Source organism: Panthera leo, chromosome E1 (genome assembly GCF_018350215.1).
Source record: "Panthera leo isolate Ple1 chromosome E1, P.leo_Ple1_pat1.1, whole genome shotgun sequence".
In the NCBI taxonomy this organism is placed as follows: Eukaryota; Metazoa; Chordata; class Mammalia; order Carnivora; family Felidae; genus Panthera; species Panthera leo.
Genome location: NC_056692.1, coordinates 42,239,638 through 42,452,033, shown reverse-complemented (window position 1 = coordinate 42,452,033; position 212,396 = coordinate 42,239,638). Strand labels below are relative to the sequence as shown.

Sequence of the window (212,396 nt, the reverse complement as noted above, 5' to 3'; positions counted from 1 at the left end):
CTGCCCCTGCAGCTTGGCCATTGAGACACCTCCTCGCCCTGAACCCCTGCTTTCCTGCGGACTTTCCTTCAAAACCACCCTCCCAACTTCCTCCTCTCCAGGCTTCAGGAGGCTCTAGACGCATCGGAGCCCCTCCGCTTACCGCGGACTACAGGCTGCAGCAAGCAGAAGCCACGGGGTTCTTTTCTACCAAAACTGCAGAACCTCAAAAAGGAAGTTGAGAGAACCCCACTCTTTACCGTCCAAACTGCGTGCGAGGCTTCCTGACCCCCTGTAACCGTGTACCTGGCCCCAAGTGGCCAATAAACTCTAGGCAGCCAGTAAATTAAAATGACCAAAATGTAGTAAATGAATGAAAAATAAACATCCCTGTCCCAGCAGTGTTTGTCCCCACGGGTAACCACTGGTCCATTTTTGTGAATTCTCCCACAGTGTTTTCCTGGGCACATAGCAGCTGACATGTCAGGTGCCCGCCCACAAGCACTCCTGCACTGTGGTTTTCATTTACATCTGGGAGTGTTTCTCATGCACGCACTTGTAGACCTACCTCGCTGTTTAAAAAAAAAAAAGAAAAAAACTTTTAACGTTTATTTTGGGGAGAGAGAGGGAGACACAGAATCCGAGGCAGGATCCAGGCTCTGAGCTGTCAGCACAGAGCCCAATGCGGGGCTCGAACCAACAAACTGTGAGATCGTGACCTGAGCTGAAGTCGGACGCTTAACCGAGTCACCCAGGAGCCCCTGTACCTCGCTGTTTAAATGACCACCAGGCTGGATGACACAGCTGTGGATGCCTTCAGCTTCCGATTTCCAGCTACCCATAACGTGGCGTCACCTGCCTCCATGTTGTCAAGAGAACAAAGAGCGATCACTTCACAGAAGTGAATTTGCAGCACTTACCAAAAGGAAAAGACCACACAGATCCTTAACCCTGGGTTCTCAGCAGTCTCTCCAAGCATAATTTCTACTGTCTACATGTAGTAAGTTCTTTGAACAAGGATTGACATGCAGTTTCTGGTACCTTCCTAAAAACTGAAAGCTCTATTAGAGGCAGCTGGTTGGCTGAGTCAGTTAAGTGTCTGACTCTTGATTTGGGCTCAGGTCATGATCTCACAGTTTGTGGGATCGAGCCCCGTGTCGGGCTTTGTGCTGACAACGTGGAGCCTGCTTCAGATTCTTTCTCTTCCTCTCTCTCAAAAAGAAAAAAAAAAGTAAAAATAAATAAAAGCTATCTTACATTTAATTCAAAGAACTTTCTCAGGGGCGCCTGGCGGGCTCAATCGGTGAAGCCTGCGACTCTTGATCTTGGGGTTGTGAGTTTGAGCCCCACGCTGGGTGTAGAGATTTCTTAAAAATAAAATCCTAGGGGGGCACCTGGCTGGCTCATTGGGCTAAGGGGCCGACTTTGGCTCAGGTCTTGATCTGACAGTTTGTGAGTTTGAGCCCCGAATCAGGCTCTGTGCTGGTGGTACTGAACCTGCCTGGGATTCTCTCTCCCTCTCTCTCTGCCCCTCCCCCCCTCACGCATGCATGTTCTCTCTGTCTCTCTCTCAAAATAAATAAACTTTTAAAAAATCTTAAAAAATAGCAATAACTTTCTCACATTTCAGGTCTACAGATTTAGGCCAAATCCCGGTAAGATAAAGGCCAATAAACACACATTCCTGATGTGTCTGATCAAAGCACAGTTACTACTTGCACAGAAATAAGATTTCCTCATCAACGAAGGAGACAGACAGACCCACGGCTCCAGCCCTTCTGGGCACACTATGCAAGGTATTCTCTGTTTCTGGGCAGCACACTTAGGAGACACGAGGGCAGGTTGGGGGTGCCCAGAAGGCAGCGGTGGGACAGGGAGGACAGGGAGGAGCACTTGAATTCGAAGGATCTGGAGCCTGAGGAAGAGAAGACTTGCCTGGGGTCGCTCCCAAGGTGTTCATGTACTGAAAGGACTGTCCTAGGGAGAGGACACCAGTGCGGAGAGATTGGAGGGAGGCCGAACTTGGTTACAGCTTAAGTTTTCAGGTAAAGAATCTGTTGCTGGGGGCGCCTGGGTGGCTCAGTCGGTTAAGTGTCTGACTTTGGCTCAGGTCACGATCTCATGATTTGTGAGTTCGAGCCCCGCGTTGGACTCTGTGCTGACAGCTCAGAGCCTGGAGCCTCTTCAGATTCTGTGTCTCCCTCCCTCTCTGCCCCTCTTCCACTTGCTCTCTCTCTCTCTCTCTCTCAAAAATAGATAAACATTTTTTAAAAAGAATCTGTTAGTTTTTGAAGTGTTCCATGTGAATTCCAGTTCAGGAATCTATACAGGCCAAATTGGGGGTCTGACAGGAGGAGGCGGTTGGGACGTCGGACAGATACTTTCTTGGGTCCGTGGTCTCCAGATTCTGCAATTCTATCTGAATAAGCAGGATTTCGGTCTCCATCCCCTTTGCGATAACACTGGTTATTAGATTTTTTTTTTCCTCACATCTTTCTTCTTTCTCCTTAAGCTCCTGGAGATGCTGGGCAAGTATTTTAGTAAATAAGCACTATAAACCTTTGACATTTATGAAAGACTCGGAAAGGGGAAAAATGCAGAAAAGTCCTTCGAAGGGAGCGATTGGTCCTTGTGTCGGGCGGCAGACTTGTCCCTCAAGGCTCCGCTGCCCCCACTCTGGGCCGCAGGGATGGCACAGGGTGTCATTCGTCCTCACCAACAAGGACGTGTTGAGTGTTCCTGTGCAGAGGCTCTGGAGAAGACATGAGGAGAGTCCTGGGTGGCAGAAAATAGGACCTTTCCATAAAAGCAACAGTGTCAGATGAATTTTCTAGAAACATAGTGAATTCAAGGGGCTGTGTCCGCTAAGGCTGGGTTTCCTTATCTGTGAAGTGGGGCTGGTGACGGCGCTGCCCTATTTGGTGAGTGACGGTCGCGGGAGATGCTGTGCCCACGGGGGGCCCTCGGCTGGGGCTCTGACTTTGAAGGTTCGTAGAAGCGGAGGGGGGGGGCCTGGTGCTGGAAGCAGGCTGTTTCTGACGATCCATCTAGAGAAACTAAGAGGGAAGCTGGGTGGGGACAGGAAGGATTTGCAAATAGACTCTTCTAATTCTCTTTTAAAAGCAGCAAGTCAGTTCTTCTTTCTATCGTGCATTGGGAAAGAAATTTCTGCCGTGACCACATGCCATGGGGTATGTCTCAAGTGAAACCGTTTTGCTCCCACATCCCAAAGGTCGCTCAAATTCCAGCTTAAACTCCAGTTAAACAAGCACAGTGGTGAGCCAGCCTGGATTTTCAGGTCCAATTTTACGTTTCTCCTCTTTCTCCTAGCCCAACACACAACCAGCCAGCCTGCTGTGGTCTGTGGATGGTCCTCCTTTTTTTCATTCAACAAACATCTGTTGAGCGCCAGGAATGTTGCGTGTGACTGTGAAAGGCAGACCCGGCCCCCCCTTCATGGAGCTGATGTGGGGGACCACTCAGGCCAGCAGGCTGAATGTGGATTGAGGACGTAGACCTAGGGAGGGCTTGAGAGCCTGCAGGCTGGCCTTCTGGAACAAGCCACGTAAATTAAGAGCTAAAGGTTGAATAGGAATTAGCCAGATAGGGGCACCTGGCTGGTTCAGTCGGAAGGACATTCGACTATTGATCTCAGGGCTGTGAGTTTGAGCCCCATGTTGGGTGTAGAGATGACTTAAAAAAAATTTTTTTTAATTAAAAAAAAAAAGGAATTAGATAAAGTGGGTGATGAAGTCGTAAATGGGGAAAAGGTCCAAGGGCAAAAATTTTCAAGCAACCAAAAGCCATTGGAGCCGAGAGGGGAAGGTGACCCTGAAATGAGCTGTAGAGGCAAGGAGGGGGCAAACGCGTGATCCAGAGCTCCAGGGGTGAGGCAGAACTGGAGAGGGCAGGGCCGGAGAAGTGGAGGTGGCCGTTGCCGGGATCCAGATGTTGAGGTGGAGAAACAGATGCATTTGGAGTTGGCAACCTCCGCCGTTTGCTCGAACATCTGGATGGACGGTGAGGAAGCAGGGCAGTGGGAGCAGGGGTTTCTATCAACAAGTGTGGTTGTGAAGATGTGAGGCCCGTGGCGGGGGCCGGTTTTGGTGGCCGTGGTTTTGTTTTTAAGGACAGAAAGTTGTTGGGTTATGGGAAGGAGGAGTAGAAGTTATCAGAAGAGAGGATTGGTGAATGGTGGAATGATGTCCTAAGAAGATTGGAGGGGAGGGGGCTCACAGAGGAGTTGATGCTTTCGGGGAAGGACCCAAGAACAACAGTAAGAATGCGAGTGGCGGGCAGTGGGGAGGGGAGCGGCGCGGCCGGGTGGCTCAGGTGGTTGCCTCCAACTCTTGCTTTCAGCTCAGGTCATGATCTTGCAGTTTCGTGAGTTCAAGCCCCTCATCCGGCTCTGTGTGGACACTGCAGAGCCTGCTTGGGATTCTCTCTCCTCTCTCCGCCCCTCCCCAACTCACGCCGCCTCTCTCTCTAAATAAAAAAAGAACGCAAGGGGGGTGCTGGCAAGCCCTTAAGAGTGGTGTTCAGATTAAGTGTGAAGTAGGAGGAGGATGCGGGGCAGGGGAGCATTTTGTGATGAGCAAAGGAGTAAAAATGGTGGGGAGAGGGAGAGGCAGCCACCAGGTGAGGGCAGGTGCACCTGCGCCATTGCCGTGAGCGCCCAGTTGAGGCTGGAGACCACGGTTTTGCACTGGTGCCAGTCTGAACAATCCGGGGGCTCGCTCTCCCCATAAGATCAGTCCTGCTCGCAGCACCCCACACCTGTGCTTCAATCCTCAGGATGACCTTCAGACCGGAGAAGTGACAGGTGACAAAACGGAGTTTCCTAGGACGAGCTTTGTAGGGTCTGTCCTCAGCGGAAACGCTAGAGCGTGTTCCCTGAGGTGGCGAGGCGGTGGCCCCATACTTGCGGAGGCAGACAGGATCAGGCTCAACCCGGAGGCACCTCCTGGGTCAGGCAAGCAGACAGTGAGTTTATTTTTAAACCCAAGTGGGCACTACAGCTGCCAGGAAGAAGCAGACAGCTCTTGGGGAGAATAGAGATTGGCATCTGGTCAGACACTCGTCAGGACGCCTGCAGGCTGCCAAGCGGGCAGGGGTTCAAACTGTCTGAAGGCCGGGACTGTGATGAGGGGCCAGGGTGGGGGTGAGGGGAGCAGCAGTTAATGCTTCGGAGCCCAACAAAGCATCGCCCAAGAAGGCAGAGGGGGCTCAAGGCCTGAGCCCCGAGGCCCGGGCTGCCCCCCAAGGCAGTTTGGGGCCAGTGAATATAGAGAATACAGCTGTCATCCCTGAACTTGGGGGCTGAGTCAGACTTGGTCTCAATTCTTAATTCGTGGTCAGATGGACCACGTGAATGGGGAGAGCAGAGGGCAGGCGAGCATCAGGGGCATTGTGTCAGCCGTCTGGAGGACCAGGTGGTACCTTGTCCCCTTACAGCTGACCTGGAGGGCTGTGTGTGACCGAGTGGAAGGCTCTCGTGGGGCTCTGCGTGGACGATGTTATCCGTGGCTTCACAGCCTCGTCAATCTCATAGAGCAGGGAGACACTTCTCTCCCGAAGGGTCAGGTGACGACGGGCCCCCGCTGACTCCCACGTCATTGCAAGGGCTTCCCGGGCGCGCTCTGGGACTTGTCACCAGGGATGGTCTTTAGGCTGTAAGACCTTAGACCTCTTACACAATAGCCATAGCTGAGGCCCAGCCCCGACAACGCTTGTTTCCTGCCTTTTCTTTCAACACCAGAAGGCCTGACGGGCCCCCATGGAGGCTGGAGCCCGGCCAGCGGTGCAGAGGGTTTCAGGGGCTGGTGGGAGGGCCTCGGGGATCTGTGTGCGGGTGGGGTGCAGCTCTTACTCCCTTACTACCTCTGTGGCTTCTCAAGAAATGAGAATGGAACTCCAGCTTCAAAGCCCAGAAGTTGACGCTCAGCCGCTGCTGGACAGCCCTTTGCCTGAGAAGCGCTTTGGGCCAGAGGAGGCTTCCTGGGCATTAAGCCTCCGGGCCGGGGCTGCCCCTGGCTTCCGCTGTGCTTCTGAAAGGGTGATAGAAATCCCACACTCCCTGCGGCACGTTCCCCAGGGCCGGAACCGCTTCCAGGGCCGGAAGCATCTAGCTCTCTCACTCTAGATGAAGTTAAAATTCCCCAAGCCTTCCAAGGTCATCCTGCCCTCGTTCATTTCCCCTTTTCTGGCCTTGCCTTCTTTCAGTTTCCTGGGTTTAGAAAGTGATACTTAGTAATTCTCGTCTAGACCTGTGCCGTCCAGCATGGTAGCCGCCGGCCGCAGGTGGCTTTGGGGCATTTGCAGTGTGGCTAGTGTGGCCTTAGGTCCAAAATACACTGCTGATTTCAAAGACTTAGCACAAACAACAACAACAACAGAACAATGTAACATCTCAATGATCATTTTATGTCGATTACATGTTGAAATGAGAATATTTTGGACATACTGGATTTGCTTAGTAGTATTAATATTCATTTTACCTACTTCTTTTTTTAATGAGGTTACTAAAAAATTTAAAGACACATACGTAGCTAGCCTTCCTGGGCCGCCCATTTTATTCTATTGGACATCACTGGTCTAGACACTGGGATGAGCTATAATCAATTTATAGTCATTCCTTCGACTCAACGAACACACTCTGAGCACCCCCAAAGTGCAGGGTGGGCTTAGTGACCCCGGCTGTCCATCGTGGCCACCTTCAACTCAGGAGGGCACCAAGGAGGCCCACACACAGAACTGGGAACTGAAATCTGAACCCATGATCCATCCGGAAATTCTGAACAGGTGAGTGCCGGGTTCGGGAGGGTGACTCAGAGACAGCCCGGGGTGGTAATCCTATCAAAGGATTTTTGACTTTTGAAAAAACACGTACCTGGGAATTCTCACAATAGTGGCCTTTACAGCAAATTTGGAACTTCTGGTCCCCCTCCACAGTCTTTACGAAACACTCTGCCAGGACTGCCTGTGACATGTTCTGAAACCAAAGTAAGTACTTTTCCAGACTATCTGTTTCCAGATCTGATATTCCATTCCAGCCCATGGAGCCTTCCACCACGGCAGATAGGAGGTATGCAGGCAGCAGAGGGCAGCAGAGGGCTGGGGCTCCCTCCCTAGAGTTCCCATGGCCAGCCATCCTCGTGCACCTCTGGGCACTCACACAGGTGACTTCTCAAGCTCCGGGGTTCGGCCTGAGGCTGAGAAGCAGATGTCAAGAGTGACTGAGTGCTGACCTTCACGAGTCACCAGTAACAAGCCTCACTCATGCCCTCTTCCAGAAGCCGCATCTTTCACTACCTGAAGGGTCAGCCGTGTGACGCCTCAGAGTCTGAAGGTCAGGACAGACCGAGAAACAAGAAGGGAGTGGACATGAGGAAGGAGAGTGGAGAGGCAGCAGCAGGAATGAAGAAAAGTTAAAATGAAGGTTTCCCACCCAGAGCAGACAGGACAAGTCTAGAGGCAGGCAGTGACTGGTGGGTTTGAGAGGGATTCCAGCTGGGCTGCCTGGTCAGCTAGGGTGAAGAGATGGGGGGTAGAGTGTTCCCGAAATCCTGGGGGGACTCAGATGTCACCACAGGGTGGGGACCAGGAACCGGGGCTGGCGCTGCCCTGAATCCTACTCTCTCTGCTTGTGAGCTGCCGTGGTCCTGGGACACCTGCCCTTTCAGCAGTGGGGGGCTAGGCTTCTGGGGCTGCTCATTGTCTCCAAGCCCATGACCGCTGCTGCTATTTCCTGCTCCCATGACCTCTACAGTATCTTGGTATCTTACGTTGCCTTCATTCCCTGCCCCCGCCTCGCATCTTATCTTTCCGCTGAATAAGCAGGACCTCCAGAGCCAGACACCTCCAGGCCCAAAGCCTCTAAAGGGGAAGATGGGAAGACAGTTCCTGTGGGGTGGGAGGGGCTCGAAGCCTTGGCCTTGCTCAGTCCCTCTCTGGCATGGTGGGAGAGTGGCAGGGGTGAGAGACAGCAAACTCTGCAGGCTGAAGAGCAGGTGCCCCAGGACCAGATTAGCGGCTTTATCCACCTTTCTGGAATCTCTTCGGAGGCAAGAGAGGCTTCTCTGACCTTAACCATAAAAGGGAAGCTGGGTCTCCTGCCTTTGGGTAAGAGGCTTCCTATTCACCTCCGCTTCTGCTTTGCCAAAGCCAGAGGAAGGCAGTTATCTTTGCTGGGAGAGCCGAGGAAGCGGAAGGGCTGGCCCTCCACCCAGTCTGCGCCTATTTCCTGGCCGGGAATGGAAAACTACACCCCCTCGCCCGGGTCTCCCAGCGCCTGGTCCTGGGTGCTCACTTCCTCCCCTCAGTGGCCCAGTCATCATGTTCCCTCTGGGGCCAGGGAAGGGTCCCGAGTCACAGTGAGGTCATTTACAGAAAAAGAGACACAGGTTGGTGTGAGCTCCATGGAAGCCCCAGGACATGATCTTTAATTGATGTTCCTGTCCCTGCCTCCCCACCCCGAGCCCCAGATGACATATTTACAGGATGCTGTATGGAGCCAGTTCCAGGCCCAGGCCAGGGCAGCCTCCACTCCTCCCTGGGTGCTGCCGGGGTGGGCCCAGCCCGGGTGGGGCGGGAGGATGCAGACGGCTGGGAGCCAGGTGGACTGGTCGCAGAAGGTCTTGAGTCCTCCACATCCCCACGCCCACTCCCGCGTGTGTGCACACACAGGCATGTCTGCGTGTGTAGAGGTATTCACACTTGTGCAGAGATGTGGATCCGAATGCTTGTGCCAGATGCATCGCCGGCTGTGTGCACACGCGTACCACCAGAGTGTCTTCCGGTACCGGCACGGCAGCAGCGGTGCAAACCCCAGCCCTTCCCCTCCTGCTTGTGGGGCTGGTGGAGCAGGACTGGCCAGAGGGTGCCCCGCCCCCCCTTCTCTTGGGCAGTGCCAGCTGGACCGCAGTATTGAGGACCCCACCGTAGCCACATCTGGCCACCCAAAAGGGTGTCAATGGGTCTCAGTCCCGTTTGCCCTGAGGGGTGGTGCAGATAAACAGGGAGCCACTTCCTCCTCACAGATGCCCCAGAAACAGAGGGACTATAACAGCTCAAAGGCCCTGGGGTGTTCAGAAACCCCTGCTGAGTCTGGGTGGGGTATTCCTGGGGAGAGGGGCTCTGCTCATTTGTGGCTTTCATCCCATAAGGTAGCTTGATCCCCATCTTGCCCTTGCCAGCTGGTTTTTAGCAGTCGAGCCAAGGCTTCACTGTCCCGTGGGTCTTGAGGAAGGCCATGCATGGGCAGGACTGAGTTCATGGGAGGGCTGAGGAATCCCGCCCAGCCTCGGCCTATCTCTCAGGCTCGGCTGCAGTGGGAATCGGAGGACGTAATGGGGAGAACAACTGTAAACTTACTACTCAGCCCTGGAATGGGGGTAAGGAGCAGAATGAGTTTGACAGGGCCTTGAGGACTTTTCTAGAAGCTGAGGATCATATAGGAGACCTGCCTTTTCTTACCTCCTCTTGTACATTGCAGGCAAAAGCCCTCACCCTCCAGTCACAGGGCCACCCCTGGCTTTTCCTGCTTGGGAGAATCCTCCCTGGGAAGATGGCCCAGCCTGGGACCTCTAGGCCACAAGGGGGGGTGGGGGGGGCACCTAAACCCTGAGTCAGCCCCGGAATCACCCTTCTTGAAAGGGGGAAGGTGCCTTTTTAGTTCAGGGACTGTATTTTCTAGACCCCCAAATACATGCGTCCTGGCAGGGACAGCAGGATGGTCACTTTGAAATTGTAGACAATCTGGGACATGTGGTCGTCGCACCCATGACTTAGGCCTTGGGCACAGAACAGGCAGCTTTGGTTTGAATCGGCGCTCATTCTGCTCTCCAAGCTCCACAGGGCTGGGCCGAGGGGCAAGCAAGGACGCCCCACCCCTGCATGGCTTGGGGACAGCTATGTTCAATGAGAGGATTCCAGGTGTGATCATCCAGGGAAAGGGCCCCAGGGAAGGGCCAGGCCTCAGTTCCTCTGGTCCCTCCTGGAAATGTCAAAATATCCCAATTTCCCTCGCCCCAGCACCCCCAAAGTTACATTCATCAGTTAAGATTCAGTTAAAAAAAAGTGTAGATGTCAGCCCCCTCCCCCTAAGTCCCAGAGAGCTAAAACCCTGGTCCCAGCTGCCTGGTTTTGAGGAAGGGCCTTCCCAGGCCATGCCCACTGGGGGGAGGGCATCCCTCTAGCCGCCCCCCCACCTTGAGCTGCGGCAGTCCGTGATGATGGAAGCTACATTCACACAGGGAGAGTTGGGGTACAAGGCCAAAGCCGCATGAGGTGGGGTGAGGGACCATGAGGGAAAGGCCCCAGGCCTGGTCCACCCTGGTGATGTGAAGGGCGAGGCCACACCCCCCCACCCAAACCCCCATGGGACCAGGAGTTGAAGGGCTTGGGCCCGGAAGACATTTGCATGGTGCCTCCCTCCGTGGCTGGGCGGGGGCAGCCTCGTGGTTCAGGGCGGAGACGGTGGGCGCCAGGCTCGGAGGGAGGGGGTGGCACTTAGGCCCCTCCGGACCTGGAACGGAGAGGGGGCATCAGGGGAGGATGTGAGGCAGGGCCCAGAGGGAGAGCCCCTGAGCCAGGCCCTAGGAGGTCAGTGCTGGGCCCTAGAGGCGGCAAGTCACAGGCTGGCCAGGGAGGGGATCTGGTGGGAAGTTCAGACAGCGGTGACATGGAAGACAAAACAGATGGGACGCAGAGGTAGCTCCTCTCCCCGGGGATGGGGACTAGAGGGGACACAGCTCCAGGGCCCACCTGGGCAGGGGTGATGTGGCCATTGGAAGGGCAGGAGTAAATGGACCAAGGCCTGGGAGGGCAGGTGGGCAGGAGGAAGGGGCAAGGGCAGGCTGAGGGCTTTCTTTCCGGAGCGGGGCTCTCCCACCCCTGTAGTGACAGCAGTGACAGCAGGGGTGGGGAATCAGCCCCTGGCTCCCCCATCGACAGAATGTGAGGTGACGAATGAGATGGAGGAGACAGGCACAGCGGGAGGGATGACGTGGCCGGCGTCACACTGCCCCCTGCTGGGTCGGGTCGTACCTTCCCCGGCGGATGTTTCTTCAGGAGCCAAGGAGAGGACAGGCAGAGAGGGAAAGAAAAGGAGCCATCTGTGACCTTACCCTTCTCTCAGAGAGGGCCTTTCTGGCTCCCATGAGACCCCTTGCCCCAGAGATTAGCCAGGGTCCCTAGGACCTGGTCACTAAAGATAGGCCTAGAGAGAGATACCTGGGTTTGAGTCCTGATTCTGCAACTAACGCACCACATGACCCTGGGCCTCAGGTCCCTCCTCTGCACCTTGAAGAGGTGAGACCAGCTCGAGGGCCCCAGACTCAGATGCTCACAGAACACTGTAGGCTAGGTGGGGACTAGGGGCCTAGGGACAGAGGACACAGCCCTGTTTTAGGCAGCCCCTGCTCAGCTCCACTCCATGGCCGTGCTGAGACGTACTGAGGGCCAGTCTTCTTTTGCAAGAGAAGCTAGAAATCAGGATTGTTAATGTAAACCTCTTGGTTTTTTTAAACGTGAGCAAAACAAGACCCTGTGGCTGGCTCAGACTCTGGCTTATTAGCTAACTTCTCAGAAAGGCCCCCTCAGCTCCAACACTCTGGGGTTCCAATACCCACCCTCCACACACAATGAACACCTAGTGGTGTGGGGGGCGCATGTGTGTCTCTTACTTAAATCCCCAGCCCGTGCCGCCCAGGACGATGGCTGCAACCAGGACAGCCCCCGCGATGGAGCCGATGATGATGTTGGTACCGCTGGGACCTGGGGAGGAGGGCAGGGCTTGGTTGGCAGGGACAGGCGTGGAGAAGGGGAGAGACAGAGCCCCATCCCGGCCAGCTGCAGTCTCACCCTTATATCTCTCCGTCTCCCCCGTGGGTGGAGACGTGGGCAGGGGGTTGTGAATGCTGCAGTCTTTTCCTGTCCAGTCGGGCTGACAGATGCACTTCCCTTCGTTGCTGCAGACCTGGAGGTGGGGTGGGGCCAGCAGACGTGAGAGGGGCTCTGTCCCGCCCGTCGCGAGCTCCTCCCACCATCCCCAGCCTCCAGGCACGCACTCCGTGGTGGGAGCAGATCCGGCGTTCCCCGCTGCCGGGGCAAGTGCTGAAGTTGAAGGCAGAGGCAGGCAGGCAGCGATGATCCAGGCACAGCATGTTGGGCCCACAGGCTGTGCCATCCTCCACGTAACTCAGGTCGGAGCCGTCAGCCAGCTGGACGTGGCCACCCCTGGGGGAGCCGGCATGGCCAGCCTCAGCCCTTGTCCCCCACCCCCCATCGCGGCTGCAGTCTGCCCCTCCCCAGACCGGGTCCCAGCCCAAACCTGCAGTCCAGCTCCTTGCCCTGGTGGTAGAAGGTGACACTGTTGATGTCCCCCCCTAGATCTCCCAGTCGAGGAGCTCCAGAGATGTTCACACAGAGGAGGAAGCCACAGAGCACGTCCCTGTTGGGGCAGCATGGAGACAGTGAGCCCCAAGTCTGACCTTCAACCCAACTACTAACTACTATTACTTCTGAACTCGAATCTGCCTTCTCCCCACCGCCTAATTTTTCACATATTCTCTGTTGGGACTCATAGGCTCATCCTAGAACCTTCTGTCCCAACTCTGACAAAAACCCTCCCCAGCCCCAGAGCTGGGGAGGCCAACCAGGAGCCTTGGCAACTCACTGTTTATTGCACTGGACCCAGCCTGACCCCTTGCGTCCACAGTTCCCACGCTCTGTCCCCTCCACGTTCAGCTTCTCATAGCAGAAGCGATCAGCAGCCGCTGTAAGGAGATGATGCCAAGCGTCACCCACTCACCCCAGCACCCACCCGGGGACCTCAGGCCTGCATCTCCAACACTCTGGCCTGATCCCCAGTCCAGCTGGGTTCCTGAGATCCTGGAGAGCCACGCACTCGTAAGAGGGTATTTTTAGTGAGAACTTGCCCCTCCTCAGCCTCTTGATTCTGGGTCCTCCAGAGACCCTCTCCCACTCCCAGCCAAAGACTCACCGTGGCCCCAAAGGGCTTGGCACTGCCGGTCCCGGGTTTTGCAGCGACCTCCATAGCAGCGGCCCTAAGGAAAAACAAGAGACAAGGGACTGAGACACAGAGTGGTCAGAATGGATACAAGACAAGAGACTGTACTGAGTCAGAGGCCCTGAGGAGGAGGAGCCCCCACCCCATCATACCTGTTCGTGATCGCAGTAGTAACCATCCAGCTTGTGCAGGTTAGGGGGACACTGTGGAGAGAGGTGCTGGACTGAGAGCCGAGGGATGAAGGGGTGCCAAATGCGCCCCTCGTGGGGCTCATAGTTCAGTGCTCTTTCATGTCAAGGACAAGAGGTCTGGCTCAGAACTCAGGCTACGACGACGCAGACTGGCAAATCCCATAGCCTCTCCCTGTATCCTGTACCTACTTCACAGAGCTGGGAGAACTAAATGGAACTAAGTACGTGGCACGTAATAAGGACTTAAGAGATGTTAACTAATATTATTACACACTTTGATCCCGAGTACACACCAGGCACCGTGCCAGGCCCTGGGAACCCCAGCCAGACTATACTGATATAATGACTGAAGAAACAAAACCAGGAGGCATGAAGAACCGGTTTCTCAGTCGAGGAAACTGAGGCTGACCAGCGGTGGCGACACCAGCAGCGGAGGGAAGGGCCTCAGAGACACGTAGCTCCGCGGAGCCAAAGCGATAGGGATAGGGGTTGCCTCGCCCAGGGTCCCTCAGGGCGGCTGGGCCGGACGGACCTGGCTCGAGTCCCCGGTGCAGGTCTCCGCGATGTCGCACTCGTTCACCGCCTCTCGACAGGACACACCCCGCGGCTCGTACTGGGAAAGGGATCGTGGCTCAGTCCAGAACCGCCGACTCCCCGCCCGCCTTTCTCGAGGCCCCTCACTCATCTTGGCAACTCCTCGCCCGCCCCTCGGCCCCTCCCAGCCCACTCAGCACCGCCCCCAGGCCCGCTCACGGTTCCGCCCCTCCCACCACCTCCGGATAGGTGCCTCGCCCCGCTCCTCGTAGCCCCGCCTTTAACAGGACCTTTGGGGGGCGCACGCCCCGCCCCTCTCCCGCTCCATTGGCGCTTTCTTTGCGTCAAGTCCCGCCCCACATTTACTCCGCCTCCGGCGGCTCCTCCTCCCTAAGCGCCACCCCTTATCGGGAAGTCCGCAGCCCCCATCCCTCCTAGGTGTGCTTCCGTCCCGCCCTGACGGTAGATGCCCCTTACCTTGCAGCGGCGACAGCAGAGCCCGTCGCTGCACATGGCGTCGTGAGTCAGGGTGCATTTCTTGCAGCAATTCCCGCCCGCACGGCTGCACTCCTGAGGGACGCGGGGACAAGGGCAGGGAGGTGGGCAAGTCCTGAACCTCCCCACCCAGACGTTCAATGGCGCGCGCTCCTGTCACCCACCTGGAGCCCTCACTAGTCTCTCACCTGCACTGAGCCACAGTCGCACTCCTCTCCCGCCTCCACGAAGCCGTTTCCACACTCAGGCGGGTCCAGGAGCTGGACGGGGGAGGGGTGTCGGGAGTCTGGCCGGGACCCTGTCCAAACCTCGTTCCCACGTCCCCCCCACCCCCCACCCCCCCAGGGGCTAGTACCTTGAGAGGCTTGTTGAAGAGACAGCTCCCGCCTCCTTCCTGCAGAAACTGGTTGTATTCGTCGATGCTGCAGCGCGAGAACTTGCGGGGCAGGTAGAATCTGGGCAGGGGTAAGGGACGGAGCCGCTGAGTCCAGGCCCACTCTCTCGCCCCTTCTCAAGATTGGGGATGGGGTGCATAGGGGTAGTAGGTCACCATCTCGAGGAGCCTGAGGATCTGTGTGTCCGGAGACTGCATAATAATCCTCCTGCCACCAAGCAGAAGTGGGCAGGGGACGTTGCTCCTGTCTCCCACCCCCCTCCAAACCTCAGGACTCAGCAGTTGGGAGGTTGGAGCGCTAAGGCGGAAAGGTGCCTCCAAACGAGGCTTTGGCGGCACCCAGTGGCGACAGCGCGCACTACAGCCTAGCAGTTTTTGTGTCCAGCTAGGGAATGTGGGTCTCCTGGTGCAGGGTCCTCAGAAAACTGAAAACTGAGCTTATTGAAATCCTAAGTGGTCCCAATAGCTGGGCCTCCTGAGGCCACTGGGTCCAGACTACCACCCACTGGGTCCAGATTCTCCCTCGCCCAAGACCCTCCCCTAGTTTGTCCCTAAGAACTCACCCAGTGTCCTCCATGATGCAGCCCAGCCAGTTGTCCGGGCATTTGCAGTCCCCTGAGGAGTGAGCCAAGTGGATATAAGGGAGGGTGGAGGACTGCCCCCCTCCCATGGACACTCTCTTCACTTCTAGAGCTGCTGGGAGTGGGTCTAGGCTGGTTGTGGGACCACATGGGTCTTCATTGATACCTGCTGAGCTCCGGTGTTTATTCCACATCATGCCCAGGTTCTGTCCCAGCGTTTGGGCCAGGGTCACTGCCATGGCCCCCATGTTGTCGTACTTGAGGTGAGGAAGATGGAACACAAAGATGTCTACATCCGTCCAAAGGCACAGGGCTCATGCCCTTCACAGTCCCTCTGTCTTCAACCCCCACCCCCAGCCATACCCCACACTGCTTACCTCATTCACACCCCCACCCCTGGATAGCGAGCAGATGCCCCCCACGTAGGCGGCCCCACTACTGGTGCTCTGGAAAGTTCTGCCCCTGGAAGGGAGAGGATTGTCAGGAGAACCCCCTGCCTTGCCTATGGTGCCTTCCCTAGGCTGTGAAGGGGAGGCTGGGGAGCCTCCTACACTAGAGCCCTTCTTTGGGGAGGTGAGCACTGCCTTTCCTGTCAGCCTGTGTGACCTCAGGCAAGCCCCTTCCTCTCTCTGTCTGTCCATAAGTCAAACGAGAGGCTCCTATAAGATCATCTCTAATCATAAGGAGTTTTATCAGATTTTTTTCTTCTTTCGGGCATTGGGTCCTTGAGGAAGGAATGCTGGGACAGTTTGAAAAAAGAAGAGGGGACAAAAGGAAGATGATAAGCAGAGGAAGATCACTGGGGTCAGGGAAAACGGGCATCAGCCTAAGATGTAAGGGACATTGTCCAGCCTGTGACAAGTGGCTGGGGGCTGGTGCAAGGCGAGCCCAGTGCCTGGGCCCTGCAAGGGCACCTGACGCAGAGCAGGTGTTCAGCAACCCTGTGCACTGCAGCAACCATGAGAGGCTGACAGGATGTGGGGGCTGCGGGACTCACGAGAAGAGATGGGTGGCATCACTGGCCTCAGGCAGGCCCTCCCGCCGATAGACCATGAGCCGAGCTAAGGTCTCCAGGAGGTCATCCTGCACCTGGATCTTGTCCCCATCGGCCCACGTTTCCATGGCAACCAGCACGATGCGGGTATTGAGCTGCTCCTTGTACATCTGGGCTCAGAGGGGAGTAGATGAGGGTGGGGCTGGAGGGCAGGAGAGTAGGGGGGGGACAAGGCTGGGGGAGGGCCTCAGTCTGTCTCTCCCTATCCGAGGCTGACAGGGCCCCCACCCCCCAAGCTCACCCGAAGCCTGTGTGTGGCGGGGCATTGGGGCAGGGGCGACAGAGGAGTGGGAAGGGAAGAGAGGCGGCTCACCACATCCGCCAGGTTCACAACGGACTTGGCAAAGTTGCTGGTGAGGACCACCGACTGGCGCATCTGCTCAAACTGGGAGGAAAGAGAGTGGGCGGAGGCCCAGGCTGCTTCGTGCCCCCCTCCCAGAGTTGCCCCCAGGCTGGGGATCTTACCAGCTGGTGGTCGTTGACCACGATCAGCTCCACGTACTTGGTCTCACTGTGCACAGTAGGGTGGCCCCGGCGGACCTGGGGGGTGGGTGGGCACTTGGAATCAGTCCCCTCCATGCCCAGCGTCAGGGCCAAGCCGTGGACAGGCTCGAGGGTGCTGAACTCCAGTCAGGGACAATGCCAGTCAGGGACAGTCAGGGGATCCCCTCTCTCCCCAGCCTTGGTATGAGGACAGGCAGTCTCAGTTTGTCCATAGTGTGGACAGGTGTAGACACGGGTGTTAGGAGATGGGGTGGGGGCTTCCTCCCGGGCATGGTTCCCTGGCCCCCAGCCACATCAGTCTGAGCCCTCCTTTGCCCCAGTCCTGGATGGGGTGTCCTGCTCTGGACCGCAGCCTGAGGTCTCTGCAGCCCGAGGTCTGTGCGGGCCCCCGTACCTGCCTTTTCCTTCTCAGCCTCGGCCGGTTCACAGGAGCAGAATGAGCAGGGGCAGCAAATAGGCAGCCTGGGGGGAGGGGTCAGGTGAGGGGGGCACAGCCGGCCCCCTCCCCAGCCCCGCTTTCCCTCCCTTACCTGGTTCCCTGCATCCGAGGGGGGCTGGGAGGAGAGGGGTCCGGTAAATGAGGTGGGGAAGGGGTCCCTGCAATGAGGGGGAATTAGTTCTTGGGGGGCTGACCAGGTCTGCTCTGAGTCCAGATGGGGAGGGACAGCTCCAGCCCTTCCCCCCACCCCACCCCAGGGTGACCCAGAACTGGCCAGAGCTCCCATGTCGGATCTGATCTCCCAGATGCTCAGATTCCGGGGTCAAGACCTGGGGTCGCCCTGAGAGATAGGGGCAAAGGACACTGGAGCCCAAAGGGAGGTTACTTGAGGGACAGAGGGGACATTGGAGCTGAGGGCACAGGGGGATGGAACCAGAGCTGGGGTGACTGAGGAGGGCAGGAAGGCTGAGGTTACCAAAGGAGGAGGCAGCGACAGCCATTGGGACAAGCCATCGGGATGTGCGTAGGAGGGCTGTCAGAGGACTGTGAGGGGCTCACCTGGGGGGGTTCCTGAGGCCTGGCCATCTCGCGGGGCTCCACGATGTAGGTGAAGTTCCCGTCCGAGAAGACCCCACTGCGGAGAGAGAGGTGCAGCTCCCCACTATGCATCCCCAGGCCGGCGCTGGAGGCTCTTCCCGCCGCCCAGCCCCTCCCCATACTCACTGCAGCCCCTGGCAGGTGGAGAGGGCGGCAAAGGAGTGGGGGTTCCCGCGGAGCTTCCCCTGGTAGTAGCAGTGGTCTCCAGCCCCCTGGAGGAGCAGGAGGTGAGCAGACATGCCCCCTGCCCTGGCAGGAGAGGTCAGGGCCACCAAAGCTGCTCGGTGCGCAGGTGGCTGCGCTTCCTGGGGGTCCTGCTTCCCCTCCGGGTGTGCTAATTGGCTGTTTCGCCTGGACAAGTTCCTAGCCCTCTCCTTTCCCAGTTCCTAGCCTCCTTCACCTCACCTACAAGACGAGGAAGCTGGACTACATCAGTGGCTCTCAACCATCTGGTGCACGGTTCACAGATTCCTCCGAGAAGAGCTAGTGCTCGTGTGCCAGGCACTGTTCGGAGCGCTTCCCACAGATGAGCTCGCTTAATCAGATGAAAGCTGTGGACCCCCCACCCCGCCCCCCAGCGCACACACACGCAACTGCACACACAGTGCGTTCACGGACACCGCTGCCTCCGTGGACCCCCCTCTGGACACGGTCTGTGGCTGAGGAACCGTGAGCAGCCTGTGTCCACTTGGCCGGGGCTCTCGGGTCAGAGGGGCCAGCACCCCCTCCCTGCTCCTGCAGAATTACTTGTGCTCCAGTTACTGAACTGGCTGGTTGAGGGGTGCGGGGGTGGGGGTGGGGAGGAAGGAGGCTATTTATAGACACTCATTCATCTTTGCTCAGGCCTCTGGGCTTCCGGGGCTGGGACCCTGGTGTCCCAGGCAGCCAGGAATTCCCAAGGCCTTGGTGCTGAGCAAGAAGGGCATTTCCCCAACTGTCCCCTCCTAGAAGAGTCTGGGGGGCATGGAGCAGGAAGGGTCCCTGAAAGCCTTGATGTCAGGTAGAGAGGCTGGCTGGGAGTCAGACCTTGGGAGCTGGGTGAAGGGAGTTCGGGCTCCACGCCATTCGCCATGGTGACTCAGACTCTGGGAGCCTCCGTGGTGGGACAGATGGAGGACCCCAAAGGGGCTGGGCCCACCCGAGTATAGGTGTACCTCGGATCCCATCTCCAGGGACCACCCGTCTCTTCGTCCCACCTCCCTTGTCCCCTTCCCAAGGCACTCACGGTGCTGTGCTGGGTTGTCCCCTCCCGGCTAAAATGGCGCTCCACATACTGTGAGGAGAGGAGGTGACTGGAACAGACAGAAGGGGCGGGAGAAAGGAGGGGGATCACCGCTGGCGTTGGGTCAGGCTTGGGTCCTGCCCCAGCTCAGATTCAGGCCGCAGGACCCGGCCCTGCCCCCATCCCCCCCCCACCCCCACCCCAAGCCGCATCTAGGCTGTGCTTTTGCCCACCCGCCTGCTGCCCTTTCTCCCAGGCTCCCGGCCACACTCACTGGTTCAGCTCCAGGTCCAGAGTGAAGTTTGAGTTGAAGGCTGGGATGATGAAACTCACCTGGGCCAGGTGGACAGGCTGGGGGTGGGGAGAGGGCAGAGGGGAGTCAACCTGAGGAATCCCAGAATAGAGTAGCACTGGGGAGGAAGGGACGGCCCAGCCCAGCAGCTGACGGGACCATTGATTTGGGTGGGAGATGCTTTGTACAAGCTCATCTTCCTCCAAGACCCTGTTCCTTTCCTGGGAGCAGGGACAGGAGAACGCACCCCTGGGTACAGCCCAACCCACCCTCTGGGCCCGGGGCACTGTGAGCAGCACGGGGGGCAGGGGGCAGCCCATCCACCTGGTGCAGGTGCCTCCTGGGGCCAGTCTACCCAAGCAGCGGGGATGGAAGGGAACTCAGCCCGCCCACTGCTTCACACCACCCTCCCTCCGTTGGCAGCCCCCCCCCCTCACGTGGACTAAAGGGAAGCCCCCAGAAGTACCATGGGAAAGGGGCAAGCCGGAGATGGGGTGCAGTGTGATCCTTGGGCCCTGTAAAGCAGGCCCCTCCCTTCCTGTATCCTGGCCCCAGCCTCAATTTACGGAGGAGGCCTCGGACTCTGCAGACAGGGTGGCGTGGGTGAGAATTGGAAGCTGGGGTGATGGGAAGATGCCATCCTGTCAGGAGGGAAGAACTTGGCTCCTCTACCCCCAAGTCCATTGCCCTCTGCCTTGCCCAAAGCAGCTCATCTTTAATATTTCAATCCCGTGGTTAATTTTTAAACACGGAAGTTTTCCTGATAAATTTTTCAGAGGGGCCTTTGCAGTGGGAGGCTCCAGGTTGTCATGGCAACATACCAGGCCTGAGCAAGATGGCTGCCCTTCCAGGTCTGGGCGCCCAGCTCCTGTGGGGAGTGGGGACTCCAGGCCTGAAGCTAGTGTGCCTGGAGGAACAGTGACCTCAAGAGAAGAGGGGGCACGAGAGTCTGGACTCAGGGGATGAGTTGGCCTTCTGGGCTCTCATGTCCCCACACCAAGCGTCAGGTCTCACAAAGACCTGGAAGCACAGCAAGGGCCCCAGAAGGACCGGAGAGCCTTCTTCACCCCCATATTCATTTAAGAAGACTGAAATCCAGATCCCCAGGTGAGGGTCCCAGCACTGGGCCATGCAGATGTGAGGCTTTTCTCTGCTGCCTTTCTTTTGTGGGGAGCAGGCTGCAGGATAGAAGGGAGCCCCAAGGTCACAGAATCTCATTGCCTGGTCCTAGCTGGCTTCCTCATCAATCACTTAGATTCCTCATTTTTATTGAGCATTTATTATGTGCCAGGCACTGTTCTAAATACTTTGCAAGTATTATCATATCTGATCTTCATAATAAGCCAGTGGGATGGATGCCACTGTTATCCTCATCTGACAGATGGGGAAACCGAAGCACAGAGAGGCTAACTAACATGCCCAAAGTCACGCAGCTAAGAAGTCATGGAGCTGTGATTCAAGCCTACAGAAACAGTTTCCAAGGCCTCCTCACCCCAAAGATAAGATAAGACAGAAATGGCCCAGCATCCATGAGAGGTCGTGGGGGGAGGGGGGGTGAAGGCACAGAGCCTAGGTAGACAGCCCTCTGAGCACCAAGGACACTGACTTGCCCCATTCCAGGCCGACTGGAGCTCCAAGCTCCATCCCAAGCCCTTAGAGCGTCGATCAGAATTGAAATAGAAAGTCAAGGACAAGGAGTCACTGTTTTCCTCTCCCTGCCCTGGCCTGGCCCAGCCCATCTCTGCTTCCTCCTTGCCCCTGGGCCTCTACCCTTCCCACCCACCCCCTCGGCCCTCCTTCTCCCCTCCTGGGCTTGGTCTATCTCTGCCTTTCCCACCTGTCCCTGCCTAGCCTACCTCTGCCCTTCCCTGCCCTTAAGCCTGTACCTCCTTGTTCTTTCTGCCCCTGACAGAAAGCCCCTGTTGGCCACCCAGAGGTGCAGCCTGTTCAGGCTCCTTGCCCTGAGTCCACTCTCTCAGGCTGTGCAGCTTCAGGGATGATCCAGCAGCCTCTCTGAGCCTCAGATCTCCCCAACGAAAATGGTAAGATGAGCCCAGATGCAAGCTGTGAGGTTGGCTTTGGGTGGTGGGGGTCGTCCTGGGCCTGGAGAATTCTGGCAGGGTCGGCCCTGGTGCTAGCAGGATCTCCCCCACGCAGGAAGTCAGCAAGCTAACCATCTGGCCTCCCCCATCTCTGTGCAGACCAAGCTGACCCCCACTCTGGGAAAGCCCAGACTGTTGGAAGAGCAGACACTAGGTCCCTTTTGTCCCCACCATTTCCTGCAGCCTCTTCTTTCCCCACCCGGTAAGGCCCAACCTGGGCTGGACTGCCCCTGCCCCAGGAGGGCACAGGGCACGGGGGCCAATGACAGCCAGAGCAGCTCTTGGGGCTGGGGGCTGGGCCCAGGAAGGGCTGGGGGAGACATCAAGGGTGGTAGAGGAAGAGGAGGGAAACCAGATAGCTGGGCAGGGGGTTCATGGGGACACTCCCTGTCTTCAGGAAGAGAAAGAACAGGCAAACCCACCTCGGTCCCCAGGACCCCTGTTCTCCAGTCACCTGGGGTGGGGGCTGCTGTTGGCACCAGAGTCCTAACACCCCCTCTCCCCCAGCCAAGCTTTAGGCCCGAGTTCTATCAAAGCCAAACTGCTCCTTGCATGGTCTGCCTCCTGCCCCTGACCTGCCCCCGACCTCGCGCATCATCCCTCAGTCCCTCCTTCGGGAGCCCCTTCTGTCCCCCTCCACGCACCCCCACCTACCCGCCCTCCTCTGTGCCCAGCTCAGCGCTGCTGGTGACCGGCCAGCTGGGCCTCGACCCCGTGCCCTGCTCTTGCCTCCGGCTCTCACGTGCCCTGGTTCATTTGATCTCAACTCGCCCGGGTCGTCTGGTGCTCATTTTACAAATGGCAGGCCAAGGCTCAGGGAGAGACACTTGGAGGTGACTGGCCCAGGGCCATGCTGGGGAGGTGCGGGGTCAGATCTCACCCTGGGGCTGCAGTTCATGTCTGCCATGGCAGCTGGGGCCACCTGGTTTCAGTGACTGTGCCCTCCCTAAAGCTCCCTTGTCACCAGCCCGTTCACCCCCCTAGGCATTGTCTTAATGCTCTGTGTCAGGCTCACCTAGATGTGGGGTGCAGAAAGAAGGAGGCAAAAATCCCACTGAAGTCCCAGAATCACAAATACAGATGCCAGGCCCCCATCCTAGACCTACAGAATCACTGGCTCGGGAAGGGGGAGACTGAGGATCTGGAGGATTCTCGGATGCTCCAGAAAATTCGAGTGTCCAAGCACTGCCCCTCAGACTGTCACCCCAAATATCTCCTCCCAAACTTCCATCTCCTCCCATGACTTTCTCCTCCTCACTATGTCTACAAAGCCAGCACTGCCCAACCCACAGAGGGCTGTGGCCCCCACTACTCCTGGACCTTTAAGCACACAGTTCTGGACGTCTGTTTCTCTGATCACTGATTCAACTTCTTGCACGGTGACTTTTAGTCCCCAGAAGCACAGGCTGTGCCTACCTTTTTCCCTGCCCAGTGGGCTCAACAGTCACGTTGAATGGAAAGGCATCCGAAGGCCTGAGCCTCAGTTTCTCCATTGGTAAAATGAGTTTGTCATGGAGATCAGATGGAAGCCCTTTTTAATATGTTATTATCACAAGGATTAGTAATAATAATGATAATAATTGAAGAATGGAGTGTACCTGTTCCAGCTAAACAGGGCTTTGAGGACTAGATGAACCACATGGGCTGGGTAGTGGCAGATGGCAAGGAGCCAGAGAGGCAGGGTCCCACCTGGGAGAAATCCCCTCCCCACAATAGTACCCCCCCCCCCCCCGCGATGTGCTGAGGCTCTATTGATCCGCAGGACAGCGGGAATCCCAGACCGTGAGAACGGTTGAACATTTTCTGATAATGGGATTTGACCTAAATTTTTGATGACAGTCACTTCCTTAGAGGGTCATTAGTCCCTCTGGGGACAGACTCTGGGCAACTGGGTCCCTGTAGGCAGCCAGGAGGGGTGATCAGGCAAGGCCAAGCCCACAGGCCAGTCTGGCCGGGGAGAACTCAAGACTCCTGCCACATTGTCCCCACCCTCCACCAGCACCACCTGGAGCCTGACAGGTAACCCCCAAATGCCCTGGCTTCTGTCTCAGACACCAGCCTTCAAGCTGGTGCCAGCTGCCCAGCACCCTGCCCCTGACACGCAGGAGCGAGGGCAGGCCTTACAGATGTTAAACACCTGCTCTCGCCAAATCCCAGGCAGGACATCTGACAAACATCACCTCCTCGAATCCTCCACGCAGCCTGGCAAAGGAGAGACGACTATTAGCCCCATCTTATGGATGAGGAGGGTGGGATTCAGAAGGCAGCAGTGGCTGACCCCGGTCACTCAGTCAAAAGCAGTGGAGCCAGGAGCCACCAAGGCTGTCCTCCCCAGAGCCTTTCAGACCCAAGCTTAACCTCCTGCGTGAATGATCTCTCTTCGCAGCCCTCACCCTTCCAGAGCAAGCTGGGCTCAGCTCAAGTCCCAGAGGCAGTTTCCGGCCACCAGCCCCCTCCCAGGAACCGTCTCCTGCTCCAATCCCAGGACAGGGCTGTGACCTTGGCTGCACGGCCATAACCCCAGTGGGGTACTAGGGCTCCAGGCACAGACCCGGTGGCTCCCTGCAATGACTGCCATCTAGCAAGGGCAGGGGACTGAGCCTTGCTGAATTGACCCCCTCCAGCAAGAAAACACAAACACTGAAACACACACCCTCAGCAGAGGGCTTCCGGGGTAGCATTTCCAGTAAATGCTGGTCTGGACAGCTTTCACAGGAGCTCAGCCCAGTGACTAGGATCCCCCCTCCTCCAGCTGGCTCTGATAAGTCTATCTCCTAGGCCTGGAGGCTGGAACTTCTCCACCCCCATCCTGTTTGCTTCCCCCACATCCTGCCCTTTTCTTGGTTCTGAAGGAGTCTGGGTTTCCCCAGGGGGCAGGCATGACCCACACAGCAGCTCTGTGCAGTTTAGAAGAAGAGTCCCTTCGGAACACATGTAGCCTCATGAGCCCACAGATTTCATTCAGTCTACTTGTTGGGGCACCCTTGTGCAGTGAACAACCAGCCCAACTGTACACGGTTGCCCTGCTTATTCTTTTGCCTCATCCTTCAGCTTCAGGCTCCCTGTGACCACAGGTTTCTGCACTTCCAGAAGCTCCCCCACCTCTCTGGGCCTCAGCCCCAGCTTTCTTCCAAACTGGACAGAAGTGAGGTGTTGAGATCAGTGGCAAAGAGGGCAAAGGGACCCTTGTGGCCCTCTTCACTATACCCCTGAGAGAGAGGCAGGCCGGCCCAAGTGTATCAATCTTGACTCTGCTACTTAAGTGCTGTGTGACTTGGGCTTGTTATTTCACCTCTCTGTGCCTGTCTCCCCCCACCTGTAAAATGGGAAGAGCGACAGCCCCATCTCCTAGGGCAGTGATGAGCATTACATAAAATCAATATATGTAAAGGCATAACAGTGTCTGCCCCAGTAAGGGCCCAGCAATTGTAATTTCTCTAGCTTCTAAATTCCTTCCTGGCTACCTTCTCTCTCCCCCATAATCCCCCACAAAACCAGGAGCCCTCAGCACACAAAACCCTTTCCTATCGCCACCTTCTGGAGGTGAGTGATGCTGAGATTGATGTTATCATAAATCATCCTGGTTTTAGGGCTCAGGAAGCTAGGCCTCAGACAGGTGATATGACCGGCCCGAGGCCAGAGCAGGTGAGCACACAAAGCCCCATCATCCTCACCCCGCTGGCCAGCGTGTGCCCCCAGACTCGCCACATGACCTACAGCAAATAGAGATCTTGCTGCTGGCTCAACACCTTGCTCAGCCTGGGTTTCCAAACCAACGCAATAATTTCGGACTCAGCCCAGCAGCGCCAGGGTGTGGCACTTCCTGCTGGGACATGGGCTCAGTACTACACGGGCTCCATCATCAGCCCCGTACATGCCGAGGCCAGAAGTGCTTCAGGGAGAAATGTCAGGTGGGAGGTAGAGGGCTGCAAAGTGTCCTTCCCGTCAGGGGGAAATATTTTGGACACGTGGGATTGCCCCTGTGCCGAACTTGAGAGTCCTTGTGGCGGGAAGTACCGGGTCTGGGAGAGAATTACTCCACTGCTTAAAGATCTGGTTGATTTTGAGGGGCGCCTGGGTGGCTCAGTCGGTTAAGTGTCCAACTCTTTTTTTTTTTTTTTTTTTAACTTTTTAAATGTTTATTTATTTTTGAAGGAGAGAGACAGAGCATGAGCGGGGAAGGGGCAGAGAGAGAGGGAGACACAGAATCCGAAGCGGGCTCCAGGCTCTGGGCCGTCAGCACAGAGCCCGACGTGGGGCTCGAACCCACGAGCTGTGACATCATGACCTGAGCTGAAGTCGGACGCCCAACCGACTGAGCCACCCAGGCGCCCCAAGTGTCCAACTCTTAATTTTAGCTCAGGTCATGACCCCAGCGTCATGGGATCAAGTCCTGCATCATGCTCTGTGCTGAACACGGAGCCTGCTTGGGATTCTTTCCCTCTCCATCTCTGCCCGTTCTCCGCTTGCGCTACCTTGCTCTCTCACTCTCTCTCTTTCAGAATAAATAAATAAACATTAAAAAAAAAAAAGATCTGGGGTACCCGGGTGGCTCAGTCTGTTGGGCATCCGACTTCAGCTCAGGTCATGATCTCACAGCTTGTGAGTTCGAGCCCTGCATCAGGCTCTGTGCTGATGGCTCAGAGCCTGGAGCCCGCTTCGGATTCTGTGTCTCCCTCTCTCTCTGCCCCTCCCCCGCTCGTGCTCTGTCTCTCTCTCTCTCTCAAAAATAAACAAACATTAAAAAAATTAAAAAAAAAAGATCTGATTGACTTTGAGCAAGTTACTCAACTTCTCTGAGCCTCACTTTGTTCATCTGTAAAATGGGCAGGCAAAAGTTACCTGCCTTATAAGAGTTGTGAGAATTCCACCCCAGGGGAGACTGAGGTACAGATAAGGCAGGGCTATGACTACGTCCCCTGGGGAGGCTGCAGGGAGGTCCCTGGGAAGGCTCAATGCTAGAGAGACCCCCCACTGGAGGCGACCACTGCCCCATAGATCCACAGAACCCTCCACTCCTAACCTCACCCCCTCAGACACCCTGTTGGGCATATTCAGACTTGGTCACTCACACACATATCACAAATGCACACATGCCACCCACTCAGCCAGCAGAACGACACCCAAAGAGACTCCCCTGTCACCTGCATACCCAGTAGTCAGGCTGAGCAGTCAACTCCTAGCCAACACAGGCTTGGGTGCACAGTTCTCAGATGGGGGTGACATCAAGGATGAAAGCTGGACCAGGGACAAAACCCAGCCAGGATACCCCATCCCTGGCCTTGGAACCATCCCTGCGGCCCACCCCCAGGGAGCCTGGGCAGACACTGAAGGCAGCCTCCAACTCCTCTTTCACCCCTGCTCCACCCCCACTCCACCCCACCCCCACCCAGGCCTGCCTGCTCAGGACCATTAACCACCCTCTTCCTCACTGCCTTGAGTGATGGTCCATCTATTATGCATGCTGCCTTCCTGCTCTATTCCATTTCCCGAGTATCCCCCCACCCCCCCACAAACCCCTCCACCTCCCCTAAGGGCTTTTAACCAAGTACATTAGGCAGGGCCAGATGCCAGTCTGACAGATGTCTGTAATGCTAGCCTCCGTTTCCCTCCTTCCTCCCTCTGCCCAGCCCAATTTACCTCCCACCACTCCCAGCTGCCAAACTTCCCAGACCGCGGTTGTACCCCTCCTCCGAATCTCTCCTCTACACCTCCTAATTCCGCCAGGCCTTTGCCATCCTGCCCTCCGCCGCCCCCAGTTGGCCTGGCTAACTTTCCGCTTCCAGCTCCTGGAGAGCCAAGCCGTGCTGAATGAATATTCCATCTGGGTAATTATTATTCACATGATATTAATTAATTATTAATTGCAATTAATCTCCTTCATTCCTAACTTTCCTCTGGGAGGCAGGAGGGGCCTGGCAGCTGAAAGGGACAGAGGGCGGGTGGAGCTGGCATTTGTGGGTGAGCTTGGGACCTCCAAGCCTTTTCCCAAGGCCCCACCCTCGGGCGAGGACAGGAAGGAGAATGACAAGCCTATCAGTGCACAGAGGGGAAACTGAGGCAGGATCAAGCACTCAGCTGTTCCAAGAAAGCCCACTGAGGGTGGCTGTGATGAGAAACAGGAGCCCTAATCCTTGATGGAGCTCTTAGCTGCTTCTCCCTGCCCCCTACTGCCTTGCCCAAGCCCAATTTGGTGTAGAACCACTTGCTTTGGCAGGAGAGGAGTGGGGGCTGGTGGAACCCTGACCCAAGGCTGGACTGTACCCTGGGCATTCCAGGGTCCACGGAGGACAGGGGATCCCCATGATGATTGGAGGGGGCCTGGAGTGAGGCAGGTGGGTGCTCCCCACTAGTGGGCTCCAGCACCCATTATACAGAAGGAGAAGCTGCGGGAGCCGGCTTCTTGGGGAGGCGCCCAAACCCTGGCTGCCTGGTGGCCTTCCTTGGGTTCCAGGCCTGCTCCAGACCCCTGGCCTCACACCCAGGGCCACTCACCAGGCCCCCTGGTGGCTCCTGGCGGACCCTGGTGTCCAACTGCTGCTTTCGGACCTCTCCTCCGGAGCTCTCCCCCACCAGACGACTGGGCTCTGTGACCTCAGGGGCTTCCGGACTCCCCAGCTGGGGTGAGACCCGCCAGTGCAGAGCTCCGACAGGACCCCGGGTCCCAAGACCTGAGGAGACAAGGCCATAGCTGCAGGAGGATGCCCACTGAGGGGCAGGAGACTTGGGATTGGGGTGAGCACACTTCATCCCCCACTCTGGTGTGCCCCTTGGAGCTGGGCGGATCTGGTCCCCTGCAGAGGAAGAGCCCGATGGGGAGGGGGCCAGGAGCTTTCCTCCCGCCCGCCTGTCACGACTGCCCCCCCTCACCCGCAGAGACCTGCAGAGTCCGCTGGCCGGCGGCAGGGGCTGGCCGCGGTGGAGCGGGCCAGAGGGGACAGGTGGGTGCACGCGCCCTCCGTCCCCCCCTCCCGCCCCCCCCGCTCTCCCCCCCCCCCCCCCCCCCGCTATCGGACAGGCTGTCACCCCGAGCACTGCAGGAAAATGTGGCTGCAGCAGAAAGCGCCGCAAAACCCGGGGCGGGGGCAGGGAGGGCGCGGGGGCCGGGGCCGGGGGCACTCACCGGGCGGGGGGAGCAGCGGCAGCAGCAGCAGCAGCGCCGCGAACGCCCAGCGCCGCAGCCGCCTCATGGCTCGCTCATAATCCTCCGGCTCCGGGGGCTGCGGCTGCGAGCGGCGCGGCGAGGGCGGGAGGAGGCGCGGGCGGGAGGCGCGGCTGCGGGAGCCGCGGGCGGGGGCGCCGGCCGGGCGGGGGGCGAGGCTGGCGGCGGCGGCGGCGGCGGCGGCTGCGGGGCGGGCGCCCGGCTCAGCTCGCTCCGGCCGCGGCCATCCCGGCTGGGCGGCGGGCCGGGTTAAGAGCCGAGCGGCGAGCACGTGAGCCCAGGGCCCGCCCCCGCCCCCCGGGCTCCCCCGCCCCCGCCCCCCCCTCACCCCAGCCGGCCAGGGCCGGGGCCGCCGCGACGGGAGGACAAAAGAGGCGCCTCCCGGAGACCGGCCCTCCCGCGGCTCCTCGGGGCCCTCGGCAGGTGCACGGCGGGGCGCGCCCGTCCCGATCTCGCGGCCCCTGCCTTGGCCATCCCTCGCTCCGAGGACCTCTGGGTTTGTAGGGGGGAAGGCGGGAAACAGAGGGACGCCGGGCTCTGACCCCGAGGCGGCCAGTCTGGGGGACCGCACGGTCGGGGGTCGGGGGCGTGTCTTTCCGGCTCAGGTTCGCCCCTCCGGCGTGGTACCCAGGAAGGGGTTTCCCTGGACCCAGACACGAGGTCCCCGGTCGAAGGCTGTTAGAGCTGGGAAGTTTAGAGGACCAGCGACGGGACCGAAGGGATCTCTCACCCACCCACAGGAGAGCAGGTCACTGCAGAGTCGTCCCACACCCTGGGTCCAGACCCCTTTCCATCCTGCTGACTCCTTTTCCAGGCCAAAGATGCTCCTGCCTCCAGGAGGGCTTTGGGGATTGCAGTCACCAGAGCCACCAGCAAGGGCTGGTCTACTGACTCTGGGCTCCTGAATCCCTCACACAGGATACCCCAATTCTATCCCCTAAATATATAAAATAGCCAGGTCATTTACATGCTGTTAGCATACCTCATTCCTGCCCCTCCCTTGCCAGCCCAAATCTTTGAGGAGAAGACACCTCTGGAAACACCCACCCTCTGTCTTCCACTCTTTGGCCAGACAAGGTTACCCTGTCTACAAACCTACCTGACCTTCCAACCTTTTCTCCCACTGAGCCCCCTAGTGCTCCTGGGCTGCTGGGCAAGATGGACCCCCACCCATACTGGGGGGGCTGGGATCTCTGATTTCAGCTAGGGATCTCAAGAGCCTGAGACCTGAGATGGATGGGGGTGTGGTAGGGCTCGGGCACTGCTGGTGAGGTCCCACCATAACCTTGTGCTCAAGACCAGAGAGCATCCTCAAACCTACACTGGGAGGCCACAGGTAACTGCAGAGTGGAGTGAAAGCAAGGAATCCCTTCCTGGGTCCTCTGCTTCCCTAGGGACCCAGAGCCTCCGCCTGGGATGGGGGAGCTGTTTCTGGCTCGTGACTGCACCCCCCCCCCCCAGCTCTATTTTAGGCCCAGGAGAGGTGAGAAGGCAATTTCCTGGGAGGTGCTGACATCAATGCTGGGAACGGGGTGACTACCCCCAACAACCACCTGCCACTCCAGACCCAGATACTCGGCAAGGCTGAGCTGATTGGTCCTTCACTCTGGAGACATCTTGGAAACCTCTTTCAGGGTGTAGGGGCTCCCAGGAATGAGGACCTACTATGTGATATTCCTTAGGAACTCAGGAAGGAGAGAGTGTTTTCGTTTCACAGGTGGGGAACCCGAGACTCCAAGAAAGAGGGACCCACGTGAGCTTCCAAGAGCTGGCAGTGAGTGGCCATTTATCCCACCTTCCACTCTCTGACTCCTCCAGACACCAGTGTTTGTCTTGTCCCACCAGTTCCAGGGCCACAGCAGTGAGCCTCAATCTTGTGTGCCTCCCAGAATAGGTGGGGTTTGTCATGGCACAGTGGAGGGCACTGGGCCTGGGGGAGTCTGGATCCCCTCCCCCAGCAGGACCAAGACCACACAGCATGCTCGGTCTGTGGCCTGGGCCTGGTCGAGGCACATTGCTACCATTTTCTGTGGCTCTGGTTCCTTGAGGTTCCTGTTGAGAGTTCTTCCCGGCCCCCAAACTGGCTCTTCTCTGGTGGCGTTCTGAGCCAGCTCCCACGGTAGCTCAATTATATGGCCCCATGACCCCCAACATCCCCCTTTTCTCCCTTGGGTGGGCCGCTTCGAGCAGGCTCAGCTGGTATCTTGACCCTCCCTTGAGCGCACCTCACTCTCGAGGCTGAGGTCCCGCCTTCCCACTCCTGTGACTCCTGTGTCGCTTCTGCTACAAGCTTCACACCTCTCCCACACAGGAGCCTGCCTGTTTCTCTCACCCACCTTCCCTCCTGAGGTCAAGAGCTGTGGAGGTAGCATCTCTTCACACCAGGGGCTCCCTGGGAGAATCCTTACCCCAGTACACAGCTATGGAGGGCTACTTTGGTCCCTTCTGCCCATTGTTTGTTTGCTCCAGGAGGAGGACGGGACTCTGGAAATCAGAGACTGGTGGCCACTATTCTGTCTTGATGGCCACCCTCTGGTTCACTCTTGCTGAGGGAGCTGTTAGGCTCTGGTCCCCACCCCCAGCCCTCCTTCAGGAGCCCTTACCACCGAGAGGCCCGGGGCCTCCTTCCCTGAAGTCCTGCCCTCCAGCCAGTTCTTCCCTCAAATTTTCCTGCACAGGGGCCAAGCTGGGCTGATGTGGGGCCAAGATGTAGTCCCAGCAGCTGCAGGTAAGGGAGGGGTGTCTGCTGCCCTTGGCCCCTCTCCTTCCCTCTGCCCAAAAACTCTATCCTGGAAGACATGGTGGGTGGGAATTCCTGCCAACGGAGTCTATCCAGGCCCCATGCCCAGGCTTCGAGGCCTGCCGCAGAGGCCACGCCAGGCGAGGGCAGGGTGGGGGCACGTGAAGAGCAGGACTTAGGGCTTCAGGCAGCCAGCTGATGTCCCAGTCCTGGTTAAGGGCTGTGTGACCTTGAGCAGGTCTCCCGGCCTCCCCAAGCCGGTTTCCTCATCTGTGAAATGGGGGTTAGAATGCCCCTTCGCGACAGTGTTGCAGGGGGTAAATGAGTGGCTGGCTTCAAATCCTCAGAGCAGCACCTGGTGTACAGAAATGCTCCCTCGATCTGGGCTCACACCATCCATGTGGCCCTGAAGGTGCCATGGAGAAAAACAGCTTCCTGGCCCTTGTCCTAGACCCAAGGGACTCCTTTGTGGCTTGGGGTCTTGGGGCCCTCTACCCTGCACATGGAGAGACTGCCTGTTGACAGGATGCTGAGGGGTGGGGAGCAGAGAAAACGCCCAGACCATCAGGACCAGAAAGTCCTTCTGCTTCCTCCCAGATCCCAGCCCAGTGCCCTGTCCTTCCCACTGGGAAAGAACCACTCTCCTCACCTGATGAGATCTTTCCCGAGGGAAGTCTAGTGCTCCTTCCCCCCTCTCAGTTGTCCTTGAGAACCTTCCTGCAATCTCAAGCTCAGGGAGGAATTGGAGGAGCCTGGGGTCCCAGGGGCATCCATCCTTTGAGAGGTTTGTAGTGCGCAAATGTCATCATGCTCCCGAGGGCCCAATATGCCGGGGTTGGGGCGTGCGGCATACACCCCACTCCCCTTTCTCCCCCTCACATGCGATTTCTCGGGTTGTGGAGAACCAGTTGTTGGAAAAGTGGGGGCCTGGGGACAGGGCATCTCATAGAACCCCTTAGCAGCTTCACCCACAAGTACACACAGGAGATAGGGCCATAGGTCATGAGGTGGGAGATTAGTGAAAATGAGCTGTTGAAAGGTCCAAAAGAGATGCCTCACAGGTACACGTTGCAGAGGGGAGGGGAGGATAAAAAGTTAGTTTGTTGAATGTTTATAACATCATAACCAGATTTAATTCTTGTGACTTCCTAGGAAGGCAGAAACTACCATTATCTGTTTTTCAGCTTAAGAAAACAGCATCTCAGAAGCCTTGCCCCAGGTCAGAGTTAAGGGAAGGACTGGGAAGTGAACTCAGGCCTGTGTGACTCACACTATAGGATTCTCAGAGTATGGAATCTGGACCTCGAATCATAGGGCATCCTTGCTGTTGTCGAGGGGGATTCCAGCTCAGTGTCAGAGAGCAGCCTCAGGGCCGGAGTGCCCACGGTGGCCAGACAAGGGACCAGCCTGGCTGGACAGGGTCTGGGGACAGGAGGTGTCAGAGACCAGGGAGATAGGGTGGCTGTAAGGAGAGGATGGGGCATCAGGGAGAGTGGCCAGGAGGACCTCAGCCTGATGGGAGAAGCTGAGGTAGAGGGCGCCAGGAGAGGCGCAGGACAAAGTGGGAAGGGGAGCCGGTCTTGGAAGGAGGAACAAGTTTTTGGGTAAGTAGGTCTGTGGTGGTGGCAAGGACAGAGGGATCTAAGGGAGCCGGTGGCCATCAGGGCATTTTATTATTGGAAAGGACTTTTGAAGGTCATGTCATCTAAGCCCCTCACTGGAAGATGAGGAAACGGAGGCCCAGATTAGTAAAGGGACCCCCCAAAGACACACCGAGTCAGGGTGTGGCTAGATTCCCTGCCTTCCCACCTTGCACAGGTGGAGAGTAGAATTCAGAAAAGGAGCCTGGGTGGAGCTTTCTCCACCCAGGTCACATCTGTGAAGGTGTGCAGAGGTGAGGACAAAGGTCCCCCAGGCCCAGGTTGGGGAAGCAGGGGTGTTAGAGGGCTGGTTAGGGCTCTAGGAACTGACTCGGCAGACATTTGAGGTTTGTGCTGAAAGTGGCTGGTACAAGAGGGCAGAGGCTGGGGGAGGGGAGCACCAGGCTAGAGTGGGGTCGAGCAGGGGAGCCAGGTTTCAAGGTGGAAAAGGAGAAAGTGAATCTGCCTTTGAGAACTATCAGGTTATGCGGTGACCTTGGAAGGGACAAGCCCAGTGGAGCGCTTCAGGCAGAGTCTCCGCGGGTTTGGAAGGGCAAGAAGGTGCAGACATGGAGGCAGTGGCTGTAGACCGCAGGAAGGAGCTGGAGAACAGTGGGGGGAGCCTGCTGAATCAATGCAAGTGTTTTCCAGGATGGAGTTTTAGGGCAGAGGGAAGAGATGGCAAACCCAAGAAAAGGAATTTGACGAGGCTGGCTGGGTGGACTGGAGAGCAGGGACAGTGACAGGAAGGAAGGACACCGCTTCCTTTGTAGGAGTTGGATGTGGAAAGGGGATCAGGAGCAAGGAGAAGCAGTGCCTGTGGAGTCTGAGTCAAGGTCGTCTGCGGAGGAGTGGAAGGGGTTTGAATAGTCCCCATGCCAAGGAGCCACTGAGGGCAGCACCCATCTGTCCGGCCTCAGGTCTCCTGGGGCCCCCTTTAGCAGCAGAGCCAAATGAGTGACCAGAGACTGGACAGATGCCGCCTGACCTCCCCTCGGCCCTCAGGGGCTGTGACGTACGCTCTCCCACTTGCAGGGGGCTCCTATCTGGCCATCCACTTACTCTGTCCATATCTGCTGGGCTTGAGTCCTGCTTTGGGTCACTGGAGGGCACATCAAGGCCTGACACACTGCATTCCAGCCCTATCCCTTTGCTATTTGTTATTAACAAATTTATTTACAGTTCCTGAACCAAGATTAATTGTGAAATTTAACAGGAATGGCATAAAAAGGCCAAACATGACCTCTATGAGGGTTGTACACACAGTTGCTCTATTTCCAAACTAACAACTCAGGTCCTCACCCACAGCGAGGCCCCCCTTTCTTCCTCCAAAATGAGACAGAATAGCACCAGGCTTCTTGTAGCTTCAACATTTAAAGAAACAAACACACAGACGCAGAGAAGGGTGAGAAGAACCACAGCACAAAATGTAAAAAAAAAAAAAAAAAAAAGTGGCCAAAGAATCAATAGCAAACCCATCTCGTCTCCAGATTAATGGCTTGGCTGAAAGAAATGGGGGGAGGTCCTTGGGGAAGGAGGGAGAGAAGAGGGTGATGCAGAAGTTGGCAGGTGAATCCCGACCCTGGAAGAGCAGAAATGGCAGAGGGCAGCCAGGGAAGAGCAGAGGGGTCCCCAGAGGGGGCTCTGGCCATATCCTGGGCTCAGGAGAAAGGTCATTTCAGCACCAGGCTCCCACCAAATGCAGGGGGGCGAGGGAGCTCTGGAGGTGCTGCAGCCCAGCCCCTCCTCTGCTTCGTATGTTCCTGAGGATCTGTGTGCACGAGCGTGGGGGGCTGGGGGAGGGGACAAACAGGCATTTCAGAAAGCAGGAGAGCCACATGCTCCTGGGAAAGGAGGCTGGGGTGGGGGTGGGGAACACCAAAACTCGGCTCTGCAAGAGGCAAGTGCCTTCAGAGGGACAGGAAGCCAGGCCAGGGCTCCTGCCGTTCTAGATCCTTTGTGGTCCCTCCCTATGCCAACCTTGCCTCTGCCTCCTGGTGTGGGCAGCTGGCAGGGATGAGCAAGACCATCAGATTGCTGCCTGGTCAGGGAGCTGGCTGGAGGAAGGGGTAGAGGGCAGCCCCCAGCCCAGACTCTCTTGGTCCTAACCTAAGACCCAGTGAGTGGGAGGACTGGCTCTGTCGAGCCTACAGAGCTTGGACATGACAACTGCTGTTCTCTTGGACTTCAAAGTCCAGGCCAGCGGCTCTTCTGGCTCTGGTGGGGAGGCCCTGAGGTGCTGTCCTCCCCGTGCTTGGTCTGGCCCCTGCTGGCTGTGCAGCACTCAGCAGAGTATAACTTCTGTGTATCTGGCCCTCAAGTAGAGAGCTACTGCGTGCCCCAGGAGATTCATGGTATCAGTTCTCTGCTGGCACTGGGCTAGGGCTGAGACAGGGAGGCTGGGAGGCCCAGAACCATTGGGAGCAGCTGGCTCCCCCGCTGGCTGAGAGCAGGGGACAGAGGTAGACGGGCTCTCTGCGAGTCTTCCTGCAGGCTGCACGTCAGCTGCTGAGTGCAGGTGGGCTGACAGCTGGCCTGGAGCCACAGGGCAGCTAGGGAGCTGGTCAGCCAGGGCCAGGGGCGGCACACTCAGAATCCTCAGATCCCAGGGGGCTGTCCTCCCCTGGCCAAGGGGGCTGTGTGGCCCAGCACTCTGCTGGCCCATCTGTGGGGAGGGGGAGGCAGGTCTGTGGGTGGCACCAGGGGAGGAGAGGGGCCAGAGGCCTGTGCTCACAATCAGGAGGGGGAAGGAAGAGGGGGTGCCCGCCACTGGCTGTCCTGGCGCCACAAGGGCTGGTGGCTCTTGGAACAAAGAATGAGGCCTGTGGCCGGGAGACCCCTGACCTCTTTTCAGGATTGCCACTGGGGAGCCGAATCTTCCGCTTGTGGCCAAAAAGTGCGACATCCGAGCCAGAGAGTTCTGTAGAACCAGAGCTTGTCAAGAGGCTCTGGTGTGCAGGGCTCCTGGACACTGGTGTCTCTGGGGGGTCTGCAATGACATGAACTGACCCTCCCAGCTCCTGGCAGCTTGCTACTGGTCCCAGCATCTCACCAGCCCCCACAGGTTCATCGGTTGCCTTCATGCTGCCCACCGTCCCATCCTGCTCTGGAGTGCCTGGGGCCTGATGCTCGTCTTCCTCTTTCATCCTGGGAGATGCTGCCCTGGGATGGCAGGGCTGGCTAGGAGGCGGAGTCTCAGGACACAGCAGGTCACGATCTGAACACGGGGAGCCTGGCTGCCTGCGGGACAGAAACATTGGGCCTCAGGGCTCAACTCCAGAGCAGGTGGCAAGTTGGGATCTTTCTGGGTCAGGGCTGAGGGCAGGGTGTGGGTGGGGCATGCATGGCACTACCCTTCTCAGTTTTGGCATGAAGAGAGCGGCCCGCTCTGGGGCTCTGTGAGAGGCTTGCTCTCGGGCTGCCCCTGCAGTAGCGGCCAGTGCTGTCTGCGTCTCTTTTGGCTCTGTGGCCTGTGGTCAGGGCTGGCCAGAGGAACAGGTTAGAGGCTGTTCCATTTAATAATTCCATAGCAGAGGCTGTGCCCTTTGGCGGCTGGAGAATGCAGCACTGAGCCTGGCTCTCCAAGCTGAGCCCGGGGAGGTGAAGACTTGGGTCAAGAGGAAAGAAGCCACAGCGAGCTGGTGGCAGCAGAGAAAGCTGGGCTGGAGATCCCCCTGCAATCCTTTCTGGGGGTAACTTACAGAGAGGCTGAAAGATACTGCATCTTACCTGTCTGGGAGGAACCCAGGAATCCCCCTCGCAACTTTTAGAAGGCCACACAGGGACATCAGCAGGCACATGCCAGGAGCAGCCACTGCTGAGCTGCCCTCCCTACCCACACAACCATGGCGATGGCTATGCATCAGGATGGGAGCCATGTGCTGATCTGGCCCAGTCCCCATCAGCTGAAGCCACAAATGGAGGGCTTCCAACCGCCACCAATCCCTGGTCCTGTTTGGCTCCTTCCCCTCTGGAGTGGGCAGCAGCAGGACGGTGAGGACACGGCAGCGCCCACCATGCCAGCAGGGCCGCTCAGGGTGCTCACCTGGGGAGGCTGGCCTGCGAGGGGGTGTCAGCAAAGCTGTGGCCGAGCTGGGCAATGACCCGATCGACTTCTGCATACGGGCGGGCTTCTAGGGCAAAGCCCCGGTGCTGGGCGCTCTGGAGATGCTGCCCGGGGTGAGAGGGGCACAGGGCATTAGTCAAGGCCAGGGTGAGGTGCGAGTGGGGTGGAGGCTGGTAGGAAAAGCGCGGTCAGAGCAGCCTGGGAGCAGCTGCTTGGCAGGGAAGGCTCACCGCGTGGAGCTCTTCAAAGGCCTCTTGACAGCACTCACAGAAGCCCTTCCTTCTCCTGGGTGGGGTGCGGGTGGCCAATCGCCGGCTTGGCTCTCGGTCCTTGGGTTCTCTGGGGGAAAGCATTGGGTGGGGGTGGGGGAAAGCAGTCACTGTTGGGGTCCTCGGAGGGAAGGACCAGAACAGTCAGGCAGACCTGCCTACACTTTGCACCTCCCATCCAGGCAACGAGGAAGGCAAGACCTCTCAGAGGGGACCCTGTCCGGTCCCTGCCCACGCATCTCAAACCATAGGTGAGGGCATGTGCCAGGGGCAGCAAAAAGGCCTCCTAGGGCAGTTCCAGCCTGACACTCAAACCCAGGCTCATCTGACCTGTAGAATCAAAGGGCCTCATGGTAGTGAGGGCACCATACTGCCCCCAACCTCCTCTACCCCGAATGTCCCCTTCCCCTGCTTCAGGTGGCTTCCTCCCTCACGCTGGCTTGTTCCTTGCATGGATGCCACCTTCGTTGAGGACTTTCCAATCTCTTTCTCAAACGTGTCTTCTCATCTGAATTTCAGGCCCATCTTTCTAGTGGCTGCTTGGCTGTATGAGCAAGCTCAACCAAGTCCAAAACAGCCCTCTCTGAGGACTTTCTAAGCATGATGCAAAATGTAGAAAACATGGGAAAAAGCTGATAAATTCAACTACATGCAATCTAAAAAAATGTATGCATGGCAGAAAATGTAAATAAAAGATAAATCACAAACTGGGGGAGGGGGAGGTGTATTTATAACTAATAGGGCTCATTTCCCTAATACATGAAGGGCTCTTTACAAATCAGTAAGAAAAGTGATCAATAACCGAAAAGAAAAATGGGCAAAAGATATAAAGAAGGTTCATATGAAAAGAGTCAAACGATCAAACATATGAACCTACTTACCCTCATTCATAATGAGAAAAACGAAAATGAAAATTACACTAAGATACAGTTTTTAAACTATCAGACTGGCAGAGGTCAGGACATCGGACAGCTCACTGTACCAGCCAAGGCAAGAGGGGAGATGGGCTCAGGGCCAGGGCGTGAGAGCACACACTGGCATCACCCCCACGAAGAGCAATTTGGCTGCATTTATCAACATTATAAATGCAGGTACCCTTTGACCCAGCACCTCCGCTTTTAGGAATTTATTCTACAAATTCACTCTGCGTAAGACTATTCACTATAGCATTATTTATAATAGCAAAAGCCTGGAAATAATCTAAGCATCCATCAGTAAGAGACTGGTTAAATAAAATACTGTAAGACCACACAATGGAAGACACTGAAGCCACAGAAGAGAATGAGGATGCTTTCTAGGGACCAATAGGAAATTAATCTAGAGTACATCAGTGGGGGGGGGGGGCGCCTGGGTGGCTCAGTTGGTTGAGGCTCCCATTTCAGCTCAGGTCATGATCTCACGGTTCTTGAAGTTCAAGTCCCACATTGGGCTCACTGCTATCAGCCCAGCAGAGTTGGTTTCAGATCCTCTGTCCCCCCGACTCTCTCAAAAATAAATAAATCATTGGGGTGCCTGGGTGGTTCAGTCGGTTAAGCGTCAGACTTCAGGTTAGGTCATGATCTTGTGCTCCGTGAGTTCGAGCCCTGCATCGGGCTCTGTGCTGACAGCTCAGGGCCTGAGGCCTGCTACAGATTGTCTCCCTCTCTCTCTGTCCCTCCCCCACTCATGCTCTGTCTCTGTGTCTTGAAAATGAATAAATGTTACAAAATATATATTAAAAAAAATAAATCATTAAAAAAAATAAATCATTAAAAAATGAGGATGCTTTCTAGGGACCAATAGGAAATCAATCTAGAGTACATCAGTGGGGGGCGCCTGGGTGGCTCAGTTGGTTAAGCATCCGACTTTGGCTCAGGTCATGATCTCATGGTTTGTGAGTTCGAGCTCCATGTCGGGCTCTGTGCTGACAACTCAGAGCATGGAGCCTGTTTCAGATTCTGTGTCTCCCTCTCTCTCTGCCCTTTCCCCACTCACGATCTGTCTCTGTCTCAAAAATAAATAAACATTAAAAAAAAAAAAAAAAAAAAAAAAGAATACATCAAGTGGACAAAGCTAGAAACAGCCCAATGTTATGCTACTCTTTATATAAGAGAAAAGGATACATAAACTACGTCTGGACACAGACCCACACTCTGGAGATTAGAGGGCAGGTGTGGAATACAGACTTTTCATTTTAAACCCTCTGTAACTTCTGAATTTGGAACTAAAATACAGTAATTTAAAAATGAAAAATATTAAACATTTCCTCCCACAGATTTTCTCCAGCTCGCCCCTTCTGCCCCCGCCCCTGGGCCACTCTCTCCCTGTAGTCCTCCCTGCTGCACTCTGCTCAGTGAAGGTTCACATTCTCACACATCTGCGGAGGAAGAACACCCACAGCCTATGAACCACTCTGGGCCACACAATGCGGTAGGTCCCCAGATTCCTTGCCCCTTAGTTATTCCTGATGTTTAGCCCCAAAGGCCTCCAGCTCTGATGTGCATAAAAATCACCTGGGAGCTCACAGGAATGCAGTTTTGGGGGATTCATCATCAGAGACTGTGATTCTGTAGGTGTGGAGTATGAGAACCTGCCTTTTTAATGGGACCCCAGGGGACTCTGATAAAGATGGTCTGTAGACCTTTTAGAAGCCAGTCTACTGCTCTCTGGACACAAGTCAAATTCTTCAGTAGGGACGGAAAGCACCAAGTAAAACGGATGAAGACTCCTAGGGTCTGGGCTAAGTTCCCAGAATAGACTTTGCCTAAGGAGCGAACACATGGCCATTCCCAAATCAGACCAGCAGGCTCTGGAGGGGAAGGACCTTGCCTGCAACCAGCCCTTGGTACTCAGACCAGAAAGACCCACCTGGTATGATGTGAGCTGCCCAGGGTCATCGGGGCCTCAAAAGGGCTTGCATCTTTGGGTCCCAGAAAAGAAATTTCAGGAAAGGATTTAAACTGATGGTGGAAAGGACGAAACTTCCTGAAACACAGAAAACTTCCATTTTGACTACAGTGGGGCAAGGATAGGATGAGGAAAGGGGCCAGTCCCAACCCCCTAGAATTCCAATCCTGATAAAACGGCCACTCCCCTGCACATCTTTTCGGTTCTAGAACCAAACCCTCACCAGCCTTCCTGGTTAGATGAATATTTATGCTCTCCCGGTCTACTCATCAAAGCCCAGTTTACCTCGCTGCCTCATCTGAGCTGATGGGAACAAGTGGTTCTTAGCCCATTTTTACAGAAGAGGAAATGGAGCCCAAAAGGTTCTGTGACTTGCCCAAGGGCTCACGACTGGTGAGTGGTCAAGACTAGGCAACAGGGCATGTCTCCCAACTAGTGATCTATCTCTCTACTTTGCTTCCTGACCCTGAACCACCTTTAAGGGGGTGCCTGGCTCAGTCAGTGGCGCATGCGACTCTTGATCTTGGGGTTGGGAGTTTGAGCCCCACATTGGGTGTGGAGATTATTTAAAAATAAAGTATTTAAAAAATAAATAAAACAAACCATGTTTGAGGACTCTAGCCTGACAGACCTAAATGGAGGAAGGTTTAAACCAGAACAGTGATTTTCCTATTCCAAGAAGAGGAACATTTTTGCTCTGGGCTGCTCCTTTGTACCACCCGAGTGGAGGTATTCTGAATGGGAAAGAGAAGCACAGTGAAGGTTCTGGGTAGTCAGATCTATACTGAGTTGTTTTGGTGGTTTGCCTAAAGTTGCTCATGTTCCAGAAACTTTCAGAACCAGATCTGGGGATCTGTGGATACTCAGCAAAGCCTGCTCATAGAACTGCCAGGCTTGGAAACCATGTTTGGTTGAAACAGTGGGCACTCCAGGAGAGAATGCAGGCCATGGGTTCCCCGGGCGGGGCATGGTGGGAGCCCTGTGGCCCACAGGGTCTTCTTGGATCCTTAAGAAGAAGGAGGTGCACTTCACCACCCCAGTACCCCTCTTTCTTCCTCCTCAATGTTTTGTTTCTGGTTAGAAGGTTGCATAGTTGAGGTGGGTGAAGCTACAAGGCTTCAGAAGAGCACATAAACAGAACCACGAGAAACCTCATCTTCACTCCTGCCTGTGATGCCAGGAGCACACAAACACGTGGACACCACTCCAGTAAGTGACGTCGCCTGTGCCACGTGCAGCGAGACGCTGAGGCACTGGTGGCATCTCTTATGCTGCTGTGTATGAGTCATCGCTACTTGTATTTAACTGGTAGTGAAGGGGCTGAGTTTGGGAAGTACCCCCCCGCCACTGGAACTGAAGGAGAGAGCACCTCATTACCTTTCTGTGTTCCCTCCGCTAATTTTTGGGTCACCAAAGCCAATTCTGTACTGTGGTCAGGTACTGAGAAGGAAATCTAGGTCCAGCTGGAGGGTAGACAGGCTTGCCAGGCTCCCAGCACCGGGTCTTTTAGCTGCCCTGCCTGAGGCTTAGGGACCCAGAAAGCTCTGGTCCTGGGAGTCTCTGCTAGGTTCACATGAACTTTTTCTTTAAAAATCAAAAAACAAAAAATCTTTAGGGGCACCTGGGTGGCTCAGTTGGGTTAAGTGTCCAACTTTGACTCAGGTCATGATCCTATGGTTCGTGGGTTCGAGGCTCAAATTGGGCTTTGTGCTGACAGCTCAGAGCTTGGAGCCTGCTTTGGATTCTGTGTCTCCCTCTCCCTAAGAAAAACCTCTGAGATAATTATAGATTCGCAGGTTTTTGATCTAGTGCTTATCGAAGAGTCAGTAATAACCAAGGTGACTAACAGCTCATAGATTATAACCAATGTGACCCTCCTGCTCTAGGTAAGAAGGGGCCATACTGGTGGACATTTAGGGCTGAGTGAAAAGGACACCAGGCAGGACATCTGGATTCTGGCCTTGGGCTAAGATTCATTGGCAAAATGGCCGTATACAAGTCCCTTAATGTCTCTGACCTTGATTTCCCCACTAGGAAGAGGGTAGAGTCTCCTCATGCCAGTCTTTCTCCTCATGAGAGAGCAGGTGTCAGAAAAGGGTTTTGCACAGCCAACCAGAAAGGCTTCCAGTACAGGGTGGTTTGACAAGGGAGTCTCCAACACCACCCCAAGAGCCCTGGCTTTGGCCACGAGGACCATACTGGCACTGTCCTGGGCCAGCAACAATTCGGTATTAAGCATCAGTGTATGCCCACAGGGAAACGAGGAGCAGTAATGAGCCTGGATGGGACATCATGTGCTCATAAAAGCAGAGCATTAGAAAGAGGTAATTCACACACAGGGTCACTAACCTCTGACTCATGACCAAGAGGAGTGCCACCTGTGCAATGCCACCTTCAGAGGCTCCTCCTGGTCTGTGGGAGACTTCTCCATGACAGGGGGAGAAAGCGGTTTCTGGGGAAGACGAAGGTGCAGGGCTGAGGGGCTCCATGACCCCCACGTCAGCTTGGGGCCCCTGAGCACCTCTCCTCTGTGCGGGCCTGGTGGGTCTGAGGGGAGGGAAAGGGGAGAGGCCCCCCCACCCCCCCCGCCAACCACCACCACTTGCCTGCTCTCATCTTCAATTTTGAGGAATGGTGCCTTCAGTCTGGCCACTGGAAAGAAAAAGCGCACACGTCAGCCATCTGTGGGCTCCGATGCAGGGCCCACACCACACACACACAGGAAACGCCAGAGAGGTAAGGCTCTGCCAAGGTTTAAGAGTTGCTCAGAGCGGGAGCCTACGCCACCCCGAGGCACACCTTTCCATTTGGCTGAGGCAGGACACCCATTCCCATCTCCTCCGGCCTCTACCCTGGGAGAGAGAATTCCCTCACTGGGGAGAGGCCGCAGGGTGCCCCGAGCCCCAGCTGGTTTCTGCTTAAAGCCCTGGGTCCTTCCCTGACCTTTCCTCTTGGGAGTCTCAGAATCCTGAGGGGCCTGAGAACACTCCCAGGCAGAACACTCCAGGAGGATCCTGGGTTTTCTGGGGGAAAGCAGGGAGGAAGAGAGCTAAAGAGTGTTTAGGGATCACAGCAGAGGGCAGTAAAAAAAAAATGTATCAAGGGTGAAATCTCGTTCCTGAATGAACAGGGCAAAGGGGTGCTGGGAAGACAAATTTGCTCAGTTAATCAGGAGATTCATCCTCTACTAGCTAATTATTCACACAGTTTCTAAAACCTCTTAGGTATTAAGAACCACCTCTACTTCCCACAGTGACCAAAGCCCTGTCAGAGATAACAGCCCCAGACCCCATCCAGAGGCTGGCGCCTCCCAGCTCGCAGACCCACTCCAGGCTCCACCAGCGCCCAAGCAAAAAGCAGCCTCACTCCTCACATGGCAGCAGCTCCCATTAATTACTTTTTGGGGGCGATTTCTTGTCTTTCTAATTAACTCAGACAGTGATTAAAATCAATTCCCCCACAGATTTCCTTGAATTTTGAACATGAGAGGTGCCAAGTGACTTTTCTTAGCTCCTGCTTGTGCACGAATAAATGCCACTTAAAGAGCATCTTTGGGAGAAACATCCAGGGGGAGAAACTCTCTTGCGGTCCAAGAGGGGCTGGGAGCCGGGCTGTCAATCTGCCTGTTTGTCAATTTCAGGGAGTTTGGCATTTGGGAAAGTGGTAGGCAGCTGTCAAACTGCCCACCCCAAACTGCTCTTGAATCAGAAGGAAAAGGAAGCCGAACTTCAGTTAATGCCCAGAGCAGGCAGGGGATGTAGGAGCCAGAGCGGCCGCGTGGGGTCTTGGCGCCAAGGAAAAGCCCCGGCTGGGCAGCCCTGGACTTGCTCACGGATACCCCTCTCTTGCCCTCCTGTCTGCAAAGCTCAGGCCCTGGAAACACAACAGGGCAACACAACCTGGACTCGCTTCCTGCCGCAGAAAAGTGAGCAGATGCTGCCACAGAGGGAGCCGTGGGGAAGCGTTTAGGAGGGAGGGACTGCAATTAGATGAGGAAAGCTACCACACTGACCTTTCCGCGTTCTTGACTCTGCTGGACGCGTTCCCTAAATGGAAAGGGAAAATAGGTTAAGGATGCGAGGGAGCTAGAGGGTCGAGGAAGAGGGCCCGGTGAGGCGAGTCGCTGTGAGTCTGCCCCACTTTGCTTCCTGCTATGGGCTGGGCCCTGAGCGGAGCCAACTTTGACAGGACGGCTCCCTCTGCCTCCCCAGGGACATGAGGAGCGGTGAGTGCGGTGTGTGCATCTCAGTGGCAGCTGACTTTGTGGAGGAAATGCAGGACAGTGAAGAGCAAGAGCCACAGAAGCCCCAGGCCTGGGCACCAAGTGGAGCTGTGCCACCCGGGGTGTGACAAGCACCTCCCTACCTGGCCGATGTGGCACAAATGCAAAGAAAGTAGGTAATAGACTGATGCAGAGCAGGTGCTCACTAAATGGCAGCTTGCATTTCCTAGGCACTGCTGGCATCCCAGATCAGCTTACAGGACAAGTGTAAAGAGACTGCCTCTTGCCTTCCTGTGCCCTGTCTTGTGTATTAGGACTCTCTTGGTCAAGACCAACGTTTAGGCCAAGGTCAAACTAATATTACAAATTAAATGGAAAAATGTAAGAAATCAGGTAGAATTGGGGTGGGGGCGGGCAGGAGAGATCTAGTGGGTCCATGACTGTCTGTGCCTCTGGGCCCAGTGAGATTAGGATTCTCTAGCCCACACCTCCAGGGCAAACATGACCCAAAGCAGCTTCCATATTTCCTCAAACATCAGCAGACTGCACCCAGAACTCACTCTGGAAGATCCCTAAGTATCTACAAAATAGATTATTAAGTGAACAAAGCAAAGTAAAAATACTGTGCATTTGCATAAAGGGGGGGGGGGGACTTTGACATATCTGTTTGTACATGCACGGATCCTGGAAGGAAACCTGAAAAACTGTTTGCACTGTTTATCTCAGGGAGGGAGCTTGGTGGCTGGGGAAGAGAAGTCGCAGGGGAGAGAGACTCATTGCATAACCTTTTGAATTGTGAACAATGAAAATCTATTTAATAGCAGCAGCAAAACCCCGAAGACTCCCAGACCAGAGGGTGTGGAGCGAGGGGAGCTGAGGCAGAGGTTCCATCTGGTATGGCTGTGGTCTACTACCACTGTTGGTCCTATTCCTGGGTGCCAGGCCCTGGGTGAACCTGCAAGGCTTAATCCTTTCTCAGATTTAGGCTGGATGAAGACACCATGACTTTAAAAATCAGCCTGGGTTTTGGTGTGTGGTACACATAGTTCCAACTCCAGCAAAGGAAGGAAAAGCCAAATAAGAATTTGGAAGGTGACAGCTATTTCAAACCACAACATCCCCTGCCCCCACCCATGCAATCTGCAGGCTCATCCCTGGCCAAGAGCTGTCCCCGGAACAGCAGCCTGGCCAGCAGGCCATGATCATTTATGTTTTATCTAGGCCAGGACTACCCACAGGCAGTCCCCGGCCTAGGCCACGGTGAATGCCTCAGTATACCACGGGAGATCTGTAGGTAACACAGGGAAGAGGGAACAGGGCAATGGGGGGCTGTGGACATCAGGGGTGTGCTGAGAGGCTGCACTTCTTGTACATGATCCAGGATGGCCAAGAACACACGGCTGCACGGGGCACTGATTTACCAAAGTTGTCACAGACTCACTGTTTACAAACCATCTATTTCCTTTCAGTTCAGCAGGACGACTTACCTCTGGCTTCTTCTTTGGCCCCTGTTTCTTCACACGCAAGGCGTCAAGAGACAGCTGTTGCACGTGCATCATCATTTCTGTGGAAGAAACAGAGGGCTGTGGCCAGACTGCCACTCATCTCCCCAGCGTGGCCCCTTCCTGGGGCCAGGGGCTATACTTTTCACTGGCCTGGCCCACTGGATCACACCAGCCTTGCCTGCCACCTTCTGGCTATGTGTCACCTCTGCACCTGCCAATAATAAAAGAAAGGGCTGGGTCCTCTATCCTGGGAAAAGTACCTAAGCTGGCCCCACTCTGTTTTGTAGTACTGAACACAACTCTTGAACAGGAGGTGCCTTATGGCTCACAAGGGCTTTAATGTACCACTGAAGAGCTGCTTCCATTGGGGGGAGACCAGTCATGTGACTTACTCAGATGTAGCTGTATATGGCAGACCCAGCAGGAGCTTCCCTAACACACTGGAAGGCAGGAAATTAGGCGTCAGAAATGGCTGATTTTCTAGTGACAATGGAGCCCCCCACATCCCAGACCAGGACCTTCCTGAGCAGTTTTCTATTGCCCTGGCAGATCTTGGGCTGGATCGGGTTCAGCCCCCTACAATGGATTAGAGAAAACCCTAGACTCAAGGTGGAGCTGCGTGTGAGAGTCAGTCACTGCCAGCCGATTCTTTTTTTTTTTTTTTAAGTTTATTTATTTGGGGGCACCTGGGTGGCTCAGTTGGTTAAGCATCCGACTCTTGTTTTCAGCTCAGGTCATGATCTCATGGTTCATGGGTTTGAGCCCCGCATCGGGCTCTATGCTGATAACATAGAGCCTGCTTGGGATTCTCTCTCTCCCAATCTCTCCTTGCCCCTCCCCCCTTCGTGCTATCTCAAAATAAATAAAAACTTAAAAAATAAAAAATAAAGTTTATTTATTGACACAGAGAGAGTCTGCACATGTTGTGTGTGCCAGCAAGCATGAGCAGGGGAGGTGGGGGAGAGGGAGAGGGAGAGGGAGAGGGAGAGGGAGAGGGAGGGAGAGGGAGGGAGAGGGATAGAGAGGGAGAGAGAAAGAGAGAGAGAGAGAGAGGGTGAGAGAGAGGGAGAGAGAGGAAGAGACAGAGAGAGAGAGAGAGAGAGAGAGAGAGAGAAAGAGAGAGAGAGAGAGAGAGTGTGATATGATCCCAAGCAGGCTCTGTGCTGTCAGCACAGAGCCCAACGTGCAGTGCTCGATCTCAGGAACCATGAGATGATGACCTGGGACGAGTTGCTTAACCAACTGAGCCACTCAAGTTGCCCCTAGGATAGCTATTCTAATGTAAATTTATTACAGCCTGCAAACAGGTGGTTACAGCGAGGAAACCCTACATAAATACGAAAAAAGTTTCTTTTTTTTTTTTTTAATTTTTTTTTAACGTTTATTTATTTTTGAGACAGAGAGAGACAGAGCATGAACGGGGGAGGGAGACACAGAATCTGAAACAGGCTCCAGGCTCTGAGCTGTCAGCACAGAGCCCGACGCGGGGCTCGAACTCACGGACCGCGAAATCATGACCTGAGCCGAAGTCGGCTGCTTAACCAACTGAGCCACCCAGACGCCCCACGAAAAAAGTTTAAGATTTTATTTAAAAAAAAATGTCTTTAGTTAAAATTTTGTATAAAAATAATTTTAAGAAATTAGAGGTTACACCAAATGTGGGCCTCGAACTCACACCCCCAAGATCAAAGAGTTGCATGCCCTACCCACAGAGCCAGAGAGGCTCCCCGAAAGCACATGAAATTTAGTCAGGTCAAACTAGGTTGGAATGTGGGCCACACCCCTCACTTCTTTTTATATAACTATTTTTTTTTTTAACGTTTATTTATTTTTTTGAAACAGAGAGAGACAGAGCATGAACGGGGGAGGGGCAGAGAGAGAGGGAGACACAGAATCTGAAACAGGCTCCAGGCTCCGAGCTGTTGGCACAGAGCCTGACGCGGGGCTCGAACTCACGGACCGTGAGATCATGACCTGAGCCGAAGTTGGACACTCAACCGACTGAGCCACCCAGGCGCCCCACACACCCCTCACTTCTGATGAAACTATGGGTAATTCACTTAACATCTAAGGCTCAATTACCTCATCTGTACAATGGACAAACGACTGCAGTGGGGACTGACTTGAGCTCACTCCTAGCACAGAGTCACAGCTGGTAAGTGGCTGTGGCTACCAGGAGGGTTTCCGGTTTGTGAAAAGGGTCATCACACCAGCTTGAGGAGAGCTGTAGGGCGTTCCACAAAGCAGCACCGTCCTAGGTGCTAGGACCGAGCACCTGCCAGGACTACTGCTGGTCTCCACACCCCCCACCGCTGTGGGGCCACATGATGAGTGGGTACATTCGGCTTTCAGCTAGCTCATACTGGCTGACATCCCTCTAAAAGCGGATGTTCCCAGTCAGTCACCAACACCCCTCTCCAGAAGCCCTGGGCAGAAACGGTACCGTCCACATGCAGGATCCTCACTCCCCAGGAGCGGGCACTGGTCAGGAGACTGTTGCTGCTCCCGCCACCTCCTCCGCTGCTGCTCCCCTGGGAAGACAAAGCAGTCAGGCAGGAGCAAGAGACTCCCCAAGGCCTGAGCGGCTCTGAGGCACCCCGTGAAGAGACGTTATGGGAGAGTCTACCCCAGTCCCCTGAAAGACCCTCTCCTCCACAAGCGCTGGCCACAGCGGGAGGCGCGGGCGGCTGCTCCAGGCACTTGTGACCAGGAAGCAGCACAGGCTTCCCAGAGAGCTGTCAGGAGGGCCTCTGGGAGGAAAGCTCTCACAATAAATACCGGCGACCGACCGACCGTCACCATCATCAAGCAGGAAGCTGTGCTGGCCTCAGTCCGTTCCTGCCCTGCTGCCCCAGGACGGCACACGGCCTTCCCCTGCCACAGCCTGCGCTCCCTTCTCGATGCCACTTTACCCACTGTGCTCCCGAGATCACCTGAACTCCTCCCCCCGCTGCTTCACTTTCACGGCCCTGGGTCCCACAAAAGGGATAAACTGCTAAAAGATGCACAAAGTCCAGCTTATGTGCAGCGTGGCATCCCCTCCGAGGTGCTCGTGCTAGGCTCTGGTGTTGGAAGGATTAGCGAGTCAAATCTGGGCTCTACCACCGCCACCCTGGGCGACCCTGGACAAATCACTGAACTTCTCTGAGCTCTACTTCCTCATTTGGAAGAAGAAAAGAAGGACGGTACGTCTCACAGGTTGTGCGTTCTGTGTCAGTACTTCAGAAGCCCCTCCTAAGAAAGGTTAGATCCTCCCCTGTGCCAGAGACGGCCACCTGCAGCCCGCCCCCCTCCGCTCACCTGGTTTCTGATGGCTTTCTGCAGTAGCTCCTTCCCTCTGCTCAAAGGCACCTGACAGGAAGAGAAGGGCAATGAGGTACGCTGTGCAGCCCACCTGTGCACAAACAGATGTTCACACAGGTGCTGGTGAGGGCTTGGGAGTCATGTGTCTTGGAAAGCTGGGAGCATTGACAGCTGAGGAACAGCAGAAACAGAAGCCTAGAGAACCTTTTGGAGGTAAAGGTAAAGCCACACACAGTCCCGGGTCACCCACAGGTAGCCGCAGCTTGGACCCAGGTGGAGAAGCGCATTCTGAATTTACCCAAGGCCAGAGTGTCACCAGTACTCTCAGACCTCTCTTTACGAGTCTCCATACCCCCAGCAGACAGGTCTGGGCCAATTTCAACACACCCTCTCTGGTTTACAGAGGACCTTCCTATTGTTTTTGACCCTCTGACTCTGAAGTCCCTTAAAAAGTGAAATGTATCACAGAAGGGACAGCGTGGGGATAACCAGTTGAGAAGGTTTTTCGATCTAGAGCTATGATAAAATATTTTCAGTCTCTGAATTCAAATGAGAGGTTAAATTAATCCAGATGGAACTAAAGCCAGAGACCGCCCACAACGGCTCACCGAGGCCTATTTCCGTTGCTCAGAAAACACACCTTTCCTACCTGACGAGGTTCTTACCGAGTCTGTGGGTTTCTGTGGAGGCCGGGGGTGGCCGCACTTCGGATGGGCCGTGGACGGTGTCTGCACCCTGACCTCGCTGGGACTGGGGCAGCCTCTGTGGCCTGTCGCACTGCTCTCTGCCTTCACTTCCCTGCGGCTGGACACGATGTAACTTACTTCTTTGCTCAGAAAACCCTCAATTACCTGAAACCAGATCACAGAGGTGGCTGAAAACCAGAAGGCAGATGTAGAATTATCGATTCTGAGAGGTTGGGGAAGGAAATCTTGGCTGCCAGAAGTTTCAGAATCAATGTCCTTAAATAGACCAAGTGCAGTTTTGTACCGAGCCCTCAAGAAGACATCATCCTGAAACATAATAGGGTTTATATATATAATACAGGTTTTGTCTCCAGAACTGCTGCTCCTGACCCAGCAGCAGAAGGCCACAGGCTCTGTGGTTTGACCAGATTGAGTCTGCACAGAGAAAGAGCACACTGGCGGGGCCCAACAGGATTAAAAGTAGCTGGTTAAGCCATGGCATTCCTGTGAAGATACTCGGGGGCATCCAGACACCGCGCCTGTGATCCTGACCACACTACCAAAAATAGGAACAAAAACATGAAACAAGACAAGAGTTTGGCTGCTACTGAGCTGCACAGGTATCCGCTCATCCTACCTGTAAGCTCCTCGTTGGCACTGAGAGGGTCTGACTCATCTTTGTATCCCAAGGGCCCAACACAGTGCCTGAAGCACAAGGACACTTAACTCATATTTGTGGGGAGAAGAAAAGATGGAAATAAGCAGTGGCGAGGTGGCTAATGCTTAGTGACCCACTCGCCAGGGAAAAATCCCTGCAACGAAGCATGTGCTGATTTCTGGGGGGTAAGAACTCCCACTATGGCTGATTGCAAGCTGCTGACATGATGTTACTGAACGTGGAACTGGAAAGAGATGCTAACAACTGGCTCCACCTCCAGCACACCACTAAAAGTCAGGATGAATGATGGCCCTCTCTGAAGGGTGGACTGGATGAGAAACTTAGCACTGAGCTTAAAACAAAACAAAACAAAACAAAAAAACCAACAACTGTTTAAGTCCCTCAAAAAGCTAAACACGGTCTACCAACGTCTACCACAGCAATTCTGCTTCTAGGAACGCCCCCCAAAGAACTGGAAACAAGGACTTGAACAGATACTTGTACATCCTTGCTCACCGCAGCATTATTTACAAGAGCTAAAAAATGCAAATAACTCAAGTGACCAACAGGTGATAGACAAAATGTGATGTGTACATACAACAAAATATTGCTCAGTCATGACATGAAGTGAAGATACACGCTACAACATGGATGAGCCTGGAAAAGATTACGCTAAGTGAAAGGCGGCAGACACAAAAGAACGACTATCTGTGAGTCCACGGACAGGTCTCTAGAATAGGCAAATTAACAGAGACAGACGGTGGATTGGACAGGGGTTGCAGAAAAGGGAAGTGGGAAGTTCTTGCTTACTGGTTACAGAGTGTCTGTCTGGGGTGATAAAAGTTGTGGAAACAGTGGTTACGGCGGCCCAGCTGCGTGAATGTAATTAATGCTGAAAACTGTACATTTACAAAGGCTTAAAATGGCACATCTTATGTTGTGTACGTTTTATCACAAAAAGAATCTTTAAAGTTATGGCTTGAATGAGAGTACCTATGTTCTGTAATATGGCAAAAACAAATGGTGGGGGGGGGGGGGGGGAGGAGGACAATGACTGTCCTATATAAACGCGGCCGACGGTTCGATGGCTGCATGTGGCTCCCACTCCAGTCTGCCTACTCTTCTGCAATGTGACGGCTATTCCTATCAGGAGGCAGAGCCCCCTCTTCCATCGCCTTCAATCAGACTCCTCTGGAACAATACAATGTAGTGAAACGTGTTCCAGAGCCTGCGTCTCAAGAGGTCGTGTAGCTTCTCCCTTCACCTTCTTAGAAAGCTACCATGAGACCGCCATGTCAACAGGCTGGTCTAGCTTACTGTATACACGTAAGTGTGTACTTATATACTATATATACTGTATATACTGTATACGTATGATGTTACGCGTATATACAACATATGCAAGAAGCCTCTCAAACGACACCTGAGAAGCCATAGAGAGGCAGCCAGCACCAACTCCCAGATGTGTGAGGTCAACTCCATCCTTCCAGCCAAGCTGACCCTCCACCCAAATGCAGCTGTAGGCGGGAGCCTTGATGAAACCAGCAGAGAAACCACCCAGCTGCTCCACAGAGTAGTAAGAAATAACTTGTTTTACGCCCCAGTTCTGGGGTGGTTTTTTCACATAGCACAGGCTAAATGATAGAAGAGACTAAAAGTTCAAAAGGTAATTTGGGGCCAGTTTGGGTGTTTAATCAACACTTGGTACGTTCCCCATTGCCAAGCCTCTATATTCCTGAGCTTCTGTTCATTTGACAGAAAAGAGCCTCTGCATTCCAAGCTTATTCAAGTCATTTCCCTAGTTGCCCGCCCCTTTGGAGCCGAGCACTATCATCCTATTTTCGAAATTCGAGAGTTCCCCATGTCAACCCCTTACTAAAAGTGCCACGCGGCACACACATGGCTTAAAAATATTTTAAAGGACTCAAATACAGCAAATGCTTCTTACGGGAAGTTTTTTACCAGTGTTATATAAAAGAGTTAAAATTTAGAAATAATCTCAATGTCCACAGAGTAACCATTAGGTAAATTAATAATCCACTCAAAGAAATATATTCTCATTACAAATAACATGAGGGACAATAACGAGAGCAAAGTGCTAATGCTTTAAGGTTATGGGCAAAACGTTGGTAATCAAAAATGTATTCATGATCATATAGCTACACGGAAAATAAACATAAAAAAAAAAAAGAATAGAGACAGAAGTAGAGGAGTGGTTACCCAGGTTGGGTGTATTGAGGAGAAATGGGGAGTGACCGACAATGGGTATGGGTTTCTTTTTTGGGGTGATGAAAAGGTTCTAAAATTGTGTATTCACACAGCTTGCATATCTCTGTGAATACACCAAAAACCATTGAGTTGTATATTTTAAATGGGTGAACTGTATGGTATATGGATTACATCTCAAGAAAGCGGTGAAAAAAGGGGCACCTGGGTGCTAAACCTTCAACTCTTGATTTCAGCTCAAGACATGACCTCACAGTTCGTGAGTTCGAGCCCTGCATTGGGCTCCATGCTGACAGTGGGGAGCCTACTTGGGATTCTCTGTCTCCCTCTCTCTCCACCCTTCCACTGCTCGCTCTCTACCTCTCTCTCTCAAAATAAATAAATAGATATTAAGAAATAAAAATAATAATAAAATGAAGCTGTGAAAACTAAGAGTCCAGAAGCAAAGATATCAAATACCTAGAAGTCACAGATACAATCCCTCTCCAGCTCCTGCCCGATAACCCACAGAGGCACATGATATCACAAGTCACAAGCAGGTTACATACCCCACCCAGCTGCTGGATGGCCCCCGTCAAAAACTGGAGACTCTTGCCAGCAGGCAGATCCAGATAAAAGGACTTTCCAGAGAAGGGCTGCCTCCCGGCATCTGCAGAGCTCATCCGGCATTTTTCCAGACAACTGGAAACTTCCAGTTGAGCCCCTAGGAAAGAACAAAAGGGAACAAAGTGAGAAGCATGGGCTGAGAGTCACGCAAGCCGAACAACGCTCAACGACAGCCTCTGTGGTGTGCCCCCGCTAGACCCTGGGCACATAAAGATGAACCTGGGACTGGCGTTCGTTCCTACCTTCATGAAGCCCAGATGTGAAGGGATCAGAACCCTGGTACGTGGATGGCAGGAACCTAAAATGGTGCAGCCACTTGAGGAAATAGTTTGGCAGCTTCTCAAAATGCTAACCATAAAGTTAACATGCGACCCTGCAATCCCACTCTTGGGCATAAACCCAGGAGAAACGAAACTGTATGTCCAGATAAAAACATGTATAAGAATGTTCACAGTAGCATTATTCATTCAGCCAATAGGAAATAATTCAAGTGTAAATAAAATAATAAGCAAAATGTGGTGTATCCATTCAATGGAATATTATTGGGCCAATAAAAAAACAAAAAAACAAACAAAAAAAACCCGAGCCACTGACAAATGCTACAACCAGGATGAATCTCATACACATGCTAAGTCAGAAAAGCCAGATACAAAGACCACATATTATATGATTGCATTTATATGAAATGTTCAGAAAAGGAAAAGATACAGAAATAGAAATTGGATTAGTGGTTGCTTAAGACCGAGGGTGGGAATAAGAAGTGACTGAAAATGGGCATGAGGTTCTTTTTGGGGTAATGAAAATATTCTAAAATTAAATTGTATTAGATGTACAACTCTGTAAAGTAACTAAAAATCACTGAAAGCATACAACAAATGAATTTTATAGTGGGTAAGTTACACCTCAATAAAGCTAAAAAAAGAAAAAATCCAAAAAAACAAAAAACCCAACCCTTTGGTGAATATAATCTTGAGATTTGTGCATTTCTTTGTATATAAAAGAGAAAAACCTATAAATACATATGGAATTCTGATCAATGAAATGCATGCTATATTATTTAGAGAGAAAGGTACTGTCTACAAATCACTTGAAATGTATCAAAAATATAATGGATAGAAATCCATCATGATAGGGGCGCCTGGGTGGCTCAGTCGGTTGAGCATTGGGTTCAGCTCAGGTCATGATCTCATGATCTCATGATCTTGAGACCCACAACAGGTTCGATGCTGTCAGTGCAGAGCCTGCTTTGGATCATCTGTTCCCCTCTCTCTCAAAAATAAACATTAAAAGAAATCCATCATGATAAAATAAATATATTAAAATGTCAATGATAAAATCTAAATGGTGTGTATATGAATGCTCAACGTAAAAGTCTTTAGACTTTGTTGCAGGATTGAAAACTTTCATAAAAAAACCTTAACGCTTGAAGAGATAGGGGTGCCTGGGTGGCTCAGTCAGTTAAGCATCTGACTCTTGATCTCTGCTCAGGTCAAGATTTCATAGTTCGTGAGTTTGAGCCCCCATTGGGCTCTATGCTGATAGTGTGGAGCCTGCCTGGGATTCTCTCTCTCCCTCTCTCTCAAGGTATATAAATAAACTTTGAAAAAACTGGGTCATTGACTTGGCCGTTTAGAAAGTAAAAAATAGGGGCGCCTGGGTGGCTCAGTCGGTTAAGCGTCTGACTTCAGCTCAGGTCATGATCTCGCGGTTTGCGATTTCGAGCCCGCATCGGGGTCTGTGCTGAGATCTTGAAGCCTGGAGCCTACTTCTGATTCTGTGTCTCCCTCTCTCTCTGCCCCTCCCCCGCTTATGCTTTGTCTCTCAAAAATGAACAAATGTAAAAAAAAAAAAAATTAGAAAGTAAAAAATAAATAAATGAGGGGTTTGGAACAGATATTTTTATAAATCTCCTAAAACTCCTTGATTCCGTAAATTCCTGCATCGCTCCTTGCTACTGCCCAGTCAGACTCATTTGCACCTCCTCAGTGTCTTTCTTCTTCTGAGTTCCACATTACTTATTATCTTTCCTCTTAGTATTTTTCAGCTTCATATTCTTGTTTACTCCTTCAGGATGAACCCCTGGACTCCCCATCAGACTGGGAACTATTTAGGGAAGAGATGTTGACTTACATTTCAGCCTTATTCCCCCAAAACCAGAGCCTGCTTTCCCATCCTCAGCGGGCACCTGACCTTCAGGCACTTACCTTCTGGCCCCCTAAATCTCTCTCTTCCTGAAAGCCCTAGTTCAGAGACAGAAAATACTGGAAAGTCACCTTGACATTTCACAGAAGAGACCTTGTTGTGAGTCCCTGCTCTGCTTCTTACTAGCTGTGTAACTCTAGGCAAATCACAATCTCACTTAGTGTCTCTGAATCTCTATTTCTTCACTTCTGAAAGAGTGATAATAATTAGTACCCACACCCTTTGGACAGTCCATATGCAGTAAATCAAATATTGTAAATTGTGTCACATAATCGTACTGAGGGGATATTTAAATACTTAACAACATGGATGAATTATATAGAATATGAATCATACCTCAATAAAAAACTATCGTTAAACAATTTTTAGGGGTGCCTGGGTGTCTCAGTCAGTTAAGTGTCCGACTTCGGCTCTGGTCATGATTTTGCGATCTGTGGGTTCGAGCCCCTGCGTCAGGCTCTATGCTGACAGCTTAGAGCCTGGAGCCTGCTTCGGATTCTGTGTCTCCCTCTGTCTCTCCCCCTCCCTTGCTCACTCTCTTTCAAAAATAAATAAATGTTAAAAAAAATTTTTTTTTTAATTTGATATTTGTGGGGCACCTGGGTGGCTTTGTTGGTTAAGTGTCCAACTTTGGCTCAGGTCATGATCTCACGGCTCGGGAGCTTGGAGCCCCATCTCAAGCTCTCTGTTGTCATCTCAGAGCCCACTTCAGATCCTCTGCCTCCTTCTCTCTCTGCACCCCTCCTAAACTAGCACACACTCTCTCTCTCTAAAATAAACATTAAAAAAAATAATAGAGGGGCGCCTGGGTGGCTCAGTCTGTTAAGCGTCCGGCTTTGCCTCGGGTCATGATCTCACAGTTCGTGGGTTCAAGCCCAATGTCAGACTCTGTGCTGACAGTGAGGAGCTTGGAGCCTGTTTCAGACTCTGTGTCTCCCTCTCTCTTTGCCCTTTCCCGGCTCGCACTCACTCGCTCTCTCTCAAAAATAAATACTAAAAAAAAAAAAAAAAAAAAAAAAGTCCTCCAGAGTAATTTATTGCATTCACTTGATCATACACAGTGTAAACACAACACTGCATTTTACAGATCACCTTGACTGCTTTGCGTAGATGCCCTTTTTTTCTGAAGTTAATGTGAACTTTCTATTGTTAATTCAACAGTTCATGATTTTTTGGTAAAAGAATCAGAAAGGCTTTTATTTATTCAACTTTTGTGCTATAATCTGTTGGTCAATATTTATTATTAAACATTTCTGTGATACGCAATTTTAATTCTGGCAGTGAGTTTGGAAAGTTAGTTTAATTCTTACTGCCTGTGTTTTCTAAAATGACAAATATCTTCTAAATGTCTATTTGTTTTTAACATAATTTTATTTATGAAAAAAATTTTTAATGTTTTTAAATTTATTTTTGTGAGCGAGAGAGACAGAGGTGAGCAGGGCAGGGGCAGAGAGAGACAGAAGCACAGAATCTGAAGCAGGCTCCAGGCTCTGAGCCTGACACGGGGCTGGAACGTGTGAACTGCGAGATCATGACCTGAGCCAAAGTCGGCTGCTGAACCTACTGAGCCACCCGGGTGCCCCTATAATAATTTTATTTTATTTTTTTATTATTTTTTTCCCTAAAATAATTTTAAATAAAACACTCATGTCAATTTTTATTAGGTATATCATTCTTTTAAAATATTTGTTTTGAGCTACAAGAATAGGCATGCTTCAGTAAAGATCATTTATGATCAGAGTAAAAAAATAAATACATAAATAAACCTCAGTACTTGTATAGTTTCAAGATACTTACTATTAAAAGGTAAAATGGTAACTTATGTTTGAAGAAACCTTCCAGACACCACTTTAATCAAATGATCAAGTTAACGTGACCAGTGATGAGCCTTAGCCACTCATGTGCCTTCTGACACCACATCCTACAAAGGGCACAACATCACTTCTTTGTCAAAAATGCACAACCTAGATCCAACCACAGGGACATAGTGAACAAACTCAAATTGAGGGGTATTCTGTCCTTCTGAAGTACCAAGGTCATGAACAACAAATAAAGAAGACCTCCTCCCAAATAGAAGGGAGGCTAAGAAGATATGACAACTAAAAGCAGGGCGTGATTCTGGATTGGATCATAAACCAGAAAAAAAGATGCCGGGAAACAACTAGTAGAATCTGAATAAGATTTGTAGATTAACTAATATTTTATCAATATTATAATTTCCTGAGTTTTCAAATTGTACTATGGTTACATAAGATGTAAGTATTTGGGAGAAGCTGGGCTAGGAGTATACAGGAACCCCGTGTTTTTGAAATTTCTGTCTAAGTCTGAACTTTCTTCAAAGTGAAGAATGAACAGGGAAAAAACCAAACTCTAAATAGATGGGAGTTAATTCTTGTAACACAGTGTGACCTACTAGCTCAGGTGGAGGGACCCTTCCAGAAAGTATCGAGAGGAGATAAAGAAATAGACAACTGAAAAATTAAGAAATGGAGAGGACAGAAATAGAAGTGTAAGCCACATCACAGAGGGGCTGCAAAGGGAAAGAAAAAAAGAATGGAGAAGAAAATATTTGAAGAAGCAATGGTCTAGGCTTCTGAATAAATATGGAGGAGGAATATGAGAACTTTTGTTCTCTCCCTAAATCCTACTAAAAATGACCAAAAAAAAAAAAAAAAAAGGAATAAAAATGGACAAAGACACTGGCAAGAAGATGACAAGAGACAAGAGATGCCATTAAACTGTGGAAGCTGGAAAGCAGATGGATGAGTGGAAAACAGGCAGGAGACCAGAGAAAGTGGCATCTAAGGCCAACGAGAAGCAAGCTGGAGCCGAAAGGCCCTGAAACTGGAGGGACCAGAAGAGAATGCTGGAGTGAAATGGGGGGCTGAAAAGAGGTTATATAACCTGGAAGCTTTTCAAAGGAACAGCTAGATACCCAGAACCTTCCCCTACCCTGGCAGAAGACTACAGCAATGGTGGGGTGCCTAGATGGCTGTCAGTAGAGCTTGTGACTCGATCTCAGAGTCGTGAGTTCAAGCCTCACGTTGAACAAGGAATCCACTTATAAATAAATAAATAAATAGATAGATAGATAGATAAATAAATAAATACATCTACAGCAGTGGTTCTTCACTGAAGGAGATTTTGCCCCCAGGGGAAATTTGACAATGTCTGGAAATATTTTTGGTTGTTAGGGGGTATGCTTCTAGCCGATAGAAGCCAGGAATGCTGCTTAACATTGTATAAGGCACAGGACAACCCCTGCAAACAGAATTATCTCATCCTAAACGTCAATAATGCTGAGAATGAAAAACCCCTGGACTAGAGGCAACTGAGCACAGGTGAGAGCAGGGATAAAGTCCCAGTGAAAACACAGAAGATTAAGAGGATGTCCACATAATGAACGGTGAGACCTGTAGACCTCATCCCCTAATGAACTCCCAGAATGCGGACAACCACACTTATAACCCGCAATGTGATAGTAGTAGGAAGTGACCCCCTTGGAAGGTAGTTAGGTTTAGGTGAGATCGTGGGGTGTAGCTCCCCTAAGGGGACTGGTGTCCTTACAAGAAGAGAGACCAGAGCGCGCGCGCTCTCTCTCATCCATGAGGGCACAAAGAAGAGGTCATGTGAACCACATAGTGAGATGGTAGTCATGTGCAAGGCTAGAAGCGAGCCCTTACCAAGAACACAAATCTACTGGTATCTTGATCTTGGGACTACCAGCCTCTGGCAATATGAGAAATAAATGTGTTGAAGCCACGCAGTCTACCATGTTTTGTTATAGCAGCCTGAAATACAGGATATCCCCCAAGGGGTGTCTGGGTGGCTCAGTCGGTTAAGCATCTGGGCTCAGGTCATGATCTCATGGTTTGTGAGACTGAGCCCTGAAGTTGGGTTCTGTGCTGACAGTGCGGAGCTTGCTTGGGATCCTCTCTCTGCCCCTCCCCATGCTGGCACACTCTCTCTCTCTCAAAATAAATAAGTAAACATTAAAAAAAAAAAAAAAAAAAAAAAGGACAGGGGCACGTGGCTGGCTCAGTTAGTTACACGTCTGACTTCGCTCAGGTCATGATCTCATGGTTCGTGAGTTTGAGCTCCCCCCACATGGGGCTCTGTGCTGACAGCTCAGAGCCTGGAGCCTACTTCGGATTCTGTGTCCCCCTCTTTCTCTCTGCGCCTCCTCTGCTTGTGTACTCTCTCACGGTCTCAAAAATAAACTTAAAAAAAAAAAAAAAAAAAAGACACCCTCCCCCCCTAAAATTGCCAGGTTCCAGCATGATTACCTACAATGAAATCTACCAACTGATAACCCCCTTCCAATTGGCATTTCATTGCCTCACTTTTAAATATGAATGGGTAATCAAAGATCAGATATTTAAAGAAAGCTTCTAACAAGAAATCTAACTACCAAACAGAAAAAAGGCTTAGAGGAAATAGAGACAATACAGGAAAGCAGAAGAAACCTAAAAACAATACCCTATATATCCTCAGAGAGATAAAGGAATACATTGCGTTCCATAAACACATAGACAAGTATAAAAAAGGAAACACAAGAAAAACTTTTGGGGCGCCTGGGTGGCTCAGTTGGTTGAGTATCCAACTTCGGCTCAGGTCATGATCTCGTGGTCTGTGAGTTCGAGTCCCGCATCGGGGCTCTGTGATGACAGCTCAGAGCCTGGAGCCTGCTTCAGATTCTGTGTCTCCCTCTCTCTCTCTGCCCCTCCCCCACTCATGCTCTGTCTCTCTCTCTCTCTCTCTCTGTCAAAAATAAACATTTAAAAAAAAAGAAAAGAAAAACTTTTTAGAAATGTATAATATGAAAAAAAAAAAAAAAAAAGAAAGAAATGTTGCAGAACGAAAAGGAGTTTCCAGAATGAAAGTTTCCACCGAGTACCAGCTCCATGAATGGAAAAAGTCCCCCATCAGGGCACACTGTCAAGAAATTTCAGGACATTAAGGAGAAAGAGGAAAAAACAAAACAAAACAAAACAAAACCCCACAAAACACAGGATTTTGGCTTCATTTCAGGTAATACTGGAGACCAGTAATTTAAAAGCCTTCCTAATACAGGGGTTCAGTGGGTTAAGTGTGACTTGATTTCCACTTAGGTTATGATCTCACAGTTCCTGAGATCGAGTCCCGAGTTTGGCTCTGTATTGACAGTGAGTGTGCAGCCTGCTTGGGATTTTCTTTCTGCCCCTCCTCGCCACATGCTCTCTTTCTCTCTGTTAAAATAGATAAACATTAAAAACAAAACAAAAAAAAGCCTTTCTAATACAAAATATCTAAAAATACCAGTTAAAATATAAATACAAATCCCACCTAACTGCTAAATTCACAAAATCAATAAGTAAGATTCCACAAATGCCCCCAAATAATGAGAAAACTGAAAACCACAGTGGGGAAAGCCAATGCTGACTGCCCTGAGGGAGTTTGTGGGCTTAAAAGCAAAGGGTTTGGGACCGATGAGCCTGACACGCCCAGGAGATCAGGAGATAAGGTCTTGCACCTGCCTAGAGTGAGGAGTTAGAATTGAGAAATTCCACATGAATCTAGGAGAAAAGGTAAATCAGAAAATAATCCATCCACCAAGAGACCTTTTAAAAGGAATACTTTCTTAGCCTGGCTCTGCAAGAAAAATGTCTTCTCTGAGAATTCATAACCATAGGCCTCCCAAGAATTTGGAATTCAAATTCACATTACTTATGTGGTCTAAGAATCCACTACCATCACCATCAAACAGAGAAATTAACATAAAAAGTAATCCCAGCTCCTAACACCTTTGGCATACTTTCAAGTAACTAAATGCAAATCAATTCTAGAGGCACAGCTTAGCTCAGGGTTCCCAAAATTTCCTCATATAAAGCATCATCAAACATTAACTCACCCTCCAACATTATAAAACACATGAAGGAAACAAACCACTGTGGGTAAGAATCAGCAGAAATAAAAAGCAAAATTAGATCCCCAACAGCTTCGAATAGAAGCTTTTAGGGTCACTGTAGACCATAAAATAATTAAATTATTAAATGTTTTATTTCACTAAAATAAGTATTTAAAATGCTGGGAGAAAACAAATGTCAACTTAGAATTTATATCTGACTGGGCAATTATTCAAGAATGAGGGCGAAATAAAGACATTTTTCAAACAAAGAAAATCCATTTATTCCCCAACCACTTCTTACTGAAGGACTTCGCAGAGGTGTACTTTGGGATGAAGGAAGCTAGACCCACAAGGAAGGACTGAAATGCCAAAAATTTGCCAAAAATATGTATAACTCTAAACAATCACTGTATAAAACAATAATGATAATAATGACTAATTTGGAAGTAAAAAAGACACACAATAATCATATTGCTGCTAGATGGCAATAATGCTATAGATGGGGACAGGGATGGTTCAGAGACAGACCTGTCTAGGCCTTTGTTGTGTCAGGAGGAAGGTAGAAATATTCACAGAATCAGACTTCGCCCCACACTACAAACTACAAGTGGAACGTGGCTGAATCACTATATTGTACATATGAAACAACAGAATACTGCATGTAAATTATACTGGAATTAAAAATTACAACAGGGCACCTGGGTGGCTCAGTCAGTGAAGCGTCTGACTCTGATTTTGGATGAGGTCATGATCTCATGGTCATGAGACTGAGCCTCGAGTTGGGCTCCAAGCTGGGTGTGGAGCCTGCTTAAGATTCCCTCCACGGGGCGCCTAGGTGGCTCAGTCAGTTAAACGTCCACGTCCGACTTCGGCTCAGGTCATGATCTCACAGTTTGTGAGTTCAAACCCCACTTGGGCTCTGTGCTGACAGCTCAGAGCCTGGAGCTCCTCCCGATTCTGTGTCTCCTTCTCTCTGCCCATCCCCTGCTCACACTCTGTCTCTCTCTCTCAAAAATAAATAAAAAACGTTAAAAAAAAAAAAAAAAGATTCTCTCTCTCCCTCTTCCTCTGTCCCTCCCCCTCCAAAATAAAAAATTAAACAAAACAAAAAGATTGTACACTTAAAAGAAAAAAGTGGAATATGTCTTCAAAATTCTGGGGAAAAAATTATTTGCAGCCTAGAACTATTTAACCAGCTGAACTATCATTCAAATATAAGTTAACATAAAGAACTGTAAGACTTGCAGGTCTTGAAAAATTTGTCTAGTACCCTTTCTCAGGAAGCTATACTAGAAGGGGTACTCTATCAAGATGAGGAAGTAAATGTAGAGAGAAAAACATAGGAATTTATGATAGAGGGGATCCTACACAGGAAAAACAAAGGGAAATCCCCAGAACAATGAAGGGAGTTTCTAGAATGAAATCAGTGCAACAAGCCTAGCGCTCAGCTGGACCAGACTAGAGTACTAAGATAAATGGTTTCAGAAGGTATGTTCTCCAGACAAAGAAGAAACTGATGGATTCTCAGATGAGCGTGAAAATACTGAGGGAAGGCTTATACTTCTGGTAAGAGTCTGAACATGAATTAGGGATCATACATAGAAAATGAAGCATATTGGGGTGCCTGGGTGGCTCAGTCGGTTAAGCGTCCGACTTCAGCTCAGGTCACGATCTCGCGGTCCGTGAGTTCGAGCCCCGCGTCGGGCCCTGGGCTGATGGCTCAGAGCCTGGAGCCTGCTTCCGATTCTGTGTCTCCCTCTCTCTCTGCCCCTCCCCCGTTCATGCTCTGTCTCTCTCTGTCTCAAAAATAAATAAACGTTAAAAAAATTAAAAAAAAAAAAAAAAGAAAATGAAGCATATTGGGGCTCAGTCAAGCGTCCAACTTCGGCTCAGGTCATAATCTCACGGTTCGTGGGTTCGAGGCCCCACGTCAGGCTCTGTGCTGACTGCTCAGAGCCTGGAACCAGCCTGCTCTGGATTCTGTGTCTCTCTCCTCTCTCTCTCTGTCTCTCTCTCAAAAATAAACATACATTAAAAAAAAAAAAAACAGAAAATGAAGCATATTTCCTAGTTTACTACATGGGTCATCTGTGAATAACCATAATCACGATACTGCAAATAAATAAATGACCAAAGATGACTACATATGCACTAGGAGGAGGAAAGGAGGAAAATGTGTGTGTTTGTGTGTGCTAAGTGGGGAGACAGAAAAAAAATCTTTATTTTCCATACTAGGAAGTCAACAGATATAATTTAAGTTAAAAACAACAAAAGCAGGGGCGCCTGGCTGGTTGGGTTGGAAGAGCATTCAACTCTTGATTTTGGGGTTGTGAGTTCAAGCCCCATGTTGTGTGTAGAGATTACTTAAAAATAAAATCTTAAAGGGCGCGTGGATGGCTCAGTCGGTTAAGCGTCTGACTTCGGCTCAGGTCATGCTCTTACAGTTCGTGGGTTCGAGCCCCGCATCAGGCTCTGCGCTGACAGCTTGGAGCCTGGAGCCTGCTTTGGATTCCGTGTCTCCCTCTCTCTCTGTTTCTCCCCTGCTCACTCTCTCAAAAATAAATAAAGATTAGAAAAAAAATTTTTTAAATATTAAAAAAGAAAACAAAGGCAGTATGGGCATGCTATTTAGAAATAAGTAGGTAAATATTAGAAGAAATAGCTGTAAGAGCTGTAAACAATGGCACTCTAGAGAGTAGGAAACAGGAGGCGGGGGCGGGTGTGTGAGAGGCAGAGACATAGACATAGACCTAGCCTCTTAAAATTATGAAACCATAAAACTATAATAAAAATTTTTTAAAACCCTTCAAATTTCATAGTCATTTTACAGTGAATTTTAAGAACAAATATGAAGATAATCATCTAAAATCTTCTAATGAAAAAAAGTAGGCCAAGGGGGCACCTGGGTGGCTCAGGTGGTTAAGCATCTGACTCTTGATTTTGGCTTAGGTCATGATCTCGGGTTCATGAGTTCAAGTCCCACGTTGGGCTCTGTGCTGACAATGCAGAGCCTGCTTGGGATTCTCTCTCTCAAAAATAAAAAATAAACATTAAAAAAAAAAAAAAGAAAAAAGCAGATCACTTACAAAGAAACAAGAATCAGACCTACATCAATTATCAACAACACCTTTTTTTTTTTTTTTTTGAGAGAGAGAGAGAATGCGTGCAAGTGGGGCAAAGAGAGAGAGAGAGAGGGAGAAAAGATCTGAAAGAGGCTGTGCGCTGGCAGCAGAGAGCCCCATGTGGGGCCGTAACTCACAAACGGTGAGATCATGACATGAGCTGAAGTAGGGTGCTTAACCTGCTGAGCCACCTGGGCACCCCAACAACATCTACTTTTTGCAGGAAGAAAATACTGAAGGAAAAAAACTTTGATTCAAGAATTTAACACAAAGAAGAAATCAAGATATTCTCAGGCATACAAGCTTCAGAAAGTTTATCACATAAAGCCCCCTTTTGAAAACACTCTTGGAGAAAGTCCTCCAGCAAACAAAGAGTAAATAACTTAGTAAAGTGTATTTCTGTTTCAAAGGCAACCAAAGCTTGTATCTCTAACAATCTAGAACTAAAACTAGAAGAAACTAGGGGAGGGGAGGGAAGTGACGGAAGTGAGTATGGCTGCAATACTTGTCTATTTCGGTGGGTTTATGGTAAAAATAACCATGAATATGAGCTTAATAAGGTACTCTATCCTGACTCTCCATCTGCTAATCTTGTTAGTAATATCAGACTGAAAGCTCTTATTTGACCTTTACCATGAATTCCTAAGTGATTCATGCCATCCCTCCAAATACACACACTCAAAGCCACTAAGTAATTAGGAAACCTCAATAGCGCTAACAATTCTCGACCATGATTTTCATCCCAAAAGACTTGGTGCAGGAGTACCAACTTCGACCTCGCATCCCTAGTTCTGACCTGTTACCTACCTACGATAGGAGCCTGGAGCCTACTCTCAGCCATAGAACTCTGCAGCTCTGAGAATTTGCCGTCACCTGAGAAAGGACAAAACAGCATCAGAACCACCTTCATTAGCCTTCGACCTTCTACTACCCTCTCCCCCAACCCCCACACCCGGCCTCCCAATTCCTGCAAACCCCCCAGCGCGGCTCCCGGGGAGGGGGGTGGGGTGGGGAAAGGAAGACTGAACTCCATCACAATCCATATCTCATCTCACCTCCCCTGCCTCTTGTCCTTCAATCCCGCCGCCCCCTCTAGAACTCTGCGCCTTCACTCCCATGGCCTCTTGGCCACCCCTTTTGTATTTCAATCCCCGTGCTTCCCTCCAGGCTCTTGTCCCCTCAGTCCCTTGCCACCTTTAGACCTCTACCTCCTCAACGCCAGTAAGCCCTTCTTCTCGGCCCCTCTACGCTCCTCAGCTTCTGCCCCTATCAGCTCCCCAATTCCTGTGCACCTTCCCGATCTCTTATCCTCTCTACACTCGTTTAACCCCTTCCTTCCACCTTCCTTCTTACCCCATCTTCCCCTTCCCGGCATCCGTACCCTTTCCTGGCTCCCTCCTCAAGGTCTCCGTAGTGTATTCGCGGGCTCCATGAGCTTTTTCAAACGACCGAGTGGCCGTGGCCTCTCCGCAAGTACACGACCAGTCTCCAGGCGCCCTGGGCCGCGGCTCGGGTTTAAATTTCCTGTCGGCCCCGCCCCTAATACAGCGTAATAGCTGCGAGGGTCTGCCCTACGGTGGCCCTGCGAGGTCAACGTTAACCTCAGCAAAACCTCCCTTCTCCCTTCCTATTCCGGCCGGCGTTCTCCATCCGTCCCTTCCCTTCATTTCTTGGCTTTTCATTGGGTGGAGATACTCTGCCCCTTTACAGACAGGAAGTTGAGGACTAGTGGTAGCCTAGTTTTCATGATTCTTCACACTGAGCTGGTTTGAAATTCCTAGGAGTTCGATAATAACAAAATAGGCCTATCACGGAGCATGTACAAAAAAATTTCACATACACATCATTTCATCTTCACATCTTTCTTTCCCTCCCTTTTCTCCACTTACCCACCCAACAAAAAAAATTCTCAAAAGAGGTATCTCCTCATTTGTTCAACTCATGTGATTAGTGTGATCCTCACCTCTCCACTAAACCTGTACTTGTCTAGGTCAACTGTAACTTCCACGTTCCCAAATCCTATGGTCACTTTGCTGTACTCAACTGATCCAACTTCTAGAACATTAAAGGAGACTATTCCCTCCTTCCTGAGCCAGTTTCTTCATTTTGCTCCTATTTCTACCAGCCTGCACCTTCCCTTAATGGCTCCACAATCTCCTTTGCTGAATCTGAAGCCATTGTTCCACCTATAATGTTGCAGCATGCCAAGGCTTTAGCCCTTAGTCCTATTCTCTTCCATATTAGCACTTTCTTCCCAGGAGACCTCATTCAACTCCGTGGCTTTACAATCAGTTCTGTGCTAATGCCTGCAGAACTTCTACATCTGGTTCGGATCTCTCCCTTGATCTCCAGACTTCTATATTCAAGTGGATACTGGACATTTCTGCTTGTATGTCTCATGGACACCTCCGGCTCAACACATTCAAAACAGAACATTTCTTTCACTGTCCCACCCTTCAAAAAACCCCAGGTACTCTTCTCCATCTCAGTAAATGTCACATAATCCACTCAGTTGTTCAAGACAAAAACCTGGAGGTTATCCTACTTCAGCTTATCCCCACTCCCACTCTAGAAACAAATTCTACCAACTCCAAAGTACATCTTGCACCAGACCACCTCTACCATTTTAGTTCAAGCCACCATACCTTCTTGCCCGAAGCACTGTGTCAATTTTTAACACAACTTCTACTTCTTCTTCTTCTTCTTTTTTTTTTTTTTTAAGTAAACTCTATCCCCAATGTGGGGCTCAAACTTATGATTCTGGATCAAGAGTTGCATGCTCTACTGACTAAGCCAGCCAGGCACCCCAACACTACTTTTACTCGAGTACCTTCCAACATCCACCCCAAATTATCCATTCTCTAAGCACTATATTATTTATACATATGTGTGTGTGTGTGTGTGTGTGTGTGTGTGTGTGTATACACACACACACACACACGTATATATACATATATATATACATATATATACACACTTTTATCCCTTCCAGTGGGGCCCCTCCCTACACTAGACTATACATAACAGCTCTGATGAACTATAAAGCTTGGCCATGTGACTCGCTTTGGCTGATGAAAAAAGAAAAAAAATGACATCACTTTCAAGCACAAGTTTTACAATTTTTTTTTTAATGTTTTTATTTATTTTTGAGACAGGGAGAGACAGAGCATGAACAGGGGAGGGTCAGAGAGAGGGAGACACAGAATCTGAAACGGGCTCCAGGCTCTGAGCTGTCAGCACAGAGCCCGACGCGGGGCTTGAACTCACGGACCGTGAGATCATGACCTGAGCCGAAGTCGGCCGCTTAACCGACTGAGCCACCCAGGCGCCCCTCAAGCACAAGTTTTAAGAGACAGGATCATTTACCAAGTTCTTTTATCCCATCACAATGTCAGGCAATGTCCTAGCTAGAAGCTGACCTGTCAGCTTGAGTTCTTGAGTAAAGATGACAGGGAACAGAACCAGGGGCAACCCCAAATAGATTTGTAGCATAAGCAAGAAATAAACCTTTATTATTTTAAGCTACTGAGATTTTGGTATCATTTGTTACTATATCATAATCAAGTCCAAGGTTCCCAAAGTGTAGCACAGTCCTTTCAGAAGGTTCCATGAAGTCAAAACTATTTTGGTAATAACACAGAAACATTATTTTCCATTTTTCATTTTCATTCTCTCATGAATGTTTAGTGGAGTATGCAGAAGCAAAAGTAAGAATCTAACACTCTTCTGTTTAAAATATTAGAAACAATGCCATTCTTCTAATTATTTTTGTTTTGGAAAATATTTTTTCATTAAAAGTGCATTATTTAAGTTAACACATAATGGACTTATTCTTAAATGAACAATATATTTTTAAAGTTTTTCCTTACTGAGAGAAAGAGAGAGAACGTGAGGAGTGGAGAGGAGGAGACAGGGAGGGAGGGAGGGAGAGACAGAGAGAGAGAGAATGAATTCCAAGCAGGCTCCACACTGCCAGCATAAGCCCAACGCAGAGCTCGAACTCCCAAACCATGAGATCATGACCTGAGCTGAAATCTAGAGTTGGACACTTAACTGACTGAGCCACCCAGATGCCCCTAAATGAACAGTATTTTTATTTTTTTAATTTTAATTTTTTAAATTTTTTTTGAGAGAGAACTAGAGCGTGAGTGGGGGAGGGTCAGAGATAAGGTCAGATCCACACAATCTGAAACAGAATCCAGGCCCTGAGCTGTTAGCACAGAGCCCAACGCGGAGCTTGAACTGGGGAACCGTGAGATCATGACCTGAGCTGAAGTTGAACCCGCTGAGCCACCCAGGTGCCCCAATCAACAACATTTTTAAACTTTAATTTCTAATGTGGTAAATATCACAGATTTTATTTTCTAAGTATATATTCAAATATATAAAATCTTTCTATGTATAAATTAAAATTTTTAATGTTTATTTATTTTTGAGAGAGAGAGAGAGACAGAGACAGAGACAGAGAGACAGTGAGAGAGCACAGGCTGGGAAGGGCAAAGAGTGAGGGAGACAGGGATCCAGAGCGGGCTCTGAGCTGATAGTGGAGAGGCTGACAGGACACGGGGCTCGCAACTGACAAACTACGAGATCATGAACTGAGTTGAAGTGGGACACTTAGCTGACTGAACCACCCCAATTTATAAATTTAAATTGAAAAATACCCCCATTTGTGGTGTCTCTCTCAATTGGATAGGGGCCCCCAAATGTGGGGCATTCTGATAGGGTGAGGGCCGGGGGCACAGGCAGTGGAAGGATTCACCCTAGGCAGAACAAAGGAGACAATTTATTAAATACACTACAAGGGAGCGGTGGGCAAGACAGCAGAGGAGAGGCTGTTGGTAACGAGGCAGTGGCTGGAGGCGGTTTTTAAAGAGAGAAGGTGAAGAGGTATGAAGACCTGTGGAATTTTCCCTTTTTTGGTAACTGTGCCTGCTTGTAAATAGCCCATTGGTTAGTTAGGGCCTATGGATATTTTGAGGTGGGTAGCCTGCTGGGCCTCTCTGTATTCAGCCAGAGCGCTGGGGTCACCCTGGGCTCTTCTACCTTACTCAGGTTTCCATCGTTCAAGCCTGTTGCCTAAAAACGGCCTCTACAACATTGTGGTGGCCAGTCTCCCCAGATGGCCTGTAAGGATATTCAATTCCTGGTAGTCGTGACCACATCAAACAGGGTGAGTTACCATTAGAGGAAATAATGATGTGCAACTTCTGAGACGGGATCATAAAAAGTATTTCAACATCCACATTGCTGTTTCTTAGATCACCTGCTGTGAGGGAAGCCAGCAATCATGGCCTGAGAACACTCAAGTATGCTGTGGAGAGGCTCTTGTGGAGACAGAGGAATGGAGGCTTCCTGCGAACAGCAGCACCCCCTACTGTGATGGAGCCATCTCGCAAGATGGATTCTTCAGCCTTAGCTAAGCTTTCGATGACTGCAACCCCACAAGAGATCCCAAGTCAGAAAAGCCCAACCAAGCTGCTCCCAGGTTCCAGGCCCACAGACAACCCAGAGAAAATCAGTGCCTGTGTTGTTTTAAGTCATATTTTGGGGTGACACAGCAACAGACAACTGATAAATGCATAAAAAAAGCTATTTGGAATCCTCAATTTTTTTTTTTTTTTTTTTAATTTTTTTTTTTTCAACATTTTTTATTTATTTTTGGGACAGAGAGAGACAGAGCATGAATGGGGGAGGGGCAGAGAGAGAGGGAGACACAGAATCGGAAACAGGCTCCAGGCTCCGAGCCATCAGCCCAGAGCCTGACGCGGGGCTCGAACTCACGGACCGCGAGATCGTGACCTGGCTGAAGTCGGACGCTTAACCGACTGCGCCACCCAGGCGCCCCTGGAATCCTCAATTTTTAAAAAAGAAAATAGGGGGCTGAAACCAAAGCGAACCAATTTCAGAATTGCGAACCTAGCTTATCCTGACTGACAAATAACACCAAACTACCCTCCCTTTCAAACCCACCCAGCGGCTTTCCCTCTTTGCTCCCCTGACCAAACTTACCTGTGTCTTTTAAAAAAATTTTTTCTTAATGTTTATTTTTGTGAGAGACAGAGAGAGACTAAGCGTGAGCAGGGGAGGGGCAGAGAGAGAGGGAGACACAGAATTCCCAGCAGGCTCCAGGCTCCGAGCTGTCAGCACAGAGCCCGACGCAGGGCTCGAACCTGTGAATCGGGAGATCGTGACCTGAGCCAAGGTCAGCTGCTTAACCCACTGAGCCACCCAGGCCCCCCCAAACTTCCCAGTGTCTTGAATGAGCCAAACTTGTTGCTGCCTTAGGGCCTTTGCACTAACAGCTCCATTTCCCATTTCTTCTTTTTCCTTCTAGGCATCAGATTGAATCTCACTTTTTCATATGGGACTGCGGAGACCATCCAACCTAACAGTAGCTCCCCCATTCCTTGCCGGGTGTGCCACTTTGGCTTATTTTGTTCACAGCACTTAACACTCTCAGAAAGTATCTTATCTGTTTACCGGTTTGTTGTCTATATTTCCCCAGCCAGAATGCAAGACAATAAAGTGAAGGGCCTTTCCTGTTTCCCTCACTGCTCTTTGCCCAAAATGAAGAACCTGGTGGGTGCTTACTAAATATTTGTTGCACGAATTGAATGACTGAATCTCTCTGATCTTTAGCTTTTTCATTTCTAAAAGGAAGATAACATTATCTAACAGAAAATGAGGTTTTAATTTTTTTTAAGTTTATTATTTTGAGACAGAGAGAGACAGAAAGTGTACACACGTGAGCAGAGGAGGGACAGAGAGAGGGAGATAGAAAATCCCAAGCAGGCTCCATGCTGTCAGCACAGAGCCTGACATGGGGCTCGATCTCCCAAATTGTGGGATCATGACCTGAGCCCAAATCAAGAGTCCCACTGAGCCACCCAGCCACCCCCAGAGTGAGGTTTTGAATATTAAACATGCATTTAATGCAAAGTCAGTGACCAGAAAAAGGTACCTTTTACTATCTGGCAGAAAATATTTTGAGATAGTACTTCAAAATCTTCTTTCTCAGCATTTTTCGATTCCTGAAGGAAAGTGCTTAAAGTGAAAAAAAAAAAAAAATTCAGCTCATCATAGAACAAGGACCTCCCAATATCTAAAACACTTGCATAAATAGATCTAGAAAAGAACAACCACCCAATTGAAAATGGGGAAGGGAACATTCATAGGAAAATAAATACAAAGAGCATTCCAATATGCTCAATCTCACTTCAAATAAGGGAAATGCAAATGAAATCTACACTGAAATGCCATTTTTCATTTAACAGACTGGCAAAGATCAATTTTGCTAGATAGTGCCAAGCTTCCTTGCATTGGGGCTGTACCAGCCTCCCATGTAAGGCAATTTGGCCCTCCCTAGCACAATTACAGATGTACATCTTTCCACCTGGCAATCTCATTTTTAGGAGCTACTCTACAGACACACATACTCACACATATGTACTAGGACTTACGTAATATCTACTGCAGCACTGCAGTATCTACCAGTTATATATGGTGTTTATCAGAGGAATGCCTATAAAATGATGACACAGAAAAGGAATGCAGATATATTTAATTACTCTATTTTATAAATACATAGGTAGCTCTTCTACCATGATATTCAAGTGCTTTAAAATTTATTTATTTATTTTGAGAGAGAGAGAGTGCACAAGCACGGGCAGGGGAGAGGCAGAGAGAGAAGGGGAGAGACAGAATCTCAAGCAGGCTCATACTGTCTGCACAGAGCCTGACTGTGTGATGGGGCCACTCCTGTGAACTGTGAGATCGTGAACTAAGCGGAAGCCAAGAGTCTGACCCTCAACCCAGGGGCCCCCAAAGTGCCTTAAAAATAGTAATTACTTTAATCCTCCTAAATTAAGGTGAGGTGAGTAGTTAACAATGCCCGTTTTGTACATGGGAACACTGAGGTTATAACTTGCTTGAGGTCACACAGCCAGAAAGTGTTAGGGCTGGGATTTGAACCCAGGCAGTTTGACTAGAGAGGCCATGCTCTTTTTTTTTTTTTTTAATTTTTTTTTAACGTTTATTTATTTTTGAGACAGAGAGAGACAGAGCATGAACAGGGGAGGGTCAGAGAGAGAGGGAGACACAGAATCGGAAGCAGGCTCCAGGCTCTGAGCCATCAGCCCAGAGCCCGACTCTCGGCTTGAACTCATGGAGGGTGAGATCGTGACCTGAGCTGAAGTCGGACGCTTAACCAACTGAGCCACCCAGGCGCCCCAGAGGCCATGCTCTTAACACGGCTCTGTGCTGCCTCTCAATGTCTGGCAACATGAAGAAAGAAAACTGACACAGCAATATTAAAATCTGTTAACACACACACACACACACACACACACACACACACACACATATTTAATATTTATTTTTGTGAGAGACAGAGAGAGAGAGAGAGAGAGAGAGAGAGAGAGAGGTACGGGGTAGGGTTAGAGAGACAAGGAGACACAGAATCTAAAGCAGGTTCCAGGCTCTGAGCTGTTAGCACAGAGCCCCATGTGGGGCTCCAATCGACAAATTCCAAGATCATGACCTGAGCCGAAGTTGGACGCTTAACTGACTGAGCCACCCAGGCACACAAAACAGATCTTAAGAGATAAAAGAATTATTAGGAATATAGGTATCATTGCTTGATGATAAACAATTCACTAGGAACTAGGTAAAACCTAGCATTCACATGAATCTAACAAACAGAGCCTCAAAATACTTAAGGCAGAAATACAAGGGAAGACTGAAATCTACATATATCGTAGGGCATTTTAACAGATTTTTACCCCGAAAAGACAGATGAAACAAAAATAAAATAAAATTTGTAACATATAAAAGATTAAATGATATGACAAACTTTAATATACAAATGTTAGAAAATAAATATGATTTTCAAGTACACACGGAGGAGTATAAGAATAGACTTACATTGGGGCGCCTGGGTGGCGCAGTCGGTTAAGCGTCCGACTTCAGCCAGGTCATGATCTCGCGGTCCGTGAGTTCGAGCCCCGCGTCAGGCTCTGGGCTGATGGCTCGGAGCCTGGAGCCTGTTTCCGATTCTGTGTCTCCCTCTCTCTCTGCCCCTCCCCCGTTCATGCTCTGTCTCTCTCTGTCCCAAAAATAAAAATAAAAAACGTTGAAAAAAAAAAAAATTAAAAAAAAAAAAAAAAAAAAAAAAAAAGAATAGACTTACATTATGCCACTAATGTATCAACGAATACCAAAAAAATCAACATCATATAGAACATCTCCTATGATCATATTATAATTAAGTTAGAAATCAATAAAAAGGGGCACCTGGGTGGCTGAGACAGGTAAGCAGTCAACTTCAGCTCAGGTCATGGTCTCATGGTTCCTGAGTTTGAGCCCCACTCTGGCTGCCCTCACAGAGCCCCCTTCAGATCCTCTGTCCCCTTTTCTCTCTACCCCTCCCCCACTCATGCTCTGTCTCTCTGTCTCTCAAAAATAAACAGTAAAAAAAAATCAATAAAGAAAAAAATTTTAAGGGAGTAAAACCAAATGCATACCCCTGGAAATTAAAACCATACTTCCAAATAATTCATGATAGGAGACTAAAACAATGAGGAAATGCAATATATTGAGAACTGCCAACAGTGAAAAACTATGTATCAGGAAAACTTGTTTCAGTCAGTAGAGTGTGAGGCTCCTGATCTCAGCCCCATGTTGGGTGTAGAGCTTACCTAAAAACAAAACAAAAACCAAAGGAACAAACAAAAACAAAAACACTACATATCAAAAGCTGTTTAAGAAGTTGTAAAATTCAGCTAAAGTAACTAGAGGGAAATGTATGACCGTAAATGGATATGCTGTTAGAAAATAAGACAGAATGAAAATGAATCAGCTAACTGTTCACCTTGAGAAGTCAGAACATGAAGAACGAGCACACTCAAAATTTGCAGGTGGTCAGAAAGAATAAAGAATAGAAAATGATGAAATAGAAAAAAAAAGAAAAATAGACTCTTACAAATCAGTATGGAAAAGACAATCCAACAGAAAAGTCTACAAGAGATATAAATAGGCAATTCAAAAATGAGGAAAATTTAATGGATAATAAACATATAAAAAATGCTCAAACTCACTAGTAATTAGGAAAATGCAAATTAAACAGATGCCATTTCACACCCTTTTGACTGGAAAAATTATGACAAAACCAAGTTTTAACAAAAATATGAGGAGGAGGGGGGCATGGGCACTCAGTTGATTAAGCATCTGGCTCTTGATTTTGGCTCAGGTGGTGATCTTGTGGTTTGGGAGTTCAAGCCCCGCGTCGGGCTCTGTGCTGACAGCTCAGAGCCTGCTTGGGATTCTGTCTCTCTTTCTGCCCCATCCCCTGCACTTTCTCTGTCCCTCTCAAAAATAAATAAATACACATTAAAAAAAAATTTTTTTTTAAAAACCTACTGTGTCAAACACTATACTAAATTCTTTTTTAAAAAAAGTGAGGAAAAGAGTGGGAATATAACCTGGAACAAAACCTTAGGAGAGCAATTTCAAGACACCCAGTATGGTATGTGCCGTTCGAACCAGCAATTGTTTCTAGGTATATCCTAGTCTCCAGAGAGAGATGTGTACCCCCCAGCACAAGATAATCACAGAGCTGCTAGAAGGAAACATTAGAATTAAATTTATTTAAAAAGTTTTTGTAATGTTTGTTTTTAAGAGAGAGAGAGATAGAGAGAGAGCGCGCATGAGTGGGGAGAAGCAGAGACAAAGACACAGAATCCATAGCAGGCTCCAGGCTCCGAGCGTTCAGCACAGAGCCCGATGCAGGGCTCGACCCCACAAACAGCGAGATCATGACCTGAGCCGAAGTCAGACGCTTAACCGAATGAGCCACCCAGGTGCCCCTAAATTTATTTTTTAGCTAAAAGAATAAACATAAGTAAGCTTTGCTAATCTGTCGTAAATCGATTGACACCGGTGCCCTCCCTGGGGCCTCTCTTGTCACACACTTTGGTTATGTAGTAAGTCAGGTGAGTTACCTGGGGAAGGGGAAGTGGAAGCTTCATATCTGGAGGGGTATTGTGTGTTTTCTTTCAGCTCTGTGGTGTGTTTGTATGTTCATATTCTATGTAGTTTACATATGACCAGATAGATGGGTTAAACATTAAAACATAATTCAGATTATGCTATCTGGATTTGATTTTCCTAACCCTCCAAAGTGGACACAGGATTTAACAAAATTGGTTCAAAGAAGCAAGATTTAGGTTACTCATAAGTGAATGCTCCAAGTACAAACACTCAGGTTCAATGAAAATCCAACCAGCATTGAGAGGGAGGCAGCTGGCCAACAAGTGAAAAAAATCACTGAAGTTCAAGAGAAATTCTTGCCAGTAATGAATCCTTAGCACTACTGAACTGTACACTTAAAAACGGTTAAGGTGGTGGGGCACCTGGGCGTCCGACTTCAGCTCAGGTCATGATCTCACGGTTCGTGGGTTCGAGCCCCACGTCAGGCTCTGTGCGGACAGCTCAAGCCTGGAGCCTGCTTCCGATTCTGTGTCTCCCTCTCTCTCTGCCCCTGCCCTGCTCGCACTCTGTCTCTATCTCTCTCTCTCAAAAATAAATAAACATTAAAAAAAAAAGAAAAGAAAAGAAAAAAAAGAAGTGGGCAAAGTAATGAAGCATATGCAACCTTATTTTGACTACAGATTTTTGCAATATGTAGGATATTTGTAATATGTTATTTAGTTCACTTTTTTTTTTTTTTAAAGTAATCTCTATTCCCAATGTGGGGCTCAAACTCACGACTCTGAGATCAAGAGTGGCATGCTCTATGGACTGAGCCAGTCAGGAGCCCCTTCCTTCACTTTTCAATCCCCCCTTTTATATGTTTTATGTCTTATCATGGACACACTAATTTGTTATCGTGGTTCACATACATAATTCATAAACAAATACACATTCATACATTAGAAATGCATGGTGAATTATTTTTACTTCTAAGAGTATGTGGCAAAATATGTTTGATGCTTACTGGCCTACTGAAACTTTCCCACAAACATACAAAGAGACATTTATAAGATGTGAATTGGAGTACTATTTGGAAAACTGGGAAATAATCTAAATGCCTGTCAACAAAGGAATGGATCAACTAGATATATTCAAGCAGCGGAATACTATACAGTGGCTTAAATGAATGGATAAGAGTTGTATGTATCAACATGGGTAAATATTTTAAAGATTTTAGTTTTAAGTAATCTCTACACCCTGAGACCAAGAGTCACATGTTCCACCGACTGAGCCAGCCAGGCGCCCAACATGCATAAATATTTTAAACAGTTTTATGTGAAAAAAAGCACACTGTAGAATGAAAAGTCCAACATGCAAAACAATGCAAAACAATGTGACATTCTGTTTATGGATACATATATATGTATGGATACATACATACACACACATACACATACATACATACACAGTATATCATACTGTGTAAGATATACTATGTTTCAAAACATTCAAGAGGAAGATAAACACCAAATTCAGGAAAAGTGGTTACCTCTGGGGAGGAAGGGAAGAAAATGAGATTGGAGGAAGTATTCAAGTAGGGTTTCTTTTTTTTTTTCTTTGTTAAATGTTTGTTTATTTTGAGAGAGAGAGGGCACTGGCATGCCCAGTTGGGGGGGGGGGGGGAGAGAGAGAGAGAGAGAGAGAGAGAGAGAGAGAGAGAGAGAGAGAGAGAATATCCCAAGAGAAAGAGGGAGAGAATCCCAAACAGGTTCCAAGCTCAGTCTGGAGCCGACAGTGTGGAACCTGATGCAGGGCTGGATCCCACAACAGTGAGGCCATGACCCGAGGCGATATCAAGAGTGGGACACTCAACCGACTGAGCCACCCAGGCACCCCTATTGCTTTAAAAACAAATGCAAGGTAAATAAATATAACAAAGAGCTCATAATTTTAAAACAAGATGTTTTGAAACTAGTCTCCCAGTGTTCTCTTCCTCAGTGACAACCACCCTCCCACCCCTTGTGTATATTTCCAGAGCTATTTTATGCACGTGCACGGATACGTATGTGTATGTATTCTCTGTACCCCACCTTCTTTCAAACACAAATGGAAGCAAACATCACATACTGTTCTGAGCCTCACTTTTGTCTTTAACAATCTATCTTGAGTTTTGTTACCTGTCAGGACATAAAGAGCTTCCTCCATTTTTACAGCTGTCCAGTACTCCTTTCTGTAGCTTGAGCCAGTCTCCCGGTAACAGAATGGAGACTATTTCTGTCCTTTCACTGCAGTAAGTATCACTGTAATGAATATCCCTGAAAATATGTCATTGTGCACACATGTACATATTATAATAAGTTCCCAGAAGGAGGATGCTGGATCTTTTCAAATTGCCCTCCAACAAGATTGTACTGATTTACTTCCAGCTTCAACGTTTTCCAGTGCCTGCTACCCAATCACGGATCAACACAGCATATTATCAGACTTTCTGTAAAGATTTTTTTTTTTTTAACGTTTATTCATTTTTGAGACAGAGAGAGACAGAGCATGAACAGGGGAGGGGCAGAGAGAGAGGGAGACACAGAATCGGAAGCAGGCTCCAGGCTCTGAGCCATCAGCCCAGAGCCCGATGCGGGGCTCGAACTCACGGACCGCGAGATCGTGACCTGAGCTGAAGTCGGACACTTAACCGACTGAGCCACCCAGGCGCCCTTTTTTTTTTTTTTTTTTTTGAGAGCGAGGGCCAGAGGGGTAAGGGTGGAGGGAGAGAGAATCTCAGGCAGGCTCCACACTCACAGAGAACAACGTGGGATGGTCCCACCACCTTGGGATCGTAACCTGAGTAGAAATCAAGAGTCAGACACTTCACAGAGGACTGAGCCACCCAGGCGCCTGGCCCCAAGACTTTTTGATCTGAGAGGCAAACATGGTAACTCATCGCCAAATTTAATTTGCATATTTTAAAAATTATGCATCAGCATCTTTTTATAGTGAAAAACGTTGTATTGATTTTTCCTATAAATTGTCATTTGTCCTTTTGTAAATTTTTTTTAACTATGAGCAAGAACTTTTGTAATAACATGGCCAATAAGGATTTTTTTAAAATTTTATTTTAATGTCTATTTACTTTTAAGAGAGAGAGAAAGAGAGAGAGACAAAGGCGTTAGTGGGGGAGGGGCAGAGAGGGAGGGAGACACGGAATCCGAAGCAGGCTTCAGGCTCTGAGCTGTCAGCACAGGGCCCGACATGGGGCTGGAACTCACGGACTGTGAGATCATGACCTGAGCCGAAAGTCGGATGCTCAACCGACTGAGACACCCAGGCACCCCAGGATTTTTTTTATAATGGAGGGTCTGAGCAGCCTTCACTCAGTTTTGTGATAAGCTCGTGATGCCTTCAAAAACTTTTGTGTGTAGTACTGATATCAATTTCCTGATTTCGATACTGTACTATAATTATATAGTACTACTGGGGGAAAGCGGAAGAAGGGGCACAGGTCTCTTTGTACTATTTTTGCAACTTCTCATGATGTCTGTAAGTATTTCGAAATAAAAAGTTAAAAAAAAAAAAAAGCTAACAAAACCTCATGGTACTTTTCTGGTTGGGGGCTCTGTACTGACCTCACACTATGATCCTTGAGTCACGATGGCTCCCAAGTTGGCCAACTGACAAGCACTACCTGCAAGTTAGCCACTGGGTTAGAAGGTGTATGAGGGGACACGTGACTGGCTTGATTGGTGGAGCATGCGACTCTTGATCTTGGGGTTCTAAGTTTGAGCCCCATGTTGGAGATAGAGAGTACTTAAAAATAAAATCTTTTAAAAAAAAAGGTGTATTTGAGGTCTGAAACAGGGGCAAGTCTTTGGGGAGGACTTTGGCTTTTGACTGCATTACCGTCACATTCTAAGCACACAGCAGTCATGGAGATAATATTCACACTATCTTATATTTCCTAGCTTTACAGTGTTCCATGCCCATCCATTTACATTATCTCAATAATATGGGGAACTCTCTCAAGAGATCCTTTGCAAAGTATAGAAGCTCACCTTTCTTTGTGCTGTCACTCCCTGAGAATCTTCTATCTGAACTGTGTTGCTCAAGCTATACATAAATCTCTGGAGGTCCCTAACAAACTTTTGCACACAGTTCCCTTCATCGGGGTCTGCTCTCTTTCTCTTCTAGTCTTTTTGCCTAAAGAACTTTTATTCATGGGATATCTGGATGGCTCAGGCGGTTAAGCATCCGACTTCGGCTCAGGTCATGATCTCATGATCCATGGGTTTGAGCCCCGCGTGGGGCTCTGTGCTGACAGCTCAGAGCCTGGAGCCTGCTTCGGATTCTGTGTCTCCCTCTCTATCTGCCCCTCCCCTGCTCGCGTGCTGTCTCCCTCTGTCTCTCAAAAATAAGTAAAATGTTAAAAAAAATCTATAAAAAATAAAAATTAAAAAATTATAAAAAAGAACTTTGATTCATTCTCTAAAAAAGTACAAGTACCATCTCCACTAGGCAGCCCCCATCTCCACAGCTCTAACCCCACTGCAACAGGACTTAATCTTCTCTGCACCTTACTACAACCTCCATTGGACAAGGCTCCATTAAAACGTTTATCTTGCTATATTGTCATTAAACATGCCTGTTCCCACCAGACTGAAGATCCTTTGAGAGCAGAGATTTTGTGATGTTTATCTTTGCATTTTCAGTGCTAGCAGCAATGCATGCTGTAGATAATAAATATTTAGTGAATGCAGGAGTCAGGCCAGTGACCTACCAGCCTCTCTGCAGTTTAGGAAAAGCCAACCCAGGTTCTTGGGTAATTCCTTTCAGCCCAGAGCAAGGTGTTTTGCAGAGTCAGCTGAAGCTCTGGTTGCTATGTATGAGCCCTTGCCTCCAGTTAGGCTTCCCGTAGTTGTGGGCCTCTCTGCCTCCGTTTCCTTACCTTTAATACAGGGACATTAAAACCACCTCTTCACAGATACTTAGCTCTTAGCACAGTGCCTGGAAAAGAGTAGAGAAGTCTCTTCAAAGATATGCATTTAAGTGTTGAATGAACGAGTAAAAAATGACTTGAGGTTGCCCGGTCATTTATTGAGCACCTACTGCATCCGGTACTACGTTAAGTGCAGCATGCTAAGTACAGAGAAGCAACTGCAGCACACTACAGTGGTCTTAACACAGACTGCAGGGAACCACGGAAGGTTTCCTGGAGCTTGAGTTTTGATACCGGAGGCGCTTGGAAAGGCAAAGGTGGTGCCAGTCGATAGTGACGACAGGTATTGTTGTTACAGAACCAGGCTGGAATGCTGGCGGAAAAACCAAGCAGCACTCGGGAGATCTTGGCGGATTGGAGATTTATTTAACACCGGCAGGCTCAGAGGAGACCGTTTCTCCAAAGGTCTGAGCCCTGAATGCAGATGGGAAGGGTAATTTATAGCGTCATCTTCTGCACTGGTGGCGGCTTTCGCATGCGTGGCAAACAGGGCAGAAGTACCCAGAAGAGAAGTTTCTAAGCTAGGAACTAGAGCTTGTTTTAGTCCCGTTGGCCATCTTATGGTGCAGAACTTTACTTATTTTCCCAACATTCCCCCCTTTGATGCCTTAAAAAAAAAATTTTTTTTTTAAACGTTTATTCATTATTAAGAGACAGAGTCAGACAGAGCATGAGCAGGGGAGGGGCAGAGAGGAGGAGACACAGAATCCGAAGCAGGCTCCAGGCTCGGAGCTGTTAGCATAGAGCCCGACGTGGGGCTCGAACTCACAAACCGCGAGATCATGACCTAAGCCAAAGTCGGATGCGTAACCAACGGAGCCACCCAGGCGCCCCCCCTCCCCCTCCTTTGATTCCTTTTTAAAAATCTTTCATTAAGCATCACCTTTTAGCTCTAGGGGCTGGTACCCTGGAGGGCTAAGATACATGCTGCAGTTTGGCGACAGTGTTTTCAATAAAACTACCAAGGTACTTACTATACAGGAGCTGATGGTCACAAGTAAAATTATGGAAAGGAGGGGCCCTGCCACGGCAGGGAGCCAGGATGCCCAGTCTGTGAGATCCCATCCTCTCCACTGACTGATATTGTCCTGTTGTCTACGTTGAATTCTTTCCTTGAGTTCCTTAATCTTAGTCGTGACTATTCCTGACTGGTTTATAAAATAGCAACATTCCTCCCCCAGAAAGATACAAGTCCCTCCTTTTTCCGAAATGAGGAGGTCGAGGGCTCACCTATTTTGGAGGGACACTGCTGCCAGGGAGTTTATTTGGCTTTGTAAGGTTACCAGGGAGTCTGCCACCCGTTCCGTGTCTTCATTTAGTTCTCGATAGTTTGTGGTATAGCCTTACGGATGAACCTATGCCTCCTATTCCAGTTCCTATTCCCTTGCAATTCCTGCTCCTATCAGGACGGGTAGGAGGACTGCCCGTTTAGCCCGGGACTTGGCGCTAAAGGCTGTTAGGAACTGATCTTCAGTGTATACAGTTATCTCCGGAATTAGGAAGATGGACTAGCACATCCGAGTCCAGTTGGCCTTCAAGCATCAGTTGGCCAAACTGCAGCACAGATAGAATACCCCAGGGGTTGACCATAGGGTTGTATTCTTTTTTAAGGTTATATTTCTCCCACATAGGGAAGTGCCGTTCATACCTTCAGGGACCGTACAAGTTAGATTATCAGCATTCGTGAGAAGGACCCCAGTGGCCAAGGGTCCAATCAAGACAAGTGGTGTTGGTTGTGAGATTGTCAGGAGCTTCCCAGGCCAAGGGGATAGGAGTGGCTAAGTAAGTCCTCCGGCTGAGAGGCGAGCACATCCAGCAGGCTTGGGTGTGGTTATTCACTTTGTGAAGGACTTATAGTGTTGGCCCAGCGTTGGGAGCTGGGAATTGGTAAGCACTTAATTAAGGGCTTAAAGGTTTAAACCCTGGTAGGATGCTGGGGAGTGGTTGCCTTTACAGCTTGTATTAGCCTGGTCCAGGTATCCTTTATGACCTTTTGAAGGGCCCTATCTTGCACTCCTCCCCCGTCCGATGTCCCTAGTTGGGGAAGATATGTATAGCAGACTCGCTTTCCTTTCTGGAGACTCTGTTTGTTACATGGGCTTCTGCTATTTTGGGTTATTTCTACGGTCCAAAACTTACGTGCTTGGGCATCTGGCGACTGGCAGAGGGTGGGTGTCTTTCCCTTATAACAATCTGGAGGGAGGTGAGGGAGCTGAATGCCCTTGCATTCCTGATACCATGGGATACTGTCCTTATTGTCTTATAACAATCCTGGGGGCAAGGTGGGTATGTGGCAGTCGTGAGGGTGAGAGAGGTTAACATAATATACAGGCAATACTTAACAGTCCTCCCATTCAGAGGAGGTATGTGAGACCCAACATTCATCTTTTGTCCAGTTTGCTGATGCAGTCTCTATTAGCCCAATAGCAAGAAGCAAGATCAGGGCTATGACACCAGTAAGGGGTAAGGGCTGGGAGAGTTGCATCCAAACCCCTAGGCTCGGTCCACACGTTGATTCCTCAAGCTTCTGCCGTGCGCAGGCCAGCCAGCTTCCGGGGTGTGGCTGGAGCAGGGCTGGAGACCTCAGGGGACAGTGTCTTTTTGAGGGTCAGTTTAAGCAGGTTGATTGGATCCGGATCACTGTACCAGGTTGAGGGTTCCTCTGAGTTGGCCTTCTTAACCCTGGAGTGATGGACCCATGGGGTGATACCTGAAATCTAAGGGCTGTAGGAGTTGTTAGAATAACGGTATGGGGCCCAGTCCACAGTGGTTTAAGAGGTTCCCTCTTCCAATCTTTGACCCGTACAGAGTCCCCTGGCAGAAAGGGATGAATGGGGGTCCCTAAAGAAATTGGAGCCCTCTCTATGGTGTATCTTTGTAACTTATTTAGGACTGCTCCCAACGCCTGAAGCTGTTCCCTTATTTCCTTATCTCCAATCTGGTGTTGGTCTCCTGGGAGTTTTCCTAAACGTGGGGGAGGCCGCCCATATAGTAACTTGAAGGGGGGAGAATTCCAGTGCCCCAGACATGCATCGGGCACGCAAGAGGGCCAGTGGCAGTAAATATGGCCATGGGAGATTAGTTTCCTGGTGGAACTTCGCCAGGGTTTCCTTGAGGGTGCGACTCATCTGCTCTACCTTTCCTGAGCACTGGGGTTGGTAAGCAGTGTATAGTTTCCAGGTAATGTTGAGGGACCTGACCAAGGTTTGTATAATGTCTGCCACAAATGCAGGTCCGTTGTCACCACTGCCCTATGGTGAAGGGCAGACCAAACCGAGGCACAACTTCCCGTAGGAGAGCTTTGGCCACCTCATGACTCCGTTCCGTCCTGGTCAGGAAGGCTTTGACCCATCCTGAATATGTGCAGATTATTACAAGATACCTGAATCCTCTATTTGGTTGTCTATCTGTGAAGTCCACCTCCAAGTCTTCGAAAGGGGCGGCCGCCATCCTTTGTATGCCAGGTGGGGGCCATGGGGCAGACCAGGCATTGTTTTTGGCACACGTTACACATCATTCACTGATAGCTCGGCATAATGCCAGCAGCTGGCTGACACAGTAGTTCTTTTTGAGGAGGGCCTCTAGTGCAGTTTTTCCCAGGTGCGTGAGTTGGTGATATTCCTTGACTAGGTGTTTTCCCACAGATGACAGGACAAAGATGCGCCCGTTTGGCATGACCCACCATCCCTTTTTGCTTAGTGTGCCCCCTTCTGTCGAGGCCCAACTTCTTTCCTCTTGTGTAAAGGAGCAGGAAGGCCTCCCTTGGGAGTACGAGAGTCATAGTGTAGATGGGAGCTTCGCCTGGGTCATCACAGGCAACCACTCTGGGTGCTTTGTCGGCCAGGCAATTTCCTTGAGTTATGGCGTTGTTTTCTTTCTGGTGTCCCTTGCAGTGCAGGATAGCTACCTTGTCTGGCAGCCATACAGCCTTGAGAAGGTTAGTATTTCTTCCTCGTTTTTAATAGTTCTTCCTGCAGCAGTAAGGAGGCCTCTTTCCTTACATATGGCCCTGTGTACATGCACAGTAGCAAAGGCATACCGAGAGTCAGTATAGATGTTGACTCGTTTGTCTTTGCTAAAGATGAGGGTTCAGGTCAGGGCGTGCAGTTCAGCTTGTTGTGCCCACCATCCTTTTGGCGATGCCTTGGCTTCTGAAACTACGGTAGTTGTGGTTACTGCGTATCCCGCTTTTTGCGTGCCCTCTTGTAAATAGCTGCTCCCGTCGCTAAACAGGGTGATATATGGGCTTGTTATAGCCTGGTCTCAGAGGTTCAGGTGGCTGGCATAGACGTCATCTATTACTTCGGAACAGTCATCATCAGGTTCCCCTCCTTCCGTGGGGAGGAAAGTGGCTGGATTCAGTGTCCTCACTATTTCGAGAGTGACCCTTGGGTTTTCAGAGAGATCCCCTTGCTATTGTGTCAGCCGAGAGTTGGAGAGGAAACGATATCCTTGGTGTTCATGAGGGACGTGACCACGTGCAGGACCTTAACATTAAGTGTTTGTCCCAGGGTGAGTTTGTCCGCCTCCTTGATGAGCAGGACTGTGGCTGCTAGTGCCCTAAGACACGGTGGCCATCCTGTGGCCACAGAATCAAGCTTTTTCGACAAGTAGGCTACTGGCCGTTGCCAGGGCCCTATGTTCTGAGTGAGAACTCCAAGGGCTATTTTGTCTTTTTCACATACAAAGAGGTTAAAAGGTCTTCCTATGTCAGGTAAACCCAGGGCTGGAGCTCGTCCCAGAGCCGACTTTACTTCTGCAAAAGCGGCCCTCGCTTCCTCAGTCCAGGTGGGGAGCTCCCGCTATGGCTCTCCCAATTGGTCAAAGGGGCCTCACTATGGCTGAGAATTCGGGAATCCAAATGCGACAGAACCCTGCAGCTCCTAAGAATTCACACAAGCCTCATTTTGTTTGGGGCTGTGGTAACGTGATGATGACCTTTTTCCTTTCCTGTTCTAGTTCTCTTTTTCCTTTTGTGAGGAGGAAGCCTAAGTATCGGAACTGCTGTTGACAAATCTGTGCCTTTTTCCAAGAGGCCCAGTGCCCCGAGTTGGACAGGAGCTGCAGGAGAGCCTTTGTGCCTCTTGCACGGTTCTCTTGGGTGTCGTTGGCAAGGAGGAGCTCATCTACATATTAGAGGAGGACACATCCTGTGGTTTCCCTCGGAAAGCTGGCGAGGTCTGCAGTCAGTGCGTCCCCAAAAAGAGTGGGCGAGTTCTTGAAGCCTTGGGGAAGTTGTTTCCAGGTCAGCTGCAGGTCAGCTGGTGGCCTGTAACGGGTTCAGTCCATTCAAAGGCAAACAGTGGTTGACTTTGAGGAGCCAGGCGGAGGCAGAAGAAAGCATCCTTTAGGTCGAGGCATGTAAACCATCTGGCTGACCCTGGAACTTGGCTGAGGCTGTACGGGTTCAGGGCCACTGGGTGTAAGGAAAGTCACTTTGTTAATGGCCCTCAAATCCTGTACTGGCTGGTATCCTTCTCCTGGCTTCTTGACTGGCAAGAGTGGGGTATTCCAAGCCAATTGGTGTTCAATTAGAATACCTGTTTCTTTGAGCTTGATCAGGTGCTCCTGTATGCCCATTCTAGCCTCGAGTGGAAGGGGATATTGCCTTTGTCTTTGGGGTTGGGCTCCAGGGATCAGATCAACGATGGGGGCCCAATTCCGGGCTAGTCCAGGCGGGTTATCTTTGGCCCATACAGAGGGGAATGCAAGCCTGAATTCTGATGGACTACAGGGTTGGGCCTGGGCACAGACGTCTCCACTCCTCTTCCCTTGGCATGGTAATTGCCAGGACCAGGGTTTCCCTCTGCCTCAGGTTTAATTGGAGGCTTAGTGTGTCCAGTGGGTTCAAAAGTTATTTGGGCCCCAAGTGCGGAGAGCAGATCTCGGCCCAGGAGGGGAATCAGGAAGTCAGGCAAGTAGAGGAACTCGTGCCAGACCTTGTGGCCCCACGTTCACATTGTCGAGTCTGACAGAAAGTTGTTGTATTGCCCGCATCCCAGTAGCCCCAAGTATGGTTGCTGTCTTTTGGCTGAAAGGGGCTACCGGGCAAGTGATAACCGAATGTTCAGCCCCAGTGTCAACCATGAAAGTTATTGTTTGGCCCCCTACTTTCATTTTGACCGTGGGCTCATGGGGGCCAAGACAGAAAGAGCCCGGTCTCCTTCAGTCTGATTCTATCTCAGCCAGACCAATGAGGTTCCCATCTCGGGGTTGCTCTCGATATTGGCTGGGTTTTGGGAGCCCCTTCTGATTCGGGCATTCATTCTTCCAGTGTCCCTTTTCCCTGCACATTGGTCTCTTGCTAAGGGGGCTCTGGCCTTTCCCCCTTTTGGTGGTTTCCGTTTCTTTCAGTGCTGCTGCGAGAAGGGTGGCCCTCTTCTTTAGTCTTTTTTCAGCTTCTCTCTCAGCTGTGACTTCCCTGTTCATGAAACTTTATTGGCGACCTCTATCAAGTGAGTGATATTCATTCTGGCAAAGCCCTCTAACTTTTGGAATTTTCTCCTGATGTCTAGGGCAGCCTGTGCCACAAAGGAGGTATTTACCATTTGTTGACTTTCTGGTGCCTCGGGATCAAACAGGGTGTATACACGGTATGCCTCACACAGTCTTTCATGGTAGTCTCCGGGAGACTCCCCAGGCTGTTGTGTGACCGATGTTATTTTAGTCATGTTCATGGGCTTTTTGGCTCCAGCTCAAATTCCCTGAAGGAGAGCCTCTTGGTACCAATGGATGTGAGCCTGTCCTTCTTCTGTGGTGAAGTCCCATGTCAGGCACGGCAGCTCAAGCCCAGGCAGCAGGGTCATTGATCCCTGGCAGTGCATGGTCTTCTAGGTACTGTCGTGTTTCCCTCATCCTCCTCCTTCTTTCTTCTGTATTAAACAGGGTACGGAGTAACTGTTGGCAATTTTCCCAAGTCGGTCGGTGGGTCTGGAAGAGGGACTCCATCAAGTCGACCACTGCTTGTGGCTTTTCAGAGTATGATGCAGTGCTGTGCTTCCAATTAAGAAGGTCGGTTATAGACAAGGACTGATAATACACCATGGAACGGCTGGGCTGGACTGTTCCGTCCTCATTCTGTCTTTCAGGTTCTCTCATCTCCCTTACTGGCATTTGGAGGGCGTCAGGTCTGGTCTGGGTTGCAATCTGGCTGCTGGCCCTGGTGAGAGAGGGTTCTCCAGGTCTGGGGGTAAGGACAGATGGATGGCAGATCCGGGGTGGAGGAGAGCTAGACGGAGGAGGAGTTTTAAGCCCCCGGGCAAGGTGGGGGGCAGGGGGCGGAGAGTCATAAGGTGGCGGAAAGACAAGGCCTTCCTCTGGGTCCCCCGCAAATACCGGGGGAGCGGTGGGCTGCTTCTTTGGTTCTCCAGGTGAGTCTCCGGGTGAGGCAGCTAAAACCCTTTGCCTGACTCTGCTTGTTATGGATGAATCGCACCCAAGGTGGGGGATTTCAGGCAATTTCAAGCCAGGAGTCAATATATGGAAATTGGTCAGGGTGACCTGGGTTCCCAGTGACTATTAGCCAAACCCGCTGCACCTGGGCATCTAATGTCCCTTCTGGGGGCCATCCTACATTGAACGTGGGCCATTCTAGTTCACCAAAGGTTCTTAGCTTCCTGGGTATCATTTTCATCCCATAGTCACCTGAGAATCCCTTTTGAAGAATCCCTTAAAGTTTTTAAGCAGGACCTCAAGAATCTTGGGCTTACTGTTTTGACCCCATTACTAATCCCTTTCTTGTGTTCGGTGTCGCAGAGACAGACAAAAAAAGGGTTATCCCCTCAGATGAGAGGACCAAACAGATGCTCCACTGGTTACGGTCTGGAGGGAAACTTTAGGTAAGGCTTGGCCGTGGTGGGCTCAGCTTTGTAACTTACAATGGGAGTCTAATTCGATGCCGCCCTGGACTGATGCCTTTCACCAAGACACCACTCAGACTCCACAGACTTTTGGGGACCTTAAGGGTGCCCATCTGTGGAGCCACAAATTCGAACCGACTGGCAAGCCTGGCTGAGCTGCACATTCACACACACATATACCAGAGGCTATTACATTCTCTCCCACAGAATTTTTTACCTGTGAGACCACTGAGGTCTCCGGGGAGTGATCAGGTCCCCCTTCCAGCCTTTTGGATGGCCCTGACTGGGTTGGGGCCCCAGCCTTACTGGTTCCGACATCGGGTCCAGGTCCTCACCTACCAGGTCTGAGTACCGCAGGAACAACGGAGCAGGGCCAGCCTGGGCGACTGAGGGTACTGCCGAAAATCAGGCAGGGCTCCCCTTCCCCTCTGGGATTCCTCGCTCCGTCACCGCCTCGCCCATCTCCCAAACCAGTGGCAACAGTGGGCCAGCGCAGTTGGGTTTCCTGGTCAGGGAACCAACCAAATATGTTACGGAACCAGGCTGGAACGCTGGCGGAAAAACCAAGCGGCACTCGGAGATCCTGGTGGATTGGAGATTTATTTAACACCTGCAGGCTCAAAGGAGACAGTTTCTCCAAAGATCTGAGCCCCAAATGCAGGTGGGAAGGGTAATTTATAGCGTCATTTTCCACGTTGGTGGTGGCTTTCCCGCGCTGCAAACAGGGCAGGAAGAGCCTAGGAAAAGGAGTCTCCCAAGCTAGGAACTAGAGCTTGTTTTAGTCCCGTCGCCATCTTATGGTGCAGAACTTATTTTCCCAACACTCTGAACAGAGTCAGCAGTTTCCCTATTGAAAGCTGTGTGGGAATGCGCGGCGTAGTATCTACCGAGGCGCGCGGAAGGGCAGCTCGGTGAGATGCACCGAAGCGCTGGAATCGAAATTGAATCCCAGCCCTCTTCCTAGCCGCGTGACTTTAGCCAAGTTACCGAACCTCTCAGAACTTCCCCAACTGTAAAAAAAATCTGTTAAGAATACTCACCTGCCAGGGTTTCCGAGCGATGACGTAACCATGCGGTCGCCAACTAGCGCTGTATTTAGAAGGTGCAAAATGCCCAAGCCGGTCACTACTGGTCGATTGGCTCTACGCCAGACGGGCCGGGGAGTGTGTTACCTCTAGGAGCATGCGCAGTACGCCCGCGGCGCGGCCCGTCAGGCACTGCGGTAGGCGCCCTGGAGGCTGGCAGGACCCTGACCCCAAGATGGCGGCGCCCAGCGAAGTGGCCGCGGCTGCCTCCGGCGAGAATGATGGCGGGGGCAGCGGCTTTGGGTCGTGGCTGGACGGACGGCTGGAGGCGCTGGGAGTGGACCGAGCCGTTTACGGCGCCTACATCCTGGGTGTCCTGCAGGAGGAGGAGGAAGAGGAGAGGCTGGATGCTCTGCAGGGGATCCTCTCTGCTTTCTTGGTGAGAAGCCGGGACACGTTCCTTTAGCTTCCTGGCGGCCCCTGTCAGTACTTCGTACCCCCTTTCCCATACCTTGTGTCCCAGAGGATTAGTGGTATCCCATGGGAGAGGAATATTCTGAGCTCTGGGACGCGGGGGAAGGGGGTTGCTCACCAACCAGGGTTTTGGGAAGCCAGAAGGTTGCAGGTGCATAGAGAAGTGTGGCTTTCCTTTTTTCCTGGGGACACGGCCCTCTTGGATCCCTGTGGGTGAGCTGAGTGAGTCTTCTTCCGAAGCCACTGAAATGCCTAAATGAGAATTTTATCATAGACGCCTAACGACCAATTTCATTCCCATGCGTTGACAGTGTTCAGAGAGAGGAGTAAAGTGCTCTGGGATGTCTGTGATCTTTAAGAGACAGTGCCCAGTGCTATCCCATGACAAAAGCCTGCAGGAAGTACCTTCTCGGTTCCTATTTTGGAGGTAGGAGTTCAAAAAAGGTAAGCTGGAGGTAGAAGTCTGGGTATAGGTGTAGGCCTAGGCCAAACTGAAGCAAATATTGTGCTTGATCTTTTACAGTATTTAGAAATGCAGTGACCATCCATGTTTGCTGGGGGAGGTGGGAAATAAGGTCAGAGTTTTATCATTCCAGCTTTTAGTATATGTGTTGCCAAAGCGACCATTAAGGTCAGAGTTTTAAGGGAGAGAGAGAAGCTTGGTATTCTTTTTCTGCTGCTTCTGCTTTTTTTTTTTTTTTTTTTTTTTTTTTTTTTTTTTTTTTGGTACCCAGCTTCTTAAAAGCAGATTGAGAAATGTGTACTTTAATCTGTGTTTAAGTAGTAAATCACCAGATTGTCCACTTTTCCAACCTGACCATTCTGCTGCCTTCATCTCCATTTACACTTACTTGGTGGAAACACAGTTTGATGATTGGGCATAGGGTTGAAATATAACCCTAGTGCAGCTGTCTCAGGTTCTCCTGGCAAGGTGCCCCATTTAGTCCCGAAGTCTGCTCTGGTGAGATTGACCTATGAATGGGAAAGCTTTAACACAGCTTGTGATGCATCTTACAAGTTTGGTAGGGATAGAGCGCCGTAGTAAATTCTTTTCCTGGACCCTGACGACGTAGCAGGTTGGTGGGGGGAAGAGTGTAAGGCAAGCAATTTAAGTTAGTTTTTATTTCCAGTTGGGAAGTTTCTAAAGACTCCGTGAAAAAGAGGTTGAAGTAACTTGGATACTCATTGGTACTAGCTCCTTGACCTCTTCTTTTCATGGTGTCATTATTTGGAACTGCACATCTGCTGATGAAGGCAAGCATGAATTTGCCTTAGACTATTAGCAGTCTCTTGGTAGAAGTGAGAAGAGTTATCTAGAACCATATTTTCTCTATATTTGCTTCTTGTTTACATGAACTACAGAAGACAGACATCTTTAAGGGTGGCTTCTCGCTCTCTCTGCCTGATTCACACACCATTCTTAATTTTCTCTTGATTTTCGCAAGCCCTTCTGTATAGGAAATTGCTTTGGGAAGAACGGGCCAGGAAGTATATGGTGAGGCAGGGGTCCTGTACACGAAACACCTGAGAAGGAACTTGAAAGAGCAGCAAGGCCAATGAACATGGTATACGTCAAATGTATAATTCACGGTGTTGCTTGCTTTTTGTCAGGCTGTATCTAAAAGACCCTGACTGTTGTACCAAATCCCTTTCTAGGAAAAACAAAAGGCATAGCTAAATCAGCTACCAGATTGGGCTCGGATTCAATATTAGGAATTAAGAAGTTTGTCAGCAGGAACTTGAGTTAAGATTCAAGGACAGTGTATATTGTCAGGAACAAATAGCAGTTAATAATAAAAGCTTTTTATTATCATTTTTAAAATTCCTTCCAGTAGCATTTATATTGATTGATTGATTGATTGATTCATCAAGTTTTTATTGATGGATTACTCTCTACCAGGCATTGCCCTAAGTGCTTGGGGTAACTTAGGGAACAAAAGAGAAATTCCTGTCACCCCTTATGGGGTGACATTCTAGCAGGGAAAAAAAAAAAAGCAGTAAATTATATAGTATGCTAGAAAATAGTAAGTACTGGGAAAAAAGGAACATTATAAGAGAATCAGAAGTGGAATGGAGGGGTGAGTTGTAATTTTAAGTAGGATTATTACATTAATGGGGGTAGTGACACTTTAGGGCAGCTATTTATATACTAGCCTTCTAAATTGTCAGTGTCTTGAGACCAGGGACTGTTTCTCACTCATTTCTTATCACTTATCTTAGTGCCTTCAACATGGCAGGCAGTATCTGGATAAATAAATGAACAAATGGATGAATGAACTACTTTGGTCTGGGTGAACCCTGGGAGAATGAACCACCTCATCCTCCAAGAGCATCTTTTCTCTTATGCTTCGCCACTCCTTTTCCTTCTTTTTCTTCTTCTTCCTTTACTTTTCCTGCTGGGGTTCCTTGAATTAAAGAAAGAAACTGTGGACCAAAGAAGTTTTGTATGTTTGGCATGAGTGCCAAAAAGGACACAGGGTAGAGGATGTAATCCTTTGTTGGGTGGAAAGTAAGGAAATCCAAAATAGGGTTGGCTGCCTGGCTTATTCAGTAGAGCGTGTGTCTCATGATCTCAGGGTTGTGAGTTCGAGCCCCACGTTGGGTATAGAGATTACTTTTATTTTATTATTTTTTTTTTAATTTTTTTTTAACGTTTATTTATTTTGAGACAGAGAGAGACAGAGCACGAACAGGGGAGGGGCAGAGAGAGAGGGAGACACAGAATCTGAAACAGGCTCCAGGCTCTGAGCTGTCAGCACAGAGCCCGACGCGGGGCTCGAACTCACGGACCGTGAGATCATGACCTGAGCCAAAGTCGGACGCTTAACCGACCAAGCCACCCAGGCGCCCCTAGAGATTACTTTTAAAAAAACAGTAAAATCTTAAAAAAAAGTCTGTGTTCTGTCTCTCCTCGCTTTTTTTTTTTTTTTTTTAAAGTATTTTCTTTTTTTTTTTTTAATTTTTTTTTTCAACGTTTTTTATTTATTTTTGGGACAGAGAGAGAGAGCATGAACGGGGGAGGGGCAGAGAGAGAGGGAGACACAGAATCAGAAACAGGCTCCAGGCTCCGAGCCATCAGCCCAGAGCCTGATGCGGGGCTCGAACTCACGGACCGCGAGATCGTGACCTGGCTGAAGTCGGACGCTTAACCGACTGCGCCACCCAGGCGCCCCTCTCCTCGCTTTCTTTGAGAGATGGTATAAGATAATGGTTGAGAACATGGGCTCAGAGCTAGACTGCTGGGTTCAAATCCTTTTTAATCCACTTATTACTTAATGACCTTGGGCAAGTTACTTAACCTCTAGACCTTGGTTTCCACATCCATAAACTGAGAATGGTACTTATATCTTGGGATTGTTTTAAGAATTAAGGGTTCTTATGTGAAGTATTTAGAACAGTGCCTGGCACATGCTAAGCACTTAGTAAATGTGAACTCTGACAGCTCATTTTGAAGAGTGGAGCATGAAGATTGTGAAGCAGCCATAATGAAAATGGAGGGAAATACCTATATCTGTTGAAATGCCTATTCTTTGCCAAGCAGGGTAGGGACTTCGTACACATTCTCTTTCATCTTTCCTAAAATCCTGGGAAGACGTGAAGCTCAGAAAGTTAAGAATCTTGTTCATAGATCTGGGTTTGAATTTAAGTATGTCTGACAGCAAAGCCAACATCCTTTTTCTTATATCATGGTAAGGAAGATTGATCGGCATGTGTGTGGACGATATGTGTGCTTGTGTAAAGTGAACAAAAGGATGGTTGGATAGGAGACCATCTACTCATTTATCACCTAAAGAGGTGGGGTCAGCTCAGCAAGGTCACGGATACGTTCCAGCTCGAAAGTGGATGAACCTTGGAGAAAGTACTGAGTTGAGTGTAGCAGCCAAGAAAGATTTCACGGCTTTGATTCAGGCAACAGGTTTTTGCTCCAAAAGTATGAGGAAGACTGTCCTGAATTATTGAGAATCCTTTCCCCTGGTGCTTGGCAGGATGGAGTGGGTGCTTTTGACCTAGCAGGTGTGGATTCTGGGCCTCAGACACAGGATTACTTCTGTTTCCAGAGCCTCAAAACAGAAACATGCTTTTTGTTCTGTGGCCCCCAGATCCTCCCCGTGACTTCTCATCACCAGCAGGCAAGCTGTACCCTGTGCATGGGCTTTGTTCAGGCTGAGGGCCTCAGGACATTAATTGGTCTATTTCTCCAACTAGGAGGAAGATTCTCTTCTTCACATCTGCAAGGAGATTGTGGAACGATGGTCGGAAAGTCAGAATGTTGTCACCAAAGTGAAAAAAGAAGGTAGAGTTGGGAGTTTGTCTAAACTGCAGTGCCTTTTCCAACGACCTTTACTGTGCAGCTGTTAGAGAATTTTGAGTTTTCGCTATTTTCTACGCATTTTGCCTAAGATAATTTAAGCTGGCAAACACCCAGCAGCTTACTGGAACTTTTTAGCTGGATGTTGGTTTCCTTTTCTTTTTTTACAGTTTTCCATTCCACCTGACCATAGTCCCCTCCATTGTGGCTTTTGCTTTCTTCCTTTTCATCTTCTTTCTACTGTCCCTTGTAGATTTTCATGGCAGGTATGGGGCCAACTATATTTTCCCACCTCCTACCTTTTCTGTATTCTCATTTCATAACAGTTGTGGCTGATGTTTTGCTTTATTCAGCTAAATTTGTCACCCCTGGAAATGAAAGAGAAGTGGGTTAATATACTCACCATTAGTATGACAGATTAACTGCAGAAAACTGAAATCCTAGAAGCCAAACTTGAATCTATTCTAAACTACACATTGGTTCCCAGTCTTGGCTGTACATTAGAATCAGCTGATATACTTTAAAACGTGCCAGTGCTAGGGCCATACCATGGACTAGTTGTAGAAACGTCTTTGGGGTTGGGGCTCAGGTATTGGCATTTTTTAAAAAGCTGCACCAGATGATTCTAGTGTGAGTCCAGGCATAAAAACCACTTCTGGACACCACTGCCCCCTTTCTTTGAGAATGGGTAACTTAGTTGACTTTATTTTAAAATAATCTATGGCGTTGCCTGGGTGGCTCAGTCGGTTGAGTGTCCAACTTCAGCTCAGGTCATGATCTCGTGGTTCGAGAGTTCCAGCCCTGCCTTGGGCTCGCTGCTGTTAGCACAGAGCCTGTTTCATATCCTCTGTCCCTCTTTCTGCCCCTGCCCTGCTCATGCATGCTGTCTCTCTCAAAAATAAACATTTAAAAAAATTACATATTTCACCTGGCGTCATCATCATTATGAAAGGGACCGGCATAAGTTGATTCTAGATTCCTTCTTATGTTTCTGGTTTGAGAGGAGAGAAAGTTGCATGCTTGAAGCCAAATTTTCTATGGTTCTAATGCAGTGCTTTTCAACTTTTTTTTTTTTTAATGTGTATTTATTTTTGAGAGAGAGAGCTCGCAAGCAAGGGGAGGGGCAGAGAGAGACAGAGGATCCAAAGCAGGCTCTGCACAGTCAGCGCAGAGTCCGATGTGGGGCTTGAACTCCCCAACCATGAGATCATGACCTGAGCCAAAGTCAGATGCTTAACCGACTGAGCCACCCAGGCGCCCTGACTTTTTCTTTCTTTTTTTTTTTTTTTTTTTTGGTAAAGCAGCAAAACTTCAATTTATAAAACAGGTTAAAGCAGGGCTGCTCTGATTGAAGATAGATACGAGACCTAAAGCCTAGCCTGCAGGGCCTTTTCTTTCCTTTCTCATTGGCCCCTGAGGCACCTCCTTTGAACCCCAGGGCCCTAAAGAATCAGCAGATGCCATTGCCTTGCCTGCAAGCACTGCCTGGGTGGACTGGTGGTTCGGTGAGCTTGTTTTCTCTTACATACAACCTTGTTGTCCCTCCCTTCCCTTCCCCTCCCAGATGAGGTACAGGCCATTGCCACCCTAATTGAGAAGCAGGCACAGATTGTGGTGAAGCCCAGGATGGTGTCAGAAGAAGAGAAACAGAGAAAAGCTGCCCTCCTGGCCCAGTATGCTGATGTGACAGATGAAGAAGAATATCCTTTTTGGAGTCTTGGGTCCATCCCCTGAGGCTCAAGTCAGACATGTTTGCTGGTTTGCAGTGAGCTTTGGGAAGTTGCCAATCTCTCCGTGTAGTTTAATTTTTCTCTCTGAAATGGCATTGATCTCTGGCCCTTCGTGGGTGTGAGAATTGATATTCGGATAGTTGGAAACTTCAGTGTGAAAGAAATAATGCCTTAATAATGGACTGTTTATATTGTATTTCCAGAAACTAAGATGCAGCTGTATGTTTATATTTGTATAATACCTTTCTGCCTAGTACAGTGTCATACGTATAACCAGTCTTTATATTCGTTTCCCAGTTGATGAGGGAACGGAGACAGTGAGAGTGGAATGTGTAATCAGAGATATGCATAGATTTAGTGGCAAAACCAGGACTAGAATACAGATCATTTTGGATGAAGGATTCCCAAATTTGGGGCAGTTTCATTTGAATCTCATTATTTTTTTTAATACTCCAGCGACCACATAATTGAAAGATCACATCCCCAAATCTGGAATATGGGCACCGTGCCAAAGGCAGTTGCCCTTGACCAGAGACGGGCTTGGTTCCCTTTGAGTTTGAAATTGTTTAGGAGATGCTTAGCTTCCAGAGCCTGCTTGACTGGAGTATGTAGTGCCTTATGTGGTGGACATGATGCCAGAAATGTTAGTTGTCTCCTCACGAGCTTAGGAAATAATTGTTAGGCGCTTTTGGGCCAACTTGTTCTTCTCCTGATGTTTTTATTGCCAGGGTCAGCAGAGCTAGGGTCCCAATGACACAGTCTCATTTCCTGGCCTAGAAAAGAACAATGTTTTAAGCAGTGGTTCCCCTGGAGAACTTGTTAAAATCCAGATTGCTGGGCCCCACTCCCCAGTTTCTGATTTAGTAGGTCCAGTGTGGGGCCCAAGAATGTGCTTTCCTAACAAGTTGCCAGGAAGATCTGGGAACCATGCTTTGAGAAGCACTGTTTTGTTTTGTTTTTTTTTTAAGTTTATTTTTTTTATTTTGAGAGAGAGAGGGAGAGGAAAAGAGAGAATCCCAAGCAGGCTCTGTGTGGACAGCACAGAGCCCAATGAGGGGGCTCAAACCCACAAACCGTGAGTTCATGACCTGAGCCAAAATTAAGAGTTGGACGCCTGACTGAGCCACCCAGGTGCCCCTGAGAAGCACTGTTTTAGAAGTCATCTCGCCATCCCCTGGCTTCCAAGTCCTGGGCCAGTCTACCCAGACCAGGCTAAGTTTCTTTTCAGCTGCCAGGAGATAAGGATCTTACAGTAGCTCTGAATAATTTTCCCCACGTTGAGATTTTTAAAAATGACTCTCCTGGGGTTACCACCACATCCCTGACAGTTTTTCTTCAGCATGCTTTTCCTACCCATCACTTCGTCGAATGTTTTCTGATGTTGGGTTGGGATGTGCTAGCCTTTGTTTTCCATCGGACTTTCCTTGACATCACTCACCGAAGCAGATGAGAAGGATGATTCAGGCGCCACCACAATGAACATTGGTTCTGATAAATGTATCCTTCTCTGTGTCCACCCCCAAGTGTTTCTCCATCAAATACTCTTGAGGAACAGTTTTTATTTTGCTGTCATTGCTGGGGCCTCCCTTTTACCAATAGGAACTCATGTCAGGCCAGCGTGTGAGCCCCATTCCTAGGACAACCATAAATGGTCACTCTTAACAAGAACTTTTCCCGAAGAAAACATGTTCACCTGTATTGTGAAGGGAGGAAGGATTTCTTAAGAATTTCTAAGGGAAAATAAGAATCAATACACCCTGTGTATAGCACTGGGATCCCCAGTGATGGAAGCAAACTAAAATAAGATTAAAATGTGACTTTGTCCTCAAAGACTTTATAATTTTTCAGAAAGAGAGCACAAACACTGAATACTTTTGAGCTAAAATTACTGACAGGTGGAAACATGTGCTGAGGAACGTCCCAAAAGAATCACTTATGAGAAGTTTCTACATTTAGAATCCACTGTTTTTTGTTTGTTTGTTTGTTTGTTTGTTTTTTTAAGAACCCACCTTCTTAAAGACAAGTATGGTGGATTATCACAGAAGAGGAAGACTGACTTATTTTAAAGCACTAAAGCAATAAAAGTTATGTTTTAAGAGTAGGAAGGAGCTTGTTTGGTAGTAACGGGTTTTGTTCTTTTTTTAAGCTTTTTGTTTTTTGTTTTTTGTTTTTGTTTGTTTTAGTAATCTCTACACTCAGCATGGGTTTTGAACCCACAATCCTGAGATCAAGAGTCAAACGCTTTTCCGACTGAGCCAGCCAGCCACCCCAGGTTGTATTTTTAAAGTCCTAAGAAATGAGGGGTAAAGTTTTTGGCTAGGTGTTTTCTAACTGGTTAAACTTATTTTGTATCTTCTATAAATTCAGAGTTTGTGGTTATTAGGACATAGTTTTTGCTTAAGCTTCAGTGGTGTAGGGAAAAAAGCAAATTGATAAAGTTTAGTAAGGTTAAACAACTTATTTACCTCTTTTCAAGCATTTTTTTTTCAATGTTTATTAATTTTAGAAAGAGGGAGAGACAGAGACAGAGCATGAGTGGGGGAGGGGGAGAGAGAGAGGGAGACACAGAATCCGAAGCAGGCTCCCGGCTCCGAGCTGTCAGCACAGAGCCTGATGTGGGGCTCAAACCACAAACCACGAGATCATGACCTGAGCCGAAGTCAGATGCTTAACTGACTGAGCCAGCCATTTTTAATAGTGCCAAGTACATAAAAATTTTGCCAGTTACATTGATATTCTTGTTGACTGAAAGTAGCCTAGATACTTCAACAATAGTCTGCCATGATCTAAGTGCTTATTCTGGAATGAAATTTCATTTTCATAAAATATTTTAACATTTAAATTTAGATAAGTCTGAGGTTTTTATTCTGAGGATTAATTTTAAACGTTTGTAATGGTAGTTTCAGGATTTCCCATTAGACCAAAGAGAAATTATCCTAAGGAATTTTCTTGTAGAGATTAGGAACATGTAGAGGGAGGACAGCAAGAATAAGGAAAGAGCAGTCGTTGAGACCTGTGTGACCTGTACCCTAATCCCTTAACTCATCTGTAGCTCTGTTCCGAAACACCAATGTGGAAGATGTCCTCAATGCCCGAAAACTGGAACGAGACTCACTTCGGGATGAGTCCCAAAGGAAGAAGGAACAGGACAAGCTGCAGAGGGAGAGGGACAAACTAGCCAAGCAGGAGCGCAAGGAAAAGGAAAAGAAAAGGACACAAAGAGGGGAGCGGAAGCGATAACCTTGGTCCACTCTGTTCTTTCTCCTCATGGACTTGATCAAAGGGAGAGCTGATTGTGCACATGTGTATTTAAGAGAAATGAGAGAACATTGCAGAGTGGTTTCCCAAGGCATGTCCCTTTTGTTTACATGGTCAAAAGGAAAATCACAAACACTTCTAATTACAAAATGTGCCATGTCTGTGTGGTGTGGGTAATCAGATTATTGTAGTTGATGTCTGTACCAAAGATCTGGAATGGCGGCAACTTTTATATTTTAATCTTGAAGTTCTGGCTCCTTTTGGCTACTTAAAAAGTCTTCCCTTACCTAGGATCGATAACAGAAATATTCAGAAAGCTGACAGTTACAGTTTTCATCCTAAAGGAGCAGAATCATGACCACTCCTTTCCCGAGATGAAATGTGGGAGCATAAAGTACTTTGAAAGTACTATTTACCCCTAAATGTATTGTTTTATGGATGAAATAGAAAACTAATGAAGAGCCCTACCTGGGTCTAGATATTATGTTAACATGGCAATGACCTATGAAAATGGAAGAAATTATGTGGTGGATGTTCTAGATTTGAGGGGAAAACAATTATTTTTAAGTTTCAGCTTATGGGAGGAAAAGAAGTATCTTTTTAAGTGTAGATAGTCACATATTTTTTTCCTCATCAAGGCTGCGGTTTTGAAGAAGGATGTGTATTGGGTGGAAGGAGATCATTGTTAGCTAGATTCATTTTTTATAATCATGTGTCCTCTTGAGCACTAGTAGAGATTTTAATCCTGATGTGCCCTAAAACATGAGTATAAAGACCTGATAATTACAGGTTGAGAGAAACTGCAGGAACCATGCGTTTAAGGAACAAACACTGGAAATCTCTGCGAACACAAAGATATTTAGGAGTGCACATTGTGGGTGCTCAACAAATTTATTGAATGAATGGAGAAACCAGGAGAGTCAAAAGTGAGCGGGAACTCTGTTTCTACTTTGGTCACAAGCCACATTCAGTTGTAAATACGGCCTTTCTCTACTTCAGGCAGTGGACTGTCAAGAAGCCTGAAGGGAGGCATCTCCCTGACAAGACAGAAAGTAGGTATTTTATACCTGAGGTTGGCAAACTACTGCAGACAAGCAAATTTGGCCCAGTCTGTTTTTATATAATGCGGGTCAACAGTGAATATTGCATTCTTAAAGTGTTGTAAAAGAAGAAACATGTGATAAAACTTTAGGCCTGTGAAGCCTAAAATATTTACTGTCTGGTCCTTCAGAGAAAATGTTTGCTGACCTCTGTTTTGTACTATTAACTATGAGGTTAACAAAAATTTTTACCTTTGTGCAGCAGGTAAAAAGAAGCATGGTTAAGGAAAAGATATGTCACCTCTATACACTCCTATAAGCGTGGCATTGCATTTTAAAAAAGTAACCACCTTTTAAAAAAATAAACTATTTAAATCACTGTTTTCTGATTTATCCTGATTCCTTCCAGCTATCCATGGAAATGAATTGTGTGAATAGTCACTTAGGAATGTGATGAATTTTGCTCTGTATTTTATTTTGTTTAGTCCAGTATGCTCTTTTAATAGTAGAACCTTTTCCTAGAATCAAATTCTCTGCCTCAGTTTTCTTTTCTGTGAGGTTAGGTATTAGGAGATCAGAAAGATTACTGTGTTTTTTTGTAAGTCAGTAAATTGACTTTGAAAGCCTTGGAAGTACTTTGGGACTCTTAGTCCTCTGTGGCAGCAGCAATAGGCTGTGGCTACAGATAGGGTATGAGGGAGCCACCTTTATTAACCCTTATTTTGGATTTTTGGTTTATTCTCACTTTGATCTTGGTCTCTGCAGCAGAGTCAGGTTATATCCATGAATCCCTGAAGAGTACTTGCAATTATGTAGTTTCTATTACGTATTCTACAGTTAGGTATATCCTGAGCTAATGTTTAAGTAAGAAAAAAGGATCAGCTCCTTAGACTTGGAGTAAGGTTATCCACTTAATTCAGGTGCTGAGAAATCCTTTATGTCTAAAATGTTCAATATTGCAAAGGGCAAATTTTAAACAACTGTATCTTTTATAGTGTGATTGACATTTTAAGCCAAAATCAGAATTTCAGTCATAACATTAATTCCCAACCCTCTAAAACTTTATAAAGTAGCGGATGGTTCAAGTGGAAGGACACTGATATAATTCAAGGTAATTTTCAACCACTTTTATATAAATTGCTTTGTCTATTAAAAGAAATGGAGTACATCAAATTCTTTTGGATGAGAAATAATGGGAACATCAGTTTCATTACAGATTATGTGTGATGTTAATTTTTTGTTCTTATAGATTGTTATTCAGAAGTACAGTATATAAGAACCATCCATTAGAGAGTATACCTATAGAAGGGGATAACCAACTAATTTGAGAATTATCTGCAGGGTGATGTGATTAACAAAATTTCAAATAATTTTTGTTTGGTTTTTATGAATAGACTAGTGTTTCATTTCTGACAACGGTCATGTAAAAACTTATCCAGAATTTTTATTTTGGTTTGCCTGGATTAGTATAAAGGCAAAGCAAAAATTTCATCTTTGAAGGAGGGGAGGTTCAATGCAAGGATATCTGAATGGCATTGCTTTGTCTACCAATATTCTTGTTGATGAAATATAAAACTCGGCTCCAGTTCTTATCAGTGAAATGAAATTTGACTGGTTTTATGACCTTTGTGATACTTAAGGTTAGAAACTAATACAGAGATGTAAAAAAATGAAACCGAATATTTTCAACAAAGTAATTTATTAATTTTTTCCTGAGAGACTAAATTCAGTACAGTATTTGTTTTCATAACATCCAACATGTCTTATGTCAAACTTAACCACTTTCCATGCAGTGACTGTGGTGGGGTGATCTATTTTATTTGACTACCCTCAATGTAATTCATTTGGGTAGTTCTAAAGCATATCAGTGATCAAAATGTTTCTCCCTACAGTTACTCCTGCATTCTCAATCAGTTTCTTCCGCACATCATCTAAAGAAAATTTATGTGGTGTGATTACACTCTTTAATACCAGGATTTCTAAAACTAGGAAAAACACCATTTAAAACATCAGTGTTTCCAGTCAAGGATAGTTCAATTAAATTTCATCAGTACATTATATTATAGTTTAACTCATGCTAGAAATGTTAAAACCCAAGATCTTCTGAGTCACATAATACCAACATTTCATATTAATGAATAAATTACTTGGGTTTCATACAAAGATATTAAGTGATGAGAAACAGAAAAAGCCAAGCTTTCAAGAGCTCTTTTAAAAAAATACAGAAGCTAACTAATGAACACAACTACACAAAATATACACTAACCAATTGCAAACTAAACTAAAGATTAACCTTAAAAAAGTATATTTTAGAACTTCGTGATACCCTCATAAAATGCTCATAAGGGTATTATTACCTCATAGGGGTATTAAAACAATAGTCATTATTTTAGTTACTGTGCATCAAGTCTAAAAGATCCAGATAAAGGAAATGTTTTGTTTTTGATTCAATTTAAATACTTTAAGACTGGAAATATTTAATAATTGATAGTATAATTAAATTTTAAAGAATATACACAAATGATTTGAACAGGTTTTATATTCAGTAACTTGCATGGTTTTTACACTGGCACTTTTATCACTAATTTAGGAGAATCAGATGCATTTCCCTCCATATACGCAGGCACTAAGATTTCAAATTTATAAATATGGTAGTATTTTTAAATATTAAATTTTTACATGAATATTGGGTTCATCCTTGTTTTCCTTGGTTTCCTAGGTATTATCCAGTTTTGTAAGGAAAACACAGTTATATCACAATCAAAACTTGTCTTGGTTACTAGACTGTAGCCATAATTGGGTTACAGTCATTAGATTAATTATTAGGAATTATACTTACTAAGGCAGACCTAAATGAAACTTATCTTCTAGAACAATTTCACATTTGCATTTACCTGCACTGCAAATGGGCTTAAGCAATAGTTTAGCTGTTAGGAAATATTTAATTAACTTAAACTTGTTATCTGTGACTACTCAGAACTCCCTAGAGTAGTCAACTTTCTGAGTTCACCTTAAACTATGGTATCTGATCCATTCCAAATAGAAGATTTTTGAATAGAAGTTAAACTTCATTAAGGTACTAACTTTAAATCTGGAAGAAAATTAATGTACTGAAGTTTTCAAGTTTGACAAGTTCATTAAAATTTTTTAGCATGTCTTGATACATTTACTTATCAGCTTTTTACTCTTCTGCTGGCATTTCCTTAATGTTTGTTTGCTTCACCTCTCTGGTTCATTGGATTGCTATTATTTATGTTTTCATGGACTTTATCTTCACAGTTTACTGTATCTTGTAAAGCCTTTTCCACATCTGTTTGGCCAGCTGTACTGGCTGTTTTTGGCAAGGTCATCTGAAGTGCACACCACAGGGTAGTGCGTGCTTTCCGAGTAGCCACACACATCTCTTTAATTGCTGAAGCAAGGGCAAAAACATCTGTAAAGAAAACACTCAGTGTCAGTTCATATTAGATGCCTTTTATGTATCCTTTAACTCTTAAAAAGCGCAATGCTGTGCTATTAAATGATCAAACATTATTATTTTCATAAGAGATAGGTGGCTATTGACTGAGTTAACTATTTGACTTAATATCAAAAAGTGTTGATACTGTTTCTGACTTGTGTGACAATGACTATGCTTTGGGGAGAACACAGACTTTGAGAGTTGTAATTAAATGGGTAAAATTAACAAAACTGACCGAAGTACTTATGGAGTAAATTATGTGGGCATGATTTACCAATTTACCTTTAGCTAAGTGTAAATTTTGGAAATCCAACCTTTAAACTCAGAATCTGATTTTAACAACATTCAAATTATCTCACTGCCTTATCAACAGAATACGCATTAACACTTATACCTCTGTCATCTTGGCATCTAGGAACTCCTTGCCTTTGCCGATTTGAAGCATTAACAATTTCATCCTTTCTACGTGACTGTACAATGTGAATGGACTCCAAGTGTCTATCAAGAGCAGTAGAGATATTGGCATGAAGGGGAGAGCTTCGAAGACGTTCCATTTTGCCTAGTAGAGTCACAACCTAAGGGAAACATTTTAAATTTTGATAAGGCATGTAACCACATTGCTCTGTCTTTAAGAACAAATTTTCAATGAAGTAGAATAGAGATGAGAGCAGTAATATTCGTCAAATAAATACTTGAATGCCTACTGTGTACTGACACCATGCTGGGGAAAATAAAGATGTTAAGGCAGTCTTTTGTACCTACTTGTTTCGGTAATCAGTTACTGGGAATAAACAGTTAAAAAATCAAACATTTAAACATTTCCATGTCACTGACAGGGTGTGTAAATTTAAGATCTAATATTGTTTTTGGCAAATAAGAGAACAGCCTGCAAATAAAACATTTTTAGGAGGTAGTGTAATCTAAAGGGAAAAACATTGAGCTAAAAAGGGAGAAGTCCTAGACTGATTAATCCTGACTTTGGCAAGTCCTTTCGGGGCTTTCAATATCTTCCTTTTGAAAATCAGAAATATTCAGATCATACTAGTGGTAGTTTTAAGGAATCCCTAATCCAGTAGGATCAGTAAGGGGAGTACAATTCATAGTTGCATATACCTATATCTCAAATTCTAAACTTGAAAGGTGTGTGGAAAGAGAACTTTTTCAATAATTAGGATTTGAACATCAAATAAATATAGTCATTGCCTTTGGGAACTAAATGATTTAAAATTCACAGAAGACCTTCTGTGTTCAGTGACTGGTGTTCAGTGACTGGGGAGAGGAGAAAAATATCTCTCAATGAAGAAACTAATGGCACCTGAATGAATGCCTCTAACCTCACGCTCATTTCAAGTTTCTGTGGAGTAATGCCACTTTGGGTCTATGGAGAAAACATAAGTACACAGTTATTAAATATTTTCCTCCCAATTACAGAACCCACCAGGATCTTTGAGGAGGAAACAAAACAACAAAAGAAAAAAAAGGAAAAATCACATAGAAAAACTCCAGTGAGCTACTAATTACACATTTTTTTCTAACTATGTATTTTTAAAAGAATCATTTAAATAAATGGTAAGTGTAAAGAAATTTGCACAGGTGATTTTTAATAAAAAAGGTGGTTCTTTTCAGAATTGTATAAAACCTGCAAACCAGAAAATAGTACATGTAAAAATATTTTTGCCCTTTGTGATCATCGGTCTAATGTTGCTAAATATAAAAAAAATTTTTTTTAATGTTTATTTATTTTTGAGAGAGAGAGAGCATGAGCAGGGGAGGGGAGGGGCAGAGAAAGAGGAAGACCCAGGATCCAAAGCAGGTTCCAAGTTCTGAGCTTTCAGCACAGAGCCCGACACGGGGCTCGAACTCACGGACTATGAGATCATGACCTGAACCAAAGTCGGATGCTTAACCGAATGAGCCATGCAGGTGCCCCTAATGTTGCTAAATATAGATAAATTATTACAACAGCTATAAACATAACCTAAATTAATGTGAAGCATAAGCAAAGCTGAAAAAGTTTATTTAAAGTTTGCAATTCCTTGATTAATTGCCTAGAAATGCGTTGCTGAGAAAAAGGACTTTTAACTTGGAATGGTTTTTTTTTATTTAAAAAAAAAAATTTTTTTTAACGTTTATCTATTTTTGAGACAGAGACAGAGCATGAAGAGGGGAGGGGCAGAGAGAGAGGGAGACACAGAATCTGAAACAGGCTCCAGGCTCTGAGCTGTCAGCACAGAGCCCGACACAGGGCTCGAACTCACGGACCGTGAGATCATGACCTGAGCCGAAGTCAGACGCTTAACTGACCAAGCCACCCAGGCACCCCTAACTTGGAATGGTTTTAAGAAAAAGTAATAAAAGATTGAAGTTTTTATTAACATCTGGCTGTAACCCATGTTGGTATCTGACTATAATACTGATAAATCCATTGTAAGAATTTACAAATTTGATAAAAGAATTTCAACCGACCAACTGAAAGCTAGGTAAAAATCACTCTTTTCCATTGAAGTAATTCATATCTATATTTTAAAGACCGCAAAGTAGATGAAACTGATGTTCAATAAAACAGACTCTGCTATGTTGATTTTTCTGGTTCCTAAAATGGCTTTTATTCAATCATAGAAGCAAGCTGTCTTCACTGTGTGCTTTTTCCCAGGAATTTGTTTTTGTTTTTGTTTTTTTTTAAGTAATGTCTATGCTCAGTGTGGGGCTCAAACCTATGACTTTCAGATCAAGAGTCAAATGCTCCTCCTCCAACTAAGCCAGCCAGGCGCCCCTCCCAGGAATCTTTTATCATATTTGAAAAACAGTGTAAGTTTTTAAAAGAGGAAGGTCAAAAAAGAAAAACTTTACCCTACTGTATTAAATTCTAGAAAATTCTGAAATTTCAAAGGAGGTAATAGAAATAATCATTTGTTAAATTAGAAAATGACCTAACGTCAGGATTCTTTACATTTGAAGTGATATACTACTTTTCTAAAACAAAGCTATTTTATAAATTTATGCATACCTACATTCTTCAGTATTTTTTCAGTTTATCAGTATTTAATACATTGTTGGATACACTTAATGTTTGTTGAATAACTCAAGTGTGCAGGGTTAAGAAAACAGTAATTCCCTGTTAATGTCCCATTTTGTATAATGCAAATACAGCTTGCTCATCTAGCTAGAAAACAAATGGGGTTTTTTTTTTTGGTTTTGTTTTGTTAGAGAAATGGGACTTTATAAATAATATTCAAAATTATTTTTGCTTTAAAATTCTGTTGAGAGTTAGCTGTATTGCTGATATAGATTTCTTAAAGAGAAACCATTTAAATTCCTAAACCTACTTTTTTTTAATGTTCATTTTTTTATTTTGAGAGAGAGAGAGAGAGAGAGAGAGAGCAGAGAAAGCAGAGAGAGAATCCCAAGCAGGCTCCATGCTGTCAGTGCAGAGCCTGATGCGTGGCTTGATCCCATGAACTGTGAGATCATGACCTAAGGGGAAATCAAGAGTTGAACCCTTAATCAACTGAGCCACCCAGGTGCACCTACTAAACCTACTTTTAAAAGGATTGAGGGGTGCCTGGGTGGCTCAGTTGATTAAGCGTCCAACTTCTGCTCAGGTCATGATCTCGCACTCCGTGAGTTCGAGCCCCATGTGGGGCTCTGTGCTGACAGCTCAGAGCCTGGAGCCTGTTTCAGATTCTGTGTCTCCCTCTCTCTCTCTGACTTTCCCCCATTCATGCTATGTCTCTCTGTCTCAAAAATAAACGTTAAAAAAATTTTTTAAAGGATTGAGGGGGTGCTATTTCTCCTTTCCTGACTATTAATCATAGTTGTAGGACCAAGCATGGAAAAGATAATTATTTCAGAGAATTATGCATAAATGTGATTTAAAAATCATTCAGAACTCTGACTTGCTGAAATGTTTTAAAATTTTATCAAGCAATGAAATAATCCATCATTGGATGTTTTTACAGCTTACTCTGGCTTGTTCTCGAAGTTCGTCCACAATTAAGCGATCAACTCGAGATGGGTTGGAGGTCAGCCTTGGAATTGGAGTGTTGTTAGTACTGGATACTTTTTTTCCTGGGTAATTCTTGGCCAGGGCCAATTCAGTCTGTAAAAAATTATATAATTTTTAGATGCTGAGTTTTCTAAATATGATTCAGTTATGAGTGACATTTCTCATAGGTCTAATAAATAAATTGAAAATGACTACTTTAAAATTGTTTCAGTATCAAACAGAACAAATGCAAACCACAATACCACTGTATTTTCTATATTTAATGCATATAAAATACCTGCAAGTCTCCCTGCACCTCATGTGGGACTTGAACTTATAAAACTCTGATATCAAGAGTCACATGCTCTTCCAACAAAGCCAGCCAGGAGCCCCCAAAGTAGTAAACTTTTGGCTCATTAAGGAAAAAGTCTACTTCACAGGCAAAAAACCCCCAACTTTATATAAATAACAATTTTTTAAGCCTCACATTTTTTTAGTTATGTCAGCTAATTCCTTATAGTCATGGACTTAAATACTGTACATTATGGAAGAATTCAGCTTAGAAATAAGGCCAAGTACTCTTGAACTACACTAACAAAATGAAGATAGGCAGAGAGAACATCCCAAGTTACTCCTAAATGGATAGATTTGTATTACCTTTTTTCTCTCCTTTTCTAATGCTCTCCATTGTTCATAGCACTCTTCTAGTCGAATATGAAGTTCACTGGCTGGTCCACTACGGGTTTTAACTGGTCTTTGAAATCCAAAAGTTGGCACGAAACCAGAAAACGAATTATCACCATACATCATATCATTAAAATAAGGGTAAAAATGGCTTAAGTCATTGTAAGAAAACATGTAAGAATCCAACAGTGGAACAACTGAATGGCCAAATGGGTGAGTGGATCTTAGGGGAAACCCATTTGAACCAACTTGTTGAAAACTCTGATTATGCCTTAAATCTCCCATCATATAATTATTAGAAAAGCATGATGCCTGTGTGCGATTCACACGGCTATTAATATTGTTGTCTCCACTTCCCTGTCTGTGGCTATTAAAATGACCCTGTGACTCCAACAGATCTTGATACGTATTTTGAGATAAGCCATCTAAGTGCTTTGGACCTTCCTCAGCATCATAATGTCCACTCTGAGACTTAGCTTGAAAATTATGTTTGTTTACATTTTCAATGATCCCATACTGCTGAGTTGCATAGTTATCACAAAATCCATTTGGCTGCTTTATTTTTTTATCAGTAACTGATTCAAAGAGATTTTCTTCTCCAGTCTTTGTCAGTCCTTCCATGTGATTGACAGATTGAATTCTTTCTGCACCATTGTAACTGAAATCAAAACTAGAAAATGCTGAAGGATTTTCTTGGCAATACTTCTGAAATAAACTGCTATTTGGGGTTAAATTTGTGGATGATAGTTGGGGGAAATCTGAAGAATGGTTAGAACCTTTAGAAGCTACACTTAAGTGACTATTTAATTTCATCAAGTTACCTTGATTTCGATAAGGAATAGGAGTGTTATTTTTTGTTTGGACATTCATCCAGGTTGGTCTGTTTAAGCTGATACCTCCTGAAGGTGTTGCTGAGTTTGATAATAAATTCACAGATTTAAAATACTCAGAATTTGAGGGGTCAGGTTTAGTAAACTGTTGTTTTTCTGTGACATTAGCAAAATCATTATTAGCTGGACAACCCGCATGAGGTTTTAGTCCATATTCTGATTTTAAGCCAAAATCAGCAGTGAAAGCTGCCTCATTTGCCAACTGTTTTTCTGTCAGATGTGGTGTGGTTTTTGGAAATGTGAAATTCTGCTGGTCAGCTATTGTCTCTTCCATTTTTTTCTGATTTGCTGGTTTAACCTGAAATAACTTTGTGTATGTGTCTGCTTCTACAGTTGGTATTTCAGGTGTGCCATTGGCTAATTTTTTACTATCCTGGACATTAAAATTTGAACACTTATTAAGCTTAACCTTATTAGGATGAACATATTCTGGGTATCTACAATAATCTGTGTTTTCGCTGTATCTATTAAATTGAGAAAGAAACATCTCTGCCCTTTTTTGCTGGAATGGTGCTTCAAGACCTTTAGCACATATTTTCTCTCTTCCATAAGAGTAAGTATCAATTCCTGATTCTTTCATGATGTCAGACAGACCAGTCTGTGATGTAAAACAGTTTTTGATAAATGGAAAATCTTGGAATGTTGTCTTAGCTGTATCATTTGTCTGGATATTGTAACAATTAGAATGATCACTTCGTGAGGGGTACATCCATTGTTCTTCAAGGTCTAACCCAGTAAATCCATGATAAAGTTCATCTATTTTTTGCTGTGGTGTTAGATTACTATTATGCAGGTATTGCTTTTCCACTGCTGACACAGATTCACCACTATAAAAAGCTTGCTGAGAGATGGCTGTATCTATTGGCCTTTTGGTTTCTGTTAAGAGGTCATGGTGATCTGCAAATCTGCTTGTGTTCACTGGCCAAACTGACTTTAAATTGGAGGAGCAGGTCCTAGAACAAGTAAATATATTTAATTACAACTCAGATTTTAAATGACTTTATTTTCTCAGTGGAGAAGGTAGAACAGGTTCTCAAAACATTTATATTGCCTCACTTCCCCATTATCTAATCCTTTCTAACCTTGCCTTATAAATTACCATTACATCCAAATAATTTTCTATCACTTGAAATGTGCCACATACTACATTAATATGCATTTTTATCTTGATATGTCTTCAGTATACTTTCCCAAGAGGCATCAACTGAGGCCTGAGGCTGGGGACTACATGGTCTTGCATGAATTGTTTATCTACAGTAAGCAGAAAACAAAATAAGTTTTTCCTTTAATTAGGTTATTATAGAATACAAAAATGTTGTTGACCACATTTTTTTAAATGAAAAAGATGTACTTTGATAAAACTATTACTAAAATTAAAATATTTTAATTGGTTACATGTGTGCTGCATATTTCCCTATTTATGAAGTACCACATTTGGGTAATATGGCCTCCATCCCCGAAAAATCAATCAAAGTGTATTTAAAAAATTTTTACCATAAGAACAAAGTCCATACGTATTTCTGCATACCAGCAATGATAGTTTTATTCTTTAGGATAGATGTATAAAAGCTCTTTGGAATTTGTACTCTTTAAGCCAAACTTTAGAACTCAAAGGAAATAGCTCTGAATTATGCAAGAATAACTTTCCAAAGGAAAGTTCTTAATAGCAAATTAAAGTCTGAAACTTCCAATTGTATGGCAAGTACCTCAGCAAAGTCAAGGCTGCTAGAAACAAATATTTGAATTAAGATGTCTATTGTCAGATGATCCCCTATTAAGTAAAAATAAAAGCTAATAAATACAGTAATCTAGTATGTGTGAATTTAAAAGCTTACTATATACCATGTAGCTTATATAATATACTAACCCCTCAGCAAAATATGGCTGTGACTTGTCTTGTTCTTCCAAAATGTTAGACACAAGTCCATATAAGTCTGTTTCACTGCCATAGTCATTTCTTTCCGTTTGAATCCTAAAAATAAATGAATATCACATGTAAATTATTTTCCTCATACTGAAATTCAATATATTGATTTCTATTTCCAGACTTCTTATACTATTATTTTTCTATAAAATATCTGGATTGAATTTATCCCATCATTTCAAATAAAGAGGCAACAACATTTTCCACTTTAGGGGAGCCTAGGTGGCTCAGTCAGTTGAGCGTCTGACTCTTGATTTCTGCTTGGGTTATGATCTTACAGTGGGTTTGGGCCCCGTGTTGGACTATGTGCTGGTGGTATGGAGCATGCTTGTGATTCTCTCTCTCTCCTTTCTCTCTCTGCACCTCCCACTCTTTTTTTTTTTTTTAAAGAATATTTTCCACTTTAGCATAGTGCCTATGGTACATGTTTCTCCATTTCAAATCCTATGTCTAGTTTGCAATGTATGCTTAACTCTTGTTTCTCCCAAACACATGCTATTCATTTTAAGTTCCAAGATATAAATCTCTGACTTACGATGTTTTAGACACACTTGGCACCACGGCTGCTTCTAAAAGCATATCTGGTCCCATTATACGTTATTCCGTCAACACTTGCTCAGTTTTTTCATTTGTGATTTGGAAACCATACGAATCTGCTACTCTATTTTTGTGACTCTTTAAACCAAATGTTGGATTTAAAAAGTGAAATGTGATATGGTCATCCTAGATACCACAGCAATATTACAGTTGTCACTTAAATCTAACAGATTTGTTGGCTATCCCTAAATCCTTACTACAGTAACTGGAGCTCTATGTATCTGAAATCCCACCTTGTGACTAATGCTGTCTAAATAATACAAAATGTAAAAACCACAAGGAGACGGGAAATTGGTGCCTATCTATTAATGTCCCGTCTATTTAATGTCCTATCTATTTCAACTAATCTGTTCCTAGAAGTAATATGTTGCTTTAAGTTATAGCTTCTTATTTTCTCGTACTTTATTTCTAACATTTCATAGTGTTAGGACATCTTAGAAATAAAAATACCTTTATATTTGCATAATACTCAAATAGTTCATTGATCTTCATAACATAAGATGGGCAGGTATTAGTAATCATTCAGCTATTGAAGAACGATCATTTGAGATCTTAAGAAACTTGTATTTTATAAGTGTATGTGATTTGTTATACTGTACACCTGCTGAACAAATGGTCTGCCTACAAGTCTAATGCTTTTTCTGCTATATTGTGTTATTTCAAAAAGATTGGATAAGTTTTTTGATATAATAATATATTAGTATATCTCTAAAATAATTCAATGTAATATATACTAAACTACTAATACTTGTTATTGGGAACTGTTAAGGGTTAAGGTGAATTTCCACTTTCTTTTATGATTTCTGTAAAGTGTGAATTTTTTCAATGAACATATATCAACTGAAAAAATATTTTTGTAGAATTATATATTATATAGTCTTTCTAATAAGATCACTATTATACAGAACTCACCAAAATTTTCAAAATTTTAACTTTTTTGAAGGTAATCTCTATACCCAACATGAGGCTCAAACTCATGACCCCAAGATCAAGAGTCACATGCTCCACTGACTGAGCCAGCCAGACACCCCAATTTTTAACATTTTAAAAACATTTTTTAATTAATAAGATTTTTAAGGAGGGTGCCTGGCAGGCTCAGTTGGTACAGCATACCCACGTTGGGTATAGAGTTTAAAAAGAAGCTTAAAAAAAAAAAGAACATATAAGATTTTAAAAATAATTATTGTCCAATTAAACTAAAGCTGCAACAGCATCTATCAACTGCTCCCTTATACATAATTAAAATAAAGGTAGATGTTACTCCTTTAGACTTCTCTTTCCAACAGGCTCCCATAATATACTATACTTCTTTTTAAACCTCACTATACTTGTGCCCAGCAAGTCGTCACTGTCATCGTTGTCATCATCATCATCATCATCATCATCTTTATTGTAAGAGCTATAAAGTTGGAGATAATATTTGCCGTGTTAATTGTAATATCCCTAGTATGAGAGATCTGGCAGAGTTAGGCCTCTAATATTAATGGAATTAAAAAATAACTAGAGGGGCGCCTGGGTGGCTCAGTCGGTTAAGCGGCTGACTTCGGCTCAGGTCATGATCTCGTGGTCTGTGGGTTCGAGCCCCGCGTCGGGCTCTGTGCTAACAGCTCAGAGCCTGGAGCCTGTTTCGGATTCTGTGTCTCCCTCTCTCTGCCCCTCCCCTGTTCATGCTCTGTCTCTCCCTGTCTCAAAAATAAATAAAACATTAAAAAAAATTTTTTTAAATAACTAGAAGGGTCTGGGTGGCACAGCCGGTTGGGCGTCATGCTCTTGATTTCATCTCAGGTTATGATGTTGCAGTTTGTGAGATCAAGGCCCTCACTGGGCTCCATGCTGACAACATGGAGCCTGCTTGGGATTCTCTCTCCCTCTCTCTCTGCCCCTTCCCTGCTCGCTCCTTCTCTCTCTCTCTCAAAAATCAATCAATCAATCAATCAATCAATCTTACGTTTGATAAAATCCTGCTTGCTCTACACTTGTGAAGGAAATAATTACAGAAAATTTAGATTAAATTGGATGAAAAATAGATCTAAAAATTACCCATGTATATAAGTCATCTTTAGAAAGAGGAACTTAAGATTTACTCACTAAGGGTTGCCTCTAATGAATAAACAAAAAGTAATGAGCTAAAAATTACAACACAGAACTGCCCAGTGTAGGGTTTCTAAAAGTTTGATAAACATAATATTGTAATGCCATAACATTAAAATGCTGATGTAAGGAATAAAGAGCTAATACAACTGGGTTCCCATGTAATCAAACTTTAAAAGTTTTCATTTAGCCTGAAAAATATGATTTATTAATTTACCTGTTGTTTACATTGATCTGAGAATTAGAAGGCTGTTTAGTATCATCTCCATAAGTAGACCATGGTGCATAGAAAAGTGAAGAATCTATAGAACTTGAATATTCTGCTGATGAAGAAAGTGGAGTATAGGTCTGCCTTAGGTCAACACTGTCTTCACTCTGAAAATTTAAAGACATGTTTGCACATCAAACACATCAAAATTACACAGAATATTAGTGAAATAATGAGATACGAGAGGAAATAACACATGCGTAGGAGTTGGGAGACTTAAAATCTAGACTAAGCCACTTAAACTTACTTTCCACTAGGGGTTCATGAATGTTATCTGTAAATGGCCACAATAAATATTTTAGGGATTGCTGGTGAGGTCTCTGTCAAAACTTCTCAACTCTGCTGTTCTAGCACCAAAGCAAACCATAGACAATATGTAAAGGGCATAGCTATGTTCCAATAAAATTTTGTTTACAAAATCAGGCACTCAGCAGATTTGATCAGTATTTGTTGCTTATCCCTGGTATGAAATACCCACAATTACTGCACTTATAATTTTTTTTAACAGATGAGTGTTATGTAGACACTAGCAGTGTTATTTTCAAGAAATCATTTACAAAATTCAGTCTTAATGCCCCTAATCTGTGGGGGGAAAAAAAGGTGAATGTACATTTATTCATATGGAATTTGCAAAGAAATTCTACATAACATTATATTCAGTCAACCTTGTGACAAGAGTACTGTGCTATAAAAACAAGGAAACTGAGGCTACAAGTTATTGAGCTGATAGGTGACAAAACTAAACCCAAACTCAAGGCCTTCTTACTCCTACTGTAGGAACTTTTAAAGAATATCTTTTAATTTTCAGCCTAGTTTCTATTTCTAAGAGATATTATAAAAATGATGATACATAAAATTTTATGTCTTCAGAAATTTAAAAGCTATTACTACAATTAGAAGAAAAATACAAGCTCATTTTTCTTTTTCTTCTTTCTTCACTCAGATCGAAGTATCAACACTCACTAGGTGTCATTTTTCTTTTTTTGTGAATGGTTCTATAATTTGGGTAAGTAAGGTAAAAGTTTGAGTTTTAAGATTTTATTCACTTAAAATACTGCCTCTTAGGGCATCTGAGTGGCTCAGCTGGTTAAACGTCTGACTCTGGATTTTGGCTCAGGTCATGATCTCACAATTGTGGGATCAAGGCCCATGATGGGCTCTGCCCTGAGCTTGGAGCCTAGTTAAGATTCTCTCTCTTTCCCTCTGCCCCTCTCCCTTGCTCACATGCATGCTCTCTCTCTCTCTCTCAAAAATAAGCAAATAAACAAATAAAATACTGCCTCTTTTCAAGAGGGATTGATATGCAGTGAAAATAATTTTAAATACTTAAAATAGAATGAATTTAAATAATAAAGATTAAACTTATTTAGATGTATTTTATTCTGAAAATGCTTCTTTAAAGAGGTCTGAAAGTATACATTCACATATTTTAACTCTCCAAATGAAATCTGAGATGTAATAACTATAAATATCTAGACACAGTAGAAATAGTATTTTCTTATAAATACAGAGGAAATATAATCCTAGATAAAAATATTTTCTAATTGCTTTTACAAAATTTACATAGAGAAGACATATTAGATCAAAGTATTCTTAAATTTTTGTTCTTCATAGACATAATTGAAATACAACTCTTTAAACACTAAGTTTCTGGGGCACCTGGGTGGCTCAGTTGGTTAAGCGTCCGACTTTGGCTCGGGTCATGATCTCACGGTTAGTGAGTTCGGGCCCCACGTTGGGCTCTGTGCTGACAGCTTGGAGCCTGGAACCTGCTTTGGATTCTGTGTCTCCCTCTCTCTCTCTGCCCCTCCCCTGCTCACGCTGTTGCTGTCTCTCCCTGTCTCTCTCTCTCTCTCTCTCTCAAAAATAAATAAACATTAAAAAAAAATTTAAACACTATACCAACAAAATATTTACTATACCAATAAAATATGAAAATTAATATCTTCCAATCACCAATCTTTAAAAATGTCAAATACTTTACAACCATTTGTTTAAATTGCGGTTATGACTGCTATTTGAAAACTACATGTTATAACTGTCTTGTATATACATATATATACATATAATGCTGACTATTCTGAAGCTGGGGAAACTGAGGAACCGAAATAATTTTGCTGTGTCACTAAAAACTACTTTCTAGAATTTCTTAGCTAGCAATAACTTTTGCAAAGGCTTTTATCTTTGGAATCATTCATAATTTTATTCCTTTAGTTCTGAAATTTTTATCATAGACCCACTTTAACTCTCTTTTAGGTGTGAAACATCCAAAGTGACATAAGTAATTGTTCATCTTTTTGAGATAGTGACTTAAAAGAAGTATTTTCAGATTATGTAATATCAAAAATATCAAACAAGATACACAGTATTTGAAACTAAATGCATTTTAGGAGTATTCTTTCAAGTTTGTTTCACATTTTAAAGTAAGATTTGAGTATTAGCAATAAATCCGTTTATAAGATTGATTTCAATTTCGTATTCTAGGATAAAACAAACAGCTAAAATAAAACATAATTATATTTTAACTATCTGGGAATTAAATTAAAACATTTATGGGAATGTTTTAAACATTTATGGGAATTAAATTCCCAAATGCTTGGGTTTGGCATAATAATCAGTTTAGATAACTGCAAAATGTATCACTTATATACCCTGAATATACTTGATTGAAATTAAATTCACGTAAATTTTAGTAGCTGTGAAAACAATATGGAGAGCAGTGGAATGCTGGTCTTGGCAGGAAAAAGACCTAGGGTCCACTTAGGCTTTGTCACTTAAGACATGAATCAAGCTGAGCCTCAGCTTCTCAGTCTGTATAGCAGGTGTAATATACAAAGTTGTAGGATTAAATAAAATTATTTATTTTGGGCTATTGTTATAATTCAAAGTATAACAATATCAACACTGATGTCCTGGATAAATAATTTCAAATGAAAATGACTTACACTACCCAAAGCCTGGTTTAATATGATTAATAAAACTAAATGTTTTAGATGCAGTAAAAGGTAGCATGTAATCCAAGACCCTGTTAAAGCCAGAAAGCGAAGCAGTAAAGAAAAACTTCACCTTCAAATTAACAAAGGCATGTTTGTGCCGACTTGCACTAAATGTTGCAGCAACAACTATTTTACGGTCTTACTAAGTATGGATTTTCTTACATTTCTGAGGACAAAATGAAAGCAAGAATAATGTAAGATCTTGTTTTCAAAGCAAAGTATGGAACTGCGCAGACTCTGTACTGAAATTATTACCGGCTTTTAAACAGAAAGAAAGAATGTTCTTGGCTTTCTGGTCCTAAACTTGGGAGCAATTTCAACACCTTATATGAATGGGCTCCGGGAAACGAGTTTGATTTAGGGAAGAAAAAAAAAAATCCTCTAACAAAGGATGGACCTGCGATTTGTAGCAATCATAGAAGGACGTGGAGTCGGTCAGCATCACGCTGTTGAACACGTCCGTTAGCCTGCTGCTGGGGTCGGCACCGAGGTTCCAGCAGCGATTCGCGCTTCCACGGAACGCTACCTTGGGCTGCACGAAACGGACAGGGAGGAAGCGGGAGAGGCATCACGCAGTGCAAAGGCAGGACCGAAACGACGGACGGCTGGGGCACCGCCGTTGTTCTCGCCACTCCACTCGGAATCCGCTCTGAGGACACCGATCCCGATCCCGGGGCCGGCGCCTCTGTCCCCGGGCTTCCCTCTCTGCCTTCGGGCCGCCTGCGGGCCGACCGCAAAGGCGCGGCCCCCGACGGCCGTGACAGGCCCACGCCGCCGGCCATCGCCTCAGCGCCGCCGCCGCCCGACGCGGAGGAGATGGCCGTAGCCCCGGCGTCGCGGCCACCGCGGCCCGGCCCGCCCGTCCTATCAGCCCGCGTCGCGCCCCCCAACCCGAGCCCGGCCCCGACCGAAGCGCCCCCCGCCCGCACCGGCGCCTCGACCGGCCGGGGCGTCCCGTCGGGGATCCTCCCCGACGACCTGCACTCTCCAGCGCGGCCGCGGACTCCTCAGAGAACCGCGTCTGGGAACGCTCCCGCTCTCCGCCTCTCCTCACCGTAGCCATCCTCCAAGCTCGACCGCCCCCGGACCCTGACCGTCCCCACCGTTTACCTCAAGTCCCTCCCTCAGGCCTGGGGGGCTAGAGGGCGGGCAGGTGACTCCGCCTTTCACCTCCATGGAGCCCCCCAGCCCCTCCTGGACTAGGTACAGCTCCTGGGGTACGGGGGTGAGGGGGGGGCGTCGAAGCCCGGCTCCCTCAGCCCGCACCCCGCCGCTGCCGCCGCTGTCGCTGCCGCCCCGGGCGCTGCCTGGATCCAGTCTGTGGGTGAGGGGACCCGAGTGGGGAGGGAGGGGCGGGGGGAGAGGCCGTTACATTGCCTACCCCTGCTCGAGACCCGGCACGCGACCCTGCAAAGGGCCCGCCCCGCCCCCTCCCTCCTAGGAGGCCCGCCCCTCGCTTCGCACCCCCTCATTGGCCCGCTGCCCAGCCAATAGGCAACCGCCTCCAGGGCCTGTTACCCCCTCCGCCCCCCCCACTCAGACAAAGCCTAGAAGGGGCCGTTAACTGACCTCGCTCTCCCGCAGCTTCTGAATCTTTCCCGCTCAAAGTAAACCTGTTCGGGATTGGCTCTGATTGGCAAGCAACAGCTCTATGATTGGCTAATAGGGCAGCGGAGGGGCGGGGCGTGGAAGGTAAGGAAAGACAGCAGGCCTACCCCGTGGGAGAAGCCGTGGAGGTGGTCGGAAGATTTGAGAAGTCGCCCAGCAACTGGCTGATAATCTAAACCTATCGCTGCGCACCTTGTGCCAACATTTCATTTTTGGCCCTTGGGCCCTTCCCTAACTCCCAGAGTCCTTTGGAACAGCCAAGAGAATAATAGACGTGCCCGTTTACAGAAGGTGAGGAACCCGTATGGAGTTGGGTGTTGTTGGGACACCCCCTTCCCGAGGCAGAGCTGCCCTCTGTTCTAGGACCCAGGCTACAATCGGGGTGAAGGCGTTTTGGTCTTAACGTAACTCCTGAACATATTTCACTCTGACCTCCGCCAGACAGGCCATTTACGTGGGCAGTCTCATTTGGAGATATGATAGTCTCAGAGAAATGCTGAATGTTGTGTGCGTTGAAATATGGAAGATGAGAAACCTAGAGGCTGCGAAAACCTTTAAGGTGTTTATATTTAAAATCAAAACCTGAGAAGCGCTCAATAAGGTGAAAGATGTTCTTTTAATTCAGGAACAAACGGAAATAGTACAGGGGGATAAGTTTTATTGGCGCATATTGTCCCAATAGTTATTTTGGATCTCTACCCAGCTTTGGTTTAAGAAAGCAGACCAGGAGAGCTGCCTGGGTGTCCATTGAGAGTCGGACTCCATTTCGGCTCAGGTCATGATCCCAGGGTGGCCCTGGGATCCAGCCCCCAAGAGGGTTCTGTGCTGAGCATGGAGCCTGCTTAAGAATCCCTCTTTCCCTCTGCCCCTCTCCCCCATTTGTGCATTCTCTCTCTCTCTCCCTAAAATATAATAAACATTGTGTGTGTGTGTGTATTCTTGTTTTACTTATTTTGAGATAGAGTGTGTGAGTTGGGAGGGGCAGAGAGAGGAGGAGGGAGAGAGAATCCTGCACTATTAGTGCAGAGCTGGATGTGAGGCTTGAGCCCACAAACCGTGACATCATGACTTTTTTTTTTTTTAACGTTTATTTATTTTTGAGACCGAGAGAGACAGAGCATGAACAGGGGAGGGGCAGAGAGAGAGAGAGGGAGACACAGAATCTGAAACAGGCTCCAGGCTCTGAGCTATCAGCACAGAGCCCGACGCGGGGCTCGAACCCACAGATCGCCAGATCATGACCTGAGCCGAAGTCGGACGCTTAACCGACAGAGCCACCCAGGTGCCCCATCGTGACATCATGACTTGAGCTGAAGTCCACCGCTTCATCAACTGAGCCACCTAGGCATCCCTAATAAAAAAAAATAGAAAGAAAGAAAGAAAGAAAGAAAGAAAGAAAGAAAGAAAGAAAGAAAGAAAGAAAAGAGAAAGAAAGAAAAAGAAAAGCAAGCAAGCTGATCAGGCTGTACCAATTAAATTTCTTTCCGCACTTCACCCTTAAAGTGGCTGATGTGCAGCTCATTCTCCCCTTTCATTGACAGCATTCTGTACCCCTCTCCCTCCCCCATTGTACCCAAAAGAATTTTGAACAAGTACGAAACCTCTTATGTATCTTCATTATTGTAGTAAGATATACATAAAATTTACCATTGTAATCATTTTCTAGTGGACAATTCAGTGGCGTTAAGTACATTCCTAGTGTGCAGCCATCACTGCTATCCATTTCCAGATAATTCTCACTATCTCAAACAGAAACTCTGCACTCGATAAACAATAACTCCCCATTTCCTCTCCCGTCAACCCCTGGTAACCTCAATTCTAATTTCTGTCACTTGGATTTTGCCTCTTCTAGGTACCTCACCTAGGTGGAATCATACAATATTTGTCCCTTTGTGACTCTTATTCATTAGCAAATGTCAAGGTTCATCAGTGTTGTTGCATGTGTGAGAACTTCATTCCTTTTTATAGCTGAGTAATATTCCACTGTACCTGTATACCACATGTTGTTCATCCATTTATCAGTTAATGGATACTTGGGATTTTTCTCTTTTTCACTATTGTGAATAATGCCGCTATGAACATTAGTGTATAAGTATCTGATTTCTTGTTTTTTAAATTCTTTTGGGTATTGGGGTGCCTGGGTGGCTCAGTCCATTGAGCATGTGACTCTTGATTTCGGCTCAAGTCATGATCCCCAGTTAGTGAGATCGAGCCCACGTTGGGCTCTGTGCTGCCAGCTCGGAGCGCGCTTGGGGTCCTCTCTCTCCCTCTCTCTCTGCCCCTCCGCCACTCATGCTCCCTCTCTCTGTCTCTCTCAAAAATAAATAAATAAACATTAAAAAAAAAACCCAAAGGTTATAGGAAAATTTAACATTCCGTTTAACACAAGTGAATACATTATTAAAAGAACACTTTGGTTATGAAGCAGGGCAAGTATTTAGTATGTAAGTAGTACTTTATTTCAGCTCTTGTATTTCTTTTTTAGAAGGTCTCATTCTTTCTTAAAAAAATTTTTTCAATGTTTATTTTTGAGAGAGAGAGAGAGACAGGGCATGAGTGGGGGAGGAGCAGAGAGAGAGGGAGGCGCAGAATCTGAAACAGGCTCCAGGCTCTGAGCTGTCAGCACAGAGCTCGATAAGGGGCTCGAACTCACCAGCCGTAAGATCATGACCTCAGCCGAATTTGGACACTTAACCGACTAAGCCACACAGGCACCTCTAGAAGGTCTCATTCTTCATGTATGTGTTGGGGGGGTTGGATTTCACAATCATACCCAAAGATATATACAAACCTCAGATTAAAATGAGGACTTAGAAATACCTACATAATTGGGGCGCCTGGGTGGCGCAGTCGGTTAAGCGTCCGACTTCAGCCAGGTCACGATCTCGCGGTCCGTGAGTTCGAGCCCCGCGTCAGGATCTGGGCTGATGGCTCGGAGCCTGGAGCCTGTTTCCGATTCTGTGTCTCCCTCTCTCTCTGCCCCTCCCCCGTTCATGCTCTGTCTCTCTCTGTCCCAAAAATAAAATAAAAAACGTTGAAAAAAAAATTAAAAAAAAAAAAGAAATACCTACATAATTGTTTTATGTATTCTCTGCCTTCATCTGAATTTAGTTTTTTGGGGGAATGGTGACCTTCTTTCTCCATTTATTGAATGTTCCTATATAGGAGCAACCATAAAAGAATTTTATGTCATAAAATTGATTACATTTTGATAACCTTGGTCCATCTCAGAATGATGGTGCCCTCAAGTAAACTCCTTTTTTTCCTTGTTATTTTGGGATATTTAAGTGAATCTGAACTTATGATTGGATTTTTAAAAGATATTTAAGAACATTCTTTGATACAACTGGAAACGTTTTAAACCTATTCCATCCTTAAAAATTAGTGCAGAATGCACACTTCATCAAAATATACAAGGTTGGGTGTTTTTGTTTTATAACTGGAAGACAATGTACAATGTGGTACTCTTCAGTTACATTAGTGAAGCCCTTTTTATACTTTTACACATACTTAAACATTTTGTTTTGTAACAAAAATAATCAGTTTCATTGAAAAAAGTCAGTCTGCCCCCTAGAAATGTTTTGAGTGATAAAATAAATAGGATTTCATTATTCTCCCAACTAAAACTTCAAGTTCAAATAAAATACATATTTTTGAAAGTTCAAGGTGTATCAGGGGCACAGTCTCAATGCCAAAGAGAGAACTCTGAATTAATTCTTCATAGAAAGCAATCATATAATTCCAAGTCAGTATATAATTAATTATATATCACTGCAGGATTATTATTTATGCTCACATCTGTATTAAATGAATTGCTTTTCCAGTTTCCTAGTGGACTAGTGGTCCAGTGACTTAAATGGACTGCAAATCTACCTCAGTTCAAACCATGCAATTCTTTATAGGCTTCTCTGACTTGAGGGGTTAAATTATCTTAATTATACCTTTGAAAATTAACTGGGCTTCCATATGTGGTTTCTCAACCTCAACAGGTTGTGGGAAGAGTAAAAATGTATTAAGGAAACTTCACTCAAAACTGGAGTTGGGAAAACATGAAGGGCAAGCTTTCACACATGTACAACCATTCCTCCCAGCTTGCCTAGTCCAGCAGGAAGGAAGATTTTCTCTCAGCCCAACAACAAGAAGCTACGCTCACCTGCAGCCAATGAGAGGCTGTCACCACTTCCAACTCTCATTTTCCTCCAATGAACTTTTGTTCAAAGCATCCCTCCCAACTTCCTCCTTAGCTCTATGAAGGACCCCTCTCACTTTGTTCTCAGAACTTGCTTGTGGTTTGCCAGAGTTTGCTTGTCCTGAATTGCAATTTTCCTGCTATTCCTGAAAAAAACTCTTTTGTTGGCTGAATGGCTTACCTTTTTCTTTTAAAAAGGATGACAGAAGCCTTACAAAAGGCTCCTTATCAGAGCTATTTGAAGCTACTCCCTTTTTTAATTACTCAAATTAGGGTTTTTCTGTTTCTCTAGCATTATATTTATAGCTTCTTCATATATATATATATATATATATATATATATATATATTGAACTAGAGTTTTCACTATAAAATGAAAAGTTCTGAATATCTGTCTCACTGCCCTCCAGAACTGAGTTTCTATTTCTCAGTGTTTGATTGGAACCAGACATTAGAAGAGGTTCATAGAAGAGTGCCACCAGAAAAAGACATCTTTTAAAGCTGTCTTTATAAATTTCCTTTAGGCCTTTAAATTTCTCCTGAATTTGAGGGATCCCCAGACCATATAAGGGTCTTCTGACACAATGAACCAGAAAACAGATCCTTAAAAAAAATTAAGATCCGGAGTTTTAATTTAGGCTACAGAATTCAAGAAGTTATGAAGGGGTCTATTTTTAAAGTTCTAGCAAAGCTTTGTGTGTTGTGATGTACCACGGCAAGTAAGCTTGCTTCCCAATGGTAATTAAGTTAAAAGAAATTTATGGAAAAGAAAAAAAAAAAGGGGAACCTCGGTGGATCAGTCGGTTAAGCGTCCGGCTTCGGCTCAGGTCATGATCTCATGGTCTGTGAGTTCGAGCCCCGCATTCGGCCCTGTGCTGACAGCTCAGAGCCTGGAGTCTGCTTTGGATTCTGTGTTTCCCTCTCTCTCTGCCCCTCCCCTACTCATGCTCTGTCTCTCTCTGTCTCAAAAATTAAAAAAAAAAAAAAAAAAGAATATTCATGAAAACTGTGGTTTCCAAATTGGATGATTATATACCCTTAAAGTGGGAAAAAATTCTGTATTTATAGAATCTTTCCAAAAACTCACAGCTCACCTTATTGTTGCAATCTTTAAGCAGCACAAATTTCTATATTATTTCATCTATCTTATATTCTATTTGAGCAGCCTTAAGATACTGTGAGAGCACCTACCTATAGGTTCAGTCTGAAAACTGGGTTGTTTTAGAAATCATTGTGTTAAATAATGAGACTCTGCATCTTTTTCAAGTAGTCAGAGCCTGGAGATAGCTGTTCCATTGCAAGAGATTTTAAAACCTGGCTTAGGTTCTGAGCTGGCCCCTGATCAGGCAGGGTTCTCCAGGCTGTCCATCCCTAGGGTACCTACAAAGTTGAAACCTGGAAAAGCTACTTCCTTGACTCTTGGAGAGCAGAGTATGGGAGGTTTACCCAAGGTCTTTACCTCTGATCTGGAGTCCTACTGCTTGTCTGGCCTGATGATCTGGTGCTTGCTCCCTCCTGCTCTTTTTTTTTTTTTTTTTTTTTTTATAATAGACTTAATTTTTGGATGAGTTTTAGGCTCACAACAACACTGAATGGAAAGTACAGAGAGTTCTCATATACTCCCTGCCCCACACATGCACAACCTTCCCCATTATCAGTATTCAGCACCAGAGGGGTACATTTGTTACAGTTGATGAATTGACACATCACTATCAGTCAAAATCCATAGTTTACATAAGGGTTCATTTTTAGTGTTGTACATTCTGTGGGTTTTGACAAATGTATAATAATGTGTATCTACCATAATAGTATCATACAGAAAAATTTCACTGCCCTAAAAATCCTCTGTGCTCCACTTACTCATCCATCCCTTCCTCCTAACCCCTCGTGACCACTGATGTTTTTCCTGTCTTCATATTTTGCCTTTTTCAGAATGTCATATACTTAGAATTATTCAGTATGTAGCCTTTTTAGATTGGCTTCTTTCTCTTAGTAATATGCATGTAAGTTTCCTCCATGTCTTTTCATGGCTTGATAGCTCATTTCTTTTTAGCCCTGCATAAATATTTCATGTCTGGATGTAGCACAATTTATACATTCACCTACTTAAGGACATGTTAGTTGCTTCTAAGTTCTGGCAATTGCGAATAAAGCTGCTGTAAACACCCATGTGCTGTTTTTCGTGTACACGTGTCTTCAACGCATTTGAATAAATATCAAGGAGCATGATTGCTGGATTATACAGCAAAAGTATGTTTTGTTTTGTAAGAAACAACCAAACTGTCTTCCAAAGTGGCTGTGCCATTTTGCATTCCCACCAGCAATGAACAGGAGTTCCTGTTGCTCCATTATCCTCACCAGCATTTGGTGTTTGTTAGTGTTTTTAGTTTTGGCCATTCTAATAGGTATGTAACGGTATCTCATTGTTTTACATTTGTTTACCTCTTGCTTGTACATATTCCTGGCTCCTCATTGTTTCTCTTCTTTTTCTTACTGCTCAGCTTCTAGACAAGTAGTTCTCAGATCTGGTCCCCAGATCAACACCACCACCACCTAGGAACTTGTTAAAAATGGAGTTTGGGGGCCTTGCTCAAACCTACTGAATGAAAACTCTATTTTAACAGCCTTCCAAGTGATTCTGATGCAAGCTAAAATTTGAAGACACTGTTCTAGACCTGTACTGTTCAACATGATAACCTCCAAAAATGTAGTTATTGAGCTCTTGGGATATGGCTAGAATGAATTATGATGTCCTCTAAGTGTATAATGCACCCCAGATTTTGAAAACTTAGTATGAAAAAAGAAAAAGCAAGATACCTTGTTGGTAATTTTTATATCAACAACATTGAAATTAAAATACTTTGGATATATTGGGTGAAATAAAATACATTATTAAAATTAATTTCCCCTGCTTTTTTTTTTTTTTTTGGTTTTGTCATAGGGTTACTAGAAAATTTTGAATTACATTTGTAGCTCTCATTGTATTTCTGTTAGCATTACTCTAGACTGTGAGTCAGTGAACTACAACCTGTGGGCTACTCTGGCCTACTGCCTGTTTTTATATGGCCCATGAGTTAAGAGTGGTTTTAAATTTTTAAACAATTGAAAGTAAATTTTCAAGAATTATCACAAAAGAATGATATTCCATGACATGTGAAAATTATATGAAATTTAAGTTTTATTGTCCATAAATAAAGTTTTATTGGACTGTGGGCACACTCATTTATTTTTATATTGTCTATGGTTGCTGTTCCTCTATAGTGGCAGAAAACTAGCTGTGGCAAGAGCCCTATGGCCTACAAGTCTAAAGTATTTACTAACTGGTGCTTTGTAGAAAATATTTGCTAAGCCCTGTTCTAGACTGTCAGCTTCCACATGCTGTGTAGGAGAGGACCCTGCTTTTAACTTGCCCCTATTCTTTGTTCCCAACCTTTGCTTACCTTTTAGGCCCAACTCCTTGACCCTTACAACCCGAATCTCAGTGGTATTTTGGGGCTGCAAGATTTGATCTATGCATTTTTCAGGCTACAAACAGGTAGACCAATAATGTTCTTGCCTTCCAGAACTGCACAAGGAACTATGGACCCAGCAAAAGGAACAGAGAGATGCTCAGTAGCTTCTTTCTCCAAATGCGGGGCCTTCCTTAAGGACGAGAGAACATCGGATTGATAGCTCCACCAAACTGAGAGGTAAGCCTATGATTTAGGGCTGGCCCCTTTCTTTAATAACTCAGCAACACCTCTTGAATTAAAACTCTCACTCTCTCTGTGCAGCTTATGCCTACTCTCAGCCAGTGTATTTGGCTTCTGCAGCACCTTGTTCTGCCAGATATATTGTGGAAATTATTATGATGGTTTTTTCCACTCCAGTGAAGCAGACGTCTGGATCCCTTTGTGAGCCTCTTGATCCTTATTCCTTACCACCCCCACCAATATGCAACCAAAGTCTTGTTGGCTCAATGAATCTATATGGTCTCATTTTATAGAATCCCCAAAGAAGAGAAATATGGCTGTGTTTTCCAGAATGTTAATTGATAACAGTTCTTGGCAACAGTACTCTTCCTGGCTTTCCCTCTTTAACCTACTCCTTCCACCCATAATAATAGCATCATTCCTGAGTAGATTGGCACCAGTCTGGAGTTTCTCTCTCTCTCTCTCTCTCTGTCTCTCTCTCTCTCTTTCTCACCTCTCTCTCTCCCTCTCTCTTTCTGTCTCTCCTCTCTTTCCCCAGCCCCACCCATAGGCCCTTCATTCCTTTTTTCCTTGCTCTACTGATTATACCTGGACTATTTAACTTTCTAATATGAGCTGGTTTGTTGCACACTCCCTGAACATTGTAATGATGTGAATATTAATAATTAGAAGAGGCCTCACTGAGAGATGTTATTCCCGATTTCAACCATACTTCATTGTCAAAGTTAAGGAGAGGTCTTGCATCTCTGTTCACTTAAGAACTGTCTCCTCTAGTCAGTTACCTTTAGATTCTGTAGTTGAGTTGAATTTAGACTCTGGGCTTCGAGTGGGAAGAGGCAGAAACTGTTTCACATAGGTAAACCCTACACAAATCTGGCTTTTCCTGTCTAGCTCATCTTAAATATGGGGCATCAAGAGGGAAATCTATCAGGGGGTTTCTGTTGGAAAGTAAGCTGGGGGATCAAGTGGCCTAGTGTTTTATTCCAGCTTTTCTCCAGATGATCTCCAGATTTCTGGCGTTTACCTTCTCTGGGCTTCAATTTCCTCATCTGTAAAATAAAGGGTGTGATAAATCACCCTGTAACATTCCTTCCAACTCTAAATTGTTCTGGTTCAAAATGTTGAAAATTTCAAGTTAGTATAACCATAGAATTAAAGTTTTTTTTTAAATCTAGAAGTGCTCTTGGGGATCATTTGACCCAATCCTTAGGCGTCCCGATGAGGCTCAGAGAAGCACAAATCACAGAGCTGGTGGTGCCAGAGCTGACTCTAGAACTCCCCTTTCCTTCAGAGGATTGCCTCTTGGAGAAAGGGACATTAACAAGATCACAGTCACTTTGTTTTCAACTCTTGGTCTGTAGTAAGGCATCATCTTATAATTATCTACTCATGTAATCATCATCATCATCGTTGATCACTGAGAGAATTTGCTACTACCCAGGATAGTGCTGTTGTCTTTTGGAAATAATCAGTAAAATGTGGGGCAGGTGGGACCACCTTAGTACTGTTTTTTTAAAGAGATAAAATTTAAGTTTTTTGAAACCAAAGTTGGTGAATATTTTATTTGCAGAAACTTTCGTATTTTACCTAGATGTTTTGGCATCAAGTAGATCAGATTCCCTGACTAGTAAGGTATTTCCTCATAAATTTAGAAGCAACCGTCCTGGGGTAGCCCCAGTTTCTTTGGTAGGAAGGAGAATATAATATACAATAATGTTTTTTTCCCTGTGTATATATATATATATATATATATATATATATATACACACACACACACACACATATATATATATATAAATATATATATTTATAAAGTATATATATATATATGTGTGTATATATACATATATATATATACTTTATAAATAGAATATTCTCCAGGAAAATAAAAAGTGGCTTCTTAACATACAAATTCCAGGGACCTTTGGAATAAGACACCAGTTTTGCATGTGTGGCAATAGCCATACAAATTTTGGTAATCAAACAAATTTTGGGAACTATGTTCTGGGCCGATGATTCTGTTCTGATCTACCACTATGATTCTTTTTGTGTCATAAGCAGCCTGACTGGCTCCAAACATCAGCTGAATAGTTTTGTTTTGTTTTGTTTTTAATCTCTGCCAGTGGCTCTCACACTTTAGCCTACCTCAGAATTTCCTAGAGGACATACTAAGAAACAAAATGGTGCAACCCCCAGCGTCTCTGATTAAATAGATCTGGGGTGTGGTCCCATAATTTGCATTTTTAAACAAGTCCAGGGGTGATGCTGATGCCTCTGGTCTCAGGACTATACTTTGAGAACTACTGTTCTACCTATGCCTTTTGGCCAAGAGCTTGCAGGTGAATACTGATTGGTGAATTCAGTGCACAATGCAGGTGATGGTGAGTTTGGCTGGTGTTATTTTTGGTCCCTGTAAGCCAGACCAAGAACAACTTTACTATCCTGTTATCACATTAAATGCTACCTCAGCTGAGATCAGGGGTTCCAAGAGCTTTTGACAGGGAAACTTGAGCTTACCCGGGCCATCCCCTGTCTTTGTGCAGAAAATATATTATTTCCCTCCTACTCCAAGACTCAGAGAGGTGATTTACCTTGTCCATGATTACATAGCTGTTAACTGCAGTACCAACACCAGAACCTTGACCTCCAGCCTCCCCAAGCTTTTCATGACAATGAAATTAACATTGATAGCGACTGCTTCCCTTTTGCTTTCAGAACAATCTTCTCAGCAAATGTCTACCTGATTTCAAATGGACATTTTCCAGTGGTCATTTGGCCAGAAGGATTAGAACTTTCCATTAATGTCATTGCTCTTCAACCACATGTGTCCTCATAATGCCAGCCAGCTATTTTTCAGTATGTTCAAAGTGTAAGATGAGGGAGCGTGGACATAGCCATGCAAATTTATCTATACTTTTAGAAAACAGGCATATGTTTCACTAAATATTATCATCATCTTGAAAAGACAAACTGTTAGGTAATTTACTCCCTCTGGTCTGAATGTGAAAAGCTAGGGAATATCCTGATGGAACTTGCTCATCTGGTAGTACAGGCAATAAAGATTTTGATCCTATAGATTCCAACTTCAATTATGCAGCAACATTGTTGGCTGGAAATGAAAGACCAGACTTCTTAGCCTCCTGTCTATCCCTAGCATTTCTTCTACCTTCTTCATCTTAAAGAGTGAGATGCCTGGCTTCCTGCAGCCCTTCCTATTAAGAGGGATAGATCATGAAATATTCTCTCCTCACAGCAGGTCAGTCATGGTAACTACATAACCAGAAATGAACGATTTCGTAACTGTGATGTTGATAAATTTTTAAGCAGCTCTCTCTGCAACTCTCCACTCCTGAGAAGAGATGGCATAGCTTTGAGTCTGAACAGAGTTGGGGGGAAGAGGGATGGAAAGCAGAACTAAAGACTTCATATGTGGGGACAGTATGGTTAAGAGTGGAATCTCCTACCCATTTTTTTGTCTTTGTTTTTAGATTTTGGAGATCATACTTTTTTATTTTATTTTATTTTATTTTATTTTATTTTATTTTATTTTATTATTTTTTTTAATGTTTATTTATTATTGAGACACAGAGCGTGAGCAGGGGAGGGGTAGAGAGGGGGGAGACACAGAATCTGAAGTAGGCTCTAGGCTCTGAGCTGTCAGCACAGAGCCTGACACTGGGCTTGAACTCAAAACTGCAAGGTCATGACCTGAGCCAAAGTCAGTTGCCTAACCAACTGAGCCACCCAGGTGCCCCATACTTTTTATTTTATTATTTTTTTCCAGGCAAGTTCTCAAAAAATCAGTGAAGGACTCAGAATTGTTTCTCTCCATGGAAATCTTCAGTAAAAGGTGAAAGATTTTATGCAATCTGAAGAGAAACCAGAGTATGGAGATCATACTTTTTAAAAAAATCTTTTATGTTTATTTATATTTTTGAGAGAGAGAGAGAGAGAGACAAAGTGCAAGCAGGGGATGGGGAGAGAGAGAAGGAGACACAGAATCTGAAGCAGGCTCCAGGCTCTGAGCTGTCAGCACAGAGCCCAACATGGGGCTTGAACTCACAAGCCATAAGATCATGACCTGAGCTAAAGTCAGCCACTCAACTGAGCCACCCAGGTGCCCTTGGAGGGCCTACTTTCTAACGCAGTATGAACCAGTGGTGAGAACCTTACGCTAATGCTCACAAGAGCCATTGGAAAGCGCTAAGCCCTGAGTATGACTCTGAAACAATTTTTCCTATAAACGATTGGGGCTTCTCCCCCCTCCCCCCATTAAATGTATGTGCATATAATATGAAAAAAAAAAACCTATTTGACTTCAGAAACCTAGTTAGATTTACTAGAATACAAATACAATCTCTTGAACTGAAAATCAAAGTTATTTGGTATTATGTGGACTAGACTGGTATTGAAATTTTCCACTTTTTTTTTTTTTTTCTTTTTAAGGAGAACATTCTCTTTTCTCTTCCCCATGGTTTTACTCTCCTTCATTGTCCCTGAAAGTTTTCCACTTTTTAACGGGTTGTGTTGATATTTTATTGACGTACCTACCTAGGTTTATTTTTGTGAGTGCAGTAAATTCTACCAATCATGGAGCTGTTTCGGTGATTGTACAGATAAAATCCCTGAATAAACAGTACTTGGAGGGAACTTGTGTGACCTGGTTTTGTCTGGTCATCTGTATGGTTATTGCATTTTTGTGATTTAGGAGAAAGGAGGATTCCATCTGATAAACTCTGGTGGGGAACTCTGATCTGTACTAGTCAGAGATGCTACATGATCTTCAAGGGCTAAGGGGATTGTGGTGATGTGGTTTACAGGTCACCTCACTGGATATTAAGATTAAACCCTGCCTGGCGAGTTCAGCTGTTTCTGTTTACCCAGTACTCCCAGCCTCACACGCAAACCCCCCCCATCTTGATTATTTATTTCTTGTTGTTTGAGCTTTCTTTTTGGCTTTAGGAAAATGTCATACGTTGAGGGAAGGGGTGTTGCATGGGTCATGACTTTGACATATTCTTTGGCCAGTGCACTATCAGAAAACACTTTCAGGAATTCCTCATGCTGGGAGCAGTTACTAAAAAAACTCAATTAAAAAATACATACATTTTATGTTAATTTTCACTTCTTCCGTAAATATTTTTTTTCACTTTGCAAGGATAACAACGGCTTGTGGAGAGGTTAAACAATATAGAGTAGGTTAAAGAAAAAAAGAAAAAGCCCCTAGGAATCGCATCATACTCTCAAAGCCTTTAGTCTCTCTCTTCCATGTATATGTGTATACTCATGCATGAGCATAATGGAAAGCACATGTCATACTAATTTTCCTCCCCACAGCACAAATAGAAACAATGGGGCATAATTTAATATGGTAGTGGTAAATATTATCTCCATGAAACGGTGCTTTAGTTTTAGCAAGATCTTTAGTTTTAGGTTCTGTCCTGACAGTTGTGAAATTATAGTTACATAGATAAGTTCATGCACTACCACATTCATGTACATCTTTGTGTGTGTGTTTTATCACATTTAAGATGGTTATAAAAAATCCCCCCCCGCTTTGGGCTTCTGGTTATTACGTTGTTTTTTTTGGAAAATATTATAAAAGAGATGGGGATACATTGTGATGTGCATCTGCCATTTTCACCAGACAATATTTGATGGAGATCTTTCTATCTGTAGACTTAGAAGATTTTATATATATATACATACGTATGTATATATATATATATATAATATACACATACGTATGTATATATATATATACATACAGTATATATTATATATACGTCATATAATAGTATATATGATATATATTCCTTTGAAATATTCTCTTATGCAAATTTTCTATAATTTATAATTAATTCTCAAATTTGTTTTATTTGATTATAAAAGTAATATACACTTGCTTTAAAACATTTGAAAACACTACAGAAATGTGCAAAATAAAATGTAAGTTTCTTCCCCCTAGTTTCTTCACTCCCTTCTAAGAGTATCTACTATTAATAGTTTGGTATGTATCCTTCCAGACTTTTTTTTTTTTTTTTTTTTTTGAGAGAGAGAGAAGTCACGTGTGTGAGCTGGGGAGAGGCAGAGGGAAAGGGAAAGAGAAAATCCTAAGTAGGCTCCACGCCCAGCACAGAACCCAACTTAAGGCTTGATCCCACAACCATGAGATCATGACCTGAGCCAAAATCAAGAGTTAGACGCTTAACCAACTGAGCCACCCAGGCACCCTATTCCAGACTTTTTTACTTTTGATACAAACAAAAGTAAATAATATGTTTTTTTTTTTTTCAAAAAATGAGGTGATACTATAGTATAATGTGATTCTGCAACTTACTATTTTCAACCAACAATATATCATGAGACATTATCAAAGTATTTTCTTTCTTTCTTTCTTTCTTTCTTTCTTTCTTTCTTTCTTTCTTTCATTTATTTATTTTGAGAGAGAATGAGCATGAGCCGGGGATGGGCAGAGAGAGAGGGAGAGAGAGAATTCCAAACAGGCTTCATGCTGTCAGCGTGAGCTTTGAACCCACAGACTGTGAGATCATGACCTGAGACAAAATCCAGAGTCAGATGCTTAACCAGCTAAGCCAGCCAGGCACCCCAAAGTGTGTATTTTTTTTAGTGACTGCAGAATAATCCAGTAGTATGGATCTATCTTCTATTGATTAACATTCTGGATTCCACCCCCCCCCCCAATTTTTACCTATTATTTTTGTTCACTTGTCTTATAAAGATTATGTTCATTTAAATTTTTTTTTTAACATTTATTTATTTTTGAGAGACAGAGAGAGACAGAGCATGAGCAGGGGAGGGGCAGAGAGAGAGGGAGACACAGAATCCAAAGCATACTCCAGGCTCCGAGCCATCAGCACAGAGCCCGACATGGGGCTCAAACTCACGAACGGCAAGATTATGACCTGAGCCGAAGTCAGACACTTAACCGACTGAGCCACCCAGGCGCTTTGAAGATTAAGTTCACTTAATATGTTGTTGATACATAAAACAAAATGCCCTCCAGGAAAGTTACACCATTTTATATCTTTACCAAAAGTGCAGAGAGGATCTATTATCTGGGTATCATATATTTCTTCTTTTATTAATTTGGTAAAGAATAAATGTAATCTCCTTGTTCATTTTATTTGTATTTCTTTAATTACTAATTAAGTTAAATATCTTCTTATATGTCTATTGACCATTCAGCTTTTCTTTTTTTTTACAAGTATTTTTTTTAAGTTTATATATTTTGAGAGAGAGTGTGTGTGTGTGTGAACAGGGGAGGGGCAGAGAGAGAGAGAGAGAGAGAGAGAGAGAATACCAAGCAGCACAGAACCTGATGGAGGGCTCCATCTCATGAACTGTGAGATTATGACCTGAGCCAAAACCAAGAGTCAGACGCTTAACCAACTAAGCCACCCATATACCCTTCAGCTTTTCTTTTATATACTATCCATTCTTATGCTCATTTTCAATAGAAGTAATTGACTTTCTCTTTTTAACTTGTAAAAGTACTTCGTGTATTGGAGAAATTAGTTATCTGTCATAAGAGTTGCCAATATTTTCCCAACTTATTTGTCATTCAACCTTGTTTATAGTAACTTTTGCCATACAGAATATACAGAAGTTGCTTCTGTTTGTATGTTTTATGTGTGGAGTCAAATTTATCAATCTTTTCCTTTTTGGTTCAAGGGCTTCATGTCAAGCCTGTAAAAATCCCTCATCACCCCAGGATTATACAAAGTACTACCATATTTTCTTTCTCGTACTCTCCTGCTTCCATTCTTCTACATTTAATTCTTTAATCCATCTGGAATCCATTTTGGTATGAACTGTGAGGTATGGGTCCAACTTAATTTTTTTCCCAAAATAGTCAGCCATTCATTCCAACAGCCTTTATTAAACAGTCCATCTTGCCCCCACTGATTTTAACTAATTTTTTTAAACATGTATTTATTGTTGAGAGACAGAGAGCAAGCAAGGGTAGGGCAGAGAGAGAGGGAGACACAGAATCTGAAGCAGGCTCCAAGCTCTGAGCTGTCAGCACAGAGCCCAACGCGGGCCTTGAACTCACCAGCTGTGAGATCATGACATAAGCCAAAGTTGGACGCTTAACCGACTGAGCCACCCAGGTGCCCCTTAACTGGCTAATTTAGTGTACACTAATTTTCCAAAACACACTTGAGTCTACTTTTGGACTCCATTGTGTTCCCTTGATCTGTCATCTGTTCCTGTGCCAATGACACAATGTTTTAATTTCTGTAGCTTAAAGATATTTTCTTATATCTGGTAGGACTACTCCTTTAAAAAATATTTTTATTTCCACAAGTTTTTTTATTTTTATTTTTTGTTTTAGACAGAGAGAGCAAGCGGGAGAGAGGGGCAAAGAGAAAGAGAGAGAGCCCTAATGCGGGGCTTGATCCCATGACCCCGGGATCATGACCCAAGCTGAAATCAAGAGTTGGACACTCAACTGACTGAGCCACCCAGGCACCCCTCCACAAGTTTTTAAATTGAGGTGAAATTCATGTAATATAAAGTTAACCTTTTTTTTTTTTTAATTTAAAGTAGGATTAACACTTAGCATGGACCCCAACGCGAGGCTTCATCTCAAGACCCTGAGCTGAAATCAAGAGTTGGATGCTTAACCAACTGAACCACCTAGGTGCCCCAAGTTAACCATTTTAAAGTGGACAATTCAGAGGCATTTAGTACATTCACATTGTTGTGCAACCATCGCTTCTATCTGGTTCCAAAACATTTTAATTACCCTAAGAGGGAAACTTCATACCCACGAAACAGTTTTTCCCCACCCCACCCCCACCACACACACAAATTTTTAACACAAAAAATTAAACTTATATTATAAAATCCCAGGCTTCAAGTCACTAGATTCTACTCCTGAAATCATTATTGCACTATATGCTAAATAACTTGGATGTAAATGAAAAAAAAAATCCCAAGCTTTAGATCCACCATGTGTTAAGGAAGCTTAAAAATCCAAGTCCAAGTTCAGAATTATAGAGAAGCCTTTCCTTTCCTTTCATTTATTTTATTTTATTTTATTTTATTTTATTTTATTTTATTTTACTTATTTTTTGAGAGAGAGGGGGCACAAGGGAGTGAGGGGCAGAGAGAGAGAGAGAGAGAGAGAGAGAGAGAGAGAGAGAGAGAGAGAAGCAGGGCTCACCCAAAGTGGGGCTCATGTTTTTTTACCCAAAGTTGGGCTTGTGCTCACCCAATGTGGGACTCAGACTCACAAACTGCGAGATCATGACCTGAGCTGAAGTCAGATGCTTAATGACTTAGCCACCCAGGTGCCTGAGAAGCCTTTCGTGATTAAGGAATGCCTCTGTATCCCCCAAGCTTACTTCTACGTCCCCAGTAGCCCAAGACTCAGCTCGGATTCTTTTAATCTACTGCTAAATTGCTTTGTGATTTTTCTTAAGCATCTGTGACTTGTGTTATGTCTCCTCAACCACCTTGTAAACCTGCTACTTTTTTTTCCTCCAGTCCACCCTCATAGAACCTGGCACTAGCTTTACACAGTCACGGCCTCATTAAAATATGGTTGATTGATTGTTATCAAAACTTCCATATTGGATTTAGTGGGGTGTCAGGAGACTGCATGGTGCATGATTTAAGTGGGAATTAAGAGGGAATTCAACATACAGCATTTTACTTTCAGATAATATACTACTAGCTGCCATTTATTAAGTGCCTATTATTTTTTTTTAAATTTTTTTTCAACGTTTATTTATTTTTGGGACAGAGAGAGACAGAGCATGAACAGGGGAGGGACAGAGAGAGAGGGAGACACAGAATCGGAAACAGGCTCCAGGCTCTGAGCCATCAGCCCAGAGCCTGATGCGGGGCTTGAACTCACGGACCGTGAGATCGTGACCTGGCTGAAGTCGGACGCTTAACCGACTGCGCCACCCAGGCGATCCTATTAAGTGCCTATTAATTGTCCTGTCATACACATTAACTCACTGAAAAATTCTTACAACAATCTTCTGGGGTGGAGGTTTTCTGATGATATTCACTGAGATGAAATAATTTGCTTAAAGTCCCTGGGTTTAATGTCGGATCCATACTTTGAACCCAGGTTAGGGTTCTATCCTGCACCTTCTACCATGCTTCATTGTGTCCATATAGTCTCTGCATCAAGGGCTACCCATCACATTATCCCAATGAATGTTTTTACATCCATTGTTTTTTTGTTTTTAATGTTTATTTATTTCTGAGAGAGAGACAGAGACAGAGACAGAACATGAGCAAGGAAGAGGCAGAGACAGATGGAGACACAGAACGCAAGACAGGCTCCAGGCTCTGAGCTGTCAGCACAAAGCCTGATGTGGGGCTTGAACTCACGAGCCATGAGATCATGACCTGAGCTGAAGTCGGAGGCTTAACCGACTGAGCCACCCAGGCGCCCCTACATTCATTGTTATAGTCAGGTTTGTCTTGAAGGAATGTGCTTGTCTCACAACCTTACTTCATGCCCTGGCCAAGCTATCAAGGATCAAGTTCATTTCTTGCTTTATTCTGTTCTGTGTTCTGGATGGAGTCCCATGCTGGCTGGCCCAGGTGTTAAAACTGTCACCAGTTTAACTGTCACAGTTAAAACTGTCACATACCAGCTGGAGCTGGTATGTGGAGTCAAAGCCAGGCACAGCAACCACCATAGGGATGGGAGACATCATTTTCCTAAAGGGAGGAATCCTGGGAGCTTCATCTCTTCTCAGTCATCCCACATGTAGCATCTCCCTCTTTTCTTCTAGAAAAATGTATGAAGCTTGGGGATGTCAGAGAGCACTTTGGAGAAATTTAGTGTAAACGAATCAGAAATATATGGATTGGCTTTCCCGCAGAGGAGACTCACATTTTAAAGTAGAAAGGAAAATATATGGGACAAAGACTAGGTGGGCTTCTGAGTATGGCAGGGTGGGGTTGGGGTATTTCAGCAAATTCCGAGAAGTGGACCATACCAGCCCAACCTGCCCCTCACAGTTGCAGAAAGACAGCCAGCTCTGGGACGTGTAGTCCTGGATGTGTGTTCTCAGAGGACAGAGGCCCTGCATATGGAAGTGAGAGGCATGGATTCAGGATGCGGTAATGCCACTTGGCAGCTCTTGCGACCTTTGTGACTGGACAATATCATCACTTGGTCCTGGTAAATTTCTTCATCTGTTTAAAAGAAGCAGGGGGTTATTTAATGATAGCATCTTTCCCACCTGCTTGTGTGGTTTTGTGACATGTTTCCAATTTGCTATAAATTAGTAAGGCATTATCATCATTTAGATGCATACTAAAGAATTTAGAGAGATAATAAGTGATGATAATGAACAAATTAGGTCAAGTGGACTGACAATTTTTAAAATGGCTATGAGACTTCTTCAGGGCGCCTGGGTGGCTCAGTCATTTAAGCGTCTGACTCTTGATCTCAGCTCAGGGCATGAGCTCACGATTTGTGAGATCGAGCCCCACACTGGGCTCTGTGCTGACAGTGCAGAGCTTGCTTAGGATTCTCTCTCTCTCCCTCTCTCAAAATAAGGAAATAAACGTTAAAGATTTAAAAAAAAAAAAAAAGACTTCTCCTTCAAGGGATGTTAGATGAGAACTAACATGAATAACTATGTTTATACAGATGACCCCTTTTCAGCCTGGATTTCTGACATACATTCATTTAGTAATAACAGGATCCAGTTCCCCGTGCTGAGTATGAGTGTGCTCTGGGGGATGGGGGGATGGGTGGAGCACGGGGACTAAAAACCCTTAATGCTGGAAGGAAACTTAGGGATCATTAATTCCTATTTCCTCATTTTCCAGATAAGCAAAATGAGGCCCAGAGAGACAAGGCAATTTGCCTGAGACCACTCAGCTAAGGCTGAGCTGGGGCTCAACCTCAGCTTTTGGTTCTTGCATTCTAGTGATTTGATAAAATAGTAAATGACAGTGAACTAATTGAAGAACGCTTTGAAAACATTGTCAAATAGGTCACTTTGCACCCGTTTTTCTTCTGTCCTCGGGGAATGCAGAGATGGCTGATGCCTGATTGGTAAGGTAGGGAAGAATTGGCTCCCACAAAATCCACATCAGACCTCTTTAAAACTTCCAGGTGTCTTGCTTGCATGGAGAGGTTTCTCAGATCTCAAGCTCATCTGCAGTGAGCCACAGACCTGGGAGCTCCAAATGTCTCTTCCCTATCCTCCTCCTAGCCTTCTCACCCCAGGAGACAAGCAGGCTGATTTCATTCCCAAAGGAATGACTAAGTGATCATTGGACTCAGACCAGCATAGGGAGAAATAGTAGGAATATGTTCATGGTTGTTTCTGTAAGCCTCAGAAACATCCTTGGCCAGGCAAAAGATAGGATGATAATGGAACAACCATCATCAAGCTATAAGAAACACACATCCTGAAATGGGTCTGGTTCTAGTTGGGAAACGGAGACCCCTTGACTTGTAATGGTTTTGGCTGCATTTTTGCTCCTCTTTTCTGACCCTTAAGGTTCAGCCCTGTGCCTGGTGCCTCACTGGTTGCTTTCCAGTTTCCCAGCCTCGATTCCTGCTCCCTGACACTTGATTTCTCAGACTATATTTGCTTTGTCTATCTACCCACACTATGCTACCTGCTTTTTCCTTTCTGCCCTAGGACCCCTAGATTTGACCTCTTGCTTGTTTAACCCATGGTTTGTTCCTTCCATCCTTTACTCTCTACTCAGGATTTGAGTTTTTGTCCCCACAACTTACTCAGCTGCCTTCCCTGCCTGCCCCTAACTCTGACCCCTTCTACTATGGAAACTTGTTACTACTCCATTTCTGGGGTGACTCTTCCCTGCCACATCCTCATCTTACATTCCCCATGCCCAAACCCCAAACTGACAAGAACATGGGACAGCTATTTGCCAGGTACTTTGCCGTCATTATCATCCCCCACAGCCATGTGGTGTCCTTACTCGGATGTGGCTACAGGACATTGCCCATCTCCCCTGGCCTGTGTGCCCTCCACAATAGCAAATCATCAACAGCAGACTTGGAGACCAGTTGCCTTGAGTGCAGCAAAGCTCCGCAGTCCTCCCAACTCTCCTAGAGCCAGTGCTTGGCATGGGGGAAAACAGAACCAGGTTGATTCTTCTCCCTAGCCATCCACAGTGGCACCAAAAGGAGAAAAGGCATATCAAGCCATGTTGTACATTTGGATCAATTAATTAAACGTCCCCCACCATGACCCTCTTTGCCTTGCAGAAGCGGAATGTTTCAATGTCAAGATGTCTCAGCGACGCCTGGGTGGCTCAGTCGGTTAAGTGTCCAATTCTTGGTCTCAGCTCAGTTCTTGATCTCAGGGTTTTGAGTTCCGCCTCTGCATTGGGCTCCATGTTGGGCGTGGAGCCTCCTTTTTAAAAAAATTGTTTTTGGGGCGCCTGGGTGGCGCAGTCGGTTAAGCGTCCGACTTCAGCCAGGTCACGATCTCGCGGTCCGTGAGTTCGAGCCCCGCGTCGAGCTCTGGGCTGATGGCTCGGAGCCTGGAGCCTGTTTCCGATTCTGTGTCTCCCTCTCTCTCTGCCCCTCCCCCGTTCATGCTCTGTCTCTCTCTGTCCCAAAAATAAATAAAAAAACGTTGAAAAAAAAAAAATTGTTTTTAACATTTATTCATTTTGGAGAGTGAGAGAGAGCATGAGCGGGGGAGGGGCAGAGAGAGAGGAAAACACAGAATCTGAAGCAGGCTCCAGGCTCCGAGCTGTCCGGCACAGAGCCCGACGTGGGGCTTGAACTCACGGACGGCGAGATCATGACAGGAGCCGAAGTCGGATGCTCAACCGACTGAGCCACCCAGGCGCCCCGGAGCCTCCTTTTTTAACAAGTTAAAAAAGATGTGTGTGAGAGGGCACCATCTAGAGGGTTATTGTCAGAATCTGAGATGTAAGGACCAGAACCTGAACTGGAGACATGGCCCTAGTGTAAACATGACGAGAAAGCAAGAGACAGATATGAGACATTTTCATGAAAAAGAGCAACAGAACTTGGAGACTACATGGATGTAAGGGATAGAGAGAAGGATCAGTCAATGCCAAGGCCGTTGTTGGAATTAACCAGGTTAAGGTATCTCTAGCTGCATCGCCCCCTGAGCACCTGCAACCAACTGGTCTAAAATCTAACAGTTTTCATCTCCAAGCCAGTTCTTCCTGTTTCTCCCCATTCGATTCAGTGGATCTAGCACTCCCTTAGCTCTCCACATTTGAAATTCTGAAAGGTCTTTGACTCCGTCCACAAGGTCTTCCTGAAATCCAGTATATCACAAATCCTGCTGATGTTCCCCTTATAATGTTTCTTAAAGTCCACCCCATCTTTTTATTCTGAGTGCTCCCACCCTGAGTTAGGGTCTCAGAGTTTCCAGCCAGGACTATTGCCTCAGTTCTACCTTCAGTCTCCCTGCTTCAATCCATGCCACACTCAGCTGCCACATCATCTTTCCAAAACACCACTTGAAACATGCTACCTTCACTGCAAAAAATATGCCCGTGACTTCTGTTGTGTGGGAAATCAGCTTACTGCAATGGTAGTAGCTTCCCAAGTTCATGACCAAGTGAGCTATCTCTAAGGTCGCAAAATAGAAAGGATGCATAGATTGAGTTGAAATGCTCAAATCGTATGGTTCATTAAGTCAAATTAAAACACATAGCAAGAAACAAGGGGAAGGAGAGGGATGAGACTACTTTATCAACTTAGGGTAGTGTACAAGCAGGGTGGAAGGAACACACTACTTGAATTTTGGGGTACGCAGTGTCTATATATTCTGTATCTCTCTGTGCTGCATCAGGCTTCTCTGTTGAAATTATAAGGACCAGAGTCCTTATAATTCAAGCTAGGGGACCCACAGAATGAAAGTGCACTGGGGGCCAGTGGCAAACATATGAACAAGCACGCGGGGCCATAGCTGTAACTTGCTATTTAGCCTCCTGAGCAGCCATGAGTATATTTGTATATCTCGGCAGAGTAGACAGGGAACATACCAGAGTAGATGTCACCAAAGTGTCATATTAAAACCTCATGTGGGGCGCCTGGGGGGCTCAGTCAGTTAAGCATCCGACTCGATCTCAGCTCAGGTCTTGATCTTGGGGCCATGAGTTCAAGCCCCATGTTGGGCTCCATGCTGGGCCTGAAGCCTACTTAAAAACAAAAACAAAAAAATAACTTATGAACATCGAGTCCTCATGTACATATAGTCTATCCTGAATATTATTGCCTTTGGTATATTTAGTGCCTTATGTATCTTATGCATGTTTAGGATGTCATAACTATTTAGTAACTTTTATGCATTTAGTGTCCCATGACTATTTAACACGCAGGCGTCTTGTGAATATTAGTCATCTCTTAGTCCTACCACACATGCTCTACTTGACCTCGGCCTAGGTCTAACAAACATGTTGCTTACTAACTACTCACCTATACTTAAAACATCTTAAAATGTTTCGCTCATGTTTTACAAACTACCTACTTATTTCTCTTCTATAACAGGATTGGATATTCTCAAATCGTATCCCCACCTTCCCTTTGCTCACAGTGCTGTAAACTCCTGGTCCACCCCCGCTGCCCCAAATCTGCTCCTCCTTCAGACTTTCCCATCTCCAAAATGGCACTTCCAGACCTCAGGGTGAACCTTGACAAAAACTCTCCTTACCCTCTTCATAAGCAGTTTGTCCTCAAGACCTCACCTCTCCACTCCTGAGACACACTTCCACCCCCATCCAAGCTGTCATCCAAGCTGCAGTTCACTGCTGCTGCTTCCACTCTTAGCCACTTCAGTCCTGTCCCACACAGCGTCGCAGACTGATCTTTCTCAGAAGTCAATTGGATCATGTCACTCTCCTGCTTAAAACCAGTCACCGATTCCTCATTGCCCTGAGGGTCAAGTCCGAAGTTCTTAATGTGGTGTCTGTGGACCTGTGAGATGTGGCTTGTGCCACTCCCCAGCCTCACCTCGGCACCCTCTCCCTTCCCAAGGCTCCTCCACATGATCTCTAGTTTCTTCCTTTGGGCCTTCATATTTTCTATTACTTTTACCGGGAACGCCCCTCTTGCTCAGGATTCTGTCTCCCTCACACACACACAAACCAGCGCTACTCATTTTTCAGGCTTCAGCTTAAACGTGACTTACTCAGAGAGGCTGACCCCCCAGCCTATTGAGGGCCTGCATTGTTCTGTCTCATAACACCCTCTCGTTTTGTTTCCTTCATAGCATTTATTCGACTGTGGATTTATTTAAAAGCTGCCTGGCTTCCAAGCCATAAAGTCTTATTAGGGCAGGGATCTGTTCCGTTCACAGTAGCCCAGCCAGCGCTTAGCACAATACCTCACACATAGTAAACACTCACTAAATAGTAGTTGAATGAATGAAGGAATGTGAGTAAAACGTGGATTTCCTTGGCCTCATGTCGCCGACTTTAGTCCCTTTCCGTGGATTTTGTGGCCAGAGTTCTGGGTTTGAATTTTGACTTTCCATTTATGAAGCGTGACTGTTAGTGAGTTACTTAACCTCCTTGATTCTCAACATTTCTCATGTATAGAATAGGGAGAGAGATGCGCACCTCACAAGCTGCAGTGAGGATCCAGTAAGATGAGGTCGGGGAGAGCCTTGGCGTGGCGACTGACCCCAGTGCGGGCGCTCAGTCAGCACCTGTGCCGTCACTCCTTTCTCGTCCTGCACCCCTGCACCGTTACCCTGCTCTCCATCAGGCCGCATTTCCTTCTTCTCAACTTTATTAGGTCCCAGAAGGTCTCACATGTCTTCGGGAAGCCTCCTTCAGCAGTTCAGCCCTTGGTGGGTGCTCATTCCTCAAACCGTTCACCTGCTCATTTCCAGTCCTTGGAACGTATAATGGTGACCTTTATTGGTTTTGTTTTTAAATCTTCCATGTGTCCTGTTTCTCCAACTAGACTCCAAGCCCTTTGGCCACAGGATTCCCATCTCAGGCTTCTTGTCTCCCTCACAGTACCTGACTCAGTGCCTTACAAAGAGATGCTCAACTCCATGTTTGTGAGTGCCCTCAGGGTATCAGGCACTGTGGTAGTTTTCACATTCATTGTCGCCTAACTTCATCTTCATGAGAACCCACCAGGTAAGTATTACTATGTCTGTTGGGAAAACAGAGGCTCAAAGTATAGTAATCTAACTTAGGGCACCCAGTGAGCAGAGAGCAGTCTGTTAACTCTGTGTGTTTGCTTGATAGCCTGGCACATCACAGACGATCGATAAATAGTTGTTAGTACACTTCCCACCACACCATATTGCCTGTCTCGGGAAGTATTTATTCACGCTGAGGATGGTCATTATCATGTTCTCACTTCCTCCCTACCAAGAACTTGGCTGAAAATCCCCTGTCCTTGAGCCTCTCCACTAAAGCCCTCCCAGTGTCCTGTACCCCAAGTTCACACTCAGTTTCCTATTTGTGCTACATCTCGTTGCTAAATTCTCATAGACCCTGACCCGGCCCGCCTCTTGTCTCCCCACAAGCCCTGTTCTCCATATCTTTCCCCCAAGAAAGCTTTTCTTCCTCATGGCCCTCCCTTCTCCCATCCCCCTTCCAGTCCAATTTTACTTCCGGTTGCAGGGATTAAGAAACACACCCCCACCTGGAAATGCCCTCTGAACTAGAGCACTTATGTCCAGAAGATGTCTAAGGTTCTTTAGAGGGAGAATTATTACTACTCATTAGTTGGATAGCTTGAACGAGGCATATCTCCTCTCATAGCCTCAATTTCTTCACATATAAAATGGTAAGAATCGCTCACATTTATCAAGCACCTACAAAAGGGACATAAGCATTGGATATATTAGAAGTCAATAATAGCAGATGCTTACTCAGCACTTTTTGTGTGCAAATGCTTCACATGTATTTACTCACTTAATCCTCACAACAACCCTACAAGAATGTTATTTTTTTTAATGTTTATTTATTTTTGAGAGAGAGAGCGGGGGAGGAACACAGAGAGAAGGAAACAGAAGATCCGAAGTGGGTGCCATGTTGACAGCAGAGAGCCCAAAGCAGGGATCGAACTCACTGTGAGATCACTGCCTGAGTCCGAGTTAGATGCTTAACCGGCTGAGCCACCCAGGCACCCTGAGAATGTTATTATTAATACTATTTGACAGACGAAAAATGGAGGTCTCCAATTTAAGTAATTTTCCCTAGATCACCCAAGCCAGGGGGTGGTAGAACGGGGCTTCCAAGTGCAGCAGTTCTGGCTGCGGAGTCCTTGTCCTAACCACTGCCCTATACTACGTCTTATTTCCTCATAAAACAAGAGGGGCTAGTTAAAAAATAATCCCCTAGATTTTTATAGCTCTTTTCCAATCCTAAAGCACTGTTCATACTCCATACCCTATTTAATCTTCAAAACAACCCTAGAGGTAGATATTATCAGAGCAGTTTATGGGGTAAGAACTGAGACTTACTAAGAGGGTCATGTGTCCAAGGGCACACAGGGGGTGAGGGCAGAGTCAGGACTCGAACCCAGGACCGCTCATTCCCAGCGCCTCTCCTGCTACATCTCTGATGCCACTGTCCTTTCTGAGTCTCCTCCGGCTCCAATATTGTACGCTATCCTTTCCTCTCTCTTTTTTTTAAAAAGAAACCCCAGTGTTCCTCAAAGAATCCCCTGCCCTGTCACCCCCACACCTTCTCTGCGCAGTGCGTGCTCACAGACAGCACCAGGGGGTGCTATAGACTAGCACACAGGGACGTGCTGCCCTTGGAGCCCCTGCTGGAGGAAACAACCAGAAGCTTCCCTGACTGTTCTTTTCCTTTTAATTTGTTTATATTTAAAAAAAAAAACAAAAACAAAAACAAACAAACTTTTTCGTAAGTACTACTTGTACATAGTACAAAATTTTAAAGGTAAAAATGAGTATACAAGGTACCTGCTCCCCAGTTACCCAGCTCATCATCCTGGGGGCAAACCCAAGAAGTTTTCTAGTGTTTCTTTCTAGAGATATTCTGTGCTTATGTAAGCAAATATGTATTCTTCTTCCCACACAAATGATAGCATACAAACACGCACGCGTTGTTTTTTACTGTTCATGCAAATGGTACCATACTATGCACACTATTTTTCCTGTAGCTTCTGGGGGTAATTTATGTAGCAGATCAGTCCTCGTCATAATTCATAATACCTGTATTGAATTGAATGGATAAACCATAATCAATTTAACCAGATCCCTATTATTTTCTTTTTTTTTTTTTTTTTTTTTAATTTTTTTTTTTTTTCAACATTTTTTATTTATTTTTGGGACAGAGAGAGACAGAGCATGAACGGGGGAGGGGCAGAAAGAGAGGGAGACACAGAATCGGAAACAGGCTCCAGGCTCCGAGCCATCAGCCCAGAGCCTGACGCGGGGCTCGAACTCACGGACCGCGAGATCGTGACCTGGCTGAAGTCGGACGCTTAACCGACTGCGCCACCCAGGCGCCCCTATTATTTTCTATCTTGTACCATTACAAGCAAAGCTGCAGATAAATACACTGTACGTAGGTCACTTTGCACATGTGTGTATCTGCAGGATAAGTTCGCAGAAATGAGATTGCTTGCCTCAATACAAATTACACACATTTGTAATGCTGATCAATACTGCTCAATTGCCTTGCACAGAAGCTGCCTGTTTATGGCTGCATCAGCAGGGCATTGGAGGGTATGTTTCCTACACCCTCACTAACACAGAATCTTATCAAGACTTCTGATCTTTGCCTTCCCCATAGGTGAAAGATGGTTTCTCACCACGGTTATAATTACATGTCTCTTGAAATGAGGATCCCCTGACCTCTGGGATTCATTCATGCAATCTGTAGTTAATTAGCAGGTGTCTCCCATGTGCCAGGCACCATGTTGGGGCATCTTCTCCTCCCGCTGTCCCTGGTCTGACTTTCACAGTCTTTTCTGCCTGTCCCATGCTGGCCTGCCTTATCATGTCTCCCAAGCAGCCATTTTCCTTGCTTGGCCATCCTCACCAGGTCAAGCAGGGGCGACCTCACTTGACCTCTTCTTTAGAGGCTTAAGAGTGAGGAGAATGTGGTTTCTTGCCTTTTCTCTGTTCTCAAGACTAATTCCTGTAACCCAATTAAGCAAAGCTGAGAGGTGGGGACGTGTCTTAAGGTCAGAATTAGCCCTGAGACCTGGGGCTTCACAAACCATCCAGTCCAATGGGTCAGTCACTGCTTCAGTTTTCCCATCCGTCCCCCTCTAGGTGTGAGGAAGATGAACAAAGAGCAGGTACCTGGACACTTGTCTGAGTTCAGGGGTGTTATTTGCTCAACGAGTGGCCGGTTGAAACTTCCTCAGATTAGATGTCAGCTAAACATAAATGCATCTATGAGCAGTACTATTTAGATGAAAGTGGGGAAGAAAAAGATGTTAGGATCGGTGTTCTTTTCTACATGGGAAACCTCTGAACCGTTTCTCAACTCCCCCTTTTTTTGCAGTCCCAGAGCACTTGACCCTGTGATGCACTTAACCCTGTTACAGTTTAGCTGCTCCTTTACTTGCTTTCTCCATAAGGCTATATATGAATCAGCTTAGGGCTGGCGTCTTTGTTCATCTTTGTATCTGTCCTCTGAATAAAGATGGAATCAAGACATGGGACTTTTGAATGAATATCTTCCTGCCCTCCAATACCCAAGCATGGCGTCTGTATGAAGGCCCGCATCATTCTCTAGTAGCTGAGCTAACAGAACCTCTACCTCTAGTTCATCCCACGCACGACTGCTGGAGTTTCTCTCCTAAAGCACACTGGTAATCCAGTCACTTGTGGAGGTTCCCTGTGGCCTACTAAATGAAGTGCAAATTCCTTAGCTTGGAATTTAGGGGCCCCCGTGGTGATATGGCTCTGGTCTACCTTTCCAGTCCTTTCCACTACCTCATGCTCCAATCAAACTGAATTACTCAATGCTTCTCAAGTGCGCCTACATTCCATCCCTGTGCTTCTGCCCCTTCAGGGCCTCCTGTGCCTAGAACACGTTCCTCTTTGCTCCCCTTCCATCACTTATGCCTGCTTCAATCTCTCTCTCTCTCTCTCTCTCTCTCTCTCTCTCTCTCTCTCTCTCTCTCTCTCCCCCCACCCCACCCTTTGTTTAAAAAGTAAGGGTAATAAGTTTCTAGAAAGAAGATAAATTTACATATCCTTCTGGGTCCTTTCCAAATGTAATTGGCCCCAAAGACTCCTGTTCAGATCCCCCAGATTTCCAGCTCAGCTCCTCCGTCGGGCTTTGTTGTTTATATTTCTCTCATAACTCATGTCTGCTGACATCCTCATTCCTGCCGCACCTCAAACTGAAGACCGGAAAGCAGAGACTGTGTGACCCATCTTTGGGTCACCTACAGTTGGTCAATGTTTGTTAGAGAGCAGGCTTTCCTTGACGTGTGGCCTGTTTTCTTTCCTACTTTGAGTTTGAGAAATGAGAAGAGTTTGGGACCCATTTCCACAACCGCTGCGGCCATCCCTGTAGACCCTCTTCTGAAAGGGATCTTAAAGCAGAGCCACCCCAGTAAAGTGAGGAAATCCTATCAGCCCTACAGAGAACAGCAGGACCCTGTGCCTAGGGCTTGGGAGAATAGTGTCCTGTTCGCCCTTTTTCGGAGTGAAGGGAGCGTGGTGAATATGTCTGATGGAAGGAGGAGCATTTGTTCACTTTGAGTTCTTGGAAGGAGAAATGGAAAGCCATCTCTCTCCTTCCCCTGAGGCAGACAGGCACAGATGCTTCTCTGTTAAAAGGCCTGTCAGCAATGTTGGGTGGTGATGTGTGCACTGGCAAGGCCACAAGAAGTCAACCTGGTCCTTCTCCAGGGCTTTCTCATGGTGCCTTCTTCAGAGGACAGAGTGGTACCTCAAAGTTTGAACACGAGTTTTGGTTTGTACTCCACCATTCAATGGCTTGACCAGGTCCCTCAGTCTCTCTTGGCCTAAAAATAGCAATAGCTTTACCTTTACCTTCCACATGGACTGTTCTGAGCACCAAAAGAAAAAATGTACATGAGAGCGTTTTGCAAATTATACATATTTTTAAGTTTATTTATTTTTGAGAGAGAGAATGCACGTGCACAAGTGGGGGAGGGGCAGGGAGAGAAGGGGACAGAGGATCCAAAGCAGGCTGATAGCAGAGAGCCCGATGCGGGGCTCAAACTCACGAACTGCGAGAGCATGACCTGAGCCAAAGTTGGACGCTTAGCCAACTGAGTCACCCAGGCGCTCCTGTAAATTTTATTTTCAAAATGTTATTTATATCCTGCCTTGCTGTGCGATGGGTTTACAGAGGCTTACAACATACAGAAGATGCAAAGTAGCATAAATTAAAGATGAGAGTTAAAAGCAGAAGAAAAAAAGAGTGAAGATGTAATAATAAGCCCTAAATGAGGTTAAATGCATACCTAGTTTGCTCTGGGTGGGTCTCAACGTTGTTGGGAAACTGTACGGTGTTCTCTGAATCAGTGGAAGGGGTCACTTGGATGGTGGTGTTCCAGGGTGTCCAATATGGAGGTTGAAGGCTCGTAGTAGGGCTGACAAATTCTGGACGGGCCTTGGATCTCCATGAGTGGGGACTTGTCCCAACCTCACCCTCTGCATAGGTTCCACCGCTTTAGTGCCAGATCCACTCAAACCTGGAGGCAGCCAGGTCCTTCTAAACATCTTATCCTAATCCCCATTCACCCCACACGGCCAGCATTACCTCCCTGTGGGGACAGAGTTACCTACTGCCGACTCAGACACTCATTTAAAAAAAAACCCACAAACCAGTTTTATTGATATATATAATGTACATATCACAGAGTTCACACTTTTAAAGTGTACAGTTTAGGGCACCTGGGTAGCTCAGTTGGTTGGTTGTTTGACTCTTGATTTCAGCTCAGGTCATGATCTCACGGTTCATGAGTTCAAGCCCTGCGTTGGGCTCCCAGGCTGATGGTGTGCAATCTGCTTGGGGTTCGTCTCCCCCTCTCTCTGCCCCTCCTCTGCTCGCTCTCTATCTCTCCCTCTCATAATAAGGAAATAAACATTAAAAAAAAAAAGTATACTGTTCAATGGTTTTTACTATACAGACACTCTTAACCTCTTGTAGTAAATGCCATGCCCGTCTGGTCTACTTTGCCACACTAGACCTCAGTTTCTTTTCCTGCTCTCCCTCTGCCCTAATTCTTAACTCTCTGAGTCAGGACTCAAATTCTGGAAAAGGTGCCCCATAATTCCAGCATTTCCCACCTCGGGCCCATCTCTTTGGCTGGGTGCCCTTATTAGGTCTGCTGTACCAAAAGTAAACTGGCTCTGGGGATGGTGGGGAGTACACAGAAAAGCCGCCAGCATGATCTCCACGTTTTGCAAGATTGAGGAACGCCCAGGAAGAATCCAGGCGGCAAGAGGTTGTGGGCAAGACCAGCCCAGGGAGCTGCAGCACTTGACAGATCACATTGTTAGACCGTGACTCACTCCCGCCGCAGTCTGGAAAACTGAACCTCTCAGCCTGGCCTTCAAAGGAGGGCCGCTCGGACTGAGGGCCGCTCTGAGCAGTCCTCTGAGGGCCAGGTTGGACAAGCAGAGTTGGGACCTGTTAATTCCAGAACTGGACTATTCCACACTCCTTGCCCCCACATTGGGAATACCATGTTAAAAATCCTATGTTAAAAAATCAAATGTTGAGGGGCGCCTGGGTGGCTCAGTCAGTTAAGCATCCAACTCTTGATTTCGGCTCAGTTCATGATCTCACCGTTCCTGAGTTTGAGCCCCACGTTGGGCTCTGTTCTGACAGCGCTGAGCCTGCTTGGGATTCTCTCTCCACCCCTCACCCCCTCTCATGTGTGTGTGTGTGTGTGTGTGTGTGTGTGTGTGTGTGGTCTCTCTCTCTCTCAAAATAAAGAAATAAGAACTTAAAAAGAAAAAGAGTAAACTTGTTCCTTTCCACAGGCTGAGGAGGGGGTACCCAATGAAGACCCTCTGCCCTTCTAGCACAGCACACAGTCCCGCTCTCCTCACATGCCAGGGCTAGGACCTGACTGGAATGTTGAGAGCATGACCCGGAACTCCCTGTCTGATGCGGGAGACAGAGTTTGGTCTCTAGGAACCCACGTCCCGTAGAGGAACTTTTGACTAAAACAGTTAAGCATTATTTCATAGAGAGTGTGTTCCCAGCTGCAAATCCTACATCCTACAGAGTGCTGAAGCCACAGAGAGGGGACTGGGTCGTGTCAAGTGTCTTTCTGAAGCTCCTTCCTTAAAGCCCTTGTGGGAACCATCACATATATGTGGGCATGATTTCTTTCTTTGTTTTTTTTTTTTTAAGGTTTTATTTTTAAGTAATCTCTACACCCAACATGGGGCCCGAACCCACCACCCCAAGATCAAGAGTCTCAGGCTCTTCCCACTGAGCCAGCCAGATGCCCCTGTGGTCACAATTTCTAACACTCCTCCATACAAAACTATGTGGAGATAGTGTCCATTGCCCAAGGAAGTTAAAGCTGGGCTGAATTAGGGTAAACTGTCTTTGGGTTAGGAAACGGGAAAGACCCCCAATTCAGTAGCCTTTCCACCGCTCCAAGCCACTGTCTTTGACATGAGGAGCACAGGGACTGGACGTGTTGGAGAGTGGGCTATGCAGTCAAGTGGGACAGCTACAAGATGGTGAGAGCCGCTCCATCTAATCAGGGAATGGGGATGAAGGAGTAGAACCAGGTTTCTCAAAACAGTATTTTCTCTTCTATGGGAATAGCCAGTGCATCTGGAGAAGACAAGGAGAGCTTCCTATTTTAGGGGGAGGTCGGATGGTTGGGAGACCATCCCATAGCCAGTAAGAACACCTGCGTGGTCACTTTCCCCAGCTACACAAGTTCTTGGCCCCACTCACATTCTATAAGGTGGTCACTGGTACTACGTCCATTTTCTAAGTGAGGCTCTGAGAAGTGAGATCACTGGCAGCCGGCTCACTGCAGATTTGGGACTGGAGCCCAGGTCTGATCACAAGTCTGGTGGTTGTTCCACTATGCTGCGTTGTCCACCTTATGAGGCTGGTGTCTAGGGTCATTATTGATTCCAAGGTCGCCACTGTAGGCCCCTATTCTTGACCCAAGCCAGTGCCCTATTCATTATTTTGGGCAAAGTTGGAAAGGCTCATACTCAGGGCGTATAAACCCCTGGCCCCTTTCCCAGGCTCGCCAAGCTGTTCTTAGTCAAGATGTTCTTAGGCTTAGTTTTGCACCCCCTCCAGCCCCCACCCACACCCTTCTAGCCCCAGCTGACTTGGAAGCAGGGAGAAAGACACAAGGCCAGAAGTCTTTTGTTATCCAACGATGGAGAAATGGCTGAAATCCCGGCATCTCCCCCAGAAGACAGAGGCAGCTCTGGATTTCCTGTTGCTCCCAACACGGGCCAGATAATTGGAGACAGATTTTTGGGCTTGGGTTGGGAGGTGAAGCTTAAAGTATAGTCATCGGGCCTCCTGTGAGTCCATGTGCGCGAGCTACTTTGTTGGGGTTTCTTTGTTGGTACTGTGTGTGTGTGTGTGTGTGTGTGTGTGTGTGTGTGTATATGCTTGTGTTTGAGACAGTATGTGTGTATATCTAAATGTGTACATATGTGTTTGTGTGATCTGCCTGTTTCCCTTGTACTTCTTTGTTAGTGTACTGAAACTTGCATGTGTGTATCTGTGTAAGAAAGTGTGTAAGTGTGTGTCTGGGTCTCTGTGAGTGGCTGCCTTGTTTTATTTTCCTTTGTGAGAGTCAGCCTAGCCTGGGGAGACCTCAGTAGTTCTTTTTGGATCTTATTACTCAAGACTTAGCGATTAAATGTAAAACAGTAATTAAGATTAAAAAAAAAAAAAAAGGCAGGAAGGCAGATGGCCTTCAGCAAGAGGCTGTGAGGGATAGAAACAGCCGGAGGACAGTCAGAGGAAAGAGCAAAGGGGAATCTTCTTACAGGGCAGAGGGTCTCTTTTCAGGGGTACAGATAAGCCCCAGTTCCCCCCATCTGTCTAATGGAGAAAGGCATCACATACCAGAACAGCTCTGCTTTCTCTGCACTTGCAAGGTTGGGCAAGGGAGGGAGCTGCTATTGCCTTCCTGCCTGAATCAAGCCCCTTTCGTCTAAGCCTCTCTATGCACATTCACAAATGTAGGTTTTTTTTGCTACAAATGAGATACAGACCAGTTGGGACGCAGCCTAAATCATAACAGCAGTTATGGCCGGTCATGATATACCTGCTGCAGGCTTCACCCCTGGGCTGGGCACTTCACACACATTTGGTATCAACAGTTTAATGTATGTATGTATGTATATAACACCACTTATGAGCTGAGAATTGTTTTTTGCAGAGGAAATGACCTTATGATAGAGCAAGGACTTTAACCCCCGCCATGAGTCCCCCAAGTGGTAATTTATTTGCTCACTCACCAAACGTACTTCCTAGCTACCTTCATTAGACACTATGCCAGATATCAGAGGGGACGCAGAGATGGACAAGTCATAGTTCCTGCCCTTACAGAGGCCACCCTCTAAGGAGGAAATCAATGATGCTCTGAGCAGTGCCAATGTCAGTGCCAGAGCAAGGTGGCTGTTGCAGGGCTGAGGACTTTTCAGACGGGGGCAGGATTCATTCCCAGAATGAGCTGTTCCTTATAGAGACATTGGAAATAAGGACTAGCTGGGGAGAAGACATGCTGGAAATGAAGGGCCGTGGATGTGTGCTCTGGGGGCTTGTGTGGGAAGAGATGAGGAGGACAAGGCCTGACTGTGCTCTTCATAGCCCCGCATTCGCTGGGTGGACTTGGTGTCCTTAGATGGTCCAGCCCCTCTGGCGGGAGGAAGGAGGGAACTGGGGAAGATGCACACAGCTATGCCTCTCTGGACTGGTTTCTGAGGTTCCCAGGTGGCTGGTTGGGGGGTGGGGAGGGAACACACAGGGAGGGTAGAGTCCCCTACTAGCTCCTGGTGGCCTGATCAATTCCCTAGTGCAGCCGCCTCAGCAGGCCGCCAGTCCCGGCCTAAATCGCTTCCAGTTTGTTTAGTCAAAACCCTTGGCCCCGACATCAAAGTCATTTGGAGTTTCTGGGGGTTGTTGTTCTTAGAGGGTGTTTATTTCGGAGATGGTTCTCTGTCACCGACTGTGCCTTGGGGGGGGGGGGGGCGGGGACGGGAGGGGCTGCTAGGGCCTTTGGGTCTCAGAGACATCAGGTTGCCTGGGGGAGAGTGACAGGACAGTTTCCATAGCAGTTGCCCCCAGGACACTATCTCTCCTATGCCTGCCTCTACCTGGTGCAGAAAGAGAGGCTGCTTCTTCCCTGCCCAGGGCCCCACAGAGGAGCCTCCATTCCCGTCAAATTTGTGCCAGACATTTTAGTCTGGGCTTCCAGGGGTCAAGTCTAGGCCACATCCCCCCTCCGCCCATACCAGCCCTCATCTTAGAACCCATGGGCTCACTCCAAGCACACAACTCTCCACTGTCCACCTCACCATCCTCTCCTCAGAAGAGCCTTCCCCGCCTTGCTTTTCTTTCTTTCTTTTTTAAGTTTATTTATTTATTTATTTATTTAGAGACAAAGACAGCATGAGCGGGGGAGGGGCAGAGAGAGAGACAGAGGGACAATCCCAAGCAGGCTTTGCACTGTCAGCACAGAGCCCAACGTGGGGCTCGAACCCACAAAACCATGAGATCATGACCTGAGCCGAAACTAAGAGTTGGATGTTTAACCAACTGAGCCACCCAGGTGCCCCTGCTTTTCTTTTTTAAGGTTTTTTTTTGTTTTTGTTTTGTTTTGTTTTGTTTTGTTTTGTTTTGGGAGGGGAGCATCATGAGCAGGGGAGAGGCAGAGAGAGAGAGAGGGAGAAAGAAAATTCCAAGCAGGTTTGGTCTGTCAGCACACAGAGCCTAGAGGCCGACACAGGACTCGATCTCACAAACCAAGAGATCATGCCCTGAGCCAAAATCAAGAGTCACTCAACCAACTGAGCCACCCAGGCACCTCACCCCCTTTTCTTTTAATCTGATTGGCTGAATGTGCACCCAGCTATTTGAACTTATACTGGGCTCCATTTGGCTCTGGAATCTGCACCTTTCTTACTTCTGAATTCCTGCAGGTTCTAGTTGGTCCCCTTTTTCTGTGACTTGTTCCTCAGTGCCTAGCACAGGTGTGCACCCAGAGAAGAGGAGATACTCTCTATCCAGGCGAGCTTGCTCCATAGGGGCTCTTAGCAAGCGTGCAGAGCCCATGGCCTGGGTGGGGGCAGAGCTCCCAGGAGTCTCCCAAGGAAAAAAAAAATCTGCACCGGGTGAAGTGGAAACCAACTCCAGGGCTTAGCCATTCGCTAGGGCAGGAACAAAGGAAGCAAAGAAACACAGGGAAGGGGAGAGAGAGAGCTGGGGAGAGAGGCGAGAGAACAGGTAACAGGCCCAAGTCTTCAGTAACCAGCTGTTAAACACAAAAGTTTCCAAGCATGATCTATAAGGACAAGTCTACTCTGAGTCGACTACCTTCTTTCCTAGGGGGTTCCTAGGGGTCAGAGGGGTCTCTAGACTCTCCCCAGTTTCTGTTCTCCCTCCACCACCTCAGCTGCCTCTATTTTCTCCTCCTATCATTTTCTTGGGCTGTGCCCTTCCTGCTTTCTTAACTTCCCATCTGCTCTCTCAATGCTCCCAGACAAAGGGAACCTGAGTGCGCCAGTGGCCAGTTTTCTCCCATTGGCTAATAATTTACAGTTGCTTGCTAAAAAACAGAACAGTAGCCTGGCTGGGAGAGAGGGAGGTAAGACTAGGAGTGGACTTAGCAATCACCTCTGCTGTGGGATGATGGGAAGGGCTGAGTCTGAATCTCCTGCACTTTTGCACACACTGGTGAGCCAAGAGCAAGGTCTTTACAGGGAACCCCCTTCTAGAAACTTGGCCAAGCATAGATAGGTGAGCTCCCTGCTCCGTGACATTCCCACAGGAGCCTAATTGAGGGTAATCCAGAATGCCTGGACACAGGCTTCCTATCCTCAAACCAATGTCTTCAGTCCCCTGAGGAGCTTGTCTCCTAATTATGGGGGGGGGGGGGGGGGGGCGGGAGGGTGCAGTTTTGAACCACTCTCCCAGGGTGGCCCCTTGGCTCAGTCATACAGCAGGTGCCTCCCTTTTCACCCCAACCCCTCACTCTGTACCCACCCCCAACTTAGCAGGCTGTTCATTAGTTAATAATGTTAATGTGGCTGCAGCTAGTGATTAAAACCATTGGTTTGACTGAGACTTAGCGATCAACATCCCTGGCATAGTTGCTAATCCCTCGGAAATATGTGTTTAATAATCATAGGGGAGGAGGTCAGGGTGGGTGGTCCTGGGAGCTGGGATCCAGTGTCTCCTATTCCCCCAGCCCTCCGTTCCCATGGTTTCTCGCAGGCAGGCACTCGGGGATGTGTCCTAGCAGGGGAGCCACTTGGGAAGACTGGCCAACTCTGCAGCAGATGGAGGCGGTGCCTGGTGCGCAGCTGCCTCTGTGAGCGGGGCAGAGATGGGCTTGTGCCAAGGGTGTGGCTGGCATGGCTCAATGAAGTGCCCAGGGTCAAGAGGCTTTAGCCACGTGGAAGGATTAAATCTGAGCCCTGTACTGCTCACTCCTATGCCAAATGCCCAGGGAGGAACCACGGGTTCCAGGAATCACCTCCCCAAAGCAGCTCAGGCGGAGGCTTCCTCGGTCTCTCCCAGTCAGAAAAGCCTTGAGTCAGGATTCCATGTCCATTGCCTTAGGCTTCTCAGGCCTCCTGATCATCCCATTCAATTGTTTAATTTATGTAAGGCCTTTAATAATACATAATTATAATTGTTATATTAACAATATAATAGGCACATAAAAATGTAAACTATTAATATATTATGTGCAAGAATATAATTATTATGGTTAACATTTTATTGACTGCCTACTTTGTCAGGCCCTTTATATATATTACCTCTTATGTTCATAACACCCTGCCAAGCAGGCCTTATTATCCTGTTTTATATATGAGAAATCTGAGACTCAGAGTGGTTAACTTGCTCAAGGTCATATAGCTAATAAGGGGCAGGGCCAGCATCAACCCTAAGTCTTTGGCTAACTTCACACCCATTCTTTCCCAAGCCTAACACTATAAGGAACTGGAAAAATAAAATAATACACTGACAGTGCTATTGAAACACTTACAGGGGGAACCTGGATGGCTCAGCCAGTTAAGTGTCCGACTCCTTATTTTGGCTCAGGTCATGATCTCACGGTTCATGAGATCAAGCCCTGCTTCTGGTTCTTCACTAAGCATGGAGCCTGCCTGGGATTCTCTCTCCCTCTGTCTCCACCCCTCTCCCCTGCTCTGCACGGTCTCTCTCTCTCACGCGTGTGAAATTAAATAAATAAACAAACAACAAAAAAGGAAAACACTGATGGTGCACACCTGGGTGGCTCAGTCAGTTAAGCGTCCGACTTCGGCTCAGGTCATGATCTCACAGTCTGTGAGTTGGAGCCCCATGTCGGGCTCTGTGCTGACAGCTCAGAGCCTGGAGCCTGTTTCAGATTCTGTGTCTTCTTCTCTTTCTGACCCTCCCCTGCTCACACTCTGTGTGTGTGAGAGAGTGTGTGTGTGTGTGTGTGTGTGTGTGTGTGTGTCTCAAAAACAAATAAATATTTTTTAAAAAGAAAAGAAGAGAAAAACACTGATAACACAGCTCCCAGGACATGGTACATGAGCGCGTGTGCACACACACTAAAAGTTAGATGATGGCACAAAATAGCTTTTGGAGGGCTGATGCAGGCAGTGTGGGTGAGGGCCCACAGACTGGTACTGGCAGTAAAAGTCACAGTTTGGAGGAGGGAGAGGCCACCAAGGGCAGTAGGGATCACTGAAGACTATGGAGAGAGGAGAGGCATTTAATGGATGGGCAGGTGTCCGTGGTGGGAGGAGCAGGAGAAAGATACACAGGGTGGAAATTCAATGGCAGCAAATAGATCAGACTGGTTTACACGGTGCTGGTAACTTCTATCCTTCCATTCACCATCCCTGTAAGCAGGCCTGCCCCTAACATTTGCGGGGCATGGGACAAGAGTACAAATAAAAGCCCACAAACAAAATTTCTAAATATTTAAGAGGTACAAATCAAGTGAACAAATGTAAATAAGATAGATCCTATCCTCTTACCTTGACAAATCCACTTTCAGAATGACTTTGGAGTTTTGCACTGGAACAGGGTGGGGCCGCCCCACCTCTCACCTACCCACCTTGTTTCCACCAGCAATTCCTTTCTGCTCTGCTCTGGCAGGGACACCTCCGTGGCCCATGTGTGCAAGCCCTACTCACACCCACAAACAGCCAACCCTTGACAACCCCTCAGGTCTGAGGGTACGCGCACTTGAGCTCCGCCTGCCCAAGGTTGAGGGGGCAGGAAGTCTAGGGTCACTTAGATGGGGAATTTGGGGGGCGCCTGGGTGGCTCAGTCGGTTGAGCGGCCGACTTCGGCTCAGGTCATGATCTTGCGGTCCGTGAGTTCAAGCCCCGCGTCGGGCTCTGTGCTGACAGCTCGGAGCCTGGAGCCTGTTTCGGATTCTGTGTCTCCCTCTCTCTGACCCTCCCCTGTTCATGCTCTGTCTCTCCCTGTCTCAAAAAAAGTAAATAAACGTTAAAAAAAATTTTTTTTAAAAAGATGGGGAATTTGGGAAATCAGTGAAGCCCTCAGTTCAGGTGCAAAATTTAAGGAACACCAAAAAATTCAGTAATAAATAATATTTTAACACAATATTTTAAAAATCAAATTAAATGCAAAATATTCATAGTAAAATATCAAAATTTTAAATAAAGACAGGGTCAGTATTACTGTTTTTGTTGTTACTACTGTTTGGGCTTTTGGTTTTTGTCTTTCCCTTCCTTCCTGCCTGCCTTCCCTCCTCCTTCCCCCTCCCCCCTTCCCTCCTTCCTTTCATTCTTTCTCTTTCTCTCTCTCTCTCTCCCTTTCCTCCTTCTTTGCCTCCTTCCTCCCTTCCTTCCCTCCTTCCCTCCCTCTTTCTTTCTTTCTTTCTTTCTTTCTTTCTTTCTTTCTTTCTTTCTTTTTCTTTCTCTCCATTCCTCCCTTCCTCTCTTTCTTTCTTTCTTTCTTTCTTTCTTTCTTTCTTCTGCCTCAGATATCTGTATGGTTTCACACAGCACTGGGCCAGGAACCCAGGGCATGGTCTAGAAGCAGTGTGGAGGGGACCATGCAGGTTCAGGGGAGACGCATCCCATGGACTTTGTGCCGTGGAGGCTCAGCACTGGGTACCCTCTTGCCTAGAGCCTAAGGGTGATATGTACTGTGAGTTCCTGACCAGCAGCTAGCAGAGGATCTGACATTTAGTAGGCCCTCAGTAAATGCTTCTTGAATAAGCTTGAATAACTTCTTAAATAACTTTTCTGAATTGTCACAGTTATATTCATTACAAGGTTACTTAGTGAGCTGGGTTATAGTCACTCTCAACACAGTATCCCTGTTATCGGGCATGTTGGCTGGGTCAGGGACATGAGTGAGGGAACAGAGGCAAGGAACCTGTCAAGACTCAGAGAAGACTGACCTAGGATCCTAGAACAGTTTTGGGCAGCAGGAGGCAAGGCTGTGGTTGAAGAGAGTGAGCTCCAAAAAGAGGAGATCCAGGGGAGACGGTGGCCAGGAGTCTCAGCGGCTCGGCCGGAGCAGAGTTCTGAAGATGGTGAGGTGGGGTGGTGGTGGAATAGAGACTTCGGTGGGGGAAGTGGGGTGAGGGAAGAGTGGACTCCGGGAGAACCAAGGAGCAGGCCAGGGAGTGAGCAGGAGTGGGATGCAGGGAAGGTAACTATGGAGCCTGGCAGGAAGAACACAGGGTCTGGAAGGAGTGGCCGGTGTTGTGTGTTTCTGCACAGCGAATAGGGGCCTGAGAAAGGGGGAGTAGAAGCCCCAGAGTGGGGATCCCAGAAGCCAAGAACAGGTCAGTTCCTCCAGAAAGGTTCTGGGCAGCCCCCTCCTCCCTTCCCGGACTCGGGTTACACACTGGTGTTTCCTATTTCAGGCCCTAAGCCCTCCACCACGTCCTCCCTCCCCCTTGCCACTCCCCCCTCCCATTCCCCAGGGAGGGACAAACACACTTGATATATGAAGTGTTTCCACCTCGACTCTTGGGAATCCCACAAAGGCTTCAGTGTGTGGCGGCCCCTCCTCCCTTTCCACTCCCAGCCCCTCCCCTCCCTCTGTCTGGGAGTCTGGGAATGCCTCTTTTTGGGGTGGGGGGAGGCGGCAGAGAGCAGGAGGACAAGCAATGGGTGTGGAGGATTCTCGTCCTCTCCAGCCATGCCCCCCACAGCAGGCGGGCGTGGGTGAGTGTTGGGGGTACCCGCTGATGATCCCTGGTTTCTTCGACTTCTCACCAGGGCCAGGCTCCAGAGGTGAAAGTGGTGGGGGTGGTAAGGGGTGGGGGGCTTGGCTTCTACATTTGCCTCTTTGCCCACCTTGCCCGCCTCACTCACTTGCTGCCGAAGCCCCCTCCCACTGGTCAGGGGAGTGTTGCACACCCCGCTCTCCTCCACACGGGAACCCAAAGGAGAAAGAAGGCACATTCAAATGCACTCCAGGTGCCAGGCATTGTGCCAGGCCATTGTACCATAGTCATCTCAGTTTCTTCCGGGCAGCTTCTGAGGTAAGACAAGTGACGTTGGAGGCAGTACATCAGTCACGGTGTTTAAGACCATGGACTTGGGCGGCAGGCAGACCTGGGACCAAATCCCAACTCTTGGCCTCATGAGTGGGGCACGTTTCTATACCCCCCAAAGTTTCAGTTCCCGATCCCTAAAGGAAGAGTAGAAGGCTTTCACAAGCTAGTTACAAGCGTTAAATAGCAGGGGCTCCTGGCTGGCTCGGTCAGTGGAGCATGCAACTCTTGATCTCTGGGTCGGGAGTTCAAGCCCCACACTGGGGGTGAAGTTTACTTGGAAAAAAAAAAAAAAAAAGAAATATTAACTAAGATATTGTGCATGAAGTACCTGGCCAGTGGAATGTAGTAGATGCTGACTGGTAGGGGGCGGAGCAGCCCCTGAGCTTTCCACTCCCCAGCAAGTCTCCTCTTGGAGGGCAGGAGCCCTGGGCCCTATGGAGTGGGCTTGGACCCCGCAGAACGAGGCCAGGCAGGGGATATGGTGTGCAGGAGAGAACTCCCTTCCAGTTCCTGGGAGCACCCTTTGGAAGTACAGATGGCACTCTTGACTCCAAAAGAGCCTGAAGTTGGGGCGCCTGGGTGGCTCAGTCGGTTGAGCGTCCGACTTCGGCTCAGGTCACGATCTCTAGGTCCGTGAGTTCAAGCCCCACGTCGGGCTCTGTGCTGACAGCTCGGAGCCTGGAGCCTGCTTCAGATTCTGTGTCTCCTTCACTCTCTGCCCCTCCTCTGCTCACGCTCTGTCTCTTTCTGTCAAAAATAAATAAACATTAAAAAGAAAAAAAAAAAGAGCCTGAAGTCAGGGACCTTGAGGACACAGATGTCCCACCTCCCATCCCCAGGCAGTGTGTGGGGGGGAACCCCCCCAACACAGTGGGTGGTCTCTCTGGCACTCCTCCTCTGACTCCCGGAGAAGCTGCCGCTGGCCCTGGGCCACACCAGCCACTCACAAGGCCCAGTCACACCACATGTGTCCAACACTCGCGTCTTCCCCACACAGCGTCACAACAAAGAGTGGAAATGGGCACACGTGGGGGTTTGGAATAATGTTTCACACGTGAATGAGTGAGCTTATGTGCCGAGCACAGGTACGAGACACCCATGTGGGGCAGGGGCGGGGGGGGGGGGGCGGTAAGCTTTGGGTACCTGTACATTGCATCTTATCTACACGTGAGGGGGTGCCTGTGTACATACACATTTGTACTCACACAACTCCTAGCCTCACCCTGGGTTCCCCGGGGGCATGTGTGCGCCATGTGCCAGGTTGTGTGTGTGTGTGTGTGTGTGTGTGTGTGTCCACGTGTGTGACTGCATGTCAGACAAACTCCCTGGAGCTGGGGCTCTGCGGGAAGGGTCAGACGGCAGTCTGAGACACTTTTCATGTGTCAGGCAAATCAGGCTCCCCTTTCAGGAAGCCTTCCCAAGGAAAATAAACTAGCCCAGCTCCTGGGGCAGACGGGGAGGGAGCTGGGGATCGGGAAAGAGAGAAGGGATGGCTGAGCGTGGAGGAGGAGGTCACAAAGCAAGGCAGTCAAATGACACCCCTCTGGCTCCACCCTATGACCCTATTCTGATCTCTGGAAATTGTCTTCTTTTCACTTTGTCCTGGGAGAGGTTTGTCCTCTTTCTCCTCTTCACATCCTTTTTTTCTCTTCTCTGTCTCTCCTGCCCTCCTTTCTTTTCTCTATAAGTTTATTTATTTACTTTGAGAGAGCGAGCAAGTGAGCACGTGAGTGTGCATGCACACGCATGCACAGCGAGGAAGGGGCAGAGAGAGAGAGAGAGAGAGACAGAGAGGGAGAGAGAATCCCAAGCAGGCTCCATGCTGCCAGTGCAGAGCCCTTCAAGGGACTCCATCCCAGGAACCAAACCCCAAACCGTGAGATCACGACCTGAGCCAAAATCAAGTCTGAGGCTTAGCTGGTTGAACCACCCAGGTGCCCCTCCCCCTGTTTTCTTCTCTCCCTTCTCTTTCATCTGCTCTTCTCCAATTTCTCCCTCTTCCTCCCATCTCCTACTACTCTGGCTGCCAGCCAGTCACCTCTGCTTCTCTCCCACCTCTACAGAAGGGGCCAAAACTATGGTGTACCAATGAGAACAAGTGGTCAGAAAATCCCCATCAGGAGCAGTACAGGTGTAGCAGTCGTTGGAGGGTTTTTTGTTGTTTTGTTTTGTTTATATGGATTGTTTTCCACTTTTGTCTTTGGGTGCCAGATTGGCTGCAAAGTTCTCTGGCTGTTGCCTTCAGCTATGGAGGGGATCTTTTATTTGTCAACTGACTAATTGACTGCATCATTAACCATATGTTTATTAAGTACCCTGTTAGTGCCAGGCACTGTTTTCGGCTCTAGAGCTACAACAGTGGGCAATAAGCAGAAGAAGCAAGGGGACTCTGCCTCACAGAAATTTCACACTGATACGGAAGTCAGAAATTAAAGTGACACACATAACGTAAACTTAAAACAACCTTGAGGGTTACAGACAGAGGAATACACATATATATACGTGTTGTGACAACCTCTAAAGGGGGAAATGACATGATCAGAAAGATGGGAAGGATTTGCTAAGGAAGTGATTAGCCTAGATTTGCAGAAAAAGTAAAAGTTAACCAGGCTAAGGAGTGGAAGGGATTGTGAAGTGAGACAGATTATTGGATTGTAGTAGGCAAAGGGAACTGTATGTGCAAAGGCCCTGAGGCCAGAGGGAGGAGAGGGAGTTAGGTCAATTTGTGCAATTGAACTAAGGCCTGTGTGGTGAGGAGGGGGAACTTGAATGGAGCTGGGGCAACAGCCTGTACAAATCATGCACACTCTCGTAGGCTATGTTGAGGATCATTCATCTTGACAAAATGCCAAAATGCTTTGTAAGTATCATGTATTTTGTAACTTTTTGAAGTTAAGAAAGTATAAATTCATTAAGACTTTTAAATGAGTATATATTTTTTCATACAACAGCATCCATACATATTTGAAAAACATTAACACACAGACCTGGTGGGAAAATTCTATTCTACAGGTGATGCTTGGTCCACATATGGAATCCTCAGGGACACCCAAGTTGAAGGTCACTGTGCTGGGGAAGAGAAGCAAGGAAGGGATAGAGACTCACCCCAGTACGTTGCCAGGCCTAGGTTCAATAGAAGAAGGCAGGCTGAGCCCAGCTCTACTCCTGGAGAGTCTGACCTTGGCCTCTGCCACCCCCACCATGTGCTTCGCCTCTAACAGCTGAGCTGGCTTGTGCTTGATGGGTGGAGGGGCAGGCAGGCGGGCAGGGGATGGGAGAAGGATGAGACAGCTGAGGAAGAAAGAGAGAAAGAAGGAGTAGTATCCTACTCGAAGCGTGGCCTTGGACCCGAGCGTCAGCACCACCTGGGAACTTGCAGGAACTTCAAATTCTCAGCCCCCACTCTAGATCTACTGAATCAAAATCTCTGAAGTGAGGTGGACTTCATGGCATTATATTTTAACAAGTAACTCCTAGACACTGTTAAAGTTTAAGAACCAGTGATACAGAGGGCATCACTGGTGGGGGGTACTCGGCTGAATCAGTGAAAACAGGACTTGAGTCTTCCATTCAGCCATCCAGCCACCGTCTATTGCTGGGTACTCCATGTGACCCAGGCGCTTTTCCCGTAAGTCTTTCTGATGGAAAGGTGCTGAGACGGAAATAACACAGCTCCCTCAGGCCTAGTCCCGGCTCTCAGCTCTCCCGGGTCACTGTCTGACCTCTTGTTCTGGGGTGGAGAGTACCGCCCCCCCCCCCCATCATGGCCCACATGTGTAGGGTGAGGGAGGGGAAGTGTCTCAGGAGGGATGTCAGGCCAGGCTTCCTGGCAGACCCAGCTGTCCTTTCCAATCCACACTGCCCCCCACCTCCCAGCTCCTTCCCAAGGAGCACGCCCAGCAGCTGCAGGAACCACCCAGCCTGGCCCAACTCTAGCCCCAGTGTCCCCCAGCTCAGGGGAAGTAGAGTTCAACCTGTTCTTCCCTGATGGGCCCTCCCAGACCTCCACAAAGGGACCCAGACCCACCACAGCTGGAATCTAGGACATCCCTGGAACCCTTCTCTCCTTCCCCACAAATCTCCCCTACTTGAGGGTATTGGGAAAAGCTGCCACAAGCCATGTCCTCACCCCTGTGCCCCTGCCTGAGCCCCAAACCCAGCTGTCAGCTCCTCAGGTCACAGCCCACCCCCACTGAACGCCATCCCACACTGTGGGTGGGATCTCATCTCCACACAGGCCAAGCAGCTGGCTGGACCACCTGCCTCAGGAGAGACCAAATGGAAGGCGGAGAGGAAGGGCAGGGGTGGGGGAGGCTCTGAGGGAGAGGAAGCAGGGGTGAGAGGGCTGGGGCCAGGAAGTCTAGTATGTTAAAGCTGAAAGGGGTATTAGGAATCAGCTAGTGCAGCCTGGACATTTCACACCCCTCCCCAGGACGGGAGAGATAGTTGGGGCATCCCTACAGAGAAACGTGCTCTCCCCCAACTGACTGTAGTCTACTTTATTGTTTACCCTCTTCCTCTAGGAGCTTCCTATAGCGAACTCCATATTTCTTCTCCCCTATCATTCATTCTACTACTCCTGACTGCCCATAACTGGTACTTGGTTCATTAGCTTGTCTCATAGTCGCCCCATGTCCATAATTTTTTGTATCTTAGATGGAGATCCATCAGCAGACTGGAGGTTTCCTAAGGACAAAGGCTATATCTCTCGTCCTGGAAAACAAATGATGTCTCCCTTTCACTAGAACACAAGTTTCCTGAGAGCAGGGGCTGTATCCCGTCTTAGACTAGGGTTCCCCAAAGGCAGGAACTGAGCCTCCAGAATTTTGTGGGCCTCCTACTCACCTCTCTGATTCTGTTCCACAGAGATAGCCCTTGTTTAGTTCCTTAGACATGTGGCCTGGAACCTAAAAGCAGTGAGCCCCTTGGACAGGAGTACTCACTTCAGAGGCTATCTATGCCTGAAATGGCTGGTGCCATTTGGAGCCACTGGGGCCAACACTTTGCAGGCATGACCTGGGAATTCTCAGACAACTGTTCCCATTCCTTGCCCATCCCAAGATCCTAAATTTTTGTCAGAGTAATTATAAGGCTTGGTGTTCTATGGTTCCTGTCCCAGCAGCCCTCCTGGGAAGTTCTCTGACGTTTTGAAGGGAGCTCTACCTGAGCTGGAGACCCTGTGAACTCAGGGACTGTTGTGGGGTTGGGGGTGAGAGGAGAGGCCTTCCTTCCTCCTGTTTGCAGAGGCTTCTGGGGATGGCTGAGGCAGATGACCCCTCTCCAAAGCTCCCAAGGCCCCAGCCCTTTATTGACTTTCCCTCTCCCATTTGCCCCATTCCCTCCTCACCATCTCCCAGGATGAAATTCAGCAAAGGCACCAAGCTAACCCTCACTCTCACAAAAAAAAAAAAAAAAAAAAAAAAAGGGGGGGGTGGTGTTACCCTGAGTGGCTCAGCCTGTTAAGTGTCAGACTTTGGCTCAGATCATGATCTCATGATTTGAGCCCCGCATCAGGCTCTCTGCTATCGGCATGAGCCTGCTTGGGATCCTCTGTCTCTCTCTCTCTCTCAAATGAATAAACGTTAAAAAAATAAAAAGCTTCCCCCAAAAATAAAGCTAACGTTCTCTATGGAATTGGTCCTAGAGCCTTCCTCCCTGGCCCTCAAAGGGGTTTCTGGGATTTCTGTCACAGCTCCCAAGCTACCAAAGTCCTAGTTCATTCTGGAACTTTCTGGTATTATCACCCTGAGCATCCAGCAGCCCCAGCCCCAGCTGGAGATGTGCCAGTAAGTACAATGAGACCTCAGTTCTGTCTCAGAGGATCCTGCCACGGCCTCTTTCCACACTGTGCTGGGCCATATAGTGTACAGGGCACCTTCATACATGTTATCCTAAGAACACACCTGTGATGGGCTGGCTAGCACTGCTTCCTCTTCCAGTCTCCATGACACAGGGTTAGAGCTTGCCACATTACACTCTATTCGTGTATGTGATAACCCCACACCACCCCATACTATTAAGGATGAGCTTCTAACGGTCAATGTCCTTATTCACTTTTAAGGCCCTGGTCACTAGCAGAATATGTGGCATATAGTAGCCATCAAGTTTGTGGGACGGATGGATGGATACAGAGACAAAGGAACATGATCTGTACAACAACCCTATAAGACACATAGGACAGACCCTATCCCAATAAAGGAAGCAAGGCTCCGAGGAGCTAAGAAATGTATCCCAGGCCCCACAGCTAGTCTGTAGAACGGGGACCCCAGGCCAGGCCCTTTGTTTCAGTTTCAGTGCACCACCCTATCCGCAGTGCTAGCTTGGAACTAAACCCAGGCCCCCAGACTCCCTACACCCGGAGCACTGTGTGTGGCTGCACAGGTCACACACTGCACCACTCCCGGAGGTGCTCTTCACGTTACTAAATGGCCACTCCTGGAGCTGCTGCAGGATGTGGCCCCCGTGGCTGCCTCCCCACTCACTGCTCAGCCCTCTTTGTGCACACACTCAAATACTTAAGCCAACAGGAATTCATGACCTCCTTCTCTTCTCCTGCTGTAAGAGTGCCTGCCAGCGAGGAGCTTCTGAGGGCAGGTGAGGATCCCTGAGGAGTACACAGCACCCCCTCCCAGCACCACCGTGTGCCTCCCGCCTCCCCAGGTAGGAGCACTTCTGTGGAACCTCACCGCGTCCCCCACCCCCCCCCCCTCCACAGGCCCCTTACCTGTGCCCACACCCACCCCTCCACACTCGCCTCCCCACACACATGTGCACCATGCAAGCCAGGCACAGGGCCCCAGATCTCCAAGCTCCTGATGGAGTCTCAACCAAGCAGGGGGCTGAGGGCTGGGGGCCGCCTCCTGCAGCAGAGCCCCGTCCCCCTCCACTCGTGTGCAGGGCCCTGGCCCCTCCCGGGGAACAAGGCTGGGATTAATAAGCGGCGCGGCTCCCTCCCCTAATGGGCTCCAGCTGCACAAACATTCCCAGAATTCAGAGCCTGCTCTGTCTGGGGCGGCCCAGGCCTCAGCTCCAGCATTCCTGGCCCCCTCCCCCTCCCAAGCCTGGGACAGCTGCTCCGGAACTCCGGCAACTGGCTGGGGATCGAATCCCAATCTGGCTTTTCCAGAGGTGGGGGGGTATTGGAATGACTGGGGGTGGGGTGGAGTGGGGAGCAGAGGAGGAGGGAAGAGGTGAACGAACTCTGAAGGGACGTCTCAGTTCCCGCCCTACCCGCCCCTCCCCCTCGGCTCTGTGGCCCGCCCCTCCCCCAGCACTGCTTACCCTCTTAGCAGTAGGTACCAGGGGCCCAGCTCAGACTTACCTAATTTGTCTCACCAGGCGGTGCCCTTGGCTGGCAATGCCCAGGAGGAGGTGACAGGACAGAGCTGGGAGGAAAGATAAACATCTCCCCTTGTGTTTTAAGAGATCCAGCTGTGTCTCAGATGGAATCTATGGCCTGGCAGGAGCTTCATTCAAACAGATTCTTATCAAGACGGGAAGAGGGGGGTAGCAAAGGGAGCAGAAAGAAGAAGGAAAGTGGGGTCCTCACCCTCCCATTATCCTCTCAGGGAGGGACATTTAGGGACCCAGAGGCAGGAGTTCTAAGTACATAAAGATGTGCCACGTTGATGACAGCTCTGAACCTGTCTTCTCTTTCCCATCTCTGGATCAAGGGCCAGAACGGGTCATTCGGCTGTCCTTACCCAGGTGCCACCAGTTTAGCTAGTTTGTGGGACACCAAGGGCTGAGGCCAGGTGAGGAGTCTTGTGACTTGACTTTGTGCCAGGGTCCATCTGACTGGGGGGACTGGTGGAAAGCATAGGTGACCCTAAAGGAGGTGTGTGACTGTCCATGTGTGCATGTGTATCGATGCCCAAGCCTGAGCAGCTGTGTTAAGTGGCACTGCTTGACATGTTCGGAGCGCACACACCTCATCTGCCTTCTGTATGTCCCACATCCATTAGGACAGGCTGCCTGCTAGCCACCCCCTCCCCTGTTGGAAGTGTCCCTACGTGGGGCTTGTGCTGGAGAGAGGCTGAGAAGAGAAAGAATAGTAAAAAGGAAAGGGAGGTCAGAGAGGGGAGAGCCCTGCGGGAGGCCGTGTAAGCAACAGAGGGCACCAGTTTGGGAGTTGAGAAATGTGGGTGCTGGCCTCACCTCTGCCATGAACCAGCTGGGGCGTTTGGACAAGTCACTTCCCTGACCTGGGCCTTAGTTTCCTTATCTTGAATATGGGAAAGTTAGACTAGAGTGTCTTCTGAGTTCCTTCTTAGATTCCACTGTCACTAGAACTGGGTTTGGGGCTACAGGGAAGATGCCCATCTCCTCAGACCTGTGGAGAAATGGGCTCTGGGCAGGCCACCAAGAGCAGTCAACAGGGACTGCATGGAGGGTACCCAAGTCTCCCTGGAGAGGCAATCCAGAGGAGGGGAGTGATGGCAGTTTCTCCCAACTGGCAGTTCTTGGCGGCAGTCCCGTGTGAGGGCAGAGGAGGGCCACTGAGACAGGGAGCATGGGGTCAGTCACCCTCTCGCCCTCATGCAGCAAATATACACGTCCCCTCTCCTGCTGAGGAACATAGACCTCTCTGGGTCTTTGTCCCCACGCCCGCTTGTGTCACATCACCTGCTTCCTCCTGGGCCCAGCCATTTCTCCATGGAGGCACAGACGGATGGCTCTCTGACAACGTTGAAGCCCCTTAATTCATTACTGTACATGAGTCGGAAGGAGTGCGGTGAGACCTTCTCGCATAAATGGAGAAACTGAAGGCCTCCGGTTAGAACAGGAAGTTAGGAATTGAACCCCACTTAGGATTCTCTCCAAGAGAGCCTCATTAGTCATTCGTCTGGCATTTAGTGAACAACTATCCTTCACAGTTAGCCCTGCATTAGAAAATGAGGAATACAGAGAAATAACATTTCTCCCTGGGGTATGATGTTAGAAAAAACAAATTCCCCCCCCCCCCCCCCCCCCCCCCCCCGCCGAAACAAAGGTAGAATTGGAACCAACCCTAGGTTGACCCAAGGAAACAGTAATCGACATGCAGTTGGGTTTCAGAGCTGTTGATGTGGGCACTGGAGAAACAGTAGACCAAGACACCTGAACCTTCTAGGTGGAAGATTATAAAGCTGAATTATAAAGCTGCAGGTATTTCGCAGGGACACTGAGGATTTTAAGAATGAAAAGAAGGAAAGACCGTGGATGCAGAACTTATACCCTCTCTCCCCCATCCCTCCCTACTTCTTTCAGTTATCTATTGGGTGACAATCCACCCCAAACTGAGTGGCTTAAAACAACAGCAATCTTTTATGTGCTCACGATTCTGCAGTTGGGGCAGGGTTTGGTGTGGACGGCTTGCCTCCGCTCCCTGCAGTGTTGGCCGGGGAAAGTTCAGCTGGGCCTGGAGCATCTGAGGTGGCCTTACTAATGTGTCTGGTGCCTCTGCTAACGTGGCAGGGAGAGATGGGGGTGCTTCTCTTTCCTGCCTAGTCTCTCATCCTCCAGAGTGTCTCTCTCCCTCTCTGAGTAGCCTCTTTCTCTCCTGCAGCGTGCTTCCGCTTCACATGGTGGCTGGCTTCCGAGACGCCAAAGTGGAAGCTGTGGCGGGCCTCCTAAAACCTACACCTGAACCGTCAGGACATCAGTTTTACTGCATCCTATTGATCAAGGCAAGTCAAAGGCCACCCAGATTCAAGGAGAGTGAAAACTAGATGAAAGGCTCCGAATGGAGAAGGCATTTCTTTGCAGACCGTCCACCACATTCCCCTCCCTGTGCTCCCCTTTGTTCCCCCTGGCTCACTGAAAGGCACTGTCCTCCTCCCTGGGCTGTCATCCTTCACCCCTGCTTCTAATCTGTGCCCAGGTGCTGTTGTTTCTGCTTCCGAAGCATCTTTCAAATCATTCCCACCACCGCTACTGTCCTCTCTTACCTAGAATGTGCAATAGCTTCCTAGAAGTTCTCCGTTTTCCACTCTTGCTTCGTTACCATGTTGCTTTCCACACTGCAGACAGAGAGATCACCTATGGGGGGCTGGTAAAGTGGGAGACGGACGAGCCAGGGAGACCTGTGCTTCGTGATACACCTTTTGGTACCATGTGCGTACCTTTCCAAAAACTAAAATGCCTTTAAAAAGAAAAATTTTTTTAATGTTTATTTATTTTGAGAGAGAGAGAGAGAGAGAGAGAGAGAGAGAGAAAGCATGAGCTGGGGATGGGCAGAGAGAGAGGGAGACGCAGAATCCCAAGTAGGCTCCAGGCTCTGAGCTGTTAACACAGACCCCGATGCGGGGCTTGAACTCACGAACCATAAGATCTTGACCTGAGCCAAAGCTGGACGCTCAACCCACTGAGCCACCCAGGTGCCCCTAAAATGCCTTTTAAAAATGGATTCAGGGGGCGCCTGGCTGGCTCAGCCAATAGAGCATGGAATTCTTAATCTCAAGGTCATGGGTTCGAGCCCCACATGGGTATAGAGATTACTTAAATAAATAAAACTGAAAAACAAACAAACTTTAAAAAAAAGAACTGGATGGGGGGTGCATGCGTGGCTCAGTCGGTTAAGCGTCCAACTTCGGCTCAGGTCATGATCTCACAGTTTATGAGTTTGAGTCCCTCATGAGGTTCCACACTGACAATGTGGAGCCTGCTTGCGATTCTCTCTCTCCTTCTCTCTCTCTGCCCCTCCCCTGCTGGCGCACTCTCTCCCTCTCTCTCAAATAAATAAACTTAAAAAAATTTTTTAATAAATAAAAATTAAAAGAACTGAAAGACTTTAAAAAAATCGGTTCAAAGTCAAATTTATTAATAGACAAAAGAAACCAAATCCTCACTGTGTCATTTTTCTCCTGAAAACCCCTCAGTGACGGCCCACAACACCTTCAAGTTTAGATTCCTTAGCAGAGCTCACAAAGCCCTTCAGCATCTGCCCCATCTAGCCCCCACAGCCTCACCCCTTCCCACTTTGCACTCTGCGCTCCAGCTGAGCGGAACATCTCTGACCTTCCTGCAGTTCCTTGAAAGCACCATTTCCTCTTTTGCCTTGCAAGTTTTACACAGGCGGCTGCCCACAACACTCTATTCATCATTCAGGTCTCCGCTTAGATATTGTTTCCTCCAGGAAGTCTTCCGTGGTCCATAAAGTTGGGGTTTGACGCCTCTTCTGTGAATTCCCATAGCACCCTAGACTTGACTAGCACTGTGCTCATCACTCTGTGTTGTAATTACCTGGGGTTTCCCCTCGCCCTCCCACTAGAACATACCCTTCCAAAGGAACAGGAACCAAATCTGCATTGCTCACTGCTGCTTCCCTAGCACCTTTGCAAAGGTACTTTCTACATACTGATGGAAGAAAGGAAGGGAAGAAGGGAAGAAGAAAGGAGAGGGAAGGAGAAGGATAGGAAGTTGGTTTAAAAGCTGGAACAGCTCAGGATAAGACCAGGATTCAACTATGTGGATGGACCTCATAGCCATTAGATACAAACAAGGGAATTTTATATTATTTCATTGCTAGAAGTTCTTGAACAGACACAAGTAATTGATTGTGATAGAAGTCAGAATAGTGGTTGCCTCTAGAGCAGAACTCACTGGAAGAAAGTGTCCTATATCTTAAACAGTGTTTATGTGAGTGTTGACACATGTAAAAATTCATTAATCTATACTTAACATGCACTTTGTGCATTTCACTCTAGGTTATATCTCAGTAAAAATAGAAAGGGAAGGAAGGGAGGGAGGGAGGAAAAAAGGGAGGAAGGAATAATGTGGGCAGATAGTCACATAAATTGCCTAGTTGGTAACAGTGATAAAGGAGTTATCATCTAGGATTATGATACAGAAGTGGGATCTGGGATCTGGGCAGAAAAAGGTGTGTGTGTGTGTGTGTGTGTGTGTGTGTGTGTGTGTGTACGCATTATGTGCTTGCAAGTGAGGAGCCTGGTTTCCACTGAAGGGAGGAAAGTAATCCAAAAAATGTTCCCATCTCTTCTTCACACATCTATCTGTCCCCTCTCTCTCCAAAGCCTCCAGTGGTTTTTTATAACTACAGCATAAAGTCCGGGCTCCTTGACCTGGCATTAAAACGTTCCACTATCTGCCCCCTGCCTACCTCCGCTTCTCGACTTCTCTCTTTTGCCTGGTGCCTCTCTCCCCAGATCTGCCATACTTTGCTGCTCTCGTGCACTCCTTACCTGTGTCGGTTCACCAATCCATTGAGAGGTCGGCTATCATTGCCCTTTGCTTGTGACACTCCTACTCACTGTCATGGGATTCACTGCTCCTCCAATCTTTCCTTTCATGGCACTTTGCTTGTAGCCAAATAGCATGTAACTTGACCTCTTGCAGATCACAGCTATTTATATATATGTTTCTCTTCTTGTCCAGAATGTCTCACATGGGTGTAGGCAGGCCGCCATCCCTCAGATTGATTGACTGATAAACCCTCCAGAAGGCAGGGACAAGATCAGTGCTCAAACCTACAGCTCAAGCTCTCAACTCCTGTCTGAATGTCAGGACCACATCTCCAAATGCTTACCGGATATCTTCTGCTTGAAGTAAATGCGTTCAAAACTGAGTTTATTACCTTCTTGTAATAAACAGAGAAAATCATGCTCACCAAGTATTCTATGTGCTCCCCTCTACTGTCCACACTTCTGTAGTTAGGAGAGGCCATAAGACTGGTTCTGGCCGATGAAATGTGCATGGAAGCAACGTACATCATGTCTGGGCTGGGGTAATAAAAAGCCCTGTACACAATTCTCTAGTGTCTCTCTCTCCTCCTGTCATGTAACTGAGGACGTGACTAAAGGAGCCATGTGTTTGTTGTGGGTGGTGTGGCTACAAGATGGTGGAGCTTGGATCCCTGAGTGACCGTATGGAGTCGAGACCCCTGTGGACCACATAGGACCTACAGTATGAGTGAGAAAACAAAACACATCTTTGTTTCATTAAGCCAATGAGATTTCGAAGTTATTAATTACTGCAGCATAATCTACATGATCCTAACAGATTCTCTACTCTCAGATCTGCATGTTATCTTTATTCCTTCCATTGGTGAATGATGGCTCACCCATCCAATTATCCCAGCTGGTAACCTCAAGCTGCTTCCTCCTTCACTTTCCTTTCGATTTGACAGACAGTGCTTGGGCTAGGCCTCATCTGACCCCTCTCTTGGATCAGAATCAGCATCCTGCCTGATTTCTCTGACTTTAGGCTCCTCTTTCCAGGCATCCTCCTTATTGCCTCCAGAGTTCTCTTTCTAAAACACAAATCTGATCACAGTACTCACTGAGCTTAAACACCTCTACCTGTTATTTCCTGTAGGATAAAAACGAAAAATCTGAGGCTGGCACCAAGTACCTTGATTAGTCAACCTACCTTGCCAGTCTCCCCTGCCACCTAGTACTCTTGAGATCTAGCCACATTGGGAGCGTCTGGGTGGCTAAGTCAGTTGAGTGTCCGACTTTGGCTCAGGTCATGATCTCATGGTTCATGAGTTTGAGCCCCACATAGGGCTCACTGGTGTTAGTACAGAGCCCACTTCGGATCTTCTGTCCCCCCTCTCTCTGCCTCTCTCTCTCTCTCTCTCTCTCAAAAAAAAAAAAAAAAATCCAGCCACATGGGATGACCAGTGAGTCCCCAAACATACTAGGCTTTCTCGGCCTCTCAGTACAGGTAAATGTAGATCCTACTACCTGGAAAGCTCTTCCTTCCCTTGTCTTCCTGGAAAACTCCCACCCCTTTTTCAAAAACCCAAATTAAATGTACTCTCAATGAAGCTTTATTCATAAAGCCAGGCAGAATTATTTTTATCCCTCTTTTGTGTTGCTCAGAAACTCCAGACCTTCCTCTATTTGCATTTATCACTACATTTTAAGAATCCATTTACAAGTTCTCCTCTCCCACTAGGCTGGAAGCTCTTCTGTGGTAGAAATGGTATCATTCATCTTTGCATTCCTAGGGGCAAAGCAGGTAGAAGTGTATTGAAAGAATGAGTGAATAAGTAGATTGATCAAGGAAAGAATTCTTTTATATCTGTCTCTTACTGTTTACATCATCTGTACCCTAGAATTTCCTCAATGTGCAGTACATTGGTTATCTATTGCTGTGTAAAAAAAAAAAAAATTTTACCCAAAACTAAGTATTTTTATTTAAAAAATTTTTTAAAAATGATTTTAATGTTTATTTTTGAGAGACAGAGACAGAGTGTGAGTGGGGAAGGGTCAGAGAGAGAGGGAGACACAGAACCTGAAGCAAGCTTCAGGCTCTGAGCTATCAGCACAGAGTCTGACGTGGGGCTCAAACTCACCGACTGCAAGATCATGACCTGAACCAAAGTCGGACACTTAACCGACTGAGCCACCCAGGCGCCCCAATTAAAAAAATTTTTTTTTAACGTTTATTTATTTCGAGAGAGAGAGAAAGCACACACACATGCTCATGTGCAAGTGGAGGAGGGGCAGAGAGAGAGTGAGAGAGAATCCCAAGCAGGCTCCACACTGTCAGATGGAGGCAGACACAGGGCTCAATCCCACAAACGGTGAGATCAAGACCTGAGCCAAAATGAAGAGGGGGACGCTTAACCGACTGAGCCACCCAGGCGCCTCTAAAACTAAGTTTTTTTTAAGATTCTTGGGGGTGCCTGGGTGGCTCAGTCTTAATTAAGCATCTGACTTCGGCTCAGGTCATGATCTCGCGGTTGGTGGGTTCAAGCCCTGCGTTGGGCTCTGTGCTGACAGCTCAGAGCCTGGAGCCTGCTTCAGATTCTGTGTCTCCCTCTCTCTCTCTACCCCTCCCTCGCTCATGCTCCGTCTCTCTTTCTCTCTCAAAAATAACATTAAAAAAAATAAAGGTTTTTACAAAATGTTTATTTATATTGAGAGAGAGAGGGAGGGCCACAGAGAGAGGGAAGGAGAGAGAATATCCCAAGCAGGCTCCATACAGTCAGCCCAGAGCCCGACGCAGGCGGGGCTTGATCTCTTCAACCGTGAGATCATGATCTGAGCTGAAATCAAAAGTCAGATGCTTAACCGACTAAGCCACCCAGGGGCCCCTAGAACTAAGTATTTTGAAACAACAGGCATTTATTATCTTGCAGTTTCTGTGGGTCATAACGGCGAGCACAGCTTAGGTGGGTGCTTTTGGCCCAACAAATCGCGCGAGGCTGCAGTCAACTGCCAACTGGGGTTGGGGTCTCATCCAAAGACTTGACTAGAACAGAGTGGGGGGAAGGGAATCCGCTTCCAAACTCACTGACATGGGTGTTGGCAGGCCTCAATCCCTTACCACGCAGGGAGGAGATTACATAAAGACGTGAACACCAGGAAGCAGGGATCACTGGGGGCCAACCCAGAAGCTGCCTACCACATGCAGTCACGCAGTTTTTCCACTTTAAACGACATGAGGAAAAGAGAAGGACCAGAGAAATTCCTAGTGCAGGATCTTGAGCCAGCCTAATACCTTTGAAAGCAAAAATCCTAACCCCTGAGATGGAGTCAACAAAAATTTTACCTAGCTCTGATGAAAATGGATGTATATGTGTGTATGCACACACCCATGCATTTGTGTACCCAGAAGTCCTGAGAGGAAGCTAGTCATTTTTACACACGTACGGTAAATGGCAGAGATTGAAATCAAGGACTTTGTATGGTGACCCTGAGACAGAAGGCAGGTATGGTGGTCCAGAAGGAAGGGCATGTTGAGATAGAAGAATGTCCCATTCTGCTTTTCCCCCTAGACTGAGAGTCAGCAGACGTAGGATCTGGACTTGACGTGGTGCAAAGAGACTGTGGGATCCCAGGGCTATTTGTTTAACCCTCCTGTTGCTCCACTTCTTTATCTGTAAAATAAAGGGGTTCGGTCATATGATTTTTTTAAAGATTCTTTTGTATTTTTTTTTTAGTGATCTCTAACACCCAACATGGGGCTTGAACTTACAACCCCAAGATCAAGAGTCACATACTCCTCCAACTAGCCAGGTGCCCCTAAATATTTTTATTTTATTTATTTATTTTTAAGATTTTATTTTTAAGTCATCTCTACACCCAGTGTAGGGCTCAAACTTACAACAGTGACATCAAGAGTTGCGTGCTCCACTGACTGAGCCAGCAAGGCACCCCCAGTCATGTGATCTTGAAGAGCCTTTTAATCTCTATTATTCTACAGTATAAGGTAGAGGTTAATAGATGAGCTCTGGTGTCAGACTACCTGAGTTCAGGTCTAAGTGATCACACTTACAAGCTGTTACCTTGAAAAAATTACTTAACTGCTCTGGTTTCCAGCCTATTCTTGGGAATAAATGAATTAATGCATGTCAAATACTTAGAATAATGCCAGATACATAGCAAGTACTTAATTAACTGAATTATTACCATCCATTTGTTTCAGTTCTCTAGTGCTGCATAACAAAGTACCCCAAAACTGAGTAGCTTAAAAGAACACCCATTTTATTATATCCCATAATTTTATGGGTCAAGAATTTGGATAAGGCTTGGTTGGGTGATTCTCCTGTTCCACAGGCATCGTTGAGGCTATTTAGTGATATTCAGCTGCTAGGTGGGCTGGTCTGGACGATTTAAGATGGTTTCCCTCACCTGTCTAGTGTGTCAGTAGGGATGGCTGAAAGGCTGGGCTCAGCTAGACATATTAACCAGAGCACCTCCACGTGGCCTCTCTAGCATGGTGGTCTCTGGAAAGCCTGACTTCTTAGATGGCAGCTCAGGAATCCTGAGGGTGAGGGTTCCCATGAACAGGGTGAAGCTACGTGGGTCTTCGTGACCCAGCCTGGGATGTCATGTAGCATCGCTTCCACCATACTCAACTGGTCAAAGCAGCCCATATTCAAGGTGAGGAGACACAGACTCCACCTCTCAATAGGAGAGCCAAATAATCTGAAGTTATGTATTATAGCCACCTCACTTTCTGACCCCCAAGGAAGTTTCTCATATGAATCCTACAGGGATGTCAATGGACCAACCTATCCCTCTTTCTCTGTCAAGGAATTCGGATTATCTCTCCCTTCAAGGCAACAGTTCACACTCCTCCCTAGAGATATGCATGTATACACTCACACATGTATAGCCACACACACACACACACACACACACGCGCACACACACGCACACAGTCACACAGGTCTGGTACATACATGTTGCCAAGGCTGCCTCCATTTGTAGCCATGTCTTAGGTCAGGGAGACCCCAAGTCCTGCCCTACAGTTCTTTACCAGGAAATTCACTGATTATTCCTACTCCTATTGGTGTGAAAGAGGGCATTAGTAGGGATGGGATCCAGTCATTGATTAAAAAGAGACCATGTGTGTGTATCTGTGAGTGTGTGTGTGTGTGTGTGTGTGTGTGTGTGTACATGGCTCTTGCTTCTGATTGGCTCAAGTCAGTAAAGAAATGAGATCTGCTGTTGAGAACGGGCAGGGGTGGCTCAGATGTGTGTTTCAGGGCCAAGCTAGCGTGAGATTGAAATTTTGCTGGGGCTCAACCCAAATCCTCACTTAGATCAGCCCTGCCACTCTCCTCTACACTCATCCTATGTTCCAGGCACGCTTTACTTCTCACTGTTCCCTGACTATGCCATGTTCTTCCATGGCTTTGCCCATGGGGTTCCTTTTGCACAGAAAGCCCTTGTCTTTTTCCCAACAACCACAGTGTCTGTCTTTTGTATCACATGGTATTGTGATCATCTGCTTATATGGCCACTTTCTTCAAGAGCAGAGACCATGCTCTATTCTTCACTGTACCCCCATGCCTGGCAAAGAATAGTTTTCAACACTGGTTGAACCAATGGCTGAATACCCAGCTATTGCTCCCAGATTCAGCAACTATTCCTCCTCCACATCTGTGTGCTGCCTGATTCCACCCCAACTCCCTGAGCCCCTATGAGAAGGGGCGAAGGTCTCAAAAGCTAGGGTGGAAAGTTGGGGCTGGATTCTTGAGGCCCTAGAGAGACTCTGCAAAGTCTCAGAAAACAGGAAAGGACATGGCGCTGAGCTGTAGAGGTGTGGCCAGCAGACCCAGAGGCACTCACATTCCTAGTGGGAAAAGCCAGAGAATCCTGCAAGGTTTTTCCAGTGTGGAAGAGGATGTCTTAAAGTTTTCAAGCCTCAGTTGAAATAGTCCGTAAACACACCTGGTTCTGCTGGGTTAAGTGTTAGGGTCTGTAGGGAATACTCAGACCTGGACCTGAGCCAGCACCTTCCTGGAAGATGATTCTGGCTGCTGAGGTGGGGGCAGGTGCAGCTGAGAAAAGAGGTCCCCTGGACCAGTGCTCCTTACACTTGAATGTGCAAACAAATCCCCAGGGAATCTTGTTAAAATGCAGCTTCTGATTCGGTAAGTATGAGGTCAGATCCAAGACTCTGCTTTTCTAACAAGCTCCCAGGTGTTGGCACTGCTAGGGGGCAGGGGGGTGGGTAGAAAGCAGATGGAATCACACTTTGAGTAACAAAGACCTAGAAAACTGGCATTAAGATCCAGACATTGAGGGCTCAGGGCTCGGGCCTTAGAAGGAGAGGCCACCATCAGCAATGTTACAAAAATGTTCAGGAGATGATGTAGGAGATGATATAGTATAAAGTCAGCCTGACCTTTATCTGGTATAGGTGCCAACCTTTACATTCTTTGAGTCTCTGACCATGACAGACATCACTAGTGGATTCCAGCACTATCTCCCATTAAACCAAGAGGAAGCCTCGGAATCCATCTTAACACAGTGCTCCTGGGTAGCCACTACCAAGCATTACAGCTGGCATGAGAAATGACCCCATTTGCTATTTCTGGTATTGTGGTTAAAAGTCTGACTGCCTGTACTCTTCTTGGGCTGGCTAGATGCCCTCTGAACAGCTGTTTCCACGAAATTCAGTTGCTCTAATATGCTGTAATTTGAGGTAAAGACAGCACTCATTTCGTAGTTCTTTTGAACATTAAATGCTATTATGAATGTATAGTGCTTAGCACAGTGTCTAGCACATAGAATGTCCCCTGTAAATGATGGCTACCACAAGGAGGCTGAAAGGATTGGCTGCATAATTGGGGGAGATGCGAGTGGTGAGGCGGGAGAGGAAAGCAAGGGAGAGAAGCCAGAGAGCTAAGAGTGGAGAAGGTTAGGTGGACAAAGGCTGTGCCAACCCTGGGAGGGCCGGGAGATTTCTAGCTCTCTCTGAATGGAAATGGGCCCCCTCCTGGCACAGAAGCTGTTTGATCAGAAGGGTTGCATGGCTCAGGTCATCTTGAGGTATCTGAGTTCAGAACTTCTTGTCAAGGAAAATTGTGAAAGACTTTGAAATGGTTAAAAAGATTACTCGGGGCGGGGGGGGGGGGCAGCGAAGACTACTGCGTGTCCTTGCAGGTTATCTTTGAGTTTTATTGTCTTTCAGTTATTTTACAACTCTGGCAACTGCAATCATGGACACTATTTTTGTCCATAAAATGTAAACCGTGTCTGGTGAAGATGTAACTGATATTACCCAGTGAATATTGCCCAGTTTTACATTAAGCAAATTTATTCCAACATTCTTTTTAAGTTTGCTTGTTGTTTGTTTAGAGCGGGCACAAACAGGGGAGGGGCAGAGAGGAGAGACAGAACCCCAAGCAGGCTTTGCGCCATCAACACAGAGCCTGATGCAGGGCTCGAACTCAGGAACGGCGAGATCATGTGAGATCATAACCTGAGCCAGATGTTTAACCAACTGAGCCCCCCCAGGTGCCCCAACACTGTCTTTTTTAACACTTTTATTTTTAAGTACTCTCTCCACCCACCATGGGGCTTGAACTCATGTCCCCGAGATCAAGAGTCACACACTCTTCTGACTGAGCCAGCCAGGCGCCCCTGTTTCAGTGTTCTTGATGGCCTAGATATCTTTTGGTTCTTTGGATTCTCCTGAACATCTTGCTGATTACTTCATTAATTGATGAGTCAAATGGAAATTTTGATGTATTTATTGTATCTTTGTATAAGAGTAATGATTCTGTCTGGTAGGAAAAAAAAATTTTTTTTAGCATTCTCAGCAGTGAAGATTGAGCAAGAAAGAGGCTTCCAGGACCCTCTGTCCTAGACAAGTTTTCTCATGTGCTCCAAACAACACATTACACATGTTAAGTTTATAAGGGATTATGTCCAATTTCATTACTTGTTTTATACTATCCAAATAGATACATCATGATTTGATATTTGAACACGGACACATTCTCAAACGCTTATTTAGAGAGCTTGTTTAACAAAACATTAAAAACTCAGAAGCACCACAAAAGTACCATCTATCCATTCATTTGCTTAAACTAGATGGTTGTCTCCATGTGGGCAGGGACTGAATTTGTGCCTCTCTAGAGCTTAGCAAGTTCCTGACTTGTGGTAAGCACTGAACACACAAAATACTAACTACTGAGCCAACGCAATGAACGAATAAGCTTAACTAGCATTTATTAAGCACTTGCTATGTGCCAGGCACTGCTTTAAACATTGTACTTGAATTAGTTTATTGAATTCTCCAACCAGTCTTGCAACGTAAGTATTATTACTATTCCCATTTACAGATAATGTACAGAGAGGTCAACACCTAACAAGGGGCTAAGCCAGATTCAGGCCCAAGGAGACTGGCTCGGAGCCTGATGTTGGACACCCGCTATGTGCCAGGCGTATTGCTAGGCTCAGGGAGAGAGAGAAAAGACTAAACACAGGCTCTCCTTCAAAGAGGTCATAGTCAAGAAAGGAATGACAAACAATACTGTGATGTGCTGTGACCATTGAGAACACAGTGTGGGGACAGGATTGGCCAGGGGTATGGCTGTCTGCAGAGGGGCCACCTGACCTCAGGGACATTCTGAGTCAACAGTAGTTAATATGTAAAGCCAGGAAAAGGGAAAGGCATTCAGGCCACAGGAACAGTACATGCAAAATCACGGGGCATGGTTGGTCTGAAAACACAAGAGTTCCAGAGGATGGCACATAGGAGTGTAGGGGACGACAGTGGAAAGTGAGACTGGAGAGCTAAGAGCCAGATCCAGACCTTGGAAAGCCTTCTGAGCTGAGTTGCTGAGGGAGGGAGGGAGTTGGGACACTCTTTGGAGGCCTTGTAGGATTTTCACCAAAAGACATTAAACCCAGTACACAGAATTCCCTTCAAGCCACATCCCACCCCAGAGAGTTCCCTAGGAGACCTAGACCAGTTGGGAAATGCAATAGGACTGTGGGTCACACCCAGCGCCACCTGGGAGCAGTGGCTGGGAGTACTCCCTCCCTCACACCCACAACTCCTGCTGCTGTGCTCACCCCCACACACAGCATGGCCACTTCAGGCCCACTCCCTGTCACATTCCCCCTAGAGGGTGAGGCCAGAGAGATGAGAATTAAGCACCCTCCCTTCTTACATCCCTTCCTTGCCCACCCTCTGACTCCACTATCCTAAGCAGCTGCAGAGCCTGGCACACCGTAGGCCCCAGTCAGAGGAAGAACGGGAGACTGGCGCTTCCTGGGGGGGCCAGGGCTCTGGGCTGTACCCTCCCCTCCCAGCGGGCTGAGGCTGGTGATTAGCTGGGTTAATTATATCCAAGCCATTTCCGATTGGCACAAGCCCACCCACCCACAGAGCCTGCCCAGAAGGCGTGCAGGCCCGGCCGAGGGTCGCAATGCCAGGGCGCCAGCGACCCTGGGAGGGGGTCCTGACCCTTGCAATGGCCAAAAGGAGGGTGGTTGTCCTCCCAGCTCCAGGACCTCCTGCCCTCCCCTCACCCCAGGCCTCCTTCTCAACACTTCCTACCCCATCCTCCCTTTTGCATGTCCCCGCACAAATCCCTTTCCTGCCCCTCCTCCTCCAGGTTTGGAATGAAATCATGGGGCTCTGAGTTCCGCACGAGGCCCCTACATAAACACTCTGATTGGGGCTAATTATAAGGGCCAGGTTGGGAGGCTGGAGCCTTCAGAAAGCTTGGCTCTCAAACAAAGGGCCCAGGGCTCAGCCCTCAGCCCAGGCCGGCCCCTCCCCAGGCTTCATTAGGAATAAGGAGGGTCCTGGGCCACAGGCAGTCCTCTCTGAACTCAATCAATAGTTTCTGGGCTTGTTCCATGTCCCAAGTCCCATCTTGTCCTTTCTCCAGGCATCAAATCCGGGCCCTGCCCAGATGGTTTGGAAAGGCTGCAAGCCTGCAATGGAAGGCAAGGCAGCTGGGGAGGGGCTCTCAGGCAGTGAGGCTGGGGATGGGGCAGAGCAGGGGGGTGGGGGGGGGGGGAGGCGCAGGGGAAGCCAGCTGTGACAGCCCTAGCCCTAATTAGCCGGCTTCAAAGCTGGCTGGAGAGAGAGCCCGCCTGCGTGTGTGCCCTGCTCACTCAGGCGGGTAAGACATTTCTGTCCTAATCAGAGGAGAGGCCGGGAGAAAAACACTGCCCACCACCCCCAGGAGCCTCTAGACTGTGAGCTCGAACCCAGAGTCAGGTGCAAAACCTGGGAGCACAGGAAATCATTCTGTTTTGTTAAAATTATCAGCAACAATAGAGTAAAAAGCCCTGAAGAAATGCACATCCTTTGATCTAACGATTCTTTTAGGAATTAGCCTAAGTATCAGGGAGATGCTACAACTTATTGAACTTTTATGTGCTGGCTTTGTGTATACCATCTGATATCATCTTCATGGCAAGTTGCCAGACAGGTACAGCCACCTTTTTGCAGATGAGGACAGGGGCTCAGAGGTTAGGAGACTTCCACAGGGCTCATAGCTGGCAATGTCTCATGCCAAAGCCTGTACTCTCTGTCATGATCTGCCTGTGTGTCTCTTTTTTGCCTGCTTTTCTCCCTCTACAACAAAGGTATTTACACACTCATTCCACTCTGCTGCACTTGATAATCTGTTACCTTCCAGAGAGGCAGCAATGAGGGAATAATCTGGTTTGGGGGTGTTTCTGGTTTTGTAGACCTGATGGTTTTCCCTCCTGAACTCCCCCCCCCAAACCTTTCCATAACATAAGTGATTAGACACTTGAGGGAATACCAGAGTTCCCCCAAGAAGGTGAAGGATGCCCACTGAAGAAGTGGAGATACCCAGTCATCAGGACTAGAAAATGTCTAAACCAGGAATTGGAAAACTAGCTTGGGGATGGGGCCATGGAGGGGGGCACAGAGAGTTCACCAGCCCCCTAAAGTTACATGCAAAATTGTTTGTTCACCAGAGTCTGCCCATTTTCTCCCAGGAAAAGCTCCAAAGATTTTTTAGGTTCTCAGATGGGTCAGTGGCCCCAGTTTAGAATTCGTTTTGAGGAAAGGAAGGGGAGTCCAGAGAAAGAAGGGACCATCTACAGCGAGCAGGTAGATGATCAAAGGCACGATGCCTCCGATATAGCAGAATCTGGGCTCAGCTTCCCCAGACATGGGCCCCATGGCACCCTGGGATGGCATCTCCCCACTTCTAGAATCCAGCCCAGATCTAGGCCCCAACACCCTATAATACAGAAGTCATCAGCCCCAGATCCTAGTGATCTTCATTCTCTAGGGATGTTCAGAAGAATTTTGTCTTAGAAAACTTTACTGTCCTCTTCTGTGGCTAGTTCTTAAAGGACAATGGGTTTGTAACTAATAGAACCATCTTTAGGAGGGGAGGCTGGGAGCAGGTGTGGAAAAGCCAAAGTCTGATCCATGATCAAGGAGTCTGGAGGAGAAATGCCCTGAACTTAGAGAGCCTGTTGCTCCTTTGTGGGATGAGGTGAGGGTGGGAGAGCAGGTAGAAAGCAGCTGCGTCTGTGATGTGACTGGCCTCAGGTGAAAGGTCTTCCTTTGGGCCCTTGACCCTCCACCAGACAAAGCCTCTCTCTTCCAGAGGGAGGCCTCAACCCACTTACAACTACTCATAGGGTGGCCCAGAACTCTGCAAAAGCAGGCCTCCGAGCCCATGTGTTTAACTGTGTTTTCCAATCAAGGCAGTGGAGACCCCTCTCCAGATATGGCAGTGAGCTCAGGTAATCTGCCTTTGGGTCTCTGCTCCAGGCACGGTCTCTCCTAAATTCCCTGCACTTTGGGGTAACACTTCCCTTCCTCCTAGAGCTGATTCATTAAAGCAAGGAGAGCAGCCAGGTGGGACATTCCCCACTACTTTCCATAAGGTAATTAGCCCTTGCCCCCCTCCCCGGCCTTTGGGGAAGGGGAGGGCATCTAGAACTGTCCTGTCCAAAGGAGGCCATTATCATCTACCCTGTCGTTCCCCCCCCCCCCCCACCATAAAACCTATTTTTTCCACTTTCTTGGGCCCTCTTCTGCGTTGGCAGGAGACTTTCAGGGAAAGGGGTTAAGAACAGTCTTTACCAAAATTCCCTCTCTCTCACCCCCACTCAGGGAAGGAAAAGAGATCATTGCTGTTAGGCCACCAAGTGCTCCTGCTATCAGCATGAGGGTCCACTGACAAATGTACCCAAAGCACTAAGAGCTGGGCTCCTGGGCCTTGGGGGGTGGGGGGGATGCAGGATGGGCTCTTACCCAAATCTTCAAGAGACCAGTTCTCCTCTTTCCACTGGGTTCCTTCTCAGCCACTGCAACCCCCCCCCCCCCACCATTCTTTCCAGGAGAGGCACTCACAATTTGTAATTTAACTCTTTCCTGCAGCCCTTGCGGGGTTCCTTTAGAATTTTGCAGCAAACGGAGCTCCGGGAGTGACTCCCCTGCCTGCTTCTTTGATAGTTGAGAGAATCTCATGTTGGGCCTTCACACACATCATCATTTGAGAAAGAGTTAGTTTTAACATATAAGGTTGACCACCCGCACAAACCATTTGGGGGAAGGTTATATATTTTGGGAAGGGGGCTCTGCTGAAATCCCCAGGCTTCATACAATTCCAAACAAAGCCCAACATACGACTTCAATTACCACCAAACATTTCCAGATCCCCTCCCCCAACATAAACTAACACACACAAACACATCGAAGTAGGGGTTCTAACTTACTTTCTCCCTTGTCCCAAAGACTGCCAACAAAGGGTGGTAAGGCACCATTTCCCCCATCATCATTTAGCTAAAAAAACAAGGTCTGGGGGCAGGGAACCTCTTCTCCACCCCACCCCCAACCAAGTAGGCCAAGGGGAGAGGGAAAGAGGGGGTGTGGTTTGGTTAAACTAATAAAATGTTACAACCCTGTTAAATACAATTAAAGGGCTAGATCTCTAGAAGATAATTAAATGTGCTTTATTATGATTATTAGCTTTTAATTTGCACTATTATCAAGAAACAGGCGATGGTGAAAAACTGAGTTATGTGGCATACTTGTTCCACCCTACCCTTTGGTCTTCAATCCTTTGGAATTAAAATTCTAAAATATTCCAAATAGTTGAGGGAAATGATGTGTATTGGATACGGCAATTCTCTTACCAGCGTCAAAAATACTTTAAGAAAAGTGTTGCCTTTTATTTGGGGGGGTTTAGGGGGAAGATAAGAAACATCTGTTATAAACATTCTATCAATCTTGTGATATAGAATGTCATGTAAACACTCAACCCCACCCCCACAGCACAAAGAGCCTGCCCAGAGCCTCCTTCCAAAGCAAAGATACCCACCTTTCCCTACCCGGCCTTTCTGGACAAGTTTGAAAAGAAACGTCTTTTGTTAAAGGAAAACTAAAAATCCCACCAGTCCATCAGTCCCCTCCCTCCAACCCAACCCATTTTTATTGCTTTTGGGGAGGAAAATTGAGGCAAAACAAAAAAAAAACAAACAAAAAAACCCAAACCCCACACAGAACACACAAACCAACCCGCAAACTTCTAATCTGAATGCGAGAGAAGATATTCGGTTTGGGGGAGTTGAGGGGGTGCGGCGGAAGGAGCCGACTACAGGGGAGACGGGGGAGAGACGCAAGGGCATCTCCAAACGGTTGACTTTCGCGAACTAACGCTCCCCCTGAAAATGGAGGCAGTCAGGATTGATACTCAAGGTAGCAGCGGGGTGGGGTGGGGTGGGGTGGGGGTGAGGGGTCGGGAGTGGTTTTGTTTCAAAACACTTTTCACAAAGCACTACAAAGCACTTTCTGCCCACTCCAAGCGCCTGGGGGCAGCCAGCTGAAAAGAAGTAAAGTCAAAGAGGAGAAAGATCTTCCGGCTTGCAGGGGAGCAGGCCACAGGGGTGAGGGTCATTCCACACCCCATCTCGCCCTATCCATCCCCACCGTCCCACTGGCGGGTTTGGGTTCCCCCCACCCCGCACGTCTTCATCTCTTTTAGGAGTGCTCCAAAGATGGAGTGAAGGAGACAGGGCACGTGGGGAGAGAAAGGGAAAGGGAATAAAACAAGAAGAATCCGAGTCTTGTTCAAAAATACCCAACAGCTTCCACAGGCCCAGCGTCAGCGAGAAGGCTCACGTATTTGGCTTTGGGAGTTGAATGTAACCAACTTCCAACTCCTCGCGGCAAACACCTCTTCCAGCAGGCCCAGCCCTGCCAAAACACCACAACACTAACCCAAGTAGGAGATGGTGTTTGCAAGGGCACCGAAGAAAGGCGAGGGCCCCCTTAAACGCCCCCTCCCCTCATTCCTCAGCCCTGGCGCCCCTTGCTGCTCCTTCTCCGCGCCCCCCCCCTCCGTTTTTCTTTTAAATAGAAAATATATAATTAAATTTACAGACTATTTACAGTTTTAATTACAAACCTGATGGGGGTGTTGAACAGAGAATTCTCTTTAAAAAGCAACCTAAAAAAGAAATGGTTTCGATTGTTCTTTATTTAAAAAAATAAAATAAGGAGTCTGTAGGAGGCCCCCCCGGGCAGAAGCAAGCGCGGTGCGGGTGGCCTGGGGACGCGCGGCGGCGTAGGGACACCCCCTCACACGGTGGTCTCGCCGTGCCGGCTGTTGGTGAGACGGGTGTAGAACTTCCTCCACGAGTGCAGCGTCTTGCCGGACCAGATCCAGAAGCCCGACGTGATGCCCACGATGAGCGTCATGAGGTATTTGATCATGTAGACGGTGAAGTCGGGTGACATGCGCGGCGTGTAGTGCACCGGGCACGGGATGGCCAGGCTCTTGCAGTGCTGGCTCACCCACGAGCGCTCCCAGTGCTCTCGAAAGGCCTGCTCGTAGAAGTAGCAGGCGATGACGATGGTGGCAGGCACGGTGTAGAGCACTGAGAAGACGCCGATGCGCACCATGAGCCGCTCCAGCTTCTCGGTCTTGGTGCCGTCGTGCTTCATGATGGTACGGATGCGGAAGAGTGACACGAAACCAGCCAGGAGGAAGGACGTGCCTATGAACAGGTACACGAAGAGCGGCGCCAGCACGAAGCCCCGCAGCGGGTCCAGGCTGTTGAGGCCCACGAAGCACACGCCGCTCAGCAGGTCGCCGTCAATCTGGCCCATGGCCAGGATAGTGATGGTCTTGACCGCCGGCACGGCCCACGCGGCCAGGTGGAAGTACTGGGAGTTGGCCTCGATGGCCTCGTGGCCCCACTTCATGCCCGCCGCCAGGAACCAGGTGAGAGACAGGATGACCCACCAGATGGAACTGGCCATACTGAAGAAGTACAGCATCATAAAGAGGATGGTGCAGCCCTCCTTCTTGGTGCCCTGCACCACTGTGCGGTAGCCGTCCTCGGAAAAGCGCTCGTTACACACGACGCGCTCCTGGAGCACGAAGCCCGCGATGTAGGCCACCGAAACCATAGTGTAGCAGCCGGACAGAAAGATGATGGGTCGCTCCGGGTAGCGGAAGCGCTGCATGTCTACCAGGTAGGTAGTGACGGTGAAGAAGGTGGAGGCGCAGCACAGCACCGACCAGGTGAGGATCCAGAGGCGCGCGAAGCGCGTCTCCTCCTGGGAGAAGAACATGGAGCCGTCGGGCCGCGCCGGCTCACAGGGCGCCGCGCAGTCGCGCTCGCCCAGAAACTTGTAGCTGAGATAGGATGGCACCTTGAGGACGCGCGGGCAGTGGAAAGGGTGCTCCAGCGTGGCGTAGCGCGGGGGCGAGCCGCCGCCGCCCGGGCCGCCCGGGGTGCCCCCGGCGCCCGGCTGCAGGCCGGGCGGAGGCGCGGTAGTGAGCAGCGCGGGCGTGCCGTCTTCGGAGTGGTTTTGGCCCACGCAGATCTGCTCCGCGCCGTGGCGCGGAAAGTGCTCGCAGCGCAGGCGCTCGGGCCACTGGAAACCGAACTTGTTCATGAGCGCCTCGCAGCCCTGGCGCGCGCGCTCGCAGATGGAGCGGCACGGCGGGATGGCCTGCTCCAGCACGGTGCACACGGGTGCGTACATGGAGCACAAGAAGAAGCGCAGTTCGGGGGAGCACTGCACCTTCACCAACGGGTAGAATTGGTGCACCTCCAGGCCCGCGTCCTCCTGGTTCGTATGGCCCAGAAGGTTGGGCATGATGGTCTGGTTGTAGGCGATGTCCGTGCACAGCGGGATGGAGATGGGCTGGCAGAAGCCGTGGTCTGGGATGGAGATGCCCTTCTCCCCGTGGAACTGGGCCGGCCCGGCGGCGGGCAGCAGCAGCAGCGGCAGCAGCAGGCGGGGCAGGGCGCTGCGGGGCCGCATGCTGGCCGCCGCCCCCCACTCGGCTCCCGGGCGCCCCCCCGCCCCCGCCCCCAGGCCCGAGACCGCGCGCCTTCCCAGCCGCCGCCGCCGCCTCGCTGCCGCCTCCCGCGCCTCTTTGCAAAGTTTGCTGGCGGCTGCAGAGTTGGGGAGGCCGGGCGGGGGAGGGGGGCGGCGCGCCTGCCGGCTCGCTCGCCGCGGTCCGACTGAGCCGCCGGAGACACCGCGCGCTGCTTGCCCTCTCTCCTCTTCTTCCTCCTCCTCTCGCCTCTCCCCTCCCTTCTCCGCCCAGCGACTCCTTTGTGCCTTCCTCCAGCCCTCACCTCGGCCTCTCCGATCCCAATTAGTCGGTTTCAAGGGGGCCCCCGCCAGCGGCCCCGCCCTCCTCTCAGCCCCCCAAAAAAGGGATCCTTGAAACCGCCCCGTCGAGCGCTAAGCACCATCCCAAAATGTGCTCTCGGCCAATCAGATTTAAACTCCAGGACCAGCCCCGAGGGCTGGATTGGTCGACCACAACATAATGAGATCAGAAACCAGATGCCAACAAAACTTTCCCCCCCCTTTTTGCTTTTTAAAGAGACAAGCTATTATTATATTAAGGGCTGTTTGCCCAGCACGGGATTTCTCCGGAGTCGCGGCGGCGAGATCCGGAGACACACACTCTCCAGAACTGCGGCAGACTCAAGCCACTCAGCCCTGGATCATTCTTCTTCTGGGGGGCCAAGGCGGTCTCCGGCGTAGGGCCACTTTAAAATCCTTACCTCCGCCCCTGCTCCTACAACCCCACCTATTCCAGTCCAATTTTTCAAATCAACTGAAAAATCTCAAGTTTAAAGTGTTTAAAAAGAGAGAGAAAAACTTAAGAAACTAGCAGTTCACAAAGACTTTTCTCTCAACCCCGTCTCAAGGAATCCAGACAAAAGTTTCACTTCACGCCTTACGTAGACCCCAAGGAGTTTGCCTTGCCCCTCCCCCCCTTAAACACACCCTTCAATAACCCTCTGAAAAATGAGAGCCTGTCTCTTTAAGAGGCTCTTAAAGGGGCCTGGACTCCGGGGCGTAATTGCCCCGTAGCGAGCACAAAGGAGCCCATTATGGTTCTTTGTGTTCGGTGGCACCTCAAAGTGAGAAAACTCAGGAACTTAGAGGCCCAGAGCTGGAGGATTGGGGCGGGGGTTGAAGGGGGCGAGGTGAAGGAGAATGGCCCAGAGCTACGGCTTCTCCCTCCTCCTTCTTCCGAGGCAAATCTTAATTATGCAAAGTAAAGTTTAGTTGCCATAACGAGGAGGTCTTAATCGAAAGTTAATGGTGGGGGGTGGGGGGTGACGGGCAGTTTTGAGTGAGGAGATGACTCTCTTAGACCGTTTGGGGGAATTTTCCTCCTTTCTCCCTACCTCTGCCTCCGCCCCCTAAAAGCTTCCAGATACAGTCTCCTGGGAGGGAGGGAGCTTTACCCAAACCTTAAGTGATTCCACACTAGAAAGAGTGGCGTGTGTGGCGAGAGAGAGGCTGGGGGCGGAGGGGGGGTGGCGTTGTGGCGGATTACCCACCCCTCCCCCCATCTCTCACCTGGTTGGGGATGTGTAGTAGGCTAGAAGGGTTCCTACTAGTTTAGCAAGGTCTTTTTTTTTCTCCTTCTAGGATGTTAAATTTGGGAAGAGGTTTGGGGGAGGATAGGGGGGATTTGCATGTAAATCTCCAGGGTCTGATGCTGGATGATGGATCAATTATTTCTGTGGTCTCTCCGGAGGGAAAGGCGGGGCGGGGGGCGGGGGGGGGGGGTGGCATTTAAAAAGAAGAAAGAAAATCGAGTTTTGGAAACCCTTTTGCTTCTCAGTACAAACCAAATCCTCCCAGCCTGGCGAGCTGTTTCCTGCTCCGTTCTAGAAAAGGATTGCTTTAAAAACAACAACAAAAGAAATTTGAGAGACGGGAAGAAGAAAGGAATAGGTGGGCAGAAGAAAAAAAATTCCAAGTAGATACATACAACACATCCAGGTCTGACAGGATTTTTTTTTTTTTTCTGGATTGAATGATAAACAGATTTTCAAGTTATTTACAACATAAAAGTGTTCCTTATCGGACCCTGGAGAAGTTGCCTTTTCGCTACTTTAGGAAGAATATTTTCCTTCAGAATCAGAGGCATGCACCCTCACTCTCCATTCCATTTCCAGTCCCCCCCCCACCCCCCACCCCAAGACCACTTGGTCGCAGAGCTGGCTGGGGATGGGACAGTTGTACTCTAGGAGGCCGGAACCACGCCTGAGGCGCTGCTCCTTCGGATCTCCCCTCCTAGTGTACATCCCAGCACATCTCCAGAGCTGGGACCAAGCCTGTGAGCAGAGCAGTGAAAACAAAAATGAGTTAAGACAGGTTCCTACTCTCCACTCAGGAAGCTCACCGTCTGATAGGAAATTGAGAGTAAATCTCCAATAGAAACGCGGCATCTTCAATTTCCTTCCACGACAAACTTGTTTTCCTGCCCTAGGGCCAGTTTTGAGTGACAGTTATCCCTTCGCCAGCCGCCCCCACAAAGGGGGAGCTGGAGGTGGAAAAGAGAAATAATAGACATTCTTTCATTTACCCAGAAAACCAGTCATCCCTTCAACACACTTTTACCGAATCTTCTAATTTCAAACCACTGTGGGAGGTGTTGTAGGCAACACAGGAGAAAATGGCAGCAGCCCTTTGCCCTTCAAGAGTTTATGGCATCTGGAAGGAAGAGTGATTCTACTAAGACCTTACATGTAGCTAGCATTTTTCCATGAAATAAGAAATCGCGACAATTCATGATTACTCTTGCCTTTCACGTGAAGGTCTGGAGTGTGAACAGGACCAGAACCTGTATCTTCAGATTTCAGGTGTATCCACAGCACTCTCCCGTCTACCCGCGGGTCTATCCGTACAGCACTTACTATATACAAACGTTTACACAAAGCTACCTTTCAACTACAGGAGATTTGTAACTAAAAGAAATTAGTAGATTCTCTCAGTTTAAACACTATATGATGTCATTTGATAGATACAGCACTTAGTTCTGATTGCTTTTTAATCGGCTTGAGCGTTGGCCTGGACCTGATTCCTAACTCAGATAGTCATTTTACTTTTTTGAACCTTAGTTTCCCCATCTGCAAAGTGGGAATGAGTCAACAGATTTTTAAAACATGAGACTACACATCCAAAGCAATTTCAGAATGACAAGAATACATTTTGTAATCATTAAGAACCTTTCAAAACAAGAAGTTACACGAATTAAATATTTATTCAGCAAACATCCTTGGAGACGCAGGGTAACTGCGACCATTTATTGAGCTCCTACTGAGCACTGCACATACATTATGTGTATCCCTACAAAGTAGGTATTGCATTCTTTTTATGGATGAAGAATCTACAATTAAAAATAAAATAATTGGGGCACCTGGGTGGCTCAGTCGGTTAAGGGTCAGACTTCAGTTCAGGTCATGATTTCATGGTTGATGGGTTCAAGCCCTGCTTTGGGGTCTGTGCTGACAGCTCGGAGCCTGGAGCCTGCTTTGGATTCTGTCTGTCTGTCTGTCTCTCTCTCTCTGCCCCTCCCCGGCTTGTGCTTTGTCTCTCCCTCAAAAATAAGCATTAAAAAATTTTTTTTAATTATTAAAAAATAAAATAATTAATTAATTAAAGATGAAGAATCTGACCTTAGGTGAGATTTGACAACTTTCTCAAGGTCCCACAGTAAGTGTCAGAGCTGAGATTTAAATCCAGGCCTTCTTGGCTCTTAAAGCTGGCTACTGTCTCCTACACCACACAGCCCCTAGCGTGTATAAGAATTGTGTGCTTTTATGCACTTAACAACTATGTATGAAAAACAACAACTCTGTATTGGTCACCAGGCCCAACCCCTGTTCCTGTGGAGCTTCCATTCTAGTGGTCAGCACTCACATTTACCACATAGTCTCTTACATGGATGCAAAATTGCCACAGGATTCGCTGCTATGGAGGGAAAGTCTATGCTGGGACAGCACAATGGAGGAGGGAATCTGAGTTGGGGAGGGCAGCGGAGGACTGTGTAATTGTGGGGACGATTAAATAGGACGAGGTAAAGACAGCCCAGATCTGCAGGGCCTTGCAGACCATACGTAAGGTGCTAGGTGCAGAAATGCGAACCCACCATCTCCAGGCAGGGATAGGCATTGCAAACAGAGGGAATGGCGTGTCCAAGAGCGTGGTGGAGGACATGGCAGGAGCACAAGTATGCACATATTTTGGCCCTGTTAGAGCCCTGTGTACATCTGTGTGCATCACACCTGGGAGGGTGATGGCAAAGGAGATAAGCAGGGACCTTAGATATTGTGCACCCAATCTGGACTCCTGCCGATGGAGATGCTCTGAAGTGTGGGGAAGGGAGACAGTCACGCTGAAGCATTTGGGCAGCCCTGGGCAACATGACTTGGCTGAGTCAGGGATACCAGTTAGGAATAGATTGCCAAGTCCAGGCAACAGATGGTGAGGGCATCATTTGGACCGAAGCGGTGTCGTTGGAGAGAAGTAAGGGAGGAGGCCCACCAAGGTTTCTGACCTAGATGCCCTGATGTCGTTAAGGAGGCTAGGAAATGCAGGGACAGGGTGGATAATGAGCATAGTCGAGCCAGTCCAAGCTGATGGTCCAAGGGAAGGTGTCCAGAACGCAGGTGGATATTCTAAGTCAGGGCCCAGGAGGGAGCTCTGGGCTAGATTTAGATCTGGTGGCTGTAGCCTATGATTGTGGCTGTGAGAGTAGTTGAGATCACCTAGGGGAGGCAGATTGGATGGGAAGACCGAAATTTCGGAGATGCCAATGTTGAGGACCATGGGCTGAGGAGGAGGGAGACTGAGAAGGAATGGTGGGGCCAGAAGAGAGATTCCAGCCAACATGTGAATGTCACAGATTTGTTTCTTCTGGGCCTGAGAGCCTCAAGTCAGAATTTTTGTTTACCTTGTTTCAGTTGTGACAATGAAATGAGGTAGAGCATGGCACTAACTTGACCTGATTGTAGGCTACAAGCTTGAAAAATAATAGCGATTGTTTTTAATTCAACAAATTATTGAGCACCTACTATATGTAAAGCAACCGACGTCTGTAGAGACCTATGCTCCAGCTTCAGGAAACTTCGAGTCTAGGGGGCAACAGTCTGCCATCTGCTGCTGAGCGGGACTGCTGTTCAGCCCCGAGGAACATTCTGGTTGGTCTTGGGCTCCTCCTGTAGGCCGGGAGCCTAAGTGTCCCCAGTGCACAGTGCCAGTGCCACTTCTCCAAATCTTGAGGCACTGCTGTGCCTCAATCGTCTCTCTCCACCTACAAATCTGATATCTGGAATGATTGTTGAGTGCCCCCGCTGCAATGACACCGTGCACCCCGTTTCGCAGGATGGTCTGCTAGAGCAGAAATCTCAGCCTGGTGGGAGAACAGAGCACATAGCCAGTGGAAAGGAAAGAAACCTGGTCTGGGGCTCAGAATGTCTGGGCTCCAGCCCACATCTGCTGAGTGACCTTGGGTAGGTCACCTTTCCTTCCTTAGCTTCAGCTCCCTCATCTGTATAAAGGGATCATAAAAACACTTCTTGATTTTACCTTTGGGCCAGATATGGGGAGCTGTGGGAATAGTATGTTCGGATCATGGAAACTGCCCTCGCTCGAAAGGCTTGTGTGTTACAGATAAGTGAAAGGGAGCCAGTCGGCAATATCCGACACACCGCAGGCCTGCTCAGAGCACAGGGATCTTCTCTCAGCTAAGGAAACCTTAGCTCATCGGCCCTGGTAAGGTTAGGCATCTTTTCCTTGTTTCCTCAATCCTGTTTAGGAGGGAAGGGCTGAGGAAGAGAACATAATTTTAGATACTTTGAATCCTCAATGGTTTTATTCTGTAAGCAAAAATACTCCCCATGGGGAAAACAGGTTTGAGCTATCAGAGTCTACTTGGCCACCCCTCCCCCAACCCACAAAGTATTTGTCTCTGCTGTGCAAGAATCTTCCTTTTCTTCCTTTCTCCCAGAGTCTGGCCACCAAGACCTGGAATCCACCTTCAGGTGAGACGCCAGATTTCCTCTTCCAGAACGTTGTTCTCCATTTAGCTCTCAGGGAACCAGCCCTTAGAAATGGGCCTCAGAAAAAATCAGGCCTAGGACTCCCAGAGCCCCCATTCCCTGCCCACTTGGAGGTCCCCTTTTGGGGTACTTCATCCCACCCCCTGCCAATTTCCAAGGCTGCTCCGGGCTCTGGGGACAGAGGAGGAGGGCGACGTGGCAGAGTATAGCTGTTATGCCCTTTATCTCTCTAGCACCCTTCCCCAAGGTCTCTGGATGGCAAAATGGGCCATAAAGGATTAAACAGATATAACAGATGATCTATTAATTAAGGACTTTAATTCGCCCAGGCCTAGGCCAAGCAAGAGTAAGGTGCCGGCGGCTGCTCAGAGCAGATTGGGGAAAACGAAGCTGAAAAACCAGTGCTGAGTTTGGTTAGTGCGGTTCTTGGGGGAGACTCTGCCTTCTCGGTCCAGGAAATAAGTGTCTCTGGGAATGAATGAGTCAGATATTTTGTCTCCTGGAACCTTCTAGAACCTAATGCCAAAAGGAGAGGAATGGGAGTGCCTGAATCATAGACTTGTGGATGTGGAGGAGTCAGTCATCAGGGGTGATGGGGGTGGGGGATGCTCACGTGGGGAAGGATGACCAAGATAGGTTTGCTTCCCAGGTGGGGTTCCCTCTTGTTCCCATAGGGCACACGTTTCTGTTACTGGCTGCACCCCATCTCCTAACTTCCTCTATCTTTTCCCTCTCATTCTTCCTTTCTTTTCACTCTCCCTTGCCCCCTTCACTTCTCCCAGAATTTCTCTCATTTTCCTCCAGGCTGGGCCACCTCACCCCCTCCCCCTTCTCTTTCCTGTAACTTAAGCTGTAGTTGGGAGTTGGAGGAGCTGGGCTGGTTTGAAAGGAGGCCCCACTGCTTTTCAGGGAGGAATTGAAACCGTGGAGCTGGGGGTGAGGGGGTGAGGGGAGGCAGAGGGGGAGGGGGCGGCTTGAGAAATCAAAGCGGCCGCAGCTCCATCTGGGAAACCAACTTTGATTTACTAGCAAGGACCTGGCTCTCTAACACCCCCCCCCCCTTTCCCTGGACTTTGCTTTGTGGTGATAACTGGGGGCTGGGAAGTCTGACTCCCTCCCCCAGCCTGAAAGCCCGTTCTTCTCCTGGGAGAACCAGCCCAAGGAGGAAGGCCCAGGGGACCCTGGCTAAATAGGGCTGCTGAAGCTTCTAAAGGGGGCCCTGTGTGTCAGGAGCTGGGTGTGGAAGGGTACCCCTGGGGAGGAAGGAGGAAATGTCCTCAGTGCAGGCTGTGAGCCCCACAGACTTGGCCCCGCTCTGGCTCGAAGTGACACTCTCCCCAGAGATGGGGCGCTGGGCTGGGGGCGCTGCCAGGAGAAGGCCAGGTCTTCTTCGTGTCTGTGGCCTTGCCCTCTGAACTGGCTGGGGGTGGGGGTGGGGGGGGAGGCTGGGGCCTGGGAGTGGCGAGTAAGAACCAGGAAAAGAAAATGAGAAAGAAAAGGAAAATCTATTTTAATAGATTGTTTTGTGTTGAAATTCAGTGTGGGTTATGGACAACACTGGCTTCGAGTGGGGACTCCAGGCCACTCTGGATGGCAGGGCCAGCCAGCTCTCTCCTCCCTCTCCCGTCCCCTGTTTCTGTTTCAGCTTGCTCCTTTTCTGTCAGATCCTTGAACCCCCCAGGGTTTAAGGCACTGTCTGACCTCTGCTATCAAAATAGGGTCCCAAAGGTCCTGAACACCAGTGCCGGGGGCTGCAGGGAGAACACAGTGAGCCACAGCTCCAAGAAATGCTTGTGCTTGTCACTGACTGACCACCTAGTTCTTCCTGGGTGGTTTTTTTCGGGGGTGGGGATGCGTTAAATCCCTAGACTCCTGGGTTCCAGCAGAGCCCCCTGCCCCTGCACTCCCACTATCACTGGTATTTTTCAGGGTTCAAGCATCCAGTCTTTAGAACTAGCTCTCAGGAAGGAGAAGGCGGCGCTAACTGGGCTAACTGTGCCCCAGACAAATGGAACCTTTTCAGAGCTCACTGTACTATGTGGAATTGCCCATCAGAGCTCCTGTCCCAGGACAATGTTCCTGAAAGCCTAGGGTCCACATGCATCAGAATCACAGAAGAAGGGGCACTGGGGCAGGATTTGCCTATTAGAAATACAGATTCCTGGGTCCTGCCGATGATGATCAGAATTGATAATCCCCAAGTGATTCTTATGCACACGCCAGAGCTTTCTGCTTTCCAGAGCCCTCAATTAGCTTTCAGAGCCTTGCTTCATCTTGGCAGCTGCCCAGTCTTGCCCCGTCCCCCACTCCAAACTCATTCAACAACCTTTCAAACTCTAACCCCAACGTAGCTTTCCAGCATTAACTTCTACCCCCACTGCCCCAGTGTGTGGACAAGATGGACCGGCCCCCAGCATCCATTCCCACCTCCTTCTAGTACCTTCCAGCACTTGCAGAGGTTGGAAAGCCAAGAAACTCATCTCTTAGCTTTCCTCGCAGCTAAAGGTCTGGATGCAAAGTGCATTGTTCGGGGCTTGAAAGTTGGGAGGGTGATGAGACCGCATTTTTGTTGCTCTGCTATTTCTGCTGGCAGGCCAGCCCCCGGACATGGGGTCTTCCTGCGGCAGCACCCACAGTGTTCAGTGTCTGGGACGGTGGTGGAAGCCTGGCACCGATTCCTGTGGAGCTTTGGGGTTGCATCCATGATGTTAGTTCCAGCCGTAGCCTCTTCATTCTCCCTCCCCCCCGACTGCGGCAGAGGTAGGGGCTCCTACTGGACCATCGTTTCTGGGGCTTCATTATAAGGTCCCGCTTTTCCAGTCCATCTAACAGTTTGGGAGGCACCTATTTCCCCGTGGTCTTCGTCTGCTTGGACCGCCAAACCCAAATGCCATAGGCCAAATGGCTTAAACAACAGAAATTTATTGTCTTTGTTCTGAAGGTCCCAGATCAGGTTGCCACATGGTTGCGTTCTGATGAGGTCTCTCCTCTGGCTTGCAGGTGGCTGTTTTCTCCCTGTGTTCACAGGGCCTTTCTCTGTCGAGAGAGAAAATTTAAACTTAATTACATCCTGAAAGCTCTGTCTCTAAATATATTTACACTGAGGGTTAGGGCATCAACATACGAATGAGGGGACACAGGTCGGTTCATAGCACCTTCTACATAAAGCACCTAGGGGCGCCAGGGTTGCTCAGTAGGTTGAGCATCTTTTCTTTTTAATTTTTTTTAATGTTTATTTACTTTTGACAGAGAGAGAGAGACAGAGCATGAGCAGGGGAGGGGCAGAGAGAGAGGGAGACACAGAATCCGAAGCAGGCTCCAGGCTCTGAGCTGTCAGCACAGAGCTCGACGCGGGGATGGAACTCACAGACCGTGAGATCATGACCTGAACCGAAGTCGGACGTTCAACCGACTGAGCCACCCAGGCACCCCTAGGTTGAGCATCTTGATGAGGTTTTGGGGTGATGACGGGGGGCGTCCGGAGCCGAAGGCCAAGAAACAATTCTTGAAGACGTCTTTGGTGCAAAAAGGTGATTTTATTAAAGCTCGGGGACAGGACCCATGGGCAGAAAGAGCTGTGCTGGTGTTGTGAGGGGTAACTTGTTGTATACCCTCAGGTTGTTAGGTTGGGTCCCTCAAGGTTAGAGAGACCGTAAGTCTCTAAGGAATTTTGGAAGCAAGGTTTCTAGGACCTTGAGGGGCTAGCTGTTGTAAGGAAGATGCCATTTATTACCGTTCAGTAAAACCTCAGTCATGAGACCCTTCAGACGTATATCAGAGCACCATAAGCTTGGAGTATGATTGCCAGCATATATCTTGGGGGAGCTGAGATAAAGGAAGTTTCCAGAGGAATTTTTATATGTTGATGTAGACCTACAGGATCCTGGGGGAGGGGGTTCAGGATAATGTTAAGCCAAAATTCCCTTTTGCCCTTGCCCATAGCGAAGTGTCATCATTGAGGCAGCTGAACTCCTAGAGGGAGGTCTCTCTGCCTGTTTCAAGGACTCGTCAGGGGCTGTAGGCAGTAAGGGAATTTAATTTTTCCATTACCTTCGTTTCCCACATCACCATGGCAAGCACTCCCACCCCCTTCCATCTTGATGAGGGTGATATTGGGGCTCTAGAAAACAGAGTCTATAGGTTTCTGGAGATTAGGCTATGCATAAGGTTGCCTTTTTCTTACTGTTTACTAAGTGATCTGTAAACTGAAGGAGACTCCTGTCCTGCATGACCGTGATCTCTATCAGTCAACCATTTGCTATCTGTCCTTGCTCCCATTCTTGGGCAGCCAGGGGTGTCCCACATATGACACACATCCCACGGGGCAGGGGTGGGGGTGGAGGTGCTGTAAGCCTGTGCTTTGCCCTCCGCTTGCTCCAGGCTCCCTCATCAGTCTGACTCTTGATTTCGCTCAGGTCATGATCTCATGGTTCATGAGTTCCAGCCCCACCTTGGGCTTTGCACTGACTGGGCAGAGCCTGCTTCGGATTCTGGGTCCCTCTCTTTCTCTGCCCCTCCCCCACTCATTCTCCCTCTCCCTCTCTCTCAAAAATAAATAAACATTAAAAAAAAACAAACCCCTCCTAAAATGGTCTTTGTTTCTTGCACCAAATCCTGCCTTCACCTATGAACTAGACAGAACAGCTGGTACTTTCACACTCTAAGTACTTGCTCCACTGGTTCCACCCTTGTAAATCCTTTAAGATCCCTTCCTGTAGCACTTCTCTGGGTGACTGTTTATCTTGCGGCATTTGGCACTTGGTATGTCTGACTACCCCCAATTCACAATAAGACAGTCTCTTGAGGGCAGAGACTGTATCTTAGTTTTTGTGCATACCCTAGTGCTTACGAGAGGTGGCATATAGTAGGTGCTCAGTAAACATCTGTTAAGTGAATCGATGCCCTCTATAAATAGGACAGGGACTGAAGAACTCCCTAAGGTGGGCAGTTGAGAGATCCAAGCATCCTGCCTGGACACCAGTCCAATGCCCATAACCCTGACTGCTTTGCCCATCTCTGGAACCCACATTTAGGGAGGCAAGAAGCTAAGCTCTGAGGAGAAGTAAGCAAGCCAGGTTTCTAGGTCCAGGTTTCCATCCTCCAGTTTTGGCAAGATTATCCAATTTCTTGCAGCCATACTGAATTGTAAATATGTTCTGGTCCCCGATCTGAGAAGTGAAGGTAAAAAACAAATTTGATATGATGGTGGGAACCCATGAAGCGGCCCCGGGGAGACCAAAGTGCTCAGGTCCTGGCCTTGGTACTTACTACCTCTCTGGCCTTCAGTGAATCATTTTGCTTCTCTGAGTGCCAGTTTCTCTATCTGCAGAATGGGTACAATAAATCTGCATTGTTCCCTTGAGGCGAGGATTGAACAAGAAAATGGATCTGTATTGACAGCTGCTTTGGGAAAGGAAGTTTAGGGTGGCACGTGCTATTTTGTAACCTGGAAGCAAATGTCAAACATAGATCACCCAGAGAGGCCTGAACACGGGCACATGAGACAGACTTACTCATGGGGCAGCATGCTTGGGGCCGAGCACTGGACTCCACAGGCGGAGAGAGGAGGTTTGAATCTCAGCTCTCTACTTCATTACTACCTTCCCTGGACAGGCCACTTGAGCTTTCTGGAGCTCAGACTCTTCATCGGAAAGAGAGGGGTGTGAATCTGCTCTCTCAAAGGGTTGGGAGGACCAGTCATAAGTGAGCAGTAACTTCACTCAATGGACACTCAATACAAGTCTTTAGTATTTGTTTTCCTCCTCTCCCTAGATGAGGTAGAGGCGGCCAGGAGGAGAAAAATTGGGGCAGGTGTCAGACTCCTAAGACCTGACGGGTTTGGGAGGCTTCCTCCATGGCTGGGTCACCTCTGAGTAACCCGTGAGGAATTCTGTGGCCTAAGATCTGGCAGGAGGGACACATACACTAATGCTGGATTCGGCAAAAAACCTACAGCAGATTTCAGTTTGGGGGACACAGTAACAAGTCTTCTTTGAGGCTGGTTCTGACTCAGTCACTCTCCAGGCATCCCTCTTTTGATACTCTCCCCAGCTCTTCTGGAGGGTGAGCACCCCAAAAGGCAAGAAACTCATTAGGAAGCAAAAAAAGAGATCAGACCTCAGCTGAGCTCTCCTCTGAATGTCTCCTTTTGTTGGGAGGGGCACTAATGTGGAGGCAGCTTGAGGGAGGGGGGACCCCAAGGATGGAATTGGGAGGGGCAGGTCCTACCTTGTGGATGGGGGTCATTGGGAGGAGAAACAAACACTTCCCTCCTCTCTCCAGGAAGCTTCCCTTCCCCGCAGCTGGTGCCCCAAGGATTCCCCCCGCTCCACCCCAGGCCCTTCCCTTAGAGAGAGCCTGCTGAGCCTGGAATGAGAAGAATCTGAACTACAAACAGACCTCCCAGAGGCACCCCCAACTCTCCCCTAACCACTTCAAGCCAGCGAAAGCCTGGCTTCCTTGAGTGGGAGGCTGACGGAGAAGCAGGGCTGGGGTTTGGGCTACAGGGAGGGGCTGAGGTGGTGGTGGGGGTGGGGTGGGCAGGGGGACTCTTCCTGGAGAGGGAGAGGAGGGAAGGGTTGAGGGCAGGGGAGGGACTAGGCTTTATAAGGACTATATTTTCCAAACCAAAAATCAGAATTGGTAAGAGTATACTTGCAAGGGCCATGGGATTGGGGGGGGGGGGCGGGTAGGGATTGAAGTCAAGCCTGTCCCAGAATAATGCAAATTCTGAGGCCCCCACTCCAGTCATCCAAATATAACCCTGGAGGAGAGGAAAAAAAACCCAGTCTGTCCCCTCCCCCCAATGCTCTCTTCCCCTCGCTTGGCCTCTGTCTCTGCTTATCTGATACAGTAGGTTATGGTGAGCCAGGGAGGGTGTTTAGGCTCTCCAGGGGCGAGGTTCTCCCAATCCTTAGTCTGGGCTGCAAACTGAGTCCGCGGAGGCTATAAATGAACTTGGAGAAGTGGAGGGCAGAGGCTAGAATCAGAGGAAAGATGGAGGGACCAGCCAAAAGGACCAAAGGCAGAGGGGCCTCTCCTGTCTGCCACACTTCCCCAGACACTGGCCTCCTGCCCACTGTCCCCCTAGCATTCCTACCCTCACCTGGACCCAGCCTGAGGCTTTGACGTGAGTTAGCAGGGGCTGTCCGTGTCCATGGATGCCCAGCCAGTGTATCAGATGGGGCGAAACCCCTAGGAGGTGACCAGGGAGGAGAGGCTGCTGGAGCTGGAAGCTGCCTTAGGCACGATGACCTCTTTGCAGGGGCGCTCTCTCCAGCTTGTATAACACAGCTCCTGCCAAGGTTGGTATAGAAAGGCACAGAGCCCACAGCGGGCTGGGGAAGGCCGCTGAAAAGGCAGCTTAAGGGCTTCCTGCTGGGTGAGAGGGATTAGGGGCCTGTGGGGAGGGAGCCAGGCAGCAAGAAAGGCACTGGCCCAAAGCCAGAGCCCCTTGGCCGTAGGCCCTCTGGGATGAGGATCCCCAGGGTGTCTAGCGGGCTGGGGTCAGCGCTCTCCACCTGGATGAGGTGCTGGGAGAATAGGGATTCAGCCAGGACAACATACTGGGATGAGGAGATTCCATGGAGCCCCCAAAAGGAAGGGAGGAAGGAAGGTTAGCCAACACTCCTGGATGAACTAGCACACTTTTAGTCAGAAGGGGGAAGGAGGGACCGAATGGACTAGCCAGCTATTTTGTCCCTTGTCCCCTCCTGGGCTGCCTCTCACATGCAAGGTTTCATCTCAGAGGCTCCCAAGCTAGGAGGGGACAGCTCTCTGCTTCTCAGGACCTCCAACGTGGAAGAGAATGAAGGGGCCCCACAAGGTCCGAAGTTCCCACAGGAGCATGGATTTAGGGGAAGAGCCCAGGAGGGGCTCTTGTCACCTAGAGACCCTGGGCAGAGGCCTGGAGGGGGACAGCCAGGGCTGGTCTCACCCTGGCCCTGGGCTCCACTGTCTAATGTGTGAGTTGGGATCTTGGAGGCCACACTGTGTGGGGGAAAAGACCTGTTCCACTTGTGCTTCTTATCCGAGAGCTGACACATGCATTCTGGAAACTGTAAAGTGCTATATAAATGTGAAGTACCCAGACCCCATCATCCCTGGAGTGTGTGTGTATGTAAAAGGATGGATGTTCCCAGGAAGGGGTGGGAACACATCGAGAACTGGGGACTGCCAAGCCAGGTGCTTTGCATGTCTATAACCTCAAAAGAACTTTAAGAACATTGTATTATTGTTGCCCCCATTTTATAGATGAGAATACTGAGGCTTATAAGGTAATGCAATTTCACATCCAAGTTTATAGAAGTTTATAAAATGGTGCATCCAAATTAGAAGGCAAGATTCTCTGGTCTTTAAAAGGTTACCTGGCCCCAGGGTTCCTACATTTAGAAGATTTCTTCAGATGTTTGGATCCTTCTCCTCCCTGGTTGGGCTCAGGCTTAGATCCCCAAGACCTTTCCCACTCCCACTCCAGAACAAGACCTTGAGAAGGCTGGAAAAGGGGATGAAGTCTGAAACAGGGCCCAGCTGACCAGATAAGGTACACGTGGCTACCAGGGCTATTTTCTGGGAAGGGGCTCCAGCAATGGGTACTTCAAGCTCAGGGCATCCCTGGATCAGAGCTGCCCTGTCTCCCAACTCAGCTGGGCCAGCCCCCTTCTTTGTGCTCGGTTTTTTCCCACAGCCCCGCAAGGGGGGTGCTGGGATCCCAGGCCCACCCCCTCCTGCTGGGCAGCACCCCATCAAGCCCCACCATAAAAAGCTCGGCCGTGGAGGAGGAGGGGTGTCCTTACTCGGAGAAGCCATCGGTGCCCTTCTCCCTTTCTGGGGAACAAGAAGCTTGCTAATGGCTTGGGCCCCTTCCCCAGCCCCTGGCCCCAGCCCTGGCTCCCCCAGACAAAAAGCTGCTTTACATGAGAAGAGCAGGCTGGCCTGGCCTTCCCCGGGCACTCAAAGAGGCGGTAGCCCCTGACAGCCGAGAGACTGCCCCTTCCCCCACTCCGAGGCCTCGTTTAGTTGCAATTAGCAATTCTTTGCAACCCACGGGGCTGAGGGGGAACGAGCCCCTCACCTCCCAAACCCGGCCTCCACGCCTGGGCTCCCTTCCCCTCCTCCCTCCCCACCAGTCTCCTCCTCGCTGCCCCACCCCCAGCTCACGGCTAGTCTGTCGGCTTCCTTAGAGTTCTCCAAGGAACCCAGCAACCAGAGGGGCGCCTCGGGGCGGGACAGGGTTTGCGAGGGCTGGAGGACACCTTCCCCAACCCACACGGCCCCTTGCCTCCTCTCTTCCCACTTGCCACCCCTCTCCGAGTCAGGCTTAACTCTTGGATCAGTAGGAGGGGTGAGAGATGGAAGGAAGAGATTTTAGGACCGGGAGAGGGTGAGCTGGTGGCGTAGGGCACAGGGTGCTGAGGGAGGGGAGGAGGCCCTGGCTCCGGGAAAGTCTTCCCTGGTTGACCTGACCCTTGACACTGAAGTGGGCTCTCCCTTTCACTCAGGGCACCGCCGTGTAGGGCTGGGAGCCCAGAGCCTGGACTCACCTCCAGCCAGGCAGTAGGAAGATGGTGCCATCTGGAAAATGAAAGGGGAGAAAAAGAATTTCAGGGCCCTTTGCTAGGCTCACACAAATCCACTCCTTGGTGTCCGGTCCCTGTGAAGGGTGGGGTTGGGGTACCAGTGAGAGAATGGGGGGGGGGGGGAGGTCTGCAAGCCTTTTAGCCTCATTAGTAGTTTCTTCCAGGGTAACTACTTTCTGCCCAAGTCTCTGGTAGTCTCTTCCTGACGCCACCAGGGGGAGCCCTAGGCACAGTGGGCGCTCCAGACTGGGGAGAGGTGGTGATGTTGTCCTGCTGGGTCTGCACTATAAGCCTGTCCTTCCCTGAACCTACAGGACCTTTCCTCCTCCTTGGATGGAGAGTGAGAATCCCTGGAAGAGAAGACTGATCCTCTACGGGAATTCTGCTTCCGGCTTTAAAGAGTATGTGGAGGGTGGGACAAGATACCAATACTGTGGTTCAGATGGTGATCAAGGGACAAGGCCAGGTAAAGGGACTGAGGCTCCCCTGGGGTTCTCAGCTCTCAGTGCAGCTGCTTTGGAGGAGTCCAGGATTTCTGGCTGGTGTGGTCTTTTAGAGGTCTCCAGGATTTAAAAAAACAATAGGACAGGGGTGACTTAGACACAGAGCCCAAGGTTTGCAGCAGAGATGAGCTGGGTTGTTTTGGGGCTCCTCCATTTTAAGTACTGATATTACACCACCCACACAAATGTGTGGGGAGGGCATGGTTTAGGCTTGGGAAATAAGAAAGAAAAATCTGGCCCCTTTTGCCAACCTTCAGTGGACTCTCAAAACTCCTATCCTTGGAGCCTGGTTTCACATCACAACCAGGGAGGAAACTGTAGACAGAGGCTCCAGGTGGTTCTAGGGAAGGAATCACTTAGGATTATTTCCTGTGGAATTTGCACGTAGGCCCCTTTCCCATTCGAATCCCCCAACTTCTGTTTGTGGCAGAGGGTGGGGGGGTGGGGGAGAGTGCCCCATAAATGAAGAAGAGATGTGAGTTCCCACTCAGAGCTGAAGGGCCCAAAGGAGTAAACAGACCAAAAGATAGGAAAGCTGGGTCCTTGCCCCCAGGGGAGGAAGGCAGGGTCAGCGTCTCCAGAATCTGTCCAGGAGATTCACTGGGAGGCCTGAAATCCAGATTCCTCAGAAGGGCTGGGGGAGGTGAAACGTCCGGACACCTGGGATCTTGCCTCTTCTTGCTGCTGAGGTGCTTGGGTCTCTGGACCTGAGAAGCCTGTGAGGTCCTCCTGGCCACCCACTGCCCCTGGGAGGAGGAAAAAATTTAAGGGAGGTCAAGTGTTGGGATCTCTGGGCAGGAAGCCTTTGCGAGCCAAGCCGGAGGCAGGAAATGCTCCCCAAGAGTTATCCTCCCACAGCGACCTCCTCTGAGGAGTCGGGTCACTGCACTCCCCTCGGGGAGCAGCAAGGCGGAGGGTGGTAGACCTGCCATTCGCTGCCCCGCCCCCTTCCTCCCCCCAACCCTGCCAGAGCCTCCCTGCTGGCCATTTCCCCAGTCCCCACAGGCCCTCCTCAGCTTTCAGTTTTTGGAGTGCCGAGCTGCCAAGAATCTTGGCCCCACAGTCAAAGCCCCTCCCCACCCCCACCCCCAAGTCGGAGGTCCACTGGCCTTGGCTCCCCCAGGAGCACTAGATGTCCCAGCCTCCCTGGTGGACTTGGGGTTCCCTCTGCTTTGCTGCTTTGGCACTTGCTGTCCCCACTGCTTCTCTCTGCGGGGTGGAATCCTGCACACCTCTGGAATTGTCACTCTGTGCTGGAAGCCTCCCTGGGCTCCTATACCGCCTTGATCTCACTTCTCAGAACACACACCGCGTTTTCGCTTGGTTTTGAATTGTTTGAGATCTTGTTTGTCTGTCTGTCTTTCCACTGGGCTGAGAGATCTTATAACTCTGCCCTACAGAAACAGAAAGTGAGCTGGCTATACCATTTGAAGTGTTCTTGTAACTGTGTTAAAAAGTAAAAAAAGGACGCCTGGGTGGCTCAGTCAGTTAAGTCTCCGACTGACCCAGGTTATGATTTCACAGTTCGTGGGTTCGAGCCCCAAGTTGGGCTCTGTGTGGACAGCTCAGAGCCTGGAGCATGCTTCAGATTCTGTGTCTCCTGTTCTCTCAGTCCCTCCCTGGCTCTTGCTCTCTCTTTCTCTCTCAAAAATAAATAAACATTAAAAAAAAAAAGTAAAAGAAACAGGTGATGTTAATTTTGATATATTTTATTTAGCTCAATATATAAAAAAAATCACTTCTATATGTAATCCATATAATAATTTTTAAAAAATATTTATTTATTTATTTAGAGACAGAGACAGAGACAGAGAGCACATGAGCAGGGAAAGCACAGAGAGAGAGAGGGAGAGAGAGAATCCCAAGCAGGCTTCATACTGTCAGCTCAGAGCCCAACACGGGACTCAAACTCATGAACCGTGAGATCATGATCTGAGCCCAAATCAAGAGTCAGATGCTTAACTGACCGAGCCACCCAAGCACCCCTCGATATAATTATTAATGCTATATTGTATATATGTATTTTTTTTTCAAAGTAAGTCTTTGGAATTCAGTGTGTATTTTACACTTATAGCACATCTCAATTTAGATGAGTCGTGTGCTCAGTAGTCATGAGGTTAGTGTTACCATATTGGACAGTGAAGCTCTAATCAGAGATGGAGCCCCATGTCTGTACTAAAAGTAGAGATAGCATGTTGTTTAAGAAGCCCAGCTGTTTGAACCAGACTTCTTGGTTGAATATTGGCTCAGCCACTAGCTGTGTGACCTTAGACCAGTCCCTTAACCATTCTGTGCCTTAATTGTCTCATCTGTAAAATGGGCCTAACAAGCCTTATAGGTTATTGTGAAGAGTATGTAAGTGCTTAGGACAACATGTGGCACATAGTAGTATTTGCTCAATCAAGGCTGGCTGTCTGGATCTCTGCATGATGAGAACCTTGGCCCCAAACAATTGTTAGCTGAGACTGAATGAAAGAAATAGTCCTTTGCCCTGCAGCGGAATGAAGCAGAAGAAGCTGGTTGGGGTGAGTGAGTTTTGTCTGGAGAAATTGGAACAGGACTGGAGAAGAGAAGGCTGTGGGTGGCTGGCAGAAGGCCCTTCAGAGGGCCAGACGGAGGTTTATAGCTGTGCTGCCATGGAATTTGGAAACAGTAACAGAACAGCATAAGGCCGATATGATTCATTGCTGAAATGAAGCTTCTGGGGTTCTAAGAAGGGAGGTCTAGAGCTCTGAAGCCTTCAAAGAGCAGGGTGAGGTTTAGAAAACCAGCCAGCAGTGGGTGATGGGGAGTGTGCTGAGTGCTTGGAGAAAGGGACTAGTTAGGGCAACTAGTCAGGCCCACCCCTCCTGCAGGTACTCTCCCTCCCTGGCGTCTGGCCTCTAGAAGGCAGCAGTTAACGGCTGCGGGCTGCATTTTGAGGCCACAGCGCCCTCTGCTGGATTTGGGGGACCTGGGGCAGCAGCAAGAGTAAATGGTACTGGAATTTAGGGGAAGGGGTGACAAAACGCTGTGCGCGCCAAGTTCTGTACCAGATAGAGTCCTTCCTGATCCCCAGATACCCCCGAGGAGATCACACAATTGGAATCCCTTGACGAGGATGGAGGAAGTTTATGGAAAATGATCAACTTCTGGGGCACCTGAGGGGGCTCAGTCGGTTGAGCGTCCCGCTTTGGCTCAGGGCATGATCTCGAGGTTTGTGAGTTCAAGCCCCACATCCGGCTGCTGTCAGCCTGTAGCCCGGAGCCCGCTTCCCATCCTCTGTCCCCCTCTCTCTGCCCCTCCCCGCTTGCGCTCTTTCAAAAAGAAATAAACATTAAAAGAGAGAGAGAGAGACAGCAACTTCTGAACCTCTGAATTGTAAGTGTCCGTCCTTTATTTGCTCAGTTGGTATAAATGTGTGCTATATTAATTTCTAGGGCTGGGAGTTAGAGGCAAGTAATAGTAATAGTAATAATAGAATAATAATAATAATAATAATAATAATAGAGGCAAATAATAGTAATCATCATAATAAAATTAATAATAATAATAATAATAATAATAATAATAATGCCTTTGCAGCTAATGCTTATATAGCCCTACTATGTGCCAGGTGCTATTCTTTGACACAGCTGACAGACAGCGGAGCCAGATGGAACTGAGCAGCATAAGGCTCACCATAAGTCTGACACCAGTGTGTTTACTGAAACTCCATGAGATCTACTGCTTCTCAGAAATAATCAAGACTAGTTTTCTCCTTTACGCGAGATATAGTGAGGCCAAGCACTTTAGGTATCTGGACGTTTCTCTTTTGGTTTCTGATTCTTTGACGACTGCTAAATAATTTTGGAGAAATTTGAGTTAACATTTATTGATTTGTTGTGCACTAAATGTATGCCAACCACTGTGCTAAGCCCACTGTTGGATTATCTCACTGAAGCCCCACAATAGCCCTATGAGGTGACTGCTGTTATTTCCCCCCTTTTACAGATGGGGAAGTGTATTAGTTTTCTATTGCTACAAAACAAATCGCGTCAGGGGTGCCTGGCTGGCTTAGTCAGTAGAGCATCTGACTCTTGATCTCCGGGTTGTGAGTTCAAGCCCCACATTGGGTGTGGAGATTTCTTAAAAATAAAATCTTACCATTTTAACAAAACAACAAAAAAACCCTGCAAACCTCATGGCTTAAAACAACACACATTTAGGGGCGCCTGTGTGGCTCAGTTGGTTGAGCATCTGACTTCGGCTCAAGTCATGATCTCGCAGTTGACGAGTTTGAGCCCCGCACCAGGCTCTGTGCTGACAGCTCAGAGCCTGGAGCCTGCTTCAGATTCTGTGTCTCTCCGTGCCTCTCTCTCTGCCCCTTCCCCGCTCACGCTCTGTCTCTCACTGTCTCAAAAATAAACATTAAACAACAACAACAACAACAACAACAACAACAACAACACACATTTATTATCTTATAGTTCCTATGGGTTAGAAGTCCAGACATGGTTTATTGGGCCAAGGTCTCACAAGACAGCAGTCAAGATGTCTGCTGAATTGTTTTCTCATCTGGAGGTTTCACTGGAGAAGAGCCTGTTTCCAAATTCGATCAGATTGTTGGCAAAATTCATTTCCTCCAGGGTACAGTATCGAGGGGCCCGCTTCTTGCTGGCTGCTGGCTGCAAGCCACATGGGCTTTCCCAATGTATCAGTCAGTGTCTTCCAGAGAAATAGCACCAGTAGGATGTGTGTGTGTATGTATGTGCGTGTGTGTGTATAAAGACATTTATTCCAAGAAATTGGCTTACATAATTGTGGGGGCTGGCAAGTCTGAAATCCATAGGACAGACTGGCAAACTAGAAACTCTCAGACGGGAGCTGATGCTGTAGTCTTGATGCAGAATTTCTTCTTTATTCCTCAGGAAAACTAGTTTCATTTTTAAGGATTTTCAACTGATTGGATGAAGCCCACCCAAATTACCGAGTTTAATCTTTACTTAAAGTCAACTGCTTGTTGGTATTCACCGCACCTACAATTTACCTCCATAGCAACACCTAGATACGCATGTGATTGAGTAACTGGGGACTATGGAGCCTAACCAAGCTGACACATAACACTCACCATCACACCTAACGTGACTGCTTGCTTCACCATGCCAGCAAAGAGTGTGGGTTGGCTAACAAGAAGTCATTTTGTATGATGTAATCAACCATGGGAGTGACATCTCATCCCCTTTGCCATAGTCTATAAAGTAAGAAGCAAGTCTTGGGTTCTGTCCACGATTAAGGGAAGAGGATCACACAAGGGTGTGAACACAAGGAGGTGATCTTAGAATCTGTCCACCATGGAAGCTAAGGCTCACCGAGGTTAGGGGAAAGGCCCAGCATAAGGCAGTGGTAAAGCTGGTGGCCTGTAAACCAGAAGCTACCCTGCTCTGCTCTTTGCTGGTTCCGTTTCCATGTTGCTGGCCCAGACGTTGTGCCCAGGTTCCTAGCTTTGCCTCATACTCTTTCCACAAAGAACTTGGCCTCTCGTATGTTTAACCATTGCATACAGGCTGAGGATGCCAAATCTGGGCCTCCCGGCTCCAGACTGTCTGATTCTCATCTGCCTGTATTTCCACTTGGGTGTCGGCATGTCTCAAACAGTGTGGTGGAAAGACCCTGGTCTGGTCTCAGCCTTGGCTCAGCCGCCAGCTCTTTGAGGACGCTGGCAAATCCCTGGACCTCTGCCTCTCAGTTTCCTGGACTCCTCCCTTCTCACACCCCCAATTACTCTCTCTCCATTTACTGTCTCTCTCACATCTGGCCACCATGCTCCAGCCTCACTGCCTTTCAGTGAAAACCCTGGAGAGGCTCTCTGCTTCCACCATCTCCTTCCAATCCATTATGCTCAGCGGCTGGCACGATCACGTCCCGTCCTGAAAACTTTTCAATGACTTTCCCCCGCTCTTGGCATCAACAGTGAGCTCCTCAGTCTGACCTGCCAGTCCCTGGGTGGTAGGCTCTGGTTCGTATCTCCACCCCCTTTCCTGGCCACGCAGTTCCATGAAAGCAGAGACTATGCACCCCTGTGGCCCCAGCACCTAGCTAATCACATCCCTGATAAATTACAGAAATTATGTATGAAAGAGTAGGGTGAATCAGGCAACCCTTAAGGTTCTGTTTGTGATTCTTTTCTTCTTTTTTTTTTTATGTTTATTTATTTTGAGAGAGAGAATGAGAGAGAGAGAGAGAGAGAGAGAGAGAGAAAGCGAGGGAGGGGCAGAGAAAGAGGGGGACAGAGGATTCAAAGCGGGCTCTGTGCTTACAGTAGAGAGGCTGATGCGGGGCTCAAACTCATGAATCGAACCATGAGATCATGACCTGAGCTGAAACCAAGAGTCGGACACTTAACTGACTGAGCCACCCAGGGGCCCCTGTTTGTGATTCTTCTAATCTGTCTGCTTCATCGAATAACACTAATCTCAAGTAGCCAGGTGTTACTGTAAATAGATTTTACTGGATCCCCAAAGGGGCCACACTAGGCCTTATTGCCATTTCTGTGACTTTGTTTCTATTCTTTTAGTGATGACACTACAAATTACATCTTATATTTACATATAGGGCATGTTGTTTGGTCCCGTCTCCTGAAAGTTTCAGTGTGCATCAAAGTCTGAAGTTAATCAATACCTTAAAAAAAAATTTTTTTTTAATGTTTATTCATTTTTGAGGGACAGAGAGAGACAGAGCATGAGCGGGGAAGGGGCAGAGAGAGGGAGACACAGAATCCGAAGCAGGCTCCGGGCTCCGAGCTGTCAGCACAGAGCTCGATGCGGGGCTCAAACTCACGAACTGTGAGATCATGACCTGAGCTGAAGTCGGATGCTCAACAGACTGAGCCACCCAGGCATCCCTAATCAATACCGTTACTTACCTTTCTCCTGGACCGTGGAATACTTTAATTTCATTTATCATTTATGTTGCACATATATATATTTTTAAATTTACATCCAAGTTAGTTAGCATATAGTGCAACAACGATTTCAGGAGTAGATTCCTTAAGCTCCTTACCCATTTAGCCCATCCCCCCTCCCACAACCCCTCCAGAACCCTCTGTTTGTTCTCTATATTTCAGAGTCTCTTCTGTTTTGTCCCCCTCCCTGTTTTTATGTTATTTTTGCTTCCCTTCCCTTATGTTCATCTGTTTTGTATCTTAAATTCCTCATAGGAGTGAAGTCATATGATATTGGTCTTTCTCTGACTAATTTCACTTAGCATGATACCCTCCAGTTCCATCCATGTAGCTGCAAACGGCAAGACTTCATTCTTTTTGACTGCCGAGTAATACTCCATTGTATATATATACCACATCTTCTTTATCCATTCACCCGTCGATGGACATCTGGGCTCTTTCCATACTTTGGCTATTGTCGACAGTGCTGCTATAAACATTGGGGTGCATGTGCCCCTTCGAAACAGCACACCTGTGTCCCTTGGGTAAATACCCAGTAGTGCA

General features: G+C 47.7%; 5 protein-coding genes, 2 long non-coding RNA genes and 1 other non-coding gene across 18 annotated transcripts; 3 read left to right on the top strand and 5 right to left on the bottom strand.

Annotated features, from left to right (window-relative positions):
* Nucleotides 1-10,391: 10,391 nt before the first annotated feature.
* ADAM11 (ADAM metallopeptidase domain 11) lies at nt 10,392-20,058 on the bottom strand. Of its 3 annotated transcripts, XM_042916321.1 has the most exons (26): nt 19,779-20,058; nt 19,295-19,371; nt 19,024-19,090; nt 17,925-18,010; nt 17,760-17,835; nt 17,293-17,359; nt 17,157-17,224; nt 16,724-16,798; nt 16,572-16,643; nt 16,202-16,368; nt 15,582-15,666; nt 15,371-15,461; nt 15,187-15,238; nt 14,585-14,684; nt 14,418-14,489; nt 14,212-14,304; nt 13,733-13,813; nt 13,162-13,212; nt 12,983-13,046; nt 12,656-12,755; nt 12,311-12,430; nt 12,048-12,216; nt 11,842-11,956; nt 11,664-11,754; nt 11,026-11,043; nt 10,392-10,504 (listed from the first exon to the last, which is right to left on the bottom strand). In XM_042916321.1, the coding sequence occupies exons 1-26, from the start codon at nt 19,779-19,781 to the stop codon at nt 10,489-10,491; spliced, it is 2,076 nt and encodes a 691-aa protein (XP_042772255.1). In that variant the 5' UTR covers nt 19,782-20,058; the 3' UTR covers nt 10,392-10,488. The 3 variants fall into 3 exon arrangements, with proteins under 3 accessions (XP_042772255.1, XP_042772254.1, XP_042772256.1); XM_042916320.1 differs by lacking the exon at nt 10,392-10,504 and having other exon boundaries at nt 10,922-11,043; XM_042916322.1 differs by lacking the exons at nt 10,392-10,504; nt 17,760-17,835; nt 17,925-18,010; ... (1 more) ...; nt 19,295-19,371; nt 19,779-20,058 and having other exon boundaries at nt 10,922-11,043; nt 17,161-17,224; nt 17,293-17,306.
* A 12,259-nt stretch (nt 20,059-32,317) lies between these two features.
* DBF4B (DBF4 zinc finger B) lies at nt 32,318-89,586 on the bottom strand. 3 transcript variants are annotated; one of them, XM_042914869.1, is made up of 13 exons: nt 89,452-89,586; nt 80,502-80,560; nt 53,326-53,480; nt 49,873-50,058; nt 49,205-49,255; nt 48,348-48,435; nt 45,887-45,963; nt 44,190-44,223; nt 42,784-42,829; nt 40,139-40,255; nt 37,253-37,361; nt 37,002-37,126; nt 32,318-36,196 (listed from the first exon to the last, which is right to left on the bottom strand). In XM_042914869.1, exons 3-13 carry the CDS (start codon nt 53,437-53,439, stop codon nt 35,521-35,523), a joined length of 1,623 nt encoding a protein of 540 aa, XP_042770803.1. In that variant the 5' UTR covers nt 53,440-53,480; nt 80,502-80,560; nt 89,452-89,586; the 3' UTR covers nt 32,318-35,520. The 3 variants fall into 3 exon arrangements, with proteins under 3 accessions (XP_042770803.1, XP_042770802.1, XP_042770801.1); XM_042914868.1 differs by lacking the exons at nt 80,502-80,560; nt 89,452-89,586 and adding exons at nt 65,402-65,467; nt 65,976-66,136; XM_042914867.1 differs by lacking the exons at nt 80,502-80,560; nt 89,452-89,586 and adding an exon at nt 65,402-65,535.
* Nucleotides 89,587-89,641: 55 nt separating this feature from the next.
* CCDC43 (coiled-coil domain containing 43) lies at nt 89,642-100,753 on the top strand. 2 transcript variants are annotated; one of them, XM_042914865.1, is made up of 5 exons: nt 89,642-89,875; nt 94,117-94,204; nt 95,784-95,919; nt 97,388-97,446; nt 99,002-100,753. In XM_042914865.1, the coding sequence occupies exons 1-5, from the start codon at nt 89,672-89,674 to the stop codon at nt 99,187-99,189; spliced, it is 675 nt and encodes a 224-aa protein (XP_042770799.1). In that variant the 5' UTR covers nt 89,642-89,671; the 3' UTR covers nt 99,190-100,753. The 2 variants fall into 2 exon arrangements, with proteins under 2 accessions (XP_042770799.1, XP_042770800.1); XM_042914866.1 differs by lacking the exon at nt 97,388-97,446 and having other exon boundaries at nt 89,662-89,875; nt 99,002-99,157.
* A 1,174-nt stretch (nt 100,754-101,927) lies between these two features.
* Nucleotides 101,928-118,465, bottom strand: MEIOC (meiosis specific with coiled-coil domain). Of its 4 annotated transcripts, none has more exons than XM_042916542.1 (8): nt 118,253-118,456; nt 117,540-117,674; nt 114,096-114,253; nt 111,134-111,238; nt 108,350-110,219; nt 107,672-107,806; nt 104,102-104,282; nt 101,928-103,680 (listed from the first exon to the last, which is right to left on the bottom strand). In XM_042916542.1, the coding sequence occupies exons 1-8, from the start codon at nt 118,316-118,318 to the stop codon at nt 103,451-103,453; spliced, it is 2,880 nt and encodes a 959-aa protein (XP_042772476.1). In that variant the 5' UTR covers nt 118,319-118,456; the 3' UTR covers nt 101,928-103,450. The 4 variants fall into 4 exon arrangements, with proteins under 4 accessions (XP_042772476.1, XP_042772477.1, XP_042772478.1 ...); XM_042916543.1 differs by having other exon boundaries at nt 118,313-118,456; XM_042916544.1 differs by lacking the exons at nt 101,928-103,680; nt 104,102-104,282 and having other exon boundaries at nt 107,730-107,808; nt 108,351-110,219; nt 118,253-118,460.
* A 263-nt stretch (nt 118,466-118,728) lies between these two features.
* On the top strand, nt 118,729-170,447 carry LOC122206568. 3 transcript variants are annotated; one of them, XR_006196514.1, is made up of 5 exons: nt 118,729-119,041; nt 126,502-126,627; nt 166,872-166,969; nt 167,983-168,063; nt 169,857-170,447. It is a non-coding gene; the product is annotated as an uncharacterized LOC122206568 (long non-coding RNA). The 3 variants fall into 3 exon arrangements; XR_006196515.1 differs by lacking the exon at nt 167,983-168,063; XR_006196513.1 differs by lacking the exons at nt 166,872-166,969; nt 167,983-168,063 and having other exon boundaries at nt 118,733-119,041.
* On the bottom strand, nt 130,402-130,519 carry LOC122207523. The gene has a single exon (XR_006196924.1). It is a non-coding gene; the product is annotated as a U5 spliceosomal RNA (small nuclear RNA).
* A 909-nt stretch (nt 170,448-171,356) lies between the features above and the next one.
* On the top strand, nt 171,357-172,915 carry LOC122206570. Its single transcript, XR_006196516.1, has 2 exons — nt 171,357-171,632; nt 172,685-172,915. It is a non-coding gene; the product is annotated as an uncharacterized LOC122206570 (long non-coding RNA).
* Nucleotides 172,916-186,974: 14,059 nt separating this feature from the next.
* On the bottom strand, nt 186,975-188,791 carry FZD2 (frizzled class receptor 2). The gene has a single exon (XM_042915882.1). It carries the CDS (start codon nt 188,789-188,791, stop codon nt 187,094-187,096), a length of 1,698 nt encoding a protein of 565 aa, XP_042771816.1. The 3' UTR covers nt 186,975-187,093.
* Nucleotides 188,792-212,396: the final 23,605 nt, after the last annotated feature.

What these genes read in the sequence shown, in the direction of transcription:
- ADAM11 (XM_042916320.1), bottom strand. An exon ending in TTGTGAACCTGGCGGATGTG is followed by an intron (nt 16,369 to 16,571) that starts GTGAGCCGCCTC and finishes CTCTGAGCCCAG; the next exon opens with ATGTACAAGGAGCAGCTCAA. An exon ending in GGCAAGGAGCTGGACTGCAG is followed by an intron (nt 12,217 to 12,310) that starts GTTTGGGCTGGG and finishes CGGCTCCCCCAG; the next exon opens with GGGTGGCCACGTCCAGCTGG.
- DBF4B (XM_042914867.1), bottom strand. Translation starts at nt 65,504, where the DNA reads ATGAAGGTGGTTCTGATGCTGTTTTGTCCTTTCTCAGGTGACGGCAAA. An exon ending in AAAATTGAAGATGAGAGCAG is followed by an intron (nt 40,256 to 42,783) that starts GCAAGTGGTGGT and finishes TCTGTGTTTCAG; the next exon opens with GAAGTTTCGTCCTTTCCACC. An exon ending in GGCAGCTCACATCATACCAG is followed by an intron (nt 37,362 to 40,138) that starts GTGGGTCTTTCT and finishes GCTTTCCCCCAG; the next exon opens with AGAACCCAAGGACCGAGAGC.
- CCDC43 (XM_042914865.1), top strand. Translation starts at nt 89,672, where the DNA reads ATGGCGGCGCCCAGCGAAGTGGCCGCGGCTGCCTCCGGCGAGAATGAT. An exon ending in GATGTGACAGATGAAGAAGA is followed by an intron (nt 95,920 to 97,387) that starts ATATCCTTTTTG and finishes GACATCACTCAC; the next exon opens with CGAAGCAGATGAGAAGGATG. An exon ending in GAACATTGGTTCTGATAAAT is followed by an intron (nt 97,447 to 99,001) that starts GTATCCTTCTCT and finishes ACTCATCTGTAG; the next exon opens with CTCTGTTCCGAAACACCAAT.
- MEIOC (XM_042916542.1), bottom strand. Translation starts at nt 118,318, where the DNA reads ATGGAGGTGAAAGGCGGAGTCACCTGCCCGCCCTCTAGCCCCCCAGGC. An exon ending in ATGATTGCTACAAATCGCAG is followed by an intron (nt 114,254 to 117,539) that starts GTCCATCCTTTG and finishes TTAAATTTTCAG; the next exon opens with AGTGAAGACAGTGTTGACCT. An exon ending in CAGATCAATGTAAACAACAG is followed by an intron (nt 111,239 to 114,095) that starts GTAAATTAATAA and finishes ATTTATTTTTAG; the next exon opens with GATTCAAACGGAAAGAAATG.
- FZD2 (XM_042915882.1), bottom strand. Translation starts at nt 188,791, where the DNA reads ATGCGGCCCCGCAGCGCCCTGCCCCGCCTGCTGCTGCCGCTGCTGCTG.